The 280,928-nt window shown below is 41.2% G+C and overlaps 6 protein-coding genes across 12 annotated transcripts in view; 4 read left to right on the forward strand and 2 right to left on the reverse strand.

The window, feature by feature from the left end:
* LOC106544095 (putative oxidoreductase ZK1290.5) overlaps positions 1 to 31,954 on the reverse strand; it is a 90,685-nt gene extending 58,731 nt beyond the window's left edge. For all 3 annotated transcript variants that reach the window (XM_087719227.1, XM_087719229.1, XM_087719228.1), the window contains exon 1: positions 31,778 to 31,954. In XM_087719227.1, the coding sequence (XP_087575353.1) occupies positions 31,778 to 31,898 (121 nt within the window). In that variant the 5' untranslated portion in view covers positions 31,899 to 31,954. The remainder of the gene's footprint in view (positions 1 to 31,777) is intronic.
* A 35-nt stretch (positions 31,955 to 31,989) lies between these two features.
* Positions 31,990 to 80,101, forward strand: DPH5 (diphthamide biosynthesis 5). Of its 2 annotated transcripts, none has more exons than XM_087719230.1 (8): positions 31,990 to 32,081; positions 33,770 to 33,957; positions 35,775 to 35,899; positions 41,622 to 41,730; positions 64,440 to 64,560; positions 72,759 to 72,798; positions 75,824 to 75,927; positions 79,694 to 80,101. In XM_087719230.1, exons 2-8 carry the CDS (start codon positions 33,823 to 33,825, stop codon positions 79,894 to 79,896), a joined length of 837 nt encoding a protein of 278 aa, XP_087575356.1. In that variant the 5' UTR covers positions 31,990 to 32,081; positions 33,770 to 33,822; the 3' UTR covers positions 79,897 to 80,101. The 2 variants fall into 2 exon arrangements, with proteins under 2 accessions (XP_087575356.1, XP_087575357.1); XM_087719231.1 differs by lacking the exon at positions 31,990 to 32,081 and adding an exon at positions 32,670 to 32,768.
* Positions 80,102 to 85,144: 5,043 nt separating this feature from the next.
* Positions 85,145 to 124,318, reverse strand: SLC30A7 (solute carrier family 30 member 7). The gene is made up of 11 exons (XM_087719226.1): positions 124,079 to 124,318; positions 122,765 to 122,866; positions 116,190 to 116,303; positions 113,359 to 113,446; positions 111,651 to 111,777; positions 109,798 to 109,941; positions 105,672 to 105,722; positions 98,810 to 98,945; positions 89,391 to 89,481; positions 87,987 to 88,136; positions 85,145 to 85,771 (listed from the first exon to the last, which is right to left on the reverse strand). The coding sequence occupies exons 1-11, from the start codon at positions 124,156 to 124,158 to the stop codon at positions 85,724 to 85,726; spliced, it is 1,131 nt and encodes a 376-aa protein (XP_087575352.1). The 5' UTR covers positions 124,159 to 124,318; the 3' UTR covers positions 85,145 to 85,723.
* A 6,666-nt stretch (positions 124,319 to 130,984) lies between these two features.
* Positions 130,985 to 151,320, forward strand: EXTL2 (exostosin like glycosyltransferase 2). The gene is made up of 5 exons (XM_087719237.1): positions 130,985 to 131,249; positions 135,035 to 135,101; positions 141,198 to 141,625; positions 143,787 to 143,857; positions 148,600 to 151,320. Exons 2-5 carry the CDS (start codon positions 135,097 to 135,099, stop codon positions 149,089 to 149,091), a joined length of 996 nt encoding a protein of 331 aa, XP_087575363.1. The 5' UTR covers positions 130,985 to 131,249; positions 135,035 to 135,096; the 3' UTR covers positions 149,092 to 151,320.
* A 7,171-nt stretch (positions 151,321 to 158,491) lies between these two features.
* On the forward strand, positions 158,492 to 242,679 carry CDC14A (cell division cycle 14A). 4 transcript variants are annotated; one of them, XM_087719232.1, is made up of 16 exons: positions 158,492 to 158,946; positions 159,540 to 159,630; positions 178,318 to 178,393; positions 180,649 to 180,741; positions 190,331 to 190,410; positions 199,523 to 199,589; positions 201,182 to 201,244; positions 201,628 to 201,715; positions 204,993 to 205,223; positions 206,016 to 206,154; positions 209,681 to 209,840; positions 212,877 to 212,986; positions 215,669 to 215,716; positions 216,763 to 216,891; positions 218,076 to 218,307; positions 225,532 to 227,298. In XM_087719232.1, exons 1-16 carry the CDS (start codon positions 158,832 to 158,834, stop codon positions 225,559 to 225,561), a joined length of 1,752 nt encoding a protein of 583 aa, XP_087575358.1. In that variant the 5' UTR covers positions 158,492 to 158,831; the 3' UTR covers positions 225,562 to 227,298. The 4 variants fall into 4 exon arrangements, with proteins under 4 accessions (XP_087575358.1, XP_087575361.1, XP_087575362.1 ...); XM_087719233.1 differs by having other exon boundaries at positions 158,496 to 158,946; positions 217,983 to 218,307; XM_087719235.1 differs by lacking the exons at positions 218,076 to 218,307; positions 225,532 to 227,298 and adding an exon at positions 241,173 to 242,679.
* GPR88 (G protein-coupled receptor 88) lies at positions 233,085 to 234,348 on the forward strand. Its single transcript, XM_014059023.2, has one exon. It carries the CDS (start codon positions 233,308 to 233,310, stop codon positions 234,346 to 234,348), a length of 1,041 nt encoding a protein of 346 aa, XP_013914498.2. The 5' UTR covers positions 233,085 to 233,307.
* Positions 242,680 to 280,928: the final 38,249 nt, after the last annotated feature.

A 280,928-nucleotide genomic window follows, 5' to 3' on the forward strand; every position in this document is an offset into this window, starting at 1 on the left:
TAAATCTTCACGCCTTCCTTTCCTTCTTCTGATTATAACAACCTGGAAAAGATTATATTATTTTCTCATCGCTGAAACGTTTGTTCTTTTTCTGAAGCCCCATTGTAGGATCAAAGATTCTCTGCTTTTCTTGAAGCCTAAAGCTTCTCTACACAATTCTATTTATACTTACTACTGCTAGCCCTCAACTTACAGCCATTCATGTAGGGACTGTTCAAAGTTACAACGGCATTTAAAAACTGACTTGTGACCGGTTTCCACGCTTGCAACTACTGCAGCCCTCCTGTGGTCACGTGATCAAATTTTGGAGTCTACATGTACTGATGACAGTTGCAATAGCAATAGCAATAGCAGTTAGACTTATATACCGCTTCATAGGGCTTTCAGCCCTCTCTAAGCGGTTTACAGAGTCAGCATATTGCCCCCAACAACAATCCGGGTCCTCATTTTACCCACCTCGGAAGGATGGAAGGCTGAGTCAAACCTGAGCCGATGAGATTTGAACAGCCGAACTGCAGAACTGCAGTCAGCTGAAGTAGCCTGAATGACATGATTCATGTCAGAACTATGGCAAACGAAGTTGTAAAATGGAGCAAAACTCACTTAACAACTGCCTCGCCCTTGCTCAGCAATGGAAACTTTGTGGCCATAAAGTGAAGGATTCCCCTGTACTGTTCTTCTCCCCTTTTCTCTGTCTCTGTAAAGCTGTCCAGATCTCACTGTTACTTTGCCCTTGAAGAGTGTTCGAAGACTCCAATTAGTCCAGAAAGCAGCCGCGCGAGCGATTGTGGGTGCACCAAGGTACACCCAAGTTACACCTATCCTCCGCGAGCTGCACTGGCTACCTATTAGTCTCCGAATCCGCTTCAAGGTGCTGGTCGCTACCTATAAAGCCCTACATGGCATCGGACCTGGGTACCTGAGAGACCGCCTCCTGCCGATTACCTCTCTCAGACCAATTAGATCGCACAGGTTAGGTCTCCTCCGGATTCCATCTGCCAGCCAATGTCGGCTGGCGACTCCCCGGGGGAGGGCCTTCTCTGTTGCAGCTCCGGCCCTCTAGAATGAGCTCCCTGTTGAGATCCGGACCCTTACTACATTCCCGGCCTTCCGCAAAGCCACCAAGTCCTGGCTGTTCCAGCAGGCTGGGGGGAGCTGAGAAGCATCTACCTCCACGGAAATTGTGAATGTTGGTTTTGTTTTTAATATGTTGTCTTTGTCTCGTTCCCCCCTTTCCCTTGTTTTTTGTGAGCCGCCCGGAGTCCTCCGGGAGTGGGCGGCATACAAGACAAATAAATAAATAAATAAATAAATAAACAAACAAACAAACAAACAAACTTTTTCCTACCCAATATATAATTTTCTAAAATGCAGATCAGATCCTCCTGTCGCCATTTTTACAACACCAGCTTATTAAAATAGATCAATTTCCCCTAGCGTTGTATTCTCCATACGATGCAGATGAAAATTATAGATTAATCCACTTGCAAGTTACTAAAAACTGACTCAAACTATCCTGAACGATTAAGGTAAAGGTTCCCCTGCACATGCGTGCTAGTTGTTTCTGGCTCTAGAGGTGGTGCTCATCTCCGTTTCTAAGCCTAAGAGCCAGCATTGTCCAAAGATGTCGCCGTAGTCATGTGGCATGACTAAATGCCAAAGGCAGCCAGAGAGCTTTTACCGTCCCACCAAAGGTAAATTCTTCTACTTGCATTTTTTTACGTGCTTTTGAACTGCTAGGTTGGCAGAAGCTGTGACAAGTTAACGGGAATTCACTCCGTTACACGGCACTTGGGATTCGAACCGCTGAACTGCCGACCTTCTGCTCGACAAGCTCAGCGTGTTAGCCACTACGTCCCTCCCTGAACGATTACATTCCCACAATAATTTGTGCTAACAGAACTCTGGAATTGTGTTACAGAACGCTTTCCATGCTCTGAGTAAGGAAGTGCAATTGTAGATATATGTTAAGGGGGAGATACAAGGGGGGGCAAACTGTTCAATAGTTTTGCTCCACCCTGGCACTTGCTGGAGGTTTAAATCAAGGGCAACATGTATGCCAGCAGGAGAGGAAGTGGTTTAGCTGGGGGGAAAAAAAATAGCAGGAGGCCTGCAAGATAAAGAATGTTGGACTTGAAAAGTAGAAAGCTGTAGTTATCTTATCTTATACTTTCCTTCAGCTGTTTTTTCCTGCCACTTGTCTAGAGGATTCGGCGTTTAGGGAAGCACAAATTCCTATTTCAATCTTCTGAGTGTAGCCAGTTTTCAAGGTCACCTGTTTGATGTACATATGGTCAGTTTTTTAACTGACTACAGTACTTCCTAAAATTGAGGTTCATACAGCCCTTACATTTCTCTATGCAATCAGGTTCAGAAGGCTGTCGGCTTCCAATATAAAATCTTTTCTTTGTTCATGCATAGTTTACTGATAAAGTCAGAATTTGCCGAGTTTATAAACTCATTATTTATAAATCATAAAGCTAGTTCAACCTCATGGCTGTTAGTTCACATACATACCAGTTCAAGCATCTTTTCTCCCTACAACACATACACAACTCTACACATATTTATTAGGACTACCACAGTGGTGGGTTTCAAAAAATTTTGGAACCTCTTCTGTAGGTGTGGCCTGCTTTCCGGGTCCACTGGTGGAACCTCTTCTAACTGGTTCGGTAAATTTGACGAACCGGTTCTACCGAATAGGTGCGAACCGGTAGGAACCCACCTCTGGACTACCAGGTTTGGTTTGTAAAAATCCAGCCAACTACTGGATGTCAGCAGAAGAAACTTAAATATATAAACAATTCTGTTCCACCTTCCAACCTTTGCAGATCAGATCTGGTAGCCCTGATAGTTCTTGCTTACTGACTCGTCAATTTAGTGACCATTCGAAGTTACAACCTTCTCTGTGGGAGCGCCTTCCCTCTGGAATGAGCTGCCCCCGGAGCTTCGTATAATCCCCGACCTCCGGTCCTTCTGACGCACCCTAAAAAGTTGGCTTTTCCAGCAAGCCAGCCTGGCCTGAACAAAACAAATCAAAGTATTGATTATTGTTAATTTTAATTTGAATTCTTTTTTAAAAAATGTGTCATTGTTAATTTTAATTGGGTTTGGGGATATCCTATTTAATTTCTTTTTAACTTTTGTAGTATGTGTTTCTTTTAATGTTGTACGCCGCCCTGAGTCCTTGGGAGAAGGGCGGCATATAAATCGAATAAACCTCAAACCTCAAACAACAGAATCCACCTCCAAAAGCTATTTATGACATTCTCCCCCCAGCACGATTGCATTTTAAGCAGTTGACAACCAGATCACCTTTATAGTTGATTTTTATGTTGTCTCACTTAATTACAGTGGCAGTCAGTGAATGATTGCATAATGATACCCTTGTTTCCCCGAAAATAAGACACGGTCTTATTTTCTTTTGACCCCCGAAATAAGCACTTGGCCTTATTTCTGGGGAGGTATTATTATTATTATACAATTCTATCACAGCGGCCAGTTGTTTCGCCGGATTTGGCATTGGTTACTAGTCGGGCCCCACCCAGGGGCCTAGGACGTCGTAACGTATTTTCGTAATATGCGTGCAGATCCAAGCAGTGCGGCTTTTTGCATTTGACTGATGCTGATTTTGTCAATTTTTAACTGTTTCAAATGTAATTCCAGTGCTTTTGGAATAGCACCCAGTGTGCCAATTACCACTGGAATTACCACTGCTGGTTTGTGCCATAGTCGTTGGATTTCGATTTTTAAGTCCTGGTATTTTGCGATTTTTTCATGTTCCTTCTCGGCGACCCTGCTATCACCTGGTATTGCGATGTCTATGATTGTGACCTTATTTTTCTCAACCAGTGTGATGTCTGGTGTATTATGTGCCAGTATTTTGTCGGTTTGTATACGGAAATCCCACAAGATTATTATTATTATTATTGTTATTATTATTGTTGTTGTTGTTGTTGTTGTTGTAGTTATTATTATTAAAGTTTTTATTGTTTTTATCAAAGGAAAACACACACACAAAAAATCATCTTTCATTACATCTTGTAGAAAGCCTATCCGTTGGTTACAGGTACATTTCGTGCATTTCTTCTGCCTTCACATATATTTCATTCAGTTTAAATTGTACATTTTAGAATTTATATATTTTACTATCACTGTACCACCATTTTCCTTTAATAGGGTTTTAAGGACACAGCCACCTACTGGCATTTCTTTTTTCCCCAGTCTCAATGAATCTGCCGTAACTTTACATCTTTATAACTTATTCTAGAAAAAAGTCGGTTAAAAAGATATCTAACAATCCCTCTCCCTTCCTCCCCCCCCCCCCAAACTCACAAATTATTATTTTTGAGGTGCAGGAAGTGACAAGCGTGGTCACCTCATGGCTGCTGCTGTGTTGCAATATTTTTGGGGAGGGCTTATTTTCGGGGAAACAGGGTAACTGCAATAAAAGTCATAAAATTGGGCCAGTCACATGGGTGCCTCAGCTTACGACTTTCGTGTCATACAATTGAAATGTCATAAGTCAAGGACTATCTATGCCAGTGTTTCTCAACCTTGGCAACTTGAAGATGTCCGGACTTCAACTCCCAGAATACCCCAGCCAGCATTCGCTGGCTGGGGAATTCTGGGAGTTGAAGTCCAGACATCTTCAAATTGCCAAGGTTGAGAAACACTGATCTATGCTTTATATAATGTAAACCAACCCTGAGAAATGTTTTCAAAGACACAACTTTGCACAACTTTACAGTTTCTATTGTATTAGCCCAGTTCCTGAGATTGTTCACTTTGCAACATATGGTTTCCTTCATGGCTTTGGTTTCAATAGTGTTCCAAGCTTGGTATCATCTGAAATTGTCATTAATTCACTCCTATTTTCTCCTTAAAAATTTTAGACTGTGTTTGTTAAAAATCTATACCGTGTACGGGCTCTGGGAAGTGGGGGGGGGGAGGGAGGTGGGGTCTTAGGGGGGAGGGGGGATATATAGTATGTGTTAGATTTCAATGCAATGCGATTGCACATGTATACTGTTGCTCTTTAATTTTACTGTAAAAATAGGACAAGCTGAATATATTGACATATAGTAGAAATACACCAAAGGGAGGAGTAGCGGGATAGAAGAAAGAGGGGTAGAGAGGGTGGGAGAGAGGATTGGAGGGAGGGTGAGAAGGAAGGGAGGGAGTGGACTGGGAGAGAGGAGTGGTAGAGGGGGAGGGGAAGTAGGGTAGAGGGGAATGATGGAGGGAAGATGGAAAGTTGGAGAGGGATGAAAGAAAGAGGTGTATGGAGGGTCGAAGAGGTAAATTGGGTTTCTATTTTGGGGGGTATTGTTGACAAGAGGAATTGCTGTGTTTATTGTTTAATGTTGTATGGCCCCGGTTATGCACAGTATATATGTGACTGTATGAAAATGAAAAATGGAAAATAAAAAACACATTTTACACAATTCACTCCTATTTTCTCCTTAAAAATAGATGCACGAAAGGGGAAAATAAGGTTGATCTATGCTAGTTATTTGTCCAAACTAAAACATCGATATAACATTGCAAATGTATAAAAGTGAGACATAATCCTTCACTTTTTAGGTTACCTCCCCTTTTATAGCTCAAAAGAAACTAGACAAAACACCCAAATCTACTTTTTCATTCTATCTCTCCCTATTCACCCACCTCAACACACAAAGTTTCCATGAAACGATGGGAGTCTTTCATCCTTTGCTTTCTTCCTTTCTTCTTTCATCCTTTCCCTTCCTCAGATTACACACACACATACACCTCCATGGTTCTATGCTAGGGTTTTAATATCCCCCCCCACACACACACACTGCACATTTCCTTTCTATTCTCATTGTGCAGTGATGAAGCTTCTCCCGCTCTGGCTCACATGAAGGAAAGGATGTTCCCAAATAGTAACAGTGTGGCCTAGTGGTTAAGGCACCAGGCTAAAAAAGAGGAGATCAAAGGTTCTGCTTCAGCTTTGGGCATGAAAACCAATTGGGTCCCTTTGGAACAGCGGTGGGATTCAAAAAAAATTTTACGGCCGGTTCTGTGGGCATGGCTTGATGGGCGTGACGTGGCTCAGAGGGTGTGGCTTGGTGGGCATGGCAGGGGAAGGATGCTGTAAAATCTCCATTCCCACTCCACTCCAGGGGAAGGTTACTGCAAAGATCCCCATTTCCTCCTGATCAGCTGGGACTCGGGAGGCAGAGAATAGATAGGGGCGGGGCCAGCCAGAGGTGGTAATTATCGGTTCTCCGAACTACTCAACATTTCCACTACCGGTTCTCCAGAACTGGTCAGAACCTGCTGAATACCACCTCTGCTTTGGACTAATTGTTCTCTCTCGGTCCAATTTACCTCACAGGTTATGTTGAGTTGTGGAGAAAATAGGAGGAGGAAGGAGCATTGCGCTAGAGAAAGTTTGGATAAAGAACCACAGGCTTCATCTGAACCCTGGTAAGACTGAGTGACTGTGTGTCAGGGTTCCAGATCTGACACTCTGGTTTTGGGGGACTACCAGTTCCAGAATTATGTCATCCTTGATGATGGATGAGATTACAGTGCCCTAGAGAGACCTAGGTGCAATCTGGAGTTTCCTAGAATCCAAATCCACCCTGATTAAATAAGTATACAGTATAACCCACAGAGAAGTCTTAAGTCCTTGTTCTTACCTTTTTTATGAATTTTATTAGGTTTAGGTTAGGTTTATTAGATTTATATGCCGCCCTTCTCCCAAGGACTCAGGGCAGTGTACAACATTAAAAGAAACACATAATACAAACGTTAAAAAGAATTAAATAGAATATCCCAAACAGACCCAATTAGAATTAACAATAACATTTTTTAAAAAATTCAATTAAAATTAACAATGATCGATAATTTATTTTGTTTTGTTCAGGCCAGGCTGGCTTGCTGGAAAAGCCAACTTTAGCAACAGCAGTTAGAATTATATACTGCTTCATAGGGCTTTCAGCCCTCTCTAAGCGGTTTACAGAGTCAGCATATCGCCCCACAACAACAATCTTGGTCCTCATTTTACCCACCTCGGAAGGATGGAAGGCTGAGTCAACCCTGAGCCGGTGAGATTTGAACAGCCGAACTGCAGAACTGCAGTCAGCTGAAGTAGCCTGCAGTGCTGCATTTAACCACTGCGCCACCTCGGCTCTTTTTAGGGCGCGTCAGAAGGACCGGAGGTCGGGGATTATACGAAGCTCCGGGGGCAGCTCATTCCAGAGGGAAGGCGCTCCCACAGAGAAGGCTCTCCCCCTGGGGGTCGCTAGCCGACACTGTCTGGCCAACGGCACCCTAAGGAAGCCAACTCTGTGAGATTGCACTGGACGGTGGGAGGCTACCGGTGGCAGTAGGTGGTCTCGCAAGTACCCTGGGCCTAAGCCATGGAGCGCTTTAAAGGTCATAATTAGTACCTTAAATCGCACCCGGAAGACAACCGGCAACCAGTGCAGGCCGCCAAAAAGGGGTGTAAAATGGGAGCATGTTAATTTTAAGAGAAAAGTAAAATACAAAGTAACAGAAAAGTTGGGGGAGAGGACTAAAAAAGTTAAAAAGCGAGTTCTTGCTCTTACTTTTTGAATAATTTAAAAAATGGTGTCCTTTGCATCATTAATCACACGAGAGATATAACAAAAATAACAACCTTGGTAAATCCAATTTCAAAAAGTTTCATTGAATATTCAATATATATCAGACTACAGTATACTGTATAGGTAGTCCTCGGTTTACAACAGTTCATTTAGAGACCGTTCAAAGTTACAATGGACTGAAGAAAGTGGTTTATAACCATTTTTCACACTATCATTGCAGCTTGGCGTGGTCACATGATCAAAATTCAAATGCTTCGCAACTAGTTCACTGACCATTGCAGTGTCCCGAGATCATGTGATCCCCTTTTGCGCCCATCTGATAAGCAAAGTCAATGGGGAACCGAGATTCACTTAACAACCAGGTTACTGACTTAACAAATGCAATGATTCACTTAACAACTGTGGCAAGAAAAGTCATAAAAGTGGGCAAACTCACTTAACAAATGTTTCACTTAGCTACATAAATTTTGGGCTCAATTGTGGTCGTAACTCAAGGACTATGTGTACATCAGGAGTGGGTTTCTCGCCCCATTCCAACCGGTTCGGTTGGAACGGGGCCGGCGGCGTCCTCGTGCACGTGCGCAGTGCACGCATGCGTACTAGGATCTGTGCGATGCTCCAGCTGCTCCTGGAGGATCGCGCAGGCGCTGTATGCGTCCTGCACATGCGTGGAAGCGCAGAACTCATCAAAACCGGGTAAGAAACGCGGGCGGGCGGGTGGACCCTTCGGCGTTCTCGGAAGTTACTTACTTCCGGGTTCGCCGACCAACCGGTTCTCGGGGACCGCCGCGAACTGCCTGAAACCCACCCCTGGTGTACATGTAATTAAATGCAGCATGAACGTTATAAAGGAAGTTCAGAAAGTATCAATTATGAAAATATTACATAAAGACCCTAATGATATATTAAAGGAAAACTGCAATACTTTGTGCATAACAAATCTATCCCAATTAATAAATTGTTATCAGTGCCAATGAAATTTGGTTGTAACTACTGCATTAGTTTCCAATTCAAATGGTCATTTCTAAGAAAACAGAATGAATGGGTTCCTTTAAAGGTCTTGCAAATCTTCTCAAACAGACTTACGCATCACAGATTCCAGTAAGAAAATATATATATGAGAGAGAGAGAGAGAGGGAGGGAGGGAGGGAGAATTCAGAATATATTTTGCATTTTAGAATATTTAATTATATATCTATAGAGATGACTGCTGTTGATTCTGAATCAACTAAATTAAAATATGACTTTATTTCTTTTCAACCCAAAACTATCAGTGAAATTCAACTCATTTTTTTTTGTTTTACATTCACTCTATTATTAAAGTAAGTCAAGTATATAGTCCTTGAGTGCAGGCGATGCAATTCTAATGTTTCCTGTAGAATCTGGAAACAAGAAGAGGCATCGGGGTTACCCAGCAACCATCTACCCACCTTCAACTTGATTTCCCTCAAGTTTCCCTCTACATCGAGTCTAGATTAACCACATTCCAGTTAACAAAGGCTGCCTGGAAAGTCAGAATTTTAATTTAAAAGTTGCACAGCAGCCACAAGTCATCTAGGATGGGTCCTGAATGTTATCTCTGGGATCAGCTGGCAGCATTTTATGGGTTCAGATGCTGCCTGCAGAAATCTCCCCCTCCCCCAAACCTTTAATCCAAATTTAGCCCAAATCAGATGTAGGAATATATTCTTCAATTCTGGAGCCTTTTCTTTTTCACTTGTTTAATGGCTAAATACACAAACGCTAATGTTCTTTACGAAAAATCGTATTTAACGATTTGGCTCATTTTTTAACAATCGTGCACCTATTTAGGTAGAAACTGAAATGTTTGTAGAGACATCCAGAGGAGTTGATTTAGTTCAAAGACATATTTCCTTTTCAAATACTAGTAAACTAAAAAAAAAAAACTGAGTTATCATCTGCAAGCAGATTTTTAGAGATCTAAATCTATGATTAGCCCCAATCATATGGTAGCCCCATGCAATGTTTATTGTTTCAACCAAAACCTGGTTGTAGGCTTTTAGTACTGTTGAAAATTAAAAGAAAAAAAAGTTTCATGGGGAGAATAAAACCCTTCCAGAATCCCTTGAAAGCTTTACAAATAGAAATGAACACAAAATTGTGTGGCATTAAATCCTAATTATATCTAATCATTCACTAATCTCAGCACCGTTATGCATAAATGGAAATGGCTGTCTGTTAAATTTTTCAACAGCTCCGTAAAATTTTATACATTTACTTGGCTTCTGGTATGAATAGGCCATTACTCTGTTTTTCAGCTCTCAGAATTAATTTCCTGCCTGAAAAAGCGTCAAACATTTTAACTATTGTGTTCCCTACAGCAATTCAGAATCATAGCTTAGGTATTTATCCTCTGGAAGCTCTTTTGTCTGCGTAAAAACAGGATGTGTGCTAAGGAAACCTATGGATAGTTATCCAAATTGCTTTTAATCCTGAATAATATCACCTGATGTCAAAGTCTGAGAAAAGTCTTTGCAGAACCTGGATATGTAAAATGAGAAATAAATTGGGCACTTATTAATTTAAACCAGTTTTACCTGATATTTCAGGTAACAAAGAGAGGAGAGAGACAGACCTAATCTCAAGTTCATATCATTAAAACTTTGGCACAAAAGGGTTAAAGAAAACAAAAGATGATAGATTTTAGAGTGGTTTCCTGGTAGAGGATTAAAAAAAGTGAATTAAGGTCAGCCTGGTCTCCTTTGCATGGTTTTTTCAGAACAAAACACTCAGTTTTCTGGCTGATGGATGAAGCCTGATTGTGCTATCCTTCAGTTCTACAGTCCCATGGCAATGAGGTTTGCTTTCCTCCAAGTTACTTAACATTCAGGCATCGTAGGAATGCTTTCACAAAATATCACTTGACTTTTCAGCTCCCTTTTCTTTTGTTTAAGAAACTTTCTCCTAAATCAAAAACACGGTCCTTTAAAAAAAAGGAAGCAACTTTATGTTAGTTTTTGTTTAAACCATCTATCTTGCTTTTAATAAATCAATCACGCCCTCGTCACCTCAAGACTTGATTGCTGTAACGCGCTCTACATGGGGCTGCCCCTGAAAAGTGTTCGGAGACTACAACTGGTCCAGAAAGCACCCGCGCGAGCGATACTGGGTGTACCTAGATACACCCATGTGACACCTATCCTCCGCGAGCTGCACTGGCTTCCTGTCGGTCTCCGAACGCAATTCAAGGTGCTGGTTATTACCTTTAAAGCTCTACATGGCCTAGGACCCGGATATCTGCGAGACCATCTTCTGCCGCATACCTCCCAACGGCTGATAAGATCACACAGGGTAGGCCTTCTCCAGGTGCCGTCAACCAGACAATGTCGGTTGGCCGGTCCCCGGGGGAGGGCCTTCTCTGTAGCCGCTCTGACCCTATGGAATGAACTACCCCTAGAGATCCGGACCCTGCCCACTCTCATGGCCTTCCGAAAGGCTACCAAAACCTGGCTATTCAGGCAGGCCTGGGGCTGTTGACCTTATGACTGTGGTCCAGCCCCGACCAGATTGAGTGCATGATGTGGTTTTTTTCTCTGCTTTTTAATTTTTAAATTCTTTTAAAATGTATTTTCTGTAAGCCGCCCAGAGTCCTTAATACTTAAATACTTAATAATGTATAAGAGAGATTTGACACAACTGCTGGCGAGAGAGAAATTTTGCTACTAGAAAGACACTGGTTGATAATGCCAGTTGATGATAAAAATTAGCTAATTTTTGATGATTTTAGTATTTTGTAGACTCTTACAGATTATTATTGAAAGTTTATTCGTTAACATATAATTTACCATGATATTAACAATGAAATGATAGCCTTAATTAGGATAAACAACCGGGCCTCAAATTGTAATTGAGATTTGGTGAAAAGACTTATAAACCTTATAAATTTGTGTTTAAATCCTGTTATGAAGGCATAATAATTTGGATTAGAATGAGAGGTGACGTGACATAAATAGCAAACAATTGTTTTTGTTTTTCTGTCTACTTTTAACTACAATAACAAAAGGGAATGTTAATGTATACTTTTGGTGATTATCAACTAGAAATGTCAACATTTTTTAGATTGTTTTAGATTTTAAATGGTCATTTTGTTAACATAGATTGTTGTTTAGAGATTGTTGCTTTTTTGCGCCTGTGGAGAGAGAGGTGAGAAAAATAGTAAATAACATCTAGTTAACAACAATAATAATAATAATAATAATAATAATAATAATGCAGTGATAATTCCAGTGGTAATTGGCACACTGGGTGCTATACCAAAAGCACTGGCATTACATTTAAAACAGTTAAAAATTGACAAAATCACCATCAGTCAAATGCAAAAAGCCGCACTGCTTGGATCTGCACGCATATTACGAAAATACGTTACGATGTCCTAGGCCCCTGGGTGGGGCCCGACTAGTAACCAATGCCAAATCCGGCGAAACAACTGGCTGCTGTGATACAATTGTATAATAATAATAATAATAATAATAATAATAATAATAATAATAATAATAATAATAATAATAATAATAATAAAGATATGTTAGGGAGAGGAAATGTTAGATGTCCTATTAATTGACTTTTTTTTAGAATATGTTATAAATATATAAAGATATGGCAGATTGATCGAGACTGGGGAAAGAAAAAAAAATGCCAGCAGGTGGCTGTGTTTTTGAAATCTTAATTAAATGAAAATAGTGGTATGGTGATAGTAAAATATATAAATTTTTAACATATACAATTCAAACTGAATGGAATTTATGTGATCGTGGAAGGAACGCCACGAAATGTACTTGTGACCAATAGATACACTTTCTACAAGATGTAATGAAAGATGATTCTTTTTTTGGTGCTTTTTCTGTAATAAAACTAATTTAAAAAATTCAAAAAAAAACAATGCATAAGAGGTGACATTTTTAATCAAAATCAAAAAGCTGTGATTTCTCTAGCAGGGCTAATGCTTCAAAAGCAAGTTCATCTAACCACACATTAAAAACTGTGGCTAGCGTAGCACTATGAAAAGGTCACTAGGACGAGTGGCCTTTTTGTCTAACAAAGCAAGCCCTGACGTGTTACCATGTGCGATGTGCGACTTTATGGTATTTGGAAATGAATCTTGAAGTTCTGAATGTCAGCTTCTCAGAGGGGCGAAGCTATTTCTTCATTCAAGTGCACTAGTCCACGAAATATTTGAAACCGTCAATAGAATTTAGCAAACAAAACCAGCCCTTAGAAAATCCATTCATAAGATTGGGTGGTAATAGCTGTTTGCAATAGGAGTTGTCTTGTTGTAGCAGTTTTTACATTGTGTGTCTGGAAAAACAGGATTTTTGCAAATAGCTACTTCACCTCATAATGAAACGAAAAGCTTTTGGGGGAAAACGGTGTTATCATCACAATACATCTTTCCAATGAATTGTGACAAAACTTCCAAGGGAAATGGAAGATTCGTCCCAGGGCTTAGCTATCTCCTGTGGGAATTCCCTGAATTACACACAGATATCTTAATAAATGCAAAGGAATGACTTAAATGAAGATTTCAATCGAAACCTTCCCTTTGCTCTAAAAGAGTGTATAACAGAGGCCAGCAGTATGACAACCGCAACGCTCCGAGAGGGCATCTGAAGAGCCAAATTAAATGATGTTTTAAACATTTAATAGTCGACGTGGTGGTTCAATGGCTAAGATGCTGAGCTTGTCGGTCAGAAAGGTCAGCAGTTCGAATCCCCAGCACGGCGTAACAGAGTGAACTCCCGTGACTTGTCCCAGCTTCCGCCAACCTAGCAGTTCGAAAGCATGTAAAAATGCAAGTAGGAAAAATAGGAACCTTTGGTGGAAATGTAACCGCGTTCCGTACGCCTTTAGTCATGTTGGCCACATGACCATGGAGACGTCTTCAGACAGCGCTGGCTCTTCGGCTTTGAAATGGAGATGAGCACCGCCCCCTAGAGTCAGGAACAACTAGCACATATGTGCAAGGGGAACCTTTACCTTTACCCTTGTCCCTTGTATTTAAAATATACATTTTATATATTTAAAGTATTAATTTAATATTAGATATACCTTCCTGTTCCTTCATGGTATATGGATAACTTAGTACCGGGGGTGGGTTTCTCGCCCCGTTCCAACCGGTTCGGTTGGAACGGGGCCGGCGGCGTCCTCGTGCACGCACGCAGTGCACGCATGCGTACTAGCGTCTGTGCGATGCTCCAGCTGCTCCTGGAGGATTGCGCAGGCGCTGTATGCGTCCTGCACATGCGTGGAAGCGCAGAACTCATCACAACCAGGTAAGAAACGCGGGCGGGCGGGTGGACCCTTCGGCGTTCCCAGAAGTTACTTACTTCCAGGTTCGACGACCAACTGGTTCGTGGGGACCGCTGCAAACCGCCTGAAACCCACTCCTGCTTAGTACCCCCTACAAGGACCACAAAAATATAAATTTTTAAATGTGTTTTGAGATATTATTTTAACAAATAGGTACAGGTAGTCCTCTACTTATGAGCACAATTTGGACAGGAATTTTGGCCACTAAGTAATGCAATTGTTAAGTGAGTCATCATGTGACTGCACTCAATTTCATGATCTTTTTTTTTTGCCATGGTCTTTAAATGAATCACATGATTGTTAAGTGAATCTACTTCCCTCGTTGACTTGTCAGAAGCCAGATGGGAAGATGGCAAAGGACAAGTATATGTCTCTAGGATGTTGGATGCTGTAACTGTCATTTAGATATGCCTTCTTGTTTGATTCCCTTGTTTGAATATTCATTGCTTGAATCACAATTCATTGTGACTGTGGGGATGCTACGCCGGTTGTAAGTATGAGGAACGCCCATAAGTCACTTTTTAAAGCACCGTTCTATCTTTGATCGTTCACTAAACAAACTGTGATAAGTTGTAGACTGTAGACAGCTAGTTAATAACTGCCTTCACACATAACTCTGAGATTTATTTTGTTTAATACGATTTTTAACAATTGGCCAAAATCATGTGGTGCTAAAGCATAAGCCATTTTTAATGAAGTGAATGCTGAAGCCAAAAAATAAAGGCAACAGCTTTTGCTTATCTTCATCAAGGTCACCATCCTTACTCCCTCCACATTCTTGCCTTGTGAGAGCCCAGAGTAGTATCCCCAAAATCTCAAAAATAGCAAAATAAAGAGGAGCCATGCAGTTCTCCAAAGAAACAACCCTCAAGGAAAAACCTCTTTGAGGCCTTTCTTCAAGGTTAGTCCACTTCAAGAGATCAGCCTACCATTGATAAAGGCCTAGACCAGAGATAGTCAACCTTTTTATACCTACCACCCACTTTTGTATCTCTGTTACAGTGGTGGGTTTCAAAAAAATTTCGAACCTACTGTGGGTGTGGCCTCCTTTGTGGGAGTGGCTTGCCGGCCATGTGACCTGGTGGGAGTGGCTTGCTGACCATGTGTTTTCTCTCTCTCTCTCTCTCTCTCTCTCTTTCCTTCCTTTTGTTTCTCTGTCCCTTTTTCCTTTTTTTCTTTCATCTCTCTCACTTTTTCTTTGTTTCTTCCTTCCTTCCTTCCTTCCTTCCTTCCTTCCTTTCTCTTTCTCTCTCTGTGTGAGTGAGTGAGTGAGTGAGTGAGTGAGTGAGTGAGTGTGTGTGTGTGTGTGTGTGTGTGTGTGTCAGTGGTGGGTTTCAAAAATTTTTGGAACCTCTTCTGTAGGTGTGGCCTGCTTTCCGGGTCCACCTTTGGAACCTCTTCTAACCGGTTCAGTAGATTTGACGAACCGGTTCTACCGAACTGGTGCGAACTGGTAGGAACCCACCTCTGCTCTGTTAGTAGTAAAATTTTCTAACCGCCCACCGATTCCACAGTAATGGTGATTTAGAAAGTAGGGAAGTAACTTTACTTTATAAAATGTATAAAGCAGAGTTACAGCAAACCCGTACCGCCCACCATGAAAACTGGAACGCCCACTAGTGGGCGGTAGGGAGCAGGTTGACTACCACTGGCCTAGACTAAGCACCTCATCCACCCTTTCAGGGCCGTCCAGATGGTAGCGATAAAAATAATATAATAAAATATCCAGGCATTTTCTCTATCCAAACCTCAGATGGGATTCTGGCAACTACTGGTGACAAAACTGGTGGAAGGTGGAATACAAAATAAATAAAATAAAAATACAATTTACCAACAAATTCACTGTATATGATTAGATACATAGTTATTTAAGTACATAGGCAGACATTAAGATAATCAGACAGAATTACAAATATAGTTTGTTTTATTAATTTATTTATGTTCACATATGGCGACTTAAGGCGACCTACAGGAATATAAAAATCTCAAAGTTGTAGAAAATTGGCCTTTGCTATTGTATCTGTCAAATTGCAATAGCACTCAGACTTCTATACCGCTTCACAGTGCTTTATAGCCCTTTCTAAATGGTTTACAGAATCAGCATATTGCCCCCCAACAATCTGGGTCCTCATTTTACTGATTTCGGAAGGATGGAAGGCAGAATTAACCTTGACTTGGTGAGACTCGAACTGAGAAACTGCAGGCAGCCAGCAATCTGCAGAAGCAGCCTGCAGTACTGCATTCTAACCACTGCGCCACCACCATCATAATGCCCTAGAAATCATTCAGTTTTAGGACTCAAGAGTTGTGAACAATCGGAAGAAAATTCACCACAATTAAAAAGGACTAGTTACAATTTTATTACTAGATAGGATTATCTTGATAAATAAAACATGTTTTTAATTTTAATCAGCTTCTGGGTTTTATTTCTATTTCGTGATCTTCTGGCAAGCAAAGTCAATGGGGAAGCCAGATCCACTTCGTGGCACGACAAAACCGCGGTCCACTAAAGCGCGCCCGATTAAAGCGCGTCGCTGACGTCATCAGCAGCGCGACAACAACGACCGCGGAGAAAAAAGGGCGCTTTAAAAAGCGCTTTTAAAGCAAGCCGATTCACGTAAAGGTAAGGGTTAGGGTTAGGGTAAGGGTTAGGGTTAGGTTTAGGGTTATGTTAAGCTTTAGGGTTAGGTTTAGGGTTAGGTTAAGGGTTAGCGTTAGGTTTAGGGTTAGGTTAAGGGTTAGGTTTAGGGTTAGGTTAAGGGTTAGGTTTAGGGTTAGGTTTAGGGTTAGGTTTAGGGTTAGGTTTAGGGTTAGGTTTGGGGGGGGTTAGGTTTAGGTTTACGCGTTAATTTTAGCTTTACCGCTCACAGCGTGCTTTTTTCGCCGCGCTGTGATGAAGTCAGGTACACGGTTTCATCGAGCGCGCTTTAGTCGACCGCGGTTTTGTGGTGGAACCGATCCACTTAACAACCATGTTACTAACGTCACAACTGCAAGGATTCACTTACCAACTATGGAAGGAAAAGGTGTAAGAGGAGGCAAAACTCAACTTAACAAATGAGAAATTGTTACTTAGCAACAGAAATTGTGGTTGTAAGTTGAGGACTTCCTGTAAATGAATTTATATATTAAGTCATAAACCATGCCTTTGAAAACTATAGTTGCACATAGCACAACATGCCAAAACCAAAATAAACCGTATAATGGCTTAGCATGAAGTATAAACTAGTTTTTATATCATCCTTCTTCTCTATGACTCTTCCTGAAGTGCAGACCTCCATGGGAATGTTAGTTATGAGTGTAAAAGGATCCGGATCAGAGACCCTGTTCCATACTGCCAATTTTCAACTTTTTTTTTCTTTTTAAAAGCAAGCATAAGGCACAAGGTTTTTTCCCCCAAAAAAAGGTTTATCGACAGGAAGGAGGAGGAGATCTGAAACCGGAGCAGAGACAATTGAAAAGCAGGTAATGAAAGCTCAACTCCATGTAGGAAATTTCATAAGCTTTTGCTACAGCGGTAGCAAACGTCTTTCTGGAGAAAGTGCCAAAATCTTCAAGTCTTTTCTTTCACTCAACACTTTCCCACCGTTGTGAGAACTATTTCTCATTAACAACCAAATTGTTTTCAGATGCTTAGCTATAAGATGTTTCCTTAGAAACCGTTTGGTAAAAGGCTGTGGCTTTCTTCCATAGAAAATCTCAAGCAGTGAAAAGGCAGATTTTCTGGCATAAATCAAATCCAATTTCCAGGGTTCACTAAACCTTTTCTCCTCGGAATAATGTTTTGTGGCTAGATCTGAACAGTTAATAGTTCACGAAGGATTGCTGGTGTGAACCAGTTTAAAATTATTTCCACTCTATTTCTTTTGTTACAACTGAAATGACTTTTCAGGACAGTATACCTGGTTAGATCCTCAGTCTCTCTAATTTTCTTTTAATCCCCACTACGAAATACAGAGAAACCTGAAAAAGTATGTTTGCATACAGCCTCTTAACCATGAGATGAAAAAGCAGGATTTCAAGCAATTGATTTATTTCCAAGATCTATTAAATTGTAAACTACCTGTCCAGTTTGGTGTGGAGGTTAAGGCATCAGAGTAGAAAGCAGGAGAGTGTGAGTTCAAGTCCTAACTTAGCCACGAAAACCAGCTGAGTGATTCTGGGCTAGTCACTTTTTCTCAGCCCAATCTACCTCACGGGGTTGTTGTGGTGGAGAAAATAGGAAGTAGAAAGTATATTGGATATGTTATTTGTGGTTCCACCACAAAACCGCGCTCGACTAAACCGCGCCCGACTAAACCGTGTCGCTGATGTCATCAACAGGGCGACAACAGCGCGGAGACAGAAGCACGCTGTAAACCCTAAACCTAAAATTAACCCCTAAACCTAAACCTAACCCCCCCTAAACCTAATCCTAAACCTAACCCTAAACCTAACCCTTAACCTAACCCTTAACCTAATGCTAAACCTAATCCTAACCCTTAACCTAACCCTAAATCTAACCCTAATCCTTAACCTAACCCTAACCCTAACCCTAACCCTAACCCTTAACCTAACCCTTAACCTAACCCTAAACCTAATCCTAACCCTTAACCTAACCCTAAACCTAACCCTAACCCTTAACCTAACCCTAAACCTAACCCTAACCCTAAACCTAACCCTAAACCTAACCCTTACCTTAAGTTGAATCGGCTTGCTTTCAAAGCGCTATTTAAAGCGCCCTTCTTTCTCCGCGCTGGCTGTTGTGGCCCTGTTGATGATGTCAGCAACGCGGTTTAATCGGGCGCGGCTTAGTCGAGCGCGGTTTTGACGGGTCACGGTTATTTGTAAAAATAATAAAGGTGGAATACAAAATAAATAAAATAAAAATAAAATTTACAAACAAATTCACTGCGTTATTAGATACATAGGTGCATAGATAGACATTAAGATAATCAGAATTACAGAATTACAAATATAGTTGAAGAAAATTGACTTTTGATATTGTATCTGTCAAATATCAACATAATGCCCTAGAAATCATTCATAGTTTTAGGACCGAGAGTCGTGAAGGATCTGAAGAAAATTCCCCACAATTAAAAAAAATACTAGTTACAATGTTATTACTAGATTGTATTATCTTGATAAACATACATGCTTTAATTTTAATCAACTTCTGGATTTTATTTCTATTTGATTTTTGTAATTAATTACAACATCCATCAATTTAAAATTATTGGGGAAAGAGGATTATTGACACTTTAAAAATACTGCACTGTTATGGATACGTAACATGCTGCAAGATAAATAAATGTAGAATACAACACTATTTAGTAGAAGGGTTTGGCAAGAGAAACATGCGGACTATTGGAATAAAATGAGGTCCAGTTAATCTTGGTCTCCCTATCCCCACCTTTTTCATAACACAAACTATTCCTATTTCAGTTCAGCTGCAGTTTAAGAATATATTAGAAACCTAAACTATGATAAAATTATGATTTGTCAGAACAAATTTGTTTCATACCCTTTGGTTTAAGGATGACTTATTTCAATATAGAAAAATTTAATTAAATTATGTCTCTGGAGAAATGATGTATCAAAAATGGAACCAAAGGCTTCGGATCTTTCCATAGCTCAACAGAGGGGCAATGTGTAAACGTAAGATTCCTTGGCACTGTAATAATAAGTCATAATTTATTGTCACTTTTTATCTGAGCAATTTAACTGCACAAATACAATACGTGAGAGAGAAACAAAGGACAAGTATAGTCAAGATGGAAACTAAATTCCAAGATGGAAACTCAATTCCTTTCCAATGATTATTCAGTTTCTTGAATACTGGCTTTCTCCTTCTCGTCCTGTCAATCTGTTTATTGTGGCCTACAGAACTTAATCAGATTTGGTAAGACCCCTATTGTGTCTGTGAAATTGCCAAGCCAAGCTAAAATTATGAGGCTGTCCAACTTCAGGTTTGCAATGGTGGCAAACATCTGTAGCTCAGGTGTAGGATGAAGGTGGAGATTCGTTCCCTGGCCTTGTGCATTGGTTTCCGAACATTTTGTTAACAAGCTAAGTAACTTCCGCTGAAGAATGAAGAATGAAATGTTGGGAAACCAACCCACAAGCTCAGAGGACGAACCTCCACCCTCATGTACAAGTTTCTTGTACTACTGCAACGTGCTCTACATGGGCAGCCCTTGAAGAGCATTCGGAGAATTCAGCTTGTCCAGAATGCAGCCGCGCGAGCGATCGTGGGTGCACCTCGGTTCACCCACGTAACACCTATCTTCCGCGAGCTTCACTGGCTGCCTATTGGTCTTCGGATACGCTTCAAGGCACTAGTTGTCACTTATAAAGCCCTTCATGGTATTGGACCTGGGTACTTAAGAGACCGCCTGCTGCCAATTACCTCCAATAGACTGATTAGATCCCACAGATTAGGCCTCCTCCGAATTCCATCCGCCGGCCAATGCCGACTGGCGACTACCCGGAGGAGAGCTTTCTCTGTGGCTGCTCCGACCCTCTGGAATGAGCTCCCCGTGGACATTCGAACCCTCACCACCCTCCAGGCCTTCCGCAAAGCCCTTAAAACCTGGCTGTTCCGACAGGCCTGGGGCTAAGAGCTTTTGCCCCCTCCTCGAATGGTATGACTGTTGTGTGCTTTTAAATTGTGTATTGTTATGTTCGTCTTTTTTATCCCCCTGTCTGTACCCCCTTCCCTGATTTGAATTGTGAGCCGCCCTGAGTCCCCTTTGGGGAAAAGGGCGGCATATAAATGTAATCAATCAATCAATCAATCTTAGCTATTGGGTGAAGTGGAAGAGTATCAGCTGAGAGGCCAATTAATTATGCTTGATTTGTCATTTTTGTAGCTAAAACATAACTGTTTATGAAAGTTCCTACCTTCCTAGGATGGATTAAATAAATAACACCGCAATCCTATGCATACTGGTAGTTATATCAGGTATAAAATTCCATCGGCACTTATTTTGTATTAAACAAGTATGCTTCTAAATACACTAAAATAAGCACGACATCTGTGTAGTCTTACATACTAATGTTTGTTTTTTTTGTCATCAAGACTATAAGACAAGACAGAAGATATGTCATGTTCAGAAGCTGGAATCTCAAAAGGCATCCTGCAATCTTTTTGTACATTTATTTTCTTCCATAACACGCTGACAAGAAAGAACTAAGCAGTGGAAAACTGTCCCTTTAATTCTTCACAGTACTTAATAGATATGTATTAATTGCAAAAGGAAGTTTTTAAATCCAAGAACTCTGCACGGTTGCTTCTGTTGACAAGACATATCAAAAACTCCCAAGAGAAGCATAAAATCAACATTTCTCCTCCCTCTCAATTCAGCTGAAGATGCTATGGCTACAACCCAACTTGCACGATGCAGCCATTCAGCTCGTCCAGATTTTGCCAAGATCCTGGCAAAGAAAAGCACAAAAACAGGACAGAATTACCTACAGACAGCTTCTTACCTCGGAAAGGGGGGTATTACAATTAAAATCTTTAGAGGTATTAAAAGAGGAGAAGGTAGTTCAAACATGGTTCCAGTATGGGCAATTACAGGCTAGGTGGAAAATAGATCAAAAAATTGGTTTTATTCAAGTTGAGGATAATCTGTTTAAACAAATAAGAGATCAAAGCTTAATGCATATAAAGAGGATATATAATGTATTAATACAGATGGATTCGGAAACAGAATTAGTTAAAGATTGTATGATAAAATGGGCTCAAAATATTGAGGAACCAATAATGTTGGATACATGGGAAAGAATCTGGGTAAGAAATGTGAAATTTACACAAGCTCAAAATCTGAGAGAAAATTTTTACAAGATGTTCTATAGATGGCATTTAGATCCTAAAAAGTTGGCTTCTATGTATCCGAATGTACAGCCTAAATGTTGGAGGTGTGGTTCTCTCGATGCTACATATTATCATATATGGTGGACCTGCCAAAAGGTTAAGGCATTTTGGATAAAAATATGGTGGGTCATGCAAAATGTTTTTAAAAGAAGGATAAAGTTTAGTCCTCAGTTATTTTTACTAGGTATATGTACTGACTTTACAGTGGTAGAGACCAATTTGACTTTGCACCTGATAACTGCAGCAAGACTGTTGGTGGCGCAATATTGGAAGAAGGAAGACTTGCCTACAATCCAAGAATGGACATTGAAAGTAACAAACTTAGCTGAAATGGCTAAAATATCGGCATATCTCAAAGATCATTCAAATGAGAGATATAAACGAGACTGGAAAAAATGGATTGACTATATACAAAATAAATACGGGACTAAGAAATTCCAGTTAGCCTATGCTTAAGATCAGAAATGATTTAAACTGTTAAAAGTCAGTTCAGTAAGAAGAAGCTAAGGTCAATCTAGAATGTCATTAATTTCTTTATTTCTTTTTTCTCAATAGATTTTAGACTGTGTTAGTTAAAAATCCATACCGGGTACGGGTTCTGGGAAGTCGGGGGGGGGGGAAGGAGGAAGGGGGTGGGGGGGTGGAGGGAGGGAGGGGTACACACAACAAAAAAAATTGTACTTCAATGTCTTAATGACTGACAAATGATGACATATTTGTGTTTTTTTTTTAAAGAAAAATAAAAAAGTTCTGTTTCAAAAAAAAAAAAAAAAGCAATTTTGAATTACAATTCTTATAAACTTACACCAAAAGAAAGCACCACTGGCAATCTTTCCTGAATTTAAGAAATACTGCACGAATAAAAGGTTGTCACGTGGCTTACAGCAGCTCACAACCACAAAATCAGGAATGTCTCAAGTTCACAACAAGCAGAGTTATTACAAGGAAAGAGAGGTTAAATTACAGAATCTTGGAAACTTGGTCTTTAGATCTTGAGCTTCATTTATGCGCATGTTAAGGCAAGATTTCTCTATTGCGTTTGATCCATTTTCTAATTGAATCTTTGTTTAATGGGGACGATGCTAATTGTTGGATACTACAAAACGTCCATCTGTTTCTGTTGTGCAATTTTTTGGAAACATTCATTTCACAGGACAGCAATGATTTTGCTTCCTAAACATTTTTGGCTGTATCTTACAGATTTTTGGCTGCTAATCATGGAAATGACCTGTAATTTAACCTATCACGTAACGTTTTATAGAAATTACCCAATGGCAATGTATGCCCTTCAGCACCTATTGGTTAGGCTGCACCCATGAAAGAAACATACATGGAACATCAGGAATTCCTAACAATAAAGATTATCCACTCCCTGATTGTCAAAATATACTGTATTAATACTTAATGCAGTCAATTTGCTACAATGCAATACGCACTATAGTGTATCCAAATTAAACTCTACCGGATTCCATTACTTTTGGCAGGTTGCAGGTTCAATTTCCTATTCTGAATTCTTCAAAGGTAATTAAAAATCGTGGCACAACAAAACCGCGCTCGTCAAAATAGCGGTGATAAAACCGCGTCGCTAAAGCCGCGACGTCATCACCATGCGTCATCACCGCTGCGATAACAGCGCGGCGACAGAAGGGCGCTTTAAAACAGCGCGGCGGCAGAAAGCCGATTTAAATTAAGGTAAGGGTTAGGATTAGGTTTAGGGCTTTGCTTTAGGGTTAGGTTTAGGGTTAGGTTTAGGGTTAGGTTAGGCTGAGTGCTTCGGAAGGCACGGATTTGCCCTCGCGCTTATGTCAGCGCAGTAAGGTCGCATTTGCTTTAGCGATTCGGACGGCGCGGATTAGCCCTCGCGCTTATGACTCCGCGGATAAGGGCTAAGCGGTATTGTGGTGGAACCATTAAAAATAGGACTATATTCTATACATAGAGTAAATCTCTTATAGATTTTAACAAATGGTGTTAAAATCTATTATTCTCTATTATTATTGTGAGAACTATTATTCTCACAGTGAAATGGGTGAGTTTGGATATCTCAGTGCATCAAATCTAAGAAGAATGTCCACCTTGGATGCGTGAGCAAAATTCAAATTTGTGACTGGTTCATATACTGTATCATGCTCTAAGATGAATTTTTAGGAGTGCCTTAGTTTATTATAGGTGCCTGGCCAATTGTAGATTATTCAATAAATTATCAATGGTTAGTGGCTTAGTGCAATGTCCAAAATCTGCCCATGTCAAATTAAGCTACACAATAAAATCATTATTGTGTTGTGAGCAATTCTTTCTGACGGGATAGGCAGCCATAAAAACATTTGAACCAGGGGTGTCAAAACTGGATTTCTTCAAGGGCTAGAACAGCATTGTACAACTCCGCAGTGACCAGGGGAGGAGTGGGGATGGATGCCTCCTGCACAGTGGTGGGATTCAGCCAGTTCGTACCTATTCGGGAGAACCGGTTGGTAATTTTCTAAGCAGTTGGGAGAACCGGTTGTTGGAAGAAATCTCCTTTTGTTTACTTCCACTTTAAAGGGCTAATCCTGTAAGGAAGGCAGGAAGGAAACATTCTAGTGTTGTTTCTAGCCTCATTTTTATTGCCCTGCTTACAGAAACTGCCTTTCCCGTTAACCCTTATTACCATTGTAACAACTAAGGCGAAGCGCCCATCGACCTGAGTGACATTGACTTGGCCACGCTTACATGATCACATGACCACTGAGCCCCGCCTACCCAGCTGGTCATTAGGGCAGAGAACTGGTTGGTAAATTATTTGAATCCCACCACTGCTCCTGCAGCACCCAGCCGGCCCAAATGGGAAAAGGGGGGGCCTCACACAGCCCTCTATGCCCCATTTTGGCTAGCAAAATGCTGCGGAAGGCATCAAGGCTGATGGAGCCCCATCATGCAGCCCAACCATGCCCCGTTTTCGCTGGCAGAATGCTGCAGGTGATCGTCTTGGCTGAAAACGGGGCACCGGGGCTGCATACATTTTGGCGGCCAGAGGCCTCACAGGCCCGTCCTTTGCTATTTCTAAGCCGGCCCCGCGGACCAGATTTAAGCACCCCATGGGTCAGAGTTCGACACCTCTGATTTAAATAAATAAATCCTTTGGCCGGGTCCAGTGATAATGTTCTATTTCTGAACAGCAATCAGATCAGAAGCCCTGAACACAATGCCTCCCTATTAGACTAATGCATTGATATTTTTTTTAAAGGGTTATGAAAATAATAACACTTTAAAAATATGACGTATGGTGTATAAACACTAATTAGCATCGCTTAAGCAAATTAAGTGTTTTGATACTTCTTGACTGGTAAAATAAAATCTCCCAAGTGTTAATTACATCAACAATACATATCTTGTCATCATAAGCATAAAACAGAAGTTTCCCTTTTCCTACAATATTTTGTTTTTAGAGGTAATAATTATTTTATTTAGCAAGGAAAAAGACTGTTATTATCGAGCACAATATAGGCAATCTAAATTTTCCTTAATACATAGTCTATATTTACATGACATACCAAACCACAAACCAGCTAACTATATTTAATCCTAGCACAGAGTCCAAACTCAGTTTGCGGGGCCTATTTATGGTTCTCTGAGTCATTCCAATCCATACACTTTTGTTGAAGAAATTATGGTTAAATTAGCCAGCAGTACATGTGCTTTACAATCACTGACATAAGCTACTTAACTTACAAAGCCCTTCATGGTATTGGACCTGGGTACTTGAGAGACCGCCTGCTGCCAATTACCTCCCATAGACCCGTTAGATCGCACAGGGTCGGCCTCCTCCGGGTTCCGTCTACTAGCCAATGCCACCTGGCTACTACCCGGGGGAGGGCCTTCTCTGTGGCAGCTCCGGCCCTTTGGAATGAACTCCCCGCAGAGATTCAGACCCTCACCTCTCTCCAGGCCTTCCGAAAAGCCGTTAAAACCTGGCTGTGCCGGCAGGCCTGGGGTTGATGAGTTCCCCTCCCCTTTCGACTTGTATGGCTGTATGACTCTTGTGTATTTTAATTACGTGTATTGTGTTTGTGTCCCCTTTTCCCCTTTTGAATTGTTCGCCGCCCTGAGTCCCTCCCGGAGAAGGGTGGCATACAAATAAACTAAATCTTAATCTTAAATTCCCAACTAATATACCACCTTGAGAGGGACGTGGTGGCTCAGTGGCTAAGACGCTGAGCTTGTCAAACAGAAGGTCGGCAGTTCAGTAGTTCGAATCCCTAGCACCGTGTAACGGAATGAGCTCCTGTTACTTTTCCCAGCTTCTGCCAACCTAGCAGTTCGAAAGCACATTAAAAATGCAAGTAGAAAAATAGGGACCACTTTGGTGGGAAGATAACAGCACTCCATGTGCCTTCGGCATTTAGTCATGCCGGCCACATGACCACAGAGACGTCTTCGGACAGAGCTTGCTCTTCGGCTTTGAAACAGGGATGAGCACTGCCCCCTACAGTCTGGAAAGACTAGCACATATGTGCGAAGGGAGCCTTTACCTTTACTTTATACCATCTTATTTATTGTGTGCTTTTATTATTTCAGCATGTTCAATATTAAAGGAACTGATTATCCGCTACACATAGGAAAGGCTTTTGTCTCTGCCATATCCTCAAGCTGAAGAAATTTGCATTTCTTGCTCCTAGTTGACATACTAATGCTAACCATGCACAGTTGTCTCCCACCCACACAGCCATTCAAGAATTAAATTTACGCCATTCTTAAATTTGCATCCGGTAGCAGACTAACTCAGAGATTTGTAAACTTTACCATTCTATGAATGAATAAAAGATACGATTCCTGTAAGGCAGAACGGGCAAGGTATAACATACCCTTTACTAAAATATATGGAACTTTCAACATAATTTCTTGACTTAAATGTTATTATTTTTTAGCTTTTTTTCCCCTAGCATCTATTAAAAGCTTCCATTTTGAAAGGTTATTCATTTTAAATGAGGGGAAATTAGGAACTTTTTAAACACATGTACATTATAATCACTCCAAAGACTCAGAGTGCATTTCACACTAGAAATCACCAGCACAGCTGTGACTGGTAGATGATTTTGACACGTCTAGGTCCATTGCAGAGATGGGTTTCTACCAGTTCGCACCTATTCGGTAGAACCGGTTCGTCAAATCTACCGAACCGGTTAGAAGAGGTTCCACCAGTGGACCCGGAAAGCAGGCCACACCTACAGAAGAGGTTCCAAACTTTTTTGAAACCCACCACTGGATATGATTATTGGATAATTGGATATGATTATTCTACACTATCATGCTCCTATTTATAAAACTCAGTGCCTCTGTGAAAGGTAAGGATGACTACTGCGTTTGTGGTGCAATCAGAACATTGCGTGTGTTGAAGTTGTTTTAACGCAAACCAAAGATGCCTTTTAAAAAACAAGTTGACATCCTATTCTTATGCATGCCAGTGCCGTGTGTGAGTTAATTTAAGGTGGTTCTGACAAGTGTCGTCGGCATCTTCATATCCGGTCACATGGGTGGCAAACCACTCCCATCCGGTCACATGAGCGGCAAGCCACTCCCACAAAGGAGGCCACACCCACAGAGTAAGTTCGAACAATTTTTGAAACCCACCACTGGTCCATTGGCTCATCCGTTTCACAAGACTATCCTTAAGCTTTGCCTACTGTTTCGTCTGTGGAAATCTGCCATAGGTTTGGTCCTGTATTATGGGAGCAGACTTTGATAGATTCCTGCTTTGTTTGTGCAAATCACTAATCCAAGCAAAGCGGTACTATTGTCAAAAACCTGCTGTGTGCTTTTCTCCCCATTTTGGCTTCGGGGGATCTGGGGTTGGCGTGCACAGGCACAGTAAAAACAAGTTTTGGTACTTCCCCCACTTTGCTTCTGCAAGCTCCATCGGCTTTTTAACAAATGCCGTCTGTATCTAAGTTACTCTTGACTCCTGAGAATCCCTTCACTAAATTAAGCAAAGATTTACTTGGGAATAAATCTTATCGAATGTAATGGGACTTTGTTAAAATGGCTTGCTTTTGAGACGTATGAGAAGGGGATGTTTTAATTGTATGTGACATGCCTCCTTGGGAAATAATGTCAGTATAATAACATAGTAAACAACCAATAAAAAAATATATCCTCACAACTTTGCAGAATAAAATATCTTCATACTAGAGGGGAAGGGTAAAGGGGAAGAAGGGAAAGGAGAGGAGGGAGGAAGGAAGGAGAGAAGAAAGAGAAGAAAGGGGGGTAGGAAGGAGGGAGGGAAGGAGGGAGGGAAGCAAGGAGGGAAGGAAGGAGGGAAGGAAGGAGAGAAGGAGAGAAGGAGAGAAGGAAGGAGGGAAGGAAGGAGGGAATGTAGGAGAGAAGGAAGGGGGAAGGAAGGAGGAAAGGAAGGGGTAAAGGAAGGAGAGAAGGAGAAAAGAAAGGAGGGAAGGAAGGAAGGAGGGAAGGAAGGAAGGAGGGAAGGAGAGAAGGAGGGAAGAGGAAGGAGGGAGGGAAGGAAGGGGAGTAGGAGAGAAACGAGGGAAGGAAAGAGGGAGGGAGGGAGGGAAGAAGTAGGACCGTTGTAAGATAAGATGGATCTATGGGATGTTAAGAAAGCAATCTTCAAGTATATTGTCAACAGTAGGGAAAAATTGTTATAAATACATATTATTAATAACAGTTATGAGATCATATAATTGTGAATGTATATATGAAAATAAAAATAAAAAAATAAAAAATATCTTCATACTAATAAGCCAAAGCACCTATCCAGAAGTCATAATAGATTCAATGGAATCTTTTTTTAAGGTTAAAAATAAGATTGCAGCATATACTGTTACAGTAACACGAATTCCTTACTCAAATTTAAGAGAAGAATGTTCATGTATAATTTATTTATTTGTATCCCGCCTTTGTTATTCCTACAAATAAGGCAGTAAACAATACTTTCAGTCAACTACATTGTAAGTGCTCAACATACGACCGCAATGGAGACTTCCCATTAGAGTTATACGTCATGAGAGTCGTAAAACGGGCCACATAATTTTACAACAATTTTTGTGGTGGTCGTTAAGCAAATCTGACAGTTGTAAGTGTGAATCCATTGTTCACTAATAGTGTAATTTTGCTAAAATTGAAAGTGCCACTTTCCGGCAAAACCATTGTAAAACTCAGGATGCTACATTCGGCTGTAAATGTGACCATGTTACCAAGAGCCTGAAGTGCAGTCATGTGGTTCACCGACAAATGCGCGCTCGACAAAAGCGAGACCGACAAAACCGCGGTGAGAAAACCGCGAGTTCTAAATTGCGCTGACGAATGAGCACAGAAGCGTGCCGACAACAGCACACCTTCAACAAACCACGAGTTCTAAACCTAACCCTAAACTTAACCCTAACCCTAATCCTAAACCTAACCCTAACCCTAAACGTACCCCTGAACCTAACCCTAACCCTAAACCTAAGCCTAAGCCTAAACCTAAGCCTAACCCTAAACCTAACCCTAAACCTAACCCTAAACCTAACCCTAGCACTAACCCTAACCCTACCCCTACCCCTAACTCTAAACCTAACCCTAACCCTAACCCTAACCCTAAACGTACCCCTAAACCTAACCCTAAGCCTAAACCTAAGCCTAACCCTAATCCTAAACCTAACCCTAAACCTAACCCTACCGCCCACTAGTGGGCGTTCCAGCTTTCATGGTGGGCGGTAGGGGTTTGCTATAACTCTGCTTTATAAATTCTATAAAGTGAAGTTGCTTCCCTACTTTATAAATCCCCATTACTGGTGGGCGGTTAGAAAATTTTACTTCTAACAGAGATACAAAAGTGGGTGATGGGTATAAAAAGGTTGACTACCCCTGTACTAGGGCTTCATAGAGTGGTATTAGTAGCACTTGAACTTGATTGTACACCTCTGTTAATACAATCAAGATTAAGTGAGCTACTAATATCACTCTATAAAGCCCTAGTAAGACCACACCAGGGGTGGGTTTCAACCGGTTCGCGGCGGTCCCCGCGAACCGGTTGGTCGGCGAACCCGGAAGTAAGTAACTTCCGGGAACGGCGAAGGGCCCACCCACCCGCCCACGCTCCTTACCCGGTTTTGACGAGTTCTGCGCTTCCACGCATGCGCAGGACGCATACAGCGCCTGCGCGATCCTCCAGGAGCAGCTGGAGCATCGGACAGACGCTAGTACGCATGCGTGTACTGCGCGCATGCACGAGGACGCCGCCGGCCCCGTTCCAACCGAACCGGTTGGAACGGGGCGAGAAACCCACCCCTGGACCACACCTAGAGTATACCTACGTATAGTCTTGCCAGCTGGTTCAAAAACATCGATGCAAGCATAAGCTAAAGGATCTTATAAACTGCTAGCAGATTTCTAAATGAATCACGTCTCTGAGCTTCCAAGAGAGGAAGCTACCTGATTTAATGACTCTTGGCAGAAAAGCGCTGGGCAAAAAGAGGACTGCCGTTTGAGACAATGCAGCCTTACACACTACTCCGAAATATTTTAAGCGAAAGGGGTTTATTCCAAGGTATAGAGTACAGAATCACCGCCCCCTGTCTAGAATAATGATTAGTGGCATAATAGCAATAGCAATAGCAGTAGACTTATATACCGCTTCATAGGCCTTTCAGGCCTCTCTAAGCGGTTTACAGAGAGTCAGCATATTGCCCCCAACAATCTGGGTCCTCATTTTACCCACCTCGGAAGGATGGAAGGCTGAGTCAACCCTGAGCCGGTGAGATTTGAACCGCTGACCTGCTGATCTAGCAGTAGCCTGCAGTGCTGCATTTAACCACTGCGCCACCTTGGCTCTTCATAAAGCCATTGCGTATTGTAAACCTGATTTTTTTCTCCCCGACTGTGTTCAGTACAATATTTTGCTTCATTTGGCTGAGTGGAAGCTCAAGTCACACACCACAGTGGGCTTTTTTACCCGTTAGTATAGCAAGGAGGAGGGAAGCTGTAGCGCAGAGCAGGGGTCTCCAACCTGGGCCACTTGAAGACTTGTGGACTTCAATTCCCAGAATTCCTCAGCCGGCTTTGCCTTGGGAACTTTTAAGACTTGTGGACTTCAACTCCCAGAATTCCTCAGTCAGCCTTGGGAACTCTAAGACTTGTGGACTTCAACTCCCAGAATTCCTCAGCCGGCTCTGCCTTGGGAACTCTTAAGACTTGTGGACTTCAATTCCCAGAATTCCTCAGCCGGCTTTGCCTTGGGAACTTTAAGACTTGTGGACTTCAACTCCCAGAATTCCTCAGTCAGCCTTGGGAACTTTTAAGACTTGTGGACTTCAATTCCCAGAATTCCTCAGTCAGCCTTGGGAACCTTTAAGACTTGTGGACTTCAACTCCCAGAATGCCTCAGCCGGCTTTGCCTTGGGAACTCTAAGACTTGTGGACTTCAACTCCCAGAATGCCTCAGCCGGCTTTGCCTTGAGAACTCTAAGACTTGTGGACTTCAACTCCCAGAATCCCTCAGCCGGCTTTGCGTTGGGAACTTTTAAGACTTGTGGACTTCAACTCCCAGAATTCCTCAGCGGGCTTTGCCCAGTGTTTCTCAACCTTGGCAACTTGAAGATGTCCGGACTTCAACTCCCAGAATTCCCCAGCCAGCATTTGCTGGCTGGGGAATTCTGGGAGTTGAAGTCCGGACATCTTCAAGTTGTCAAGGTTAAGAAACACTGCTTGGGAACTTTTAAGACTTGTGGACTTCAACTCCCAGAATGCCTCAGCCAGCAAAGCTTGGCAAAACTTGGCGGAGGAATTCTGGGAGTTGAAGTCCAAAAGTCTTAAAGTTGCCCAGGTTGGAGACCCCTTAGCCCTAGAGCACCTGGAGAAACGCACAACAGGTGCCAGGATGAATGCCACGGAGGAACGAAGCTCAAAGGCCGGGGAAAGGCGCATGCGCTTGGGCGGTCGTGTTTCATCACATTTAGAATGGCTCTCCTCCAGTCAGACGAGCGGGAGGGGAGGGGAGGGGGGGAATCCGTGCACTTACCCAGCCCCAATATGGGGATGTTTAAGCCATTAGAAAGGGGGACCGTGGGCACCCGCAATGCTTTGCCGGACTCCCAGGTGCTCATCCTGACCTGCCGGCACCTCAGCAGCAAAGGCACCATCCGGTCGCTGCCCTCATCGCCTCCCCGGGCCGTAAAGCAACCAGCAGAAGCCCCCCCGGCCGCGCAAAGAGCCAAGAGTCTTGGCTGTCGTAAAATCGCCGCAAACGGAGAGCGGTCTTTTGATTTACGGCACCCGGAAGCGAAGGCGAAAGCATGGCAAGGGAAGGTTGATCTCCGAGACAGGTGCGGGCAGGGAAGGGAAAGGGCGGCGCTGCGCGGGAGGGGGGTTCTACGGGGGTCTCGGCCAATAGGGAGGGAGGGAGGGCGGGCTTCCGGTGACATGCTAAGCAGGCCCTCATTTGCATAGAGCAGTGTTTCTCAACCTTGGCCACTTGAAGATGTCTGGACTTCAACTCCCAGAATTCCCCAGCCAGCGAACGCTGGCTGGGGAATTCTGGGAGTTGAAGTCCAGACATCTTCAAGTGGCCAAGGTTGAGAAAGACTGGCATAGAGTGTTCTTTACCTATGAATGAGGAGCCCCCAAAGGTGCTTTTTCTCAAGAGGCAACTTGGGCTTTCTGCGTTTTCTTTTTTCTTACTAATAAAATGATGTATTGTATTTAGCTTTGTATCTGATTCACCTTATCCACCGAAAAACGGTTATGAAGTTCATTCAAATTTCCAGTGGAGCTAAATCTGGATGATCCTTGGATTTTCCCGGGAAACAAGCTTCCTCTCTAGGAAATGTGATTCTAAGAATGCTTTGTTAGAATAATGTCATCCAAGAGACCTTTTTCCCCCCCTAACTTGAATCTCTCTCCAATTCTATGGTAGTAACATTCCACCAAGGTTACTCATTGGATGTTATCTCCTGGCCACTCATCCTCTTTATCTAATGTACCTTCATAGGGAACTTGGCAGAACAATGCAGGTACAATCCAGGGGTCCTCATAGGAAGAAAAGACACGGGAACTGTGGGGGCCTCTAGAGGAGAAATCCCACCAGTCCCCCCCCCCCGCCCTAATATAGATAGATGTGCTCAATTTTGCAGAATCTCACCACCTCATTCATACATGTCTCAGTCATCCAGGTCATGGTTGTTCCAAAGGTGCTTTTCAAAGAGGCAGCTGGACTTTCTGCGTTTTCTTTGAAGACATTCTTTGAAGACTCATCCAAGAAGCTTCAGCTTTTGACTTGATGGTGAGCTGAAGAAGCTTCTTTGATGAGAAGCGAAACATCTTCAAAGAAAACCCAGAAAGTCCAGCTGCCTCTTGAAAAAGCACCTTTGGAACAACCATGACCTGGATCAGGGGTCTCCAATGTTGGCCACTTGAAGACTTGTGGACTTCAACTCCCAGAATTCCTCAGCCAGCTTTGCTGGCTGAGGAATTCTGGGAATTGAAGTCCGCTAGTCTCCACTAGCTTTGCTGGCTGAGGAATTCTGGGAATTGAAGTCCGCTAGTCTCCACTAGCTTTGCTGGCTGAGGAATTCTGGGAATTGAAGTCCGCTAGTCTCCACTAGCTTTGCTGGCTGAGGAATTCTGGGAATTGAAGTCCACATTAGCTTTACACTCGTTAATGACCTAAAGAAACCAGCATGTTGATAGTGGTTGTGTAGCTATCAGACGTGAATAGTATTGATGAAATTGTTAATATTGAAACAATATCTCACTATGATCCATAATGTTTTGGAATATTGAAAGTTAATAACTAAATGCATGCAATTGTGTTTCACATCTAAGTCTATTGATTTTCTTTTTATAATTACGGAGTTGAAAAGTTTGCATTGTATCGTCAAAATATTCCAAGAACTTTTGCAGTTTGAACGACAAGTAGTCCTATATAGAATTTCTCCTAATGCCAATGTTCTATTGCCTACCATTAAGCTTTAATATTTGGTTTTCATGGTATTTTTGTCTGTTTCATTGACAGGTGTAAAAATCCTCCATACCAAAGCATTTCTTGGTGGTCTTCTTTTCCCAAAAATGCTTTACTTGATTGGTCTTGGACTTGGAGATGCCAAAGATATTACAGTCAAAGGGCTGGAAGTAATAAAGCAGTGTAGCAGAGTGTACCTGGAGGCCTACACCTCTATCCTAACTGTTGGAAAAGAAGCGCTGGTATGTGAATATAGGCAGGGAGAATGTAAAACAATATCGGAGCAATGAAAACAGTATTCTGATCCCTAATCTGGTGTGAAATGTTCTATATAATATTGCATCTAGTTCAGTGTTTCTCAACCTTGGCCACTTGAAGATGTCTGGACTTCAACTCCTAGAATTCCCCAGCCAGCGAATGCTGGCTGGGGAATTCTGGGAGTTGAAGTCCAGACATCTTCAAGTGGCCAAGGTTGAGAAACACTGAACTAGTTGCTATATCTTGATTTAATCCACACATAATGGGACTACCTCTGTGGAGGGCCGGCTTTGCCTTGAGAACTTTAAGACTTGTGGACTTCAACTCCCAGAATTCCTCAGCCGGCTCTGCCTTGGGAACGCTTTCAGCCCTCTCTAAGCGGTTTACAGAGTCAGCATATCGCCCCCAACAACAATCCGGGTCCTCATTTTACCCACCTCGGAAGGATGGAAGGCTGAGTCAACCCTGAGCCGGTGAGATTTGAACAGCCGAACTGCAGAACTGCAGTCAGCTGAAGTAGCCTGCAGTGCTGCACTCTAACCACTGCGCCACCTCGGCTCCTACATCTAAGATACAACACTTAGTGATAATTATACTAAATAAGCAGTCAATATAAATCATACTAGGATACTAAGTAAACAGTATAAATTGTAAGATACAAGCAACGAAGTTATAGTCATAAGGAGATAGGTAAAAGGGAAGATGAGAATAATGATGGTAATATTGCCCTTCTAGATAGTTTGACAGAGTTGTGAGAATTTGTTTTCAGCAGTGATGGCTTGGTGGGAAAGCTGTCTTTCTGTCTAGTAGTTCTAACGTGCACTGTCCTATAAAGTCGATTTAATGATGAAAGTATAAGTTCTGACTGGTAAGAAATAGACTTGAAGTTGGATGCTCAGTTTCCACACCCCCGTTTGTCCCCAACCCATAAGATTGGAAGCACAATAGGGCCAATATGTGTGTGTGTGTGTGTGTGTGTGTGTGTGTGTGTACGTACATTTATTTATTTATTTATCTATCTATCTATCTATCTATCTATCTATCTATCTATCTATCAGTGGTGGGATTCAGCCGGTTTGCACCTATTTGGGAGAACCATAACTTTCCAGACAGTTCGGAGAACCGATTGTTGGAAGAAATCTCCTTTTGTTTTTCCCCACTTTGCAGGGCTAATCCTGTAAGGAAGGCAGGAAGGAGACATTCTGGTGTTGTTTCTAGCCTCATCTTTGTTGACCTGCTTACAGAAACTGCCTCTCCGCTTAACCCTGATTACATTGTAAGAGCTAAGGCGAAGCACCCACCGACGGGATTGACGTTGAGTTGGCCACACCCACTCAGTCACGTGACCACTGAGCCCCGCCTACCCAGCTGGCCATTAGGGCAGAGAACCGGTTGTTAAATCATTTGAATCCCACCCCTGATGTTTATAGTGTTTAAGAATTCAACAGCTAAATCATAAGTCTTCAAGTGGACTTCGTGTCCCTTAAACTGTGAAAGCAATTTGAAAATTAAACCTACTGTCCCCAGTCCGGAAAGACACGAAAAAGTCAGACCCATGTGCTGTCCTCATTCGCTGAAAATAATATTTAAAAAGAATGTGTGACCATCTTTCATGCTCAACAACCCAAAAATTGTGTGCCCCAATATTTGGGACAGTTTCTTAAGCATCTACACGACCTCATCCTAACCTGCTTTGTAGGATAGCAGTCACAGTATCGTAGTGCCAATTTTTTTTTGTATGTCACCTTAGTTTCCTTTAGAACAAATAAGCTACAGATACAACCTTTTTTTCTTTTTCTAGGAAGATTTCTATGGTAAAGAGCTGATCCTTGCTGACAGAGATATCGTAGAGCAAGATGCTGATAGTATCCTGAAAGATGCACATCAAACGGATGTGGCTTTTCTTGTAGTTGGCGATCCTTTTGGGTAAGAAAAGAAAACTCCAAATAAAGTCCCGCAACCTATGGTTTCAAATGTATCTCTAGTTTGGTTACACCCAAAAAAAAAAGTCACTTCCAATCTATTATATGTTTGCTTCAGAATCTCTTCTGCAAGTTTTTGCCTAACTTTCATAGCTAGGCAAGCTACAATTAACATTTTAATTGTACATTAGTGGAAGCTAGCATTAGAATTTAAAAATAGGCTCTAAAATGGATTTGGAGGCTCCCCTTATTTAGAATAATTTTATTTATTTCATATCTAACGTGTACAGTGTGTGATCATAATTGCCGATGTGGGAATCCTGTTAATAATCAGATTTAATACCAGATCCTAGAAAGGAAGGAAATTCATGAAAAAGTGAAGAGAAAGCACACTCCAAATTTCTCTGATGCAATCAGACTTGCCAAGATGACCACCTGTGTTGCATCTTTAAATAGGACTACAGACTAATTTGCATGATGTAATATAATACCTTGCTCATCAGTGGTGAAGTAAATTGATTATTGATATCTTGTCTGCCTTTAAAAAAAAACTATTTTTCGCACAGGCTATTCTGGTTTTCTTACTGGTTTCTCTAGAGATTCAGTAAGGCTTGTTCAGACTATTTTCTGAATTTTCATGTTGCATCTACAACCCATATGGTGGTTTTTAAACTTAATGCGGAAGTACAAGTTGCGCTATCTATCCATACTGTAGACGGACATCTGGGTCATTACAAATCAATTTGACTTATTAAATGTTCTAGCTCCATTTCTACCGTAGTTGCACTCCTTCCTTTCCAGAATGAAGAACAAGCCTCATCAATCTACAGTGTAGAAAGGAAAACAGTTTTTGTTTCCAGATGAGGCTTTAAAATTAATATTGCCCTTTTGATGAGCGTGTTGGGAAAATGTAATTGTCATGGACATCATCTGAGAGATTCCAGCTGGGAAAAAAATATATGCATATACATAAACGGGGATTGATGTACATCCTTAACAACATGAAAGGAATATTTTCTTGCTTTCTTCCTGCCTTTTTAAACAAATGGCACTTGCACATGATACCAACCATGGAGAATTAATATAATTACTCTACTCAAAGCGGTGACATTATTAAAGATGTCTTACTTGAATCTTTGTGCTGAAACACAATGAAAAGAGCCCTTTGATCATCCAAATGTTTCCATATAAATAATTCAAATACAAACTTCACACCGAGTTTATTTTCAAACTTACCCATTACTATGTTATCTCAGTTTTTTAAATGTTTATAAGTTTTTGGTGGTCTGACATTCTGACAATTAATGTTTAATTTGGATAAAATCTATTAATTCAATAAAAATAATCTTTATAGAGTTTGAAGATCTGGGGATCTTCCTATCTGCACACAAATGTTAATTTAGTCCTGGAAGAATCTGCTTTGCGGCGAAATATTAATCGTGAATCTTAAGATATTCTTGGACTTGTAGGCCAACAAAGCAGGCAATGGCATTGCAGTCTGGGTTGATTTTATCTATCAATTATGGATTTTCTGATTAATAATATGCTAATTATTTCCATAGCAGAGTGCTGCAATTCCCTTTACTTGGGATTGCCTCTGAATATTATGTTAGAAAACAAACAAGCATAATGTTGAGATTCTAACGGTGATCGTCTGAAGATAGTCAAAAGTCTGAAAAAATGCAACTTGGTAGTCTTGTTACAATTGCATTGGCTATCGGTTGAATTTTTAAGCCTGGCTCAGTCACTGATAATTAAAATATTTTAATGATTTAAAAATTTATGCAGTTTGGGATGAAGTTGAGTAGAGCACGAAAGCTTAGCCCTTCTCTATTGTGGTTACTATATGCGTTGTTTGTTGAAGGTGCGCTTTTGTCGGCGCGCTGTTGTGGGCGTGATTTCGATGTCGCTCTTTTCTCGCCGCGGTTTTGTCGTGCGCGCATTTGTCAGTGAACCCCCTAGTTCCCAATCAATTGTCTACTTAAAGTTGGTTTTCCTATCATGAAAACTGTGGCCTTTTTGATTATTTAGAATGCGTGCTAAGGGTAGAATTTCATTTCTATAAGCTTTTTAGAGTCTTTCTGGTTTCAGATGCCTAGTTAATTTTACAATTATAATTATCCTTTGCTGCTCCGTAACTATTTTTTTTTCTGTTGAAAAGGTTTTTATTTTCCATTTTTTCATTTTCATACACTCACATATATACTGTGCATAGCCGGGGCCATACAACATTAAACAATAATCACAGCAATTCCTCTTGTCAACAATACCCCCAAAAATAGAAACCCAATATACCTCTTCCACTCTCCGTAGACCTCTTTCTTCCACCCCTCTCCAACTTTCTATCCTCCCTTCATCATCCCCCTCTACCTTACTTCCCCTCTCCCTCTACCACTCCTCTCTCCCGATCCACTCCCTCCGTTCCTTCTCACCCTCCCTCCCATCCTCTCTCCCGCCCTCTCTACCCCTCTTTCTTCTATCCCTCTCCTCCTCCCCTTGGTGTATTTCCACTATATGTCAATGTACTTAACTTATCCTATTTTTACAGAGAAATTAAAGAAAAACAGTATACATGTGAAGTCGCATTACATTGAAATCTAACCCAACCTAGTATATATCCCTCCCTCCCCCCCACCCTCCCCTCCACCACCCCACCTCCCTCCCACCCCCCCGACTTCCCAGAGTCCGTACACGGTATAGATTTTTAGCAAACACAGTCTAAAATATATTGAGAAAAAAGAAATAAAGAAAAAAAAGGGTTAATAACATCTCTACATTGATCTTAGCTTCTTCTTGCTACGCTAACTTTGAACAGTTTAAATCATTCCTGATCTTAAGCATAGGCTATCTGGAATTTCTTAGTCCCATATTTGTTTTGTATATAGTCAATCCATTTTTTCCAGTCTCGTTTATATCTTTCATTTGAATGGTCCTTAAGATATGCTGATACTTTAGCCATCTCTGCTAAGTTTGTTTCTTTTAATGTCCATTCTTGGATAGTAGGCAAATCTTCCTTCTTCCAGTATTGCTGCCGTTATTAAGTGCAAAATCAAACCTGAAATTTGCTTAAAATTGCTACGATAGAGAGATGACCCCAAAAATGAACTATTGTATTTATCATATAAACTATTGTATTTATCATATTATTCATATCGCTCTCTAAAATCTAGTTACAAAAAATGATTAATTTTTATATAGATTGGTATATGTACACCAACACAGAATCTAAACAACTGGGTAATACATAGGTTATTCTGCGTGCAAATGATGCTATATTATGCGACGTGTGATCGGAGCAATCAAACAGAACTTCCCCCCCAAAAAAAATGATAGAAGGTTTAGTCTCCGCAAATCTTGGACGCACCTCAATGGGAATTAAGCATCAGTGCAAGAAAGTAAATTGCTTAATCACTCTTTTCAGCCAGATGCTCTTTTCCGTCTTTCTCTTCCATCCCATAAGCAGCATCAAACTAAGATGCCTTGGGGAAATGGGAGCAGCTGAAGCCATTGTTAAAGTTTGGCTGCGTTATTAAATTAATTTCTACGTTTGGTTGGATAATACACTAAATGTGATTGATGCACGTTTGATGAGGAGTTTCGGCCGAGTTAGAGCTCTTGAACAGTCAGTAGCTCCGGGAACATCTCTTTGTCCACGTCCGGTTTTGCATTCAAACACCTTAATTCTTGTTGACCAAGTACTTCCAGCCTACTCCTCTTAGTATCTGAATGGTAGGCCATATTAATTCTAATGAATAACTTTTTTTTCCAGTGGTACATTTATCAGTGTTTATAGGGAGCTGATGCTCTTTTAACTAAAGCCCCTGACAGCCTTCATTTGCATGTTTTCTGTACGCCTTACTGCACTTCTTGCAATCTTTTGTTCTCTAAATCCCTCCGAAGAGATCTTTCTTTCAGCTCGATGTTTGCCTGGCACATGCAGTGGAAATCCAGCACTCGCGAGGGGCTACCATTCACTTTCCCTGAAGTCCTTTTGGAATAACAAATGCGAATGTATCAGAAAAACAAGCATTTTGCATACTATTGCAAGTTACAGAGCATGCATACCAAGTTTCTCATCTGCAATTAAATGAAGCTCCATTTGCACAGTAATTAAAAGGGAGCATTGGAGTTAGGCCAGAGTTCCTCTTTGTGCCGAGTTGCTGCTTGCCAGCTAACAGATGTCTTGCAGTTTTCCGAAAGGGGACAAAAGGAGTGGAACACCTAATTTTCAGATGCAATTAGTTATTAAAGTTAAAATGCAAACGGCTGTAATTTTTTTTAGCTTTGTAGTGCGTCGACTAGCTTTGGTACAGAGTTGCTTAGGATTATTTTATTGTTTTCCTTTTTCAGATTTAGATGGTTGAGTTCAATGCAGATTTTCACCTTTCTTGCTGCTTCAGATGAAAGCTTATACTTCCCAAGTGTTCATACGCGAACCACAAATTTACAATATGGTTTTGCAACTTTCTTAGCCTTTGACTACGTGAATCAGGGAGTGTGTCTGTGTGTGTGTGTGTGTGTGTGTGTGTGTGTGTGTGTGTGTGTGAGAGAGAGAGAGAGAGAGAGAGAGAGAGAGAGAGAAAATGTGGCAGGAAAGGAAATTCTTGATTTTCTTTCTATTTCAACTGCATTACATTAAATAAACTAGATTGAATGAATTAGCAATAGCAGTTAGACTTATATACCGCTTCATAGGGCTTTCAGCCCTCTCTAGGCAGTTTACAGAGTCAGCATTATTGCTCCCACAATCTGGGTCCTCATTTTTACCCACCTCGGAAGGATGGAAGGCTGAGCCAACCCTGAGCCGGTGAGATTTGAACAGCCGAACTGCAGTCAGCTGAAGTAGCCTGCAGTGCTGCACTCTACCCACTGCGCCACCTCGGCTCATTCCCTTAATGACACCGAATGATCCCAGAATTTCCTGACAGTGAGAACAATTGCACTCAGCTGGTGGTCATTAGGCTCCTTTCCAGACTATAAAAGGACTGCTTGTGCACACGCCCCTTTTGCAGAAGTCAACGCAGGAACTAATGTTGGAGAACATTATGGTGAGCTTGGCAGGCTGGATTGCTGCCAGGGCTTATCTGTGCTGAATTGCTGCCAAGGACCTGTCTGTCTGTTAATTAAATGCCGTAACTTATCTTTGGCTTGGAGTGTGTGTTGGTGTGGGACAAGGGGGTCAGAACAGTTCACCATCACGGGTATAGGGTCTCCTACTTGAGCAAGAGGGGGTTGGACTAGGTGACCTACAAGGTCCCTTCCAACTCTGTTGTTCTGTACATACATTTCAGGGGAACAATTATTTCTTAATACTCACTGATTGCATACGCTAATTTTGGGATAATTATCATGCCATCTCCATATTGTACAAGGTGCCGTAAGGTCTGAAGGCGTGTGGATTTGCAGCAGTAAAAGAAACAATGGATTGCAATCAAACCAACAATGGTGCTTGAGCAGGAACAGAGCTAGGGTGTTTGGAAGTGGGCGTAAACAACAGATAACACACATTTCTGTATTTGAATTTGATTTGATTTATTATTATTACATTTATATGCCGCCCTTTTCCCCGAAGGGGAATTGTAAAACAGGAATTTGGATAGCTTTATGGAAAGGGTTATTAGGGAAGACAAGATTTTTGGTGATTGCATAATTGCAGTGCTACAGAAAATTCATCCAGTAGGCTGCCATGTTTCATAACTCACTTATTTTATTTTATTTTACTGCAGGGCAACTACACATAGTGACCTTGTTCTCCGGGCTGTGAATCTGGGAATTCCTTACAGAGTGATCCACAACGCTTCCATATTGAATGCTGTTGGCTGTTGTGGTCTACAGGTATATATATATCTTGAGTGCAGGCATTCCGTTCTTAAGAAAACCACAGCTTTGTCTTTCTTTTCTTGATAAGGGAGGTTGCAGAAAGCAGGTGGTAACAAGCCATTAGCCTATGAGAAATAGCTGTGAGAGTTGTGCACTTTCTGGGTTTGTGTTTCAGATTCAGTTGTGATCCTCCCTCCCTTTTTCTCTTCCTCCCCCCCACCCTTTGTTGGTTCCACCACAAAACCGCGGTAGAGAAAAGCGCGCTCGACGAAAGCGCATACGTGACGTCATCACAGCGCGACGAAAACATCGTGCTGTGATCGATAAATGTAAAATTAAAGCGAAAAACTTACCCTAACCCCCCCAAACCTAACCCTAACCCTAACCCTTAACTTAACCCTAAACCTAACCCTTAACCTAATGCTAAACCTAACGCTAACCCTTAACCTAATGCTAAACGTAACCCTAACGCTCTAAACCTAACCCTAACCCTTAACCTAACCCTAACCCTTAACCTAACCCTAACCCTAAACCTAAACCTAACCCTTACGTTTATGTGAATCGGCTTGCTTTAATTTTATTTTTATTTCAATTTTTAATTTTTTTCATCGCGCTGTGATGACGTCACCTACGCGCTTTCGTCGAGCGCGCTTTTGTGGACCGCGGTTTTGACGGGTCACGCCTTTTTTTCCCTCTCTCTCAAAATACTCTAAAATAATATACTCCCGGTAGTCCTCATCTAGTTACTTAGCAACCATTTAAAGTGATGATGGATCTTCCAAAAGCTACTTAAGACCTGGTTCCAGGGTGCTGATGTCCTCCCCCCTGTCCCCCCCGTCCCCGGGAATGACTCAACCATATTCTGGGCACTTGGCAGCTGCTTCATCTTTACAGATGGTTGAGTGTGCCAAAGTCACATGACCATAATATTTGACCTTTTTTTTCCCAGTTTCTGGCCTTTTCAGCTGGTTTCTGACAAAAAAACACCCATAGGAATAATTATTGGCTTAACAGTTGTGGCGTTCACTTCCCAACTGCAACATTCACTTAACAGCCATCACCAAAAAAAGTTATAAAATCAGATCTGGCCATGTGGGTTCCTTGACTTAACAGTTGTCAAGATTTATGATAGAGATTTCAAGGTCCATTACAGTTATAAGTTGAGGGCTGCTGCATAACTGAACTTCTAAATCAGGGGCAGAGGTGGGTTCCTACTAGTTCGCACCTATTCGGTAGAACCAGTTCGTCAAATCTACCGAACCATTTAAAAGAGGTTCCACCAGTGGACCCGGAAAGCAGGCTACACCTACAGAAGAGGTTCCAAAATTTTTTTGAAACCCACCACTGGTCCTTGGATATGATTATTCTACACTATCATGCTCCTATTTATAAAACTCAGTGCCTCTGTGAAAGGTAAGGATGACGACTGCGTTTGTGGTGCAATCAGAACATTGTGTGTATTGAAGTTGTTTTAACGCAAACCAAAGATGCCTTTTAAAAAACAATTTGACATCATATTCTTCTGCATGCCAGTGCTGTGTGTGAGGTCATTTAAGGTGGTTCTGACAAGTGTCATCGGCATCTTCATATCTGTTCACATGGGTGGCAAGCCACTCCCATCTGGTCACATGGGTGGCAAGCCACTCCCACAAAGGAGGCCACACCCACAGAGTAGGTTTGAACAATTTTTGAAACCCACCACTGGTGCAGCTCCATGCAAGCACTCATCCACTGCTCATGGAAGTGCTCGCCCGCCATTTCCGCAGCCCAATTGCAAACACCTCATGGCGTACTAGTGGGCTGCGGGGACCCCTGAAATAATTGACTGCTTAGTGCTGGAAATAATCCTTTTAGGGCTTTCCTTAAAGTAGGATATCTAGAACAATGGCATTCAGCATCTCATCTGCTTTCCTGGTGATGTAAAAGAGAAATCCAGATGTTCCCTTACGTAGCTGCGAAACAAGGAGAGCGTTCAAGTCCATATTTAGCCATGAAAGCCAGTTTGGGAGACTTTGGGCCAGTCACCTTCAGCCCAACTCACAGAATTGTTGCGTGGAATATAGAAGGAGGAAGATGTGTTGGATATATTCTCTTCCTTGTGTTATTTGTAAAAATAATAACAAAGGCAGGATAGAAATAAATAAGAGCCCAAATTGTCGGAGATTGAAAAATATCCCAAGATCTTGACAATTTCCCCTAGATTGCCGTGTTATATTAAAAATTTCACAAATTCTGTCAATCTTTGCAAGATTAAAAGATAATAAGCTCCTGTTACAATTTACCAATGTATACGAACTTTTCAAGTACGGATGCAAAAATAAATCAGCATTTTCCTTTTTTCACTGAAATTACTAATTGCGTTCTCATTTATGTTATCATTACCTTATAAAGTCAATATAAACTGCCAATTAGTTTACAATCTTATAAATAAATCCCTCATTTATTAGCCAGCAACTCAGGATAATGGGGGGGGGGGCATTGCTCTGTGCCTATTGCTTAACTTATTGATGAAATTGTCAAAAACGTAGCAATGTTTGTAATTAAAACAGCTTTTACAAAAGTTTAAAAAGTTTTTTAAAAATTAGATAGTTGGGAGGATGGCTGGCGTGTCTGCAGAGAGGGTTCCGCGTGCCACCTGTGGCGCGTGTGCCATAGGTTCGCCATCACGCTACTCGACGGAACTGGCTCTCCTTAATCTTATTTTGCAGCATGTAGATTTAAATCCCCATCATCATTTCAAACCTTGGATCATTTTGGCTGGGGATTAAGAGAGCGGGAGTCCAACCCAACTTGGAGAACCATGTGTGTTGTTCCTCGCTCCATCTTTTTTTTTGCACTTCCCAAAACAAGAGCCCATGCTTGTATGCGCCTGTATTCAAGACCGGCCTTGATGCAGAGGCTCATACTTCAGTAATGAAAAACAGGAAACACCTTTGCCTTAAAAAAAAAGCACGTACAGAGGGTGCACTGAAGCCTATGATGTAATTCTGTCTTGTTGGAAAGCAGCAGATGTCCAAACGAATGACATTTGGAGTTCCAATTTCACAGTTTCGCCAGCATGATTGGGGGAAGCCAGTTTGAAGTCCGTTACACAGGAGCTGTAGGGAAAAAAACACCATGCCTTGTGTTTCATGAGTCCTCGAGAGCGACAGCTATTACAGCTAGTCCTCGCTTAATGACAGGTTCATTTAGCAACCATTTGAAGCTGTGATGGATCCTTCAAAATGGATTTATGACCTAATTCCAGAGTTCCGACGGCCACACACTCCCTGCTTGGCATTTTCTGGGGGTGTTTTGGGGGGGGGGATTTGTTTCCAGCCCTTTGGATAAAATGAATTTGTTTTAACAATTGCTGCAAAAAAATGGTTGTAAAAATCAAGGCGTGGTGATATGGGAACCCGTTGAACGACTATCTTGACATACAAGCGTAATTCTGGGCTCAAATACAGTTGTAAATTGAGGACTACCTGTGCGCCGAAACAAAAAAGTGTCTTATATACTGAAAAACATGCTAGCAATAGGAGTTAGACTTATATACCGCTTCATAGGCCTTTCAGCCCTCTCTAAGCGGTTTACAGAGTCAGCATATTGCCCCCAACAACAATCCGGGTCCTCATTTTACCCACCTCGGAAGGATGGAAGGCTGAGTCAACCTTGAGCCGGTGAGATTTGAACCGCCGAACTGCAGTTAGCTCAAGTAGTCTGCAGTGCTGCATTTAACCACTGCACTACCTCGGCTCCTTCTGTAGTATATATCTTTATGGTTGACAATTACAGTCTTTTCAAACAAGCTGGGGTGAACAGATTTTACTCTCATGACTTTCTTTCATTATCTATGCAACATAACATTAAAAAAAAAACGTTTTGGTATTGTACAGTTGATGTCAAGGAGTTGGTAGCTCTGAACTAGCAAAAGCAAACCACGTGTTAATTCCTTCATACATGTACTACTTGGGGATTAAAACAGGGGTCACCAACCTTTCGGACCTCAGGGACCACTAAATTGGTGGTTGGTGGCTACTGGATTAAAAGACCCAAGTTAAAGTTATGCATGCTATACAGAGCTGAAAAGGTACATTGCTGGTAATTCTCATTTCATTCTCTGCATTCGCTTAAAGGTATCAGGAAAAGTTTAGTGTAGTTCTTTCTCTCTGAGTTCATGTTCGTTTATTTTTATGGGACAGTGATAGCTCACCTTTTTCTCCTTGTGTGCCGAAATCGCACGTGCGATAACAACAGCATGCACACATGCTCGACAGCGCACATGCATGCCCACAGCCATAATCCAATGCTCCCACTGCACATGTGTGCATGACCCCCCGCGCTCCCCCCGTGCATGCACACAAACTCCCCCCGCACCCCTAAGGCCTCCTGGGACCAAAAACAGGCCAACCTCAGCCCCCCCCCCCACATGTGTGAGCGTTTCCCACATTCACAACAGAGACCCCAAAATCAGTTGGCTGGCAGAAGGCGCATGCTCATACGTGGTCATGTTGAACTGGGCAATGGTTCGCGGGCCTGCAGAGAGGGCTCAGTATGTCACTTGTGAAACACGTGCCATAGGTTCACCCAGTAGTGAAATCTAATTCTCCTTCCCCCCCGCCCCGCCAGTTCTGTGGGCGTGGCTTGGTGGTGGGGGTCATGTGACTGGGTGGGGAGGGCCAACTTTTTTTTCACTTTCAACTATTTTTTCAGCTTTTTAAAGCATTTTTTCCCTGCCAGTGCGTGTGAACCGGTGGGGAAAAAATAGTAATAGCAATAGCAATAGCAGTTAGACTTATATACCGCTTCATAGGGCTTTCAGCCCTCTCTAAGCGGTTTTACAGAGTCAGCATATCGCCCCCAACAACAATCCGGGTCCTCATTTTACCCACCTCGGAAGGATGGAAGGCTGAGTCAACCCTGAGCCGGTGAGATTTGAACAGCCGAACTGCAGAGCTGCAGTCAGCTGAAGTAGCCTACAGTGCTGCGTTTAACCACTGCGCCACCTCGGCTCAAACCTTTAAAAAGCGGGGGCGAAAGCTTCCGCTGAGCCGCGTGATCCTCAAAACCTTTTTTTTTATTATTACCAGTTCTCAGAACCAAGGACAATTGTCCCTACCGGTTCGGCCAAACCAGGCCGAACCGGGAGAATTTCACCCCTGGGTTCACCATCATGGTTATAGGAGACCTCATTCAAAAGTTCAACTCTCTGCTTTGGATATAATGAAATGTCCCATCAACATTTTCACATAATCACTCATCTATTTCATTTAGGTAGTTACAGGCTTCCAGTGACTTGATTAGATGTGGGTGATGATGGGGTTTCTATTCCAAATTGTTGTCTCTATCTCAGTTGTCAGTATTTTACAATATTCCAGTGGGGCGGGGATGGCTTAAGACTCGGGCACAATTGGTGTACTAACTCGAGGGTATAAAGCATCTAATCTCTTTTTGAGAGCAGATAAAGGGATTTGCTTCCATCTCTTTGTCCGCAGCAGATTGACAATTATTTGTGTTTTTGCCCCCAAATACTTAAAAACTGAATCAGATTGTTGGAAACGTCTGTTTATTTATGGAATGATAAAGGTCTTGTTTTTGTGACCCCCTATTCAGAGGTTTGATTAATTCCCAGGCTGGGAAACAACAAACAATCTCGATAATTAAAAAAGTAAACTATCTAGATTGTTGTTGTTCCCCCCAGCATGGGAATTCTGGGAATTGGAAGTCCACAGCTGCCGAGGTTAAGAAACACTGTTTTTGACCCTCACTGAAAACGGGAACCATGAATACTTAAAGATGACCTGGAGAAATGCACTGACAGTTTTAACAGCCATATGCAGCAACCATGCTGGGAAAGGACGCCGCAAAAATAGACACTTGGTTATGAAAAGGTTACATCATGATTTCTCTCAAGCTATTGCATTATGGCATGTGAATACGCATCCTTTTTTCCCCCCCTTCATTTTCTTGTTTGAAAATGTCTGCAGAGTTGAGAATGGCATAGTTATTTCTGAAAACCTTTTTTTTTAATGGCTGTTACGGAGTGGGCTTAAACCATCATGGTTAGGAGACCACAACACAGTTTAATGCCTGTCTCAAATATGTTTTATTTTCATTTTCATTTCATACAGTCACATATATACTGTGCATAACCGGGGCCATATAACATTGAGCAATAAACACAGCCATCCCTCTTGTCAACAATACCCCCCAAAATACAAACCCAATATACCACTTCAACCCTCCATACACCCTTTCTTTCACCCCCCCTCCAACTTTCCTTTCTCCCCTCCAACATTCCCCTCTACCCTACTTCCCTTCCCCCTCTATCACTCCTCTCTCCCAATACACTCCCTCCCTTCCATCTCACCCTCCCTCCGATCCTCTCTCCCATCCTCTCTACCCCTCTTTCTTCTTTCCCTCTGCTCCTCCCTTCGGTGTATTTCTACTATCTATCAATATATTCAGCTTCCTACTTTTACACTAGAATTAAAAAAGCAACAGTATACAAGTGCAATCATGTTACTTTAAAATCTAGCACATACTATATTTCCCCCCTCCCCCCTATGACCCCACCTCCCTCCCCCCCCCCCGACTTCCCAGAGCCCGTACCCGGTATAGCTTTTTATCAAACACGGTCTAAAATATATTAAAACAAAGGAGATTAAAGGAAAAAAGAAACAAAAGTCAGTAAAATCTCTGCGTTGAACTCAGCTTCTTGCCGTTACACACGGCAACACCGTTTAATGTCGACAGTTGCCGTGAGCACAGATGTTAACAGTAACATGTGGTTGATCCTAGCAATGGCAGCCCTTCTTTTTCTCTTCTTCTCTTCTACAAAACATTTACCTACGTTAACTTCTGGTTGCAAAAGTTGTAGAGTCCGTATCGATGCTATTCAAACTTGGCCATTTTAAAGTAAGTGGGACTTAACTCCCAGAATTACTCCGCAAGCCAACTGGCTGGGGAATTCTAGAAAGTTAAAGTTCACCCATTTTAAAAACTGCCAATGTTTTGGGGAAAAATATGTCTAATGCTCAAAGCTCTCTCAGTTATGTGGAATGCTCATTACCCCTTGAGATTTCTGCATCATCACAAACGGGTTGTGATATTGACTGACATGACATAGTAGCAAGCATGAAACTGTCTTCTGTTATCCGGGCCCTCTGTCCTCTTTTTTTTAATCTTTCAACATATTATCACTCCTTTTGTTCCGTTCCTTCCTGGGCAGCTTGAAGAAATCAAAATTGCTTGTAAAAGGAATGTATAACAGTAGCGCCTGTTGTTTCACGTGACCCGTCAAAACCGCGCTCGACTAAACCGCGCCCGATTAAACCGCGTCGCTGACGTCATCAACAGGGCGACAACAGCCAGCGCGGAGAAAGAAGGGCGCTTTAAATAGCGCTTTGAAAGCAAGCCGATTCAACTTAAGGTAAGGGTTAGCTTTAGGGTTAGCTTTAGGGTTAGGTTAAGGGTTAGGGTTAGGTTAAGGGTTAGGGTTAGGTTAAGGGTTAGGATTAGGGTTAGGGTTAGGTTTAGGGTTAGGTTAAGGGTTAGGTTTAGGGTTAGGTTTAGGATTAGGTTTAGGGGGGTTAGGTTTAGGTTTAGGGGTTAATTTTAGGTTTAGGGTTTACAGCGTGCTTCTGTCTCCACGCTGTTGTCGCCCGGTTGATGACGTCAACGACGCGGTTTAGTCGGGCGCGGTTTAGTCGAGCGCGGTTTTGTGGGTGAACCGTTGTTTCATCATAGTAAATGCATCTATTACTCCACTTCCATCCTATTCTTCATTTCAGTTTAAGAGAAGGCAACTGTTCCACCTGATGAATGTACATAAATTTCAAGGAGCCTCTTGAGGACACTGTCACAAGCGAGATGTCATGAAGATGTGGCCAGTGCCCAAAAGCCCATTTACCAGATAGCTGCCAGTGTTGCTTCCTGAATGAAATCCCGGCAAAACTTTCAAGTGAAATACTTGTTCCAATCACCTAACTTGTTTATTTTTTATGTCTATCTTTTTGTGGGATTCAAGGCAGAGGTGGGTTCCTACCGGTTCGCACCTATTCGGTAGAACCGGTTCGTCAAATCTACCGAACCGGTTAGAAGAGGTTTTACCAGTGGACCCGGAAAGCAGGCCACACCTACAGAAGGGGTTACAAAAATTGCCACTGAGACACACACACACACACACACACACACACATACAGAAAGAGAAAGAGAAAGAAAGGAAGAAATAAATAAATAAAGAAAAAAAGAAAAAAAGAAAGAAAAAGAGTGAGAGAGAGATGAAAGAAAAAAAGAAAAAAGGGACAGAGAGACAAAAGGAAGGAGAGAGAGAGAGGGAGGGAGAGAAAACACATGGCCGGCAAGCCACTCCCACCAGGTCACATGGCCGGCAAGCCACTCCCACAAAGGAGGCCACACCCACAGAGTAGGTTCCAAACTTTTTTGAAACCCACCACTGATTCAAGGGTATTCTTGTAAAGAAAAGTGATTTTAATAGTGGACGTTTTCCAATATATCAGCTTTCCAGTTATCTCGTTTACTAAAAAATTTTTTTAAAAAAACGAAAAGAAGCTAAAATATAGGTAGTCCTCCGTTTACGATTCTAATCGAGCCAGGAATTATAGTCACAAGTCATTGCGTCATTAAGCACATCATAACATGACCCAATTTTACTATATTTTTGTGATGCTCATTAAGCAATTCTGCAGTCAATAAGGAAGCCATTTTTCTATCATAGATGTTAGTTTGTTTGTTTTTGGCAGAAATAGGAAGATAAGGCCAGTTTCAAATAAAAAAAAATGTTGCAAATTGGGGTTGTTTAACTGTGGGACACTTCCAAGTATTCATAAATCTGGGCCACTTGCCCAGTATCCAAAATGTGATCATGTGACTTACGGGAGTGGCTCGGCCACCAGAATTTTGAATCTGGGTTGTACCAATGTTTTGGGTCCATTGTAATGTCAACCGATTACTAAGCAACTGGTCATAAGTTGAGGACTACCTATAACAATTTTACCCGGGGTGAGCAGTTTGGCCAAGAGAGATTGCTACACCCGAGTATGAGCACTGCATTACAGGTAGTCCTCAACTTACAACCACCATTGAGCCCAAAATTTATGTTACTAAGTGAAACATTTGTTAAGTGAATTTTGCCTCGTTGTGTGACTCTTCTTGCCACCGTTGTTGAGTGAATCGCTGCAGTTGTTAAGTTACTAGCACGGTTGTTAAGTGAATCTGGCTTTCCCGTTGACTGCTTGTCAGAAGGTCGCAAAAGCTGATCGCATGATCCCAGGACACAGCAACCCGTCATAAATATAAGACGGTTGCCAAGTGCCCGAATTCTGATCCCACGATCATGGGGATGCTACAAATGTCGTGTGAAAAATGGTCACATCACTTTTTTTTCCCCAGTGCATTAGTAGAACCAAGATGTTTCTTAATTTAATGACATCCTTTCTGAAAATACAAGCAATTTACGTGTCTTAAATCCCCAACTCAACCCAGACCTCATAATTAATACGTACTGAAACCTACTCTTTCACTGTTTCAACCTCAACCAGCAAAGCTGCCTGTGCAAAATTCATACACTTATTTCTAACAAATACTGTGGGTTTGGTGTCTTTCCAGTGGCGTTCTCCATGAGCAATCACCAAGAACCTCTATATGAGGCTTTACTTTTGAGGTAGCTTTTGACAGACACAAATAGGATCCTTTCGGTTTCGTCTGGCTGCAGAATTAGTGGTTTAGATGTGCCCACCTATGGTAAAAGCTGGTAATGAAGGGCAGTTTTTAGAGCTATTGCAGGAAACATTATTTTTACAGCCTCTTCCTAGAAACAAATTCATGCAACACAGATAAGAGGCACTCGGATGGATGTGTGTAGGAATTATGTAGGTTTGTACAATGCTTAATGGAATAGATATAATATGTGGAATTCCCCTAAAGCCAAAAGCAAACCGTGGCACAACAAAACCGCGCTCGACTAAAGCGCGCCCGATTAAACCGCGTCGCTGACGTCATCAGCAGGGCGACAACAGCGATCGCGGAGAAGGAAGGGCGCTTTAAATAGCGCTTTGAAAGCAAGCCGATTCAAGTTAAGGTAAGGGTTAGGTTTAGGGTTAGGGTTAGGGTTAGGGTTAGGGTTAGGTTTAGGGTTAGGTTAAGGGTTAGGGTTAGGTTTAGGGTTAAGGGTTAGGATTAGGTTTAGCGTTAGGTTAAGGGTTAGGGTTAGGTTAAGGGTTAGGTTTAGGGTTAGGTTAAGGGTTAGGGTTAGGGTTAGGTTTAGGGTTAGGTTAAGGGTTAGGGTTAGGTTTAGGGTTAAGGGTTAGGATTAGGTTTAGCGTTAGGTTAAGGGTTAGGTTTAGGGTTAGGTTTAGGGTTAGGTTAAGGGTTAGGGTTAGGGTTAGGTTAAGGGTTAGGTTTAGGGTTAAGGGTTAGGATTAGGTTTAGCGTTAGGTTAAGGGTTAGGGTTAGGTTAAGGGTTAGGTTTAGGGTTAGGTTTAGGGGGGTTAGGTTTAGGTTTAGGGGTTAATTTTAGGTTTAGCATTTACAGCGTGCTTTTTTCTCCGCGCTGTTGTTGCGCTGTGATGACGTCAGCTACGCGGTTTCGTCGAGCGCCCTTTAGTCGAACGCGGTTTTGTGGTGGAACCAAGCAAACAACTGAGAATTAAACTTCCCGACATCAGCTTTTTGGATATGAAGGTATTTGAAATCAAACCTGCAAATTTGAGTGATTATGTGGCATCAAATCATTGTTGTCTCTTGGTGACAATGTTGACAGAATTTCTCCGTGACAACCACCTGCAAATTAGGGACATCTTAAAACTTTCTACGGATAAAAACCGGAGCGCAATTTGACCCAGAAAAGGAAATTACTGGTTGCAAAAGAAGACAGAACTTGCATCCTTGGAGTGATAAATTGACGAGAGAGTCTATTTCTACAGAGCTAAGACGCTGCCTTGGTCATAATTATTACTTTTTACCTGGTTTTAAAGGCCCCAAATCTGTGTATCAGGGAGCATTTCAGGTTACTAGATAAAATGCTACTGCAACTGAATGCAGATTTGCCACATCAGTGACCTTATGTGAGCAAAGTGATAGCTGGATTCTACATTTTCCATGTGTCTGGTTCATGTTTTTTCCTCTTTCTCCTTGTGCTGTGGAATTTCAAGCGCCAAACTATCTATTTCCATCAAAGAGTTGGCTGTGATTTTTTTTTTTGTGATTTTATTGAGATTTGTAGGCCGCCCTTTTCCCTGAGGGGACTCAGGGCGGCTCACACAAAATCGGGGAAGGGGAGATACAGACAATAACAAAGACACATATAATAAAAACAGTAACCAACATGCATTCATCATTCGGGAGGGGCAACTATCTTCATCCCCAGGCCTGACGGGCTAGCCAGTTCTTCAAGGCTGCGCGGAAGGCCTGGACGGTGGTGAGGGTACGAATCTCCACGGGGAGTTCGTTCCAAAGGGTCGGGGCGACTACTGAGAAGGCCCTCCTCCTTGTAGTTGCCAGCCGACACTGGCTGGCCGATGGAATACGGAGGAGGCCCAATCTGTGTGATCTTATTGGTCGCAGGGAGGTAATTGGCAGAAGGCGGTCTCTCAAGTATCCAGATCCACTACCATGTAGGGCTGCAAAGCTTTACACTGTCAGGTTCTATTTTAAGCGTCTTGTGAGGAGTTTTTAACTATTCTGTGAAGTACTTTAGGACTAAATTCATACAAGAAAGTGTTGTGGCTCAGCAGGAGCCGTTGGAGCTGCCACCAGACTCCGACAGCGAGGAGCCCTCTGAGTCAGCTCTGGAGGATGTGGAGGACCCTGGACAGGGTTCCGACTCTGAGCAGGGCACAGAGAGGCTGGTTGGCCACCAGGAGGCACCTGAGCCTTGGACCAGTGGGGAGGAGACAAGGGAGAGGGAACCAGAGTCCAGTAGTGAGTTGTTCCTGGATGCACGCCATCGAAGAGCTACTAGGCGTCAGGAACAATTACGCAATTACAGGAGATAATTGCACTCAGCTGATGGTCATTAGGCTCCTCTCCAGACTATAAAAAGGCTACTTGTACACACGGCCCTCTTTGCAGAAGTCAACGCAGGATTGAATGTCGGAGGACATTACTGTGAGCTTGGCAGGCTGGATTGCTGCCAGGCCTTATCTGTGTTTATTGCTGCCTGAGTTTGTCTGAGTTGCTGCCAAGGTTCTTATCTGTTTGTTCTGCTTGCCTTTCAGCCACCGAGGTCTTGGTCTCTTGCTATTAAAGTACATTCCAGTTAAGTTTGTCTCGGCATTCGTTACTGGACGGAGGAGGGGGTCAGAACAGTTATCTGTCATGGAAGTGACTCACAAATCATTGGAGGTCTGCTCCATTCAGTCAGTGTAGACCAGTCACAGTGGTTAGGGTGCAGTACTGCAGCCACTTCAGCTGACTGCTAGTTCTGCAGCTGGGCGGTTCAAATCTCACTGGCTCAAGGTTGACTCAGCCTTCCATCCTTCCGAGGTGGGTAAAATGAGGACCCAGATTGTGCGGGCAATATGCCGACACTGTAAACCGCTTAGAGAGGGCTGAAAGCCCCATTAAGCGGTATATAAGTCGAACTGCTATTGCTATTAAAGTACATTCCAGTTAAGCTTGTCTCGGCATTCGTTACTGGACGGAGGAGGGGGTCAGAACAAGAAAGCATCATAGCTGAGGCAATATTTTAAACTCACCATCTCTTAATGATATAAAAAATGGTTTCTCCCCCCCCCCATAACACTCTTAAACTAATTTAATCCATGAAGAATTGTTCCCACTACAATATCATATAGCGTAAGCTCTGTGACGTAAACCAGACCAAGAATAGTCTCCATGAAAGCCTCAATAAGATGAGCCATTGTAACAAGAATTTTGCAAGTCTGATTATGCGTGGTCTTGTTCCTTGCTTACACTCACTCTGAATTGCAAGTTGGGAGTGGGGTCAACCCAAGATTTCTTTACACATTCCCTCAAGCTATGTTTAAACTCCTTGTTGTTTTGTTAAAGAGTTGCTTGACAAATCAGTAAAGTGGTTGGCATATAAATTTTATTATTTAAGTAATTTAATAGAAAAAAAGATCAGTCCTCTCTTAAGTTAAGGCTGTAGCCTTTGCTTTCTACATATGTTTACTCAGTGGTCATTATTTATTCTCATAGGTGATTTCAAGAACAAGGATATGAGATAGGAAACAGAGAGCGAAAGAGGGAGATTCATGCGAACAATATATTCCAAACTGTTCAGTAGAACTTCTCTGAAAATATGTCTAGACTGTGGTTAAGTATGCTTTCCTGTTACTCTCCGGTAAATTAAAAGTCCACCAGGTCATTCTGGTGTAGGGGTCATGGGGTACATTCTCAATTTACCTTGCTTCTATTTGCCCTACAGGTGGAAAGAACACCTGAGCAGAATATCTAGCTCAAAAAAAGAAAGAACTGTTCTACATTCTTTGCACATAGAGCCGAGGTGGCGCAGTGGTTACGGTGCAGTACTGCAGGCCACTTCAGCTGACTGTTATCTGCAGTTCAGCGGTTCTAATCTCACCGGCTCAAGGTTGACTCAGCCTTCCATCCTTCCGAGGTGGGTGAAATGAGGACCCGGATCGTTGGGGGCAATTTGCTGACTCAATTTGCTAAAAATCTGTAAACCGCTTAGAGAGGGCTGAAAGCCCTATGAAGCGGTATATAAGTCTAATTAATAATAAATAAATAAAAATTTGTTCTTGCTTAATCACATAATTATTTTTGGTGCCTTTGAATTAGTGTTAAACTCCTGGCAACTGCCCAGACCAATCCCTGTAAGGGTTTGTTGACAAGATCCTAGAATTATAGGGCTAGAAAGGACTTTGGAGGTCTTCTAGTCTAACCCCCTACTTAAGGCAAGAGACCTTATTCCATCACAGACGAATGCCTGTCCAATCTTTTCTTGAAGACCTGCAATGATGGAGCATTCACAACTCCAGGAGACAGGCTGTTACATTCATTAACTGCTCTCACTGTCGTGAAATTTCTCCTTTAGTTTCATGTTGGATCTCTCTTCAACTTGCTTCCGCCCATTGCTTCTTGCCTTGATGCCTAAGAAAGGCTTAAAACTCACAGTCTTGTTGTTTCTAGCTTGGTGCCTAACCGTTACACCAAGCTAGCTTTTACTTGTGGGAAGTTATCACCCAGCCCTCTCCCAGAAAGATGAAATATCCTAGGAAATATTGAAAAGGCAGAATATTTCTCTGGATGTGAAAAGAGACGTGCTTTGAAAGACAGAATAGTTGCCTGTAGCTTCCTGCCCATCCCCACTGTTAATGGGCCAGGCGGGCCCACTTTACATAATAAAGACTTCACCAGTGGCTACAGAAAGGCATGATAATATTGGTCCTTTACTCAACTGACCACATGGCATCTGAGACCTCATCCATACCTGGATTCAAAACACAGCCTAGAGAGTAGCACCCTTGCATGGCCCCATGGGAGTCTGACAACCAATCAGAATACATTTCTTACACAGGAACAGGAAACAGAGAGGTGGGACTGAACAGGTTATAAAAAGCCTAGCAAGCCCCTCCCTCAGCCCTTCTCTTCTTCTCCACCAACATTGAAGGATGTGATCACCTTTTCTGTTCAGGGCTCAAGCCACGTGGTCCTGTCCAACAATAAACCATCTTTCCAAGCAGCCTCCATGTCTCCAGTGTCTTTTCCCCCCACTTGGAGCCGAACCCGGAAGGACATTTCTTTCAACATACTGAAGTGTAATATTTAAGAATGTACAGTTCTTTTATTGCACTGTAACTTTAATATATCTATGAATTACGGATGGCTCTCTCATTTTCATTTTTTTTAAATTTTCCTTTCCACTCTTAATTCGCTGCCCAAATGTTTGGGCCACACCTTGAAAATGTGCCAGTTTCTTCCTTACCAATTGAGTTGGGCGCGGAGAAGAGTTGCACGAATACCAACGATAGATCAGCTCCCCCCTTTTTAAAAAAAAAAGGCATCCAGCTACTCTTACTACAGCGAGGACTTGGGGAGGCGTCGAAGAGTTAAAAGTTGCATGTTTGACCTTTTCCCCCCAACTTGAGTAACCTTTCCCCCCCCCTCTCCTCACGTTCCCGGCAGGGCAATTTGGCTTGTGAAACGCAATATTCTGGATTGCTCATTCTCATTCGACTTACCCAACTGTCGGGTTTAAAATATGTACTGTTTCAAGAACCATCTGCAGAGCAAACTGTTCTAGGAGGGTTGCGAGTGAAGCAAAATGTTTTGTGCAAAAGACAGGCGACCGGTTCATTGAGCTTATCACATCGCAAAGAAAGGGTGTGAAAACGTTTTTTGAGTGTAAGAGGTTGCATATCTTCGGGGCAAAGTAGTCGGGATGCATTCTGGCTGTAGCGGATAAGGCCTCAGACAAAGGAGTTAGGCCTTGAGGCAAGAGTGGCGCCTCCTCCTTTCATCCCAGCTCATCCATCCATTCTCACTTCCGTTCAATTCCTCTCCAGTTGCTGGCTCCCTCTGTGCAATCCCCTTATTCTCTGTTGCCAGGAGGAAAAGTAAAGATGTTGGCAAGAACGCGAAACCGCGCACCTGGGGAGTGTCCAGAGGAGTTATATCCAACAATGCTTCAGGTAGCACATGGGCTGTCTACAGGCGCAGCACCTTACAGCTCAGTTGTTAAGACTTGCTGTTCCTTGTTCAGTTTCAGTTCAGTTTATTGTATTTGTATGCCGCCCTTTTCCCCCGAAGGGGGACTCAGGGCGGCTCACAACTCGAACTGGGGAAGGGGGATACAGACAAAAATTTAAAAAAACAAACAAACATAACAATATATAATTTAAAACTCACAACAGTCATACCATTCGAAAGTATGGTATGACTTGTTCGGAAGTATTTACAAAATGCCACCGAGAGAAAGCCTGCACACCAGCTTTCTCAGATCAGCGCTGATAGCTGTAGTCCAAGATCACATAGCAATAGCAGTTAGACTTATATACCGCTTCATAGGCCTTTCAGCCCTCTCTAAGCGGTTTACAGAGTCAGCATATTGCCCCCAACAACAATCCGGGTCCTCATTTTACCCACCTCGGAAGGATGGAAGGCTGAGTCAACCTTGAGCCTGGTGGGATTTGAACAGCCGAACTGCAGAACTAGCAGTCAGCTGAAGTAGCCTGCAGTGCTGCATTTATCCACTGCGCCACCTCGGCACATGGTGATCTATAACTCTATTTTAGAATTAAATCAGGATTCTCTCGATGAAGTATAGCCCTCCAATTTTATTTTATTTTTAAAATGTTTTAACAAAACCAAAGAGAAAAAAAGAACAAAGCTGTAACAAAAAGAGGTGTGTGTGTGAATATATACTGTAAGATTTCCATGTATAGAGATAGGCTTATGAAGCTCTGCATACAGGATGATACAGGAAGTCCTCAACTTAACGACCACGATGGACCCCAAAAATTTATGTTATTAAGTGCGAAATTTGTTAAGCGAGTATTTGCCCCCGTTTACAACTTTCCTCGCCACATTTGTTAAGTGAATCACTACGGTCTTTAAATTAGAGTTTGAAGACTTTTGCCTCGTCCATAAGAGTTTTGCATAAGTTTTTATATTAGAGCAGTATCTTCTTCTACCTGGCCATTGCAATGAGGGCTGCTTCATGCATTATGATACATCTGTGCATAGCTAAAGTTGTTTCTTTTTTTTTTTTGGTTCAAAAGTTTTGTTTTATTTTAAAACAAACATTTCATCATTCCTCAATCAGTAAGACATCGAAGTACAATTTTTTTTGTGTGTCAAAATAGTTCTAGTTTACCACCAAATTCTTGTCTAGCCTAATGTATACCCCTCCCTCCCTCCACCCTCCCCCTCAACCCCCCTCCTTCCCCCCCCCGACTTCCCAGAACCCGTACACGGTATGGATTTTTAACAAACACAGTCTAAAATCTATTGAGAAAAAAGAAATAAAGAAATTAATGACATTCTACATTGATCTTAGCTTCTTCTTGCTGAGCTAACTTTTAACAGTTTAAATCATTTCTGATCTTAAGCATAGGCTAACTGGAATTTCTTGGTCCCGTATTTATTTTGTACATAGTCAATCCATTTTTTCCAGTCTCGTTTATATCTCTCATTTGAGTGATCTTTAAGATATTTTAGCCATCTCGGCTAAGTTTGTAACTTTCAATGTCCATTCTTGAATTGTGTTGTTTCTTGAATACCAATTCAGAAAAATGACTTGTTTTCCCGTGCTTCCCATCCTTACAGCCACTTCTTCCCTCTCCCAGATTTTTAATATTTTAATGGATGGAAAGTTTGTGTTACGTTTGGATTTTTAATGCAGTTGTTTATACTGCTGTCATTTCAGTTTAGATCTCTTACTTGAGCATGCTTTTCATAAGGTGTCTGTGATATGAGAGCCAATATTATTTAAATAAACAATTAAGGTCAATGAATATTACTAGTAAACATACCGTATTATAACCCTGCGTGTATAGATTGCAGGTATGGTTCCTAATAACGCCTTGGTGAGTTTTAAAAATTTGCACAATGAGTAGTAGTTGAGATCCACTCTTTTAAACCAGGAAGGCAGATTTCCCTACATTAAATTCAAAGCCTAAGATTCAAAGCAGTGTACTTGCATAACCTGTTAGTACCGTAGTTATCCAGTGGCTGCTTTAGAACTTATTCCACCTTCAAATTTACTCAGTTATTTTTATTAAGAATCTTAATTTTATTCTTTTATTAATAATTTTCATTTAATCCCATTATAAGGAATGGAATATGGGCTAAAGAGATACCTGTTTAACGATCTGAAGAGTTATTAAATTTGTTTCTACCTGGTCAAGGTTGCAAGTCACTTCCTTATATATCTCTATCTTATATATCTTTCTTTTTCTTTATTGTTTACTTACTTTTTCCTTCTTCAGCTTTTCCCTGCAATTTTTTATTCTTTCTTTCCATTCTATTTTTCCCTCTAAATTTTATTTGTATTAGCTTTTACTAATTACAACAGTAAAAGATAATACACACTAAATTTAGAGAAAGAAAATAGAATAGAAAAAAAATTAAAAAGTGCAGAAAAAAGCAAGACGGAGGAAAACTAAAATGAAGAATAAAGAAAAAGAAAAGATATATATATATATATATATATATATATATCTTTTATATATATATATATATATATATATATATATATATATATATCTTTATATATATATATATATATATATATATATATATATATATATATATATATATCTTTTATATATATATATATATATATATATATATATATATATATATATATATATATATATATATATATATATATATATATATATATATATATATATATATATATACATACATACATACATACATATATATTTGTGCTGATAAATAAATAAAGGGAGACTTTATAACACAAATATAACAAAGGCAACAGTAAAAATATTGGGTTTCTGTCATGATGGACTCTTGTGATGAGCCAATTGACAGATAATGGAAGCTGTTAGCTTCCTCCCATAATTGGGGCATACCAGGGGTTGTGACACTATATATATAATTCATTCAATGAATTATTCATCATTCATTCATTCATTCATTCATTCATTCATTCAAATTCATTCAAATTCATTCAAATTCAATTCAATATATGGAAGTGTGATCTTCCTCCCATATTTGGGCATACCAGGGGTTGTGACTTTAAATATATACCTTTCACCCTGGCCTGGCTGATAAGGAGTCGATCCCTGTAGCTCAATGGTTAACACATCTGCCTAAGAGGCAATAGAGCACAGGTTCGATTCCCAGCAAGGGTATGGCTAGCTGATGAGAGCTAAATAGCTTGAAATAGATCTATACTAGTCTCCCTTTATTTATTTATCAGCACAAATATAACAAATGTAACAAAAAGGCAACAGTAAAAATATTGGGTTTCTGTCTGGATGGTCTCTTGTGACGAGACGACGAGACGAGCCGAAGGACAGAGAATGGAAGTGTGATCTTCCTCCCATATTTGGGCATACCAGGGGTTGTGACTTTAAATATATATATATATTTTATATATATGTTTATATATATATATGGAAGTGACTTGCTTGACCACAAGTATAAACAAATTTAATAACTCTTCAGATCCCTAATCAGATATCTGTTCATCCCATATCCCATTTCTTATTTTAACCTTGATCAAATAAACCAACTTTATATCTTCTTTTTTACTTCTCACTGTCTTGTTAATTCAATCAAATATCATAGGATTTGATTTCTTTTCAATTCTTCATTATCTCATTGCATAGATTTTTCCATGGCATTTAAGAAGCTTCTTTTGTAAATCCAACATTATCCAGGTCATTTTCTTGGTTTATCATTTATGTTTAATTTTTAAAAGTTCAGCAAAGTTTGTCTATCTAGTAAAGTGTCCTTTTCCAAATCATTATCTTGGACTGTCATTTGTAGTTCCACCTTTCCCTACTTTATCTTTTCAGATAAAATTTGTTTCAAATTGCTCACTCCTTCATTAACATTTTTTACAGATACTGTAGTGTATCCATAGAAACAGACCTCATTACTAACAGTGTTGATATTGTAATCACTAAGGTTTGGTTTCATTTTTCAAAGATCTCCTTCTACATCTCTGATAACATTTAATGTCATTTTGCAAGTCTCATTATTAAATGACATTCACATTTGTATTTTCCCCCTTCTGCATAAAATCTTTAGTCCCCTCTAGTGTCCAGTTTCTAAAATCATCACTTATCTTTATGTTTTATTTTGACGTCTTGCCATAAACAGAATAGCATTTCCCACAAGAAGTTGTTTGTTTTTTTATAGTTAATTTCAACATCTTTCAGAAAAAGTCAATATTATAATTTATCTGATCCTTTTGATCCATTCTTAGATCAAAAAACTTATTTAACCGTTTGCTGTTTATTTCGGGCTCTGTAAATTCTTAACCCTGTCATTAATTTTTCTTTTATTTGGAGTCGAAGATAAACTCAGCTGATGGAAACTTTTCAACTTTGTCCTTTCGAAGATCTCTAATAGTTTTAAGATGGCTAACGGGCAATTTCTGAAAGTGATTTTTAAAAAAATGAGGTTTGTGAACTTAGTTTCATTTCAAAGACTCCAACATAATTTCAAACAAAATGGTTGGTCCAATCATCCTCCCCCCGCCCTCCGTGCTCAAAACCATGGAAAATTATTATTTGCAGCAGTGGTGAAATTCAATTTTTTTTTACTACTGGTTCTGTGAGCGTGGCTTGATGGGCGTGGCAGGGGAAAGACACTGCAAAATCTCCATTCTCACCCCACTCCAGGAGAAGGATATTGTTAGGGTTAGGGTTATTAGGTTGTTATTACTTGTTTGTTGAAGGCGCGCTTTTGTCGGCGCGCTGTTGTCGGCGCGCTTCTGCGCTCATTCGTCGGCGCGATTTCTAACTCGTGGTTTTCTCGCCGCGGTTTCGTTGGCGCGCTTTTGTCGAGCGCACATTTGTCGGTGAACCGTCTAAGTGCTAATTTCAAACAAAATGGTTGGTCCAATCCGTGGCACGACAAAACCGCGCTCGTCAAAATAGCGGTGATAAAATCATGTCGCTAAAGCCGCGACGTCATCACCGCGCATCATCACCGCCGTGACAACAGCACGGCAACAGAAGGGTGCTTTAAAACGGCGCCGCGGCAGAAAGCCGATTTCAATTAAGGTAAGGGTTAGGATTAGGTTTAGGGGTTTGTTTTAGGGTTTGTTTTAGGGTTAGGGTTAGGGTTAAGGCTAGGTTTAGGGTACTGAGTGCTTGGGAATGCTCAGATTTGCCCTCCGCGATTATGTCATTGCGGTAGAGTCGCGTTTTTCCTTAGCGCTTCGAACGGCGTGAATTAATCTTCGCGCTTATGTCTCCGCGGATAAGGGCTTTGTGGATTTGTGGTGGAACCGGTCCAATCATCCTTCCCCCCCCCCCCCCGGTGCTCAAAACCATGGAAAATTATTATCTGCAGCAGCGGTGAAATTCAATTTTTTTTTACTACCGGTTCTGTGAGCATGGCTTGATGGGCGTGGCAGGGGAAGGACACTGCAAAATCCCTATTCCCATCCCACTCCGGGAGAAGGATATTGCAACATCCCCATTCCCACCCCACTCTGGGGCCAGTCAGAGGTGGTATTTGCCGGTTCTCCGAACTACTCAAAATTCCCGCTTCCGGTTCTCCAGAACGTGTCAAAACCTGCTGAATTTCACCCCTAGTCTGCAGTCTCCTTGTGAGAAGCAGCCTTCAGTGCACGTGTTGTTCTCTTGTTGTCGTCTTCTCGGAAAACGTTCCAAGGAACTGATCTACCCACCGGATCCTGGGCCCTTGCCATGGGTGCCAATTCTGCTTTCGAACAGCTGTCTTCTGTTCACCATATTTCCTCCGGAAGCTCCACTCAGTAACTATTTTTTGATGGGACTGAAAAACCCAATACCATCTAGTATTAGCAGTTCCTTCTTTTTCTTCTGTGAGATTGGTTGGGTTGAGACATAGTGACTGATCCAAAGTGATCACAGAAGTTCATTGTGTTTTAAATTGTAAATCTTTGTATTTTAAACTCTTCTAATATTTTTAAAATGTTTTTATGTAAGCCGCCCGGAGTCCTTCGGGATTGGGCGGCATACAAATGTATTAAAACCTTAAACCTTAAAATAGATTTGAGCCTGATTCTCTCTGGCCCTAATCCAATTTTCTAAATCCTAATACTTTGCATTGAGACTCTGTACTTATGCAGCTATCCTATTTTAAAATAGCACTAGCAGACAAAGAAGAAATTGGAGCACTTCCAGTACATGTGTAGAACTAATTTCCAAAAACATCTCTAGCCAATGCATTTCCGTTAGTTCCAGACCTTGCTTTTCACGTGTAGCAATAGCAATAGCAATAGCAGTAGACTTATATACCGCTTCATAGGCCTTTCAGGCCTCTCTAAGCGGTTTTACAGAGTCAGCATATTGCCCCCAACAACAATCTGGGTCCTCATTTTACCCACCTCGGAAGGATGGAAGGCTGAGTCAACCCTGAGCCGGTGAGATTTGAACCACTGAACTGCTGAACTAGCAGTCAGCTGAAGTGGCCTGCAGTACTGCACTCTACCCACTGCGCCACCTCGTGACCCATCAAAACCGCGTGCCACAAAAGCGCAGTCGACGAAATCGCGTATGTGACGTCATCACAATGCGACGAAAAAGATCGAAAAATTGAAATAAAAATTAAATTACAGCAAGCCGATTCACATAAAGGTAAGGGTTAGGTTAAGGGTTAGGGTTAGGGTTAGGTTAAGGGTTAGGGTTAGGTTTAGAGCGTTAGCGTTACGTTTAGCGTTAGGTTAAGGGTTAGCATTAGGTTTTTCGTTACGTTAAGGGTTAGGTTTAGGGTTAGGTTTAGGGTTAGGTTAAGTGTTAGGGTTAGGTTTAGGGTTAGGTTTGGGGGGGTTAGGGTAAGGTTTTCGCTTTATTTTTACATTTTTCGATCTTTTTCGTCACGCTGTGATGACGTCACATATGCACTTTCGTCGACCACGATTTTGTCGTCCACGGTTTTGTGGTGGAACCATAAAAATAAGTATAATTCAATGATTCTTGTACATTTGAAAAATCCCACAATACTAAATGTTTATCACTGGTTTTTATATTACTTTATGGGTTACAGTATAATGGTGATTAAATATTTTTTTCTTTCCTCTCTCTCTCTCTCCTCCTTTATAGCTCTATAACTTTGGAGAAACAGTTTCTATTGTATTCTGGGGAGACACATGGAAGCCTGAGAGTTTTTTTGACAAAATTATAAAAAACAGAAAAAATGGAATGCACACTCTATGCTTACTCGGTAAGAAACATTTGCACCTGGTATTTATTGATTTAGATATGATATCATTGTGAGATTTTAATAATTCAAGCAATTGAATTGGGTGTCTTTTTTAATCGCTCATACATCACCCAGAATTTTTGCATTGCACGTTTGACATAAATATGCTTTATCATGCTTCATCGGTGAGAACGACTGCACTTTTGAAAATAATTGAATAGTTCATCCTTTCTGATCAAATAAGAAGTATTAAATAAGAGCCGTGGCGACACAGTGGTTAGAATGCAGTATTGTGGGCTAATTCTGCCGACTGCCAGCAGTTCGATCCTGACCAGCTGAAGGTTGACTCAGCCTTCCATCCTTCCAAGGTCAGTAAAATGAACATCTAGATTGTTGGGGGCAATATGCTGAGTCTGTAAACCATTTAGAGAGGGGCTGTAAAGCACTATGTACAGTATATAAGTCTAAGTGCGTGACCCGACAAATGCGCGCCAACGAAACTAACATCTCCAGGGAGAGGGCCACATGGATATCTGGGTGAATATTATTCCAAAGGACAGGTGACCTGACAGAGGAAACACATTTCCCAGGTCCCAGTAGGTGGCAGAATTGGTGTGGCTAGGCATTATAGTAGTCCCATTTGTGAGGTGACTGTTCTAACCCCCTTCGTCCCACACCAACACACTCCAAGCCAAAGATAAGTTACAGCATTTAATTAACAGACAGGTCCTTGGCAGCAAACCGGCACAGACAAACTAGGCAGCAATCCAACACAGATAAGCCCTGGCAACAATCCAGCCTACCAAGCTCACAAAAATGTTCTCCAACATTAGTTTCTGTGTTGACTTCTGCAAGAGGGGCGTGTGCCCAAGCAGTCTTTTTATAGTCTGGAGAGGAGCCTAATGACCACCAGCTGAGTGCAATTACCTCCTGTAACTGTTCCTGACGCCTATTAGCTCTTCGATGCCAGGCATCCAGGAACAACTCACTGCTGGCTTCTGGATCACTCTCCCTTTTCTCCTCCCCACTGGTCCAAGGCTCAGGCGCCTCCTGGTGGCCAACCAGCCTCTCTTACATAATATAAGTAGGCCTGAATAGTAAAAAGTTGCAGTGTTCCCTTTAACATTTGGAAGAAGTAGAAGTCTATGCAGTGGTGGGTTTCAAAAATTTTTGGAACTGACTCTGTGGGTGTGGCCTCCTTTGTGGGAGTGGCTTGCCGGCCATGTGACCTGGTGGGAGTGGCTTGCCAGCCATGTGTTTTCTTCCTCTCTCGCTCTCTCTCCTTCCTTTTGTCTCTGTCCCTTTTTTCTCTTTTTCTTCATCTCTCTCTTTTTCTTTTTTCTTTCTTTCTTTCTTCCTTTCTCTCTCTGTGTATCAGTCAGTCTGTCTGTCGGTCTGTCTGTCTGTCTGTCTGTCTGTCTCTCTCTCTCTCTCTCTCTCTGTGGCAGTGGTGGGTTTCAAAATTTTTTGGAACCTCTTCTGTAGGTGTGGCCTGCTTTCTGGGTCCACCTGTGGAACCTCTTCTAACCGGTTCAGTAGATTTGACGAACCGGTTCTACCAAAGAGGTGCGAACTGGTAGGAACCCACCTCTGAGTCTATGTCTCCCCACTCACTAATTCCCTAATTCTAAGAAATGTGTACCCCTTTATCTAGCACAAAGCTGCAGAGAAACCTGAGTCTGAATAACAACTGAATATTGCAGAGTCGGGAGTTTTAAATTGCCCCAGAATTACATTGTAAGAAGTTTTAAATTGCATTTAAGAGGGTCACACAAATGTGCCTCCATTATTAGGGAGGTTATCCTAGAATGTCTTAAAAATGTTTAAAATAAAAGTTTTAGCAAGGCCGTCCCATTACTGGGATTGCTAAACTACTTACTGATCCTGCTTCTGAGTTTCAACAGTAATATGATATATAGGTTCCACCACAAATCCGCGGTAGACTAAAGCGCGCTCGACGAAAGCGCGTACGTGACATCATCACAGCGCGACGAAAACAGCACGCTGTGAGTGGTAAATTTAAAATTAACGCAAAATCCTTACCCTAACCCCCCCCAAACCTAACCCTAAACCTAACCCTCGGGCGCGCTTTAGTGGACCGCGGTTTTGACATGGATATATAGAGATTAGCATCATCTCCTGTAGAGGGGAAACAAAAAGCATTATTATTATTTCTGATATTTCTCTTATTTTCTTAAAACTAATCAATGACTTGGCTTGCAGAAAAGGAAGCAGTCCAAAAGGTTTTATACCTTGGCACAACTTTTTTAAACAAAAAAAAAATTTCCGCAGTCTCTTCAGACAAAATTGGATTTAACATGTAAGCGAGAGAGACCTACTACAGAGCCATACAAACACACATGGAATTGTTATCAGATGGAAATTGGACTGATGTAATTAGCTCGTTCAGTGTTCTTTAAATACTAGGGTTGGTTTAACTGCAGCCTTTTCATTGACCGTAGATTGGTGGTGAGTTCTTTCAAGCAGCCAACAGCCCTATGATCTCGGTGGCTTTCCTTGATTAGGAGCCAGGAGTTCCAGCATTGTCTCCCAAAACCTCTTTAAGTCCAAAAGCAATTTTTTTTTCTGCATGTTTTGGAAAGAACTGAATTTTGTCAGCATATAATCAGTCAACATGACTGCTGCAGAAATTGGTCTGGAGATAATTTATACACTGGGGGATTGACTGGAATTGTTCCTCAATTATTGAAATGCTGTAACTATCGAAACTGCACAGATGTTGGCCATTTGGAGTGCGTTTTCAGAGAGCGAGAGAGAGATTTAAAATTGCATTTCTTCTCTGTGATTAATGCTGAATGAAAGAAGATGCCACAGTCTTTCTGTATACGATGCCCTGCCCAGCACACCTCTCACTCTCCTTTCTTAATACTTCCATTCTTAACGTGTTTCCATTTTCTCTACTATGTGAGTTCTCCCCTGGTGCTCTCAGGTGTGTCAAATTTAGATTCTCAATCCTCCAAAGGGCAAAAGATTAGGGAAGATTGAATCTGCTTATGGGGTATCACGGGTGGGTTTCAACCGGTTCGCGGCGGTCCCTGCGAACCGGTTGGTCGGCGAACCCGGAAGTAAGTAACTTCCGGGAACGGCGAAGGGCCCACCCGCGCGCCCACGCTCCTTACCCGGTTTTGACGAGTTCTGCGCTTCCACGCATGCGCAGGATGCATACAGTGCCTGCGCGATCCTCCAGGAGCAGCTGGAGCATCGCACAGACGCTAGTACGCATGCGTGCGCCGTGCGGTTGGAACGGGGCGAGAAACCCACCCCTGTGGGGTATGGTTTGTTACTCATAAGCACACAGACACCCAACACAAACACCTCTGTGTTAAAAATATTGAGGAAAATTACTTCAGCATTTTATTATCTTTGCATAGAATGCCAAGCCATTCTAGGATATCCATTTGTAAATAAGTCACAATTGCCTGGGTTCATGTGAAGTGCTCAGCTGGAAGCCTGGTGTGCAAATTACAGTTGCTTGGCCCACACATCAAGATCCAAATGTATTTTGGCTTAGCTTAGTGTATGAATACAATCATTGATTAATTCACTTTGTCATAGCAAAAGTTTCATATCAGGAATGTTGATATGTGTAAGAAATATGAATAGCTGGTTAAAAATTAAAGTGCATTTATGAAGTCATTGTATATGGAAAATGAATTAGATCCAGAGTTTGAATGACTAGAATAAAATAAACACTGGATATAAATGGGACTAAAATATAGAGAGAGGGCAATTCCATTCTTACAAAAAAAACAAAAAACAAGCTTGGAGTGTTCTTTAATTCATTCCGTGTTTATCATCACATAACATAACTTTGGGTGACTCACAATAAAAATCCATAAAACAAGTCCAGTAATTTCACTCACAAGCAATTGGATAAAGCTACCATAAATAATCCATTGTAATCTAACAAAACACAGTGCTTCTTTAAAGACTGCCTTCTTTAAACCTTGTGGGAGGAGACTCGGGTAGCCATTCCAAAGGAGTGGGGGAACAAGGCCACTGAGCGAATGTGCTCCTGCAGATTCTTTCTATCTATCTATCTATCTATCTATCTATCTATCTATCTATCTATCTATCTATCTATCTATCTATCTATCTATTCGTCTGTCTATATATGTATCTATATATCATCTTTCATATCTATCTACTTTCTCTTTCATATCTATCTACCTATCTATCTACTTTTTCTTTCATATCTATCATCTATCTATCTATCTATCTATCTATCTTCTCTTTCATATCTATCTATCTACTTTCTCTTTCATATCTATCTACCTACTTACCTATCTACTTTTTTTCATATCTATCTATCATCTATCTATTTATTTATCTATCTATCTATCTATCTATCTATCTATCTATCTATCTATCTATCTATCCGTCTGTCTATATATGTATCTATATATCATCTTTCATATCTATCTATCTACCTACCTACCTACCTATCTACTTTTTCTTTCATATCTATCTATCTATCTATCTATCATCTATCTATCTATCATCTATCTATCTATCTTCTCTTTCATATCTATCTACCTACCTACCTACTTTTTCATATCTATCTAATCTATCTATCTACCTACCTACCTACCTATCTACTTTTTCTTTCATATCTATCTTCTCTTTCATATCTATCTATCTACTTTCTCTTTCATATCTATCTACTTTCTCTTTCATATCTATCTATCTACTTTCTCTTTCATATCTATCTACTTTCTCTTTCATATCTATCTATCTACTTTCTCTTTCATATCTATCTATCTATCTACCTATCTACTTTTTCTTTCATATCTATCTATCATCTATCTATCTATCTATCTATCTATCTATCTATCTATCTATCTATCTATCTATCTATCTATCTATCTATCTACTTTCTCTTTCATATCTATCTATCTACTTTCTCTTTCATATCTATCTATCTATCTACCTATCTACTTTTTCTTTCATATCTATCTATCATCTATCTATCTATCTATCTATCTTCTCTTTCATATCTATCTACTTTCTCTTTCATATCTATCTATCTACCTACCTACCTATCTACTTTTTCCTATCTATCTATCTATCTATCTATCTATCTATCTATCTATCTATCTATCTATCTATCTATCTATCTATCTATCTATCTATCTATCTATCTTGAAGTGGGAGAGCCAGAATCATTCTCTCTCTGATTGGAGTGCACAAGTTAGGTGGGTTCAGATAATCCCTAAAATACCCAGTTCAGAGGGTTGTAGAGTTCATACCTGTTGGGAAACTCTCAGCCAGGCAAGGAGGAGGGAACATGCAGGGAACTCCCCTTGAGTCCTCGCACAGCCGCAAAAGGCATAAGCCTGACCCCATCTAAGTTCCAAGCAATTTGGGGAGATCCATGGATTATACGTAGAATACGATAAAGTGGCGGACTTGAACCCCTCACAAATGGATCAGATTGCTTGCTCCTGACAATACCAGCCCTTTCAATTATGTTCATAAACTATTGGAGGCCAATGCAATATCTACAGCTTCAGATTTTATCTTTCTAAAGTGGCTCTCCCTGGCCAAGAGGCAGGCAGCTGATGGAAACAAAGCAGCCCTTATATTTGCATCCATGGCTCCCCCTCATAGCTCATCCATACTACTTAGGCTTAATAGGGTATCACGTTCAGGAACTAATGATCTGAAGGAAGTATGACACCCCAATATGTTTTTTTCTTCTGGAAGATAAGATGAAAAAAACGTCAAGTATGTAATTGATTGCTTCAACCTTAAATCCCATAAACACACATTTGGTTCCAGATGGTACAGCTTGAACTTATTAAAGTTGATGTCTACCTAACAGACTTCAGTTAAGATTGGTACCCAGGTTGAAGGCAAAAAGAAATCTTTTTTTAATTATGAAAAATGGAATGTGTCTTACACACTTGAGTTAGAGACTAGCAGCAATTCATCCTCCAAGAGTGGACTCTACGAAGCCAATCCAGGAGGATGTGTCAGTGTAAATCCTAGTAATAGCAATAGCAATAGCAATAGCAGTTAGACTTATATACCGCTTCATAGGGCTTTCAGCCCGCTCTAAGCGGTTTACAGAGTCAGCATATCGCCCCCACAGTCTGGGTCCTCATTTCACCCACCTCGGAAGGATGGAAGGCTGAGTCAACCTTGAGCCGGTGAGATTTGAACCGCCGAACTGCAGCTTAGCAGTCAGCTGAAATGGCCTGCACCCTAACCTCTGTGCCACCTCGGCTCCTAGTATCGGAAGAAGTCTGAGGAAAAACATCTCCGAAAGACAGAATCTGCTCATTACCTTTAGAGTGGTGGTTGGGCCCCCTAAACAGATGACTGGTAAGATGGAAAAATGATTAGGACTCCTTGGAGCAATTGGTTGACATTATCTGAGATCCTGAATGCCAACCAGTTTGTGAAAATCACTGCTTGTTATGTACTAATATTAGTTCAGTAGAGATACTCTGGAAACATTTGTTTTATTTTTCATTTCATTTCATTTATTGAATTTCTAGGCCGCCCAATCCCGAAGGACTCCGGGTGGCTTACAGAAATGAAAAATTATTTAAAAAAAAAGAATTAAAACAATGAGACACAACAAAGTTAAGAAAAAGCACGACATACACCCAATCAGACGGGGCTGGACCACCATCAAGGGGTCAACAGCCCCAGGCCTGCCGAAAAAGCCAGGTTTTAATAGCTTTGCGGAAGGCCATGAGAGTGGGGAGGGCCCGGATCTCTGCGGGTAGCTCATTCCATAGGGCCGGAGCAGCAACAGAGAAGGCCCTACTCCTAGGTGTCGCCAGCCGGCATTGTCCCGCTGAAGGCACCCGGAGAAGGCCCATCCTGTGCGATCTTATTGGTCTAAGGGAGGTATGTGGCAGAAGATGGTCTCGCAGGTATTCAGGTCCAAGGCCATGTAGGGCTTTAACCAGCACCTTGAATCGTGCTCTGAGACCAATAGGAAGCCAGTGCAGCTCGCGGAGGATAGGCGTAGTATGTACACCCAATATCGCTCGCGCGGCTGCATTCTGGACTAATTGTAGTCTCCGAACACTTTTCAGGGGCAGCCTCAAGTAGAGTGCGTTACGTAATCCAGTTTTGCAAAAGAGTTGTGTTTTGGAGGGGACATTAATGAATGAAGAGCCAGTTTGGTCTAGTGATTAATGTGCTGATCTAGAAACCAGGTAAGTTCTATTCCTGCCTTAGGTATGAAAGCTAGCTGGGTGACTTTGGGCCACTCGCTCTCTCTCAGCTCGCAAATATTTTGTTGTGGGAGAAATAGCAGGTGGAAAGAGCATCAGTATGTTTGCTGTCTTGAGTTATTTATAAAAATAATAAATGTGGAATACACCCACGTTACACCTATCCTCCGCGAGCTGCACTGGTTACCGATCAGTCTCCGGATACGCTTCAAGGTGCTAGTCGTAACTTATAACGCCCTTCATGGTATTGGATCTGGGTACTTGAGAGACCGCCTGCTGCCAATTACCTCCCACAGACCCATTAGATCTCACAGGGTTGGCCTCCTCCGGGTGCCATCCACCAGCCAATGCCACCTGGCTATTACCCGGGGGAGGGCCTTCTCTGTGGCAGCTCCGGCCCTCTGAAATGAACTCCCCGCAGGGATTCGGACCCTCACCTCTCTCCAGGGCTTCCGAAAAGCCGTCAAAACCTGGCTTTGCCGGCAGGCCTGGGGGTGATGAGTTCTCCTCCCCTCTTGACATGTATGGTTGTGCAACTGTTGCTTATTTTTATTATTTGTATTTTGTTTTTATGTTCCTCTTTCCCCTTTTGAATTGTTCGCCGCCCTGAGTCCTCCCGGAGAAGGGCGGCATATAAATAATAAAATTCCAATTCCAATTCCAATATAAAATAAATATGTTCCTTTCTGCCTCATACACCTACCGTATATTCTAAAGCAGCTCAAAGATAATGAATATACTCTACAGCAACAAAATGGTAACCATGTATTGGACAATACAATAGAGCAATGAATATAATGGTACTGGCTAGCTGAAATTAGTCCTTTTTTAAAAAAATACTTTTTTTGGAACAGACATTGTAAGATCGTGCATGCAGAAATGGGTTAGAGAAGACAGTCTGTGGACATATTTCTGTATCATGCAAGGGGAAAAAAAAAATCTTGAGTCTTAATAGTTTGCATAAAAATGAACTTCCAGTGAATGACATTTTATGTTTTTCTGCAGACATTAAAGTGAAAGAGCAGTCAGTGGAGAATCTCATGAGGTAAGTTGTGTTGCTATATGTTGATTATCAGCATGTAGCAGTGAAGAATGTGTAGTTAGGTTAGCATTTGAAAGTAGAAGAACTATTATAGGAGCCTGTTCTGATCCCCTCCTCCGTCCAGTAATGAAAGCCGAGACAAGCTTAATTAGAATGTCCTTTAATAACAAGACCAGAATCTCGGTGGCTGAAAGCCAAACAAACAAACAGATAAGGACCTTGGCAGCAAGTCCGACAAACCTTGGCAGCAATTCAGACAAACCTTGGCAGCAATCCAGCCTGCCAAGCTAGTTACGTTCTCTTTAGTCAATGCGTTGACTTCTGCAAGAAGGGCGTGTGCACAAGCAGTCTTTTTTATAGTCTGGAGAGGAGCCTAATGACCACCAGCTGAGCGCAATTACCTCCTGTACTTGCGTAACTGTTCCTGACGCCTATTAGCTCTTCGATGGCGTGCATCCAGGAACAACTCACTGCTGGCTTCTGGATCACTCTCCCTTGTCTCTTCCCCACTGGTCCAAGGCTCAGGCACCACCTGGTGGCCAACCAGTCTCTCTGCGCCCTGCTCGGAGTCGGAACCCTGTCCAGGGTCCTCCATATCCTCCAGAGCCGACTCATAGCGCCCCTCGCTGTTGGAGTCTGGTGGCAGCTCCAACGGCTCCTGCTGAGCCATAACAGGAGCCTATAGGATTACATATTACAAAATTAATGCAGGAGATGGAAAGGAGTCATTCATACTCTGGGTTATGGGACAGATCAATAGCAAAATTAAATCATAACTGAAGTCCACTGGAATCCTCTCAGGTGTATTTCTACAAATATCAGATATTATTTCTACAAATATTTTTAAGTATTTGTAGGGAATCTGGAATAAATACGCACCCAGACCTTTTTCAAAGATCCCAAAATTGGTTTGCAAATATTTTTTTCCCCCACATCAGCTGAATGCAGTTGAAAGTCTTTGCACAATCAGAAAGAATGCTGCAATCCATTCTCCGCTTCTCTGAAATGCAGAGGCCTGACTTCTGGTTGCATCCGTGTCCCAGGAGGCTCGTCACAGCTTTCAACAGTAGCCAATTTAGACGGCTTCACAACAGGGTGGCCACATTGTGGGTTGAAACACCATCTACCACCAGGAAGCATCGTCAGGAATTGGGTGTCCAAGAGACAGCACCGTTGGCTTTCATAGCATCAAGTTGGACAGGGTCTTAAAGGATATTGAGTCCAATTCTTCCACTGTGCAAGATACACCAAATGACTTCTTACAGATGACTTTTTAATCTCTTTTTAAAGACCTGTCATGAAAAAATTGCTCATCACAATCCGGGTGTTCCTCCACATGACTAGTCCAGACCTTAACTCCTTGTAGTTTTAAGTACTTTTAAAGTCTTGTGCTAACTGGAATTGGAGGTATCACTTGCCCTCTGCTTCAGGCAATAAAATGTCATTGGCCAAACCTTACTTTTAATCCCTTTTTTTCTGTCAAAGATAAACTGGATACTTCATAAGCAAATTTAATTCTTATTGTGTTTAGCACGAATTAGCTGTCTCTCGCTTTAAGAAAGTGAACAGAGCAATATTAGCTCTGATCCAAGTCATGTATCTGTGGTACAATATTTTCTCATTCCCAGTTGTTCAGTATTTCTAATTTGGGTGGATCAGTCTGCATCCTTCATCTCTTTGCCAGCTCATCTAATGGAACAGTTGATGGTTTCTGGACACATCCTGACTTTTGGTTTAGCTTCATATTCATATGGACTGACAATCTCGGGGGAAGATTTATTTTGGAACTTCTTCATAACTTTGCTCGGTCCACAGTTGGCAAACTTTGCTGAAAACAACTCTTAAAACCCTGGATCTGAGGGACTATAATTATGCAACTCGAGAGTATATGGTAGAAAAATACAGGCTTTCCTTTCAACTTGGCACGAGTAGCCGAGTTTCCTGGTGCAGAGGGACGTATAACACCACTTTTGAGGGGGTTGAAGAATAGCCATGACTGGGATTGTCCTGGAAGAGTAAACACATGGCACCTCTTTTAGAAGTGGAGAATACATTCATCTGAATCACGCAGGCTGTAATTCCTTGGTTAAAAGCTTCAAAACAGCCACAGGGCTGCCTAAGTATGATTTCTCTTTCCCGATGACATAAACGATGGATGCAGCTTTCAATGCACATCTAAAGCTAGTCCGGTGAAGTCAAGAGAAGAGTCCACCGATACGTTTCCATCTGCTGAACACACTGTTCACTGCTTTTCAGCTGTTAGTGTGGTGACCAAACCCAGCCCAAGTCTTGTGTCTTGTGTTTAACAAACATTTGTTGAACAAAATTTGGAAATTTAATAAATTTGTATGCCGCCCAATCCTGTAGGACTCTGGGCGGCTTACAGAAACAAGATAAAAAATTTTTTTTAAAACATTAAGAATAAAAATACAATTATTAAAATTACACACCATCCATTCTGTCTAGGTGGGGCTGGACATTAATCAACAGCCCCAGGCCTGCCGGAATAGCCAGGTTTTAGTGGCTTTTCGGAAGGCCGAGAGAGTGGGAAGGGTCCGGATCTCTACGGGTAGATCGTTCCACAGGCATTGTCCGGCCGACGGCACCCGGAGGAGGCCCAAGCTGTGAGATCTTGTTGGTCGTTGGGAGGTATGTGGCAGGAGGCGGTCCCATAGGTATCCAGGTCCTAAACCATGTAGGGCTTTAAAAGTAACGACTAGCACCTTGAAGCGCGTTCGGAGACCAATAGGGAGGCAGTGCAGCTCGCGGAGGATGGGTGTAACATGGGTGTATCTAGGTACACCCAGTATCGCTCGTGCGGCTGCATTCTGGACCAATTGTAGTCTTCGAACACTCTTCAGGGGGTCAGCCCCATATAGAGCGCATTACAGTAATCCAGCCTTGAGGTGACGAAAGGCAGAGTGTGCAAACCGACTAGTACAAATGTCGGTTTGTTGTGCTCATGAATCTTAACATGACTAGGATGTATGAGGTCCTTGTTTTGACATTGTCAATTTTCTCTTGTCAGGGGAAAGAAAATATTTGAGCCACCACGGTATATGAGTGTGAATCAAGCAGCAGAGCAACTTCTTGCAGTGGTCCAGAATCGGCGGCTAGAGGGCCAAGAGCCAGGTATAATCTTTCTTTCCTTTGTGGGTAAAAAGTTATACTGCTTGAAATCTCTTCCAAATTCAAGAACTCTTATGGCAATATGGAGATGGGCCATCCTGAACTTGGCAAGATACAGTTTGCACGGAAGCCAACGGTTCATCATCATGTCGTGTACATCACTGGCCTGGGAGCACATATTTAAAGGCCGCAGAATGTTGGCTTATACACAAACCAGCCACAAGTTCAATGACCCAGGTTTTTTTCTTTTTTGGGAAAAAAAAAAACATTCCATATGGATATATTTCAAGAATGAATCACGTTGGCTTTAATCATTTCCCACACTCGTAAGAAATTATGCATTTCCTTCATTTCGTGTTTGAGATTCTACTTGCCACAAATGGGGTCCTAAATTCGGTTCCACCACAAAACCGCGTTCGACTAAACCGCGCTCGACGAAACCGTGTAGCTGACGTCATCAACAGGGCGACAACAGCATGGAGACAGAAGCACGCTGTAAACGCTAAACCTAAAATTAACCCCTAAACCTAAACCTAACCCCTAAACCTAACCCTAAACCTAACCCTTAACCTAACCCTAAACCTAACCCTTAACCTAACCCTAAACCTAATCCTAACCCTTAACCTAACCCTAACCCTTAACCTTAACCTAACCCTAAACCTAACCCTAACCCTTAACCTAACCCTAAACCTAACCCTAAACCTAACCCTAAACCTAACCTTTACCTTAAGTTGAATCGACTTGCTTTCAAAGCGCTATTTAAAGCGCCCTTCTTTCTCCCCGCTGGCTGTTGTCGCCCTGTTGATGACGTCAGCGACGCAGTTTAATCGGGCGCGGCTTAGTCGAGCGCGGTTTTGACGGGTCACGCCCAAATTCAGAGCAGGAAAGCACTTTTAATCTAAAAATAAAAAAAAGAATGAACGAATATTACAGTCCTCGATCGGCGAAAAGAAAAGTGTGTATGACATACCTGGCCATCTTGTATTCAACTAATCATTTGACAATGCATGAAGAAATGCAGACTTTGTGGGAAAACATATAAGCAAAAGTATAGTTCTCTCCTTAGTAAAACATTTCTACGTTGCAGAAAAAAAGAAACCTCAAATTGATCTTGATTTTATCTTAAAGCATTTTAATTGTAAAATTGTAGGTCAGAGATGGAGAAACCAAGGATGCACTATGACTCCCATCATCCTGGTCGTGATCCAGTCATGCTCCGTGGGCATGACAGGAATTGAAATTCAGCAATATCTGACTGGCTGAAGTTTTATCATGCTTGCTTTTAAGATTTAAAATTAACGCTGCAAAGCAGGGATGTCCAACCAGCCACTTTAAGACCTTTGGACTTCAACTCCCAGAATTCCCCAGCCACCCATGCTGGAATTATGGGAGCTGAAGTCCACGGTTGAACATCTCTGTGGTAAAGCTTCTAGTTCTTCAGTGTTTGATCCCAGTAACTTATAGCAAAAAAGATGGATACTTGCTCTCCATATAAAGCAGTGGTAGTCAACCTGGTCCCTACCAGTGGTGGGTTTCAAAAATTTTTGTAACCTACTCTGTGGGTGTGGCCTTTGTGGGAGTGGCTTGCCGGCCATGTGACCTGATGGGAGAGGCTTGCCAGCCATGTGTTTTCTTTCTCTCTCTCTCTCTCTCTCTCTCTTTCCTTCCTTTTGTCTCTCTGTCCCTTTTTTCTTTTTTTCTTTCATCTCTCTCACTCTTTTTCTTTATTTATTTATTTTTTTCTTCCTTTCTTTCATCTCTCTCTCACTCTTTATCTTTTATTTATTTATTTATTTATTTATTTATTTATTCTTTCCTTTCTCTTTCTGTCTCTCTGTCAGTCTGTCTGTCTCTCTCTCACAGTGGTGGGTTTCAAATTTTTTTGTAACCTACTCTGTGGGTGTGGCCTCCTTTGTGGGAGTGGCTTGCCGGCCATGTGACCTGGTGGAGTGGCTTGCCAGCCATGTGTTTTCTTTCTCTCTCTCTCTCTCTCTCTCTCTCTCTCTCTCTCTCTCTCTCTCTCTCTCTCTCTCTCTCCTTCCTTTTGTCTCTCTGTCCCTTTTTTCTTTCATCTCTCTCACTTTTTTCTTTTTTTCTTTCTTTCTTCCTTTCTTTCATCTCTCTCTCACTCTTTTATTTATTTATTTATTCCTTCCTTTCTCTCTCTCTCTCTCTCTCTCTCTCTCTCTCTCTCTCTGTCTCTCTCTCACAGTGGTGGGTTTCAAAAAATTTTGGAGCCTCTTCTGTAGGTGTGGCCTGCTTTCCGGGTCCACTGGTGGAACCTCTTCTAACCGGTTCGGTAGATTTGACGAACCGGTTCTTCCGAATATATGCAAACTGGTAGGAACCCACCTCTGGTCCCTACCGCCCACTAGTGGGCGTTCCAGCTTTCATGGTGGGCGGTAGGGGTTTTGTCCGATACTGAAGCACTTTCCTATTTTTTTTAATTTAATTGACTTTTTTTAAAAAAAATCATAGCATTATTTAAAAACATTTTCATTAGGTTTTCATAAAATCACCATTTACTGTGGAACCGGTGGGCGGTAAGAACATTTTACTACTAACAGAGATACAAAAGTGGGCGGTAGGTATAAAAAGGTTGACTACCCCTGATATAAAGGCAAGATGCTAGCTCAGAGTGATACACAATTTATCAAAACCAAACCTGGAAACACCGTTGTTTCCTATAAAGCAAAGGAACACAAAACGAGAATTAGGGTTAAGGAGAACTTTAACCACAATTAATTTATCTTGGATTAAAGTAACATTAAACAAAACATAATACAATTTACCGTGTTAGGGAAGTTATGGTTAGTGAAGACTATTCAAACAACAAGAAAAATATGGGAGTGGGTGAGTAAAAATGACTGAGCAAATCCTTTTTGGCGCAGTGAGGTGGCGCAGTGGGTAGAGTGCAGTACTGCAGGCCACTTCAGCTGACTGCTATCTGCAGTTCGGCGGTTCAAATCTCACCGGCTCAGGGTTGGCTCAGCCTTCCATCCCTCCGAGGTGGGTGAAATGAGGACCCAGATTGTTGGGGGCAATATGCTGACTCTGTAAACCGCTTAGAGAGGGCTGAAAGCCCTAGGAAGCGGTATATAAGTCTAACTGCTATTGCTATTGCTATTCATATTTCTTGGTTACAGGAACTTTTTTGGAGATATAATTCCTCAGCTATCAGGAATAGCATCTAGTCTTTCTGGGGGGCTATATTCACTTAAATAACTGAATGACTGAAAACCAACCTAATTACCTAATCGGTGGTGCAGTGATAAGTGTGCAATATTGTAGGCTACTTCTGCTGACTGCTGGCTGACTGTAATTTAGCAGTTCAATTCCCACCAGGCTCAAGGTTGGCTCAGCCTTCCATCCTTCCAAGGTGAGTGAAATGAGGACCCAGATTGTTGAGGGCAATACGCTGACTCTGTAAGCTGCTTAGAGAGGACTGTAAAGCAGTATATAAGTCTTAAGTGCTATTGCTGTTGCTAATTATTATACCTGAAGTTCAGATTTCTGCTGGATCACCATATTTCCTGTGCCTGAACTTTACACATTTTTGCCACATCCTATTGCGCGGCAGTTACAGGCATTGCTCCAATTTTCAGGGAAGCGATTGTAGATTCTGAAACTTTCAGAAGATTTCCTGGCGTCGGTGTAAGTTGATGTAACTTTGAAGGAAAGGAGGAAGAATCGCTCTCTCTTAAGATTTGCTACAGGAGTCAAAATTGTAAAGCAGATTTTCCCAAATCATTTTTCTTTCTTTTTGCAGACGTAACCGAGAACACTGTCTGTGTAGGCTTAGCCCGAGTCGGTGCACTAGATCAGAAGATTGCATCAGGTACCCTACAGGATATGACTACAGTGGCCCTTGGCGATCCTCTGCACTCTATGATCATAACTGGAACATTGCATCCCTTGGAAATAGACATGCTTAAATTATTTGCAGTAAATAAATCCACCTTTGAACAATAATGAATTGGAAACTCTGTGCCTTATCTGGAACAGAAGCTGGTAAATTCTTCCTCATAACAAACTACTCGACAAAGTAGTATCCCATATATCTTGCTAAAGGAGACGGCTAGAAGCCCAATTGTGATTCCTTATGGCTCAGGCTCACGACGTACAACTTGTAAAAGTTTTGTTACTTGGCAGAAGTGAAATAAAAATGGAGATTATTGTTTTTGGTTCCACCTTTACAGCCGGGGATGGGAGAACACTCAGTATGGCAAAAGAAAACATTCAAAAGATGAAAGATAGCAAATATAGGATTGAATTGAATTGAATTGATTAAGTTTCTATGCCGCCCAATCCCGAAGGACTCCGGGCGGCTTACAGAATAGAAAGAAATTAAAAGAACTTAAAAACAATAGGACACACAAAGTTAAAAAAGAACGCAACAAACACCAAGCAGAAGGCCTGCCGGAAAAGCCAGATTTTAATGGCTTTGCGAAAGGCCATGAGAGTGGGGAGGGCCTGGATCTCCGGGGGCAGCTCATTCCATATGGCCGGAGCGGCAACAGAGAAGGCCCTACTCCTAGGCGGCGCCAGCAGGCATTGTCCTGCTGAAGGCACCCGGAGAAGGCCCATCCTGTGTGATCTTATTGGTCTAAGGGAGGTATGTGGCAGGAGACGGTCTCGTAGGTACCCAGGTCCTAGGCCAATTGGCCTTTTTGCCAATTAGACGAGAACTTAAGAATGCTTTAAAGGAATGTATTTCACCCCAAGAACGACATGAACAATAGATGACCTTTTAAAAAAAAGTTTTATTGATAGGAAAAATTTATCCCAAATATCATGTCAAACATTTTTGCTGTTTCAATAAAGACGGTATTTAAAGTAGGAAAAAAATAAAACCAATAAAATGTTCAATATTGCACTGGCCACTAGCTGTAGTATGTTCAAGTTATTTTCAGTTTATTATCTTCAGCCACCACTTTGAACTTATCGGTAAATAAATTCCTCAAGTTGTACAAAACACCAGGCCTTTAAGAAATTAAATAAAAGACATTTTCAGGAAATGAGAGTTTTGCCATTTTCTCATACAGGAAAATACATGGCCAGGCCATAAAGGCAATCTGTAATCTATAATTTAAATCAGGGCTTGGAGACAAGACCCACTACCACTAAATAATGTGTACTGCTCTCAAAAAGTTAAAAATAGGCAACTGGAATCCTAATAGATCAGTGTTCTCAAGTCAGAATTGGGTCTATTAGAAGCTACAGGTTGCATAGTGAATCACTCTGCCTGAACAGACTGCTAACCCCTGCATCAGGGGTGGGTTTCAACCGGTTCGCGGCGATCCCTGCGAACCGGTTGGTCGGCGAACCCGGAAGTAACTAACTTCCGGGAACGACGAAGGGTGCGCCCGCCCGCCCGCGGTCCTTACCCGGTTTTGACGAGTTCTGCGCTTCTACGCATGTGCAGGACGCATACAGCGCCTGCGCGATCCTCCAGGAGCAGCTGGAGCGTCGCGCAGATGCTAGTACGCATGTGTGCACCGCGCGCGTGCACGAGGACGCCGCTGGCCCTGTTCCAACCGAACCGAACCGGTTGGAACGGGGCGAGAAACCCACCCCTGCCCTGCATACATTATTTATTTATCAAATGTATTTGCTGCCCATCTTGTGGTTCAAGGCGCCTTTGAGTGGCAGGTTTTGGGATATCATAGCAACCAGGCCTCAGTAAATGAACTATGCAAAGAATGCTTTTAATATTTCATTATAGTGAAACTTTCCCCTCCCTAAGACAATGGAAGAATAAAAACAGAAAAATCCATCTCTGTTAACGCTTAGTCACAGGCTCCAAAGTAAAATTATTTATTAGTGGGGCACAACTCTTTTAAGGTAAAAAGAAAATTATAAAAAGTTCAAAGTATGAAACAGCGGGAGTTATAATGGGGGGCCGGGAGTAGGACTCTTGAGAAAAGTGCATATTGAAGTACTTTCTATTGCAAAACAAAAGCAGAATCGTAATTTTAAGAAATTTGGAAGAAAACTAATTATAGAGCATAGGCGTCAAACTCAAATGCGCCACGTGATGTATCGTGACTTTTTTTTGCCTTTGCAGAACCGGGGGTGGGTGGGCGTGGCCTGCGCATGACACATCTGGCCCGCAGGCCCCCGTTTGACAGCCCTGTTATAGAGGATAATTTTCTAAACAAGACAAAGCATGTAAGAACCCTGGGTTTCATCTGAATCATACTAACCATATTTGCAAAAATAAAAATACTGCAGTTGTCGTTTGGGAAACATAATTAATTTCACTGGTTTTAGTCTCTCTCTCCCCCCCCCCCCCGTCCCCATTTTGCAATAACCAGCCATTGATATTTCCACTGGCAGTCTTGGTTTCTTCATTTGCCAACAATATTTATTTGATAAAGTGCAGTTAGCATCTCTTCTAAAAACGTTGGCCACAGTAGACCAAGGCTTTGTTTAGTAGCCAAGACTCTGAATATCTGAATAAAATTGCAAATGTTCATTTTTAGAAATGAAAAAGAACTGGGAAAATAGATTGTTCAAGTTACTGGTTCCATCTGCAGAAAATAACATCCTAAACTCTCAGCTATGCTGGACAGCCTATTTTCCCTCAACAATTAAACAGATCCTAAGATTAAGCCTAATACTTTGAACTTTAAAAGTATAAAAAACACTTTTTTTTCCTTCATATTATCTCTCTGGAGCTTGGTGGACAATAAACTTGTTCTACAAATCTCCTAAATTAAACACTTTGTCTTAGGATTACAGACCAAAATGCACATATTTCTGCTGAACTATATATGGTCCGAAGGCAACACGTTCGATGTTAAGTTATTTCGCCGAAGTTAGATAAAAAGCACATTTCAGTGCCACATTATTTGGCAAAAGTAGAATTGTGGAATGCTTTGCATTTTGACATTTGGCTGAGAAATCAGCAACAATAAAGAAGGCTTACATCCTGCAGAAACAAAACGAAGAGCGTATTAACCCCACTAAAAAAAGGTTAAGCAGCTTCCAGCGTCTCTTATTTTAAGGCACACCCAAGATTTAGAACGTGCCAAGAAAAGCCACTGGAACAGTCATGTCAAAGCATAAGCAAAATTCAGACGGATGCACAAATCAGTGAAGCTGATTTTCTTATTTGAAGAAGTGATTGCAAATAAATATTTAAAACAAATTAACAACCTATTTCAGCAAGACCTTTTGCTGAAAGAGATTTAGAGGCGATGGGACTTCACATTAGTCTGCACGGAGCTAAATAATGATCTCCAGGTGGGGAGAAAAAATATTGCTGCATCAAGTGAAAACAGCACAAACTTTTTCCCCTCCCATCCTGGGGAATCTCTTCCTATTGTCTTTTATGTATGAGAGGAATAAGAAAACAGTAATACACAAAACAGTTTTCATTATGTCTTATGGATAAGAAGGAGGCCCAAATAGGCTACTGTGCAAAAATAACGAATCAAAACTTATAATAGGGTTTAAATTACAGGTTGCATAAAAATACATTTCTAACAATAAGCAAAAACAAAGGGTTAGAAATTAAACAACCAGTAATAGGTTATCTAACCACCATTGGATTAAAAATAATAAAAAAAGTTATTCCCATAAAAACAGAAAATCTACATTGCAATTTTTTTCCCCAATATATAAAATTCAGGTCCATTTTATGTATTTCTGATGCCTAACCATTTCATGCAAGCTATAAAAAAACAATTGTTTGGTTTAAGAAAAACAATTTCTGACCATGAGTAAATGCTAACCTTCATTTTTTTATTTCTAGGCCAACGTGCTTGCATTTTGTTCCAATTGTCTTTTTAAAAGGCCGAGGGATTGCTATCGATTTGACAAACAGTGAATTGGGGTTTTCCATATTAACTTAAACTGGAGGCTAGCTGATCAGCTTCAGTTCCAACATTAGAAATATGTGGCATTGTATCCCAAAAAATAACCTTTAAACATTACACAGTGGGATATAGACAGAAGACATATCACCCTGAATGTTCCTGTGAAGTTTTAAAATAACTTTTAATTATAATGGAGAATACCAGCACAGAATCAATATTGGCAGAGCTATTCACTAAATAATTAAGTGCCAAAAAAAATTGCTGCCGTAAGGTCCTACAAGAATTTTGACAAAGGGGGGAAAAAACCCAAACTTTGATTTAGGAAAACTCATTATATTCAGTGAAAATCTGAATGTTTAAACCTGACAAAGTAGACAATGGTGAGATGGAAGAATATCCTAGATTCACATTCATAAGAGGATAGAATAATTTGTTAAGTAAACATACAGAGTACAAAATAAAATCACGTATTGTCTGTTGGCTAGGGTATTAAAAAAAATCCCCTTCCAATCAAAATAAATGTATCCAACATTAAGGGCTCAGAAATGAATGGAAGAGGCAAATCCATAAAAGCATCCCTCCTTTGAAGCATTTCATAAAATTTAATTTTTTTTAAAAAAACAAAACCTAATTATTTACTGCAAGACTTGACCATGTATGAAAAACAACAATTAAAAGACATCCAATTGGAAGAAGACATCATATTCTTTGCAAGACATATTCTTTTGCGACGCTAGATACATGTAGTAACGCCCCAATTACTGCCAGGGTGCCGCCGAATTAGCAGCCAAGATTTGACTTCGTGGTAATGAAACATTCTGCAGGCGTGTTTTATCGGTTCCACCACAAAACCGCGGAGGACAAAATCACACTCGACGAAAGCGCGCATTTGACGTCATCACAGCGCGATGAAAGCATCGCGCTGTGATCGAAAAATGTAAAAATAAAGCGAAAACCTTACCCTAACCCCCCCCAAACCTAACCCTAAACCTAACCCTTAACCTAACCCTAAATCTAACCCTAAACCTAACCGTTAACGTAACGCTAAACCTAACGCTAACCCTTAACCTAACGCTAAACGTAACCCTAACGCTCTAAACCTAACCCTAACCCTTAACCTAACCCTAACCCTAACCTTTATGTGAATCGGCTTGCTTTAATTTTAATTTTATTTCAATTTTTAATTTTTTTCGTCGCGCTGTGATGACGTCACATGCGTGCTTTCGTCGAGCGCGATTTTGTCCTCCGCAGTTTTGACGGGTCACGGTTTTATCTATTCATTTGACTATTGTATTTGAAAACCGAAGAGTAGTTTTCCCCAGAAACTTTTAAAAAATGTTAACGTTAACAGGGAAGCCATCATCTCTGTATTCAATTACACATTTACAGCACACCAATTGCAAGCAAAAAACTTTTACTGGTACAAGTCACAGCCATAAAAATTAATAGAAAAAAATCCCCAATGTTTCCGATCTGTGCTGACAGATACTTTGATAAAAAGGCACTCTGAAAACCCAATATGGTTTGGTTGATTAAGTTTGCAAAGTACAAACAGTCTTATAAAGGGTTATGCTGTAGAATGTCAACCGCTGTGACATTAACACCCCAAAGTAATTTGTTTAATTTCTCCCTCTCTGCAAATAATACCGGTTCTGTGGGAATGGGACGTCTCTGCCACAGCTTTAGAGAAAGCACAGTCAACGATTGCAACCTCAAATCTGTATCGGTAAGTCTGCTGTAGGCAGGGACGAACTTGGCAAAGGATCCGCGAAGTTTTGGGGTCTTGAAAGTCATTCCCAGATTAATTCAAGTCAATCCCCCCCCCCCTTTCATTTTCTCTTCTGCTAATCGGACTGCGAGAGACTTTGCTGGGGAACAGAGAGACCAGGAGTTTCAATTTCCAAAGGAAGAACTAAGTCTTAAAAATGACAGTACTGGAAAGCTTTGGTCCGAGGAGGAGGAGATAAAGAGGCTCGCTACATCGTGGCAAAGTCGATCTGTACATACAGTTGCCTCACTCCAGCCTGCAAACGCAAAGAAAGAAAGACACATAAGTCAGAAATGAGAACAGGTGAATCTCACTTCAAATGCAGGGATCTCCAACTTGGGCAACATTTATGCCTTGTGGACTTCAAATCCCAGCATGGCTGGCTGGGAATTTTGAGAATTCCAATCCACAAATCGTAAAGTTGCAAAGGTTGGACACCCCCTGCTATAAGGTCACTCATTGTTATCTGTTGTGGCCCAGCAGGTGCCGTTGGAGCTGCCACCAGACTCCGACAGCGAGGGGCCCACTGAGTCGGCTCTGGAGGACCCTGGACAGGGTTCCGACTCCGAGCAGGGCGCAGAGAGGCTGGTTGGCCACCAGGAGGCACATGAGCCTTGGACCAGTGGGGAGGAGACAAGGGAGAGTGAGCTGGAGGCCAGTAGTGAATTGTACCTGGATGCCCGGTGTCACAAGGTGTCAGGAACAATTACACAATTACAGGAGGTGATTGTACTCAGCTGGTGGTTATTAGGCTCCTCTCTAAACTATAAAAAGCTACTTGTGCACACGGCCCTCTTTGCAGAAGTCAACACAGGATTGAATGTCGGAGGACAGTACTGGGAGCTTGGCAGGCTGGATTGCTGCCAAGCCTTATCTGTGTTTATTGCTGCCTGAGTTTGTTTGAGTTGCTGCTAAGGTCCTTATCTGTTTGTTCTGCTTGGCTTTCAGCCACCAAGGTTTTGGTGTCTTGCTATTAAAATGCATTCCAGTTAAGTTTGTCTCGGCATTCGTTACTGGACGGAGGAGGGGGTCAGAACAGTTATCTGTCATGGAAGTGACTCACAAATCATTGGAGGTCTGCTCCATTCAGTCAGTGTAGCCCAGTGGTAGTCAACCTGCTCCCTACCGCCCACTAGTGGGTGTTCCAGCTTTCATGGTGGGCGATAGGGGTTTGCTGTAACTCTGCTTTATAAATTTTATAAAGTAAAGTTACTTCCCTACTTTATAAATCACCATTTACTGTAGAACCGGTGGGCGGTTAGAAAATTTTACTACTAAGAGAGATACAAAAGTGGGCGGTAGGTATAAAAAGGTTGACTACCCCTAGTGTAGACCAATGGTTGAGATGAGGCACTGGGATCAAAGAAACCCAAAATTTACCACAGAGGTCACTGCATGATTGTGGGTGAGTTACTCTCTCATCCCAACTCCCCAAATGTAGTGACTGCTGCGGGGATAAAATAAAGGAAGTTTCCTTGTTTGCCACCTCGTGTTTCCAATGGAAAAGCAGATATACATTCAACAAACACAACCATTACTATCAGCAATAGTTAGACTTAGACTTATATACCACTTCATAGGGCTTTCAGCCCTCTCTAAGCGGTTTACAGAGTCAGCATATTGCCCCCAACAACAATCTGGGTCCTCATTTTACCCACCTTGGAAAGATGGAAGGCTGAGTCAACCTTGAGCCTGGTGGGATTTGAACAGCCGAACTGCTGAACTGCAGTCAGCTGAAGTAGCCTGCAGTGCTGCATTTAGCCACTGCGCCACCTTGGCTACTATGTATGAACAGTCCTAATTAATAAGATGGCACCATAGCAAACTCTTCCTTGGTCTTATGATCGTAAAAGCAAATGGATTTTTCTGGTTCAAAATATTTTCATAAGAATGTTTGAAAAGAATGCTTAATATAATGAAAATGAGAACTAGCCAATATGTAAAACTTCTGTCCATGACCTGGTTGACTGAGAATCTCCAGACATGTAAGTCTTTTATGATCCACAAAGAAAAATTTAAAAAACACACCGACAATGACACAATAAATGTCAGCGGACTGTCTCTATTTTAAAGTTCAGAATCTCACAGATTTATAAACTGCTGTTTTTAAACATTTAAAAATGCTAGACAATGTGGGCATTCCTAACATTTAAAATTTGTACCATTTTTAGCAAAACAAAATTAAGAGGCAAATCTACTCCCTGTGAAGCGATCCACAGACCAAAAATGAATTTAAAAAAGTGACAGATATTTGCAAAGCTGAAGAACATATATCTACAAATAAGTAGAATTTTATATAGAATATTTAGAATTTACAGTAAATTCAGAACTACGGCTGCTTGCAAGTCCTGAACTTTATAACCCAACTTTTATTTTTAACAGGCTAAAAATACCTTGCAATGAAATTTTCCTCGGTTGCCAAAAGTGGGATCGTAAGTTATAACTTAGTTGTAAACAAATGAAAACTTTACCTGAGTAAAAATGTTGTGAGTTTGGCTTAATATCCACTTTGCATCGGCATCTGGAGCTACAAATAGTTTCAAAGTCCCTATGTAAACATCAGTACAGAGAGTCCAGAAATGAGGATCGTGCAAATTGTAAACTCCTTGCAATTGTTGAACCTAAAATACAGAATTTAGTATTTTAGTTTTCCCTTCTTTTAAATGGTTGTACCAGAGTGGCTTATAAGAATCAATCAATCCGAAACCCTGAATAATAATATGTACTCTGTTACATAATAAGCAAAATGAATTCTCTCAAAAGATATCCAATTATTATTTTCTTTTAAGACCAAATATAATAAATCAGCCTCAATCTCATTTTGAAGAGAGGCTTTTCTTTTCCCAATTTCTGAAAAATGTTTCCTTCATGCTATTAAGAATATTGTAGTACTTTGTACTAAACCATTTTTTTTTAAAAAAAATCCCAGGTTGTTAAAGCAATCAAATTGCACAAAATCCTAAACAAAAATTATGTCCATCCTCACATTCGTGACCCGTCAAAACCGCGCTCGACTAAGCCGCGCCCGATTAAACCGCGTCGCTGACGTCATCAACAGGACAACAACAGCCAGCGCGGAGAAAGAAGGGCGCTTTAAATAGCGCTTTGAAAGCAAGCCGATTCAACTTAAGGTAAGGGTTAGGTTTAGGGTTAGGGTTAGGTATAGGGTTAGGTTAAGGGTTAGGTTTAGGGTTAGGATTAGGTATAGGGTTAGGTTAAGGGTTAGGATTAGGGTTACGTTTAGGGTTAGGTTTAGGGTTAGGTTAAGGGATAGATTTAGGATTAGGTTTAGGGGGGTTAGGTTTAGGGGTTAATTTCAGGTTTAGGGTTTACAGCGTACTTCTGTCTCCGCGCTGTTGTCGCCCTGTTGATGATGTCAGCTACGCAGTTTAGTCGGACGCGGTTTAGTCGAGCGCGGTTTTGTGGTGGAACCCCTCACATTAACCCCCAAACAAGCACATTGCCTTAAGGCTTAAAAATTATATACAAAACAGGGTTATAACTTAACATGATCTCCATCAATAATAACTTTTTAAATATAATTTGCTTTCAAATATTTTAGACCACTTGCCAAGGTCCAAAAGACATCTATCATGTTGGGGAAGACTGTTTTGGCATACAGAACTGAAAGTTAGTCTGGTCATTAATGTTTATTTATTCTTTCTACAATTATGAGAATCGTATAGAAATGAAAATTGCCCAAAATTTACATTTTTTTTCCCATCAGGTAATCATTTTTAGTTTTGGGGTTTTGTTCATTTACGAAGAGATTTGAATAGGCTTTCTTGGGGGACAGGTGTGCTCCAGATGTTAAATGTCTGGTGCTGCTCTAGTTGAGGTGTAGGTTGCAAACCAATCAAAATATTATAACTCACCCGCTGATAGCATTGAGGCAAAGCGCTTTCTAGAGAAGGAGGCGTTCGCTGCATCAAAATTCCAATGGATTCTCTCAGGAGTGGAACAACACTAGAAATAATATTTAAAGTTATTTTAAGTACACATGATAGGTAGATGGACAGATGGATGGAACATACTGGAATTAAATTCATTCTGATGAAGAGATATGCTGGGTTAACAACAACAGCCAAGATTGCAATAGCTAAGCAATGCGTTGACAACATCTTGCGTTACGACTGCATCATTTATCAACACAAATTCCATTTCCAATTGTAATTATTATTTGAGGACCACCTGTATTCAAAACGTATGCTGAAGCTGAATGGTTCAGATGTAAACATTGAGGAGTGATTTCCATATTCTAACTATCCCTCCCTCTCTCCCCCCCCCTCTCTCCAGTGGTGGGATTCAAATAATTTACCAACCGGCTCTCTGCCCTAATGACCAGCAGGGTAGGTGGGGCCCGGTGGTCATGTGACTGGGTGGGCGTGGCCAACTCAAGGTCACTCAAGTCGATGGGCGCTTTGCCTTAGCTGTGACAATGTAATAAGGGTTAACCAGAGAGGCAGTTTCTGTAGGCAGGGCAATAAAGATCATGCTAGAAACAACACCAGAATGTTTCTTTCTTTACTTACTACTTACTTACTTACTTACTTACTTACTTACTTACTTACTTACAGGATTAGCCCTGTAAAGTGGGAAAAAACAAAAGGAGATTTCTTCCAACAACCGGTTCTCTGAACTACTTAGAAAGTTACCAACCGGTTCTCCCGAATAGGTGCGAACTGGCTGAATCCCACCACTGCGTCTCTCTCAAAAGAAATTTACTAATTACGGTAATCTCTCATGAGAGAAAAAGAAGATCAAGACTATTCTTGATCTTACTATTCAGCAACATACAATTCAATTTTGACTCAGGTGCTTGACAAAAAATGGAAATACTGATATGAAAAACAAAATATGCGCTAACTCTTTAGGGTCAGTTACAATAGTAGCTAAAACAACTGTCAAATTAGAGAATACATACATTTTTTTTCCCAAAAAGGATGCTTGCTTTTTGTTTCTGGTTTAGAAAAGGTTTAATTTATAATGCAAAATAATAAGAAAAGGGGTACAAGTAGGGCAGAACACGAGAAGAAAGATCACAGAACTCAACTAAATTAGTAGGTACATGTTCAGCCATAATTAAATGACTAGTGTAAAACAGCCATATCTGCATTTCTTGAAATAAGGAGAGCCGGGGATTTTACCAGCGCTCAAGCAGAGGGCATTTGGAAACAATTTAGAGGCTCCATTTGACAACTATAAAATGAGCATATTGAAGTATCATAGGACAGTGTTTCCCAACCTTGGCAACTTGAAGATGTCCGGACTTCAACTCCCAGAATTCCCCAGCCAGCGAATGCTGGCTGGGGAATTCTGGGAGTTGAAGTCCGGACATCTTCAAGTTGCCAAGGTTGGGAAACACTGTCATAGGAGACACACAATTCCCATGATAAAGGGCTAGAATCATAGAATTTTTATGACTCTAATATCAGGAATACTAACCGCCCCACAGGTACCCGTGGAGTGTGTGATGCACAACGGAACATACATTAAGATGTGGTTGTGCTAACTTCACTAGGTATGTGTGTCTGATGTCACAAATACGAGAGGAGCACGTTGTGACATCACGATACACATTTCTTTTTCATTTTGGTACTATAATGATTAGGATCAAATGACCCGATTCCCCAATAGTCATAGATTTGGAATATTATCAAGAATCTTCTGAGATAGTAAAATACATAACTTTTCTTTCTTGATTTAAAATGTACATCATGATTTGAATGAAGTGGTTCCACCACAAATGCGCGAATGACAAAAGCGCACCTGACTAAACCGAGGTGACAAAACCGCACTGACAAAACCGCGTGACGAATGAGTGACGAATGAGCCCTGAAGCCGACAGAAGCGCGCTGTAACCTAACCCTAAACCTAACCCTAAACCTAACCCTAAACCCTAAACCTAACCCTAAACCCTAAACCTAACCCTAAACCTTACCTTAACTTAAATCGCGCTTCTGTCGGCGCGCTTCTGTCGGCGCGCTTTTGACATCGCGGTTTTAGCGCCACGGTTTTGTCGGCGCGCTTATGACGTTCGAGCTTTTGTTGGGTCACGGAATGAAGTATATGTAAGGACTGTGGAAGAAACGCGCGGAATATATTTGTAACCAATCGATACGCTTTCAACAAGATGTAACGAAAGATGTTTTTTTCTTATTTTTCTTTCTGTTTAATTAAAACTATAAAAAGTTTTCTCAAAAAAAAAAAAAAGAATCTTCAGAAGGCTGGCTTGGAATTTTCTAATAACACCATAGAACGGATGGTTTCCTGTCTAGATTAAAATGTTTCATTGCTCCATAGCTTTAATTCCGCTTTAGACCAATCAGAAATATAAGGGTAAAATGAGTTTTAAATGATATTCAGTAGAAAGAAAGTGAATTAAAAAGATAGCTCTTAAGCAGAAAAATTGTATCTTCAAATTTTCAAAATTTATTCTCTATTTACCTCAATAGTACTTCTTTTCAAAAGACATGTAAATGTACAGAATGAGAACATTATTCCTGGACATTCTGTTGCAAACATAATCATTTCCCATCACAAGTCTGCCCATAATGGAAATTAATCATTCAACATCAACGTTATACTTTCTCTGAGGGAAAGGTGATGTATAATAGCAATAGCAGTTAGACTTATATACCGCTTCATAGGGCTTTCAGCCCTCTCTAAGCGGTTTACAGAGTCAGCATATTGCCCCCAACAACAATCCGGGTCCTCATTTTACCCACCTCGGAAAGATGGAAGGCTGAGTCAACCTTGTGCCGGTGAGATTTGAACAGCCGAACTGCCGAACTAGCAGTCAGCTGAAGTAGCCTGCAGTGCTGCATTTAACCACTGCGCCACCTCGGCTCAGATATAAATATAAATGAATATAAATGTAAAAATATAAATGAATATTTAACACCAAATAAAAGCGTAAGAACTCCATAAGGCTAAGAGATTTATTGACGGCCAGCCAAGCAAGTGGTTTTTCCACAACTATCAAAATAGAGGAGAGAAGGGCTTTAATCCAAGTATCAATGTATGTCTACCATGGCGTGGACATGAAGGCAAGCGTATTCTCCTTCAAAAGAAAAGAAAATATAAATTCCCTCAAGCCTGCTGGTTAATGGGAGGTTTAGCGGGATCCAAAAGAGGGTTTATCTTGCAATAAACTATTTTATTCTTAGCTTTAATAACATTTCAGGGAGACTTTAAAAGTAGAGCCGTACAAGAAGGCTTAAAATGAAGTTCAGCTGAAGCCTGTGGAAAAAGTGAATCAGAGCAATTATTCCTTTAAAAACAAAGAACTGCAAAAATCAACGCTTGATCTAGATGATCTCATAAGCCTTTTGTGGTCATCTAGATCAGTGTTTTTCAACCTTGGCAACTTGAAGATGTCTGGACTTCAACTCCCAGAATTCCCCAGCCAGCGAATGCTGGCTGGGGAATTCTGGGAGTTGAAGTCCGGACATCTTCAAGTTGCCAAGGTTGAAAAACACTGATCTAGATCATGGGGAGGGGGGGGGGGGGCGGAAGGCTTGATATGTCCTACAAGGACCTATCCAGATGTAAAACTTTTTTTTTTTTTAGAAAACGCATAAATAGTCTATCTGCAATGCTTAACAAAGACTCTTTGTTATTTCTGCATGCGACATTTCTAACAACTGTTAAGCAATCTGGGTTTCTACGATTGGCACTTGCAAATAATAGTCGGGGGGGGGGGGTTATGCTGCTTATTAATATATGGCTGCATTTGGAAAGTTGCATTAGACGGTATTGTGGCTTACATATTTAAACAACTGATAATACTGCGGATATTGTGGTGTAACTGTTTATACTACTCATATGCTTGACCTTGGCTGATCTTGAAAAACGAAGAAAGGCTGGCTCTAGTTTAGGACTGAATGGGAGACATCAGGAAACGGCTATAATCATAGTTAGATTGGGAAGTCAAAAAAAACACATCCCATAAGAAGGTAACGGTAAAAGCAGCGGTGGGATTCAAATAATTTACCAACCAGTTCTCTGCCCTAATGACCAGCTGGGTAGGCGGGGCTCGGTGATCATGTGATCATGTGGGTGTGGCCAAGTCAATGTCACTCAGGTCGATGGGCGCTTCGCCTTAGTTGTTACAACGGTAATAAGGGTTAACTGGAGAGGCAGTTTCTGTAAGCAGGGCAATAAAGATGAGGCTAGAAACAACACCAGAATGTTTCCTTCCTGCCTTCCTTACAGGATTAGCCCTGTAAAGTGGGGAAAAACAAAAGATTTCTTCCAACAACCGGTTCTCTGAACTGCTTAGAAAGTTACCGAATAGGTAATAACCTATTTCTCCCGAATAGGTGCGAACCGGCTGAATCCCACCACTGGGTAAAAGTATTTAGCCGAGGTGGCGCAGTGGGTAGAGTGCAGTACTGCAGGCCACTTCAGCTGACTGTTATCTGCAGTTCAGCGGTTCTAATCTCACCGGCTCAAGGTTGACTCAGCCTTCCATCCTTCCGAGGTGGGTAAAATAATATTGGCTCTTTACTCAACTGACCACATGGCATCTGAGAACTCAACCAAACCTGTATTCAAAACGCAGCCTAGAGAGTTGCCCCTGCATTGCCCTATGGGAGTCTGACAACCAATCAGAATACATTTCTTACACAGGAACAGGAAACAGAGAGGTGGGACTGAACAGGTTATAAAAAGCCTAGCAAGCCCCTCCCTCAGCCCTTCTCTTCTTCTCCACCAACATTAAAGTATGTGATCACCTTTTCTGTTCAGGGCTCAAGCCATGTGGTCCTGTCCAACAATAAACCATATTTCCAAGCAGCCTCCATGTCTCCAGTGTCTTTTTCCCCACTTGGAGCCGAACCCAGGACGACATTTCTTTCATCACGTTAAGCCAAAATCAAAAGCACATATGATGGCTTCGGGTGATATTTGAACCAAATCTTTGCATGTTTAGTCATGCAGTTATGATTTGAAACTGAACTAAGCAGCCATCGTATATTCTCACAGATTCCCCTAAGCAGCCTTCCCCATCCCATTCCAAACTGCAGCAATGAACAACTATATTAATATAGCTCTCCTGTGAGTTTTCGACTGCAGAACTTTGCCCATAAGGATGTAATGGAATAGAGTTGCAAAATTTCATGGCACGTAGCATATAATTAAAAGTCTAATTCTGCTGTTATAGGCTCTAATGCATCGCAGCAAATATATCTGGAATGCATCAATATAAATTCAGACGTAGATCAAAAAAGTAGAGAATGTGGGAAAGAATGAGCCGTTACTTCCAAACCAAAAAATGGGAATTTAAGATGAGCAATTTACATGGCACAGATTTCTTTTTAAAGAAAACAATCTCTCCTGATTACACAGGAAAAACCACCACTTTACTGTATTAAAAACAGGCCTCTGTTAAACTTCAAAATAATTTCCTTTCAAGCTGGATCATTCCCTCACCGAATAAATAACATAAGAACAAACTGCATGTTTCTAAAATGCATTTACACTTGAGAATCTTGACAGGAAAATTAGATTTACTCTCCGGTGAAACACCGAGTTTAGGCAATTGGCATTCAGAATCAAGTGTCCTATTACCCATAACTTCCATCACTGCGTGCTTTTTACAAATTCCTTTTCTGTGATAGACATTATTTTTAATCTAAAAGATTGATTTTTTTAAAAGTTTCAAATCAAGTTTTGAGGCAAGAAGTGAACCAGCAATGAAGCTATTACAGCAGTAGGCAGAGTTATTACCTGATTTATGTTGTTAAAAAGGCAGGACAGCTTGGCTAGAATTCTTAATCAATCAATTAATCAAGATTTAAGAAGCATTCATATGTCAATATAAACCCTACAAAAGCAATATAAGAACTAGCACACATCTTTAGAAAATTGAATAAAAATATTTTCTAACACTTGAGTTCCAAATCAATGTATTTTTATGTGCTTCTGGTTACTACCTTTCTATCATGTTTTCAAATAAAAAGAAGTGAAACGCAATATGAATCCTTATATTTCCCAGGCACAGCTATCACAAATAAATACATTTATTTTAAATTGTAATGGCAGATACTATTTTGCCAACACTAAGAGATGCAACTCTATCAAGTTTCATTTTCAGAATAGAGAAATCTTCTATAGAATAAGATATAATATAATACAATAGCAAAGTTGGAAGGGACCTTGGAGGTCTTCTAGTCCAACCCCCTGCCTAGGCAGGAAACCCTGTACCGTTCCAGACAAATGGCTATCCAGCATCTTCTTTAAAACTGCCAGTGTTTTGAGCATTCACAACTTCTGGAGGCAACTTCTGTTCCACTGATTCATTGTTCTCACTGTCAGGAAATTTCTCCTTAGTTCTAAGTTGCTTCTCTCCTTGATTAGTTTCCACCCATTGCTTCTTGTTCTACCCTCAGGATAACAGAAAGTTTTCTGGTTTATACCATGGTGAATCAATCCTTGAAACTATCACACTTCAGAATTTCAGAAATGATAAATGTAAAACATAGAAAGAAAAAATGGCAGCTTCCAGGATAGTATTTTATTACTTATCCTCACTTCTTGCCATAGATTAGGGTGTCAAATTTCCAATGACACATTGTTCATCAAGTGATGTACAGTGACTTTTTTTCCCCTTCACTAAAACGGGGTTTATTTTATGATAAATCACTACTTAACACACTAGTTTTGGGAAAAATACTAAATATTATGAGTAAAATTAAATTAGCAATAGCAATAGCAGTTAGACTTATATACCTTAAGGCACTTTCTAAGGCACGGGTTCCCAACCAGGGGTACTAGCAACCTCTGGGGGTACAAGACAATATTCCAGGGGGTGAGAAAACCTGGGTTCAGAAGTTTCAAAATTACAGTCTATATGCCAGAGGTGGGTTCCTACCAGTTCGCACCTATTCGGTAGAACCGGTTCGTCAAATCTACCGAACCGGTTAGAAGAGGTTCCACCAGTGGACCGGGAAAGCAGGCCACACCTACAGAAGAGGTTCCAAATTTTTTTTGAAACCCACCACTGGTCCTTGGATATGATTATTCTACACTATCATGCTCCTATTTATAAAACTCAGTGCCTCTGTGAAAGGTAAGGATGACTACTGCGTTTGTGGTGCAATCAGAACATTGCGTGTGTTGAGGTTGTTTTAACGCAAACCAAAGATGCCTTTTAAAAATGAAGTTTACATCCTATTCTTATGCATGCCAGGGCTGTGTGGGAGGTAATTTAAGGTGGTTCTGACAAGTGTCGTCGGCATCTTCATATCCGGTCACATGGGCGGCAAGCCACTCCCACAAAGGAGGCCACACCCACAGAGTAGGTTCAAACAATTTTTGAAACCCACCACTTGTATATGCATAATTATATGCATATAATTATTTACTTTTGTAAGGGGTGCAAGAATATAAGCGTTCTAGGGATGAGGGAGTAGGGAAAAGGTTGGGAACCCCTGTTCTAAAGAATCCTCACATTCAATTGCCAACTATGCTCAGTTCAGCACCACAATCTCTCTACTTACCCCTCTACGCCATTAATCTACCTTCTTTCTAAATTGCAAAACCAAATCCAACTTGTCCAGCACTAGGCGTGTGTGGTTCAGCACTCTTCAGTCTGATGTTTAGACCGAAAACAGAATTTATGATCTAGCAAATGTTGAGCCTCTTATTATGCAGCCTGGAAATGCTTTGCTGGAGGAACAGAGTGATCTCACCGTTCCCGGTATTAAACTGTAATAATGAACAGTTTAAACCAATCCCCGTTATCAAAATACAGGAAGTTGTGCAGAGTCAAAGCATAATGGTAATTAAGTTGAAGGCCAGTTCACCCAAACTTTATTTAAACAGATGGGCTAATGCAATACAATCTTCTTTGTGCAAGCCCTTCAAGACTTATTCCTCTGCTCAGGGTCTTTTCAGAATCAGATAACATGGAAATGGGACATTACTTTTTGAAGCTGAATTTGAAAGGTGTTTCTAGACAGAATTTTTAGTCTTAGAACATCTTTCCATTCAAAAGCTCTGAAGTGTAGCAATGTTAGCTAGAGATGGGAGAGGGGCTGCTTGCCCCTTGCTTTACAAGAATTAGCAGCCAAGCAATTGGAGATTCTTCTTCTTCAGATCTTTCTCTATCATGTGTCAATCACTCATGATTATTGCCTTTTTCCTGCTTTTACAGGGCCAATGGGTTATTCCTCCAACTCATGAAAATGAATGGCAATCATTGTGATACTAAAATGGCAACATCCAGGGGTTACTGGGAAAGAGTTTCACCAGTCTTCTAAACCGAAAACCACCAAATTCCGTCAAGATACTGAAAAAAGTTAATTCCTATCATGGAATTTCAGAACTAAAATTGGCCTAAACAAATCATAATGTGTTGTGGCCCAGCAGGAGCCGTTGGAGCTGCCACCCGACTCCGACAGCGAGGGGCCCTATGAGTCGTCTTTGGAGGATGTGGAGGACCCCGGACAGGGTTCCGACTCTGAGCAGGGCAAAGAGAGGCTGGTTGGCCACCAGGTGTTGCCTGAGCCCTGGACCAGTGGGGAGGAGACAAGGGAGAGTGATCCAGAAGCCAGCAGTGAGTTGTTCCTGGATGCACGCCATCGAAGAGCTACTAGGCGTCAGGAACAATTACGCAATTACAGGAGGTTCTTGCACTCAGCTGGTGGTCATTAGGCTCCTCTCCAGACTATAAAAAAGACTGCTTGTGACACGCCCTTCTTGAGGAGGCAACGCATTGAGTAAAGAGAACGTAACTAACTTGGCAGGCTGGATTGCTGCTAAGGTTTATCTGAATTGCTGCCAAGGTTTGTCGGACTTGCTGCCAAGGTCCTTATCTGTTTGCTTACTTGGCTTTCAGCCACCAAGAGTCTGGTCTTGCTATTAAAGGACATTCTAGTTAAGCTTGTCTCAGCTTTCGTTACTGGACGGAGGAGAGGGTCAGAACATATGGTGACCAGACAATTAGAGACGAACTACAATGCACTGAATTTGAGGCCATTCTGTTTCTTTTAGTAATACAACATATCATATATATATATGATATATACGGACCCCCTCTCTCCCTCCCTTTCGATAAAAATCTATACTGTAATGCAACAACATATAACTCAGCTGTCACTCAGGCACTTGACAAAAATTGTCAATACTGATAGGAAAAAAATAATACTGATGACTCTTTGAACCAAGCTTCATTACAATAGTAATTAAAGAGAATTTTTATAGCTGGAACAGGTGACAACCAGCCAAGTGATATTTGTTACCGTTCTAAATGTTGCAATTCTAAATCTTCACTCTTTGCAATGCTTACCTTACACCAATAAGCAGAGCTATAAGCATCGAGCAGATTGGGTCAGCAATCATCCAACCATAATTCTGCATCAATAATGCAGATATGATTACACCAATACTTCCAAGGGTATCAGCAACAATGTGCAAAAATACACCTGAAAGAAAATACATATTGAGTAAAAGGTATAAAAACGTTTTCCAAGATCAATTTTTCAAAGTGACTTTAAATAAAGGGCCAGAGAATAACAGTATCGTACACCATCATTTACTTAAAACACATTAACAACGCTCCTCATATAGCTAGCATCTTGACTATTATTGGTCCCTTTTCGGTTGTGTTTTCGGTTCCACCACAAAACCGCGGTCGACTAAAGCGCGGTCGACTAAAGCGCGCTCGACGAAACCGCGTACCTGACGTCATCACAGCACGACGAAAAAAGCACGCTGTGAGCGGTAAAGCTAAAATTAACGCGTAAACCTAAACCTAACCCCCCGAAACCTAACCCTAAACCTAACCCTAAACCTAACCCTTAACCTAACCCTTAACCTAACGCTAAACTTAACGCTAACCCTTAACCTAACCCTAAACCTAACCCTAACGCTTAACCTAACCCTAAACCTAACCCTAACCCTTAACCTAATCCTAACCCTTACCTTAATGTGAATCGGCTTGCTTTAAAAGCGCTTTTTAAAGCGCCCTTTTTTCTCTGCGGTCGTATTTGTCGCGCTGCTGATGACGTCAGGTACGCACTTTAATCGGGCGCGCTTTAGTGGACCGCGGTTTTGTCGTGCCACGGTGTTTTCAGCACAATAACCACTCCAAGCCCATATGAGACTACACAACAGAAGCAGGGCCACATTGTGACATCTGTGGCCTCTGCCCCCATAAAAATATTAATAAATAAAAAAATTACATATGATTTCTTTATATTTTATAGAGAGATCGGAGAGCTGTAAATAAATGATTATTTTGTAAAAACCAAAGGTTGCAAATTAATGGTGTGACTTATTAAATTATCTCAGTAGCATTTAATATATTGTATGGCCAAGCTTTTGAGTTGAAATGTGCATACATTTTTATTTCTATTTGTACGTATCTGTATTCTATTTGTTGTGTGTATTTTCAAAGCTGAAAGGCACGGCATGAAAAAACTTCTACTTCATTGAGGTTTTTTTTTCTTTCTGATTTCCAAAAAATGAGAAATATTGTTATAGGCCCTTGGGACTGTGCATACGCAACAACTTGGTGATGATCAGAAGGTCTGAAAGTTTTCCAAAATGAAAAGTAGATGGTGGGTTTTTCAGTAGTTAACAAAAGGCAGGTTGCTCCTAGGAGACTCCATTAGTAAGGAAAATTATCTCACTCCTCATTATCAGTATGTATGTGTGTGTGTGTGTGTGTATGTATATATATATATATTGTAGCATTTTCATCAGTAGGGTAAATAAATTAGTAGATGCATATTCACTAGGCTTTATAGAGAGCATTTTTGTCATAGCAACCATTATTAATATTGCTCTCCCTTAATAGAAAGCCATCTGGAGGGCTCTTGGAATAAATATGTTAAAAACGCAACTACTGAAATAACTTCTCAATAAATTTTTCTCATATCCCTCTAAAGATCACCTGTTCATCAACTGTCTCATGACTGAGATGATTTTTGAGAAGACATTTTTTTGGTAATTATTTTTACAAAATATTTGATCCAGCATACATTTGGTTCAACGGTGGGGTTCAAATAATTTAACAACCGGTTCTCTGCCTTAATGACCAGCTGGGTAAGCATGGCTTGGTGGTCATGTGACTGGGTGGGCATGGCCAACTCAACGTCACTCATGTCGATGGGCGCTTCGCCTTAGCTGTTACAATGTAATAAGGGTTAACCGGAGAGGCAGTTTCTGTATGCAGGGCAATAAAGATTAGGCTAGAAACAACACCAGAATGTTTCCTTCCTACCTTCCTTACAGGATTAGCCCTGTAAAGTGGGGAAAAAACAAAAGGAGATTTCTTCCAACAATCGGTTCTCCGAACTTCTTAGAAAGTTAACAACCGGTTCTCCCGGATAGGTGCGAACCGGCTGAATCCCACCACTGATTTGGTTGCAACCAATAATGCAAACTACAGTGCACATCTCCAAATACAATACCACAAAGAAGGAAAACTTTGGCAAAGCGTTGCTGGATAGTTTTTTTGTTGTTCGAATTAAGAAGTTTTGCCAGTTTTCATAACCCCTTGTGCACTTCAGGGGTTGGATTTTTTTCCCCCTCGTCTGTCCACACATTCTTTTTCCTGACGAATTGCAGTATTTAAGTTTTTATACAGTATATTTCACAGATTCGGGGAAGTTTCAAAGTCAATGGATTTCCCCCCTCCCAAAAAAACTGTTTAACAGCTATCCAAAAATAAGGAAGACAGTCCCTTCTCCCTATTGATAAACTTGAAGGCAAAAATGCTATTCTGTGTGCTGCCTTTTAATCAGAGAAAAATAAAACTACAATAATCAAGTTACCGAAGTTGCTTTATATACATGAGGAAGTCAGAGGTTTGCAAGAATAAAAATATGGTACGAGTAGTATAAGGAGATCTTTTAGCACCCTCTGCAGTCACATAGTGGAAATACAGATTAGAAAGTAGTTCTCTACACACACACACATACACAGAGTATACACTTCAAAAATCAAATACTGATGAGGTTTTGTGGGAAGGAGGGTGTGTGGAAAACTGAAGATAGCTACGTGAAAGTGGAACCAACAACTTCAGCAAAGACCAAGAAACTTGGGATAGATCAGAAAACTTCTCCAGGTAAGGTAAGGATGAGATATCACCTATGACAGGATCAACTATCAGAGTCTGAAGGAGACTTTTAAAGAATGAAATCAGAAAACAGTAGCTATAAGACTGTGGTGGGTTGCTCATCCCGTTCCAACCGGTATGTTGTAATGGGGCCGGCGGCGTCCTCGTGCATGTGCGCAGTTCACGCATGCGTCTTAGCGCCTGTGCGATGCTCCAGCTGCTCGCAGAGAATCGCGCAGGCGCTGTATGTGCCATGCGCCTGCGTGGAAGCGCAGAAGCCTTCAAAGACTAGTAAGGAGCGCGGGCGGGCAGGTGGGCCCTTCGGCGTTCCTGGAAGTTACTTACTTCCGGGTTCACTGACCAACCAGTCCGCGCGGACCGCCGCGGACCGGTTAAAACCCACCCCTGCTACAAGATCAAAACTGTTAAGTAATGATATCTGCTTCTAGATAAACTATGTCTAAAAGGTGTTTTAAAGAACCGGCAGATATTGAACGAACTTTTAACTGGCAAGATAGAAATGGTATTGAAAGTAGACTTAAATTGATAGAGCAAGAGAATGGCTTCAAGAAGGATGTTTCACTGAATCTACACAAGAAAATTGCCTGAGGCTTTTAACATTCAAAGCAGTGACAGACCAAAAGAATAACCTCATAATTTTCTGCTACTCAAGTTTACAAAAGAGGCTTGTAAAATATTTGAAGAAATCTGTGTGATGGGACAAAGAAGAAATGAAAAGAAATCAAATCCCATGACAATATTTGAATGAATTAAAGGTTAAGATTGCTAAAAGTTGGTTTATAAAGTTGGTGTATTTAAATCAAGGTTAAAACAAGACATGTTGTCACCTCTGGCAACCTTTTAAAGACCTTCTGCTGACATCAGGACTGGAAAGCTGGACTTGTATGGATTTGTTTAGATTAAGAGATGGAAAATGGAAACAAAGAGGTTGTTTTTTTCTTTAAGGTTAGTTTGTATTACATTTCACTATTCTTAATAAAAATTATATAGGATGATAGATCGATAGATCGACAGATAGAAAGACCTAAGTAAAAACCACTGGCTTACAATTGCGAATTCAAATTGTAAATTCAAATTGTAAATTTGTAAAGTGCTAATTTAAATGCAATACATAAAGTTACAAAAAGAAAGTCACATATCAATATTGATTATAAGCTTAATTATGCCACTGTTTTTTTTTCAAATGTTCCAGTTTGTAGTTAAAATATTGTTAACAACAGAAGCTGAAAACAAGCATGAATGTGCTAGAAAATCAGAGGTATGAATCAGAATTAGTATGCTTTGTTTTTTTTAATAATAAGTTTTTGTTTGTTGTATAACATTTGTTCCAAAATTCCAATTTCAATTGTATAGTGTGTTGTCTGGGTACAAGTCGTTTTAGGAAATAATAGTCAAGATGTTCACAACAGTATTCATTACATTAGTACCAGTGGTGGGATTCAGCCAGTTCGCACCTATTCGGGAGAACCGGTTGGTAATTTTCTAAGCAGTTCGGAGAACTGGTTGTTGGAAGAAATCTCATTTCATTTTTCTTCACTTTGCAAGGCTAATCCTGTAAGGAAGTCAGGAAGGAAACATTCTGGTGTTGTTTCTAGCCTAATCTTTATTGACCTGCTTACAGAAACTGCCTCTCCGGTTAACCCTTATTACATTGTAAGAGCTAAGACGAAGTGCCCATCAACGTGAGTGATGTTGAGTTGGCCACGCCCACCCAGTCACATGACCACCAAGCCCCACCTACCCTGCTGGTCATTAGGACAGAGAACCGGTTGTTAAATTATTTGAACCCCACCACTGATTAGTACCAATTATAATAGTATTAATGATAACAATATTATTTGTTTAACCAATTTAACATACCTTCCTTATATCACTGATCCTTCCATATATTTCCCTATTTCTACTCCTGGTTTTGTCAGCTAACCATTGATAAAATAAGTCCCAAGTCAAAAAAAATATTTAGCTTCTTTCTTTTCCTTAATTGTAAGTATTTTTTAAATCACATTTTCACCTGTTGGAATCTCTTCACTTTTCCATTGTTGTGCAAATACTATTCTAGCTGCAGTCAGTACATGTAAAGTCAAATATATATATATTCCTTTTATTATACTTGTCTGGTAAAATGCCCAACAAAAATGCCTCTAATTAATGTGTTGTTTTATCATTTTTATCATTTTTTCCAGCCACGTATGTATTTTTGTCCAATATTTTTTCGCTTTTTGATATGTTCCACCACATATGATAGTACAAGCAGGACTCTGATGGCATTTCCAACATTCTTCAGATTTATGCTTAAATATCTTTGCTAGCCTTGAGGGCAGAAAATGCCATCTATAAAACATTTTATAAATATTTTCTTTGTATGCAGTAGATATTGTTAATTTATAATTTCTATTCCATAATTTCTGCCATTTATCTAACTCAATCAGAGAGGCAAAATTTTTAGTCCATACTATATTGTTTCTTTCACTTGTTCCTCTTCCATCTTAATACTTAACAAATACCTATATATTTTCTTTATTCATTTTTCATCTGTTCCCGTTAATATCTAATTCTGGTGATTCCTTATAGAAACTATACACTTTAACATCTTTCTCATATCTAGATTGTATCCATGACCCGACAAATGCGCGCCCGACAAAACCGCAGTGACAAAACGGCGACGTTGAAAGCACGCCCACTAAAGCGCATCGACAAAACCGCACCCACAAAAGTGCGATTAGGGTTTTTTGGTTAGGATTAGGGTTAGCGTTAGGTTTAGGGTTGTTAACGTTGTTACCGCTGTTTTCGCGTTGTTTTCGATGGCACGCTTTTGTCGGCGCACATTTGTCGACACGCTTTAGTTGAAGCGCTTTCAACGTCACCGTTTTGTTGGTAACTTTTGAACTTTTGTTGCGCCGGTTTTGTCGGCGCGCATTTGTCGGTGAACCGATTGTATCTGCACTTATGACCACCATGTTATCTCAATCCCTTGATCACTCAGTTCCTGTTTAGTTTTAAGTTCCCCCTTTTCATTTAAAATATCTTTATTTCTAGTAACATTCTCTATATCAATAACATCTTGATAAATCAGTGCCTCCTTCGTGGAGAGCCAGACCAGTATTTTCAAATAGTGTTGTTCTTTAATTTTCTCCCATACTAATAATAGTGCATTCCTAATATAGTCTCTTTGGAAATAGCTATGCATTTTGTTATTTCCATACCATAAAAAAGCATGCCAACCTAGTTCAAGATCATGTCTCTCCAAGGTCAATAGTCTTTTGTTCTTCAAACGAATCCATTCTTTCACCCAACTAAGAATCGAAGCCTGGTGATATAATTCCCAATCTGGTAGCCCAAAACCACCTCTATTTTTAGACTCTTGCAACATTTTCAAACTTAACCTTGCTTTTTTCCCTTGCCAAATATATTTTGGTATATATTTCAACTAGTTTGCTTGCTAGTAATGTGAAAGATTTACCGCATTACAACGATCAGAAAAAAGTTCTGGTTCTATAAAAATTTCAAAAGCTGCTTTGCAATATACTTAGACATTAAAGTAATCGTACTTTTCCTAAGACTGTAAAATATTTGTGGTGCTGAATAAAATAAGTCAGTTTAATAGAACCTTTGTGAGTTTCCCGTTTCTTTCTGTTTGCCTCATTTATCTTTTTCTAACTGAAGAGTTATTCAAAGTATCTCAAGGTAAGATAGCATTTATTAATGTATTTTCAGAAGCAATATTCTTAAAAAATCCATTACTCCGTTATATATCAGCTCATGTACCTTTTAGGAAGAAAAGAACAACTAATTTAACTTACCGCTTTGATAGAATTTAGGAGGATTCTGAAAGACAGAGATCACCAACTTGCAAATATATGAACATTTGCTTGGAAATAGAAAAGCCTGTATATTTATTTATTAATCCATTTAATTCATTAATAGAATTCTAAAAATAAATTAATTTATCTGTTATTAATCTCAATAAGTATTATCTGATGTGTGGCGTTAAGATTTTTCTCCAAAATGCATACTATACTTTTGTTTCGCATTAGCCTAAATGTAACACCAGGTATCTATATCATACCTTCTAAAATCTGTTTGCTGGATCCTCCAGCCATCTCAATGGGTTGATCATCTGTAAAAATGGTACAAAGAAAGAAAGACATTTATCCTTTCAATGTGGCCTTTTGCTCAAGAAATCGTATTATATACTTCAAGTACACCTCCCAGATCTTCCTATCCAAAAGAAACCAGTAAGCACTTAAGTTAAAAATGAAAGTAAATTCTCCAAAACCACAAGACATTTCCAAGCATTTTTGCACATTATTTAATATAGGATAAAAAGCAGAGAAAATGAGATGCAATGTAGTCTCAACCATCCTAAGAGGCTTATTGTCTAATAAACAGTGTACAGAAACAGGATTTCTAGGTAGTGAATTAGTCTGGGTAGACTTCCAATTCACATTAAAGAATCAATAAGCTCATTATGATTGTACATGTATACTGCTATTTTTTTTCTTTTTTATGTATATTGAAATGGAAGTATAAATACCATCAACACAAAAGGGAGTTTGCTCAGAAGCTGAAATACACCAAGTGAATTAGAGGAAGAGTGGGAAGCAGAGGAGAGAAGAAAGAGAGGAAGAGAGGGATAGGAGAGAGGGTGAAGATGAGGTGTATAAGGAGGAGTGGTAAGGGGAGAGAGGAGAAGGAGAAAGGAAGGGGAAGTAGAGTAGAAAATGATGGAGGGAAGACAGGATATAGAAGAGTCGGAAGTAGAGGAGAGAAGAAAATAGGAAGAGAGGGATAGGAGAGAGGGGGAAGGGGGTAGATGAGGTGTATAAGGAGGAGTGGTAAGGGGAGAGAGTAGAAGGAGAAAGGAAGGGGAAGTAGAGTAGAAAATGATGGAGGGAAGACAGGATGTAGAAGAGTCGGAAGTAGAGGAGAGAAGAAGCTAGGAAGAGAGAGATAGGAGAGAGGGGGAAGGGGGAAGATGAGCTGTATAAGGAGGAGTGGTAAGGAGGAGGAGAAGGAGAAAGGAAGGGGAAATAGAGTAGAAAATGATGGAGGGAAGAAAGGAGGTAGAAAGGGGGAGGAGAGAGGGGGAAGAAAGTGTCGAATAAGGTATAAATATGGTTTATGGAGAGTAGAAGAGCCAATAACTTCCCCCCCCCCCTTTGGTAGTTGATGGTAATTACAATCAGGATAGCAATAGCAATAGCAGTTAGACTTATCTACCGCTTCGTAGGGCTTTCAGCCCTCTCTAAGCGGTTTACAGAGTCAGCAAATTGCCCCCAACAACAATCCGGGTCCTCATTTCACCCACCTCGGAAGGATGGAAGGCTGAGTCAACCTTGAGCCGGTGAGATTAGAACCGCTGAACTGCAGATAGCAGTCAGCTGAAGTGGCCTGCAGTACTGCACCCTAACCACTGCGCCACCTCGGCTCTTAATACTGTGTATTAAGGCAAAATTAATATGACAAGAACATTAACATCAACAATTCAGGAAAGATTTATCTGATGATATTAAACAGATTCACAGTGCTCTGAAACTACCCTATTAATATCTCAGTATATCAGAGGTTCCCAAGTACAATTCAGGGTGTTAGTTTTAACCTGCAAAGCCCCTTATGGCTTTGTCCCAGGTCATCTCCTTCGAACGGCCTTCTCTATTCAGTCTTCAAGGAGCCGAGGTGGCGCAGTGGTTAAATGCAGCACTGCAGGCTACTTCAGCTGACTGCAGTTCAGCAGTTCGACTGTTCAAATCTCACCGGCTCAAGGTTGACTCAGCCTTCCATCCTTCCGAGGTGGGTGAAATGAGGACCCGGATTGTTGTTGGGGGCAATATGCTGACTCTGTAAACCGCTTAGAGAGGGCTGAAAGCCCTATGAAGCGGTATATAAGTCTAACTGCTATTGCTATTCTCAATTTAACAGGGATAAGGGTTTCCGCACCACCTGTGAAATCTGTGGATGGTTTGTCCTCAGATGCTCCATGGATTATTATTTTTACTAATCTTTATATATATATATCTTTCAATCAATAGCTGTCGGACTTCAGACACTGGCTTACATTCACGGTTTTGTAAGCATTTTATCAGTTTTCTAAATTAATCTCATGGCTATTTTGATTCGGCTCTAGCAAGCTACCAACAGTTTTCTCTGAGTAAATAAATATTGCCAAGTAATTTTCTTTAAAAACAGAAAGATGTAGAAAGAACCATTAAACTTTCACATAACAAAGGTTCTTTTTTTTTGTTTCTTTAGTTATACAGAGGGAACAAGGTCTGCATATGTAAAACTGCCCAACGCTGTCTCTTCTCTAATAAATGCATTAAATTTACTTGCCAAAATGTAATAAGCAACAGCACAATTAGCATATTCTTCCTTCAGGATAGAAAGATAGCACTGCTGAATATTATTATTCTCAACACAATCCCATAACAATTTTAGCGAAGTGACAGTACATAAACCTATTGAATAAAGTCATGGAAATTAGATCCCAGGTTTAGACTATTACAGCATTCATACTGACCAGAAAGCACCTGCTTCTCGTAACAAGAACATGCTTTAAAGCAGAAGAAGAATTACGCTTCTCTTCTCTGCATTTGATTACCTCCCCAAACTAAAATTCCCTGGTTCTTTTAAAAAAAATGTGGTTAAAACTATCATGTATCTTAAAAGAAACTAAAAACAAGTGTAATTTTAAGTACCACCTTACATATGTTTTTATGTTGAGTTTTACACCGCCCACTGGTCTATGAGGGAGATGGTCAGTTTCTAAGTATGACAAATAAATACATATGTGTTGTGGCCTAGCAGGAGCCGTTGGAGCTGCCACCAGACTCCAACAGCGAGGGGCCCTATGAGTCCGCTCTGGAGGACCCTGGACAGGGTTCCGACTCCGAGCAGGGCGCAGAGAGGTTGGTTGGCCACCAGGAGGCGCCTGAGCCTTGGACCAGTGGGGAGGAGACAAGGGAGTGTGATCCGGACAACATGCATTGGAGCAGTGGGGAGGAGCCAAGGGAGTTGTTCCTGGATGCCCGGCAATGAAGAGCTAATAGGCGTAAGGAACAGTTAAGCAGTTACAGGAGATAATTGCACTCAGCTGGTGGTAATTAGGCTCCTCTCCAGACTATAAAAGGAATACTTGTGCACACGCCCCTTTGCAGGAGTCAACGTATTCACTAAAGTTGGAGAACTTTTGTGGCTATCTTGGCAGGCTGGATTGCTGCCAAGGTTAGTCTGTGCTGGATTGCTGCCAACGTCTTGTCTGTACTGGCTTGCTGCCAAGGTCTGTGTGTAAATAAATCCTTGCAGTATCTTTGTCTCGGCGTGCTTTGGTGTAGGAGGAGGGTCCGAACACATATGGCACAGCATCATATAGCCAAATGGCAGTACATGCACATCACAATTTCTGGGGAGCAGACATATGATGCATGATGTAGATCAGGGGCGTCAAACTCACGACACATTGACCTCAGATGACATATCACAACTTTCCCCCCCCCCTTCGCTAAAACGGGAGTGGGCATGACCAGCGTGTGATGCAGCCAGTCCGTGGGCGACGAATTTGACACCCCTGATATAGACTGACCTTTTTTAGTAACTGAGGTAAGACCAAAGGTTCCCTTACTATTTTCTTTCAAATCATTATTATTACAGAAACAGCAGGAAATTGATTAGCTAGCCAAAGATAAGATTCAACAATTTTCAAATCATCTTTGTTACTGGAAGACTTTAGCATCTTTTCATTGTACCGATAAGATCGCACAGGATGGGCCTTCTCCGGGTGCCTTCAGCTGGACAATGCCGGCTGGTGACGCCTCGGAGTAGGGCCTTCTCTGTTGTCGCTCCGGCCCTATGGAATGAGCTACCCCCAGAGATCCAGGCCCTACCCACTCTCATGGCCTTCCAAAAAGCTATTAAAACCTGGCTATTCCGGCAGGACTGGGGCTGTTGACCTCTGGAATGAGATCCAGCCCCGCTTAGATTGGGTGCATGTTGTGTTTTTTAAAATTTGTCGTGTTTTATCTGTTTTTAATTTCTTTAATTTCTGTTGCTGTAAGCCGCCCGGAGTCCTCCGGGATTGGGTGGCCTATAAATTTAATAAACAGTTAAACAGTTAGACAGTATCTATCTAAGTATCCCGTTTTGAAGACACATAGCATATAAATGTGCAAGCCTGCTGCACATTACCACGTACCCACCATGGCAATAATCGTGAGAATGTCCATGCTCGTGCCCATGGGAGTGGTTATGTCCATGTTCATGCTTGGAATCGTGACTGTGGCCATGTCCTCCATGACCGTGGTTGAGACCCCCATTAAACAGTGAATGGCTATGTTCATGTCCTGCAGAAAGAAAATTCATGGATGCTATTTATCACAATACATATCAAGATTCTGGATTCGATTAAGGTTACAAAAAAGTTATACGTTGAGAATCTAGCAGAAAGAGCCAAATTAACATTCTAGTGTCCCTGCAAGTAGATGTCCCCCAACAGGTAATGTGCTGTACTTAAAGGGATTGCAAAATCTACATTGGAACAATTTAACTGCATTTGTGAATTTTATTTATTTGCACCGTTGCTGTACTATACCAAGCTACATAATAGTTCTGGGGGAAAATGTAATTTTTATGTAATGAATTAATGAACCACAGCAGCTATTTTAGAAGTCCTGATCTTTCTTCCTTGCAGGAAAGGATGTTTTTAAGATGGCATTGAATATATATATATCAAATATATATTAATATATATATTAAAAAAATATCTGCAGACCAGTGCAGTCTCCTGACCACAAAGTGCCCTTGATTAATTGAAATTAATTAATGCATTAACACAGCTTGAGTGTAATTACATTGTATCAGTAAGCCATCTTGGTTTTACTTATTATTTTTGAAGCACCAGCTGAACCACATTGTTTTGGACAGATACAATGGTAAACTGTGGTTTAATAAGAGAGATATGGAAAGAAGGGGGAGGGCCATGGCTTTATTCTGAGTTCACCTATAATCCGAAGCACACCATACAGTTCAAATAAAAAAGTCTGTATTTTTATTTCACTCTTTCAACAAAAGTGCATATAGTCAAGGCGATGGTTTTCCCAGTTGCAATGTATGGCTGTGAAGGTTGGACCATAAGAAAGGTTGAGAGCCAAAGAATTGAGGACTTTGAACTATGGTGCTGGAGAAGACTCCTGCGAGTCCCTTGGACTGCAAGACGATCAAACCAGTCAGTCCTAGAGGCGATCAATCCTGACTGCTCTTTAGAAGGCCAGATCCTGAAGGTGAAACTCAAATACTTTGGCCACTTAATGAGAAGGAAGGACTCACTGGAGAAGAGCCTAATGCTGGGGAAGATGGAGGGCAAAAGAAGAAGGGGACGACAGAGAATGAGGTGGCTGGATGGAGTCACTGAAGCAGCTGGCGTGAGCTTAAATGGACTCCAGAGGATGGCAGAAGATAGGAAGGCCTGGAGGAACGTTGTCCATGGGGTTGCGATGGGCTGGACACGACTTCACAACTAACAACAGTAATGTCTATGTTAATTACTCATTATTGCAAACGATATATTTTTTACCTTAAGCGCCACAATTCTTCTGCAAAGGATTTTTCATATTTTGTATATTTCTAAGCAATAGCAGTAGACTTATATACCGCTTCATAGGGCTTTCAGCCCTCTCTAAGCGGTTTACAGAGAGTCAGCATATTGCCCCCAACAATCCGGGTCCTCATTTTACCCACCTCGGAAGGATGGAAGGCTGAGTCAACCCTGAGCCGGTGAGATTTGAACCGCTGAACTGCTGATCTAGCAGTAGCCTGCAGTGCTGCATTTAACCACTGCGCCACCTTGGCTCCTAAGACAAATTAGTTGATCAAGCAAAAAGTGCTACTTGTTCAAATGAATCCTAGTGTCAATTTTAAGCTTTTATCCTGTTTTGACTAAATTAAAGAGATGTGACTGTTAGCATGACCTTTAACACAACGGACAAAAAACAAAGATGCTCTGAAGCTTCTGGCGGACATTCCAACGATACAACAAATGGGTAACACTTCCTACCAGAACCATGGGAATGGCCGTGTCCACCATGTTGAAACACAAAGATCCCTATCAGGTTTACAAGGAAGCCGAGTATGGAAACAGGAAGTAGTCTTTCGTGATGCACATCAGGAGGCTCAAGCGCTCTCTGTAACGGAAAAACAGACTGTGTTAATGTTTATGAAAAGTTGAGAAAACCTCATTCATGAAATCTATGTATGAGTTTCACTGAAACAGTTTAATTCGGAATGTTCGTTTGCTAGAAACCAATGGTAGATTGCTAAGCATTCACAGTATAATCTCACTTAACATTGTAACTCAAATCACTCCAAGAAACAGGCTGTTGGGAGATTTGAGACATGATCACCAAGTGCGCAAATAATGTATGGCGTTCAATGAAGAAAAAAGTAGGCACGATGGCCATTTACTGTATATACTCAAGTATAAGCCTAGTTTTTCAGCCCACTTTTTGAGCTGAAAAAAGCCGCCTCGGCTTATACTCGAGTCAGTGAAAAATTTGCCCGAAATGGAGGAGAAAAAGGGGCGGGGCCATGCCGCTGGGTGACGCTCGTGAATGGCCCAGCGCCCCTGAGTTTCCCCTCCCTCTGTGTCAGTTTGCCGCGCAGCGTGCACCGCACCATCCCCCCTCCTCACGTTCTAATGTAATGCAGGGCTATCTTACGATTCCCCTTCCTCCCCCTCCTGCCGCTCTGCAACGATGTCCCACCTCCTCCTTGTTATGGCAAGCAGCCACATAGCGATGTCCCACCTCCTCTGGTACAGTGATCCAATGATAGGAATCACTGTGCCGTGTGTCATAGGAGGCGGGACATCATCATCACAGCGGGACATCAGCATCATGAGGTGAGTGAAGTATTTCATTGAATACACCGGTATTGTGTGATAATAATTTGTTATGCAGAGCAAATTTTTACAATGGCTACTGTATATTTAATGGGCACAGGCAGGCTGTATATGTTATTTAATGGGCAATGGCATTATTGGTATCTATTTTGATTTTTGAAATTTATCGGTAGCTGCTGCATTTCCCACCCTAGGCTTATACTCGAGTCAATAACTTTTCCAGTTTTTTGTGGTAAAATTAGGTGCCTCGGCTTATATTCGGGTCGGCCTATACTCGAGTATATACGGTAGATGGCTTTTAATTGGTACTAAACATACCAGAGATGAAAAGGTAATAATTCTAGATACTGCTGGCTATATATGTAAGGTTCAGAAAACATTAAGGGAACATAGTAAAATGTACATATAGTGTGATCAAAAGGACTATTATTTTATATACATTTTTAAAGTCTTGAAGATTTGATAATACCAGATTTTCAACATTGTTATAGAAAAAATGATGGGATAATATTCCTTGAAGAATTAGGGTTGGTATATCAGGCTACCAGCTTCTGCACAGTTACTACTAAGTAAATCTCACTGAATTTCATGTCAATTGTTTCTGCAAGATATTTTTAAATTGTCAAATCCTGAAGACATTTTGATCCATTTCCTATCCTAAACAACTAGGTAAGACTTGTTTATCTATTGATCTTATACTCTGCCACAATCAAGTGATTCTCTTTTTTACATTATCTGGGCTGCATTTAGCAAGAACTTCATCCAAGTGAACATAACTGGATTTAAAAATAAAAACTCACTTGCTGTGCAAAAAAATGTCTTCCTTTAACAAGAGGAAAATATTTTAACCATCTTCAAAACATACCTCAACCCCTTCAGAGAAAATGAAGAAAGCGGTGAAGATCAAAAATAGGCCGTTTACAAAACCAGCTAATACTTCTGCTCGAACGTACCTAGGATGAGAAAAAAGCACATCATTTCATTCTAGATTAATGCAAATCCACAACTAATTTCATGTCTTGCCACTATTCTGTCTAATAGAGAAGATAAATACTATGTAGCTGTGTTTGATCAGTTATCCAAATAAGTAGAATATAAAGAGGCAAGGAGTGGGCCTTTTATCACTAAAGAATACTTAGTTAAGTGTCCCCTCCTTAAGTCTTGAAATACAGTACTTCAACTATTTCAGTTCTTCCTCATTCCATTTAATTTACATCTTATATTACAGCAAGGGATTGGCCGAATAAAAAACCATGTTAAAAAAAGTAGACAGGTGGACCAGAGGTGGGTTCCTACCGGTTTGCACCGATTCATTAGAACCGGTTCATCAAATCTACCGAACCGGTTAGAAGAGGTTCCACCAGTGGACCCGGAAAGCAGGCCACACCTACAGAAGAGGTTCCAAAAAATTTTGAAACCCACCACTGAGGTGGACATTCAATGGCTTCACTCTTATCTCCCATATACCACCTTCAGCAGTAAAGTACACTGTACACCTTTACTTTATACCAAAAGTGACAGCTATACATTTAGCATAGAGATCAACAGAAGGGAAGATCAGCGGCTAACAGTAGATCTCTTGATGATGTGATGTAGCTATCAAGGACTTCTGACATCCTACTATTGAACATCAATTATGAAGCTCCTTATGATTATATTGAGAAAATAACTACTGGGGAATAAAACAACAAACAGATTTTTATGTGGGAAGATTGCATCCGCAATTTACCTTTGATACTCAAAACAAATTTCTGAACTCAGAATTCTTAAATGCAGAGTGTATTATGTTGTGTGCTTAAGTGTATTACTTTTTGTGCATGTAATACTGACAAGATGACTACATGGATGTGTTTAAATAATCACCAGAAGTTCAACAAAAAAAGGGAAGAGAGGATTTACTTTTAGGAAAAGAGAGAACATATATACCATATATACATGTGTGTGTGTTATGTACACACACGCACAAAATGTATTTTAAAATAAATTTAGATATACTTAATTTACAAATGTAGATTCTGTATCGCCAAAAACGGTTCATCGACAAAAGTGCGCTCGACGAAACTGCGGTGACAAAACCGCGAGTTCTAAACCGCGCCAATGAATGAGCGCTGAAGCGTGCTGACAACAGCACACTGACAGAAGCGCGCTCTAACCCTAACCCTAAACCTGACCCTTACCTTAACTTAAATCGCGCTTCTGTCAGCGCGCTGTTGTTGGCGTGTTGATGACGTCGCGGTTTTAGCGCTGCGGTTTTGTTGTGCGCGCATTTGTTGGGTCACGGCCAAAAACTACTATCATGAGAGCAAATAAGGCTTACAGATAGTCCTCAACTTACAACCACCATTGAGGCTGGAATTTTCATTGTTAAGTTGATGCAGTTATAATGCAAGATGTCATGTCACTGCACCAACTTATGACAGAAATCCCAGCATTCTCTACTGTGGTTAATCCCAATCCAAACCATTCTGAGCTTGGTCCCTCCCAGTCCCAAACTTCAGTAAGGTACGGACTGCCTCTAATTCCCCACACCCATCTGTCTCTCCCTATCATATCTATGCCCTTATGGCCTCTCTGTACCCTGACCCTTAAGAGGAAAGTTCAAGTCAATACAAGGATGAAAGAAGAAAAACTCTGTAGCCTAAAGAGAAGTGCTGTTATATAACACTAGATAAAGGACAATAGCAGCTACAAAGTGAGTCCTGTTGCTCCCACACAGAGTAGGAAGTGACAATCCCACACTGAAGAAAAGCCACAAAGAATGGAAACCAAAAGGATTCATCTATTTGAAAGAAGATTATAGAAGTTTCAAACTTTAGGAGCTCACCAAATGTTTCCTGAATTTAGAAAATATGCTGGCAACAGCACTAAGTAACAGCTGATTACTTTGGCATGGTTAATTTAACTACATTAAATTAAGTACATTGTTATTACTATCAAGAAAGAAACTACTCAAGGCAAGTACTGGAGATTGGGCTCCCCTCTTGCAATAATTTATTGAACTATAGTATATTTTTCATTAGCCAAATTCAGAGGTGGGTTCCTACCAGTTCGCACCTATTCGGTAGAACCGGTTCGTCAAATCTACCGAACCGGTTAGAAGAGGTTCCACCAGTGGACCCGGAAAGCAGGCCACACCTACAGAAGAGGTTCCAAACTTTTTTGAAACCCACCACTGGTCCTTGGATATGATTATTCTACACTATCATGCTCATATTTATAAAACTCAGTGCCTCTGTGGAAGGTAAGGATGACTACTGCGTTTGTGGTGCAGTCAGAAGATTGCGTGTGTTGAAGTTGTTTTAACGCAAACCAAAGATGCCTTTTAAAAAACAAGTTTACATCATATTCTTATGCAGGCCAGTGCTGTGTTTGAGGTAATTTAAGGTGGTTCTGACAAGTGTCGTCGGCATCTTCATATCCGGTCACATGGGCGGCAAGCCACTCCCACCCGGTCACATGGGCAGCAAGCCACTCCCACAAAGGAGGCCACACCCACAGAGTAGGTTCAAACAATTTTTGAAACCCACCACTGGTCAAATTCCGCAATAAGTATTTATAGACTGATTCCATTAATCATTCTACTACAAATCCCAGACTGTTTTATCAGCATGTTACAATAAAATTACACGTTCTTTTCCAATTATTGTCAACGGGTGACTGTTTCAACAAATAGCTTTTCAGAACTTGACCACTTACCCGTAGGAAAAAGCATCATTAGATCTCCACTTTGAAATGACTGAAGCTGCCAGTCCGGCTAACAGAGCAGTACAATCAAAAAACATGTGAAATGAATCCGATATTAAACCTAGACTGGGAATATAAAGATTTTAAAAAATCAGTTAAATACAGAAAAGTTATAGAAAGTAAAATACATTAGAACATTTTTTTTTAAACAAATACTAATAGTTAAAAAAAAAGTTAGTAATAGTGACAACGCCCCGTTGGACCTGTATTTACTTAAGTTGATATTCACCCAAATCTCTCACAACACATATACAACACACTAAAATGTGCAATCCATTCAAGACCAAGAACCAATTTAATTGAATGTATCAATAAATACAAGTTTAATTTAATTTAAAAAATAAATACCAAACAGTCCCATTCCATAGCTTTGTTAACAAGGTCACCAGTGCAAATGATGCCATATCTCACAGTTTCTTGAAAGATGAGTGAGACATGATTTGTTTGGACTGGAACTATTATTCACACCAAATATAAATACGTACATATCCTTTTGGTAGTTTTTGACTCCATTTCAAAGTGCAGCTTTGATTTTTGACTTCTTACAAAGAACTATTTTATCAAGAGTTACTAACAAATCCTCAAATTTACAGCTGGATTAAAAAAAGGAATAATACCTTTCATAAAGCCCTTCATGGTATTGGACCTGGGTACTTGAGAGACCGCCTGCTGCCAATTACCTCCACTAGACCGATACGATCGCATCGATTAGGCCTCCTCCGAATTCCATCCGCCGGCCAGTGTCGACTGGCGACTACCCGGAGGAGAGCCTTCTCTGCGGCTGCTCCGACCCTTTGGAACGAACTCCCCGTGGAGATTCGAACCCTCACCACCCTCCAGGCCTTCCGCAAAGCTGTTAAAACCTGGCTGTTCCGACAGGCCTGGGGCTAAAGAGCTGTTGCCCCCGTCTCGAATGGTATGACTGTTGTGTGTTTTTAAATTATGCATTGTTATGTTTCGTTTTTTATTTTTTGTCTGTACCCCCCCTTCCCTGATTTGATTTGTTAGCCGCCCTGAGTCCCCTTTGGGGGGAAAGGGCGTCATATAAATATAATAAAATGAAATGAAATGAAATTAGGCTCATTACATAAACTTATCTGAGTCAAATGAAATTAACCAGAATCCATTCTGAGACATTGAGAGAATGCATTCTTCGCCAACACAAATCTGCCCCAATATCTTGCATTAGCTTTAGAGTTCTTTCCTTCCTAAATTTCCATCCATGAAGCAAAGAAGGTATCAACTGGAGGAAGGGCTTTCTTTGCGAAGGAAAATTAAATATGGAACACTGTCACCATGAATGCTTCCCCCTTCTTGACCATTTTTCCAGGTACTTTAAAGTTGATATAGTTCAACTTTAAACCTTTCAGACACAAGTACCTTCCATCCAACAACCCAACCAAGCTAAAATCCATGCCAGAAATCCGATATAAATACTATAATTACAAAGTAACCTAGTTCAAATGCCCTGCAAAATTTAATAGAAATACACAATTTAAATGTCACCTTTCCCCGTCCATCAATTTACCAATTGTTTAAACTTAATCCAAACCTGTGATTATTTAGGTTGGATGCCCAAGAAAAAAAAGTATTTATTATGAAGATATTACTTCATACGAAGGGTACATCTTCCATTACAATTTGGAATTCAGGAGGTGATAGGTATCATAGCACTGCGAGACAATATGATTTCATGATTTCCCTTGAACTGCTCCTTTTGTCAGTTTGAGGATATGAAACATTAATCAGTGGAACAATTTGTCTGAAGTTGTGAATGTCCCAATAGCAATAGTAATAGCAGTTAGACTTATATACCGCTTCATAGGGCTTTCAGCCCTCTCTAAGCGGTTTACACAGTCAGCATATTGCCCCCAACAACAATCCGGGTCCTCATTTTACGCACCTCGGAAGGATGGAAGGCTGAGTCAACCCTGAGCCGGTGAGATTTGAACAGCCGAACTGCAGATAACAGTCAGCTGAAGTAGCCTGCAGTGCTGCATTTAACCACTGCGCCACCTCGGCCCAACACTGGAAGTATTTAAGAAGTTGGATAACCATTTGTCTGAAGTGCTTCAGGGTATTCCTACCTAAGCAGGGGGTTGGACTCCAAAGTCCTCCAAGGTCCCTTCCAACTCTGATTTATATTATATTAATTATATTATATGTATTATATTATTATATCATTATATTATTATATTATAGTGTTGTGACTCAGCAGAAGTTTGCTGTGAGTTGAGTCGGGATGCAGGGATAACAATGCAGCTGGGGCTCGTTAGTGTGGTCTTCTGGAGATAAAAGGACTGATGGTGCCACGCCCTGGTTGCAGAAGTCAATGTTCATCGTTCGTTCGTGGTTCATCGTGCATCGGTCGTGGTTTGTTTGTGAGAGGCACTTGGATAAGTTATTTGCTTTCTGTAACCCTGATTCAAAGAGACACTTGGAGAAGTGATTTGTTTTCTTTCTGTACACCTGGTGTTGCTGTAAGAGATCTTTGTTTTTGCATTCTGTTATCTTCTTGCCCGAGACTTTATTTATGTTTATTTTGGGCTCACAGCCAGCGGAAGTCAGGACTGATAAAGTTATTTCCTTTTAAGTCTGTCTGCCTGTCGTCTGTTAACGAGCAAAGAAGGCGGACAGAACATTATATTATATTTATTGTATTATATTATTATATTATTATTATATTATTATTATATTATATTATGGTGATAGGATGATACATGTTTATGCAATTTTAGTTTTAAACTGGACAAAAGTTGCAAAAAGATTCCTCTCTTCCCAAAAATTAGATATCGCTTCTACAGCAGCAGGCAAGTCCCAGCCACCAGCAACTACAATTAATTTATGTAAAAATCAATATCTATGAGGGGGAAAAAACATAAATAGACCTATACATTCAGTGAGACCTAGTTCAACAACTTAATAAACGCAGTGCAAATGGCATCACAATTAGGCATTTTATGGAGCACCAGTAATTATGTTTTCTAAAGAATAGCCATTCCTCACTGAACCGGTTTAGACACCTCAACAGCTCTAAACTGGACAAATTAAAAGAATAACAAATGACAATCCCTTACAAGTAATTGTTTCATTAACTCCTGTCTCTTAAAAAACTGGGTCACCAACCATCATCTAAATATGGCGGAGAAGACATGATACTGGAGGGAGACTGTAGGCTTTTCCCAGGTACATTAGGACAATATGTGTGATCTGCCCAAACCTTTCTGGTTTTCACCTTGCAGCTTAAAAAAATTGGCTTTGGGAAGGTTAGAAATACTTTTGGACTATATATAAAGGTTATCAATAACAATAAAAAAGAACAAAATTAGACGCAGCTAAGTTTTAACTAATAGGGGGGAAATGTTATGATATAGGATATAGTTAAATAAAGAAAGGATAATGACAATAAATTATATACATAGAAAACTTTGGTATTAAATATTATGGGTGTTTAGCTAGAACAGGATATGAGGATTTAATGTTAAGGGAGGATTTTATAAATAAGTAAATGAAATGCCAGTAGGTGGTTTATGTATTAAACTTTGGTATATTTTATGATGAAGGACGTTTAAATAATCATAGTCAAATAAAAGCGGAGGTACGATGATGGTAATATAATAAATATCCGAGTTAAGATATTAGAATTAATATGAATTAGATTTGATGACGGTGGAAGAGATGCACAAAAGCCTTTTGTAACCAAGTGATACACTTTCTACAGTATGTAAAGGAGGATTTGTATGTTTGTTTTGAAAATATTTTTTTTTTAAAAATTGGCTTCTACTAACTGGTATCTAAAAGTAAAGGTGGATTGGCGCAGTACTGGAAGAAGGAAGAAATGCCTACTATTCAAGAATGGACGTTAAAAGTAGTAAACTTAGCAGAGATGGCCAAAATCTCAGCATATTTGAAGGACTATTCAAATGAGAAATACAAGCTGGAATGGAGAAGATGGATTGACTACATTTGAAATAAATATCGGACTAAGAAATTTCAATTAGCTTATGAATGAACAAGGAATGTTACAACTTATCGAAAGTTAGCTTAATAAAGCGGGTGTTAAAGTACAACAGGGAGGTAGGATGCCATAGTTAGTTAGCTTATGTTAGTGTATGATTGTTAAATGGTTATACCATGTATTTTGCTCTGGGAGGTTGGGGGGAGGGAGGGTTGGAGGGGGGGCAGGGAGGGAGGGAGGGAAGCGGAAATATTTGTAAAATTTATTAAAACTCTTTTAATAAAAAAATAAATAAATACTGGAAATGCGAATCGGAACACATTCCAATTTATGGTGGACCTGTGAGGAGGCTAAGTATTAAAAATTGGCTGGAGGCAATAACAGGGGTTAAAATAGAATGGAAACCTGAAGGTTTTTTTATTAGGAATTATGTCTGTGAAATACAAAAAAGAAACCCAGTATTTAATACTACATATAATTACGGCAGCAAGGATTGCCTTTGCCCAGAAATGGAAAAACAAATTAATCCCAAGCGAAGATGAAATAATAAGAAAGGTTATGGACTGTGCCAAAATGGACAAACTAACGAAAGAAATCCAGGGAAAAGAAGAATCAGAATTCTACCAGATATGGGATAAATGGTATAGGTGGATGGAGGAAAGAAACAAGAATCAATGAAGGAATATAACAAAACTCAAAAAAACAATAGTTATGAGTAAAATAAGAGGGTTAAGAATGGTGAAATCCAAATGAAATACAATAGAAGGGGAAATAATATAAGGTGAGCGGTATCGATTGATGATTGCTATTATAAAAAACAGGAAGTTCGTGTTCGTGTTGTATTGTTATAAATGTGGTGTACGTCTAATTTGTGTGTGTGTGTATTTTACATATGTTAATAAAAATCTTTTTAAAAAAGAAATATTGAAAAATCCAGAATTCATCCATTTTTAAGCACCACCATCTGTTATTAGGACTACAATTCCTCTTTCCAAATATCTCTGCATGATCAATCCCTTTATCAAATGTTTGCTTGTTTGCACCCTCTCGCCATGGGACTTGAATGTATCACAGCAGAGGAGCAGATAAAATAATGACAACCAGCCACCTCATACCCTCCTTGTTCCCAAGACCCTGCAGAAGATCAATTACAGGTATTCCTCGGCTTATTTCAATTGAGCCCAACATTTTTGTTGCTAAGCAAAAAAACAACAACAACAACAACTCAAAAAACAATAGTTATGAGTAAAATAAGAGGGTTAAGAATGGTGAAATCCAAATGAAATACAACAGAAGGGGAAATAATATAAGGTAAGCGGTATCGATTGAGGATTGCTAAGATAAAAAACAGGAAGTTCCTGTTCATATTGTATAAATGTGATGTACATCTAAATTGTGTGTTTGTGTGTGTGTATTTTACATGTTTGTAAATAAGAGGGTTAAGAATGGTGAAATCCAAATGAAATACAATAGAAGGGATATATGTATATAGATAGATGATAGATAGATTAGATAGATAGATAGATAGATAGATAGATAGATAGATAGATAGATAGATAGACACACACACACATATATATATATATATATATACATATACATATACATATACATACACACATACACACATACACACATACACACACACACACACACACACACACACACACACACACACACACACACACACACACACACACATATATATATATATATATATATATATATATATATATATATATATAAGATTTTTTTTACAACCCCCGGTATGCCCAAATATGGGAGGAAGATCACTACTTCCATTCTCTGTCCTTCGGCTCGTCACAAGAGACCATCCAGACAGAAACCCAATGTTTTTACTGTTGCCTTTGTTACATTTTGTTGTATTTGTGCTGATAAATAAATATATATATATATAAGCTGAGTGGTATCGACTGATGATTGCTATTATAAAAAACAGGAAGTTCCTGTTCATATTGTATAAATGTGATGTACGTCTAAATTGTGTGTGTGTGTGTGTGTATTTTACATGTTTGTAAATAAGAGGGTTAAGAATGGTGAAATCCAAATGAAATACAATAGAAGGGATATAGATATATAGATATAGATAGATATAGACACACACACACACATATAAGCTGAGTGGTATTGACTGATGATTGGTATTATAAAAAACAGGAAGTTCCTGTTCATATTGTATTGTATAAATGTGATGTATGTCTAATTTATTTGTGTGTGTGTGTGTGTGTGTTTTACATGTTTGTTAATAAATAATAAATAAATAAATAATAAATAAATAAATTAAAAATAAATAAATAAATAAATAAATAATAGATAAATAGCTAAATAATAAATAAATCAAAAGTACAGGGGGGGAAACAGCCATGATAGGGTCTCAAGTAGACCAGGAGGGGAAGCCAAGGGCGCTCCTCTCTCCCAGAGCCGGCCATCCCCTTTGGCCCCGGCCTGGAGGGAGACGTGGCAGCACCACAGCGAGCGCCGAACTTGGCTTATCCGCGGGAGAAGCGCCGCCCTCGCGGCTCTTTCGGCCCCCCCCCTCTTCCCGTACCTGTTGCTCCAGATGCCGTAGAGCAGCTCCACGAAGGCGAAGGAGAGGTTGAGGCAGAGGAAGAAGAAGAGGTTGCGCGACGTCTTGTCCGAGAGGATCGACCTGCAAGCGGGGGAATTAAAAGGGTCAAGCGAGCCCACCAGAGGCCCCGCAGACGGGCAAAGGCCTGGCAAGAGAAGCGGAAGGAGGGGAAGGTCGGGCCCGTCTCTCTCCCACGCCCGCTCGGCCTTAACCGCAGTCTCAAGCCGCGCACAGACAACACACACCCAGAGACCCCTCGGACCCGGTTCCCACGCAAAACACACGTCCGATCCTCGGAACTGCCCCCACCCCACGCTGAGCCCCCCCCGGCCCCATCTAATAAGGCCCACCGGCCCCTCCGCTCCACCCTGCAAGCTCGGATCTCCCCCCCCCGCTCCTTTTGCCAGCCTTATGCTCAGCTGGGGGCGATGGGAGTTGGAGTCCAGGCCAAAAGGAGGAGGCGGAGGCTGCCGAATGGGCAACCTCAACGCCGCTCCTTCCTTTTCCCCCCGATCCGTTTTAGGTCCATTTAGATCCGTTTTAGAGGAACCGAGAGAATCCCCCCGTCCTCTCCGGTAGATCCGGCTGCCCCGTTTGTCTTTTGCCAGCCTTAAACTCAGCTGGGGACGATGGGAGTTGGAATCCAGGCCAAAAGGAGGAGGCAAAGGCTGCCGAATGGGCAACCTCAACGCGGCGCCTTCTTTCCCCCCCCCGATCCGTTGTAGATCCATTTAGATCCGCTTTAGATCCATTTGGATCCGTTTTAGGTCCATTTAGATCCATTTAGATCCGCTTTAGGTCCATTTAGATCCGTTTAGATCCGCTTTAGGTCCATTTAGATCCGTTTTAGGTCCATTTAGATCCGCTTTAGGTCCATTTAGATCCGTTTTTGGTCCATTTAGATCCGCTTTAGGTCCATTTAGATCCATTTAGATCCGTTTTTGGTCCATTTAGATCCGCTTTAGGTCCATTTAGATCCGTTTTAGAGGAACCGAGAGAATCCACCACCACCACCCCCGTCCTCTCCGATAGATCCGGCTCCCCCGTTTGTGCAAGCCCCCCGCAGCTGGATCCCGGTTGCAACCTCCAGCCCGGTTCAAGCCGGGCATCCCCAGCTGAGCACGAGGGGTCCCCCCGCTGCCCCCCCCCGTTTTCCTCCCCAATTCTCCGCCGCCGGTTCGCCTCCTCCCATTTCCCCGAGCGGCCAAGCCAGATCCCCGACACCCCCGGGGTGTTTTTCCCCCCCGGCCGATACATCTGTCCCCACCTCCCAAACCCCCGGCGCTTCCTTACCTGAACCATCCCGAGACCTTTCGGAGCAAATGGAGCTTGGGAGGCTTGTACTCGTCGTCCTTGACGGACAAAGGCAGCATCTTCCCCAACGGCGGGAGGGGGAAGCCGGGGCCTCGCCGGGCGTAAAGGGCGAGGAAGCAGCGGCGCTTCCCCCGACTCTCGCTTGTCCGCCAGGCAGCCCCGCCGCCCGCAAGGCAAAAGCCGGCCTGCCTCTCTCTCTCTCTCCCAGCACCGACTTCCGGCACAGCCGAGCGTCGGTAGTGAGTCTGCGCAGTAGGAGGGAAGGAGGGGGGGCTAAGTTGTGTAGCGGGTGGGGGGCGGAGAGAATAAAGAAGGGAGGGTGGGAGGGCTGGGTTTAATTTTTGCCCCGCCCAGTCAAGCGTCGGTAGTGAGTTTGCGCAGTAGGAGGGAGGAAGGGGGCGTGGCTAAGTTATGTAGCGGGGGGGGGGGAGAGAATAAAGAAGGGAGGGTGGGAGGGCTGGGTTTAATTTTTGCCCCGCCCAGTCAAGCGTCGTAGTGAGTTTGTGCAGTACGAGGGAGGGGGCGTGGCTAAGTTATGTAGGGGGGGGGGCGGAGAGAAAAAAGAAGGGAGGGTGGGAGGGCTGGGTTTAATTTTTGCCCCGCCCAAACAGTCAAGCGTCGGTAATGAGTTTGCGCAGTAGGAGGGACGGAGGGGGGATGGCTAAGTTATGTAGGGGGGGGGAGAAGGGAGGGGGGGAAGGCTGGGTTTGATGCACTGTATAAGCGATCTGTGCTTTGATACTAGGGGTATTCCAGGGGAAACGGAGGTATGCAGGTAAGTCCTCGACTTAGGACCCCAACTGAGCCGAACATTTCCGTTGTTAAGTGAGTTTTGCCCCATTTTACAACTCCTCTTGCCCACGGTTAAGTGAATCATTGCAGTTGATTAAGTTACTGTTGGAAGTGTAGGAAGGTATCACCCAGCCCTCTCCCAGAAAAACGAAATATCCTAGGAAATATTGAAAAGGCAGAATATTTCTCTGGATGTGGAAAGAAAGAAACATGTTTTAAAAGACAGAATAGCTGCCTGTAGCTTCCTGCCCATCCCCACTTTGTCAATGGGCCATTAAGCAGGCCAAGCTAGTCCACTTTACATAATAAAGGCTTCTCCACTTCAGCTCCAGGGAGATGGGATTAAAGCATGATAATATTGGCCCCAACTGACCACATGGCATCTGAGAACTCAACCAAACCTGGATTCAAAACGCAGCCTAGAGAGTTGCCCCTGCATGGCCCTATGGGAGTCTGACAACCAATCAGAATACATTTCTTACACAGGAACAGGAAACAGAGAGGTGGGACTGAACAGGTTATAAAAAGCCTAGCAAGCCCCTCCCTCAGCCCTTCTCTTCTTCTCCACCAACATTGAAGCATGTGATCACCTTTTCTGTTCAGGGCTCAAGCCATGTGGTCCTGTCCAACAATAAACCATCTTTCCAAGCAGCCTCCATGTCTCCGGTGTCTTTTTCCCCACTTGGAGCCGAACCCAGAAGGACATTTCTTTCCTCCGTTGGACAGGACCACATGGCTTGAGCCCTGAACAGAAAAGGTGATCACATGCTTCGATATTGGTTTGAAACCCACCACTAGATTGGACACACAAGGAATTTGCCTCTGCATAAGCACTCGGTGTAGATACAAACAATAAAATAATGTATTTATAAGAGACCAACAGAAAGAGGTAGTAGAAATGATGAGAAGAATAATACTAATATAGATAGTCCTCGACTTACAACAGTTCACTTAATGGCCATTCAAAGTTACAATGGCATTGAAAAAAAAATGACTTATGACTGTTATGACCTTTGCAGCATCCCCTTAATCATCTGATCAAAATTCAGATGCTTGGAAATTGTTTCATATTTATGACCGTTGCTATGTCCCTAGGTCATGTGATCACCTTTTGTGACCTGACAAGCAAAGTCAACCGGCAAATCATATTCACTTAACAACTAGATTGCCACTTGTCAACTGCAGTGATTCACTTAACAACTGTGCCCAGAAAGGTTGTAAAATGGGGCAAAACTCACTTAACGAATTTGGGGCTCCATTGTGTCATAAGTCCAAGGCTACCGGTGCCAGTGCTTTATAGGTAAAGATCCTATAGTACAGTGTTTCCCAAACTTGGCAACTTGAAGATGTCTGGACTTCCAACTCCCAGAATTCCCCAGGGAATGCTGGCTGGGGAATTCTGGGAATTGAAGTCCAGACATCTTCAAGTTGCCAAGTTTAGGAAACACTGCTATAGTAGACCTAATATGGTACTGTGGTATTTAGGTGCTCAGCAGAGTGATGGAGCAAGAGGAAGAAAAAAAAAGATCTGTGTTTAGTTGTTTAACATAATTAATCAATCCAAAATAAATAAAAAAACAAGTGCAGTAGCAGGAATAAAAAAATGCCAGTTCAGAATAGAGTAGAGTAGAGTAGAGTAGAATAGAATAGAATAGAATAGAATTGGCCAAGTGTGATTGGACACACAAGGAATTTGTCTTTGGTGCAGATGCTCTCAGTGCGTGACCCGTCAAAACCGCGTTCCACAAAAGCGCGGTCGACGAAAGCGCGTATGTGACGTCATCACAGCGCGACGAAAAAGGTCGAAAAATTTAAATAAAAATTAAATTAAAGCAAGCCGATTCACATAAAGGTAAGGGTTAGGTTTAGGGTTAGGGGTAGGGTTAGGTTAAGGGTTATGTTTAGAGCGTTAGCGTTACGTTTAGCGTTAGGTTAAGGGTTAGCGTTAGGTTTTTCGTTAGGTTAAGGGTTAGGTTTAGGTTTAGGGTTAGGTTTGGGGGGGTTACGGTAAGGTTTTCGCTTTATTTTTACATTTTTTCGATCTTTTTCGTCGCGCTGTGATGACGTCACATACGCGCTTTCGTCGACCGCGCTTTTGTCTACTGCGGTTTTGTGGTGGAACCCTCTCAGTGTACATAAAAAGAGAAGATACATTCGTCAAGAATCATAAAGTACAACCCTTAACGATAGTCACAGGGCACAAATAAGCAATCAGGGAACAATCAATATAGCAGTAGACTTATATACCGCTTCATAGGCCTTTCAGGCCTCTCTAAGCGGTTTACAGAGAGTCAGCATATTGCCCCCAACAATCTGGGTCCTCATTTTACCCACCTCGGAAGGATGGAAGGCTGAGTCAACCCTGAGCCGGTGAGATTTGAACCGCTGACCTGCTGATCTAGCAGTAGCCTGCAGTGCTGCATTTAACCACTGCGCCACCTTGGCTCGATATCAATATAAATATCAATATAAATCATAAGGATACAAGCAACGAAGTTATAATCCTACAGTCATAAGTGGGAGGAGATGGAGGAGCACATGCTGAACATAATTTAGACCCCTGCTAGGGAATAAAAAAATGGTTTTATTCTGCCATGAGCTCCAAGGGGACCAGAAGAAGCTGTGTAAAAGAAGTACAGGACCTCCTCTGATGTCAGTAAGCTAACTACAGTTCTTCTGCAGGGGTGGGTTTCTCGCCCCGTTCCAACCGGTTCGGTTGGAACGGGGCCGGCGGCGTCCTCGTGCACGCGCGCAGTGCACGCAGGCGTACTAGCGTCTGTGCGATGCTCCAGCGGCTCCTGGAGGATCGCGCAGGCGCTGTATGCGTTCTGCGCATGCGTGGAAGCGCAGAACTCGTCAAAACCGGGTAAGAAACGCGGGCGGGCGGGTGGAAGTTACTTACTTTCGGGTTCGGCGACCAACCAGTTCGCGGGGACCGCCGCGAACCGCCTGAAACCCACCCCTGCTCTGCTACCAGTAACCCGTGCCAAAGGAGCCATTTTCCACATTTGTTCTCCTTCGTGACCCGTCAAAACCGCGTTCCACAAAAGCGCGGTCGACGAAATCGCGTATGTGACGTCATCACAACGCGACGAAAAAGATCGAAAAATTGAAATAAAAATTAAATTACAGCAAGCCGATTCACATAAAGGTAAGCGTTAGGTTAAGGGTTAGGGTTAGGGTTAGCTTAAGGGTTAGGATTAGGTTTAGAGCGTTAGCGTTACGTTTAGCGTTAGGTTAAGGGTTAGCGTTAGGTTTTTCGTTACGTTAAGGGTTAGGTTTAGGGTTAGGTTAAGGGTTAGGTTTAGGGTTAGGTTTGGGGGGGTTAGGGTAAGGTTTTCGCTTTATTTTTACATTTTTCGATCTTTTTCGTCGCGCTGTGATGACGTCACATACGCGCTTTCGTCGACCGCGATTTTGTCGTCCGCGGTTTTGTGGTAGAACCGTTCTCCTTCATTTCTCCATCCCACTCTGCCTTCATTTGCCCTGCCACCAGTACTACCCGCCTCTTGTCATGAGAAGCAGACGCGGTAGGGAGGAGGAGGAGAAAGTAGATGCTCACCCTCTCCCACAGGGTGTAGCTACGCTGCAGAGCCTATGCATTCACACACACGTGCAAAGTAATGCTATAGAATGATTATTACTTGCTCGCACTTTGCTTTCCAGAATAGAACCAACCCCCTAGGGAACCTGCCTTTTTGGGGGGAACAGAAACAAGGGGGAAACAATTCTTCAGCTAGAGAGGAGGAGGTCTTTGGGGAGTAGAGAGAACTGGCACTAAAAAAAAACCCCGCCTCTCCACATTACCTCCTCCTGTTGCTCATAGATTAATCCAAGGCATGGGAAAGCTGGCTTTTCAGCACCACAGCAGAGGCTCAATAATCTTGGCTTTTTAAAGGCAAATTAACCAAGGGGAATGTCCACAGCAATTAGTTGTGGGCAGGAGCAGAAGAATAGGCCCTGCCATTAATTTTGTTTTTTTTTTCCATTCAGTGGTATCCATTTTTTTAGAGATTGCCTGCAGTTTTTCTTGGCAAAGTTTTAGTTTGCCATTTTGCCTCCTTCATAAGGCTGAGAGAGAACAACTAATCCAAGATAGCAATACCAATAGTTAGACTTCTATACCGCTTCATAGGGCTTTCAGCCCTCTCTAAGCGGTTTTACAGAGTCAGCATATCGCCCCCAACAACAATCCGGGTCCTCATTTTACCCAACTCGGAAGGATGGAAGGCTGAGTCAACCCTGAGCCGGTGAGATTTGAACAGCCGAACTGCTGAACTGCAGTCAGCTGAAGTAGCCTGCAGTGCTGCATTTAACCACTGCGCCACCTCGGCTCCTCTAGTTGTTAAGATCACCCGACAGGTTTTGTCCCTAAGGCTGCAACTCATGGTCTTTCAATTTTAAGCCTGATGCCTTAAACCACTACTATTTTCACCCTCTTAAATTTACATTTGGGTGCACCAAATTATTATTATACAATTTTATCACAGCGGCCAATTGTTTCGCCGGATTTGGCATTGGTTACTAGTCAGGCCCCACCCAGGGGCCTAGGACGTCGTAATGTATTTTTGTAATATGCGTGTGGATCCAAGCAGTGCGGCTTTTTGCATTTGACTGATGGTGATTTTGTCAATTTTTAACTGTTTTAAATGTAATTCCAGTGCTTTTGGAATAGCACCCAGTGTGCCGATCACCACTGGAATTACCACTGCTGGTTTGTGCCATAGTCGTTGAATTTCGATTTTTAAGTCCTGGTATCTTGCGATTTTTTCACATTCCTTCTCGGCAACCCTGCTGTCACCTGGTATTGTGATGTCTATGATTGTAACCTTATTTTTCTCAACTAGTGTGATGTCTGGTGTATTATGCGCCAGTATTTTGTCCGTTTGTATGCGAAAATCCCACAAGATCTTGACCATCTGATTTTCGGTGACTTTTTCAGGCTGATGTTCCCACCAGTTTGTTGCTGTTTTAATATTATAATTTTTGCACAAATCCCAATTGATTATTTGTGCTACTGAATTGTGCCACAATTTATTATTATTCGCAACAACAGAATTGTATCCCAGCGGCCAGTAGTTTCGCCGGATTTGGCATTGATTACTAGTCGGGCCCCACCCAGGGGCCTAGGACATCATAATGTATTTTCTTAATATGTGTGCAGATCCAAGCAGTGCGGCTTTTTGCATTTGACTGAAGGTGATTTCGTCAATTTTTAACTCTTTTAAATGTCATTCCAGTGCTTTTGGAATATAATTTTTGTCCAAATTCCAATGGATCATTTGTGCTACTGAATCGTGCCACAATTTATAATCAGTCTGTGTGATTTTTTTGCAGCAGGTGAGTATGTTGTTGTTGTTGTTATTATTATTATTATTATTATTGTTGTTGTTGTTATCATTATTATAGTTTTTCACACAGTCAGCCAGATGTATAAGCTGGATTTGACCTTTTTATCTCCCTATCAAGTCCTTCCCAAGGACCTGGACTAGGCAGATGTTATAGGATGATGTTAAAAGTAGGTTGCAGGATATAAGCTGTTCCAAGTAAAGCTGCCTTTTGCATTTTGATTTTATAGTGATTTTTGTCAATGCTGACAGCTCCAGTTGTTTTGGACTTGCACCCAAACTGCCCTATCGCTAAACCTTTGCTTTCTTTTGCCCACAGTCGTTCTATTCCCGTCTGTAGATCTTTGCATTATTATCAAAAGGTTAGTCTTTGAATTAAAACGCGTTGGCCTGTTTGCAGACTCCTGGATTTTGCCTGCCATGGGCTTTTAACATGGTTTATCCTTCTATGTAAATATGTTTTATTTTCATTTCATTTCGTACAGTCACATATATACTGTGCATAACCGAACATGGTTTATCCTTCTGCAGCCTTTCCAGAATAGGAGAGGCTGCAAACAAGGAGAGGGCGCGCCCAAAACAGGCTTTACAGCTGGGGGTGGGAGGGGGGGATCAGTAATAGCTTGGAAAAAGACAAAAAGGGGCCGAAATCCCTGCAAAATTATTATTACCGACTTGTGTATCCCCCCCCCCCAATTGCATTTGCAACCGCCTAGAGGAGGGGCGCTTTCTCTCGACAGGAAGCGCAGGGACTCGAACAAGGAAGGGGCTGCGGGGACCGGGGTCCAGCCCCCTTTTCTTTTTTCTTTTTGCATTGCGTGCATCCCACGTTGCGATGGATGTTTTTTTAATTGCAAGATTTGGATCGTGCGGTGCAGCGCCGGGCGGTTTTTTGCAAGCCGGCGTTTGAGAACGGCTTCCCTTCCTTCCCGAGGCCACCGCGCCGCGGCTGATCATGTGAGCTCGCTCCCGGGCGCCTCGGCCTCCTCCCACCACCCGCTCGGTTGCAGGTGAGCAACGGGGATCCTCTTCTGAAACTGTGGATGGCGGTGAAGAGGCTAAATTGCAGGGTCGTTATACGGGGCCGGGTGGGGGGCGGTGGGCGAGCAAGAAGAAATATATGGGGGATCCAGGGAAAGACGTAAACCGAGGGGCTCAAAAAGAGGATATTGGATCCAAACAACAACCTTACTGGATCCTTTGCTTGGATCCCCCTCGTTGGTTGTCCTTTTTGCGTTTCTTTTGTGGACGAGAAAAATAAATAACTAGGGTGATGCGGAGATTTCATAATGCCAGGAGGAGAAGGAGTTGTATATTCGTCTCTGCGTCACTGGCAACCCTGTCGTACTATATATCCCAAACAGCTTCCTTACAGACTTGGGTGCCTATAAGATAATACTTTGCTGCAGATGTATTAAAAATAGGAGGGTTTTCCCCTAAAAAAAGTGAGGTGCTATGATGCAGGATTAGCAGCCCTTTCATACTATATATCCCAAACAGCTTCCTTACAGACTTAGGTGCCTATAATATAATATTTTGCTGTAGATGTATTAAAAATAGGGTTTTCCCCTAAAAAAAAAGTGAGGTGCTTTGATGCAAGATTAGCAGCCCTTATCATACTATATATCCCAAACAGCTTCCTTACGGACTTGGGTGCCTATAAGATAATACTTTGCTGTAGATGTATTAAAAATAGGAGGGTATCCCCCCTTAAAAAATTGAGGAGGTATCCCCCCCCTAAAAAAAGTGAGGTGCTTTGATGCAACCCTTTCATACTATATATCCCAAACAGATTCCTTAACGGACTTGGGTGCCTATAAGATAATATTTTGCTGTAGATGTATTAAAAATAGGAGGGTATCCCCCCCTTAAAAAAATTGAGGTGCTTTGATGCAACCCTGACATACTATATATCCCAAACAGCTTGCTTACAGACTTGGGTGCCTATAAGATAATACTTTGCTGTAGATATATTAAAAATAGGGTTTTCCCCTAAAAAAAGTGAGGTGCTTTGATGCAACCCTTTCATACTATATATCCCAAAGAGCTTCCTTACGGACTTGGGTGCCTATAAGATAATACTTTGCTGCAGATGTATTAAAAATAGGAGGGTATCCCCCTAAAAAAAAGTGAGGTGCTTTGATGCAACCCTTTCATACTATATATCCCAAAGAGCTTCCTTACGGACTTGGGTGCCTATAAGATAATACTTTGCTGCAGATGTATTAAAAATAGGAGGGTATCCCCCTAAAAAAAGTGAGGTGCTTTGATGCAACCCTTTCATACTATATATCCCAAACAGCTTCCTTAATGGACTTGGGTGCCTATAAGATAATACTTTGCTGTAGATGTATTAAAAATAGGAGGGTATCCCCCCTTAAACAAATTGAGGTGCTTTGATGCAACCCTTTCATACTATATATCCCAAACAGCTTCCTTAATGGACTTGGGTGCCTATAAGATAATACTTTGCTGTAGATGTATTAAAAATAGGAGGGTATCCCCCCTTAAACAAATTGAGGTGCTTTGATGCAACCCTTTCATACTATATATCCCAAACAGCTTCCTTAATGGACTTGGGTGCCTATAAGATAATACTTTGCTGTAGATGTATTAAAAATAGGGTTTTCCCCTAAAAAAAGTGAGGTGCTTTGATGCAACCCTTTCATACTATATATCCCAAACAGCTTCCTTACAGACTTGGGTGCCTATAAGATAATACTTTGCTGTAGATGTATTAAAAATAGGAGGGTATCCCCCCTTAAACAAATTGAGGTGCTTTGATGCAACCCTTTCATACTATATATCCCAAACAGCTTCCTTAATGGACTTGGGTGCCTATAAGATAATACTTTGCTGTAGATGTATTAAAAATAGGTGGTTATCCCCCCCTAAAAAAAGTGAGGTGCTTTGATGCAACCCTTTCATACTATATATCCCAAACAGCTTCCTTACGGACTTGGGTGCCTATAAGATAATACTTTGCTGTAGATGTATTAAAAATAGGTGGTTATCCCCCCTAAAAAAAGTGAGGTGCTTTGATGCAACCCTTTCATACTATATATCCCAAACAGCTTCCTTACAGACTTGGGTGCCTATAAGATAATATTTTGCTGTAGATGTATTAAAAATAGGAGGGTATCCCCCTAAAAAAAGTGAGGTGCTACCCTATGCTTAGCTTTTAGGGAAACTCATAGATGATTTATTCAGAAATAAGCCTTCCCCATGCTCATTCCATCCACATATCTTGGACTACTCCTGCGAATTCTGGGATTTGAAGTCCAATAGTGCGACAGTTACGGAAAGGTGCTCGGAAAGAACTCATCAAAGGCATGTCGGCTTATTTATTTATATGTTTGATGGATTCACATCCTGCCTTTTATACAGGGGCGAAAGGCAGTGTTAATCGTTCACCTTATACCAGTGGTTCCCAAACTTGGCAACTTTAAGACTTGTGGACTTCAACTCCCAGAATTCTCCAGCCAGCAGACCTCTGCTGGCTGGAGAATTCTGGGAGTTGAAGTCCACAAGTCTTAAAGTTGCCAAGTTTGGGAACCACTGCCTTATACCATGCAGCTTTGTATTACTGTCATATTTGACATGCAACTCTTGTAGTCTAAACACACACGTTTGGGATTGAAACCTATTTCTCTTCCTGAGTTGTATAATATGAAACTGCAAATAGAAAATATTAAGCGCACACTAAACAGGTGAGGTGGTCATAAAACCCAAGGACAAATTTTCAATAAATATTTTTTGTCCTAAATCAGTTGCCTTGCTTCAAGATGATTTCAGAGAAATAGGGTCAAAGAACCTATTCCTATGTGTACCCTCTCTAACGATATTGTCAGTTTTTTTGTGCAAGAGAAGCTTAGTCATAGGTAACCTCCTTAAAATAAGGACTGATGAATGCTTTGATCTAGATGTGATGTGTCAGCAAAAAAAATTAAACCATCTGGTGAGCAAGACAACATTCAGTTGAAAACAGTTTCCTTGTTTTTGTTTACTAAATGTGTGGTCTGTTTGGAAGTGAGTTTACGTTCAGTGGCTCCTCATTATAGAAGTTGCCGCGTAATGAAGGCATGATTGCATACTTTGGCAGGAAAGTGTATACAAAAACAAAGATGTCAGATCTTGTCTCTTTGCAGTGATAGACTGTAGAAATATTAACAACATTTAACAGGCAGACTTGGAATGGAAAAGGTTTTGTCTACAAACGTCTTTGCTAGATCCTATTATCTTGTGCCTGTGTGCAAGTTAGAAATTCAGTAATTCAGTAAATTCAGTACATTGAGAGCGTGACCCGTCAAAAGCGCGTTCCACAAAAGCGCGGTCGACGAAATCGCGTATGTGACGTCATCACAACGCGACGAAAAAGATCGAAAAATTGAAATAAAAATTAAATTACAGCAAGCCGATTCACATAAAGGTAAGGGTTAGGTTAAGGGTTAGGGTTAGGTTAAGGGTTAGGGTTAGAGCGTTAGCGTTACGTTTAGCGTTAGGTTAAGGGTTAGCGTTAGGTTTTTCGTTACGTTAAGGGTTAGGTTTAGGGTTAGGTTAAGGTTTAGGGTTAGGTTTGGGGGGGTTAGGGGAAGGTTTTAGCTTTATTTTTACATTTTTCGATCTTTTTCGTCGCGCTGTGATGACGTCACATACGCGCTTTCGTCGACCACGATTTTGTCATCCACGGTTTTGTGGTAGAACCTATTGAGAGGTCATCAAACTGGGGAAGGATAGCACAGCTCCTAAAGCAATACGACAATGCCTAATTTTGAGTTACTTCATTTTCCAACAGAAATAAAGTTTATCCTAAACCAAGAACCCCGATAAACACAGAAGAAAGCTCCCTTTGCAGGAATGAGGTGAGTTCAGCCAAATAGGATTCCTCTGTTAGATTGCTTTTCCTGCTTTTTAGAAATTAAAACATGATTTGTTTCCAATGCGTAGAGGAAAGACATAGCATTGTCCGTGTTTAAATATGTAAAAATGTTACCGCTACTTGGCTTCCTACGCAGAGATACTTGGATTGATTTGCTGAACCACAGTGTATATATCATTTATATATTAAGTATCAGTCACTCAATCCAACGCATAATCTCTTCATTGAAAATTATGAACCATAATCTATCATGCTAATCTACTGCCAGAGGCAGATTTTTTTAGATGTCCCAAATCTAGGCCTGAGAGAGAACGACTCTCCCAAAGTTATTCAGTCAGCACTCATGCCTAAAGAAGATTAGAATTTGGATATCCCTAGACTTAATCCAGAAACACTTTAACAATCACAAAGTTGAACATTTATTTTAGCAATAGCAATAGCAGTTAGAGTTATATACCGCTTCATAGGGCTTTCAGCCCTCTCTAAGCGGTTTAGAGAGTCAGCATATCGCCCCCACAGTCTGGATCCTCATTTCACCCACCTCGGAAGGATGGAAGGCTGAGTCAACCTTGAGCCAGTGAGATTAGAACCGCTGAACTGCAGATAACAATACCAATAGCAATAGCAGTTAGACTTATATACCGCTTCATAGGGCTTTCAGCCCTCTCTAAGCGGTTTACAGAGTCAGCATATCGCCCCCACAGTCTGGATCCTCATTTCACCCACCTCGGAAGGATGGAAGGCTGAGTCAACCTTGAGCCAGTGAGATTAGAACCGCTGAACTGCAGATAACAGTCAGCTGAAGTGTCCTGCAGTACTGCACCCTAACCACTGCGCCACCTCGGCTCTTATTTTAGCAGGTGGTACTTCTTTATTTTAAATTTATTCCTTAGATTTATATCTTGTCTTTCCTCTAAGAGCTCAAAGAATCTTATATCAATACGTCTTTATTTTATCTTCATAAAGAGCATATCTGTGAAGTAGGTAGATGAGAGAGAATGACAGTGGCTCAATCAGTTGAACATTGGCTTCCCCATCCTGACGAACATTATAACTACTATAATTGTACTATCTCTTAACATTTGGGAATTGATACTTAACTGAGTTATTAAACATTCATAAAAGCAAAACACATTTCTAGCACAGTACAGAAGCTGGCGTTGTGCAGATCACCAGTTTCTTCTGTAAGACTTCTTTAGCCACAGTAAGTATCCCGCTGTGATGATGGTAAAAAGCAGTTCACCATCTGATGAACGGAATGTTTCGCGATAAGCAAAGCATGGCAGCCATTTTGTAAGAACACCTCCCGGTTGCTTTCAGAATTTTAAATGGTTTCCACCTCAAAAGTGCTGCCTATCTCTGCGTATGAACACAAGCATTTTCTCTCCATTTTCTTTCGGGTTTAGCTTTTCATTTCTGTGGATTTTGCTCTCTTTAACTGTCCTATCCCCAGCCTATTTTTGGGCTTGCTGTTTGATGGAGGCCTTCCTTGCTTTATTCATTGGACTTCATTTGTCATCTCTATATTTGAGAGACCGCCTGCTGCCAATTACCTCCCATAGACCCGTTAGATCGCACAGGGTCGGCCTCCTCCGGGTTCCGTCTACCAGCCAATGCCATCTGGCTACCACCCGGGGGAGGGCCTTCTCTGTTGCAGCTCCGGCCCTCTGGAATGAACTCCCCTCAGGGATTCGGACCCTCACCTCTCTCCAGGGCCTTCCGGAAAGCCGTCAAAACCTGGCTGTGCCGGCAGGCCTGGGGTTGATGAGTTCCCCCCCCCCTCTCGACTTGTATGGCTGTATGACTCTTGTGTATTTTAATTACGTGTATTGTCTTTGTATCCCCTTTTCTCCTTTTGAGTTGTTCGCCGCCCTGAGTCCCTCCCGGAGAAGGGCGGCATACAAATAAATTTAATCTTAATCTTATATACCATCTTGATGTTCAGAGCAGCATGCATTATCTCTCCATCCAGTGGTGGGATTCAAATAATTTAACAACTGGTTCTCTGCCCTAATGACTATCTGGGTAGGTGGGGCTCAGTGGTCATGTGACCGTGTGGGCGTGGCCAACTCAAGGTCACTCAGGTCGATGGGCGCTTCACCGTAACTGTGACAGTGTAATAAGGGTTAACCGGAGAGGCAGTTTCTGTAAGCAGGTCAATAAAGATGAGGCTAGAAACAACACCAGAATGTTTCCTTCCTGCCTTCCTTACAGGATTAGCCCTTGTAAAGTGGGAAAAACCAAAATAAGATTTCTTCCAACAACCGGTTCTCTGAACTACTTAGAAAGTTACCAACCGCTTCTCCCGAATAGGTGCGAACCGGCTGAATCCCACCACTGTCCCCATCACAAGAGTTGTTGGTAGAGATAGGGCCTGAGCAAGTGTCACCAATTCAAGTGAAGGTTTGAATCTAGATCTCTTTTTGCCTAATCTGGTAATCTAATCATTACACAACCTTAAATTTCCTTTGAAACCTCTCCTTTGATTTGAAGTCAGCGCCTGAGCAGTCTCTTTTCAATATCAGTCCCACTATTATGCTAAGATTATAACATTTTATAATTATATATACACCTCCCCTCCCACCAATGTTGCAGTGTATTGCCGCATAAATCTTTTTTGCATAGAATTTTATGTAAGTTGTTCCTGTTCTGAAAATAGCATCCTGCTACCCTCACTCAGCACATATTTGTTCAGAGGGAAGTATTATGTATCTGTTAATTCATATGCACCCATTATATACTCTTGAATCACCTTGTGCCCTCATCAACTCCCCTTCAACTCAGTGAAGCGGTTGACGTGATGTGCCAGTGCCTGGAGGCTGTCAGGGTCTGGATGGGGGTTAACAAGCTTGCGCTCAATCCAGACAAGGCCGAGTGGCTGTTGTGTTTCCCTCCCAAAAATTGGTTAGTATTCCATCACTCAGGCTGGGGGGGTGAAATTTTACGCCCCTCAGACAGGGCTCGCAACTTGGGAGTCCTCCTGGACCCACAGCTGACCTTAGAACATCATTTGTCGGCTGTGACCAGGGGGGGCATTTGCCCAGGTTCGCCTGGTGCACCAGTTGCGTCCCTACCTGAACCGGGAGGCACTCGCAACAGTCACTCATGCCCTCGTGACCTCAAGACTGGACTACTGCAATGCGCTCTACATGGGGCAGCCCTTGAAGAGCATTCGGAGACTTCAACTCGTCCAGAATGCAGCCGCGCGAGCGATTGTGGGTGCACCTCGGTACACCCACGTTACACCTATCCTCCGCGAGCAGCACTGGTTACCGATCGGTCTCCGGATACGCTTCAAGGTGCTAGTCGTCACTTATAAAGCCCTTCATGGTATTGGACCTGGGTACTTGAGAGACCGCCTGCTGCCAATTACCTCCCAAAGACCCATTAGATCACACAGATTAGGCCTCCTCCGGGTTCCGTCTACTAGCCAATGTCATCTGGCTACTACCCAGGGGAGGGCTTTCTCTGTGGCGGCTCCGGCCCTTTGGAACAAGCTCCCCGCAGAGATTCGGACCCTCACCTCTCTCCAGGCCTTCTGAAAAGCCGTTAAAACCTGGCTGTGTCGGCAGGCCTGGGGTCGATGAGTTCCCTTCCCCTCTCGAATCGTGTGGCTGTTGGTTGTTTTAAATTCCTTGTACTTTTTGTTGTAGTTCTTGTGTTTCCCTTCCCGCCCTGAGTCCCGCCGGGAATAGAGCGGCATATAAATAAAATGAACGTTGAACCTTCTTGTCTCTATCTGCAATAACTTTTGCACCCTGTGGCTGATCTATGGACCAGATCCAGGTTCCAGGAAGTTGACATTATCATTTTTAAGCATCTTTTCTTAATCAGAACTCAGCATCTTGGTTTATTAGGGAACCGAGCATAACGAAACAAATAAGATTGTAGAGGAATACAGAAATAACTTTGAGGAAGGAATGCAAGATCTACTAAGTAAATGATAACTCAGTCCTGGGAAAGGAGAAAGTCTGGGAAAGAAATTCAAAATGACTTCAACTGGTTTCTGTTTTGTATAAGAAAAAGTATAAGAGGGATGCTTGGCAGGTTTTTCTGTTTTTATACCTCATACTATAACAATAAAATCTCAGTAGTCCTTGTATTGTCTGTTCCATGATTTGACCGATCCTGAAGGTTGACATAGGAGAAGACAAAGGAACACACAGGATGAATACAACTGAGCATATAATTGTGAGAATTACCCAGTTCTACCACTTGCCGTAAAGCGACCCCTTTTAAGGACCATTTAATATCCTATTCTATGTCAACGCAATAAAAAGAAAATCCTTCTCTGTCCCCCTGGCAGTTCATAGGCTAACACATTGATGCTTTTCTAATTTATGTGGCATCTCCTCCAAGATGTTGGGAGAAGAGAACCAGAGCAATCCAAATTTCCAAGGCTGATGTAAATTCTTCGCAAACAAATTCATTAAAACCTGGCTTTTCCGGCAGGCCTGGGGCTGTTGACCCCTTGATTGAGGTCCAGCCTCCTTTCGATTGGGTGTTTGTTGTGTTCCTTTTTTTAACTTGGTTGTGTCCCATTGTTTTTAAAAATTCTTTTAATTTTTTTTTCATTTCTGTAAGCCGCCCGGAATCCCTCGGGATTGGGCGGCATAGAAATTCAAGAAATGAAATGAAATGAAATTCGCTTAGATATTCCTCAATTTGGAATCCAGCGTTAGGTCAAGGAATAGAAAGATAATTAGGCAACTACTCATCCTATTCGTAGGGATTGTTTCCAGATTGTGGATTTTGAGGACACGGATAGATTATGTGGAGAAGCAAGACTATTCGTGCTCGACTCTACATCAACGAATCAGACCACGGGGGTCAAACTTACCGTGTCATGTTGCTCATTTTCATTTCATTTTTCATTTTAATTTATTTGTATGCCGCCCTTTTCCCTGAAGGGACTCAGGGCGGCTCACAACTCAAAGGGTGGGAAAAACAAACAAAGTTACAAAAAACATAAAACCATACATGGTTAAAAAACACAACAATCATACCATTCGAAGTGGGGCAGCGAGTCTTTAGCCCCAGGCCTGTTGGAACAGCCAGGTTTTAAGGGCTGTGCGGAAGGCCTGGAGGGTGGTGAGGGTACGAATCTCCACGGGGAGTTCGTTCCAGAGGGTCGGAGCAGCCCCAGAGAAGGCCGGGTAGTCGCCAGTTGACACTGTCGACTGCTGTCATGTGATGTTTTGTGATGTTTTTCCCATTCATGGAACTTGGGTGGGTGTGGCCTGCGCATGACGCATCCGGCCCATGGGCCACCAGTTTGACACCCCTGAATTAGACCATCCAGTATAAAGGTGGCCCCAAAGTTAAGGTGGCTCTAACGCCACCTTCTGGTTGGGATGTTTCCTATTTGCTTAACGGGAATGGTGGTTAAAATATCCCTCTCAACTCACAAGATCAGTTTGCTTCAGGCTAATCTCATATGTTGAGTTTTTGAGAATCATGGCCTTTTTGATATACCAAAGCCAAAGGGTTCAATGTCACTGCCATAAATTATGATATCCTTCTAACCTGCTAAGAGCCGAGGTGGCGCAGTGGTTAGAGTGCCGTACTGCAGGCCACTTCAGCTGACTGCTAGCTGCAGTTTGGCGGTTCTAATCTCACCGGCTCAAGGTTGACTCAGCCTTCCATCCTTCCGAGGTGGGTGAAATGAGGACCCAGATTATGGGGGTGATATGCTCTTGATGATTAGTAAACTACTCTAGACCAATGTGAGAAGTGAGTATGCTTTTAGTAAGCCACCAAAAGATCAAGGAGAACTATCCATCCCAGATGGGTGAAGGTCATCTACGAGCCCAATTAATGTCATGAAGTCCAACTAAAACAGTCTAACTCAAGTTGTACAATCAGTCCTGGTCTTCTATACAGTTGTGGAATTGTGTAGTTGTTAGGTTATACTTTGGATATGGTAAGATGGGAATGCTTTGCTTTCGTTTCCTAAATTTCAAGCAGCCAGCTTAAAGAAACTGCTTAGCCTTTGTGTTGGTGCTAATTTTGTATATAACATTATATGATCATGAACGATTGACTAACTTTCACCTCTTTTTTTTCCCAAATACTTAAGGTTTTACCATACCTGCAAGCTACCTGGAAGAATTATGGGTGTCCGGCTACTCCACTTCTCTTCTATCGTGATTTTTTTGCTGCTTCTGGTGGCAGGTGCATTAACAGCTTTACTACCCAATATTAAGGAAGATAAAATGCTCACTCTGCGAAGGGAGAGGAAGTCCCAAGGCCAGTTGGCTTCAGATTCATTTACTCTCATCATGCAGACCTACAACAGAACGGACTTACTCTTGAAGCTTTTAAATCACTATCAAGCCATGCCTCACCTGCAGAAAGTGATAGTTGTGTGGAACAACGTCGGGGAGAAAGCCCCCGAAGAAACGTGGAATAATTTGGGGCCTCATCCTGTCCCTGTCATCTTCAAAGCACAAACAGTAAATCACATGCGGAATAGACTGCAGCTTTTCCCGGAGCTGGAAACAAAAGGTAATTATTGTTCTCTCTCATTATCTGATTCTACCTCCCTATCGGTAATGATGACGGCTTACAAGGAAGGGGCTGTTGATGAAAGAGAGGAGTTATTGATGAATAATCCATGCAGCTGCACAAGGTATGGGAGAAAGAGCTTGAGAAAAGAAGTGAAAGGGGGCCTAAATGGGTTCCACCACAAAACCGCGCTCGACTAAACCGCGCTCGACCAAACCGTGTAGCTGACGTCATCAACAGGGCGACAACAGCACGGAGACAGAAGCACGCTGTAAACGCTAAAACTAAAATTAACACCTAAAGCTAACCCCCCTAAACCTAATCCTAAACCTAACCCTTAACCTAACCCTTAACCTAACCCTAAACCTAATCCTAACCTTTAACCTAACCCTAAACCTAACCCTTAACCTAACCCTAAACCTAATCCTAACCCTTAACCTAACCCTTAACCTAACCCTAACCCTTAACCTAACCCTAAAGCTAACCCTAAACCTAACCCTAACCCTTAACCTAACCCTAAACCTAATCCTAACCTTTAACCTAACCCTAAACCTAACCCTTAACCTAACCCTAAACCTAATCCTAACCCTTAACCTAACCCTAACCCTAACCTAACCCTAAAGCTAACCCTTAACCTAACCCTAACCCTTAACCTAACCCTAAACCTAACCCTAAACCTAATCCTAACCTTTAACCTAACCCTAAACCTAACCCTTAACCTAACCCTAAACCTAATCCTAACCCTTAACCTAACCCTAACCCTTAACCTAACCCTAAAGCTAACCCTTAACCTAACCCTAAACCTAATCCTAACCTTTAACCTAACCCTTAACCTAACCCTAAACCTAATCCTAACCCTTAACCTAACCCTAACCCTTAACCTAACCCTAACCCTTAACCTAACCCTAAAGTTAACCCTAAACCTAACCCTTAACCTAACCCTAACCCTTAACCTAAACCTAACCCTTACCTTAAGTTGAATCGGCTTGCTTTCAAAGCGCTATTTAAAGCGCCCTTCTTTCTCCGCGCTGGCTGTTGTTGCCCTGTTGATGACGTCAGCGACGCGGTTGAATCGGGCGCGGCTTAGTCGAGCGCGGTTTTGACGGGTCACGGCCTAGATGACGATTAGATAAGATATAGCAGGTATGCCAAAGCTACATAACGGGAAGAGAAAGAATGGACCCTCCCGCCAAACCTCTCAGATCGTAAGTGACCGCAGGAGATCTGTACAGGTAGTCCTAAGCTTAACAACAGGGACCATTGAAAGTTGCAACGGGACTGAAAAAAGTGATTTACGACCATTTTTTCACATTTATGACTGTTGCAGCATCCCCGTGGTCACATGATCAAAATTCAGATGCTTAGCAGTTGACTGATATTTATGATGCTTTTAGTGTCCTGGAGTCATGTGATCTTCCTTTTGCAACCTTCTGAAGAGCAAAGTCAGTGGGGGAAGCCAGATTCACTTAAAAAACTGTCTTACTAGCTTAACAACTGCAGTAATTCACTTAACGACTGGGGCCAGAAAGGTGGGAAAATGAGTCAAGATTCACGTAAACAACTGTCTAATTTAATAACAGAAATTTTGGAGAAAGGAAATCTGATTGTGGTGCATTCATAGAGTACGATAAAAATAGAGATTGCAGCAATATATGAACCCAGCTTACACTTGAAAACATAAACATTCTTACTACAGAGTTAATTAAGCCCTGTTCAACAAAGCAGAATCCATTTGAATCTAAAAGCTTGAATTCATGTTGCACAGAATGAAACATAAACAACAACTGCGATTGTTGGTATAATGCAGTGGTTCCCAAACTTGGCAACTTTAAGACTTGTGGACTTCAACTCCCAGAATTCTCCAGCCAGCTCTGAGCTGGCTGGAGAATTCTGGGAGTTGAAGTCCACAAGTCTTAAAGTTGCCACGTTTGGGAACCACTGGTATAATGAGATCCAGAGGCTTTTTCACCAATTATTCTTCCTTTTGGGAACGAGGGAACATTTTAGCTGCTGATAACGTATTTCGGGTTCTCTTGAATTTGGCAAAATCCTGCTAAAGGGCAACTGGGTTTTCCAGTCACAATGAATATTGTTCAACCTGTTGTAAGTATTTTGCTCAGTAAATGTAGGCACTCATTAAAATGCATTTTTCTCCACTCAGCTGTTTTGATGATGGATGATGATACCCTAGTGAGCGCCTACGACCTCGTTTTCGCTTTCTCCATTTGGCAGGTAACGTTAACATTCTGCTTTGCATGTTTATTTGGTACCCAAAGTGTTTTGAGTCATGTTACTGTACTGGTCTCCAAAGATGCTCTATGTATACCTATCTGGAGCGGGAGGCACTTTAGATAGTCACTCACGCCCTCATGACCTCAAGACTGGACTACTGTAATGCGCTTTACATGGGGCTGCCCTTGAAAAGTGTTCGAAGACTTCAGCTAGTCCAGAACGCAGCCGCGCGAGCGGTTGTGGGTGCACCTAGGTACACCCACGTTACACCTATCCTCCGCGAGCTGCACTGGCTGCCCATTGGTCTCCGGACTTGCTTCAAGGTGCTAGTTGTTACTTATAAAGCCCTACATGGCATCGGACCTGGGTACCTGAGAGACCGCCTCCTGCCGATTACCTCCCAAAGACCAATTCGATCGCACAGGCTTGACCTTCTCCGGGTTCCATCTGCCAGCCAATGCCGGCTGGCGACCCCCCGGGGGAGAGCCTTCTCTGTTGCTGCTCCGGCCCTCTGGAACGAGCTCCCCGTGGAGATCCGGACCCTTACTACCCTCCTGGCCTTCCGTAAAGCTACTAAGTCCTGGCTGTTCCGGCAGGCTGGGGGCTGTTAAAGGCTGTTAGTGACCAGTAGCTGTTGACCATATAGACCAGAGGAGTTAAACTCAATGCCCGGGGACTGGATGCTGTCCACGGCATGCTTAGAACTGGCCTGCCATGGAAACAGCGAAGGACCGGCCCACAGTGGCCCTGTCAAGGAAAATGGAGCTCCATTTTCACTGGCAGAGGGTTACAGGAAGCCGTCACAGCCAAAACGGAGCCCGTTTTCACTGGCAGAGTACTCAGGTCACCACAGGCATGATAATGTTGATCTGACCATGCCTATACTGGCTATGCACCCCCCCCAAGGCAAACACAACTCTGATGCAGCCCTCAATGAAATCGAGTTTGACACGCCTGATGTAGACAAAAACATCCATCCCTATAAAGAAACAGTTAGGGCTGCTTTTTAATCCCAGGAAAAGAAGTATTTGGCTTGAGGAACTGCAAACAGCTGCAATGCACACATAGCACATTTGAATCTGAAGCACTGCACGGACCTAACACAGCCACCATACTAGATAGCTCATTGAGCAAGCATGCGGTCAGCCCTATTATGTAGGCAAAACTAAGAAATCAGCTTCACAGAAAGACTAAAACTGTCTTTTATTGAGATTGGCTATGTGATTGTGCTTTATTCCTCACTCCCCTGCCCTTATACTCAGGAGAATTAAAGAGGTGTCTGCCTGAACCACTTCTGCATTTTTTCTGCCATGTTCTTACACTTGTCTATCACTGGTAAAGGATATGGCCTGTCTATCAAGATCATCTGTCTTACTTCTTTTAAACCAGGGGTAGTCAATACCTACGGCTCACTTTTGTATCTCGGTTAGTAGTTAAATTTTCTAACCGCCCACCGGTTCCACAGTAATGGTGATTTATAAAGTAGGGAAGTCAATTAAATTTTAAAAAGGAAAGTGCTTCAGTGTCGGACAAAACCCGTACCGCGCACCATGAAAGCTGGAACGCCCACAAGTGGGCAGTAGGGACCAGTTGACTACCACTGTTTTAAACGTTCAGACTTCCGAGGATAAGTTACATAGAATAGGGAAGTATTCATTGAAGAAGCAGGTCAAAGGATGCCGTGGCACGACAAAACCACGGTCCACTAAAGCGCGCCCGATTAAAGCGCGTACCTGACATCATCAGCAGCGCAACAAATACGACCGCGGAGAAAAAAGGGCGCTTTAAAAAGCGCTTTTAAAGCAAGCCGATTCACGTAAAGGTAAGGGTTAGGGTTAGGTTAAGGGTTAGGTTTAGGGTTAGGTTGAGCGTTAGGGTTAGGTTTAGGGTTAGGTTAAGGGTTAGCGTTAGGTTTAGCGTTAGGTTAAGGGTTAGGTTAAGGGTTAGGTTTAGGGTTAGGTTTCGGGGGGTTAGGTTTAGGTTTACGCGTTAATTTTAGCTTTACCGCTCACAGCGTGCTTTTTTCGTCACGCTGGGATGACGTCAGGTACGCGGTTTCGTCGAGCGCGCTTTAGTCTACCGCGGTTTTGTGGTGGAACCAAAGGATGCAAGCAAATATCTTTGTGAACCGTCTTGAATCGCCACGTGCGAGTAGGCGGCAATATAAAATTTCTAAATAAATAAATATAAATAAATAAATAAAGCTGTTGTACCCACTTCTGGCTCACCACAATAAGCAATTGGAAAATCTTCTGTATTATTGTATATAATTCAATCCAATTTTTTTTGGCTTCTTTACACATCCACCAAGCATGATAAAATGTGCCTTCATCTTTGTTACATTTCCAACATATGTTTGAAGAACTTTTATACACCCTAGCCATTTTTTCCAGTGAATGTACCAACAATACAGCATTTTATAAAAATTCACCTTAAGACTGTGGTATTACTCTAAATTTCAGTTCTTTCAACTACATATTCTCCCATTGATTCATATGTATTACAACATTTTTAGCAATAGCACTTAAGAGTCTTAAACTTGTATACTGCACCCATAATGCTTTACAGCAATCAGCATATTGCCCCCAACAAATGTAGATCCTCATTTTACTGACCCTGGAACGATGGAAGGCTAAGTCAACCTTGAGCCTGTCAGGATCGAACTCCAGACCTTGGGCAGAATTAGCCTTCAACACTGCATTCTAATCACTGCACCACTATTTTAATCTATTTTATTATGCAGTTCTTCTCTTATTGTTATTCTACATTCACCTTGACAAAGTTCTAATATATCACTCAATCACTTGTGTTTAATAATCATTTCTTTTCTATAAAATGCTTCTATGCTGAGACCCTGTACAGTATTTTGGGGCACATTTATATCTATTCCATAAATTTATATCTATTCCATATTCTCAGTACGTCAGGTTAAACAAAATGGTTTTTAAAATCTACATTAACCTTAGTTCTATTATACTGTAGATAGCTATGCAGTCCAAATCTCAAATCATGCCTCTCTTAACTCCAAAAGTCTCCTGTTTCTTAGCAACCTCTATTCTATCATCCGGACCAAAAAGCAGGCAGCAAAATATAACTTCAAATTAAATCTCCCAGTCCTCCTTTCTTTTGTATCTTGCAACACCTTGTATTTAACTCATGGTTTTCCCCTCTGCCACACAAATATAGATATTAGCAGTATAATTTTTTTTGCAAATTTGACTCAAACTGAATTCATTACAATTCTGTGTGTGTTTTGAGAGTTGGTATAGCATACAGATAGTCCTCAACTTACAACAGTCTGTTTAGTTCAAAGTTACAATCTCATTGAACAAAAGGGATTTAAGACCATTTTTCACAGTTACACAACCTTCGCAGCATCCCCACAATCATGTGATCAAAATTCGGATGCTTGGCAACCGGTTTCATATTTATGACCGTTGCTGTGTCCCAAAATCATGGGATCTCTTTTTTATGATCTTCTGATCAGCAAAGTTAGCGGGGAAGCCAGATTCACTAAACAACTGGGTTACCACCTTATCAACTAGAGTGATTCACTTAACAGTACCCCCAAGAAAGGTTGCAAAACTCACTTAATAAATGTCCCATTTAACAACGGAAATTTTGGGCTCAGTTGTGGTCGTAAGTCGAGGACTACCTGTAGTGACACCAGTTCTAAAAGACTTTTAACTCAAATCTTACCTTTGCTGTGATCTCCCTATGCCCCTTAGGCAAGTATTTCAATTGCGCCCTTTGGAAATCAATAATATTGGTTCTTATAAGAGAGTTCTTAGTATCATACAGATTATAAATTTGGTGCCTTTTCTAAGAGCCGAGGTGGCACAGTGGTTAAATGCAGCACTGCAGGCTACTTCAGCTGACTGCAGTTCTGCAGTTCGGCTGTTCAAATCTCACCGGCTCAGGGTTGACTCAGCCTTCCATCCTTCCGAGGTGGGTAAAATGAGAACCCGGATTGTTGTTGGGGGCAATATGCTGACTCTGTAAACCGCTTAGAGAGGGCTGAGAGCCCTATGAAGCGGTATATAAGTCTAACTGCTATTGCTATTGCTAATATGTGAATTACTCTTTAAATTCAGGATATTGCTGATGTGGAAGCTTCCCACAAGACCAAACCTCTTCTGGATTTTCAGAAATAATCTCAGTGAGTCTGAGAATGAGATGCAGGAGAAAAAAAATTAACCCTGATCTTTTATAATATAGCAGAGAAGACAACACAAATATCTGTAGAATACATAGGCAAACTGGGCCCTATTGAGTACATAAAGCATGCCAATATTAAAGATCAGGGCTTTTTCTGAACTCTACTCATCAACATTTTAACTATATGTCACAAAAGGCGGCTAAATTTGCAGTGATAGTAAACTTGAGCGTGGGGAACATCTTATAAACAAGTCTTTTTTTGTGTATATTTTTGTTACTGGGTCATAAGAGCCGAGGTGGTGCAGTGGTTAGGGTGCAGTACTGCAGGCCGCTTCAGCTGACTTGTTATCTGCAGTTCAGCGGTTCAAATCTCACCGGCTCAAGGTTGACTCAGCCTTCCATCCTTCCGAGGTGGGTGAAATGAGGACTCAGACTGTGGGGGCGATATGCTGACTCTGTAAACCGCTGAGAGAGGGCTGAAAGCTCTACGAAGCGGTATATAAGTCTAACTGCTATTGCTATTGCTATAAATCTTTTGCAACTGGTTTTATTTGCAATATTATGATGTTTTTATTTTCCTATAGCAATTTCCAGATCAGATCGTTGGATTTGTTCCCAGAAAGCACATCCCCAGCCCCGCGGGGATTTTCAGCTACGGGAGTTTTGAACTTCAGGGTCCTGTCATTGGCAATGGAGACCAGTATTCAATGATCCTAATAGGAGCGGCCTTCTTCAACAGCGCCTATCTAGAACTTTTTCAAAAGCAGCCTGAAGCTGTTCACGCCATGATCGACGAGACTCAAAATTGCGACGATATCGCCATGAATTTCTTGGTAGCCAAGCATATTGGAAAGCCATCGGGTATCTTCGTGAAGCCAGTAGACATCAGGAATTTAGAAAAAGAAAGCAACAGTGGTTATTCTGGGATGTGGCACCGGGCAGAACACTTGCTGCAAAGGTCGTACTGCCTTAATAAATTGGCTAGCATCTACGGCAACATGCCTTTAAAATATTCCAATATTATGGTTTCCCAGTTTGGTTTTCCAAACTATGCTAATCACAAGAATAAAGTATAAAGAATATGCTCCGGTAAACGCTTCGACGCGCTTCTCGGCAATTCAAGTAATATATCAAGTAGAGAAGTCTGTAAAGAAATCCGTAGGGTACTCATTATTTGGAGCTAATTTCTGCAAGAGCTCTTTGGGGGATGTAAAGTCTGGGTGAAACATTCCATCTCTTGTACTCAGCATGTGAAAGCTTTTTCGTTGGCTTCGCTATTTATCCCCATTTCAGACAAACACTTCCTCCCACAAACACTTGAATGCAGATTGTCGTGGCACGACAAAACCGCGCTCCACTAAAGCGCGCCCGATTAAACCGCGTCGCTGACGTTATCAGCAGGGCGACAACAGCGACCGCGGAGAAAAAAGGGCGCTTTAAATAGCGCTTTGAAAGCAAGCCGATTCAAGTTAAGGTTAGGGTTAGGGTTAGGTTAAGGGTTAGGATTAGGTTTAACGTTAGGTTAAGGGTTAGGTTAAGGGTTAGGGTTAGGTTTAGGTGGGTTAGGTTTAGGTTTAGGGGTTAATTTTAGCTTTAGCTTAAACGGCATGCTTTTTTCGTTGCACTGTGATGACGTCAGCTACGCGGTTTCGTCGAGCGCGCTTTAGTTGAACGCGGTTTTGTGGTGGAACCCTCATGGTCCCAGAAATCCATCTGCGTTCACATCATCCAAGTTGCAGATATACAGTATCTCCAGCCACAATGTGTAAGCCAACAACTATTTCTTTCATTTTCAGCCTGCCTGTTCAAATATGCCAATAAAAGGAATCAAAAAAATATATTCTCCATAAAATTTGTAGCATTTTTTTTCCCTTCACACATCTATACAACGAGGCTACACTTGATTTATATAGCAGATATTGCTCCGGTGACTCAATGGTTTCACCCACAGAAATAATGAAATATTTTCTGTGGAATAACTTGATGATTTGAGAACATTTGCAATAACATTGTTTTCTTCCCCTATCCACAGCTAAATAATATTTTTTTAAAAACACACGGTGGAATATTTGACGCAAATACATTATCTTAATCTTGAGACATGCTTGCCTTCATCTTCCACTAATCTTTCATAAAAATTGTTTTAAATTTGAAGGTAGTGCTATTTTATGTTTTAAGCCAAGAGCTAAATAATTCGCAGTTGTGTTTTTTAACGTAATAATAAAATGTTTCTGTACCTAATACGATTTATAATATCTAGGTGAATATTCAATTTGAAATCTTTCTATAACCCTAGAATAACATAACAGTTTAATCCCTTTCCTATTGGTAAAAACTAATAAAGGAAGTTACAAGATTGGGAATCTTTTCCGTGTATTATTGTAATTCAAGACACAGAGAATGCAGCACTTCTGGCAGATGTAGTGAAATTTGGAAAGCTCCTAGCATTTCAAGTTGCTGTCTTCTCTGTAAACTACACATTTGTATAGTCAAGAACAGCAATTGTGTTTTCAACTCTATACACTCCACAGAAACCAAGTCTGAGATCCAGAGATCCTATATAATCCATATTCTTTTTATTTTTTTATTTTGCTTTTTCAAAGAATCAACCCCCCTCTGCATCCAAAGCTGTTCAATCCATATTTTAATATCCAACTTCTTTATACTGAATATTTGCCACCACCAAAGGAACCCCCCCATTTTATCTGTGCAATATTTTGATCGGATTTAAAAGATTAAGCATAGATTAATATAAAAAAGCTGCAGCCGACATCTGCAACAGTGATCTGGGGCAGCTCACAGTATGTTGGCAGAAAATAAATGCCAAAGTAAGAAATTGCATCAAAGATTACTTAGCCTACAATCAATCTGAGTTCAATTGCAATTTTTTTATTTTTATTTGAATGCACGTTTTTCAGGCTCGTATATCTGAAACTGGTGGCTTATTGCTGCTTTCAAGAAATTAAAATGAATATTAGTATTTAGTTTGGGAACGGATTGTGCTACCTTGTATATTAAGGTGCCATATTTGTGTTCATTCATTCACTTGGGCTTATTCTGTATCTGAATTTGTATATTTCTTTTCCTTCTGCTCAATAATTTTCAATCTGTTTAAAATATGTATGATTTAGAGTTCAGTGGTTCCTGGAAATGTAACTGCCTAGTTCAGTTGTATTTTGATGTATTTTGTAAATGCAAAAGTTGCACATTTTTTTTTCTCTTTTACAGTTATATTGTTGGGATATTAGTTCTTTCATCTTTATTTTTTAAAAGAACCGCTAATAAAAATGTGTAATAATGAGAAATGTTTCATGGTTATTTATTGGCTGAAGAGCTGTAGTATACAGAAAGTAGACTAATTCCTTCTTTTGTGCTCATGTGCCAATGAATTCCAACTCCTGGAATTAAATGTATATAAGATTACAGCTCTGAAGGTTGATTAGAAATGACTAAATTGTAATCTTCATCTAGGATTGAGCTATGTTATTTTAAATACAATACTGTAATGTCTTGGAAATAAATCCTACTTCAGATTTATTTCCAAAGAAACATTATATGTCCACTGCACATTTCCTTATTCCCAGTATTAAAATGAATATTCCCTAAGTATCTGAAGCACATTGTTCAAGGCCCTGTCTTAATATAATGTCATTCCAGCTAGAGGAGAAATTAAGAGTCTTGGATTACCATTTAGTTCCAGATCTATGATTTAAGATTTCAAATCTGCCTTTCTGATCCAAAATTCTCCAAACGTTAAAAGTCTGTTTCAAGTTAAACTTTATTCTTGGTGACTTTATTCATACAGCTATATAATTTTCCACCCCCATTGAAATTAGTGGAACTTTAACAGATGTGTTTGTATGTGTTGAAATTAAAGAGTCAAGTTTAGTTATTATTTACTTGTTGGGTTTTATATCCTACCTTTTCATCATGCAGTTCAATGCAGCATTTTCTCCATCTTTTTTTCCCCTTCACAACAGCCTCAATAGGCCTACGGTTACTGAGTTTCCATGGCTGTGGGTAAAGCTGAAACCAAGTTTCCCTGGTTCTAATTCTATTACTTTAACCCAGTGGTGCAATTCAACCGGTTCGGTTCGGGCGAACCAATAGCAGTGGTGCCGGGAGGCTCCTCCCACCTGCCCGGACATCATCACGTCCCGTTTTTGACACTCTGCGCATGCACGGAAGCAGGGGTGGGTTCCTGACAGTTCTAACCTCTTCTAAAGAAGAGGTTCCACAAATCTACCGTACCGTTTAGAACCGGTTCCAGCTCCCTCCCCTCCACCCGTCCACACATCATCAAGATGAAGAGCGACAGGAGGAATTCTGGGAGTTGAAGTCCACAAATCTTAAAGCTGTCAATTTTGAACACCCCTGGGGTTTTTTTTTTCTAAAGGGTTAAGGATGCAAGGATCTTGTAACTTGACAGCTTTAAGACTTGCACACTTCAATGCCAGAGTTCCTGAGCCAACATTTTGGTTGCTAACGCCAAGAGCGTTGTTAAGTGAGTTTCACCACATTTGACAAGTTGGCCATGCCCACCCAGTCACATGGCCGGCAAGCCACTCCCACCCAGTCACATGGCCAGCAAGTCACTCCCACAAAGCAGGCCACACCTACAGAAGAGGTTCTAAAAAAATACACGGAATGTACTGAGCGCACACAGAGGTGGCCCGCGCAAGTGAAACAAGCACTGGGGCGCGCTCACAATTGCGAACCCGGTAGCAAAGGTAAGTTGATTTCACCCCTGCTTTAACCCCTGTACTACAGCTGGGGTTATGAGCCAAGGTGGCGCAGTGGTTAAATGCAGCACTGCAGGCTACTGCTAGATCAGCAGTTCAGCGGTTCAAATCTCACCGGCTCAGGGTTGACTCAGCCTTCCATCCTTCCGAGGTGGGTAAAATGAGGACCCAGATTGTTGGGGGCAATATGCTGACTCTCTGTAAACCGCTTAGAGAGGGCTGAAAGCCCTATGAAGCGGCATATAAGTCTACTGCTATTGCTATTGCTGTTGGTTCTACAGTGCATCTTCCAATGACTATATCAGTATGGTTCGCCTGGCAGTGTTACAAAAGTGTTTTGCCACTGCGTTCTTCCAATTTGTTTTAATTTCCTAGTCTAGCCAACATCCCTTTTAATTCTATATAAAGAGAGAGAGTGAGTTCTGTAAATCTCTGTTTTAGACCCTATAGAAGAAGATTCAGAAGTATATTAATGCAATAAACATCAACTGCAGCTAATGCTTTTTAACTGGAGTTAAAAACCAGAGCTTATTTGGGTTACAATGATGGGGCTTACTCAGAGAGACTCTGAACCACATTTATACAAATTAAATGATACTGTAATAGACTGGATTACTTCAGTGAAACTCGGCATGTCTTAAAGTCCTTGTATTTATTGTGGATAATCCTAAAATGGGAGGAAAAGAATCTTAGCCTGCTTACTAAATCCATGGAAGCGGGTTTTTTTTTCGGCACAGTGCTGTTGACCCATTTTAGATGGGAAAATAATGAATGGAAGTGCATCACGAGCCTCATTACTGTACTTAAATAATTTGCCCGGTTGTCAATAGACCAGCAGATGGCACTCCTAAGATTTTGCTAAGAGGTAATTTAAAAAGAAGTTTGAGCTGGGATACGTGGAACAATCAGGATAGCCTTGCAAACATTCTTTTATAAATATAGTATTATTTATATAAATTTTGGTTTCAGCACGCTGTGAGCGGTAAACTTAAAATTAACGCGGAAATCTAAACCTAACCCCCCCAAACCTAACCCTAAGCCTAACCCTTAACCTAACCCTAAACCTAACCCTAAACCTAACCCTAAGCCTAACCCTTAACCTAACCCTAAACCTAACCCTTAACCTAACCCTAAACCTAACCCTTAACCTAACCCTAAACCTAACCCTTAACCTAACCCTAAACCTAACCCTTAACCTAACCCTAAGCCTAACCCTTAACCTAACCCTAAACCTAACCCTAAACCTAACCCTTAACCTAACCCTAAACCTAACCCTTAACCTAACCCTAAGCCTAACCCTTAACCTAACCCTAAGCCTAACCCTTAACCTAACCCTAAACCTAACCCTAAACCTAACCCTTAACCTAACCCTAAACCTAACCCTTAACCTAACCCTAAACCTAACGCTAACCCTTAACCTAACCCTAAACCTAACCCTAACGCTTAACCTAACCCTCAACCTAACCCTAACCCTAACCCTAACCCTTACCTTTATGTGAATCGGCTTGCTTTAAAAGCGCTTTTTAAAGTGCCCTTTTTCTTTCTTGTCGCGCTGCTGATGACGTCACGTACGCGCTTTAATCGGGCGCGCTTTAGTGGACCGCGGTTTTGACGTGCCACGAGTTCAACGCGCTGTACAATAATCACAAGCGGAATGTTAACTGCTATCTTTGACAGATATGAAACAAACCATGTAATTGATGGCTGCAGTAGAATAACCGAACAAAGAGAATAAAAGAAAAAATATTTTTGAAAGTAATATTTAATAGTTGAATCTGAAAATGGTTGTAATTATTAATTTCATTATAATATTAAATTAAATAAAACAAGAACCAAGTTTTCTGGGGGAAATGTCCTTGTAAACCATCCATTTCCACTGCCTTCTCCATAATGTGAACTCATTGATACATTCAGATTAAGAATATTACTGTTTTCGCCATCTAAATTATTACTTTAAGATAGAATGATGTTTGCCCTGAACCAATCAGATGCCACAGAACCTAGATTCTTGTGCCTGATCAGTATTCTTAATGCTTATGCTGGTCAGTTTGTAACTGACATTTTGAAGACAAGTATTTGGAAGGCCTAAGGGAAAAATAAGTAAGTTCTTGAAAAGTTCTTTATAATTTTAATTTTTAATCTGCTAGGTTCCTCTGAGGTTTTCTTTGGGAATAACACCCAGAATACAGTATCTTCCAATACTATGGGTTAAAAATACTTTCCAACATTTGTATCCTAAGAGAAATATTATTGCTATCATTCCATTTAGGTCTTCATAAAAAGTTTGAAAAAAGTAATTTCTTTAGTAGTTAGTAATAATTGTAAGATCGTAGTACCATATCCCTAATGTCAAAAGGTTGTATTTCTTCTCTACTCTTCAAGGCTGAACACAGAAGCCAGTTGACAGCATATATATATATGTGTGTGTGTGTGTTTGTGTGTGTGTATGTATGTATTTAGTGTCACAACCCCCGGTATGCCCAAACATGGGAGGAAGCCCACTGCTTCCCTTCTAAATACATACCTATTTCCCTGGCTCAGCTGATAAAGGAGGAGAACCTTGTGGCTTAGTGGTTAACACATCTGCCTAATATATAATACAGCCCAGGTTCGAATCCCAGTAAGGGTATGGTTAGCTGATGAGAGCTAAATAGCTTGAAATAGATCTATACTAGTCTCCCTTTATTTATGTATCAGCACAAATACAACATATATGTGTGTGTGTGTGTGTGTGTGTGATTGTTACTGTGTTACCATCTCCCTTAGTTGTTACTCTATTAATAAGTGGCTAATGGTTTGAAAGCAGGGGTGAAAAATTCTAGCCCATTGACATATCCTGTGTAGCCACTGTAGCCTCCACATCCCCCAATTCTATCTCATCACATGTGCAAGTAGCATTATGAAATTGTAATATGTTAGGCTTCCATAAAAAAAACACCCCAAAACTCTTTTTTTCACCTTTCATTTTTAAAATGTTTTTAGTCAGATATGGCTTTGAATTATTTTAAACACCATTGTAGGCCCAAGATACCTACGAGACCACTTACTGCCACCGGTAGCCTCCCACCGTCCAGTGCGATCCCAGAGTTGGCTTCCTTAGGGTGCCATCGGCCAGACAGTGTCGGCTAGCGACCCCCCAGGGGGAGAGCCTTCTCTGTGGGAGCGCCTTCCCTCTGGAATGAGCTGCCCCCAGAGCTTCGTATAATCCCCGACCTCCGGTCCTTCCTACGCGCCCTAAAAAGTTGGCTTTTCCAGCAAGCCAGCCTGGCCTGAACAAAACAAAATAAAGGATTGATTATTGTTAATTTTAATCGAATTTCTTTTAAATGTTATTGTTAATCTTAATTGAGTTTGTTTTTTGGATACTTTATCTAAATTTATTTTAACTTTTGTAGTATGTGTTTTTTTAATGTTGAACGCCGCCCTGAATCCTTGGGAGAAGGGTGGCATATAAATCCAATAAACCAAACCAAACCATTATAGCCCTTGTACTTATACAGTTAATAAATTACAATGGCGATGTTCATATAACATACTAACTCTAAAGAAACCACCTTAGTGTAATGTAATGTGATGGTTAGTTCACACAACATGCTATGATGTAATGTAGAATAGTATAACTGAGTTGTAAGGGACCTTGGAGGTCTTCTAGTCCAACCCCCTGCTTAGGCACCCTATACCAATGATGGCTAACCTTTTCTGGACCGGGTGCCCCAAGTGCATGTGCACCCAAACCCCCAAAATGCAATGTGTGCATGGCTCTCATGCATGTGCCGTCCCCACGCATCCCTGCACATGCCCCCACACATGCGCAGGACACACACACACATTCCCCACCCCCTCCATATGCATGTGTGGGCCCCCCACATGCACCCTGCCACGCCCCTGTGCAGCAGAGATTCGAAGACCAGCTGGCCAGCAGGAGGCATGCACGGCAGAGCTGAACTGGGGTGACGGCTCATGTGCCTACAGAGAGGGCGTTGTGTGCCACCTCTGACACGCGTGTCATAAGTTTGCCACAGGGCCTTATACCATTTCAGACAAATGGTTATCCAACCTCTTCTTAAAAACTTCCAATGTTGGAGCATTCACAACTTCTGGAGGCAAGTTGTTCCACTGATTAATTGTTCTAACTGCCAGGAAATTTGGCACACACAAATAGCAAATATCCTTTAATCTTTTGCATATTGGGGAGGTAAGTAGGCTAAAAAAGAACCATTTCAGCCTTTTATTTCCTATCAATTCTAGCACAAAGCAATGGTTTTAAACCCCCCCCCCCCCCCACAAACTAATAGCAAATATCCTTTAAAGGTCTTACTTAACTCCAAGTGATCTTTTGCATGTTGGGGAGGTAAGTAAGCTAAAAAAAACATTTCAGCCTTTTATTTCCTATCAATTCTGGTACAAGGCGATGGTTTAAACGCACACACACACAGAGACACACACAAATAGCAAATATCCTTTAAAGGTGTTACTTAACCCCAAGTGATCTTTTGCATATTGGGGAGGTAAGCTAAAAAAACATTTCAGCCTTTTATTTCCTATCAATTCTGGTACAAGGTGATGGTTTAAACGCACACACAGACACAGACACATAAACACACACACACACACACACACACACACACACACACAAATAGCAAATATCCTTTAAAGGTCTTACTTAACTCCAAGTGATCTTTTGCATATTGGGGAGGTAAGTAAGCTAAAAAAAACCACTTCAGCCTTTTATTTCCTATCAATTCTGGCACAAGGCGATGGTTTAAACACACACACACACACACACACACACACAAAGCAAATATCCTTTAAAGATCTTACTTAACTCCAAGTGATCTTTTGCATATTGGGGAGGTAAGTAAGCTAAAAAAAACATTTCAGCCTTTTATTTCCTATCAATTCTGGTACAAGGCGATGGTTTAAACGCGCACACACACACAGACACACAAACACACACACACACACAGAGAGAGAGAGAGAGAGAGAGAGAGAGAGAGAGAGAGAGAGAGAGAGAGAGAGAGAGAGAGAGAGAGAGAGAGAGAGAGAGAGCAAATATCCTTTAAAGATCTTACTTAACTCCAAGTGATCTTTTGCATATTGGGGAGATAAGTAAGCTAAAAAAAAACATTTCAGCCTTTTATTTCCTATCAATTCTGGTACAAGGCGATGGTTTAAACGCGCACACACACACAGACACACAAACACACACACACAGAGAGAGAGAGAGAGAGAGAGAGAGAGAGAGAGAGAGAGAGAGAGAGAGAGAGAGAGAGCAAATATCCTTTAAAGATCTTACTTAACTCCAAGTGATCTTTTGCATATTGGGGAGATAAGTAAGCTAAAAAAAAACATTTCAGCCTTTTATTTCCTATCAATTCTCGCACAAGGCGATGGTTTAAACACACACACAGACACACACACACAGAGACAAATAGCGCGTAGGCTGAGAAAAGTGAGAGCGGAGAGCGGAGCTGCTCCTTTCCCCGCAGCCTGGCGGGGCGGAGGCAACGAGGCGAGGCGGCCTCAGGTGCCATTCGGGGACAAGCCCTTTGGAGGCGTCTCGCTTCTCGGCCCGAGCCCCAGGTGCGTATGTAACAAAGCCCGTGGTAACGTGGTTGCCACCGCAGCGCCGCGCTGCCTGGTAACCGGCTCCTGCCCCTTTAAGCCGCCGGAGGGCGGGACGGAGGCGAAGAAATCCTTTCCACCCCACCCTCCGGCCGGTTCCTCCGCCACTCCCGCGGCTCGCTGGGTCCCGGAGCCGCCGTCGCCTTTTCCTTTTCCTCCTCTCGCGGGCTCACTCCCCATCCCATGCGGGCGGCGGAGGGGAAGGAGTCTCGGGTGGCTGCAGCAGCGGCAGCAGCAGCGGCAGCGGCGGCTGGAGCGCAAACCCGGGCAGCCGGCTCCGGCTCTCCCTTCCCCGAGCATGTTCCGTTGCTGCTGCCGCTGGCGCCGCTTTGGGTGAATCCGGCTGGGCGGCGGGGCTCTCGCCATCGCTGCTGCTGCTGCTGCTGCTGCCGCCGCCGGCACCGCCACCACCGCCACCCCCGGAGAACTCGCCGTTCCGAGCCGCGCTCATGAGCACCGACGCGTCGTCCCGCGCCTCCGCGCACCTCCGCGCCCTCTTTAGGATGGAACCCAGCCCGCCTTTCGGCTCGGAGCAGCTGCTGGGCGCCTCCGAGCTGCTCAAAGGTGAGCGCGGGAGAGGAGGCCGGGTGGCGGCAAGCAGCGGGGCTCGTAACTTTCACTCTCCCGCCTCCCCTCCTCCTTCCCCAGCGGTTGACTTGCATGCTTTGCAAGCACCTGCCTAGCCGCCCCGAAGGGATCAGTTGGGTTGAGTTGAGTTGGGTTGGATTGGGTTGAGTTGGATTGAGTTGGGTTGGGTTGAGTTGAGTTGGGTTGAGTTGGGTTGAGTTAGATTCCCCCGAATCGCGTAAACTTTGGGCAAGAAGAGTGTTAAGAGGCGTTGGGGGAAAAAAGAGTGGAGGAACCCGAGCTGCGTAGGCATGAAGCCCTTCCCCCCCCCCCCCCAAATCTCGGATCTATCCGTCTCCCAAGGATAGCTTGACCCGAGCGCTTTGCTCGACATCCCGGAGATGTTTGGGTGCCTGCAGTTAAATGAAGCCCGAAGGCTTCCCGTTGAAAGTTATCATGGTCGGTGGGTGGCCTTTTTATAACCGAGAAGTGAAGATCAGCTTGTCTTGGGAAAAAGACCGGACCCTTGAGTAGCCTCAACACCTCTGGTCCCTGTCTCTCCCCCCCCCCCCCAAATTCCTGTATTTCAGATCGACTTTATTTTGCTACTTTGCGCAACAGACCCAAAAGCACCGTCAACACGCACTATTTCTGTACGGACGAGGAGTTTGTTTATGAAAAGTAAGTTTGCTCTTCCTTTTTGGCCTCTCCTGATGCTTCTTCCGATAGCCCTGCTTTACTTTCGTTTTCTCATTGGGAACGTTTGTTTGAGTTCCTGTCCGTCTCCAAGTGATCAGAAGAAGTAGGTCATGGGGTTTTTTTTCTTTCTCTCTTTTTTGTGTGTGCAGAGATTCGAAATCACACATAAGACAGCATTGCCGTTGTGTTGTTTATAAAGTCCTAGAGCTATTTTTAAGACTAATTGCATTGCATTGTAAACTCTTTAATTAGAAAGCGGATGTTTCTTTTTCTTCTTTGCCCCAAGTTTATTTTTTATTATTCTTGCCAAAGGGACACTACTTTTCAGAGATGTTATGATGTTTAAACTGTTGGTCTGTGATTTAAAATACTTTTCTGACATTTATCTGCTCATCATCTTCTTCTAAAAAAAAATCAATAGTTCATCTACCCTGGTTTAAAGGAAGTTTAGGAAAAAGACAAGATTATAGTGCACAGTGTTATACAGTTATTCTTCATGTCTGTCTCTCTCTATCTCTCTTTTTGTGTGTGTGCAGAAATTCGAAATCACATATAAGACAGCATTGCCATTGTGTTGTTTATAAAGTCCTCGGGCTATTTTTAAGACTAATTGCATTGCACTGTAAACTCTTTAATTAGAAAGTGGATGTTTCTTTTCTTCTTTGCCCCAAGTTTATTTTTATTATTCTTGCCAAAGGGACACTACTTTTCAGGGATGCTATGATATTTAAACCGTTGGTCTGTGATTTAAAATACTTTTCTGGCATTTATCTGCTCATCTTCTTCTTCTAAAAAAAACAATAGTTCATCTATCCCGGTTTAAGGGAAGTTTAGGAAAAAGAAAAGATTACAGTGCACAGTGTTTATACAGTTATTCTTCATGTCTGTGTAGTTTGTGTTAGGCCCACTTTAGGTAAAAAAATATACTGCATGTGAAACTCACATCAGTAAAAGCAAAGTATGTTTGCATTCGATTTTATAGCATTATGAAATTTGCATTTGAATTCATGGCAACAAAACCTCTGCTGAATGCTTATAACATTCTTAGTAATATGATTATTTGACAAAGACAGGAATGTGGTGTATTTTTTTCTTGTGAACTGTGATAGTGCTTCCTGGAACAAAAGCCAGTATCAATTGAGATTATTTTTGAAGGACTTTAACAAAATTAGCTTTATCTTTACAAGATCTATTTAGGCTGCCATGCTCCGTGGTCATTCTTCCAACTGGAAACTCTTAATATGCAAAATATAGAGCAGGTGGAACAAGGGAAAGGATTTGAAGTAATGTTATTACTAATAATATACTAATAGCTCAAAACTGGTCACCAGCACTGTATTAAATCTTACTGGGTGGAAAAAAAATTAATGATCAGAGACTCAAAGTTTTTCCGTCATCTGAAATGTTTAATTTTTGTCTTTAGTACAGTTTAAAATCCATTTGTGTACATGAAATTAAGTTGCATTGAGTTAAATGGGATTGATAGATTTAGTCATATAAAATAATACAGCCTAACTAGAAACAAACATGATTGTATTCTTGGGTTACTCCCATGAATTACTGAAGCATTATAGAAAGCTTTCATCCTTGAGTTATTCAGTGTTGTATGTGCTCCATAGACTTTGGCTTGTATTTCCCAGAATTGGCCAGAGCTCCCAAGATTGCACAACAGAATAGTTTGCTAAATATCCCTGCTTGTGAAAGATACGTGCTTTTGCCTAACCCATATTATGATTTAGCAGAGATGTAAACAAGGTGAGATAAAACTCCCTGGGACTTTCTATGCAGTTGTAAAAAGTGGACATTTGAGGTTTGTTCAGTAGAGTTTAAAAGTAAGTGTTTACAATTACAGATTTAACTATTTAATCTTACACACAACTGTTTAGCTGTTAACTCTGATAATACATGGAATATTATTATTTTTAATATAGCCTCTCCTAAGCTAGTTGTATGATTTTTAAAAAGTCTGTTGTGCAGTAACTAGCATAATATCACATTCTTTGTTCATGTTCAAAAGTTTATTTACGTCTGATATAATTTCCCTTGACAAGAATTTTTAGTCTATCTTAATCTAAATATGGCTGGATGTATCATCCACACACCTATAATCCATGAGAATATAATCAATTATTTTGAGATAATATATCAAAACTCACTGGCAAACAGGAAAAATGTAAGCAGTGTAGAATCAATAAGAACAAAACCCCTCAATATATCTGAGAAATAGTACTTGTTGTTAATTGGTAGTATGTTTAAAGGTTTGGATGAAAGTTTTACATGCTGATGAAAACACAAGAGCTTTTGTTATAGTCATCTGAAGCATGCCTAGCATGTTAATTTTGATGTGTTATTATTTCAGAATGTTCAGTTTTGGATGCTACAACTTTCTAAATTCAGATTGTTTAAAATCTACATTAAATCTGACTTCCATTGCTTTGTTATATGTAAGATTTCTTATTGTTGTGGGAAAGCTATCCAAATGATCAACAAGTATGGCAATTAAAACACGGTGATATCAAATGCTTATAGAAAAGAGAAAATAGAAACATTTGCATGTTAACACTTAAACATTTATTTGTTTAACACCTATTATAGTTATTGTTAGATTAATAAAAGTATTTGAAGTTTTGTATCAATGGAAGGGATATCTATGTAACAGTGGTGGGTTTCAAAAATTGTTCGGGCCTACTCTGTGGGTGTGGCCTCCTTTGTGGGAGTGGCTTGCCGCCCATGTGACCGGATGGGAGTGGTTTGCCGCCCATGTGACCGGATATGAAGATGCCGACGACACTTGTCAGAACCACCTTAAATTACCTCACCCACAGCACTGGCATGCATAAGAATATGATGCAAACTTGTTTTTTAAAAGGCATCTTTGGTTTGCGTTAAAACAACTTCAACACACGCAATGTTCTGGTTGCACCACAAACGCAGGAGTCATCCTTACCTTTCACAGAGGCACTGGGTTTTATAAATATGAGCATGATAGTGTAGAATAATCATATCCAAGGACCAGTGGTGGGTTTCAAAAAATTTTGGAGCCTCTTCTGTAGGTGCGGCCTGCTTTCCGGGTCCACTGGTGGAACCTCTTCTAACCGGTTCGGTAGATTTGACGAACCGGTTCTACCTAATAGGTGCAAACTGGTAGGAACCGACCTCTGTTATGTAACTATCATCTTATCCTCCTCTTCAAGCAATTATAGTCACCTCTGAGCTGCATTTGGCCTTATTGAACTACACCACTGAACTTTGATGGCAAATTGCTCAAATCAAGGTTAAAGCAAGCAGGCTGAGCAATTTGCTAAGGTTAATGCACTTTGTTAATACTGAAAGGGTGACATCATGTCATCATTACTCTGTCCTCCGTGCCTCTTGAATTTCATACAGTCATCATTTAAAAAAAAAAGTTGTTCCCTGGCCATATTATATGTCACAATTTGAGCCTGATGTATATTTTTTTTTGTTAAAAACATGGTTTTTATGACATATAAATGAAGTATCCTTTATTCCAATCCTTCAGTGTTTTCAACCCTCTTCACTTTTTCTTCACTTCCTATTTCATACGATTGTTTAACACCTCCTTGAGAAATAATTGTGTTTGAAGCTTGAAGTTAATGGTTCAATTGAAGCCAAGGATTATTTCAGTTCTTCGTTGCTTTTAAATCTCTCACCACTACTATTTCTGTAGTACTCATTTCTTTCAACAGCTGTAGTTTAACTCTGCTCTGCCTGGCACCCTACTTTCTAATAGCAGTTACTGATTATTATTTTTCTACTACAACTAAATATTTTATTTATGTGTCTACTTGTAATCTTTCTATTGCCAATTGCTCTTTTTCAGTTTTATCCACTCCTTTGTTTGATTTCATTGACATCAGTAATTTTAAAAAAATCTTCAATGAAACGTGCCTTCCGTTTTAATTTTTCATAATACTTAGGTTTTGTGATGTTGATTCTCTAACAAACCCATTTAGAGTTTAGAGTGAGTTTAGAGTTTATTCAATTTGTAGGCCGCCCTATTCCCCGAAGGGACTCGGGGCGGCTGAACAAAGCCAAGGGAGGGGAAATTACAAAAAGTAAGACAAAGACAATCAGACAATACGAACAACTTAAAAGCACAACAGACAAAGCAAATTCGAGTGGGGGGTGGGGGGGAACTCAACCCCAGGCTTGCTGGGACAGCCAGGTCTTCACGGCCGTCCGGAAGGCCTGAAGGGTGGAGAGGGTCCAAATCTCCACGGGGAGCTCGTTCCAAAGGGCCGGGGTAGCCACAGAGAAGGCCCTCCTCCGAGTAGTCGCCAGCCGACATTGGCTGGCAGATGGAATACGGAGGAGGCCTAATCTGTGGGATCGAATGGGTCTGTGGGAGGTAATTGGTAATTTCTCCTGGATTAATAATTGCTCTTCATGTGGTTATTTTGTTTTGTCATACTTTAACTGATTATCAACAGGTTGATTGACTTATTTTTAAAGGTGTGAACAGCTTCTTTAGATTGGATTGAATGATTATTTGCTTTGAGCATGCCAAATATAAATGATGACTATCTACCAATTCAGAACTAACTATTTTCAACAGAGATATGTATTTAAAGCTTACTGTAATAGTTCTAGGTTACTATATAGCAATAGCAATAGCAGTTGGACTTATATACTGCTTCATAGGGCTTTCACCCCTTTCTAAGCGGTTTACAGAGTCAGCATATTGCCCCCAACAACAATCCGGGTCCTCATTTTACCCACCTTGGAAGGATGGAAGGCTGAGTCAACCTTGAGCCGGTGAGATTTGAACAGCCGAACTGCAGATAACAGTCAGCTATATCTGGGCTGCAAATACGCAACCAGCCATTAGGTAGCAATACAGATTTCTGTACCTGGTGTTCTACTCTAAAGATGCAGATTCTCTATTAATGCTGTTATCAGTAGTTGCATATCCTTAATAATGTTAAAATGGCATCAGTGGATTTGAGAATAAAATTGCTTCATCAAAGAAAAAAAACTGCACTTAGAGTGTATTGGACTCCTTAAGAATGCATTCAAAAGAATAGATGTTTTTCTTTTTTCATACAAAAAACCTTTCAGGAACATCGATCTATGTGGTATGGATGTACCTGGTACTTTTCTGGAATAGTCTTTTAATGTGCACAGGTAGATCAGAGGTGGGTTCCTACCGGTTCGCACCGGTTCGGTAGAACCGGTTCGTCAAATCTACCGAACCGGTTAGAAGAGGTTCCACCAGTGGACCCGGAAAGCAGGCCACACCTACAGAAGAGGTTCCAAAAATTTTTGAAACCCACCACTGAGGTAGATTATATGGGAAAGCCTCTCAACATCAAAGATAATGTGATGTTGAATGTACACGTAGTCCTTTATTTACACCCATTTATGTAGCGACCTTTCCAAGTTACAACGATACTGAAAAAAGGGACTCATAACTAACATTTATAACTGTTGTGCCATCCCCATGGTCACATGTCACGTGTAAGAGCTGAGGTGGCGCAGTGGTTAGAGTGCAGCACTGCAGGCTACTTCAGCTGACTGCAGTTCTGCAATTCGGCTGTTCAAATCTCATCGGCTCAGGGTTGACTCAGCCTTCCATCCTTCCGAGGTGGGTAAAATGAGGACCCGGATTGTTGTTGGGGGCAATATGCTGACTCTGTAAACCGCTTAGAGAGGGCTGAAAGCCCTATAAAGCGGTATATAAGTCTACCTGCTATTGCTATGATCAAAATTTGGGCACTTGGTAATTGGCCTGTATTTACAACAGTTGCAGCATTCTGGGATCATGTGATCACAATTTGTGACCTTCCTAGCTGGCTTCCAAACAGCAAAGACAATGTGGAAAGCCGGATTTGTTTAATGACTGCAATGATTCACTTAACAACCACGGCAAAAAAAGGTGGTAAAATCCAGCATAACTCATTTAACAACCACCTTGCTTGGCAATGGAAATTCTGGTTCTAATTGTTGTAAGTGGAGGATTTATCTATATAATCAAAACTCTGGGATCTGATTGTCTTTGAGGAACTATAGTTATACTGGGCATAGCGGGTAGCCAAGAGAAAATTATACTGAAAAATAGGAAAAGTGACACTACACTATTCCAAATATTAAGGACTTTTGGAAATGTGCAACTTTTCTATTCTGGGAAAGACAATATTTTCTGATAGTCAAAGGATGACAGTGGAAATTCTCAGTCATGTTTGTTCCAAAGGTGCTTTTTCAAAAGGCAACTGGATTTTGTTTTTTTGTTTTTCCATTTCGCTTCTCATCCAAGAAGTTTCTTCAGTTCTTCAGTTAAAAACTGTAGACTCTTCTTGGATGAAAAGCAAAATGTCTTCAAGGAAAAGCAAAGTCCAGTTGCCTTTTGAAAAACCACCTTTGGGATATTCACAGGATGAAGCAATATGATCCTCCGAGATTGGGCAGCATACAAATCCATTAAAATTGAAATTGAAATGATCTTTGGTATAGATTTTTATGATATTTTATAGTATACAATGATATTGTTAGGTATTTTTTTATTTATCTGATTGCAATATATTTATTTTTTAAAAAAATATTTTGATACTGTACAGTTTGTAATCTTCTGAAAATAAAGAATAAGAGGGGTGAGGCAGGAAATCTAGTGGGAATCTGTGTTTCTGCAATCCCGATACAGTAGTGTCTTAATTCCATCATTGTTTTAGAAAGCTCTCCATGGACTTAGCTAATTATCGAAGTTATTCCAAAGGGCAACCCGATATTGTAAGCCTATTCTGCTTTTGGTTGCAAATATATACAGTTTTTTTTCTCTGAAATACATTCAATGTGATTTGAAATATTTCTTTAAGTTTGTTTATTGACATTAACCCTCAAACCCGTTGGTATTTCTGGATTTTTGTTTAGCAGTTAGCAATAGCAGTTAGACTTATATACTGCTTCATAGGGCTTTCAGCCTTCTCTAAGCGGTTTTACAGAGTCAGCATATCGCCCCCACAGTCTGGGTCCTCATTTCACCCACCTCGGGAAGGATGGAAGGCTGAGTCAACCTTGAGCCGGTGAGATTAGAACCGCTGAACTGCAGATAACAGTCAGCTGAAGTGGCCTGCAGTACTGCACCCTAACCACTGCGCCACCTCGGCTCTTGAACAAATGTTGAACAAATGTTTATGTATTCTGTGATATTTGATATTTCCCCTTTTTAACTCTCTCCAATTCTTACCTCATCACCCCTTTTTTCTTTAGGCTCTTCACCAAGGTTGGAATCTGTATCTTGTGATTGTCCTACCACACTGTTGTGGTATACATATGCCAAAAATCAGAGTGGTATAAACAGTTTATTATGAGGGGAGACAAGTATTCAGTCACTGCCAGTACCCCAAAATAGATAAATTTGTGGAGGCCTAGAGTCAGCCTTGATGTTGTATCCCTTATTTGCTCCAACTGAACATCTGAAGTATGTTAAATATGTAATGTGGTTTTATAAAGCCTTCTGTGGGTTCGTAAGATTTGATGCAGGACATAACACAAAGCTCCTCTTGTGAATTTTCCCTTCTTATTATGAAAGCAATTAAACCAATATTTACGTTAACTTTTCATCACCTTCCTTTGCAAGAGTTATTTCCAGTTGGATAGTTACATTCCGTTCTTTGCTTCTTCTTTCCTCTGCCCACTTGCTTGAGTTGTTTTAAAGCAAATTATTTTTTCCCCCTGAAAATATTTTGCAAATTGTTGTTTATCTTAACATTTGCCCTATCTACTTTCTATTCACAGAGATAAAGAGAGAGATGTAAGAAGCTAAACACAGCAGCTAAAATTCCCTGTTTCAGGCATGCTGCTGGTTTTCTATCTCTGCCTGGTAGAACTTGGGTCTTTCCTATCTTGCCTGAGTCTTTCACAGAGATCTTTTGGAAAAAAGTAAAAAGGACCCATAGTCCTATTTCCTCTCTGGATCTTGGGTCAGTCTTCTCCAAGCTTCTACCAGGTCCACCCAGAAAACGTCAACTTCCCCTTGAACCAACATCCGTGATGGGATTCAGCCGGTTCGCACCTATCCGGGAGAACCGGTTGGTAACTTTCTCAGTAGCTTGGAGAACCGGTTGTTGGAAGAAATCTCCTTTTGGTTTTTTCCACTTTACAGGGTTAATCCTGTAAGGATGGCAGGAAGGAAGGAACATTCTGGTGGTGTTTCTAGCCTAATCCTTATTGCGCTACTTACAGAAACTGCCTCTCCAGTTAACCCTTATCACATTGTCACAGCTAAGGCAAAGCGCCCATCAACCTGAGTGACGTTGAGTTGGCCACACCCACCCAGTCACATGACCACCAAGCCCTGCCTACCCGGTTGGTCATCAGGGCAGAGACCCGGTTGTTAAATTATTTGAATCCCACCACTGACCAACATGTAGTTGTATAGCAATAGCAATAGCAGTTAGACTTATATACCGCTTCATAGGGCTTTCAGATCTCTCTAAGCGGTTTACAGAGTCAGCATATCACCCCCCACAGTCTGGGTCCTCATTTCACCCACCTCGGAAGGATGGAAGGCTGAGTCAACCTTGAGCCGGTGAGATTAGAACCGCTGAACTGCAGATAACAGTCAGCTGAAGTGGCCTGCAGTACTGCACCCTAACCACTGCGCCACCTCGGCTCTATCCACCCGCCCTGCCCATTTTAGGTTCACTACCCAACATTCTTCTTTACGAAATCAACAAGAGATGTTAAGCTGTCTATACTTTCTAGATTGATCTTGGGCCACCATCTCTCCAACCTTTTCCAGTTCCCCCTTCCCAACAGGCCTTTTGTTTTTTAAATCTTGGTCGTCTTTACCAGCTCAACAGCAGTCTCCTCAGCCCCTTTTTCCCTACGCAAAATCTCCCCGTGCTATTCCCTCTACCCTGAGGTTTGTTTTGTTGACTGAAAGAGAACAATATCTATTTAAAGTGCTTGTATGGATACATAATAGACTGCTGGAGTTGCCATAGGTAGGCATTCTTCTAGGTTTGTCAGAGGACAAGTCAATCTTCTATGATTTACAATTTATTCAACGATAAGATTTGATCGTCAAAGTTCTTAGCGTTACACCAAAAATTGTGTGCTCAGTTACAAAATGACTTGATTGCCTTGCCTCAAAAGAGATAATCAGCCAGCTCTTCTTGAGAGCCCTCCAAGAAAATATATTATTAGATGTTTATTCTCTGCTCCCGGGATCTTGTAATCAGTAGCAAACTCTCGTTGTAGGTGACACATTGCTACAGCTTTTAAAGCAAATAACAGTTTAGTCATGCTTATCAGTGAATTCTTATTATATTTCATTCAAGTAATTTTTGAGTGCTACATACAGTATTAGGAAGCCTCTACTTTCAATTATTTCTTATATTTTTATTGTTTAGATTTTCATCATGCCCTTGTTACATCATCATCATCATCATCATCATCATCATCATCATCATTATTATTATTATTATTATACAATTGTATCACAGCGGCCAGTTGTTTCGCCGGATTTGGCATTGGTTACTAGTCGGGCCCCACCCAGGGGCCTAGGACGTCGTAACGTATTTCCGTAATATACGTGCAGATCCAAGCAGTGCGACTTTTTGCATTTGACTGATGGTGATTTTGTCAATTTTTAACTGTTTTAAATGTCATTCCAGTGCTTTTGGAATAGCACCCAGTGTGCCAATTACCACTGGAATTACCACTGCTGGTTTGTGCCATAGTCGTTGAATTTCGGTTTTTAAGTCCTGGTATTTTGCGATTTTTTTCATGTTCCTTCTCGGCGACCCTGCTATCACCTGGTATTGCGATGTCTATGATTGTGACCTTATTTTTCTCAACCATTATTATTATTATTTATAAAATTTATATGCCACCCAATCCCTAAGGACTCTGGGTGGTTTACAAAACAGAGGGGGGGGGGAAAGACACATAACGAACACATAACGAGAAAAAAAAACGGTTTAAGATTGCAACGCCACATACATTCATTCTAATCGAGGCTGGACCTCAACAGTGAGGTCAACAGCCCCAGGCCTGCCGGAACAGCCAGGTTTTTACAGCTTTCCTGAAGGCCATGAGAGTGGGTATGGTCCAGATCTCTGAGGGTAGCTGATTCCAAAGAATCGGAGCAGCCACAGAGAAGGCTCTCCTCCGGGGGCCCGCCAGCCAACACTGTCTGGTTGACGGCATCTGAAGGAGGGACAATCTGTGGGATCTTACTTATAAATACCTCAAGATGGCAAACAGACATCCTCCTCCTATTTTCCTCACAAGAGCAGCCCAGTCACCAGCTAGCTTTCATTTCAAGGAAAACATTTTCTCCCGTCCCCAATGCCATTAGATAATCTCAAATTCTACCTCTTGGGGGGAAAAGTTTTTTAGTTCCTCTGTGAATGTCTCTCACTTGCAGTGGTTAGGGTGCAGTACTGCAGGCCACTTCAGCTGACTGCTATCTGCAGTTCAGCGGTTCAAATCTCACTGGCTCAGACTGTGGGGGCGATATGCTGACTCTGTAAACCGCTTAGAGAGGGCTGAAAGCCCTATGAAGTGGTATATAAGTCTAACTGTTATATAGTTGCCATGTTTTACAAATAATCCTTGAATATCACCACACTTGTGACCGGAATATGAGGCATGCCCAATTTTATGACCTTTTTTGTCATGGCCATTAAACAAATCATGCAGTCATCTAGCAAATTCAGCTTCCCTCATTGACTTTCCTTGTCTGAAGCCTCTTGAGAAGGTCCCAAATGGCAATTATCTGACAGTGGGATTCTGCAATCAGCATATAGACATGCCAGTTGCCAAGCACCAGAATTTTGATCATGTGACTGTGGGAAAGATGCCATAGTCGTAAGTTTGAGGAATAGTTGTAAGTCACATTTCTCAATGTGTAACTGAATGGTTCTTAAATGAACAGTCATAAATTGACCACTACTTGTCGGAATGAAAAGTGCCCAGTTATTCAAACATTTATCATAGCATTTGCTTCTTCAACCTCCCAGTCAATTTTCATATTTACATATCCTGTATATTTCCGAACTGTAATCTGTCTTGAGAATTTCCATGCAGTATTATAAACATTATGATAATTAGATTTGAGTGGGATTATTAAAATATGTTTTCAGGCTTTTTTGCAGTGTTAAATTTCCTTCCTGATATAATATACTATAATTTTTGAAAGACTCTTATCAGGTGCTCACCCATAATTATGCTTATCTCTTGCTTGATGTATATCACATTGCACCAGCTTGAATAGAAATTTCAGTTTCATTTCACTTCCAAGCAGGCAATTTTAGAGAAAACAGTTCTACAAGCTTTTTCTGCCACTGTGAGATTTTATCATGCTGAATAATTTGAGGCATCTGCAAATAGTATTTAATTAGTTACTCTTGAATATATATCACATATGTAACACTTAGAGATTTTGCTTCATGTTGTGAAATAATTATTTATTTAGTTTTATCAATTTAGATTTAGATATGTATTAAAAGCAGAACCTGCTTTTAATACATATCGATGTTGCCATTTTGTCAGTTAGCATTTTGTTGTGATTGCTTAAATTTACGGCATAGACTTTTTTCCCCAAGACCCAATGCTTACAAATATCTATGTGCTCAGTGCTGAGTTTTACTGGTTTAATAATTTTAATACTTGAAATTATTTCACATTCAAGAAAATTTCCTATTTTAAATTACAGCAATTTTCTGAACATACTACTGAACTTTTTTTCCCCTGTTTCTAAGCAATTTATTTGTTTCTATTCCTGATTAGATCTTATATATGATTTGGGTTTGAATAAATCACCCTTTCTTTAGAGGCGCTGGTCTAATTGGAGATTACAGTTGATCTGCACTTCTGCTCACAGCAGGATTAAAATGGAATAGAGATTTAGCCTAATCCACCATTCCAGTGTGAACCTGGAAGGTTTTGCACACCAGAGACAGTCTATATGTAATCATTTCCAGAAGACTGGTCATATAAGTTGTTGCAACTAAAATAAAAAGCTGAAAATGCCTGAAAATTCTTATGACACGATCTTTCAAGGACAGTCATCAATTTCTTCTGTTGCAGAGAACTCTTAGGTACAAAAGCTTCACGACACTTTTGTATTTCACTAATATCTGAGGCCTTTCAACAATGGAATCATCTTTCATTTGTCAGAGCAACTAAAAAAGAATGAGACAAATGCGGGGTTGCAAACATAAAAAAAATAAAGTGGCGCTTTGATTCCCACCATTGCTGCTGGCAAGTGACGTGCGGTGAGTTTTATGGCTGGTGAGGCAGCTTTTTAGACTTGCGGACTTCAACTCCCAGAATTCCAGAGCCAGGCATGCTCAGTTCCAATTTAAAGCGACAGCACTTTTCCCCCTTGCAAAATAAGTTTTCCCATTCTTTTTCTTCTCCCTCCGCCTCCTTCCTCCCTCTCTCCTTCCCTCCCCCCTCTCTCAAACAGACACACAGAGAACTTGGATCCCTCTCTCACTCACTCACTCTCAAACAAACACAAACACAGGTTGGATTGGATATATTTTCCAAAGGCTTGAAAGCAGCTCCTCTGCCATACTCCCTCCCCTTTCCCCTGCTGCCTTCCGATCTGAGCCTTTGATTGCAGGTGGAGCCACGTTGGCTTTTCAGTGAAGCTGGGCTTATATACTTTTATCCAGCTGTGTGTGTGTGTGTGTGTGTGTGTGTGTGTGTGTGTTTGAAAAGGCAATGTGGGTTCTGCATGCAATCAAACTTTTTGAATTCCTCCCCCCTCCCCACACACGGACCTTTTTCAGCTGTTTCATGAAAGGCCAGAGCTCTGAGTCAGACTGAGCTAGTTGCTCCCAGAGAACTCTAAAAAGCCTCTAAAAATGCCCTCTACAGGAGGCGAGAGAACACGTGCCTCCTTTGCATAAGGAATTCTTCGCTTTTTAACCCTTGGTTAACTCTTAAAAGGCGAAAAATTCCTTATGCAAAAGAGGCCCCTAGTTCTCTGGCCTCCTCCTATAGTTAACACTAAGCACTGTTCCAAGTCACTGTGACTTAGAATCTGGTAGCAACTACCTTGGCTTTAATTATTTTTTAAAAAATCTTTAAAATTCTTTCCTTTTCCTCATGACTGGTGAGGCCACGCCTCCCCTGCCTCTAGTGACTGCACGTCCCTGGCTGCTGCCATCTTGACTTATTTTACCCTAACCTATGGACATTTCAGGAAGACACAGGTAGTCATTGACTTACAATGATAACAGCCCAGCGTTTGGGTTGTAAGTCATTACAGTCATTAAGCAAATCACCACAGTAGTTCAGAAAATTGTGACATTAAACAAACCGCATGGTTGTTAAGCAAATCCTGTCACATCTAACAAGCATTTTTTGCTGCATTCTGCTGGGGAAAAAAGAAAAAGAAACCCATAGCAAATCATGTTGACATGATTCTGCGACACTGTAGCCCAGTGGTAGTCAACCTGGTCCCTACCGCCTACTAGTGGGCGTTCCAGCTTTCATGGTGGGCGGTAGGGGTTTGCTGTAACTCTGCTTTATAAATTTTATAAAGTAAAGTTACTTCCCTACTTTATAAATCACCATTACTGTGGAACCGGTGGGCGGTTAGAAAATTTTACTACTAACAGAGATACAAAAGTGGGCGGTAGGTATAAAAAGGTTGACTATCCCTGCTGTAGCTGGTCATAAATGTGATTTGGTTGCCAGCGCCTGATATACAATCATGTGACCCAGTGGTAGATTTCAAAAATTTTTCGAACCTACTCTGTGGGTGTGGCCTCATTTGTGGGAGTGGCTTGCTGGCCATGTGACCTGGTGGGAGTGGCTTGCCGGCCATGTGTTCTCTCTCTTCTCTCTCTCTCTCTCTCCCTCTCTCTCTCTCTCTCCTTCCTTTTGTCTCTCTGTCCCTTTTTCCTTTTTTTCTTTCATCTCTCCCTTTTTCTCTTTTTTCTTTTTTTATTTCTTTCTTCCTTTCTTTCTCTTTCTCTCTCTGTGTGAGTGTGTGTGTGTGTGTGTCAGTCAGTGGTGGGTTTCAAAAAATTTTGGAACCTCTTCTGTAAGTGTGGCCTGCTGCTTTCCGGGTCCACTGGTGGAACCTCTTCTAACTGGTTCAGTAGATTTGACGAACCAGTTTTACCGAACTGGTGCAAACTGGTAGGAGCCCACCTCTGATGTGACAACATAGGAAGGTCATAACCAAGGACAGCTTGTAAGAGGCTTTTTTCAAGACCGTCATAACTTCAAATAGTCATTAAGCAACCAGTCATTAAGCAAGGGCTATCTACACTTGCTATTATCTTTCTTTTCTTAGTTTCATAAATATTACAGTAAAACTACGTTATGTCTTTGATTTGTGATTTTATTGGATTTATCAATATAAAGTGAGGTCAAATATTATAGATGTCCATTTTTATACTGGACTTTTTGTTCTGGATGCAGTATAGCTAAGAGTTATAATTTCTGGGTCAGAATTTCTCATATAGCCTGAGGTATTGAAGCAAACTCACTTGGGGAGAGATTAGGGAGTTTGTTCATTTGTTGCACAAACAAACTTCCGTTGCAAAGTTATTCTACAAATGTACTGTAGTTTTAATTGTCCCGTCATTGAGCAACTGTGGGCTCCTCCTCCTCCTTTCGTTACTAGGCAGCTTCACTTCCACTCATCCCTCAAGATCATTCCTCCATACGATTATAATTTAGGAACAGGATTTGCTTTAATACAGACATGTCCACATCTAAAATTTTGTTTTTCTAGATCAGGGATAGTCAACCTTTTTATACCTACCGCCCACTTTTGTATCTCTGTTAGTAGTAAAATTTTCTACTAACCGAAATTTTCGGTAGAGCCGAGGTGGCACAGTGGTTAGGGTGCAGTACTGCAGGCCACTTCAGCTGACTGCTATCTGCAGTTCAGCGGTTCTAATCTCACCGGCTCAAGGTTGACTCAGCCTTCCATCCTTCCGAGGTGGGTGAAATGAGGACCCAGACTGGGGGGGCGATATGCTGACTCTGTAAACCGCTTAGAGAGGGCTGAAAGCCCTATGAAGCGGTATATAAGTCTTAACTGCTATTGCTATTGCTATTGCTATTCTAACCACCCACCGGTTCCACAGTAATAGTGATTTTATGAAAACCTAATGAAAATGTTTTTAAATAACTCTATGAATTTTTTTTAAAAAGTCAATGAAATTTTAAAAAAGGAAAGTCCTTCAGTATCGGACAAAACCCCTACCGCCCACCATGAAAGCTGGAACGGCCGCTAGTGGGCGGTAGGGACCAGGTTGACTACCGCTGTTCTAGATTATTCTAGGCTGATACTATTTTTATTATTATAGACACTTTTATCACTGTGTTATTTAAATAGTTAGATCCTTTGTCCCAGGGGTGGGTTTCTCGCCCCGTTCCAACCGGGTCGGTTGGAACGGGGCCGGCGGCGTCCTCGTGCACGCGCGCAGTGCACACATGCGTACTAGCGTCTGTGCGATGCTCCAGTTGCTCCTGGAGGATCGCGCAGGTACTGTATGCGTCCTGCGCATGCGTGGAAGCACAGAACTCGTCAAAACCGGGTAAGAAACGTGGGCGGGGGGGTGGACCCTTCGGCGTTCCCGGAAGTTACTTACTTCTGAGTTCGCCAACCAACAGGTTCGCGGGGACCGCCTGAAACCCACCCCTGCTTTGTCCTAATGTTATTTTCAAGGATTGAATGTCAACTCTATGTTACTATGCTTTTAATGATTATTTGAATCTTCTTCTTTTTTTTTTACAAAGTGAAAAAATACTGTATATCCCTGGACCAGAATTTGAGGATTGAAATCTTGTTTGTTCACTTGTAATTTTTATTATTGTTAATGCAGCAATATATTGTATCTCTTTGGTAGCAGCATTGTGTGGATGATGTAGGTTCAAGCTGCCATTATTAAAATGCCATTGACTCTCAACATAAGTGTGCCAAGCCTTTTTAAATACTTCGTAATTAAACACTAGAACCTGTGCCAAAAAATATGAATGAGCCTGTGTATTTGCTAGTTGAAGTGAAAAGCCAAATGAGTCAGTTGTAGGATTCAAGTACTACCTTTTGAAAATCAAATTCAATTGGCAGATGTTTTGTAAAGAAAGCTTTACAAGTAACTAAAAGTGGTTCTTTGTCCTACTCATGTCCTACTGTTTCTTTTTTAAGTTGGCTGAAATTAAAACAGGAAAAACATTACTGGTAGATACAGAGCCGAATTAGTCAGCCTTCTAATTATTTAATGAGTTAGGAACTGGTAATTGGATTATTTAAAAGGAATGTTAGCTCTTACTCAATTCTTTGTAAGGGGATCTAGGATGATCATGTCACACTTGACTTGTCACAATAGACTTCCATTTGCTCAGCATATTTTTGGATGGCCTGCAGCTGTTTCAATGGGAAATAGCTTGTTTTTCCTCAGTAAAATATGAGTTACTCCTCCTGTAAATGTCTTAGTTGCTTCTGTTTTGTTGCTTTTAGTTGGTCAATACTATGTGACCATGTACCACATGAGGTATTAGAACGTGGGACTCGCCAGATCCTTGAGGTAATAATACACATAGACACACACACACAAACACACATTAAAATTACCATTCTCATGGCATTTCACAACAATACAATCGGCTAGCAGAGGTGGGTTCCTACCAGTTCGCACCAGTTCGGTAGAACCGGTTCGTCAAATCTACCGAACTGGTTAGAAGAGGTTCCACCAGTGGACCCGGAAAGCAGGCCACACCTACAGAAGAGGTTCCAAAAATTTTTGAAACCCCCCACTGACAGACAGACACACACATACACACACACACAGAGAGACTCACACAGAGAGAGAAAGAGAAAGAAAGGAAGAAAGAAATTAAAAAAGCAAAAAAGAAAGAAAAAGCGAGAGAGAGATGAAAGAAAAAAGAAAAAAGGGACAGAGACAAAAGGAAGGAGAGAGAGAGAGAGAGAGAGAGAGAGAGAGAGAGAGAGAGAGAGAGAGAGAAAACACATGGCCGGCAAGCCACTCCCACCAGGTCACATGGCTGGCAAGCCACTCCCACAAAGGAGGCCACACCCACAGAGTAGGTTCGAAAAAAAATTGAAATCCACCACTGCCTGCTAGTGTATGTTATATACTGTTATCAATAAAATGTTCTGGATTAATTTATTAATAAATAAATGTATTTATAGTAGAACAACTTGAAGTGAAAAAGTATAAATAAAAAAAAACCCTGTAGTGTTGTAAGCTATTTTTGCACATTTATTATTCCACATTTATTATAAATTTAAGCTAATTGCGCAACTATTCAACTATTCAGTGTAGCAAAATCATAAATTAGAGTGTCCCAATGGTTTATCTCTATTGCTGGTAATATTTAGGCTAATATGTGGACTCTGTTGAATTTCTTCAGTCCAGACAGCCGTTTCTTCAGTTCTTAAAGCATAATCCCTTTTACAAAAGATTGTCCATCATTACATTGTTTGTCACATTTTTCCAAAATAGAAAAGCATATAAAGATTTTACTTCTTATGTATTTCTGATGTATTTACTTCTTATTTCTGAACTGTGGAATAGGTGGACTTTAATCAGCAAAATTACAAGGTGGAATTTGAGCTTTCCTCCAAGGTTATAAATTGCAAAAACAGATAATAGGCCAATGCAGAATCTGCAGAATCTGTAATTGCAGTGTGCATAAAAGTCCTGAAAATGTTGTGATAAAACTGCAGTAACCTATTGCTTAGCTTATCACTTTTAGAGTCAGATGGACTAAATTTATATGGTGCAGGTATCTATTGCGTACTTTGATTTCCCAATTGATTTTTTTGTAGACCTGCAGTTGAGAACCAGTGATATATTTTTTATTTTAAATATGGAACTGAGAAATTCCAGATAGCCTATGCTTAAGACTAGGAATGATTTGAACTGTTTAAAGTTAATTTAGCAAGGAGGAGCTAAGTTCAATGTAAAGAGGTTATTAATTTCTTACTTCTATTTTTTATCAATATATCTTAGACTGTGGTTGTTAAATATTTATACCGTGTACGGCAGGGGTGGGTTTCAACCGGTTCACAGCGGTCCCCGCGAACCGGTTGGTCGGCGAACACGGAAGTAAGTAACTTCCGGGAACGGCGAAGGGCCCACCCGCCCGTCTGCGCTCCTTACCCGGTTTTGATGAGTTCTGCGCTTCCACGCATGCGCAGGATGCATACAGCGCCTGCGCGATCCTCCAGGAGCATGTGCACGAGGACGCCGCCGGCCCCGTTCCAACCGAACCGGTTGGAACGGGGCGAGGAACCCACCCCTGGTGTACGGGTTCTGGGAAGTTGGGGGGGTAGGTTGTGGGGGCTCGGGGGGCTCGGGTGGGGGGGGGAATTATTCCAGGTTTGATTTCAAAGTAGTATGATTGCACATGTATATTGTTTTCTCTTACAACATGATATTCTCTATGTAATAATATACATGTGATTATATGTTATGGAAATGAAAATAAAATATTGGGGGGAAAAAAGAACCATTGATATAAAGCATAAAATATTAAATGGATAGAGTAACGCATTTCTAGTTGTAATGCTGCTACCCAGTATCCCTATAAAAGATGCCAATAGCAATGTAGCTATTTAATAAAAGGAGTACTTGCATTTAGAAGTATTTGATTAGGTGTTGAAATTGCTTTGAACAGTGTTTCATGTGGATATATATGTTTTAGTTTTTATGCAGATTTTGGACCTTTAAACCTGGCTCTGGTGTATCGATTCTGCTGCAAATTAAATAAAAAACTAAAGGTAAGAATGCTCTTTTATTAATTTTTTATTGATTGTGTTAATCTCTGTAAGCTTCCAGAGGTGTAGGTGAGTGCTTGGCAGTGGTAATTGATTATTTAAATAGTAATTTTATAAAAATTAAACCGAACTATTAAAAAACAAATACAAACTAAGAAGAAAAAGAATAGTAGAAGGTGCAGAAAAGAAGAAAAGCAAAAATTAAAAAAATATAGTAAAGAAATATATGAAGAATACTGAAGAATATTGAAGAACAATAGATATTGTTCTCTTCCTCCCTCATGACAAGTATAAACAATTTTAGTAACATCACCTTCTCTTAAAATGAAACAAATGATTTCTTAATCCCATATGCCATTTCTTATTAAAGGGAAAATATTTGTAGCTTATGATTGAAATGTGGGGTTCTTAAGAGCTTTCTGAGCCTGGTGGTTTTCTTATAGACATTTTATTACCCAAACTAGTGCATGGATGATGTTAGCTGGTTTTGAATAATGAAATGTCTACAAGAAAATAACCAAATTCAAAAAGCACCAAGGACCCTTCATCTCTTATTTATAAACAGATCCTTGTCAATTCAGTTCTGATGTCAGCAAAAATTCATGATGCATTTCCAGAGATGATAACATATCTATTTAAACCTTTATCAAATAATTTTATATTCCTTCCTTCTAACAGTTATTGATCTAATTCCTTCGAATAGTGTCCTAAATCTTAATTTCTTTCCAATATTCTGTCATTCCTTCTCACAGAATTATTCAATCCTCTAACAATATTCTTTTGTAAATCAAATAAAGGAATATTGTCCAGATCACTCTCTATGCTTGTTCCTTGTATATCTCCTTTAATTATAAAGACCTCAGCTGGTTTCTTTTGTAGGTCCAGTGGTAATGTCTCCTTCTTCCATGCTACTTTTGTAGCCTGTGATTTTTAAATCCACTTTCAGATCAGCCTTAATCTTCTCAGGTAAAACTTGTTTCTCATAATGGTATTTAAACACAGTCTTATCTAGAGAGGCAGGCACTCTTATAATTAACTTCTGGATCCATTGTTCAAAAATAAACTTCAGTATGTCCAATGTTAGAATATTCTGCTTCTATGTATTTGTAAGTCAAATTTAAATTTTCTTCTCCTTTAATTTTAATCTTTAGTTCCTTCTAGTTCCCTCTAATGTCCAACCATCGAAGTCTGTATTATGTTTTTTTTTAAAAAGAATTTAAAACAAGTATTTTCCCACAGGAGGAAGGTTTTTTTTTCCAAATCCATTTGGACTCTTAATTCATTTGCGATTTTTAATCACCTTTTTGCCTTTTATTTTTTTTAAAAAGGTCCCTAAACCTGTATTTAAAAGTTTTTCTGCTAAGGATTTGTCTTCCCCCAAACACTAAATATCAAACCTGTATAAATTAATAAGCTTCTGTATCATAATATCCAGATGGATCAAAGAGGCAGCGTTATAAATAAATACCGTAAACAATTAATGGCGTCCTATATTTGTCTCTGTAAAGAGTCTTTCTGCCAAACTCCAATCACATGTTGTGTTGTAATTAGTAGAACCTTCCCAATATTATAGTACCCTAATAGAAACTGTGGTTTCTCCAGCTTTTAATGAAAGTGGGAGAGGCTGTTCTAGGAATATATAAAAACTTTTAAGCAATTCTATTGCTATCCAAAGTTTGCCTATTTTGCCTAATAAGACCAAAATCCTATATAACTTCAATTAATTCTTAGTGGAAAGTGATTTTGGTTAATTACCGTTAGAAGAACTTGTTAGAATAAAACAAATTGTGCATGTTCTGACCAGTTCCTGCATCATGTGTGAAAGCACATGATAAGTGCACATGTTCCATCGTAAATATTCACCACCTAATCATTTAAAGATGTATGAAATGCCATAGCTGAGATGATTTAGGGTAAGTATTCTGAGCAGATAAGTTTAATTTTTCTAAATAAAGCAACAGGCTTTTGTGCTACAAAAAAAAGAACTGATTTACATTTATTACCTTGCTGAAATATTAAAGCTGTACAAATTTTTTCGGCCTAACAGAAGGATTAAAGAATTGCATACAAAGAAGAAATATTCCCGTTATATGCTGGAGGCGGTTAGGGAGCACTTTGGTTTGAATTTGATCAGGATATAATCTGATTTAAAGGACCTGCCAGAAGTCTCTTAAACTGGTTGAGTCACTGAGCTGAGAAATGTGGCATAATTTTGTGGTTTCTCCTAATCTTTTTTTATTTACTTGTATCTTAAACAGTCTTTCAGTCTATCAAGGAAGAAAATTGTGTATTATACCAGCTTCGACCAACGGAAAAGAGCAAATGCAGCATTTTTAATAGGTGCATACGCAGTAAGTATCAATGGCTGTGTGCATTTCTAATGAGAAGTTGCTGATGCTTCAGTCTCTAAATAGACACTGCAAAAGCTAGCATCCCTGCTTTTTCAGGATTTTAAGAGTCAGAGCAAGAAGGCTCTGGAAAGAAGCAGTTCCCATTTGCATTTTGAAGCTGATCCCAACCCATAAAAGAATTGCCTAAATTACTACTTGGGAGGGGAAGGATCTGATCTGCCTCCCACAGGCTCCCACACTCATTCCCATCATTTATCTCCCCCCCCCCCGGGCCCACCCAGCAATTTAGAGAGTTGCAAGAGAGATTTGAAGGGTGGAGTTGGGAGCAGGAAGATTATGCCATCAACATAAGGTGACAAATTTTTGCTGAATTTTGATGAAGCTTGATACCTAAATTATAACATCAGGACCGTGGGGTCTGCAGGCTCATTCTTGTTTTACACAACTTTGGCGTTTGTTTTCCTGTAGGTGTTTTGCCTACTTTTCTTAAATTAAGAAAAGTTATTTTTAGAAATGAAGCCTTTCTTTGGGGTGCGTTTTTACGTGAATAATTAAAATTGTAGAACTTGGGAAAAAAAGCATTTTATGATTTAAGGGCTTAGTGTTATGTTTTACACCATTCATGTAGATCTTTATTAATATACAGTGCTGTTAATTTAAATGGGCAATTTGTACGTATCCGTTGGCTTTGTATTTATAATAAATACAATCTAGCATTACTCTGTACTGTAATTAGTACTTCACTATGCCATAATAAAATAAATGTGCTACGAAATGATGCCTCTGTTGACTGAATGAAGTGAAACGGAATTATGATAACTTTTCATATAAATGGCTCATGCTCTTAATCTTCCTTTTAAGATAATCATGTTGTTAATCGGAATAAATGAGCTTATTATGAAGCAGCAAAACATGTTGCAAGCGAACAAATTAGTAGAACTTTAATTTTATCTTTGTGTTGAAGAAAGCAAGGAATAAACAGTATGAGAATTATGTTTGCCTTGAAAATGATTCACAGTGAAAAGGCAGATGTGATAGTTCAGTCATTGATGGTGTGTTGTATAAGTAAGCTGCCTATGTTCTTTGGCATCTAATCTTCATCCAGGTTATCTAAGGGTTCTGGTACAGATTTTTCCTAGTCCTCCTCCAGGAAACCCTTTCACTTCAGATAAACTAGGCCAAGGCCAAATGTAATATCTTGCGAGTAGCGTCTTGCTTGTCTATTGCAAACCGTAACACCACACAAGTGAAATTTTACTGGTATTCTGTATCTCTCTTTTTTTTATTTAAATCCCTGTGCTGAAAATTTCAGTACCTTGATTTAAACATTGGTAGCAATAATAACAAAAGCAATTTAAATCTATATTAATATTATTTTTGTTCCTGTTTATTTATAAGCACTGTTGTATTTAGTGCCTACAATTTGAAATAATACTAAATACAATAAAAGGATACCCTAAAAAGTGAAAAGATTAGGATAAGCTTTTCCTCTATTTTAACAAATCTGTGCAAAGTATTCTGTATTAGTAGATATCTGTTTCTGCTGTTTAGGGACGTGAACAAATTGGGTGTCTTGGAGAGGATATTTTACAAGTGATGTTGTATTGTGGAGAGGATAAACAAATACAGAATCCAGGCAATTAACCAAAGAATAAATCAGCATAGCGGAGACTTGTTCCTGACAATATAAAGGCTGCTGGTGATGAATAATCCAAATAGACATTGAAGAAGAACACGTCCTTTCTATAGAATCAACATTCATATTCAGAGTAAAATTTTCTAATCAATTCTGATTTGGCAATTTCCGCAGAAAGTTTATCTTTGAAACCCTTACTAGAATATGATGATTTTAAAAGATCCGTTCCAGTATGACTGGGAGAGATGCTTTCCCACTCATTTCTCTTCTAATTTTTAAAATGTCTAGTAAATGTTTTATTGTCCTGAAAGTCTAGCTCTGTTTCCCCGTTTGAACAGTAGAAGAACATTTGAAGGGCATTTCCGACAGCTGATGCAGCATGCAAGAGCCACAGACTTTGGTTTCCTTAATTATTCAGGGAAATTTTTGCTTAGCAGCAGTGAGTTATGTGAAATCCATACATTAAATCATAGGGAGATCATTTTCAAAGATGATTGTAGATTCTTAGTGATATATGAAAATTAAACACTGATAGGTAAAATTTCGCTGCAGGTGATTTTAATTTAAACACCGTTCATTAGCAACCTTTCAAACTTACAACGATGCCAACCAAGTGGTAGTTAGGACTTTCCTCAGAGTTTCTGACCTGGCAGTCTTCTGACCATGATCTGGGTGCTCAGCACCTGGCTTGCAATTATATCATCATAACAAGCCATGGTCACATGATTGTGATTTCCAATGATTCTGCTGGCTTCTCACAAACAAAGTCAGTGGGGAAGCCAGTAGGAAGTCAAAAGTCATGATCCTGTGTTTAATGACTTCCACAATCTTCACTTAACAACTGACACTGCCTGGCTAGGAAGCATGAGCACATAATACAATACAATAGCAGAGTTGGAAGGGACCTTGGAGGTCTTCTAGTCAACCCCCTGCCTAGGCAGGAAACCCTATACCATTTCAGACAAATAGCTATCCAACATCTTCTTAAAAGACTTCCAGTGTTGGGGCATTCACAACTTCTGGAGGCAACTTCTGTTCCACTGATTAATTGTTCTACTGTCAGGAAATTCCTCCTCAGTTCTAAGTTGCTTCTCTCCTTGATTAGTTTCCACCCATTGCTTCTTGTTCTAACCTCAGGTGCCTTGGAGAATAGTTTGACTCCCTCTTCTTTGTGGCAGCCCCTGAGATATTGGAACACTGCTATCATGTCTCCCCTAGTCCTTCTTTTCATTAAACTAGACATACTCAGTTCCTGCAACCGTTCTTCATATGTTTTAGTCTCCAGTCCCCTAATCATCTTTGTTGCTCTTCTCTGCACTCTTTCTAGAGTCTCCACATCTTTTCTACATCGTGGCGACCGAAACTGAATGCAGTATTCCAAGTGTGGCCTTACCAAGGCATTATAAAGTGGTATTAACACTTCACGTGATCTTGATTCTATCCCTCTGTTTATGTAGCCTAGAACTGTGTTGGCTTTTTTGGCAGCTGCTGCACACGGCTGGCTCATATTTAAATGGTTGTCCATTAGGATTCCAATGTTGTGCTTTGTAACCACATTGCTTAACAATGGCAAATCCAGTCCCCATTCCCATCTTAAACTGAAGGCTACCTCTATCTTACACTTAAATGTATTCTTATTAATTAATTCATCACTTTCTGTTAGCTCAGTTCTATGCTTGCACTCACTACATCATAGTAAATTACTGTGTGCACTCTTATTGAAACATTTTTGAAACATGTTTAAGACATTTTTCTGTTTTTTTCTAGATATTTCTGTTCTTTCTTCCTATTGTGCTCTACATGGGGCTGCCCTTGAAGAGCATGGGGCTGCCCTTGAAGAGCATCCGGCGACTTCAGCTAGTCCAGAATGCGGCCGCGCGAGTGATTGTGGGTGCACCTCGGTTCACCCACATAACACCTATCCTCCGCGAGCTGCGCTGGCTACCTGTTGATCTCCGTGTGCGCTTCAAGGTGCTTCTTACCACCTATAAAGCCCTTCATGGTAGTGGATCTGAGTACTTGAGAGACCGCCTCCTGCCAATTACCTCATTGAGACCGATTAGATCTCATAGATTAGGCCTCCTCCGAGTGCCATCTGCCAGCCAGTGCCGGCTGGCCACTACGCGGAGGAGAGCCTTTTCAGTAGCAGCTCCGACCCTCTGGAACGATCTCCCCGTGGAGATTTGTACCCTCACCACCCTTCAGACCTTCCGCGCAGCCCTCAAGAGCTGGCTATCCCGTCAGGCCTGGGGGTAAAGATTTGATTCGCCCCCACCCGAATGCTGAATGAATGTTGTTTATTTTTTTAATTATGTGTTATGTTATATGTTACTGTTTGTATCCCCTCCCTATAAGTTGTTAGCCGCCCTGAGTCCCCTCAGGGAAAAGGGCGGCCTATAAATAAACTTATTCCTATTCCTATTCCTATTCCTATTGCTGTGGCTTCCTGTACTCTGTTCTTTTTTCTTTAATAAGCTGAATAATTAAGCATTACTATTTAATTACTTGTCAGCGATGTAATAAACTTAAAAAAAAACTGTAGACTTATCTCTAATTTTACAGCCTAATGCAAGCAACAAATAGAAATCAAGTTCAGGTTTTTGATACCATTTAATTATTGTTTTGGCAAGCAGAGCAAAAAGCCTTGTAGCCCAATTTACATGTTGCAAGTAGTGTGTAAGATGCAAGATAATCTTGTACTAGGATCAGTATTCCCAACCAACAAGCAGAATCCTGCTTCTCAGCTTGGGTGAGATCTGTACATTTTTCAAGGAATAATTTTGGCTGATTTACAAGCTACATCATTAGTATATATTACTTTCCTTTCTGAGGAAAACAGTTACAACGTTCACGCACTTGCGGCAATAACCTTGAGTTGGATTAAAAACAGGCAGCATTGCATACTGTTTAGTAAACATTTCCCTGATATTTATTTTGCGTATATATTATTCTTAGCTATGTTAGCGTTATTGTGCTGCCTTAATGCTAATGCGTTGTGTCAAAAGAGATTTGGTAAATGCTAGATTAGATGCTACAAATAGACTTCTTGTGGCTGCGTGTTCCACACCGCGACTTCCTAATTTTTTCCGAGACCTACATTTTAATGATTGCCATTTGTAATATAATTGATATAAAAATGTAACCAAGGCTTACATCTTTTTTTTTCCTGTTCCTATCCAATTGTTAGAAGGACAGCGCTCCTATCCACACATTTGATATTTGCTACTAAAGAATATGAAATCCCATTCATAACACTTTTGACATGTTTAAGTGTTACATAATCTAGTCTAGTTTCATCCATGAATTTCTACTTCGTAGATTTTGCCGGATGTACAGTATCAAAAATGGTAATTTGCTTCATTGCAAAATATCACCACAGCATATTCAGCCTGAAAGTCTCCTCAGATATGTAAGTTAGTATTAGGCAAAACAAAGTCACATATCAATACCTTTGTTTCTAATAGCTGAAACATGCTACAGCGTGTCACAGAGAACTACATTTCAGAAAGGAGGTCATTTATCCCGAATTTAAACTTGATTAACTGTTCTGACCCCCTCCTCCGTCCAGTAATGAAAGCCGAGACGAGCTTAACTAGAATGTACTTTAATAGCAAGACCAAAATCTCAGTGGCTGAAAGCCAAGCAAACAGATAAGGACCTTGGCAGCAACTCAGACAAACCTTGGCAGCAATCCAGCCTGCCAAGTTAGTTACAACAGTTCTCTTTAGTTAATGCATTGACTTCTGCAAGAGGGGCTTGTGCACAAGCAGCCTTTTTTATAGTCTGGAGAGGAGCCTAATGACCACCAGCTGAGCACAATTACCTCCTGTAATTGCGTAATTGTTCCTGATGCCTAGTAGCTCTTCGATGGTGTGCATCTAGGATCAACTCACTGCTGGCTTCTGGATCACTCTGCCTTGTCTCCTCCCCACTGGTCCAAGGCTCAGGCGCCTCCTGGTGGTCAACCAGTCTCTCTGCACCCTGCTTGGAGTCGGAATCCTGTCCAGGGTCCTCCACATCCTCCAGAGCTGACTTATAGGGCCTCATAGGTGGCAGCTCCAACGGCACCTGCTGGGCCACAACAATTAACATAGGAATTAAATTGATGATATCAGTCACTTTGAGTGAGGCAACTACAATATGTTAGCAGTCAAGGTAAGTAGGGAAGGAAAAGTTGAGGAAAAATCAATCACATTCTTTGGATTTCAAGAAAGCCACTTCTGATGAATTCAGATTAAAAATAGCAGTATAGGTAGTTCTCAGCTTACGGCCACAATGGAGCCCAACATTTCTGTTGCTAAGCGAGACAATTGTTAACTGAATTTTGCCCCATTTTACAACCTTTCTTGCCACCGTTGTTAAGTGAATCACTGCAGTTAAGTTAGTGACACGGTTGTGAATCTGGCTTCCCTATTGACTTTGCTTGTCAGAAGGTTACAAAAGGTGATCACATGACTCTGGGACACTAACCGTCATAAATATGAGTCAGTTGCCAAGCATCTGAATTTGATCTCATGACCATGAAGATTCTGCAAGGATCATAAGTGTGAAAAACAGTCCTAAGTCACTTTTTTCAGTGCCATCGTAACTTTGGTCACTACACGAACAGTTGTAAGTCGAGGATTATCTGTATAAAACACACTGAAAATATGAATGATAAATTAACCAAATAAATAATGGGGAAATGTTGGGCATAAATAATTCTCATGACAAAGGAAAATTGGCAAAGGGTGTTGGTTAAGGGTGTTAAGGGTGTATCTTACTGTTAAGCCAAGAGGCATGAAGGAGAGGAGCTTTAGGAGAAAAGATTTTGGTTTTAACCAAAATCTATATATGTAAAAATGGCTGTGGGTGTGTATGTTCCAGCATAACTCTGGAATGCCTCAAACAATTTCAACCAAACTTGGTATACAGATGACTTACTCTCTGGAAACAAATACTGTGGGGTTAAGACACCTCTAACACCTCTTGGTATATGTGTCCATGTGTGTGTGTTCCAGCATAACTCTGGAATGCCTGGGCTGCTGAAATGAAAAGGACTGAATTATATCTATAGTGTCAAGAAACCATACCTTTGACAGTGATAGTGTGCCTTTTGGATTCAAGTTCTGTTAAGATACAGACTGCTGTGCCTTAAAATGGCTTCTAATGCACAGCACAGTGTAGTTGCCATGGTAACGGCTTTGCAGTACTCCACAAGGGGGCTCTAATACAGGATTGGGATAAATACATCCCTGGCTACGCCACGTTATCAACCAGTAAATAATAAAAACTGCTTGGTAAGTGATAATGCAACGCCTGGAAGTGTATATTGGGTGGGTTCCCCACAGACCATTTGCTATTTAAATATTCATAATTATCTAGAGGACAAAATGGAAGGGATTTTTATCATTTTTTTAAAATAACATCAAGTTTGGTGAGCTTATAACTTGGAGGACAAAATCACGACTCAAAATTAGCTTGGCATGCTTGAATGTTGGGCCAAAATCAGTAGGATGATATAAACAGTTTTCATGGTTGAGAACCTCTGAAATCTCGGAAGGCAAAATCAGATGTATGGATCTGGTAGAGGAATGCATCGATAAATTGTGCAAGTTATGGTATATACGAATGTTCCTTCTGGAAAAATATATAGGTACAGGTTCAATCCTGGAGGGAAATATCTGGTTGTTCGCCCCAGATATAACAGCTAAAAAGGCCAATGCATTCAGAGAATCGTTGTTTCAGAATCATGGGAGACAATAGTTCCTTTGCATTTATCAGACTGCTCTTGAAAATATGTCCAGTTCTGGACATAATACTTTAAAAGGAACGTGGAGAAGTTGGATTAGATTCAGAGGAATGTTTTATGGTGATAAAGGTCTGAAAGATTGGGGTGACAACTGTCTCCATATATTTAAAACACTGTTGGACAGAGGTGACCCTTCTCTGTTGAAACTTTAAGCAGTGCAAGACCCAATTGGATGAGACTAAATGAGGTCCAAGCTGAATAGTAGGAATTTCCTGATAGGAAGAGTTATTAAACATGGAGTTCCTTCACTGAAGGTTTTCCTACAAGGTCTGGATGCCACTTTTAGGGAAAGTTTAGCAATAGCAATAGCAGTTAGACTTATATACCGCTTCATAGGGCTTTCAGCCCTCTCTAAGCGGTTTACAGAAGTCAGCATATCGCCCCCCACAGTCCGGGTCCTCATTTTACCCACCTCAGAAGGATGGGAGACTGAGTCAACCTTGAGCCGGTGAGATTTGAACCACTGAACTGCAGATCGTAGTTAGCTGAAGTGGCCTGCAGTACTGCACTCTACCCACTGCGCCACCTCGGCTCTAGTTTAATGAATTCCTGCAAGAAATGTTGGATTAGGTAATCTATTTTGGAATTTCAAACTCATATTCTGATTTTAGGAAGCGTACATACGAAAAAGGAGTTGGAGAAATATTTCTACCATGTTTCCCCGAAAATAAGGCAACATCTTATTTTCTTTTGACCCCCGAAATAAGCGTTTGACGTTATTTTCGGGGAGGTCTTATTATTTTTGAGGTGCAGGAGGCAGTGAGCGTGGTCACCTCATGGCTGCTGCTGTGTTTCACGTCGCTGGGCCTGCCTCTCTTTTTGTGGTGGCCATTAGCATCACAGAAGGGGTGCAGTGGCTAGGGTTGCGGGAACAGCCGTTAGGTAAGGGCATATGGGGTGCATGGGGCATGTTTCCCCCACCCTTCTCCCCCCAGCCTTGCCTCCTCACCCAGTGTTGTTTGTGTGGCAAGCAACCAAAGGAAATGGCAGGGACCGGCTGTGCATGCGTTTAAATATTTTCAAGAAAGGCTTATTTAGGGGGGAAGGGCTTATTTTAGCGCATGCGCTTAAAAGCCCAATTGGGCTTATTATCCGGGGAGGTCTTATTTTCAGGGAAACAGGGTGAGAAAGTCTGTATATATTGTATAATAAGGTAATTAGGAATGAAATTCAGATGATAAGAATGAAGCCACACATTCACACAGTATCTTTTAATTGCATTTACATGGTTATGCCTTATTTTATCAAAATTATTCTTGATTCGAGAACCTTTCAACTTAATGTTACAAGCATATCATATAGTCTTGAGTGCAAAATTTATGAAGGCAAAAGTAATGGATTTTGGGGTGGGCAAGTGTTTTTATTTTAAGAGAATTATGAGAATACTGGTTAGTATAATATTGGAACTCTTTTAAAACAGTTATTGAACACGTTTATGATATGGAAGCAAACCATTTTGAAAGCGCAGATTCTAAATAATCCTGTTATTTAAATTCTTCTTTCTATAACTGTATAATTTGTATACAATATAATCTTTTAGGGAAGCATTTTTCTATATTTTTTAATGGGAACAAAACTCTTGGGAAGTACTTTTTAGAAGATGTGTTAATGCATTACTACAAGTTGATTTCGGTTGATAATTCTGTTTTAATATACATACATATATATATGTATGTATATATGTATATATATATGGATTTCTTTGTTTAAATGCATAATTTTTTTTGGATTGCTGCTTCCTATTTTTTCCCTTGAAAAGGTAAACAATTATCTGCAATCAGCTGCAGAAAAATGTTTTTTTTTTGTTATGAAAACAATAAAAATATGAAAGGAGGAGTTAGGAGAGCTGTTAGCTAACTTGGGAAGTCAACATCAAAACATTTTGATATTTTTGCCTCATAAACTTCCTGGTTATGTCAACTCCTGGTTAGGTAAACAGAAGTTGAGCGTGATTTGGAGAGTTCACATTTTAAGCTTGGAATAAAAACAATTTTCTGAAGTATCAACATACATTGATTCTGAAGCATTAATTCTAGGAATTAAAAAATTGAAATCAAAGTCTCATTGAGTTCTATTCAGACTTTATATTGATATTATGAGTTATATAATTGTAAGTATGTTTGTATTATCTAAATTAAATTGTTTTATTTTTATTTTTGTAGGTAGTTTACTTGAAGAAAACACCAGAAGAAGCTTATCGGATACTCTTATCCGGGTCTAATCCACCCTATCTTCCATTTAGGTATAATTGTAATTTTGTATAATGCTTTAAAATATTAAAAATGCTTTAAAGATAGTGAAAGCAATTTGGTAGTTCTAGCCATCCTAAAGAGATTATCTCATATTTTACTGACATAAATCTTGCATTCTATACAATGTGTTCTCCACTAAGCAAATTTATTTGGGTTTTCCTCATTATAAAAATGAAAATTTAATAATGAAACAAGAGAGAAATCTGGACCGAATTCTTTCCTGTATATATCCTATACTAATGTGCTGCTTATTACTGATGTTTGTCAATGGACTATATTAATATTTAAGATATTTATTCCACTTTTATTACTCAAGGCAGTGAACATATGTAATAGATCTTCCTCCTCCTATTTTCCCACAACAACAACCCTTTGAGGTGGGTTGGGCTGAGAGAGAGAGTGACTGGCCCAAAGCCACCCACCCAGCTTTCATGCCTAAGGCGGGTCTATAAATTTCATAAGTAGGGTTGTGTTCAAATACATTCCAGATTTCTCCAGATCATATTACTCTATAGTCTTGTGTAATGGTTAACAGATTATTCTATCACCTCCTTTATTATTGTGGAAATTATGTCTGATTACATACAAAATAAAAGTAACATATCTTGTTCCTTACACAGTTGATAAGCCAAGCAATTCATCTGGCTTGTTTCACTTTTAAAATACTTCTATCAAACAAAATGTCCAGGTCTTGCTTAATTTCCTACTCTTCAATTTTTTTCATCCTTCATTCTAATTTAGCCATTAATTTGTCATATTTGCGATTAATAACAGCCCTAAGGAGGTCAGCTTTCATTCCAAATCTTCCAAACCTTTTGTTAATTTTCGTAATGGGTCGGATGGTATTATCTGACATTATGCAATTCATATATAAGAAGATCTTTAATTTATATTAAGGAACAGGTATCAAGTTGGGCGAAACATGCATACATAAAACTCTACAGGAAGGAACAATGGAAGGAAAGTGTTAGTCACTTGTCCCAGTAAATATGCTTCTTTAATCCAAAAGAAGACCTAAATGGTTACGGTTGGGTAACATATTTCCTCAGACCCACTTTCTTCCTTGTGTATTAGCAATAGCAGTTAGACTTATACACCGCTTCATAGGGCTTTCAGCCCTCTCTAAGCGGTTTACAGAGTCAGCATATCACCCCCACAATCTGGGTCCTCATTTCATCCACCTCGGAAGGATGGAAGGCTGAGTCAACCTTGAGCTGGTGAGATTAGAACCGCTGAACTGCAGATAGCAGTCAGCTGAAGTGGCCTGCAGTACTGCACCCTAACCACTGCGCCACCTCGGCTCTCGGCCAGTAGATTTTCTGGATCTACAACCTTTCTCTTGTCATTAGCTGTCAACTAACCTCCAGATGGCTGTGCACACACCACAGTTTTCCACTGTGCCTATATAACACTGCCCCATGAAACCTAGTTAGCTTTTGGGTTCTCATACAATAGTCTGGAATCAACTTACCTTCGCTACCAGTTCGCAAATGTGAGCGCATGCGCAGAGCGTCAAAAACGGGGTGTGATGGGTGGGTGGGCGGAGCCTGCTACTGAGCGGATCTGCAGAAGTAAGTAGAACAGTGCGAGGGGGGAATCCGCTGTGCTACGTGATTTAGATTTTCTAGAAAGCAGGAAATCTGACGATTCCAGCTAATATAAATCACGTGTCACAGCTGATTATTGAAAATACCAGTACACCTGAACCGGTAGCATTTTTTTACTACCGGTTCAGGCGACCCGGTAGCATTTTTTACTACCGGTTTGGGCAAATTGGTCGAACCGGTAGCATTTCACCCCTGGTCTGAACGATTCTTTTTAAAGATGCATTACATTTCTGATACCTAGAACATCCTTAAACAATCTGGCTTTCCCCACTAATTAGGCCAATATGCTCAGTGTAAATGCCTTGACATGCTGTTTCATCTAGCAGTTCTCTCACTCTCTTTCTTCTTTATGGATTACACACCTCATTTGCTTCTCTTCACTTATCCTCCTCTTGGCATTCCAAACCTCAATTTATCTCTAGCCAAATCCTTTAGAGCCATAGTTCCCAAACTGTGTGCCATTGGGGTGCTACGATGAACTCAGACTGGGATATTTCACATTTTTAATGGAAACATAGCAATACCCAACATCTTCTGAACAAAGCACCAACTGCTAGCTTTCTACTGCTGTGCTTCCCTCAAAAATTTAAAATATCTCACAGTGTCTCTGTGAACGTAACTTTTGGATACTGTAAGATGCCATGGAAAAATTTCTGAGATCTACAAGCCCTGGGAACTGAGATGTAAGGATGTCTGAAGCTCCCTCAGAGGCAAAATTTCAGCTCTTCATTGTCCATATTGATCTTAATTCTTTAGTCCAAAGACTCTTGGTCTTACTGCTAGGTAAAGATATTAATTAATTAAATTTCTATAGCCGCCCAACTCAACCAAATGACTCTCGGCAGCAATAGATTTGCTACCCATCTAGTGCCAAATGATCTCCCTTTCTCCCCCCCCCCTTTTAATGATTGCTGAACAAATTGTCAGTGAGGACTATTCGCATTTAATTTAGTTTCTTTCTGGCTTCTTGCCTTGTACAAGTTCAGTGCAATTATAGGATCAAAATAGATACAAAAAACTCAGGATAGAAACTTAATATGGATATACCGTAACTGGAAGCTGTTTCTTTGTTCTTCTCCCAATGACTTTGCAGTGCTTGGTTTAAAAACAAAGTATTGTTACATAAAGTTGGGGATTTCTGGATAAACCTTTTGATTAATGCAAAACAACTGCTGATTCAGGTGCCTGAAGAACCTGGCAAATTGCTAAGATCAAAGCTTCGTCAGCCAAAGCTATTTGTAATCACCTCAAGTTTAGAGAATTGTCAGGAATGTATTCTGAATAGAAAGTATCAGTGTTTAAAATAGAGACAGTTCATCAGTGATAGGGAAGTTATTTTAAAGCCTGCTGAGTTGTATCTCTCTCTCTCTCTCTCTTTGTATTAAACCACAAACAAAAATTCATATATGATCTTTTCTTTGTAGGAAAAAATAATAATCATTTGCTTTTGCAACTTAATTCCATCTCCTGAAATTGATCATTGAGAATATGCTTCACTCCATTCACTGTTATTTTAAGATAATAAACTATTAGGTCTACATATTTTTCCTTCCTTTTTCCTTTCCCATTCAGTACTGAATATAATTGTAGGCAATTATTTTTTGCTCTTTTCAAAGTTCTACCCTTCTCTAAAATAGAACTAGAAATTTGACCTTTGCTGGATTTGGGGAACTTTAAAAGCCAAAAAATACAGAAGGCACTTTTAATGGCGTGCACCAAATTTGACGTTGACCTTGAATCAAGATGAGCACACCTAATCTTGTGAAATCCTGAAAGCAGGCGGAAACCTTTCATCCTCTCTCCTCCCTTGGAGCCTCGCTTCTTTGAAATAATTATGTAAATAAATACTAGAATGCTCATTTTTTTTCATTCAGCAATGATTATGGTAAGTGAAGTGAAGACATTCATGTCTATCACAATCAAACAATCTGCTAGAAAAGTTTTAAAATGAGGTAAATGTAATCTGACAAGAATTGTTTTAGATAAATCTCTGCTGTGGCCTGAATTTACTATATTGTTTCCATTGTACTTGGAGAACAGGGGTATCAAACTCAAGACCCGCGGGCCGGATTCGGCCTGCGGGGTGCTTAAATCCAGCTCGTGGGGCCAGCCTGGAAATGTCAAAGGACTAGCCTGTGGTGCCTCTGATGGCGAAAATGGATTGCGTGCAGTCCAGGGGTGGGTTTCAACTGGTCTGCGGCAGTCCCTGCGGACCGGTTGGTCGGTGAACCCGGAAGTAAGTAACTTCCGGGAACGCCAAAGGGCCTACGCGTGCGCCCGTGCTCCTTACCAGTCTTTGAAGGCTTCTGCGCTTCCATGCAGGCGCATGGCACATACGGCACCTGCGTGATTCTCCGCGAGCAGCTGGAGAATGGCGCAGGCGCTAAGATGCATGCGTGAACTACGGGCGTGCACGAGGATGCCGCTGGCCCTGTTCCAACCGTACCGGTTGGAACGGGATGAGCAACCCACCACTGGTGCAGTCCCCCCGCGCCTTGTTTTCATCTTTCATGGCCTCCGGCAGCACTCTGACATCTGAAAACAGGTCAAAAAATGCCCCCCAAACGGCCGGCAGAGTGCTGCAGGAGGCCACGGAGGGTGAAAACGAGGTGCCGGGGGGGGGGCGCATGCAGACCCCCTGTGCCCCGTTTTGGCCGGCAGGGTGCTGCAGGAGGCATCCTTCCCCCCGCTGCCACTGCCCTCCCTGCTGGCCCACAGAGGAGAACGACTGTGCTGATCCAGCCCTCGAAGAAATCCAGTTTGACACCCCTGCTCTAGAATCTTTCCAAGAATCAAACCCAAAGAAATTGGCTTATAATTTGCTGAATCTTCCTTTTTCTTCCCTTTGTAAATTGGGTCCATTTGGCACTTCACCATAAGGCAATCCTGGGCGATGTCTGGCCTTTGCTTTTCCCTTTCGGACCTGCGTGAGGTGAATCAGAAATTAGAAATCAAATGTAAATAAGTCTCTGCCATTCTATGCCAACGGCATTGCTTTTTTTAAAAGGTGGCTGCTATTTTTTTAAAATTTATGCGCATACAGGCCTACCACCTTCACAGCGCTATTGGTTCAGCCGTCCACAATAGTCTCAGTTTTTCATATGGCCCCTTAGGAAAATGAATTTGCCATGAGAGTTTAGCCATACCATCAGCTAGTTCTTAAGATGCAGTTCAGATGATTTAAATCAATTCAAAAGTAAAGATGGGCTCCATATTAGATTTCTCTTAATCTCAAACTTCCATTTTGCTCCTTGGTTGGGGCAACATACGTTTTTTTTCTCCCTTTCCCCCTCCTCCTCTCTCCTTTCTTTGCTGGCTGCCACCTCGCCCCCCGCCTCCTCCGTCCCCTCCGCTGCCCCCGACAGAGGCGTCTTGCATCTATGGCAGACATAAACGTGAGACGCCTCTGTCGGGGACAGCGGCGGGGACTCTGCTTCTCACCGCCGCCGCGCTCTTGCCTCACCATCCGTAAACCTCACCGCACGTCACTGTCTAGAACTCACCCATGGCAGTCACTGGTAACCCCTAGGATACATCCCCCATGCTTATAAGCTCACTGAGCGGACACTGGCTTTGTCTACAGAAACTTAAAGAGTAAGTTTCTGGTTGTTCTGTCTTTGAGCCTACCTGCTGATGATGTAGGGAGACTTCTGACTAGTTTATTTTTGAAGAATTCCTCATGTGGACCAATTTGATACAGGGGCATTGCTAGATATAAAAGCCTACACCAGTAAGCTTCCATATATTTTAGTAAGGCTTCTGTTGAACTGTGCTGTGTTCACATTCATCTCTAAAACATAAGAAAAAGTCACAGAATAATACTCTCATTAAACTCCTGTGCTTTTGTGTAAAAAAAGGCACACTAATTTCGGTATAGAGCCGAGGTGGCGCAGTGGTTAGGGTGCAGTACTGAAGGCCACTACAGCTGACTGTTATCTGCAGTTCAGCGGTTCTAATCTCACCGGCTCAAGGTTGACTCAGCCTTCCATCCTTCCGAGGTGGGTGAAATGAGGACCCAGACTGTGGGGGCGATATGCTGACTCTGTAAACCGCTTAGAGAGGGCTGAAAGCGGTATATAAGTCTAACTGCTATTGCTATTGCTATATAATGAATAAACGCTGCTCATAGTAAATAATGAAATGGATATTTGTTGTTTATTTGTATTATGTACTTGAATCTTGTAGAGAAGATATTTTAAATAACCTGATTTAATTTTGAATGATCTTTTTATTTAAAAACCTATGAGCAGATATAATCTTTCAATTATTGTGCTGTAAATTGAATGTGCGTAATAATCACTAGTTTATTGCAACTTGAATGTGATAATCACTAGTAATCAGGGAAAACATTTTCATGCATGCCTGAATTACCAGATATACGAATTCCTTCTGACACGTACCGCTTCAATAGCCCAAACATTCAGTCTGAACAAAAATATAATGGGTTTACTTATCATAATTAGTAATTTAATTTTGGTGATTGGATTAGACAATAGGTATGTTGAATTGGATAACCTATTCATTTTGAATGGGTTTCATCAATGAAAAATTATACAATTAAAGAGTGTTTATACACTATGGTAATCCATATGGCTCTGAGCAAAGAACAAGTAGAAAATGTAATACATTAGAGGAATTAGTGGAAGAAAGATTTTAAAGAATTTATTACACACATATACAATTTCTAGAGCTTTAAAGCATGCCTGTTACTGAAGAATGTTTCTTTGTTCACATGAGTTGGCTCATCTTGATGTTTGTTGTTAGGGAAAGAATATATTGTACAGTGATTGCTTTGTTAATAGTGTATTGCAAATACATTCTGGTCTTGTCAGAACATGTTGCTCTCCTGTACAAATAAAAGGGATCCCTCATTTTGAAAGATGGATAAGCTTCTAGAGATTTAATATAGTACCAACTCCTTAGCTGTGGTTTCACAAGCTGTTCCTGCAAATCTTCTATGTTCTGAGAATTAGGTTGTAGTCAAATCTACCTTCCAATGTGTGTCTCTTGCCTCAGTTTACCTGATGTGGAAATTGAATTAGTTATTTTATTTTTTAGATTTTTTTCCAGAAGCTCAAGTTGGTGTACTTCCTGTATTCGCCCCACAGGCCATATCGAAGCACCCCGTGGGCCAGTTCTGCCCCCCCCCCCCCGGGCCTTGAGTTTGACACCCCTGATCTAGTATGATTTTAAAAATTGATACCAGATTCTATTTAATATGATGCAAAATGCAATTAGGGTGAGGCTAGTGTGCGCATGGTTGATGCCAGCACATGCACAATTGTGCTGGCTTTTTAGATGCTAATTGATTGTACAAAATGGAGAAGAGGAAGGTTCTATTAGAGCAGTGGTTCCCAAACTTGGCAACTTTAAGACTTGTGGACTTCAACTCCCAGAATTCTGGGAGTTGAAGTCCACAAGTCTTAAAGTTGCCAAGTTTGGGAACCACTGTATTAGAGGAAAGCTCAAAAAAGGAAAGGCTTGTTTAAAAAAACCACAGCAGAATACTGTAGTATCAACATTAATTGAAACCTACCGGTAGAGATTACTCCTAAATCCCCTGAATAAGTCTTTACTAAAAATTGGTATGAATTCTCCCTGAAGTCTCTTCTGTCAGGTATTGTAAGTCATTTTCATAAGAATTTCCCTGCATATATAGAACTGGAAGAGCTAGCAAATTTTTAATGAAACTCTCCCAAAATTCCTCTTGCACAAAATTCATTGCAACTGCTTTCTCAATAGGGAATGTTTTTTTCCCCTGTCCATAATAGGCAACAGGATCTGTCAATCAGTATTAAATACAATTGCTAAACTTACACCTGTTTCTCAATGATAGTTGAATGGGGAAGTAGTGCCAAAATGTGATTTTTAAGATGGCTTGTGCAAGCATTATCTGAATCAAATTGTATGTTAGCTCTCAGCCCTAACAGAAGCCAGTAGTGTGTTTTGAGAGATTTTCTGTATCTTTCCCCCCCACAGATGTTCTGTTTGTTTGCTTTAAAATACCTAGCAACTGGATTGCAACATGCAGTTAAATGTTATCAAACATCTTGATGTTGACTAAGAGCAACAGAGTTGTTTGTTAATCATTCATCCTGTTTTCTGACCTGAAAGAAGAAAGAAATCAGCATGAAGAAATTTGCTATGGATAGATAATATGTTATAATATAAAATTAGATTTGGCGTTTGGGCACCTATATCAAATCCTTCACTATCTAATAAAATGAAATTCAATGGTGAAAAGAGTAAGGTTCTACTACATTTAGGCAACAAAAACCAAATACACAGGTACAGTATAGGTGGTAGCTTGCTCAACAGTAGTAACTGTGAAAGGGATTTTGGAGTCCTAGTGGACAACTATTGAAATATGAGCCAGCAGTGTGCAGCAGCTGCCAAAAAAGCCAACACAGGCTACATAAACAGAGGGATAGAATCAAGATCACGTGAAGTGTTAATACCACTTCATAATGCCTTGGTAAGGCCACACTTGGAATACTGCATTCAGTTTTGGTCACCACGATGTAGAAAAGATGTGGAGACTCTAAAAATAGTCTAGAGAGGAGCAACAAAGATGATTAGGGGACTGGGGACTAAAATATATGAAGAACGGTTGCAGGAACTGGGTATGTCTAGTTTAATAGAAAGAAGGACTAGGGGAGATATGATAGCAGTCTTCCAATATCTCAGGGGTTGCCACAAAGAAGAGGGAGTCAAACTATTCTCCAAGGCACCTGAGGTTAGAACAAGAAGCAATGGGTGGAAACTAATCAAGGAGAGAAGCAACTTAGAGCTGAGGAGAAATTTCCTGACAGTTAGAACAATTAATCAGTGGAGCGGAAGTTGCCTCCAGAAGTTGTGCATGCCCCAACACTGGAAGTCTTTAAGAAGATGTTGGATAGCCATTTGTCTGAAACGGTATAGGGTTTCCTACCTAGGCAGGGGGTTGGACTAGAAGACCTCCAAGGTCCCTTCCAACTCTGCTGTTGTATTGTATTGTAACTGTGGCAGGAAAGGTCGTAAAATGGAGCAAAACTTAACAACTATCTTGCTTAGCAATGGCAATTTTGGACTCGGTTGTGGTCGTAACTTGAGGACTACTTGTAGAAGATAATAGTTTGAAAAACAATTTTGTTACATATCATCTTCTGCTGTTGTCTTCTATTTTATTTTTATTCAGACTAGTGAATAAAAGGATGGGCTTTAGAATAATTCCATTAAATGGGAATCTAAAGTGTCCAGAGATACTGTGTAATTTTCCTCCTTTGGGGTTAATCATTTTAAAATAATACTATTAATCTTTTAAATGAACACACATTCTTAAGTTAGTTGAAGTGATCCCTCTCTACAGATTCAGGCGTATAATTGAACTGTGATAATCAAGATTGACATTTTTAAAAATCTAAAAGCTTGGAGGCCATACCTCAGTCCCTTCAGTGTTGTTGTGATACATAGCTGCTCTCTGTTCCTCTGACATGTTAATATTTTCTTTTCATAGGGATGCTTCGTTTGGGAACTGTACATATAATCTATCTATTCTCGACTGTCTACAAGGACTAAAAAAGGTAATCTTGCAGTGCTGAAGGGAAAGAAAATGGTTCACCGACAAAAGGGTGACCGACAAAACCGTGCCCGACTAAACCGCGGTGACAAAACCGCGAGTTCTAAACTGCGCTGACGAATGAGCGTGGAATCGCACCGACAACAGCGCAGCGACAGAAGCGTGCTGTGAACCTAACCCTAAACCTAACGCTAACCCTAACCCTAAATGTAACGCTAACCCTAACCCTAAACGTAACGCTAAACCTAACCCTAAACGTAACGCTAACCCTAAACCTAACCCTTACCTTAACTTAAATCGCCCTTCTGTCGACGTGCTGTTGTCGGCGCGTTGATGACGTTGCGGTTTTAGCAACGCAATTTTGTCGGCGCGCTTTTGTCGGGTCACGAAAGAAAATAGCTTCTTAGATATTTTTCAAGAGTGTAACACAGAACATTGGTAAGCCATGATCAGCCCTAGTTTGCCATTCACCCTTCAAGTCAAATAGTAATCTTTTAGTAGGTTCAGTAGGGTGTTTTATGATTTTTCTTTTTTGCATTTTTTTAAAACCCTTTGAGGGCATAATTATGAATAAAACAACATAGATTGGGAGGGCAGGGGACCAAGCCTTTTTAAATGCCCATTTAAGATACCCTAAGAACATTTTCCAGCCTATGAAAAATATACAGAATCAATAGAGGTGCTTTGTCTGAAGCAGCCCCAGTTTGTCTCTACTTCATTTGGGGGGGGGGGGTTTCACAATATTTGAACATCAAACTGGGATAGAACATGCAGTATCTAAAATAGTGAAAATAAATCCTGTTTAGGCTGCTAGAGGGGGGGGGGGTTACCATGCAGAACAATGCCACCCAATAAAATTCCAATTTCTTGGGTGTTCTAACGGTTCCACCACAAATCCGCGGTAGACTAAAGCGCGCTCGACGAAAGCACGTACGTGACATCATCACAGCGCGACGAAAACGGCACGCTGTGAGCGGTAAATTTAAAATTAACGCAAAAACCTTACCCTAACCCCCCCAAACCTAACCCTAAACCTAACCCTTAACCTAACCCTAAACCTAACCCTTAACCTAACGCTAAACCTAACGCTAACCCTTAACCTAACCCTAACCCTAACGCTTAATGTAACCCTAAACCTAACCCTAACCCTTAACCTAAACCTAAACCTAACCCTTACCTTTATGTGAATCGGCTTGCTTTAATGTAATTTTAATTTTAATTTAATTTATTTTTAATTTTATTTGTCACGCTGCTGATGACGTCATATACGCGCTTTGATCGGGCGTGCTTTAGTGGATCGCGGTTTTGATGGGTCACGGTTCTAACTTGATGTTAATCCATTTTAGAAAATGGAGGCTTTTTTTTGCCATACCTCTGAATGGATAATTTCAAAGCTTCCTCCTGAAGAGAGGTACAGGGAGAAGTACGAACAACAAGTAACAATCTTGTCTTGGTTATAAACTGTCAACAGCATAAAACAGTTTCTAAAGATGTAAAATAAGCACAAATTCCATTTATATTATTTCAGAAAGGAGTGGATTCTTTTTTTTTTTAATGAACAGCTTCATGAGAATTTGATATGCTTTTTTTTTCTAGGCCTTACAACATGGATTTGTTGATTTCAAGACATTTGATGCAGATGAATATGAACACTACGAGGTTTGTATCTGTTTTTAATGATGCAATTGCTAATTTACAGATAAGAAATTATAAAAATTTCCTGTACTGGAGGCACTTATATACATTTGGTGATGATTTTTAAATTGTTGTATAAGTTTTTAGTTTCTATATCATAAAAATATCAAAGAAAAGGAATAAAAGGCTGAGTCGACCTTGAGCCGGTGAGATTTGAACCGCTGAACTGCAGATCACAGTCAGCTGAAGTGGCCTGCAGTACTGCACCCTAACCACTGCGCCACCTCAGATACTAAAGCAAAACTACATTTTTTATGAACTTTTCAAAACAAGATATTTGAACAAAACAAACATTTGAAAGAGATTGTTAAAAGTTTTCCCCCCTTCCTTTCATTTCTCCTTCGTAGAGGGTAGAAAATGGTGACTTCAATTGGATTGTCCCTGGAAAATTCTTAGCGTTTAGTGGACCACATCCGAAGACCAAGATTGAAAATGGTATTTGTCTGTTTTTTTTGGGGGGGGGGGTTTGTAGAATTTTGGTTTTGTTTCCCATGGCTAGTCATTGACGATAGTCCAGAGTTGCTATGATTTACCCAAGTAATTTCTGTTCCACAAGATTTATTTTGACAAACACAGCTTCTGATAATCGTTCTGAGCAAGCAACTTTGGGTAATATTGAAATCCAGGAAGAAATCTCATTCACAAGGAGACCTTATACAGGTTTTTGGATATTATGTTGTTTAGGAAACATTTTTTTTTAATCAATACTGAAAAAATTAGTTTTTAGTATGAAGGCAAGTATTTAGTATTATGGTAGTAAGCTCTGTCTTTTTACCATTATTTATTTATTTATTTATTTATTTATTTATTTATTTATTTATTTATTTATTTATTTATTTATTTATTTATTTATTTATTTAATTTGTATGCCGCCCATTCTCAAAGAGACTCAGGACGGCTTACAAGTAAAAAAGGGACGGGGAAGACATACATAAACAAAACAACATTAAAAGGTCCACAACATTCACAACTTAGGATGGGGCTGGACAAAATCAACAGCCCCAGGCCTGCCGGAACAGCCAGGTCTTGGTCGCTTTGCGGAAGGCCGGAAGGGTAGTAAGGGTCCGGATCTCCGCGGGGAGATCGTTCTATAGGGCCGGAGCAGCAACAGAGAAGGCCCTTCCCCGGGGGAGTCGCCAGCCGACATTGACTGGCAGATGGAATCCGGAGGAGGCCTAATCTGTGCGATCTTATAGGCCTCAGGGAGGTCATTGGCAGGAGGCGGTCTCTGAAGTAGCCAGGTCCGATACCATGTAGGGCTTTAAAAGTAACGACATTAAAACTGTTCACCTCTTTAAAAATTGCTCCAGAAATACCCTCACATCTCCAGGGTATATTTTGAGTAAATGTGGAATTGAGTTCTGTGGAGAATGTTGAACGATGTCCCATAACACAGTTGAATTTCTGTTCTTAAATCCACATTATCTAAGTACACATTTTCGAAATTTTAATTGTCGTTTTAAAGCCATTCATTGTAATGAAAATCCCATTTTTTGCTTGAAATTTTCAGACCCCTCTAGTATCCAGTTTCTAAAATCATCACTTATCTTTGTTATGACTTATATTATTTAGGAGAGCTAAAATACATCTGCTTCCCACCAGAAGCTGTTTATTTTTTTATAGCTAATTTCAAAATCTTGTTGCAAAAGTCAGATTTATCTGGACCGTTCATCCATGTATAACTTCCTCAGATCAAAAGCTTATTTATCTCTTGGGGTTTTTATTTCAAATTCTTTAAGTTCTTAAGCCTTTGGTTGATTTTTCTTTTGTTCAGAGTTGAAAATAAACTCACCTGATAAAAACATTTTAACCATTTCATAGCTATTAGAGACTTTTGGACCAACAAGCTTGAAAATGGTGAATAGGCAATTTCTTGAAAGTGTAATTACAACTTTGATTTTGGATATGAGGATTCTTTATTTTTCAAGGACTGGGCACAACAACACAGTGTAGCAAATCTGTACAAAATACTTTAAAGCATCATAATAAAAGAATACAAGGTTGTTGCTGAATTTTTAATGTTTAGAACAAATATGCACCTACAATTGCGTGGATGCTACCCCTAAATATTGATGCCACCCTGTTTCCCCCCTCGTCCCACACCAACACACTCCGAGCCAAAGATAAGTTATGGCATTTAATTAACAGACAGGTCCTTGGCAGCAAACCGGCACAGAAAAGCTTGGGCAGCAATCCAGCACAGATAAGCTGTGGCAGCAATCCAGCCTGCCAAGCTCACAATAATGTTCTCCAACATTAGTTCCTGCGTTGACTTCTGCAAGAGGGGCGTGTGCACAAGCAGACCTTTTATAGTCTGGAGAGGAGCCTAATGACCACCAGCTGAGTGCAATTACCTCCTGTAACTGTGCAACTGTTTCTGACGCCTATTAGCTCTTCGGTCCCGGGCATCCAGGAACAACTCACTGCTGGCGTCTGGATCACTCTCCCTTGTCTCCTCCCCACTGGTCCAAGGCTCAGGCAGCTCCTGGTGGCCAACCAGCCTCTCTGTGCCCTGCTCGGAGTCGGAACCCAGTCCAGGGTCCTCCACATCCTCCAGAGCTGACTCATAGGGCCCCTCACTGTCGGAGTCTGGTGGCAGTTCCAACGGCTCCTGCTGGGCCACAACACACCCAAATATTAGTTTTACCTCAGCCTTATAAAATAAGTGAATATTACCTTAAATTTGCATCTATCTATTAAACAATTTCATTTTGGTACTATTTTAAGAAGTTGTATAAAAAGAAGTGATGAAAATAAACAAAACATATGCCTGTAAAATTTCACTGTAATATATTTGTTTAAAAGGAAGAAATAGGATATCAGTCAAAATAACAATGCCAAGTCGTTCCCAAATATTTACAGTTGTATATAGTACTTTCCAAATATTCAGACTTTTTAAAAACTATTGCAAAGAAGGCCTGGAGGCAAAACCATATGAAGAACGGAATTGGGTATAGCCAATCTAGAGAAAAGAAGGACGGGGGGTGATATGACTTCAGTGTTCCAGTATTTGAGAGGCTGCCACAAAGAAGAAAGGGGTCAAATATTGTTACTTAAGATATTTTGACTATAACAGTAAAGCATTCAGCTTTGCAACTTTGAATAGACTTGCCTAATAATATTTATATTACCAATAGAAACGAGCATCATGATGTTACATAATTAGGCAATGAAATGTCTGCAAGAAAATGACCAACCAAACTCGGAGACCCCTCAATATTAGTAGAGTTTAGAGATTTATTTCATTTGTATGCCGCCCTTTTCCCTGAAGGGACTCAGGGCGGCTCACAACTCAAGCAAAGGAAGGGGGATACAGACCGTTGACAACAACACAAAACAATACATAATTAAAAAGCGCAACAATCATACCATTCGAGATAGGGGCAATGATTCGTTAGCCCCAGGCCTGTCGGAACAGCCAGGTTTTAAGGGCTTTGCGGAAGGCCTGGAGGGTGGTGAGGGTGCGAATCTCCACGGGGAGTTCGTTCCAGAGGGTCGGAGCAGCAACAGAGAAGGCTCTCCTCCGGGTAGTCGCCAGTCGACACTGGCCGGCGGATGGAATTCGGAGGAGGCCTAGTCTGTGGGATCTAATCGGTCTGGTGGAGGTAATTGGCATATAGTATTATTTGAAAATAGTTTGTTTTCATCATACCCTGTTCTAACTTGGAGAGGAGCTGGAAACATCCAAGTGTTCTCATTCTGCTTGTTGTAGGTTATCCGCTTCATGCCCCCGAAGCCTATTTCCCATACTTTAGGAAGCACAACGTAACGACCATCATAAGGCTCAACAAAAAGATTTATGAAGCCAAACGCTTCACAGACGGTGGATTTGAGCACTACGACTTATTCTTCATTGATGGAAGCACCCCGAGTGACAGCATATTGCAACAGTTTTTGAACATCTGTGAGGAAGCCGAAGGCGCTATAGCTGTACACTGTAAAGGTTAGTCTGAGTTGCAATGCAAAATCTGTAAAAATAAAAAAGCCATTAGAATTAAAATTTCTATCCACATACTGTATGTATGTATGTATGTGTGTGTGTGTATGTATGTATGTGTATGTATGTATGTATGTATGTATATATATGTGTGTGTGTGTGTGTGTATTTGTTGTATTTGTGCTGATAAATAAATAAAGGGAGACTAGTATGGATCTATTTCAAGCTATTTAGCTCTCATCAGCTAGCCATACCCTTACTGGGATTTGAACCTGGGCTATATTACATGTTAGGCAGACATCTTACCCATTAGGCCACAGGCTCTTATCCGTTATCAGCCCAGCCAGGGTGAAAGGTATCTATTAGATTTTTACAACCCCCGGTATGCCCAAATATGGGAGGAAGATCACTACTTCCATTCTCTGTCCTTCGGCTCGTCACAAGAGACCATCCAGGCAGAAACCCAATATTTTTACTGTTGCCTTTTTGTTACATTCAAGCCTTAACAGCTTGAATCTTCTATTCCATATAATTTAAATAGAATTATTTTACTTGGAAATCCTGAAAAGATCGAGGCAGCGTCCCTTCTCTTTTTCCCCACTAGTCTGTCTTATTTAATTAATTTATCCGTTTTCAGTTTTTCCATTGCTTTTGGAATGCCGGCGAACAACCCACCCCTGTCAGAGACCTAGAAACAAATATTTTAGTATATATTTGGCATTGTTCAGTGCCAAATATTCAGCATTGTGGATCTCTTAAAACTCAGTGTTTTATGTCTTTTTTTTCCCATTAATGTAGCTGGTCTAGGAAGAACAGGGACACTGATTGCTTGTTATATAATGAAACACTATAAATTCACCCATTCTGAAGCCATTGCATGGATACGAATGTGTCGGCCTGGTTCTATTATTGGACCACAGCAACACTTCCTTGAAGAGTAAGTATGAGAACTATATTAATCATACAATGCATGCTCCAGAATATGTTCTTTACTGTTTAATAAATATTTAGTAAGGCCCGTGACCCGTCAAAACCGCAGTCGACGAAAGCGCGTACCTGACGTCATCAGCAGCACGACAAAAAATTTTTAAAAAATAAATAAATTTAAATTTAAATAAAATTAAAGCAAGCCGATTCACATAAAGGTAAGGGTTAGGGTTAGGGTTAGGTTAAGGGTTAGGGTTAGATTTAGGGTTATGCTAAGCGTTAGGGTTAGGTTTAGCGTTAGGTTAAGGGTTAGCGTTAGGTTTAGGGTTAGGTTAAGGGTTAGGTTTAGGGTTAGGTTTGGGGGGGTTAGGGTAAGGTTTTCGCTTTAATTTTAAATTTACCACTCACAGCGTGATGTTTTCGTCGTGCTGTGATGACGTCACGTACGCGCTTTCATCGAGCGCGCTTTTGTCTACCACGGTTTTGTGGTGGAACCAGTAAGGCCACAAAACATAGTAACATTTTAGAGCTCCCTCTTCTGAATTGTGTTTAGAGTTCTTATTACAAAGTTTTAACAAGTTCTGGAGAAGATATGTGTAATGTTACACTGCTGCTGTAATGTTGTTCAATTTATTGTGTTTACTCATGTCTCAAAATGCCCTTTTTAAAGTAGTTCCAGGAATGGGTTAAGAATCTAGAAAATGTTTGCTCCTTCTCTTAGTTTTGTTGCCTGAACATATCTTAACAAGTTACTTCCCCTTGTCAATATTTTGTGCTTTTTTTTTTAATAAACTGTATCTCAATCTAATCCTCAAAAGACAGTATCAGAATCTAATTAAAGTTCATTTTTAAACCATGCAGTTTTTGTTTGAAGTCAGCTAATGTTTTTCACCTGCCTTTGGAGGGGTAGGTAGGAGGGGGAAAATGTATCCATCACTTTTGCTAAAAGTAGCTTAAAGGTGATAATTAGCAAGGCTGCCTATCTGTGGTGCTAATTGGAATAGATCAGATCAAACCATCTGGTTTGGGGATTTATGGCAGTGGCAATGAACATCTGGCTGTTACGTGTTAGTGATGAAAATTGATTTAGTGGTTCAATAAAATGCAGGATCCCTCCCCACAGTGTGACTTGGGTGCACATAGATGCTGTAAATCACACAAGGATGATATTTGCATAAGGATTTTGATTTTACATCAGTACTGTAGCCCTATATGGTTCACCGACAAAAGGGTGAATGACAAAAGCGCGCCCGACTAAACCGCAGTGACAAAAAAGCGTGCCGACGAATGAGCACTGAAGCGCGGCGACAACAGCGCGGCGACAGAAGCGCGCTGTAAACCTAACCCTAAACCTAACCCTTAACTTAAATCGCGCTTCTATTGCCGCGCTGTTGTCGCCGTGTTGATGACGTCACGTTGATGATGCGGTTTTAGCGCCGCGGTTTTGTCGGCACGCTTTTGTCGTGCGCGCATTTGTCAGGTCACGGCCCTATATTGCCCAGCTATTGTGTAATGTCCTAAAAGTACATTCGCAGTGAATTACTAGGAATCATATAAAATGAACCATGAAGTGGCTGGAATGCCTTAAAACTATTCAAGTATTACTGCCTATTATTTCATACTTAACAGGGTAGTGAAAACCCTACCTTCAAAATAATTATTGAAACAATCCATACTTCTTGTTTTTTTTTGGTTCACCGACAAAAGGGCGACCGACAAAAGCGCACCCGACTAAACCGCGGTGACAAAACCGCGAGTTCTAAAGCGCTCCGACGAATGAGTGCTGAATCGCGCCGACAACATAACCCTGAACCTAACCCTAAACCTAACCCTTACCTTAACTTAAATCGCCCTTCTGTCGACGCGCTGTTGTCGGCACGCTGTTGTTGGCGCGTTGATGACGTCGTGGTTTTAGCGATGCGGTTTTGTCGTGCGCGCTTTTGTCGTGCGCGCTTTTGTCGGGTCATGTTTTTTTTTTCATACAGTGCACCCCAAATGATTTGGAACAATATAGACCACATGTATCAAATTTGCCACATCACGTTGCTGTCACATGATGTTTCGTGACATTTTTCCCATTTGTGGAGCTGGTGTGGATGTGGACTACGTGCGATGCATTCCGGCCCATGGGCGGCCAGTTTGACACCCCTGGTACAGACCAATTTTCTTCAACCGTGGCAACTTTTAAGATGGGTCAACTTCAACTTCCAGACTTCCTCAGCCAGCGTTGTAGCGTTGTGACAAATGCAGAACATTATGCCAGAGGTTTGTGCCCTCTGTGGCAACAAAGGGCCAGTGATGGGACTTAGGGACACTGCCTCCTGGTGGTTGTGCCAGGGAATCTATGGCAATCTGTGGTTTCCTGGAACTGTTCTCTGTACTGGGTCCCACCGATGCCTTGTTCCTGCAGAGAGCTATTGGCAAGCTGCTTTTTGGTGAGAGCAAGGCAGACAATTTTGCAATGACTTCTCAGTCCAACAGAGATTAGAATAGCAAAGCTCGGTATCACAGTAGGAAGAGAACTTTTAGTAACGAGCAGGCAGGATGCATTATAAAAAAATAATTATTATTTGGGGCCATTATTGATTTGAGATTGATGGGCTTGTTTCTTTTATGCAAGTGTTACAGATTAATCATCTAAAATGTTTTTCTGCCATAGGTTAGATTTTTGTATTGAAGTTTCTATATTCCTTGCTATTCTATTTCAATCCAAACCTGTTCTGACCCCCTCCTCCATCCAGTAACGAATGCCGAGACAAGCTTAACTGGAATGTACTTTATTAGCAAGACACCAAAACCTCGGTGGCTGAAAGCCAAGCATAACAAACAGATAAGGACCTTGGCAGCAAGATAAAAAAAATTAGCAAAAAAAAGGGAAGAAAAATAGAGAAAAGGGGATAAAATAAAGGAGGAGAGTAAGCAGTGTTTAGTCTGGCTCATAAAAGTTAAAAACATTATAAACATGCATAAAGTAGAAATAAAAACATAAATGTACGTACATTTCTTTTTGAAAAAAAACACCCTCCTTTCTAAAAAATATTCCGCACTTGCGGAAAAACTGGCCGGGTGGAAAGGAAAATTTTCCATCAAGAAAGATCCATTAGTGGACGGTAGGTAGAAAAAGGTTGACTACCACTGGTGTAAGTAAACATTTTCTTATCTGCAATATCCCCAAAATGTTGCCCAGAGAATATTCAAAATAAGTGTTTTAGGAGTTCTTGATTCTCTTGGAGCTTGATTGTATTGTTGTGTCTGGCGATGTTTCCTAGTTTGGGTAATAAAACATCAGCCAGAAAACAACCAAGCCTAGGGAATAACAATTTGTATTTCAGCACTGAGCTGCACAGATTTTGTAGCAATAAATATTTGAATTATAAGAGCCAAAGACTTAACAAGATCACCCAATAATTGTGTGCGATTGTAGAGACTTAAAAGGTTTGAAAGACACATATTTTAAAAGAACGTCACACCTCATTTTCTATAGTACAATGCCGCTGGTGCTAATTTTATTTTATTTTTTTTGTGTTATTGAACAGAAAACAGGCGATGATGTGGGTCTACGGAGACATATTCCGAACTAAACAGAAAGCAAAAGAAGTAGATGAAGATGGTTTGAGCAAAGTTTTATCGGGCTTCGATGACATTTCTATCAGCGAGACTTCAAATAGAATTGAAAGTTTGGATAAATATATAGAGGTAAAGTTGCACTGGAACAATTTCCAGCCACCCTTGAAGAATATGTCAATAATTTCAGAAATAAAATATTTGAAGTTTATCACAGCAGCGTAATACATTCAAAATGTTTGACATATACAGTGTACGGTACTGGTGTTGTAATCCTTATAGTAAAAGAACTTAGTACGATTATTGAAATATTGCAAATTGCAGGGCCTTGCAATAGGAAGAATAATAGCAATATAGCAATAGCAGTAGACTTATATACCGCTTCATAGGCCTTTCAGGCCTCTCTAAGCGGTTTACAGAGAGTCAGCATATTGCCCCCAACAATCTGGGTCCTCATTTTACCCACCTCGGAAGGATGGAAGGCTGAGTCAACCCTGAGCCGGTGAGATTTGAACCGCTGACCTGCTGATCTAGCAGTAGCCTGCAGTGCTGCATTTAACCATTGCGCCACCTTGGCTCTAAAGGACAAGATTGAATGCAATGGAATCCCATGCAGATATGATGGGTTCAGTAGCCTTTTCCTAAAACTACCATCTAAACTAAGTGTTTTAATGGTTATGTTTCCTAAGAAAATTAATTAGATTAATCGCATCAATCATGACTTATTTTCCTCCTTTTAATTTAATTTCTGGTTCTGACCTAATACAACTTTGGTTTAATTTAAGCCAAAGGTTTAAAGGAGGATGAGGAAGTAGAAAAGGGGTATCAGACTTGTGACATATTGCAACTTCCCTGCCCCCCGTTCATTAAACGGGGGTGGACATGGCCAACGCATGACACCTCTGGCTCACAGGCCCCAAGTTTGACACCCCTGAAGTAGAAGACAAAAACGTCCTCACATGTCAATATTAAAAGTTTGCGTACTACTTTAAAGAGGTATGGAAAGAGCCAGTGTGATTATTTAGTACATTTATTTTATATTTACACCCCACCATTTCTCTGCAAGTTTAAGATGGCATACAAACAGTGGAGTAGCTTGGATTAAGAGAAAGTAATTGAGCCACCAAGAACTCTCGTGATCAGCTGTGGCCTTGTAGTTGGTTTTTCCCCCACTTGTAGTCACCACTTTAATTCTACATACCTGGCCAACTTGTTAGAAGAAGGAAACTATGTTATGTGCTCCCACCGCATTGTGTTTTTTCACCTTTATCCATATGGACACCTGTTGTGACTCAGCAGAAGTTTGCTGTGCGTTGAGTCGGGAGGCAGGAATAACAATGCAGATGGGGCTCATTCGTGTCGCCTTCTGGAGATAAAAGGACGGATGGTGCCACGCCCTGGTTGCAGGAGTCAACGTTCATCGTTCGTTTATGGAGAATTCAGTTCCGATCCTGTTTGAGTTTGTGAGACACTTGGAGAAGTGATTTTGATTCTTGAAAACTTGGTGCTGTAAGAGTTTTGTTTCTGCATTCTGCTGCGTAACCCCTGTTTGCAAGAGACTTCATCTGTGTTTACTTTGGGCTCACAGCCAGTCTGAGCCGAGACTGATAAAGGCTTTCTTTTGGCAAGCTTTGTGTGACTTTAGTTTTGGAGCAGGCTAAGTGGGGGCCAGAACAGACACCTGGGACAAGTTTAACTCTTCGCTGCTTCAATGTGCAGAACTTTTATTATTAAAGTACAGGTAGTGTGTGACTTACCACCCCAATTGAGCCTTAAAATTTCTATTGTTAAGTGACACATTTGCTAAGCGAGTTTTATTCCCTTTTATGACTTTTTTTTGGCCACAGTTGTTAAGTGAATCACTGCAGTTGATAAGTTAGTAGCCTAGTTGTTAAATGAACCTGGCTTCCCCATTGACTCTGCTTGTCAGAAGGTCGCAAAAGGTTATCACATGCCTTTTGGGGCACAGCAACAGACAAAAGTATGAACCAGATGTTGCCAAACATCTGAATTTTGATCACGTGATCATGGAGATGCCGCAAAGGTTGTAATTGTAAAAAAATGGTCATAAGTCACTTTTTTCAGTGCCATTGTGTTCTGACCCCCCTTGTCCCACACCAAAGCACTCCGAGCCAAAGATACTTTACGGAATTTATTAATAGACAGACAGGTCCTTGGCAGCAAATCAGCACAGATAAGCCTTGGCAGCAATCCAGTCTGCCAAGCTAACAATACTGTTCTCCAACATTAGTTAATGCGTTGACTTCTGCAAGAAGGGCGTGTCACAAGCATTCCTTTTATAGTCTGGAGAGGAGCCTAATGACCACCAGCTGAGTGCAATTACCTCCTGTAACTGCGTAATTGTTCCTTACGCCTATTAGCTCTCCCGTGCTAGGTATCTAGGAACAACTCCCCTGGCTGCTCCCCACTGCTGACATCCGGATCACACTCCCTTGTCTCCTCCCCACTGGTCCAAGGCTCAGGTGCCTCCTGGTGGCCAACCAGCCTCTCTGCGCCCTGCTCGGAGTCGGAAACCTATCCAGGGTCCTCCACATCCTCCAGAGCCGACTCATAGGGCCCCTTGCTGTCGGAGTCCGGTGGCAGCTCCAACGGCTCCTGCTGGGCCACAACACATTGTAACTTTGAATGGTCTTTATTTGAATAGTTGTAAGTTGAGGACTACCTATATTTCTTTTCCAACAATTTTCCTCCAGTATGTTATGTGTGCATTCACAGTTAACTTTGCTTTTTGTTGTATTATTCCTTTTTTTTCTTAAAACATTTTCAAAGTGATAAATGCTATTGGTAAGTTATCAGGAAGTTATCAAGAGCCGAAGTGGTGCAGTGGTTAAATGCAGCATTGCAGGCTACTTCAGCTGACTGCAGTTCTGCAGTTCGGCTGTCCAAATCTCACCGGCTCAAGGTTGACTCAGCCTTCCATCCTTCCGAGGTGGGTAAAATGAGGACCCGGATTGTTGTTGGGGGCAAATGCTGACTCTGTAAACCGCTTAGAGAGGGCTGAAAGCCCTATAAAGCGGTATATAAGTCTAACTGCTATTGCTATCAGGAGTCAAAATAATGCGTGAGAGAAGAAAAACCTGTAGTGATTCCTGGGTCATAGATTTGTTCTCAAAATGTTTTCTTAAGTAAATTATTTCTGTTTTCCAGAATGATTTGGAAGAAGGTTCAGAAGCTAAGAATGACATGACCCAAGGAGATGAACTTCGTGCCTTAAAGCTTCAGAGGCAGCCACGTTCAGCTACAACAGGAGCTCTCAGGTAAGCTATTCAGAAGTGAACGATTATGTTCTAATATTTCTCCTTAAATCGAGGTTGTAGATTGTAGAAGTTTATTTATATGCCACCCTTTTCCCTAGGGGACTCAGGGCGGCTCACAACCCAAGGGGGAGGGGGGAAACAAACTTTTAACATATAAGACAATACATAATTAAAAACACAACATTCATACCATTCGGGCGGGTTACAGACTTAGCCCCAGGCCTGATTGGATAGCCAGATTCTGAGGGCTGTGCGGAAGGTCTGGAGGGTGGTGAGGGTATGAATCTCCACGGGGAGATCGTTCCATAGGGTCGGAGCTGCCACCGAGAAGGCTCTCCTCCACGTAGTTGCCAGTCGGCATTGACCGGCAGATGGAACTCGGAGGAGGCCTAATCGATGAGATCTAATAGGTCGCGTGGAGGTAATTGGCAGTAGGCGGTCTCTCAAGTACCCAGATCCACTACCATGTAGGGCTTTATGGGTGACAAGTTGCTTTCTCTCCTTGATTAGTTTCCATCCTTTGTTTCTTGTCCTGCTTTCAGCTCTTTGGAGAATAGCTTGACTACCTCTCCTTTGTGGCAATCCCTGAAATACTGGAACACTGCCATCACGTCACCCCTAGTCCTTCTTTTCATTAAACTAGACCCGTGGTAGTCAACCTGGTCCCTACTGCCCACTAGTGGGCGTTCCAGCTTTCATGGTGGGCGGTAGGGGTTCGCTGTAACTTTGCTTTATAACTTTTATAAACAAAAGTTACTGCCCTACTTGATAAATCACCATTACTGTGGAACCGGTGGGCGGTTAGAAAATTTTACTACTAAGTAAAATTAGTAGGTGACGCAGTGGGTAGGGTGCAGTACTACAGGCCACTTCAGCTGACTGCTATCTGCAGTTCAGCGGTTCAAATCTCACCGGCTCAAGGTTGACTCAGCCTTCCATCCTTCCGAGGTGGGTGAAATGATTACCCAGACTGTGGGGGAGATATGCTGACTCTGTAAACCGCTTAGAGAGGGCTGAAAGCCCTATGAAGCGGTATATAAGTCTAACTGCTATTGCTATTGCTATGTAGAACTCCATTGTTACAAAAACAGTTTTTCAAAAGAATTGAATAGAAGTCATCTTATTTACTGGAAAATAGTGTTATTATATGAGAAGTACACAGGATGATTTGTGAAATGTGTGAGACTTGCAAAATTTACTATATTCTGTTTCAATGAAAGCCCTATGAAGCGGTATATAAGTCTAACTGCTATTGCTATTGCTACTAACAGAGATACAAAAGTGGGCGGTAGGTATAAAAAGGTTGACTACCCCTGAACTAGGCATACCCAATCCCAGCAACCGTTCTTTACACCGTTCTTGAATCTTAACCGCAATCTGCTATATGTCCCTCATTTTGTTGATCTAAATGTGCTTTTGATTGAACCTGTCCATGAAAACCTTGTGTGCGGTACTATTGACATGTTACTCCTATCACGTATCCTAGAGATGGGTAATGTGTTGAACTCTGACATCTCTACAGTGCTAGTCAGCAAAATAAGAGTGTGGGATGATGGGAATTGTAATTCAGCTGCCTGTATGACCTTCTTCATGTTAGGATCATTGAAATAGAACATGGTAGAATTAATTTCCTTTTAAGGAAGACATCTGCTAGATTCAGAGAGGAGGATCTGAGCGATACTCCAGTATTTATGTATTTGTTATTTATTTATATATTTATTTATATATTTACTTACTTACCCTGTTTCCCCCAAAATAAGACCTCCCTAGATAATAAGCTGTTCTGACCCCCCCTCCTCCGTCCAGGAACGAAAGCCGAGACAAACGTCAATGAGAATGTTTTTTAATAAGTCCAGACTCTCGTTGGCTGAAAGCCAAATCAACAAAGAGATAAGCACTCTGGCAGCAAGTCCTACAAACCTTGGCAGCAATGCAAACAAACTCTGGCAGCAATCCAGCCTGCCAAGTTTGTTTCTAGTTAGTCCTTAACGTTGACTTCTGCAAGAAGGGCGTGGCACAAGCAGTCCCTTTTATAATCTGGAGAGGAGCTTAATGAGCATCAGCTGAGCGTAATTACCTTCTGTAATTACATAGTTGTTCTTGACGCTGAGTAGCCCTTCGACGGCGTGCATCCCGGAACAACTCACAGGTGGTTTCTGGATCACTGCACTCTTGTCTCCTCCCCACTGATCCAAGGCTCAGGCGCCACCTGGTGGCCAACCAGTCTCTCTGCGCTCTGCTCGGAGTCGGAACCCTGTCCAGGGTCCTCCACATCCTCCAGGGCCGACTCATAAGGCCCCTCGCTGTCGGAGTCTGGTGGCAGCTCCAACGGCTCCTGCCGGGCCACAACACAAAGCCCTCCCCAAAAATATTGCAACACAGTCGTAGCCATGAGGTGACCATGCTCGCTGCCTCCTGAACCTCAAAAATAATAAGACCTCTCCGAAAATAAGGCCAACCGCTTATTTCGGGGGTCAAAAAAAAATAAGACCCTGTCTTATTTTCGTGGAAACATGGTAGATTTGCCTGCCTGCTTGGTAGCTTCCTTGACTGCTTTTATGAATATGTGGTGTATATGTTTAATTAATATATTGGGAAGAGTAAATATTGGCTATATAAATTCAGTAATATATATCCTTTTTAGTTTGATACTTCTTATGTAAAATACTCTTGTCTTTTTAGGTTAGAAGATATGAAAACACATGTCAGATCCATATCCCAGCCCTTCAGGTATTGGTTTCGATTGTTTAGAAGGAAGCAATTTCATTTATGGAAGCCTTCTGAATTTTTGCTGCACTAAAATTCTAAATGTTTACTAAACGTTACTAAATAGTAATAGTGCTGCGATTGAATGTAAAAGCTGTTCTCCATGTTAAGGCTGTAGATCAAAGAATGGTTTTAGAGTTCATTTAATAATAAGGTTGTGAAATAGATAAACTGGGACCATACACCTATAGTGTGGGAAGATACATGTCTATTATCGTGATCCGACAAATGCGCGCAGGACAAAAGCGCGGCGAGAAAACCGTGATGTCATAAACGCGCCCACAACAACGTGCCCACAAAAGCGTGATTTACTGCAGAAATATAATGAAAGACTTTTTTAGTCATATTCTTCTTTAGAGACACTCCTGAATTACGTCAAAATTTTATTTGCAGTCCAAGACCAAACACGACCCCTGAAAACTACCCAAAGGATGGGAGATCCTTTGGCACAACGTTCTGATTCACACAAAGACCTGTGCTCCTAGAATAAAATATTTTCCTGTTCCTCCATAAAGTTTTATTGTGTCCAGACAGCCTTAAATCCTGGTTATAGAAGACATAATTCATCACATGCATTTCCTGAGGATGTTTTAATATTATTTATTTATGCAAAGATTTATATTCAGAGCAGGGGTGGGTTTCTCGCCCCGTTCCAACCGGTTCGGCGTCCTCGTGCACGTGCGCAGTGCACACATGCGTACTAGCGTCTGTGCGACGCTCCAGCTGCTCCTGGAGGATCGCACAGGTGCTGTATGCGTCCTGCGCATGCGTGGAAGCGCAGAACTCGTCAAAACCGGGTAAGCACCGCGGGCAGGCGGGCCCTTCGCCGTTCCCGGAAGTTCCTTACTTCCGGGTTTGCTGATGAACCAGTTCGCAGGGACCGTCGCGAACCGGTTGAAACCCACCCCTGATTCAGAGGTTCTGGTATGCAAACTAAATGAAGGATAGAAAAGTGAATATTCTACCAATCGTATGAACATACTTTTGCTTCCTATTGGTGTACTTTTCAGATTGAATACAGCAGCTCTCTCTCAAGGGTCCATATCTCCTTTGAAGGCCACCAAAGCAATGGTTTCGGCATCGCCCACGGCAAAGAGAATAAATAGGCATGCTCCATCCTCAGTTCCAAATTTTAAAAGGTATTTCTTTATTCTGCTATGTCTTTTTAACTTTTTGGGAAGAGGGGGTATAGGAACAAATGCTGTATTTTTTATTTGTAAATTGGGGTTTCTTATATAAGAAATCTTAAGATATTCTGAATGTCTTTGATGTAACTTTAAATACTTGCTTCTGATACCTTAGTTTGACTGTGGGAAGAAGTGGCTATGAGCACTAATAAAATTACATTCATACCATCCCATTGATCTCATATTAAAAGAGCTACATGCATGTTTTTTGCAAAATAACTTCTCTCATACTGGCCTACGCCAGCTTATAGAAACCAAAAGAAAACCCCCTTTAAGTAACAAATGTTAGAAATAACCCACAAGAAGAAAGTTGCATAAAGTTCCAGCGTCACTGGAGATTACATCTATGTATTTCTTCAAAGCACTGCAATCCTTTTGCAACTGTTCTTTATCCTGAAATGTTCCCAATGGTTTCCCCATAATTTACCGAAAGAATTGGATTGGATTGATTACATTTATATGCCGCCCTTTTCCCCGAAGGGGACTCAGGGCGGCTCACAATTCAGTCAGGGAAGGGGGTACAGACAGGGGGATAAAAAGACAAACATAACAATACAAAATTTAAAAACACACAACAACCATACCATTCGAGAAGGGGGGGGCAAAAGCTCTTTAGCCCCAGGCCTGTCGGAACAGCCAGGTTTTAAGGGCTTTGCGGAAGGCCTGGAGGGTGGTGAGGGTTCGAATCCCCACGGGGAGCTCGTTCCAGAGGGTCGGAGCGGCCACAGAGAAGGCTCTCCTCCGGGTAGTCGCCAGTCGGCATTGGCCGGTGGATGGAATTCGGAGGAGGCCTAATCCGTGGGATCTAATCGGTCTAGTGGAGGTGATTGGCAGCAGGCGGTCTCTCAAGTCCCCGGGTCCAATACCACGAAGGGCTTTATAAGTGACAACTAGCGCCTTGAAGCTGTATGTTGCCACCATTTAATATTGAGAAAGTGATTTCCCCCCCCCTCCAAGTGCCTTTTAAAGCATGTCTTGCATTGATCATCACCTGTGCATACATTTGGTGTGTCTTTTTTACTCCACGTGTGTTTTCCATTCAGCTTTTCCATAAACTCCAGGTTAGCCAGTTCTCTAGGGAACCTGCATGCTGCTTCAGATGATGCTGAGAGCAAACTGACATTATCACCCTCTAGGACAGGTTATTCTGTAAGCCAACTCTCCAGTCATTTGAATGGCAGTGCACTGTTGCCTGCCGGAAACGCTCATGAGCTGAACAACAACCTGTACAACAGGAGGGGCAGTAGCACTACCAACCTCAACAACTATGTCAATTCTCCCAACGTCCTGGCTGAGGACTACAACACCTTCAGATCTTACACGGGGCTCGCTGCTCCTTCAGCAAGATACCTGAGTCGATCCATTCCTGTAAGTTCACAGTTCAGCAGCCCTTTCAGCGACCTTATAGAACTTCCCTTCCACCAAAGCTTTCCTCCGAAGTTTCTAACATTCCTTAGATCTTCCTTCCTGCTCTATTTTCTCATTTCACGATCTCCTTCTTCTTGCGCAACTTGTATCTTCTTAATCTCAACCAAAACCAGTCAGGTTACTTTTTTGTGCGCCGAGGTGGCGTAGTGGTTAGGGTGCTGTACTGCAGCCACTTCAGCTGACTGTTATCTGCAGTTCGGCTGTTCAAATCTCACCGGCTCAGGGTTGACTCAGCCTTCCATCCTTCCGAGGTGGGTAAAATGAGGACCCGGATTGTTGTTGGGGGCAATATGCTGACTCTGTAAACCGCTTAGAGAGGGCTGAAAGCCCTAGGAAGCGGTAGATAAGTCTAACTGCTATTGCTATTATTGTGGTGGTTTCTTTGACACCTCAGGAAAGAAAGATGATTGTTTCGCTCTCTAATTTTTGTAAGGTCTTCGGTGAGCGCAGCTTTCTTTTTATATCCATTTTAATTCATTGTAATGAAACGCTGAAAGTGTCAGATGTTCATATCAGTACAGGTTTTTTTTTTACAATTTTTTTAAAGATACATACAAAGAGCACGGAGAGATTCGATAGGATTTTGAATTGTCTAAGTTAGAAGAATTAATTACATTTATATAGGTAGTTTTTAGTCGATAACCACTCATTCAGTGATCGTTCGAAATTGTGACAGTGATGAACAAGCTGTACTTATAATCAGCCCTCAAAATTCAAAGTTCAGGCTATTATTTATTTATTTATTTATTTATTTATTTATTTATTTATTTATTTATTTATTTATTTAATTTGTATGCTCCCCATTCTCGAAAGACTCAGAGCGGCTTACAATAAAAAGGGAAGGGGGAATAAAGAAAATAAAAACAACAATTAAAAATTCAACAACATTCATAACTTAGGATGGGGCTAGATAATTCAACAGCCCCCGGCCTGCCGGAACAGCCAGGTCTTGGTCGCTTTGCGGAAGGCCGGAAGGGTAGTAAGGGTCCGGATCTCAACGGGGAGATTGTTCCAGAGGGCCGGAGCAGCTACTGAGAAGGCCCTCCCCCGGGGGGTCGCCAGCCGACATTGACCGGCAGATTATATCATCCCTAGAGTCCAGGATTGCAAAACAAGCATTTGGCAACCAACTTATATGATGGTTGCAACATCCTGCTATCCTGTGATCACCATTTGTAACCTTCGCTTCTAGTTTCCCGTAAGCAAAGTCACTGGGGAAGCCTGCAGGGAAGGTTGCAAGTTGGTCCTTGCTGCCTTTTATCCTGGGGAGCCACTTACAGAATGTGAGATCCCAGAGATCTCATACTCCATAGTGCACTTGTACTGCAGCGTCCCCTCCCTAGCCTACCCACACTCGCACAGTGTTGCAGCAACCCCACCTAACATACATGTACTCATTGCTGCACTTCCTCACCTTATTCCATACTACACATCTGCTCACTGGATTCTTTCCAAGCCATCCAGGATTCATGACTTCCAGCCAGCTTCCCCAGTGACTCTGCTTGTGGGAAGCGGGCAGGAAGTCACAATCACATAAGGTCCTGTTTTTATTTACCAACAGAGAGAGCTACCATAGGTGTCATCACTATGCAATATGGTCTCATAATATTCCACTTCATGACTTCATCTCTTAGTGATGAAGATTCTAGTCCAAATTACTGCCATGCGGTGAGGATTACCTGTAAAATAATAGACGAAAAAAGGAGGGGAGGGAATCAGTATTGGTTCTCGGTCTACTCTAAATTTAGCCTCATGTTCTCATGCCGAGGTGGCGCAGTGGTTAGGGTGCAGTACTGCAGGCCACTTCAGCTGACTGTTATCTGCAGTTCAGCGGTTCTAATCTCACCGGCTCAAGGTTGACTCAGCCTTCCATCCTTCCGAGGTGGGTGAAATGAGGACCCAGACTGTGGGGGCGATATGCTGACTCTGTAAACCGCTTAGAGAGGGCTGAAAGCCCTATGAAGCGGTATATAAGTCTAACTGCTATTGCTATTGTTTACAATATATATATTTCTTCTGCGTGAATGAAATGGATAAATAAGTACCTCTGACTACCATCACCATTTTACATAACTTTTGGGGGAGAAAAATACCAAAAAACTGGTGTCCTAAAATACAGTTTAAGCCAGGGATGTCAAACTCACAGTCTGTGGGCCAGATGTATCTCACATGCTGACAGAAAAGCCTTTGTTGCAACAGTAAGAAATTGTAGCATTCCAAATTTTAGCTGTTGTTTACCTTCACGAGCTTGTAAGATTTATCTCTTACATCAGCTGTTGAGTATAGCGTGGAAATACTAAAAATGAAAGAACTAAGGCTTTTGTATTTATTTTATTGGTCAGTATCTGACCAATAAAATAAATCTTGTTGTTGAGAGTATCTTTTTGTTGAGAGTATCTGACAAATACGTTACTTTGTTTGAAAAAGAGTTCTTGCAAATATTTTTTTCTGGTGAAATAAGTTGAGGTTTGGTTGAGGTTTATTCGATTTATATGCCGCCCTTCTCCCAAGGACTCAGGGCGGCGTACAACATTAAAAGAAACACATACTACAAAAGTTTAAAAGAAATTAAATAGGATATCCCCAAACCCAATTAAAATTAACAATGACACATTTTTTAAAAGAATTCAAATTAACAATAATCAATACTTTGATTTGTTTTGTTCAGGCCAGGCTGGCTTGCTGGAAAAGCCAACTTTTTAGGGCCCGTCGGAAGGACCGGAGGTCGGGGATTATACGAAGCTCCGGGGGCAGCTCATTCCAGAGGGAAGGCGCTCCCACAGAGAAGGCTCTCCCCCTGGGGGTCACTAGCCGACACTGTCTGGCCGACGGCACCCTGAAGGGGCCCACTCTGTGGGATCGCACTGGACGGTGGGAGGCTACCGGTGGCAGTAGGTGGTCTCGCAGGAAATAATATATTACACAAATTTAAAACTAAACTAATCTCAGGATTTATTTTAAAATAAGTTTGTTCCAGTCGCTGCTAAAAACAACAATAAAAAAACAAGTATATTTTCCACTCCCGAGAACTTATTTTTATAATTAGTTACATTTGACTACCAGAAAGCACCATGTGATTGTTGTCATCCTTACTGGGACACTTCAGATATAGGTAGCCAGATTTTTTATTCTTTGGGGTTCAAATCCTCTGCTTGGAATTGAACTCATAGATCTTTACCCATCGGAAGACCTCCTGCATTGTTTTAGCTTTTAGTTTTAGAAACTATCCAGGCCCTGCAATTCAGTGGTTGTAGGAAGGAATACTCAGAAGGTGTCCGAATGGTATACATATAATCTATTTAACCTTAAGCTCTTAGAGCAGAGCAATATAGATGTTACAGGTGGCGCAGTGGTTAAATGCAGCACTGCAGGCTACTTCAGCTGACTGCAGTTCTGTAGTTCGGCTGTTCAAATCTGACCGGCTCAGGGTTGACTCAGCCTTCCATCCTTCTGAGGTGGGTAAAATGAGGACCCGGATTGTTGTTGGGGGCGATATGCTGACTCTGTAAACCGCTTAGAGAGGGCTGAAAGCCCTATGAAGCGGTATATAAGTCTAACTGCTATTGCTATTGCTACATTATCTCGTGACCCTAAGTGTGGGATTTTACGTAACATCTTCTTGGGGGATGCGGAAATTTGTCTACTTTTATGCAATGAGTATCCTATGTGGTGTTCTCAGTTGCCTTGGCCACCAGGAGGCAACATGTGACCAATTTTGTCCTTATTTATATCTTTCTGCTCAGAGCTTAAAGAGATGGAATGTACCATTCTGATTGTTTTTAATAATACATTTCTGCAGCGCAGTACATAAAATGTTAGTTGTTTTCTGGAGATAAAGAGCATGTTTAAAAAATAGAAAGTCCTTCATAACTTATATCGCAATTGTTTTGTTAGAATTTTACACAGTCATAAAAATCCAGGAAACATCTCGAATGTTTGAAAAGTTAGAGCAATATAAAGAGAAAATATATTCAAACATAAATATAAGAGGTGACACATTGCAGTGGTTCCTTGTGAAATCGAAGTGGATCAGAGTATGAGTATGAGTAGTTTATTTATATGCCGCCCTTTTCCCTGGGGGGACTCAGGGCGGCTTACAATTCGGAAGGAAGGGAGAACAAACAGATTAACACATAAGACAGTACATCATTAAAAGCACAACATTCATACAATTCGGGTGGGTTACGGTCTTTAACCCCAGGCCTGACGGGACAGCCAGGTTTTAAGGGCTGTGCGGAAGGTCTGGAGGGTGGTGAGGGTACGAATAGGGTCGGAGCTGCCACCGAGAAGGCTCTCCTCCGCGTGGTTGCCAGTCGACATTGACCGGCAGATGGAACTCGGAGGAGGCCTAATCTATGGGATCTAATCTATGGGATCTAATTGGTCGAGTGGAGGTAATTGGCAGTAGGCGGTCTCTCAAGTACCCAGATCCACTACCATGAAGGGCTTTGTAGAGCAATATTTGCCTACCCCAAAACATCTAGCACAGATATTTCACAGTATTCATACTTTCAGAGAATTAAATACTTGTTTCTACTCTAAAGGATGATGGTAACTTTATTCTTCAATGTCATTAAGTTCCATCCACTCTCTTACTCTCAAGTAGCTGCCAGTAAGAAATGGGATTGTGTAAATCCATCATGGATTTGAGGAGAAGTGTGAGAAGATATCTGTTGGCTTAAGTGATCTTTACCTGCTTTCCTGAGCAAAAGGAAGTAGATACTGGCCATAAAATGATACAAATGCTGCTGAGTTTGCTGAGAAGTGATATATTTATGTAGCTGGAAATATCAAAAGGCATATTTGTTTTAATAAATATAACATGGCATACATAGATAATAAACAGAGACATGTTACTTTATTTAAATTAAAATGCACACCTGACATTGTGGTGTAGTTTTAGAAAATCAGGTTTAGGTTTGCAAATATTAGCGGGAAAATTGAAAAGAGTGAATTTCACCATAAATTTTGACTACATTTGAAAATACCGGTATTGATTCAGTTAAAAAAGAGTTGTTGCAAAAGGTCACAACCAAATTCGAAGTCCATCAACCTTTCACTCTTTTCGTCAAAGTAAAACTTGAATTCCATAAAAATACTTCCCAAAAATATATATATTGCAGTTCATTATTATTATTGCTATTATTGATCTGAAGAAGGCAAAGACAGCCTTTTGTATCATAATGGAACAAGATAGAACAGAACATTTTAAGACAATGAATGATGCAATAAAATTGATGTTTGAAGTACTCCTTAGTTGCTTAGTATACATAAATGTACATATTTACACTTGTAGTGTAGTGCTGTTTTCTTAGGATATAATCCTGAGAATAGGTGCTTTTTCTCATAGTTTCTAAGCCCACACAAAGTTGTCCATAAAATTTCAATCTTAAAAATAAAAAAAAAGAATAGTAATATATGTGACATACTTAATAGAGAAAGCTTTAGCAGGTTCAGCAGAACAGAATGTGGGGATTTGAATAATAAGTATGTGATAATTGACATTTCTTTCACATGGATGAAAAACCAAAAAAAGTAGACTGCCCTGCCAGGAAGCATATTCCCTATTATCCAAGTTTTTTTTTCTGATTTTCAAAATCTCTGCTGACCTGTATAAAGTAAAATAGACATATTGTGTTCACACAAGGATGTTTCCTAATGCTGTATGCTGAACATACAGGACATGATTTTTTTTTAAACCAGCCCTATGAGCTTGATTGTACTGGATTTATTTCTCAAAACTTAAATTCAAAAATTTCCTTCTGACTAATGAGTGTGTCTTCTCGGCTTAAATAAATAGGCAGCAGTGAGGAAATATACTTGAGTTTTCACAACTGAAATTTTACTTCGTTAAGCTAATCCTGTTATACAACTGTACTAATTTGCGTGCTATTTTTTGCATATGTGCTGGCGTTTGTAAGGTCACCTAGGCAATCTAGTGAAATCTATCATTTGCTGGCATATGAGGGGAGGAGTTTCTTCCAGCTTCTTTAACTGGAAATAAGTCCAGTTGTCTTTACTGGAAGTTATTTATCAGGTAGACGATCTGAAAAATACAGAAATCAGATAGATTCCATGTCACACTATTATTAGAGACAAAAGTAGGCTGAAATTTACTTTCTCTTTGCAGAGAAAGTACCATTTGAGCCAATATATGTTACAGATGTCATCAGAAAGAAGCACAAATTATTAGAAATTAGATTTCCTGGCAAGCTTTAAACTCTACTAATTTTCTGCCTGTCCCTCTTATTGTTGCTTACAATAACTATATATTCATTTTTATTTCTTCTTCCTCTTTCTTCTCTCAAATGTGTATAAAATGTGTCATTGACTTTTAAAATGTATTCCTGCTTGATTCGTATTTGAACAAAATGAAACTGAAGAGTGCTTTCCTTATTGAAGCTGAAATGAATATAATTAAGATAGAATAAGCAGATTTTCTGTGCGGGAAGTGGCTTTTAGACAATCATGACTGTGCCCTTTGTTTTAAGGCACTTGAAAGGAAAGCAGCTAGAATGTTCTTAATTAATACAGGCAAAATATAAAAGAACAACTATTGAATGCCCGATTTCTGTGTAAGAATTGCCTTAGAAGAATAGTTTTTCTAAGATTACCCAAATGTTCTGTTCTTTTCCATATATTTTTATTTAAATTTTCATAACACTGGAAAAAAAAAGCTTATGACCGTACTTTCCAATAATTGTAGGTTGCTTTACTAAACCTGGAAGTAAAATGAACAGGAACTGTTATTCTGTTAAGAAATAAATTTCTTAATGAAAAGATCATGAGCCAAGATGTCCTTCTATTCAGCTCCTACTGTTGTTTCTGATAAGGTTATGTCACTGCTCCAGACTTAACTCTAATAGGAAGGGGAAAAGGCCTTACAAAAGAATAGAATACGAAATAATGTATATTGTAGCTACAGTTTTAAACTGAAGCTTCGGGTTAGCTTCAGGTTAGTGTTATACAGCATCTGGGCCCATCATGGGTGGGTTTTTATTATGGTAGAAGAAGAGTACATTTGGAAGATATGCGTCTTAAATCCTAAAACGTTGTTTTTGGTTTGTGCAATGAAGGTTTCATGTCTTAAAAAATGTTCATATGATTGAAATTGAAGTACTTCTAACTGAATCTTAATATCAGCTTCTGTTTTTACCTACACAGTCCCTTCAATCTGAATATGTTCAGTACTAAAGCCTTACTGCTCCGGTGAAAGCTGGACATCTCTTAAAAATTATTTTTCTTCAAAAAGGAAGAATGATGAAGGAGACGCTTCACTGGAGAAATGCTTCTTCAAACATGATTAGAACTTAACAACCCCAAAGCTTTGCATAATCAGGGACTTCAGTAGTGACTACTACAAACGTGTTGTAATTGAACTTCTGAATATTACAATTTTGTGTACAGATCGAGATTTTAATATTGAGAATACTTCTCTAACCAGCTGCAGCAATAGTTTATAATGATGGTTCTGGGTTCAGTATTATAATATATATGTATCGAGTAAAAGGTATTGTCTGTACCCAAAAAAAACATGTATATTGTATAAAATATAGTATATTTTGGTTTAGAATTCAGGGTGGGGTGGTTGTTTTTTTACCAAAAATGTGTATTTTTCAAATATTGTTTTGTACTTCAAACATGAGCCAAGATCCAGAGAAACACATTCATCTGCAGACCTCCTGGGGGAGCATTAGATTAGATTAGATTAGATTGCTTTTATTTATAGGCCGCCCTTTTCCCTGAGGGGACTCAGGGCGGCTTACAACCTATAGGGAGGGGATACACGTAATGACATATACAGACAATACACAATTAAAAAATAGAAGCAACATTCATTCATCATTCGGGTGGGGACGGATCCCAATCTTTAACCCCAGGCCTGGCGGGATAGCCAGATCTTAAGGGCTGTGCAGAAGGTCTGGAGGGTGGTGAGGGTACGAATCTCCACGGGGAGGTCGTTCCAAAGGGTCGGAGCTACTACTGAAAAGGCTCTCCTCCGCGTAGTTGCCAGTCGGCACTGGCTGGCAGATGGAACTCGGAGGAGGCCTAATGGCTGCTAATACTACACACCTCATGAGTTATGACTCCAGAACCCCCAAGGACTGCTCAGTTATGTCTGCAGATTTGGGAACAAAATTGAACATCTCTTGATCTTGGCCATACCCAATCCTGCTACTTGTTGTCCTTATTGTATCTGTCTGTCACTGTTGCTTCTGTTTTTTAGAATTTTACTAGTGGAAAAACATATTTGTTGTACCATTTTTAATTTCAGATGCTGATGTTTGCAATGTTCATATTTTAAAGGTCTTAAGGAAGTCTGTGACATAGACTTGCCCTAGCGTCTTTAATTACAAAGAAAAAAAAACTAATTTTAATTAAATCTGTGTCTCTTAACAATTGTGCTCCATAATTTGTATGTCAAAGGATTTCCTGTGTTTTCCTTTCTGTATAGCCTTGTCTACAAGTTGTATGATATTAGAACATGAGAAAAAGGTTGCCATAGCAGGGAAGATCTAATAGACTGATTGGATTTGTAAGCAACAATGTTATCTGATTTTCATTGAGTTATTCAGTGACATAAGACATTTCTTTTTATTAAAAAACGAGAGACCAAAAGGCAGGAAGTCTTTTACTCACATTTTAATGACGGGTTGCAAGAACATTTTCAAAGCTGTTTATAACTCCTTATTTTCCACTGTTTTTATACACTGAATCATACTATCCATATTATTATTTGCAAATGCCATGTAGCTAGTGGCTAATGTAATTTTGAACATTTAGTTTCCAGTTCATCTGAAAGCCGAGGAGAGTGGACCATAGTCCCCACTACCATTTTTGTTCCCCAAGAACACCCCCATTTTAAGAGTAAAATGCCCATTTTCAACTACTTAATTTTTCTGGGCAGGGCTGATCAGTTTGAGAAATAAGGAACAGAATATGTCCATGAAGAATTTGCTAAGGTGTAGCATTTCTGTCTTGAATTAGTTTCCTTCCCATAAAGGACAAAAGTGGACTTTATTTGTTCTAATGATCTGACCATGTCACTGGCTCAGTGACCGTGAGGTCCTGAACAACAAAATATAATGAAAATTGAAGTAAAACCTCCTCTGCCTCTATTCACAATTATTTTTGAAACAGCTTTGCCTTGGGTCTGTAGGACTAATTTAGTGCCGTTCTGGATGCACTAATTGGTAACATTCACATACCATTTATATTATGATCAAAAGAAAGCTCCCCTATTAATGGCTACCAAGGAAAGAATACTTTCTTTTAATGCATGTTATGCAACCATTTCACCCTTTCCTTCCTTGTGCAAACAATAAAAACCACGGATCCTCGTGGTTAGAGTTCTCTTATTTAATCTAAAAAAGAAAATTATCATTCATTGCTTTAGAATAGGTTAGTATAATAAAAGTCAGTCTCATGTTTAATATTATGGTTTGTTCTGAATCTGGCAACTTCGGCTTCCAAGTTGGGGGAAAAATGCATAATTCCAGTTAACTGGAAGTTTGCTAGTTTGATGAATCATGTCAAGGTAGAGATCAAAGATTGATAGACTATTTCATATCAACTAACAAGGATTAGGTATTTAAACAGGCGAGGGAAATAGTTCCAATTATGATGGCTACATTTTTGGTGTTTTGTGTTTGTTATCAGCTGCTTTAATTACTGAATGCAATATTTTATCAAATGTACATCAAATGTACTAGATGTATGAGTGAGTAATAGGCAAATTCTAAGGTAATTTCTACCTCTAAAATTTAAGATGTATTTTGTTATTATACTACTTATGAGAGAGATGTATTATTTTTCCAATGTAGAAATATAAATGCTAATGAATGTCAAAATTATACATAGGTTTATTCTTTCTTTTAAAAAGATTATGAAATACAATATTATTGTCAATACCAGCAATTTGTTGTCTCATTATTGACATGTTTGAACCATGAACTTTCTTGGTCTCTTCTGTAATTTTTGTTATCTATACTAGGAATAACTTTGAGCATTTCAAATGTTTCCTTACAGAGAATAGCATTACAGTGGATAAGCAAAGCATACAAAGTGGTTCTTTGAATTGGAAGAAATGTTGAAAGTCATGCAAATCATAGAGGGAAATCGTTTGTAATCTATACTTGGATATAAAATTTAGTTTAAAAAAATTTAAATGGTATAATTGGTAAGCAATATTAACTGTGCTTTCTTATTTTAGTGTGGTCATATTCTCTGAAGTGTGCTATCTGTATTTTATTTAAAGGATCCATTTTATATTTTCTCATGAAATGCAATTATTACCACTTTCTTATAAAACTATTTGGAACTATTAATGTTTATTTTTATATCAGAGTAATAAAAATCTACTTCTTTTCTGTTCTTCAAATATGTTGTTGCTATTCTCTACACAGCAATTTGTAAATTGAGTTCCTATAAAATAATTGTTTTTAAATTGGGTAAGATTAAAGTAGCATTTAAAAATCTTTACCTAATTATTTCAGTAAGGGTATGTCTATACTGCCATCCCAAACCAATAACTTGCTGTCTGCAATACTTAATACCTGGATAAACAAAAAAAAATGTTCTTTTATTTCTGTCCTTGGATCAGCAATAGTGACAACGGGAAATATTATTTGTTAGTTTTGTAGACAATCTTTTGTTTAAGAACTCAAAGTGGCATGTGTTATTTCATATTTATTATTTAGTTTAGAAAGCTGTCCAACTTCCAGTGATTCTAGGCAATTTATGAATTATGCTATTAATTAAAAAAAATCAAGATATTAAGCAAACATTGAGAACATGGGGCATAACCTCAAACTGATCAGAGGAAAGGGCAAAAGTAATGTTAGAAAGGGTTCCACCACAAAACCGCGTTCGACTAAAGTGCGCTCGACGAAACCGCGTAGCTGACGTCATCAACAGGGCGACAACAGTGCGGAGACAGAAGCACGCTGTAAACGCTAAACCTAAAATTAACACCTAAACCTAAACCTAACCCCCCTAACCTAATCCTAAACCTAACCCTAAACCTAACCCTTAACCTAAACCTAAACCTAACCCTTAACCTAACCCTAAACCTAATCCTAACCCTAAACCTAACCCTAACCCATAACCTAACCTTAAACCTAACCCTAAACCTAACCCTTACCTTAAGTTGAATCGGCTTGCTTGCAAAGCGCTATTTAAAGCGCCCTTCTTTCTCCGTGCTCGCTGTTGTCGCCTGTTGATGACGTCAGCAACACGGTTTAATCGGGCGCGGCTTAGTCGAGCGCGGTTTTGTCGTGCCACGGTTAGAAAGTATTCACAGAAAGAGTAGTAGAAACTTGGAACCAACTTCCAGTGGAGGTAGTGGATCAGTCATCAGGATGTAAACGTACTTGGAATAAATACATGTCCATCTTAAAAATAAAATAATTGAAAAGAAAACAAAAAAACACACTCCAAAGACAGACTTAATGGACCACCAGGTCTTTTTCTGCCATCAGTTTTTAATGTTTCTGTGTAGTTACAAAGGAAATAAATCATTAGAACAATTAAAAGAGAAAAGAACATGTAACACCTGGACAAAATAACTCATTACATTGCAAAAAAAAAATCAGACATTTAACAACAACCTAACCCCAGATCTAGGAGCAAAACCAACTTTTCACAGGATTTGTACAACACTTGCAAAATGCAACTGTGTATATCTCCAGCGGGATGCTGTTCCAGAATTGCTGTTCCATGGGAGGTCACATAGGAATATTGTACAGATAGTCCTTGCTTAATGATGCTAATCATGACTAGAAACTCTGTCATTAAGCAATATGGTTATGTCCAGGAAACCCACAGAACTCTACTGGTTAGCAATGGCAGGGAATGTCACAAAACACAATCACATCACCATGGGGATGTCACAATAACCATTAGTACAAGGACCAGTCATAAGTGGTTCAATGCCAACATACATTTCAATGATCACTGAATAATAATTCAATAATTCAATGAATAACTCAATAAACAAGGACCACTTTAGTGCAAGGCTTCTCCCATCCCTATTCCAGACTACAGCCAAGGCAGCACCAAATGGTTCACCAGATCCTCGGGGAAAATCCCAAGCTCCATCTAGAATCCAAATTTGTCTTTTCAGTTGTCTGGGATGGACTAATATAGCATGCCCTGCTTTCTCCAGAGGGTTGGTGACATCAAGTTGGAAGAGGTCTGTCCACAGGAATGGACTAATGTCAATATTCTTCAATGACACATCACATCATAACTGCTGTGTGGAAATAAAATAGATTTGGAGTGCAACTCCTGGTATGTGGGGGTTCCACCACAAAACCGCGGTCGACTAAAGTGCGCTCGACGAAACTGCGTACCTGACGTCATCACAGCGCGACGAAAACAGCACGCTGTGAGCGGTAAAGCTAAAATTAATGCGGAAACCTAAACCTAACCCCCCAAAACCTAACCCTAAACCTAAACCTAACCCTTAACCTAACCCTAAACCTAACGCTAACCCTTAACCTAACCCTAACGCTTAACATAACCCTAAACCTAACCCTAACCCTTAACCTAACCCTAACCCTAAACCTAACCCTTACCTTTACGTGAATCGGCTTGCTTTAAAAGCACCCTTTTTTCTCCGCGGTCGTTGTTGTCGTGCTGCTGATGATATCAGTGACGCGCTTTAATCGGGCGCGCTTTAGTGGACCACGGTTTTGTCGTGCCACGGTATATGTCAAGCTTTTTTATTATTTGGAAGAGATGCATGATTGCCAGGGTGGCCATGACCCCTAAGCTGCTATGGACTCAACATCCCTTGGAGGCTTATTAAAATCCCCAAGAGCTACTATCCTCATGGAGTCCACCACCAATCCAGTGATGGAATCCAGCATCTCCAACGGGAAAGATGCTATGCAGCATGGAAGGTAGTACAATAGCAGCAGTCCAAACTGTTGCCCAAAACCTGAGTTCATCTAGAGAAGGTTTCAAATCCAGTTAGATCAAGGGTGAGGAACTATGGCCCTTTTATGACTTGTGGCCTTCAATTCCCAGAATTCCTGAGCCATCATGGCTGGTTCAGGAATTCTGGGAGTTGAAGTCCACAAGTCATAACGTGGCCATCATTCCCCACCTCTGAATTAGACCCTTAATCCCTATCTAGTACTACCATTAACCACTACAGTTAATTACCCAGTGGGACCTCACCCACTCTCACGGCCTTCAGAAAAGCTGTTAAAACCTGGCTGGGGCTGTTGACCTCATTGTTGAGGTCCAGCCCCGATCATAACGAATGTATGTGTGTTGATTTTAAACCTGTTTTTATTTTCATTTTTTATTACTTTTTTTTCCTTCGTTGTAAGCCGCCCGGAGTCCTACGGGATTGGGCGGCCTATAAATCGCAGAAATAAATAAATTAAATTAAATAATTTCTTTCCTTGTATTTTTCCTGAAAATGATGGAACAGGCTGCAGGAAAGTTAGGATAGCTGCAAGTGAAAGATATAGAGCCGAGCTGGCGCAGTGGTTAGGGTGCAGTACTGAAGGCCACTACAGCTGACTGTTATCTGCAGTTCAGCGGTTCTAATCCCACCGGCTCAAGGTTGACTCAGCCTTCCATCCTTCCGAGGTGGGTGAAATGAGGACCCAGACTGTTGGGGGCGATAGGCTGACTCTGTAAACCGCTTAGAGAGGGCTGAAAGCCCTATGAAGCGGTATATAAGTCTAAATGCTATTGCTATATTGGTCCAACCCAGTTACTAATTTCTGTATTTGTCGTTTTTGTTTTATTTCATTTCCAGAGAGGTTTCAAAATTGGGATCAACGTGACAACGTATTTTTGTGCAAATCGTTACGTTACACAAAATTTCAAACACCCAAGTTTGAAAGGTTGTGTAACACATTAATTTTACAACTTTACCTAACATCGATGGGATTATATTTGAAGGCCTGCTCAGTAATATAGCAATTCTTGTTGCCAAGGAGCAGGAAGTATGTAATTAAAGGAGGGTTTGAATGTTGCAATTAAGATAAAATTCGGTCAGATATTTTGAAAATGGTAGCAGCCATCGAAACTTTTCTCACCATAACACAAACCTGGAGTTGAGAAGAATATGTGTAAGCGGGAGTTTCTGTCCATCTTGGGATGAACATCAGTGGTAGGAGAAGGTTAGAAGAGCAGGGAACAGAAGTACTACCTCAAACAAAGGTGACTCAGGAATCACAGTGGGTGGAGGGAAAGGTAAGGGGAGAAATGTCAATTTCTGCAATTGCTGCCTTTTCAGAGCAAGTTGGATTTTCTTCTCCCTCCCCTTCTCCCTCCTATAATCTCTGAATAATTCATAAAGATCAGACGCAGAAGCACCACATTCTAGTGCTGATAGATACAGCAAGCATTTTGAAATGCTCAAAAGAAGGTGCCACATCTTCAGAAGACACCTCCTAGGATTTCTGCTCCTCCTTTTCCTTCTTTGAGGAATGCTCTACATTTTCCTGTCTTAGGATACTCATTGCTACCTTAGAAGGTCCCGGGCATCTAGAAGGGGATCTATACGTATTGTATTATTTTTCGCTCTGGCTTTATTTATTTTTAATGTTTTGCTTATTCACAGCTGCCACACTTTTACACGCACCTTTCAGGATCTCATCACTAGTTCAAACAACACTACATCTTCCTCACTTCATTTTCTGAATCCCATCTGTGCTTTTTATTTTTTTATTTTTGCTGGAATGATCTGGAAGTTTTATGGATTTCCGTGGGATCCAGTTTGTCTGACTCTCTTAGATATTATCTGCATTCTTGGGGGTGCCTTCGACTTTTCCAACGATCCTATCTTTGGCTGTCTGTTGTCTGTAGTCCCGTAGACGTGTCTTAATTTCTGAAAGACTTTTATCCCTTCTAGAATCAAGGAGATTCTATAAGTTTGTTTGGAGATTTGAGAAAGTTTAACTTGTGTGCAACAAGATGGCCAACACTTCTTCCTGGAGCTCCAGACCCCTACAACTGTTCCTTTGCCGTGAAGACTCTCTAGGAATTAGGCTGCCTTTGTCTCTACTCTATTTGTTGTTGGCTATCTCTGGAAGTTTATCCAACTTCATGGTTATTTATATGGTCTTCGCTTCCAGAAAGCTGCGTATCACCAGCAACGCTTTCATTGTGAATGGTTGTATCGCTGACCTGAGTGTGTGTGGTTTTTGGATGCCACAAGAAGTAATGCAGGGATTGCTAACTTCTGGTTCCCCTACAGCTCATTCAGGAAGTTACCGCTTATTTCAGGTTAGTCTTGTTGCTCTTGGGCTGGTTGTTTCATTACTTTCGCACCTCTTGGTGGCCCTCAACCGGTACATGCTTATTACCAAACCACACATCGTATACCAGGCTGTTTATCAGAGGAAGCATACTACTTGGATGATATGTTTGACCTGGATATTTGCTCTTCTCCTTGCCTTGGTCCCACCAGGACTGGAAACCTGGCAACCGATCCAGCAAGAGTCTAAAAATGCCACCAGCCACAATAGCTCTAACTATGCAAGCCTTGGAGTGGCCCTTGCTGTTCTCAGCCATACAGTCCTCCTGCTCCATTGCTACATGAGGATCGTGAAGCATGTTCAAGGCAGCGTCAAACGGGTCAGTGTCCTTGACTTCCATCTGCTGCAACAGCTGCCCTTTCTCCATACTTCTGGCCAAGCTCCCCGTCGGCCCCAGCGCCATTTGAGCATCATCTCTGTGTTGCTCCTGTGTCTGACATTCCTCCTGGCAACCCAACCGTTGATGTGGGTAAGCCTCCTGAGCTTTTTCTTTCAGCCTGCCCCCCGGGGTCTGCAGTTATCCAGCTGGCTCCTTCTATGTTCTCTCTCTGCCTTCAACCCACTGCTCTATACTTGGAAGAATGAAGAATTCCGGCGTTGCTTGCGCCTAATACTACATGGAAGAGAAAGCATAACTGTAGCAGTAGCTGCAGTAGAAGCCTCTACAACTCTTCCAACAGTTTCTCCTCCAACCTGAGGGCTCTTACAGGTCAGCACCAAGTTAGAAAGCCCAGGGAGCTTACAACTTCAAACTGATCACCTATAGCACACCTGGATGAAAGAGTACGTATAGAAAGAAACAGATAGAGAGTTGCACTTGGAAATTACTCGTTGAAATGAAGTCTTCAACTCCTTAAGAAGAAGCTTTTTTATTGCTCCTTTAGATAGGCTAAAGGAGCACTGCGGGGGGGGGGGAACGTATATATTTGTAAAAAAAGTACATTACTGTGTGCAATTTTACAGGAGCTCGCTCATTGCACACAAGCTAAGACAAGCATCTTGTACAATGCAAATTGCTTATAAATGTATTAACTATAAAGCAAGTGTGGGGTTTGGGTTCTATGTTTCTGTGCATGTGTGTTTTGTTTTAGTAGATGGAAAATATTTGCATTCCTTTCTTGGTTAACAATCCTCCAAAGGACTAATGTGAAACAAAGGAATTGCCCTTGCATGGAGATATTGCTCATAGACAATAATGAAGAGGATCCAGAGATGAATATCTAGTGTCCTATATCTAGTACTGTATCTAGTGTTCTATCTAGTGTCCTATATCTATTGTCCTTCACATAGTGTCCTAGCAAAAGAAAGAAAGAAAGAAAGAAAGAAAGAAAGAAAGAAAGAAAGAAAGAAAGAAAGAAAGAAAGAAAGACAGACAGACAGACAACACAAGTTGTAGGTCCTTGAACACAAGCTTCTTTCTGTCCTGAAAATATGCATGATAAGAGTTGGATGGTGTAAAATCCTGGATATTTTCATAACTAATAACAAAGTAGTCTTGATTCTCAGCACAGTACCTATCCTTGTAATAAGTTAAAAGGATGAGTGACAGAGGAAGCTGAGATGGCACATGTATCACGCAGACTTGGGGAAGTGGCTGCTTTAATATTGCTGAGCTACATTTTTAGGTATCTCTCTTCATGGTCTGTGGCAGTGGTGGGTTTCAAAAATTGTTGGAACCTACTCTGTGGGTGTGGCCTCCTTTGTGGGAGTGGCTTGCCACCCATGTGACTGGATGGGAGTGGCTTCCCGCCCATGTGACCGGGTATGAAATTATGAATTAGTACTTAGGTCGGTCCAAGTAGCTAATTCAGAAGTTAGTGGTTAGAAGCAATTGTAAAGCAAGATATGGAATTAAAACCAAAAATATTTTGTTGGCTATTTGAAAGGGAGTATAATGTATATTTCATTTTACACATGTTAGCAGCTGCTGGAATTGTGTTTGCACAACAGTGGAAAGAGATATGTAAATGAATAAATATTACAATGTGCAGGAATAAATAAATTGACAATTAAAATCAAGAAGGCTTTGAATACTTTTTCACGTTGGATTGGTTTTAGCAACTGCCAACTAATGGAAACAGAAATTAGAAATCCAAAAGTATAAAAGAAAACATCAATAATGTAAGGAAAGGTCCCTAAAATGTATAAGGAAATATTACTAGATCATTATTAATGTGTAGATAACTGCGGGACATTACACACCCACCAGTGGTGGGTTTCAAAATTTTTTGGAACCTCTTCTGTAGGTGTGGCCTGCTTTCCGGGTCCACTGGTGGAACTTCTTCTAACTGGTTTGGTAGATTTGACGAACCGGTTCTACCGAATAGGTGCGAACTGGTAGGAAGCCACCTCTGGTCTGTGGTCATCTGACTGCTGGGAAGTAAGATTCAGGAAGTGACCAGAGGCCATAGTCCAATATCTCATGTGCTTCCCATGAGGCTATTTTTAAGATTGTCTGCATGGCTATGCGTGCTTGTATAGACAAGGAAAGATACAAAGAATGAAGGAGAATAACCACAATTTAAGGAGTCATTGGGTTTGAGTCTATGAGCACACCAATATCCAAGGGAATCCTCAATCTAAAAATCTGAAATCCTCAATTTTCCGACAGTTAGAACAAATAATCAGTGGAACAACTTGCCTTCAGAAGTGGGTGCTTCAACACTGGAGATTTTTTAAAGAAGAGATTGGACGACCATTTGTCTAAAATGGTATAGAGTTTCCTGTTTGAGCAGGGGGCTGGACTAGAAGATCTCCAGGGTACTTTCTAACTCAGTGATTCTATCTTCAAGAAGCTGTTTTGCGAGGTCTGCCCATTATTATTTTTCTCCCTCTTTTTATCTGTGCTACTTTTGAAACTCTTGAAATTCTCCCAGGCTTACTTAAACTGTGCTTGGATTTAGTCTTATGCTTAGATTGTGTTATTTTGTATACAGGAGCAGACATTCAGACAAAGTGTTCACAAATGATATTTAGACTTAACTAACGGAAGAATTTTTAACAATAGTCATATCACAAAACAATCACTGTTTTGAAGCTGTACCAATTTCTACATAACCGATGATCAAAAAAAAAGGAATCTCAGCTAAAGATATTAATTTTAAAGAGTTAAATGCGTTACTCTTGTTCCATTGTTATATGTTGCTTCAGAATCTATTACTGTATTTTAACTCTGTTGAAACAAATTTCCTAAATTATATTTTGTAGGGTATAAAAAAATGAAAATGTTAAATATAACTTCATAAAAATGCTTATAGATGTCTCTATAGTTTTCTAATTAGACCCAGACAATTGCTGTATCTTACATAAATGGAGCACTGAGATTTCTGCTCCAGCAAAATATTCTTGACCAAAAGGAACATACAAAAAGTGTTTGATTCAGGCAAAGCTGGCCTGAGGCAATCTTTTTCTTGTGACTCATCTTGAATACCCATTTACAGGCCAACTCTTTCTCCGCAATATAATTGTATCTGACCAATGGAAGCCCTAGTAAATTTTAATTTGTTGGCGATGTATTTGCTTTCTATTAAAAATGAAGCATGTTTACTTTCCCTTAAACATGGGTGTGTTTGTGTATGAAGAGAGATAGAACTCAATCTCCCGTGCCAATTTTACAGCGTGTTTATATGCTCTGCCACAGACATGGATATGAACAAAGGAAATGAATACAAATAAATGGGGATAGTAGGACAGGGACAGTAGGCACACTGGTGCGCTTATGCACGCCCCCTAGAGACCTCTTACGAAAGGGGTGAAGTCCACTCCAGATAGTTTAAAGTTAAAGCTATGGGGGTTTGAGGACGTAACAACAGAGTCAGGTAGAGCATTCCAGGCGTTGACCACTCTGTTGCTGAAGTCATATTTACTGGAATCGAGTTTGGAGTGGTTTACCTTGAGTTTGTATCGATTGTTTGCCCAAGTATTATTGTGGTTGAAGCTGAAGTAATCATTGACAGGTAGGACGTCGTAGCAGACAATTTTGTGTACTACGCTTAGGTCAGACTTAATGCATGCATGCATTCATGCATGTATGTATGTATGTATGTATGTATGTATGTATGTATGTATGTAATTATAATGTATGTAATGTATGTATAATGTATATATCATGTAATGTAATCTAGTTGAGTTTCCTGTAGAGCCGTCCAGGAGCAGTGATGTGCGGTGAGGTTTATGGCTGGTGAGGCAAGTGGGCAAAAGACGACCTATGTCTGCCGCCCTATGTCTGCCAGCACCAGGGCTTCGGCAGGGCTTTCGGAAAGCCGCACCAAAGTCCCGGTGCGGCTTTCCGCCATAGAGCGGGATGCATCCTGCTCTATGGAGGACGCGGCGGCATGACTTTAAAGTCCCAGCGCCACGCCGGCCATAGAGCAGGACGCGAACCGGTTGGTCGGCAAACCCGGAAGTAAGTAACTTCCGGGAACGCTGAAGGATCCACCCGCCCGCGTTTCTTACCCGGTTTTGATGAGTTCTGCACTTCCATGCATGCGCAGAACACATACAGTGCCAGCGCGATCCTCCAGGAGCAGCTGGAGCATCGCACAACCGCTAGTACGCATGCGTGCACTGCGCGCTTGCACGAGGACGCTGCCGGCCCCGTTCCAACCGAACCGCTTGGAACGGGGCGAGAAACCCACCCCTGATTCCTTTCATCCTATGATTCAGTAAATAAACCCTTAAATAATTAGAGTATATTATTTTTGTAGGCACAAATCTCCTACCTCTGCTTTTCTTTTTTTCCCCTTACTTCAAATTTTCTATCCTGCCTTATCATTTTCCTCCCCCAGAATAGAAAGAAAAGGAAGATTTGACAGGAAGTAGGCTGCCAAATTAAGCCCCTTGTGGGGCATGCTATGAATTACTGTAAAGTAACTTCTGTTTTACGCATTTCTGTTTCTGTCATTGTCAAAGATCCGAAATGAAAATTATTTAATGACTATAAAGATGTTTTTTCAGTACTATTATTTAGCAATTGTTTTAAACAAAAAGTACACCTTGAAAATTTACTGTAATGTGTGTATGCGCAAATAATGGTTGAGGATCAAACTTTTGGGCAACCTTAACTTTCCACACCAGCTTTTTGATGTAAGGTTAAGCTAGGGCAGCTGAGTCTATTACTAAACATCTCAGAAGCCCTTGTACTACAATTTTCTGAACTAATAAAGGACCCCTATTTATACTGCAATCTCCTTTATTCTCTTAAACATGGGCATATTTGTGTATGAAGAGAGAGAGAACTCAATCTCCCATGCCAATTTTACAGCGTGTTTATATGCTCTGTCACAGACACTGGTGGGATTCAAATAATTTAGCAACCGGTTCTCTGCCCTAATGACCATCTGGGTAGGTGGGGCTCGGTGGTCATGTGACTGGGTGGGCGTGGCCAACTCAACGTCACTCACCTCGATGGGCGCTTCACCTTAGCTGTTACAATTGTAATAAGGGTTAACCGGAGAGGCAGTTTCTGTAAGCGAGCTGCGCTGGCTACCTGTCGATCTCCGGATGCGCTTCAAGGTGCTATTAGTCACCCATAAAGCCCTACATGGCAGTGGATCTGGATACTTGAGAGACCGCCTTCTGCCAATTACATCCCTGCGACCAATAAGATCTCATAGATTAGGCCTCCTCCGTATTCCATCGGCCAGCCAATGTCGGCTGGCAACTACAAGGAGGAGGGCCTTCTCAGCAGTAGCCCCGGCCCTTTGGAACGAGCTCCCCGTGGAGATCCGTACCCTCTCCACCGTCCAAGCCTTCCGCATAGCCTTGAAGAACTGGCTCGCCCGTCAGGCCTGGGGATAAGGATAGTTACCCCTCCCGAATGATGTATGTATGTTGCTTACTATTTTATTATATGTGTCTATCTAATGTCTGTATTCCCCCTTCCCGGTTTTGTGTGAGCCGCCCTGAGTCCCTTCAGGGAAAAGGGCGGCCTACAAATACTAATAAAAACCTAAAACCTAAAAACCTAAACCTAAGCAGGGCAATAAAGATTAGGCTAGAAACAACACTAGAATGTTTCCTCCCTGCCTTCCTTACAGGATTAGCCCTGCAAAGTGGGAAAAACAAAATGAGATTTCTTCCAACAACCGTTTCTCCGAACTGCTTAGAAAGTTAACAACCGGTTCTCCCGAATAGGTGTGAACCGTCTGAATCCCACCATTGGTCACAGAAAGACATATTTCATTTTGTACCAGTAGCTTCGATTCCCTTAAGTATTCGTTGAGATGTAGCATTTGACCAAGGAGTGTCTAAACACTAATTACATGCAACTATATCCTCATAATGATGATATTTTATAGCATTTTTAGTTTCAAAATACTGATCTGCTGGTCAGATCAAAGCCCTGTTGATTCCAGAATTTCCACACCAATCAACAAGGTATCTGTAGGAAGACCATAAGTGAGATATGAGCACAATACACTAACCCACCTTGGTTTCCTAGCAACTGGAAATGAGAAACCTGATGCCACCATTTCCTAGAGGTAATATATAGCCATCATTTATGCCGGGAAGCTTTACTAGTCTTATTCTTCATTAATTTGCATTAAGAACACTTTTGTAACTGTCCAAGCTGGGCACCATTGTTATATTTTGTAATGAGAAAATGCCATATTTTGGTGATGGGCTATGGCAGCACTTTGCTACAGCTATCCTTGTAATACCTTTGAAATATTAAGAAATATTGATTGTCTCCTAATTAAAGATCATAGAAAATAAAGGTGTCTGTCTTAATGGTTCAGGTAATGTTAGAATTAAAACTCCCATGAAGGAAAAATGTGAGGAAGGGAATAGAATAGCATAGGAAAAACCTTCCCCAATCAGGTGTTCACAGTGGTGGGATTCAAATAATTTAACAACCGGTTCTCTGCCTTAATGACCATCTGGGTAGGTGGGGCTCGGTGGTCATGTGACTGGGTGGGCGTGGCCAACCCAAGGTCACACAGGTCGATGGGCGCTTCGTCACAGCTGTTACAATCGTAATAAGGGTTAACGGGAGAGGCAGTTTCTGTAAGCAGGACAAAAAGGATGAGGCTAGAAACAACACCAGAATGTTTCCTTCCTGCCTTCCTTACAGGATTAGCCCTGTAAAGTGGAAAAAAACCAAAAGATTTCTTCCAACAACCGATTCTCTGAACTGCTTAGAAAGTTAACAACCGGTTCACCCCGAATAGGTGCGAACTGGCTGAATCCCACCACTGGGTGTTCATTAACCTCATAGCTTGCAAAGGTAGAAGTGGTCTCATCACTTCTGTAGGGCATCCGATTGTAGTCTCTATATATAAACCATATAATTAGGATTTTCACTACATATCAGTAAATATTTAAAAAAAAATACTTGCATTTTTATGTCCTAAAAGAGAGAAGCTTCCATTGCCTCATCTCCTAAATTAGGCTAGTGGTAAAACATGCATGCAAAAAGGTAAATATAGAAAATACATATTTTGGACAAACCACACGGCATTTTATGATATGCGTTTGACAAGTAGTAATGAAAAATTTGTGTTTCTTTTTTCATCTCAGGGCAAGTGGAGTGAAGAGCGTAGCCCAGCTTGAAAGGAACAATGGAACATTACCAAAGATTATGCGATGAGAGAAAGTTTGGAAAAGAAAACACGAAGCGTTACACTTAAAGAGAGTAGGATACCTGTTCAACACAAAAAAAAATCTAAATTTTGTTAAATTAACAGTGAAAGCAAAGCGCTTGCCTTCTGCTTTATTCTAAGTGAGGTCCAACACCCATCCGTACTCATAAGTTATGCATTTTCAGGACAAGCAACTCTACACCACGTGCAACCAATAGGAAGCAATAAGCAGAAGAAATTAAAGGCAGGGGATAAAAGAAAATGAACTCTAATTAAATATAGTTTTGTAGCAGTAGCACTATTGATTATACCTCTCCATATCTTTCCATCTTTGCAAACCATCCATCCGTACAGCCTTTGTTCATTAAAGGCCAAACTTCTCTTTTTCAGGAACTTATTCACTCCATGCTTTCATTGCCTCTCCTTTCATAAAATTGTTTAACAACATTCGTTGCCTTGTATGATGAAGCCATCTCAATAACACTTTTTCCATGCTGCTTACTCAATCTTCTATTCACATTTTCTCAGCACTTGATCCCTTTTTCCTCTTGTTTCTGTGGTGTCCTCTTGAGGAGCAATTGTTCGAAGTTGGGCAATCTCATGTTCTTTCTGGACCATCAATCCCTGCTTCAATGCCATCCTCACTCCTTCAGAAATGTCTACTTAATCATGGGATCTTAACCAGAAGCCAGAACTGTTATCTTTTTAGGAATTCTTACACCCTGAAAATGACCTACATGAGATTTAATTCATTCTTTCTGACAGATATTTCAGCCTTTCATTCAAGATTAAACCCACGCCTCCATTTTCTTGCCCGTAGGCATCAGCTGCATTCCACAAAACCAGGCAAACATATTCAGATCTATTACCTCCTTCCTCTTTATTTTACAAACACACGGATGATCTATTTTAGTTATCTTATTCATCCATGCTCTTTATCATGTATTCCTCTTATATTCCATACTGCAAGTCAGCAAGCATGCTTAGGGATGTTTATTTTTCCTGCCTATTTATAGCTTTCTTTGGTCAGTTGAGGCATTTACATGAGATAAAGAATAAATTGAATTAACAATCATAGTTATAGCCATGCCACTTTTGACATATTATGGCTGATATTTCATAAGTGCAATCAGAGCTCAAACATATAATACTCTACACAAGCCAGGATATTTATATACTGAACTACTGCTGCCCCCCCCCCAATCCAATCAATCAAAAATAATCATGCATTATACTATATACTCAATGAAGTCAAAAGCATAAATCAAGAAGAAAGGCCATTTGAGCCACAGAGCCTTGTAGAATAGGCTCGGGAGCAAAAAAAGAAAAAAGGACAATGAAGTTTTTTCTGTTCTTTCACCAAAAAGGAAATCAATCTTATCAGCATTTGTAGCTTGTGGTGCAAGGCAGAAAGCAATTATATTAGCTATATTATTTGATAAAGATAATAAAAGTTCTTGAGCCCTCTGCGGGTGTTGTTCTATTGATTTGTCACCTTTTCACTTAGAAAAAACCCTGTGCATTTGGATTGTAGCCCTTAGGATTATAGCAAAGGATTCTGGCAGTGGTGGGATTCAGCGTGTAGCAACTGGTTCGCTGAGTGCGTGTTTTGCGCGCACACGGTGACTTCAATCGTTTGCGCATTTGAAAACAGCTCAAAAACTGGAGCTATCGGTTCGCCGGAACCAGTCCAAACCAGCTGAATGCCACCCCCGGATTCTGGTCATATTTTAATTATGGGCAGGCACAATAGCATAAATAATGTAATGGTTTGACTGAAATTCAATCCATTTTAAAAGATGGGACACTAGTCATGAGGCATTAGGAGTCTGGGGTCTAAAATATGGCCTCTTGTGAAGGATTTTACTTTTCAGAAGAGTGAGTGGCTTTAAAAATTGCAGCAACGGGTTCGCTGCCCCGTTGCTGGGTGGGCGTGGGTGTGGCTATGGTGAGCGTCACCTACTCAGCTTCCTGCGCCCCGGGAGGGATGTTTTTCACCCTCCCCAGGCTCCGGAGACTTTCCTCGAGCCTCTGGGAGGGCAAAAACTGCTTTCCCCGGGTTCTGAAGGCCCTCCGGAGGCAAGAAAAAGGTCTCTTTCCAGACTCCCGGAACGTCCAGTAGGCCCATTTTTCACCCTCCCCAGGCTCCTGAGGCTTTCCTTGAGCATCTAGGAGGGTGAAAACCGTTTCCCACAGGCTCTGGAAGCCCTCCGGAGGCTGGAAAAAAGGCCCGTTTCTGGACTTCCGGAACTTCTGGTAGGCCTGTTTTCTCTCCTCCCCGAGTCTCCATGTGGGCCTTGCACTTACCTGGCATGATGAATGGAGGAGTGGAGGAATGGAAGCAGAGGTGGGTTCCTACCAGTTCGCAGCAGTTCGGTAGAACCGGTTTGTCAAATCTACCGAACCGGTTAGAAGAGGCTCCACCAGTGGACCCGGAAAGCAGGCCACACCTACAGAAGAGGTTCCCAAAAAATTTGAAACCCACACTGACACACACACACACACACACACACACACACAGAGAGAGAGAGAGAGAGAGAGAGAGAGAGAGAAAGGAAGAAAGAAAGAAAGAAAAGAAAGAAAGAAAAGAAAGAAAGAAAAGAAAAAACAAAGAAAAAGTGAGAGAGATGAAAGAAAAAAAAGGAAAAAGAGACAGAGAGACAAAAGGAAGGAGAGCGAGAGAAAGAAAACACATGGCCGGCAAGCCACTCCTACCAGGTCACATGTCCGGCAAGCCACTCCCACAAAGGAGGCCACACCCACAGAGTAGGTTCGGGGAAAAATTGAAACCCACCACTGAATGGAGGAGTGGAGACTCTTCGGAGGGGTGGGGTGGGAGGGGTGGCTTGGGACAGGGTGGGCTTGCCCAGCCAGGGGTAGCATTTGGGGGTTTATCGAACTGCGCAGAATCCTAGCTAGAGGATTTGCCCGAACCCGTGTGAATCCCCAGCAGCTCACTCCTGGGTTTTTTTTTAAACACCCCCCTCCATACGCCAAGACCTTCCTCAGTATTAAAAATAAACTCTTTTCTCATCTATTTATTTTTGGAGACTGCCTATGCACTTTGTCAAGGACTTTTTCTCCCAAATAATACTTTATTTCCAAGATCTAACTGCTATGTCCAAACAGCAACCTTAGCAAAACATCATCCATCATTCTGTGAATTATATCCAGCGCCTTACACTTTGCATAAGTCAGGGGATTTTATAAAGCCATCTGGAAACCGAAACACATTTGCCTTGAGGGAAAAAATGTATCTGCAATTGCTCGATATCTCACAGTGCAATTCCTCACGTAAAAGAGAATATAGGTGCTATCAAATGAGGGGGGAATGCAGAAAGTCACAAGGGCTGATCACTGATCCATTCTTATTTGAAACCACCCAGTTACATCTTATTACAATTACAATGCCGCATAACGGAGTGAGCTCCCGTTACTTGTCCCAGCTTCTAGCAATAGCAATAGTTAGACTTATACACCGCTTCATAGGGCTTTCAGTCCTCTCTAAGCGGTTTACAGAGTCAGCATATCGCCCCCACAGTCTGGGTCCTCATTTTACCCACCTCGGAAGGATTGAAGGCTGAGTCAACCTTGAGCCGGTGAGATTAGAACCGCTGAACTGCAGATAGGTTTAGGGTTAGGGTTAGGGTTAGGGTTAGGGTTAGGGTTAGGGTTAGGTTTAGAGCACGCTTCTGTCAGCGCGTTGTTGTCGGCGCGCTTCTGCGCTCATTCGTCGACGCGATTTTGAACTCGTGGTCTTTTCCCAGCGGTTTTGTCGGCGCGCTTTTGTCGAGCGCGCATTTGCCGGTGAACCGATTATTATATTTGTGAAAAAGATAAGGGAAGATATAATACAGTAATTATTGTATAATTAATATGACAAGCAGTGTGTTGTGGCTACATCTGCCTGGAGTGAATTAATTAAAATTCTAAATTAAGATTTTTAGTCTTCATAGATTAAATCGCCTCTTTCAATTGACTGACTCCATGTCGTTGTTTGTTTATTAGACTGCCCTTACTTTGCAGTTTCATTAAGCTGGATGATAAAAGATTTTTGAACAGATATGAAGACTCACCGAGTCCTGGTGACAATTTTCAAAAGGACGATTGATTCTTCCTAGAATTTTACATTTTTGAAGGTTCTCAAACATTAGTTAACATTCTCTCTCTTAGTATTTTCAAAGTAAATCATGCAGCTTCTTAAAATACCGCAAAGGTATTTGAAAAAAAAAGGTATTTTTGATTCACCTCTCAATTTAGAATAGTCAATTAGCTTTCCCTCATTGTTTGTACATAGTTGTACATCTCCAACTTTGAAAAACATAGTTTCAGTCTAATCTTGCTTTACTTTAACCTTTTAAGGTTAGGGACACACAGAATAATGGGGAGGGGGGAATAAGGGGTGGGGGTTGAGAATGTGGGGAGGAAATATTCAGTAATAGAGAATATCCTTGGTTCACTGAAATTCACTTATTTAACGTCTTATTTCCCCTTCAATGATTTATGGCATCTTCTAAAGTTATTATATTTTGTTGTGCCAAAAATAGTAATAAGCACAGGTCTTTTCTTATTTCAGCTATCAACAGATGGTGTGAAAAGTCATTAGTCCAAGACATTCCTCCAGGGAGTTGCTGGAATTTTTTTCTTGAATTTTTCCTTGTCTCTTTGCCTTCAAACAGTGGGTTCACATTAGGACCTCAATAAGAAAAGAACAGCCATTTTTCTGACAAATATTAGTCCAAAATTATTTCACTTTTGAAAATGTAGCACACCGATTGTTATTTTGCTCAAAAGAACAGTTTGGCCTCAAATCATGGCATTGCCAATTCTTAGGAGGGATTTGCAACTGAGACACATATCCTTCGGGAAGAAATAGAGCAACCTGCTATTTTGAAATTCCTTCACAATCATTTTGCACGAACACACTCCTCCCAAACAAGCAGTTCTAGGCACACATCACACCTGTTTCAGTGGTGAGATTCAATTTTTTTTACTACTGCTTCTGTGAGTGTGGCTTGGTGGGCGTGGCTTGGTGGGTGTGGCAGGGGAAGGATACTGTAAAAATCTCCATTCCCAACCCCACTCCAGGGGAAGGATACTGTAAAATGTCCATTTTACAGTAGGTGGGTAGTGTAAACGGCAACTGACTCTCCAAACTGGCAGGGACGGCATGCTTGCCACACACCCCTGAACCGGTTCCCTGGTTGCCGCAACATATTTTTTTGACTTTCTAAAATGTTCTGCGCATGCGCAGACCTATTTATAGTCAACTGATCACGTGCACGTAACGGTCAGTAATGTCGGCAGAAAAATCACACACTCACTGAACTGGGAATAATGCTGGCAGAAACCTACCACTGCTCCATTCCCTCCGTACTGCAGGGGAAGGTTACTGCAAAATTCCCATTTCCTCCCAATCAACTGGGACTCGGGAGGCAGAGAATAGATGCGGGCGTGGCCAGTCGGAGGTGGTATTTACCGGTTCTCTGAACTACTCAAAATCTCCGCTACCAGTTCTCCAGAACTAGTCAGAATCTGCTGAATACCACCTCTGATCTATTTCTATTTGTTTCTTATCTCCAAAGAATACCTGCTTTCTGATAGAGGGTGATGCTGTCATGCCAAGCATTTTCCCTGAAATATGTATATCTGAATACCGGGGCGGTCATCTTTGATGCCCAGACAACGCCTCCCCTTGAAAGGAAAAGACACTGATAACAGTTCATGTCACAATTCACTTGGCTTGTCTACAAGGTTTGATTGTCCATATTTCTTATCGTGCTGTTAGCGTTCATACTTGAGGGTCTATTTTTCCTTCACGCTAAAGCACTAGCTATGCACGCATGGATCTAAAAATATACAGCCTTGAGAGCAAGAGCAAGCTATTCAGACTAAGGCAATCAGGGCCAGCATTGGAAAAAATAATAACCAAAAGACTCAGATTGTGCAAAGAAGAAGCAGAAACAGTAAGTCACATGCTCGGCTCATGCAAGAAGGCCGCACAAGCTGATTATAACATCACATAGTTGTCAAAATGATTCATTGGAACATCTGTAAAAATTATCATGTGCCAGTAATGAAATATTGGTGAGAACATAGAGTTGGAAAAGTAGTTAAAAATAATCAGGTGAAAACCCTGTAGGATTTTTGTATATGATCTTATAAAATCTTGGCCTATAACTTCCAGATTTAACTAGCGTTAAAAGAAAGTGATAGAGCCCTCTCTGTGAGCACACGCGCCATCGCCAGCTACTCTTCTGGATTCTGTCATGCGCAGGCGCGCTGAACAGCTGGTCCATCGTGCAGGCGCGCGGCGGGCTGCTGCTCACACTGGAACCCTGAAGAGCAGCTGCATGCTGCACGCATGCTCACGGCCACCTGCTCTCTTCCGGGTTTCAGCGCTCCGGTGCGTGGCATGACAAAACCGCGCTCGACTAAGCCGCGCCCGATGAAACCGCGTCGCTGACATCATCAACAGGGCGACAACAGCCAGCGCGGAGAAAGAAGGGTGCTTTAAATAGCGCTTTGAAAGCAAGCCGATTCAACTTAAGGTAAGGGTTAGGTTTAGGGTTAGCTTTAGGGTTAGGTTAAGGGTTAGGGTTAGGTTTAGGGTTAGGTTAAGCGTTAGGTTTAGGGTTAGGTTAAGCGTTAGGTTTAGGGTTAGGTTAAGGGTTAGGATTAGGTTTAGGGTTAGGTTAAGCGTTAGGTTTAGGGTTAGGGTTAGGGTTAGGTTTAGGGGGGTTAGGTTTAGGTTTAGGTGTTAATTTTAGGTTTAGCGTTTACAGTGTGCTTCTGTCTCCGCGCTGTTGTCGCCCTGTTGATGACGTCAGCTACGCGGTTTCGTCGAGCGCGCTTTAGTCGAACGCGGTTTTGTGGTGGAACCGCTCCGGTGCACGTGCGCATGCACTTTGGCATGTGTGCACGCTTCCAGTTTTGGCACTCGGTGCCGAAAAGGTTAGCCGTCACTGAAATGCATACATTTCTTTGAGCTAGTTTTCTGTTGCAACAGTACAACATTCTTAAGGAGTTCTGTTCATTCTGAATATTCTGTTCATTGGAACACATTGCTTTTAATACACAACAGCTCCCTGTTTCCCATGATTATTAAGCTTTTAAAAACTGACTTGTAGCATTAGTTTCCTCTTTAAAAATAATCAACAAATGTAGGAATAGAATTACCTAAAATATTATGCCATCGTTATTAAGTTCTTGTTTTACATCCATCTAATGATCTTCAAAAAAAGGAAAATCCTGATTTTGACCACTGTAACCTAAAGCACAGATTTATGGAGTCAGAAGGGGTTCTGTCTTGGCCTTTCAATCCTATTCCCTGCTCAGGACAGAATCCAAATTAAAACACACCTGACAGATGGGCATCCAATTTCTGCTTTAACACTTGTAGTGAAATGATTCTGCTGCCCGACTGTTGTTATTGCTAGGCAAACATGTTCACACTTGCCTCACTGCAGAAAATGTGCTAAATATAATGATATCATACTTGTTAATCAGTTTACTGAAGGGAGGGGAGAAGCCTACCAAATTTTAAGGGACTAGATTCACTGCTGAGCTACTTAAGTGTAGATCAATGTCTATCAGATATTATATAAGATTTATTTTGCCTGTGAAATTTTCTTTAGCTCCTTTAACAATGCTCTAATCATCCAGGTATAAGCCTGATGGGATTTGAAGCTACAAGACAGAAGAGACGTATCTGCATTCGTATATTATTTTCTTTTTAGACTGAATTAAAAGCCACCTCCTGTCGTACCTAACAGCTCGCTTTATGTGATTTCTCCTAACAATGAAACTTGCTCATGTAAAGGTTTTGATGCAGATCACATGGATGCTGGTTTTTGTGATTGTTAAAAGCAACGTCCTTCTGGGTTCAGCTCCAAGTGGGGAAAAAGACACTGGAGACATGGAGGCTGCTTGGAAAGATGGTTTATTGGTGGACAGGACCACATGGCTTGAGCCCTGAACAGAAAAGGTGATCACATGCTTCAATGTAGGTGGAGAAGAAGAGAAGGGCTGAGGGAGGGGCTTGCTAGGCTTTTTAAACCCTGTTTAGTCCCACCTCTCTGTTTCCTGTTCCTGTGTAAGAAATGCATTCTGATTGGTTGTCAGACTCCCATGGTGCCATGCAGGGGTGCTACTCTCTAGGCTGCGTTTTGAATCCAGGTATGAGTTCTCAGATGCCATGTGGAGACCTGAGTAAAATATTATCATGCCTCTCTCTAGCTGCTGCTGAAGTCTTTATTATGTAAAGTGGGCTAGCCTGGCTAGTCTTAATGGGCCTATTGACAAAGTGGGGGTGGGCAGGAAGCTACAGGCAACTATTCTGTCTTTTAAAACATGCTTCTTTTCACATCCAGAGAAACATTCTGCCTTTTCAATATTTCCTAGGATATTTCATTTTTTCTGGGAGAGGGCTGGGTGATAACTTCCCACAGTGATGAAAGCAGCAGACTTTTTAAACATTAGTTCCCAGTGAAAGTTTTTTTTCTTGGGGGAGAAAGTTGATCAAGTCACACCCCAAACCAACCCGATCTTTTCAAGAGCAGGGGAGGTGGGGGCAATGGAAGGGAGTCGCATGGCACCACACACCCTGTTGCTACCTCCTTAGTCTCTGTCCTCGTGGCCAATGTATGAACTCAGAAAAAGGCATGGCTCCTTTAAAAGTGAGCTGATAGTTGTTAACTGGTAGGACGAAAGTGTGCCAGTAGGAGATCAAACGTTTTTGCCCACTGTGTAATTCAGGGGTAGTCAACCTTTTTATACCTACCGCCCACTTTTGTATCTCTGTTAGTAGTAAAATGTTCTTACCCGCCCACCGGTTCCACAGTAAATGGTGATTTTATGAAAACCTAATGAAAATGTTTTTAAATAATGCTATGAATTTTTTTAAAAAGTCAATTAAATTTTTAAAAAAGGGAAGTGCTTCAGTATCGGACAAAACCCCTACCGCCCACCATGAAAGCTGGAACGCCCACTAGTGGGCAGTAGGGACCAGGTTGACTACCACTGGTGTAATTAATGTAATTAGAGCCGAGGTGGCGCAGTGGTTAGGGTGCAGTACTGCAGGCCACTTCAGCTGACTGTTATCTGCAGTTTAGCGGTTCTAATCTCACCGGCTCAAGGGCGACTCAGCCTTCCATCCTTCCGAGGTGGGTGAAATGAGGACCCAGACTGTGGGGGCGATATGCTGACTCTCTGTAAACCGCTTAGAGAGGCCTGAAAGGCCTATGAAGCGGTATTTAAGTCTAACTGCTATTGCTATTGCTAATTAAAACTGTATAACACAGAGCCCATCTTCAATCATTCCAAGTTATGGCCCATCCCCTGCCACCAAAAGCCATTTGAAAAACTGTTCCAAAGTTGTGGCCAAGTTATTGTTGTTTGCCCTTATGACCGACGGCAGGAACATTGCAGTAGCCTCCCTCACCCATCTCCAGGGCTGCTATGGTTTCGCTTAGGTTCAGGAGAACCCGAAGCTAAAGTTATGGCCAGTTCAGAGAACCTCCAAATCCAACCTCTTGCTAGCCGTGCCCACCCCACCCCTCCCAGGAGTCTCCATGGGGCCCTTTTTGGATGCGAGGTAAGTGCAGAGCTGCACAGAGACTCGGGGAGGTGGAAAATAAAAGAAATAAAAGATAAAGAAGAATTTGATTACTACTTGGTATGGAATATACGGCATTTGTCGCGTGACCCGTCAAAACCGCGGTCCACAAAAGCGCGCTCAACGAAAGCGCGCCTTTGACGTCATCACAGCGCGACGGAAAAAATTAAAAATTGAAATAAAAATAGAATTAAAGCAAGCCGATTCACATAAAGGTAAGGGTTAGGTTTAGGTTTAGGGTTAGGGTTAGGTTAAGGGTTAGGGTTAGGTTAGAGCGTTAGGGTTACGTTTAGCGTTAGGTTAAGGGTTAGCATTAGGTTTAGCGTTAGGTTAAGGGTTAGGTTTAGGGTTAGGTTTAGGGTTAGGTTAAGGGTTAGGTTTAGGGTTAGGTTTAGGGTTAGGTTTGGGGGGGTTAGGGTAAGGTTTTCGCTTTATTTTTACATTTATCGATCACAGCGCGATGTTTTCGTCGCGCTGTGATGACGTCACGTACGCGCTTTCGTCGAGCCCGATTTTGTCGTCCGCGGTTTTGTGGTGGAACCATTTGTCGTGCACGCATTTATCAGTGAACTAATTGCGGGAATACAAGGAGGAGGAGGAGGAGGAGGAGGAGAACAAGAACAAGAAATAGGAATAGAAATACTTAAATCAATAGAGCAGACACATTTTTTGCCATTTAAGTCAATAGATTTTCTGTTCAGCCATATAAACTGATATTAGGGTAGTTACCTCCCATTGATCCCTCCATACCTGAGATCTGATAATCAGGCATTTTTAAAGAGGACTAAATAGACTTTTCCAAGTATCTGCCTAAACTCACCTAACCACATTGCCTGTTAGGGAAATTGTTAGATATCCCCCGCCCCCCAGATAGAAGTTTCCACCAAGGTCCTCTATTCCAGCGGGAACAGAGGGTGATTCTCATTGGTCAAGAGGTCTGACAGATCCCTTTAAAAGGGGATGCTGTCCGACCCATCTTGAGCTGGATGTTTACTTGACTTGCAATAAAGAGCTGTTGTTACCGAAGCCTTTGTGCGCCTCATTTACCCGATCTAACAGAAATGATTGGTGGATGTTTTCCTGCTAATGCTTGGTGAAAAGGAAAAAAAAAATCAGTGAGATCATTCCTGGCATTCTTTGGGAGGTGGGTGGGTGGGTGGGTGAGGCAGGCAAAATAGGGATTGGCCATGGAGCCAGCATTGTTCATGCGGGCATATTTTTCTGCTGAATTAAAGACTGGGGGAAGAACCTTATACTTTTCTAATGAATTTTTTTGAAGGTAAGAAAAAGTCAAGCAAATTGGGCAAATCTTTCTTGCCTTCAACAATCTCTTTTGAGAGCCCTCAGAAGTCTTTTGACTTTCCAAAAAGGTTTTTTCACATGATGGAAGTTGTCTAAATTTTGAGAAGAGGGTGGTATGATCCCATTTCATTAAGCATATTTTAACTTACTGTATTTATCTAATGATATCAAATATAGTTCTTAAAAAACGCCGTGTGTTGGTTTTTGTTTTTTTTAAAGTAGTTCCAATTGAAAGACATTTCTGGAAACAAATATAAAGATACAATGCATTAATATTCTCTTTTTAAAATTATCAAGTCAAATTCAGTTAAGTACCGGTATTAGAAGTAGAATAAGTATGATAGGGAATCATTGTTTCTTTAAATATTTGAAAAATAAGTTAAGTTGTCATGGGATCAAATTTGCAGCCTTGGATATTTTTTTCAATTTCTTTTTACTCATGAAAATTCCTTATATAGAAAGGTATTTATACAGGAGATTCAGTCATGGATGACAGGCTGATTTCTCAGCTATTTTATTAAACATGCTCCATCCTTTTTGGCAATTATATTTCACAGGAAATCCTTCCAAAGATTAAAGTGGTGAGAACAAAGACAGTAAATGGAAAATTAACTATCAAAGTGCAAGAGACTTTCACTTTGAACTTGGGGTTTTCCCAAGTTTTCCCATTTGTCATGATGAGAGAGAATCCATCATTACGAATACAAAGTATTTGTAAGACGCCTTTTTGATAAAGACTCTCCCTGGAAATTTAGAATTTATTTAAAAAAAATTAAAGTATTTTAATATTCTCCCTTTCAAAAAAGAAAAAAAATCCTCTTTTTAGAGCAAAAGCATAGATGTATAGAAGCGATGCAGAGAAATTGATTAGATGCATATTTAATGTAAGATGCCATTCTATGTAATTAGAACTGGAACTCAATGAATTAAATGCTATGGGACAAAAATCATGCTTCTCAAGCTTTATAATGAAGTTTTCAAATTTAAAAATTATACATTATGGAAATGTTCTTGGCCTAGGTTGGAGAAACTTCTTGGATGAGAAGCAAAATGACTTCCAAAAAATAAAACAAGAAAGTCCAGTTGCCTCTTGAAAAATCATGTTTGGGATAACCCTGACCTGAATGACTGAGAATCTCCATAGACACCTGTCCTAGGTGTCCAAGCTAAACAAAGTGTTCCTTACTGTTGTGGCCCAGCAGGAGCCGTTGGAGCTGCCACCAGACTCCGACAGCGAGGGGCCCTATGAGTCGGCTCTGGAGGATGTGGAGGACCCTGGACAGGGTTCCGACTCCAAGCAGGGTGCAGAGAGGCTGGTTGGCCACCAGGAGGCGCCTGAGCCTTGGACCAGTGGGGAGGAGACAAGGGAGTGTGATCCGTACGTCAGCAGTGAGTTGTTTCTGGATGCCCGGCACTGAAGAGCTACTAGGCGTAAGGAACAGTTGTGCAGTTACAGGAGATAATTGCACTCAGCTGGTGGTCATTAGGCTCCTCTCCAGACTATAAAAGGACTGCTTGTGCACACGCCTGTTGCAGGAGTCAACGTATTCACTAAAAGTTGGATAACTTTTGTGGCTAGCTTGGCAGGCTAGATTGCTGCCAAGGCTTATCTGTGCTGGTTTGCTGCCAAGGACCTGTCTGTCTTTTAATAAATTCCTTAAAGTATCTTTGGCTTGGCATGCGTTGGTGTGGGACGAGGAGGGTCAGAACACTTACCTTATATGCATCAGTTTGACCAAAATATACTCCACCTTAGGGGTGGGATTGAAATATTTTAGCAACTGGTTCTCTGTCCCGTTGCTGGGTGGGCATGGCCATGGGGTGTGTGGCCTACTCAGCCTCCTCACGGCTGGGGGGTGGCTGTTTTTCCCCTCCCCAGCCTCCAGAAGTATGTTTTTGAGCCTCCGGGAGGGTGAAAATGGCCTCCCTGTGCTCCGGAGAATCTCCGGAAGCCGGAAATGGGCCCATTTCCAGGCTTCTGGAACTTCCTCCCAGAGCCTCTGTGTGGACCCTGTATTTATCTGGCATGATGATTGGGCCACGTGGAGACTCCTGTGCAGGGCAGGCCAGCCTGTCCTTGCAACAACCTGTTCGGTGAATCGGATGCAAAATTAGGATCCAGTTTGCCTGAACTGACCCAAACCGGCTGAATCCCACCCTGCTCCACCTCAGTCCACTGACAACACTGAATACAACAATCATTGTCTCGTTAAAAAAAACAACTCCTCCCCAATTTGTGAGCTACTGAAAAAGAATCTACGTCATTGGAAATTGGGAACAAAAAAGGGTAGAGAAGAGCTTTCAGTGATAAAATTGCATAACTAAGAATATCAGAGAAATCTGCATTTTTAAAAACAAGGCTCTTGGGAATTTACATTTACAGATAGATGGACAAGAAAAAAGTTCATATACATTAACAATGAACCCAGACGATACAAAGGTTAAGGAAGCTATTAATATATTAAAATCTCAATTTGACATGTTGATCTCTGACCAGGTAGCCACTAAGTTATTATATGCAAAACACAATACTTTTTGTAATGCAAACAAACCTGGCAGATGGTTAGCTTATCAGATTAGGAAAAAAAGGAAAACTCGAAATATATCTAAACTGATTTACAGAGGGAAGGAGGTGTTTCAACAGGAAGAGATTCAGAAGGCTTTTCGGGAATTTTTTACAGAACTGTATAAAGGGGATAAAATTAATGGTTTAGACATAGACAAATATTTAGACAAAGAGAAAATACCTTCAGTTAGAGAAGAGCACAGGCAAAAATTGAATCAACCAATAACCTCGGGGGAAATCTTGCAGGTAATTAAGCAATTAAAGTCAGGGAAAGCACAAAAAAATAAAAAAATAAAAAGAAAAAGAAAAAAGTTCATATACATATTACATATGTTGATATACATATTACCAAACAGTGTGAAAGAAAACAGATTATAGAGTTTTAAAGAAAAATATGGATTTTAAAAAAAAACAAAATGGACTAGATCTCATACTAACACGTATTATAAAACGATCAGTAGATCAGCAAACCTCTACTTGCAGGCAGGGATGTGCAGTCACTAGAGGCAGGGGAGGCGTGGCCTCACCAGTCATGAGGAAAAGGAAAGAATTTTAAAGATTTTTAAAAAAATAATTAAAGCCAAGGTAGTTGCTGCCAGATTCCAAGTCACAGTGACTTGGAGTCTGCTTAGTGTTAACTATAGGAGGAAGCGAGAGAACTAGGGCCCTCCTGTGCTGAAGGAATTTTTCGCCTTTTAAGAGTTAAGCAAGGGTTAAAAAGCGAAAAATTTCGTATGCAAAGGAGGCACGTGATTCTCCCGCCTCCTGATCTGGGAGCAGCGAATCATGCCTTGCACTTGAGCGACTGCGCAATTTAGCAGCAGGAGCCTTGCTTGTAAAACGCGCCTGTGTGAGCAAGTTCAACTCTCCACTTTGCATCGCGGGAGCCGCCAAGAGCAGAACCATCAGAAGACTTAGAGGTCTCTTATTTCAAAAACTCTCCCTTAAGAATGATTAAGTCTGCATTAAGACATTATTGTTATTATCCTCCCCGACATGGGAAATTAAAGCAATCTGCATATGGAAGCCACTTGGGAATTTCATAGCGTAATACATGCTTCAAAATTATATGTAAGTTTTGCATTGTTGTGATTGTATAGTTGAAATGGTTTACAAAAATCATTTGTCCAAGTGAATATCTCTCTATTTCTCTATTCCTCCATCCCTCCCTCCCTTCCTTTGCTGCAGACCCGGCTATGGTGCTGGGCTGCGGGTCTGCAGCAAAAGCGCTTGGCGGCTCCCACGATGCAAAGTGCCCCGCCGGGCACTTTGCATCGCGGGAGCTGCCAAGCGCCTTTGCTGCAGATCCAGGTCTGCAACAAAGGCGCTTGGCAGCTCCCGTGATGCAAAGTGCCCCGCCGCCGCCGAGGCCAACATTCACGTCGCCGCCGATGTCACCGCCCCCCCGCGGGAACTTCATCGGCCGCCGCTGCCGCTTCCTCCACTGCCGCCGCTTATGCCGTGTTCGGAGTGCTGCCCTTTCGGAAAGCCCCGCCGAAGCCCCAGCACTATGTCCGCTATAGAGTTGGACGCATCCCGCCTGTATGGCAGACACAGCGCCGGGGCTTTAAAGCCCTGCCGCTGTGTCCGCCATAGAGTGGGACGCATCCTGCCTGTATGGCGGACACAGCGGCGGGGCTTCAGTGGGGCTTTCCGAAAGCCCCGCCGAAGCCCCAGTGCTGGCAGACATAGGGCGGTAGACATATGGTGGCTTTTGCCCGCTTGCCTCACCAGCCATAAAGCTCACTGCACATCACTGCTTGCAGATAAACTTGTAATTTATAGACCAATAGTCCAGGAAGTTCTCTAATTCCTCACTCCCACCCTTCATTTCTTTTTTTAAAAATACTGTAACAATCCTTAGTTTTCTGCAACCATATCTTTCAGCAGGCTCTGCACAGAATAATCTGCACTGTTCTGTTTATTTAGTTAGGAGACGCCTTTGCCATAATTTTCTGGACCGAAGACACACTGCTTGTTGTAGAAATGGCTAAGGAGGATAACAGAGCCAGGGAAATTTTGTATACTGTGAGCCCCTGATAAGAGACAGACACGAAACTGACTCCTGAAGAAAAATAAATGATATATTTTACAACGTGCAGCAGTTAAAAGAAGATGCAACAGAAACTCCTTACTGGCGATAACTGTGGAAGGAGGAAGGAGGAAGAGAACACAGGGTACACAATTATAATTTCCAGGAACTAAAAATCCTGTTTATTAAGGAAACCTTTGCTTGATGTTAGTAATATTGGCAGTCTTACTTTGTTTGTTTAAGGTTTGAAGGAATTGCCAGCCTTCTGTCTTTTTAACAGATGCAGCTTGATCCCCCACAATGTAGGTTTTACAAAAACCTTAACTCTTCATGTCACTCGTACATAGGATCTTGATAAATGTCCAAGGGTTTCATAAAAGTGGTTAGAGGTTTAGAGGTTTATTCAACTTGTATGCCGCCCTATTCCCGAGAGACTCAGGGCGGCTCACAAACCTGGAGGGAAGGGACATCATACAAAAGTGGAAAGAACAAAGACGAACAACAATACAAAAACGGTTTAAAAAAGGTGTCAACAAGCACACCAGTTCGAGGGGGGATGGAACTCAGCAGCCCCAGGCCTGCTGGAACAGCCAGGTCTTAACGGCGATACGGAAAGCCTGAAGGGTGGTGAGGGTCCGAATCTCCACGGGGAGATCGTTCCAGAGGGCCGGAGCAGCCACAGAGGAGGCCCTCCTCCGGGTGGTTGACAGCTGGCATTGGCCGGTCGGAGGAGGCCTAGTCTGTGGGATCTAATGGGTCTTTGGGAGGTAATCGGCAGTGGAAACCTGGGCTGTTACAACATCAGCATTTATCCTCCAAAAATGCTTATTTGACCATAATATTGATAAAAAATACTTATATGCTCTCTAGCGGTACTAGAAGAACCGTTATTCTTTTTCAGGAAGGTCCTGAGTGCAGGAAGTATATTGGTATTTCTCAGCAGAAAACTAGAAACTATATTTAGAGTTTAGCATTATTTCTGGTCTGCAACTATCGCTAGCAACTGTGAATTTAATAATCTAACAAAACAAAAAAACAACAACACCAAAATATGATCTCGATCTAGCTCTCACCATGTCTGAGTCCTGTTCAAATTGAAAGAATGGGTTACGCAAAGAAGATAAAAGTAACATTCCCCACAATAAGGGGATCATTTTGGAATTATATCTTTATCTTTAGGTTATCTTTATTACTCCAGAGTTGCCATCAGAACGGAGCAATATGTCCGGGGGACAAAAATCTGGATGCCCACCAAATTGTAAGAAAGAAATAAAGAAAATGCCAACGCTTTGCTGCCATCTGATGGTGATCAACCCAATATTTGCTGAATGCCCCAGATATGTGTATATGTGTGTGTGTGTGTGAACACACGTTGACTGTAAATGGTAACAATTGGCTTGCCCATGATTTTTTTTTTGTCACTAAAGCATGTCCATTTTAAACAATTGAAGGAACTTATCTGTAAACTCACTAATTTGGATACAGAACTTTAAAAAAAAACCACTGAATTATTAACAGCCCTAAGATTTTATTTGATATAAAATACATCTGGCATATCAATTGCAAGGTGGAAAAAGTCGGAGGTTTCTTTCCAAATATAAACATTGTTTGTGCTCTAAAATGTGACTTCCAGTCAATATTTGACTCATGGTAATTACCTGGAATAATCCCAGCAATATTCTTGGCAAGGGTTTTCGGACATGATTTAGCAATAGCAATAGCAATAGCAGTTAGACTTATATACCGCTTCATAGGCCTTTCAGCCCTCTCTAAGCGGTTTACAGAGTCAGCATATCGCCCCCAACAATCTGCGTCCTCATTTTACCCACCTCGGAAGGATGGAAGGCTGAGTCAACCCTGAGCCGGTGAGATTTGAACCGCCGAACTGCAGAACTAGCAGTCAGCTGAAGTGGCTGCAGTACTGCACTCTAACCACTGCGCCACCTCGGCTCTTGCCATTGCCTCCTTCCTAGAGCTCAGGGGAAGGGCTGGCCCCAAAGTCACCTAACTGGCTTTGTGCCTAGGACAGGACTAAAATTCATGGTCTTCCGGTTTCTAGCCTGATGCCTTAAATCACTACACCAAATTGACTTTCCAATTAAATTTCAGTTAATGCAAAAATTAGCTTGAATCTATCTGGCAGCATCAGACAAAAGGATCCGAATAAAATGCCAAATAATGCTATATACAAATGTATAAGTAGTGCATTAGCATGTTTAATAAGGAAAGTGTTAGAATGCATAATTGTACTAATAACACAAGTTTAATTACACAACTGGATAATAAATAAAAGAACAAAAGGAATAAGAAGGAATGCAGTAATAATTCTATTAAAGCTTTTTGACGAACTTATCATTCTCTTATCATTTCCCAAAATATATTAAAATCCTCTGTATTTTATGTATTTCTTTGTAGGCTTATTATGTCTTCCTTATACAATTACAGCAGCATAGACTGTACACATATGGACATATATACACAGCCGATAATGCAACTGAAAAACACATTTCCCCACTTAATTTATAGTCCCTTTAAATAAAACCAGCTTTTATGGTCATAATACCACGCCAGAGGTGGGTTCCTACCAGTTTGCACCTATTCGGTAGAACCGGTTCGTCAAATCTATCGAACCGGTTAGAAGAGGTTCCACCAGTGGACCCGGAAAGCAGGCCACACCTACAGAAGAGGTTCCAAACTTTTTTGAAACCCACCACTGGTCCTTGGATATGATTATGTTTTTATGTTTGTTTATTAGTCATATGCGTAGAATTTCTCCTTATTTTCGGCTCAGTGTTTTAGTGTTCACTGTTTTTGGAATAGTGTAATTTTAATTTTGCTAACAATTTGAATGTAGGCCCCTCTTGATCTTGAGGCCCTAGGCTGAAGCCTAGTTAGCCTATAGGAAAATCCAGCCCTGGGTAGAGGAGAGGAGACCACTCTCAACTATCACAACTCTCTCCACCTCAGAAACATCAACAACCGCTAAGTCTTCGATACCCAATTCCATTCCGCTGCAGGCGCTAAGACGCATGCGTGAACTGCGCGCGTGCACGAGGACGCCGCCGGCCCCGTTCCAACCGAACCGGTTGGAACGGGATTAGCAACCCACCCCTGGTAGGAGGCGTGCGTGCATGAGCAGTAGAGCTAAGCTGGGGCAACCGACGGCCGGCGTGCCTGCAGAGAGAGCTGAGCCACCTGGGGAAATCCAGATTCACTTCGCAACCCTGTTGCTACGTAACTTAAGAACTGCAGTGATTAACAAATGTGGCAAGAAAGGTAAAATGGGGCACAGCTTACTTAACAACTGTCTTGCTTAGCTGTGCAAATTTTGGGCTCAGTTGTGGTCATAAGTTGAGGACTACCTACAGAGGGTTTTTGAAGTAAATTTTCTGAAGTTATTATGACAAGTAAAGTAATCACAGAAGAATTCAACTAAGCCACACCTTGTTAATGGATCTTCAGAAGCACAGTTTGACTGGAAGTTTGGAAATCTAGGAATTATTGCCTCAACAAATAACACAAGGCTGACATTTCCCCGAATGTTTATACGTATTATTCTAAAGTATGCTTTAGACTAAACAGGTGCTTTTGCAAGGTTTTGGGATATAATCCTCAGAATTCCCATGAAGGATAGTTGTTGGTTGTCTATGATGTGATGGGGGACATTTCTTCCTCAAGGCTTGTCACTTTTGTTGTGTGGCAAAAGAGAGGATATGTTATATGTTATGAAAATGAAAAATAAAAAAAAACTAATTTACCCCAAATACTTCTTAATTTCTCCAATTTCCAGGTAACAGCATCAGTCTGAACACCTAAATGGAAATTATGAAAGAGGAAGAGTGTTTACCCATAATCTGTATGGAAATACTATGTACTCAGGATGAAAAAAAAATGCCTTTTTAAATATAGGAACAGCCAATTATGAGTCACTTGTATATTTTATATCTTTTTAACCTTAATAATTGCTTTTCCTTCAGGAAATGTGCCTCGAGTCATTTCCATCTTCTTGGTGGGTGGGGTAGCCATGATTATTCCCAAGAAAAAGTGCTGTATTTTAAAATAAGATCTTGATTAATTGTCTGCATCAAGTGGGATTTCAAATTTAAAAATCTGGAAGAAAAAGATTTTATATTAGATGGATATAAAAAGTCCATATACTGTAGCTAAAAAGATTTTCTGCACTGGAATATGATCCTATTTGGAAATAAAAGTAGAAATGAAGGCATAAATCATCAGGGGATAAATTGGATAATTTCTAACAGATTATATCAGGATAAATTATGAATTAAGAAATGTAACAGACTATGAAATATCCTCTCTTTGAAAATCTACATCTTACCTTTAGAAATGAAAGAAGCATAACCAATTAAAGATTATAGTTTGGTTTGCTTAGTTCTGCTTTGATTTGTTGTGGCTTTTTCGTTGTGCCTTTTTTGTTTGTTTTGTGGCTTGATTTGTTGTGGTTTCCTTTGCTGTGATCTGGTTTGTTCTGGTTTGGTTAGTTGTGGCTTCGTTTGTTGTGATTTTATTTGTTGTGGCTTGGTTTTATTTGTTGTGGCTTGGTTTATTGTGTTGTTTATTGTGCTTTTATTTATTGTGGCTTGGTTTTATTTGTTGTGGCTTGGTTTATTGTGTTGTTTATTGTGATTTTATTTGTTGTGGCTTGGTTTTATTTGTTGTGGCTTGGTTTATTGTGTTGTTTATTGTGATTTTATTTGTTGTGGCTTGGTTTTATTTGTTGTGGCTTGGTTTATTGTGTTGTTTATTGTGATTTTATTTGTTGTGGCTTGGTTTTATTTGTTGTGGCTTGGTTTATTGTGTTGTTTATTGTGATTTTATTTGTTGTGGCTTGGTTTTATTTGTTGTGGCTTGGTTTATTGTGTTGTTTGTTGTGATTTTATTTGTTGTGGCTTGGTTTTATTTGTTGTGGCTTGGTTTATTGTGTTGTTTATTGTGATTTTATTTATTGTGGCTTGGTTTTATTTGTTGTGGCTTGGTTTATTGTGTTGTTTATTGTGATTTTATTTGTTGTGGCTTGGTTTTATTTGTTGTGGCTTGGTTTATTGTGTTGTTTATTGTGATTTTATTTGTTGTGGCTTGGTTTTATTTGTTGTGGCTTGGTTTATTGTGTTGTTTATTGTGATTTTATTTGTTGTGGCTTGGTTTTATTTGTTGTGGCTTGGTTTATTGTGTTGTTTGTTGTGATTTTATTTGTTGTGGCTTGGTTTTATTTGTTGTGGCTTGGTTTATTGTGTTGTTTGTTGTGATTTTATTTGTTGTGGCTTGGTTTTATTTGTTGTGGCTTGGTTTATTGTGTTGTTTGTTGTGATTTTATTTATTGTGGCTTGGTTTTATTTGTTGTGGCTTGGTTTATTGTGTTGTTTGTTGTGATTTTATTTGTTGTGGCTTGGTTTTATTTGTTGTGGCTTGGTTTATTGTGTTGTTTATTGTGATTTTATTTGTTGTGGCTTGGTTTTATTTGTTGTGGCTTGGTTTATTGTGTTGTTTATTGTGATTTTATTTGTTGTGGCTTGGTTTTATTTGTTGTGGCTTGGTTTATTGTGTTGTTTATTGTGATTTTATTTGTTGTGGCTTGGTTTTATTTGTTGTGGCTTGGTTTATTGTGTTGTTTATTGTGATTTTATTTGTTGTGGCTTGGTTTTATTTGTTGTGGCTTGGTTTATTTATTGTGGCTTGGTTTATTGTGTTGTTTATTGTGATTTTATTTGTTGTGGCTTGGTTTTATTTGTTGTGGCTTGGTTTATTGTGTTGTTTATTGTGATTTTATTTGTTGTGGCTTGGTTTTATTTGTTGTGGCTTGGTTTGTTGTAGTTTTGTTTATTGCACTTTTATTTGTTGTGGATTGGTTGGTGTGGCCTTGTGTATTGTGGTTTTATTGTTGTGGCTTGGTTTTATTCGTTGTGGATTGGTTGTTGCGGTTTTGTTTATTGCAGTTTGATTTGTTGTGGCTTGGTTTATTGTGGTCTTGCTTATTGTGCCTTTATTTGTTGCGGATTGGTTGGTGTGATCTTGTATATTGTGGTTTTATTTGTTCTGGATTGTATGCTCAAGTATCTCAAGATCCTTCTGAATGTTGAGTCTATCTTCCAATGTATTGGCAATCCCCCCTCCTCCCCTCCAACACACACACTTGGTGTTGCCTGCAAATGTCATGAATTCCCTTTCTATCACTTCATCCAGATCATTTATGAAGACGTTGAAGAGCACTAGGCCCACCCGAGACAGAATCACGAGGTTCTCCACTGCATGCTTCTTTCCGTGTAGATGTAGCTCTATTGAGGGCTATACAGTGAGCGCATACCGTCATCCCAACTGCAAATCCATTTGGTGGTGCTGCTGCCTATTTCACAGTGTTCTATCTTACCAAGGAGGGGGCTGTAGTCTATTTTGCCGTGACCCGTCAAAACCGCGGTCCACTAAAGCGCGCCCGATTAAAGCACGTACGTGACGTCATCAGCAGCGCGACAAGAAAGAAAAAGGGCGCTTTAAAAAGCGCTTTTAAAGCAAGCCGATTCACATAAAGGTAAGGGTTAGGGTTAGGGTTAGGGTTAGGGTTAGGGTTAGGGTTAGGGTTAGGGTTAGGGTTAGGGTTAGGGTTAGGGTTAGGGTTAGGGTTAGGGTTAGGGTTAGGGTTAGGGTTAGGGTTAGGGTTAGGGTTAGGGTTAGGGTTACGTTAAGCGTTAGGGTTAGGTTTAGGGTTAGGTTAAGGGTTAGCGTTAGGTTTAGCGTTAGGTTAAGGGTTAGGTTTAGGGTTAGGTTTAGCGTTAGGTTAAGGGTTAGGCTTAGGGTTAGGTTTAGGGTTAGGTTTGGGGGGGTTAGGTTTAGATTTATGTGTTAATTTTAAGTTTCCCGCTCACAGTGTGCTGTTTTCGTCGCACTGTGATGACGTCACGTACGCGCTTTCGTCGAGCGTGCTTTAGTCTACCGCGGTTTTGTGGTGGAACCTATTTTGCCAAATTCCTTACTGAAGTCCAAATGCACTATATCCACAACAGTTCCCTGATCCACTAATTTAATCACTCCGTAAGTAAAGTGTATGGGAGGATTTTTTTGAATGCTTGTTCCAGGTTTTGCTTTCCTTGCAAGCAAATTCTAGCAAATATCCTTCATCTCAACTTTTCAGTATTAATCAACTCGGTCAAATCATATGAATAGGTAAATCCAGTCCAGCCAAGGCAAGCCAAGCCAATCTGAACATTGACTTGGATTGTAAGAAAGGATCAGAGGCCTGTGTCCAATTTTTCCAGTTTCTGGGAACGATTACAGCTGTAATGGCCACAAATCCTGAAACTGGGAGATGGTTTACAAGTACATCATGACTGTTCCATGGGTTTAACATGCTTCTTTTCATGCCTACAAGTCATCATTCTTTATTGCAATCAACAAGCGATCAATGAGCCGAGGTGGCGCAGTGGTTAGGGTGCAGTACTGCACGCCACATCAGCTGACTGTTATCTGTGGTTCAGCGGTTCTAATCTCACCGGCTCAAGGTTGACTCAGCCTTCCATCCTTCCAAGGTGGGTGAAATGAGGACCCAGACTGTGGGGGTGATATGCTGACTCTGTAAACCGCTTAGAGAGGGCTGAAAGCCCTATGGAGCGGTAGATAAGTCTAACTGCTATTGCTATAAACTTACCCTGAAAGCATGAATGGACATAGTAGTTTGTTTGGGCTGGAGAAAGAATAATCTCTTCAAGTAATAACAGTGATAACCTCCACTAGACCGATTAGATCCCACAGATTAGGCCTCCTCCGAATTCCATCTGCCGGCCAGTGCCGACTGGCGACTACCCGGAGGAGAGCCTTCTCTGTGGCTGCTCCGATTCTCTGGAACGAACTCCCCGTGGAGATTCGAACCCTCACCACCCTCCAGGCCTTCCGCAAGGCCCTTAAAACCTGGCTGTTCCGACAGGCCTGGGGCTAAAGAGCTTTTGCCCACTCCTCGAATGGTATGACTGTTGAGTGCTTTTAAATTGTGTATTGTTAGGTTTCGTCTTTTATTTTCTGTCTGTATCCCCCCTTCCCTGATTTGAATTGTGAGCCGCCCTGAGTCCCCTTCGGGGGGAAAAGGGCGGCATATAAATATAATCAAATCAAATCAAATCACTAATGAAATGACTCCTGCCCCCAAAAAAGCTGAAAACTGAGTAGCTCAAAAAAACTTCTGTTTGCTTACAGTAGCAGACGAGCTGGTGGAAGCAGTTTCTAATTTAGCTCCATTGAGAAAGTCCCATTCACATGGTTGTCACCTTTCTCTAAAATAACACTTAGTAATTGCTCCAGGCTTCGGAAGAATGCTGGATTGGTGACCTTGCTGACAAAGGAGAATCCCTACAAGCTTTATTGCTAGCTCCTTCCTTTCGAGGATGTAATCGAAGCCAAGTGTTGCCAATGCAGATGTTCACCCTTGTCCACAGAGCTCAGTGTACCCAATTGGTTAACATTGCGGGAGGTTTTGTTTTTTAAGCAGCTCTTGACAAAAAAATTTGCAAGGGTGACAATTTTCTTCCAATGGATTCTTCTTCCCTTTGTCTTAGAATAAGGGCCAGAATAGCAGCCTCGAAAAAACAAAGAGGTCAGAGCATTATCAGGAGAATCGCGGAGCCGGTGGCAAGAGGAAAAAATACCAATTACATTCGTCCGTGTCAGGACCTTGTTTTCAGCAGAGAGTAAAACGGTGCTTGAATCTGTTTTGTTTGGACATCCTGTCTATTTTGGGCTTTTCCATATGTGATAAGTAGGTTCTGAAAGAGACTACAGTGCGGAGAAAGGCCGGCGTAATATGTTCCTTGCGAAAGAAAATGGCTCCTCGAATATATCTACAAGTGCTGATCGATGATATGAAAATATCAAGTGATTTCATAATCACTTGATATAGTCACTTCATAATCACTTTGTTGGAAGAAATGTCCTTCTGGGTTCAGCTCCAAGTGGAGAAGAAGACACTGGAGACATGGAGGCTGCTTGGAAAGGTGGTTTATTGTTGGACAGGGCCACATGGCTTGAGCCCTGAACAGAAAAGGTGATCACATGCTTTGATGTTGGTGGCGAAGAAGAGAAGGGCTGAGGGAGGGGCTTGCTAGGCTTTTTATACCCTGTTTAGTCCCACCTCTCTGTTTCCTGTTCCTGTGTAAGAAATGTATTCTGATTGGTTGTCAGACTCCCATGGTGCCATGCAGGGGGCTACTCTCTAGGTTGTGATGAGTTCTCAGATGCCTTGTAGTCCGTTGAGTATATTATCATGCCTTTCTGTAGCTGCTGGTGAAGTCTTTATTATGTAAAGTGGGCTAGCCTGGCTAGTCTTAATGGGCCTATTGACAAAGTGGGGGTAGGCAGGAAGCTACAGGCAACTATTCTGTCTTTTAAAACATGCTTCTTTTCACATCCAGAGAAACCTTCTGCCTTTTCAATATTTCCTAGGATATTTCATTTTTTTCTGGGAGAGGGCTGGATGATAACTTCCCACAACTTGATAAGCAGAATTTACAGTCTCATTAGCATAAGTAAATGATTGATTAATTAAAATTCAGATTGACCATTCATCAGGCACGAAAGACAAGATACTGCCCGAGGTTTAGATGGTTGGGCTAAAACGTAGCCTTCTGTGAAGAATTTTACTATCCAGATACGTGGTGTGTTTTTTTTCATATACCAAGAACTTCCTCTGTGTTGTAAAATAAGCTCTTATCTAAAACAGTATTTATTTTCAGAAACTGCCTATGTGCTTTGTCAAGGACTTTTTCTCCCAAACAATGCTTTATTTACAAGATCTAACTGTCCTGCTATGCCCAAACAGCAACCTTAGTAAAACATCATCCATTAGCCTGTGAATTATAACCACCTCCTCACATTCTGCATAAGTCAGGGGATTTCATAAAGCCATCTGGAAACCGAAACACGTTTACCTGGTGGAAAAAACGTATACGCAATTTCTCAATATCTCACAGTGCGATACCTCACCTGAAGGAGTATATAGGTACTGTCAAATTAGGGAGAAATGCAGAAAGTCACGAGGGCTGATCACTAATCCATTCTTATTTAAACCAACCCATTTCAGTGGGTTGCAGAACTGTCTGAATGAGTTTACATTTCCAGGAACCAGATGAATTACATTTTTTTGTACTGGGGAATTAGCTGGAGCTTTTGCTAAAGCCTCCTGTATTATCATAGAGAAATCGAAGCTACAATAAACTGCAGATCAGTTCTGTTTGACACGGATAGCTGAAAAGATTTTACAGCAAGTCTTAAAGAGGTTGATTTATAACTGTATATGCAACATAGTTTTGACCAGGAGTGAACACTGATAAGATCAACTTTTGCTAGGTTAAATGCTTTTTATTCTTTGATTGCATAACTTCTTCAATGGACTGTGGAAACGCTGTAGACATAATTTATAGTGGATTCAGAAAAGCATTTAAGCAAACATCCCATGATATGCTGATCAGCAAAGTAATCTAGTATAGGCAGATCAGTGGTGGGTTTCAAAAATTGTTCGAACCTATTCTGTGGGTGTGGCCTCCTTTGTGGGAGTGGCTTGCCACCCATGTGACTGGATGGGAGTGGCTTGCCGCCCATGTGACCAGATATGAAGATGCCGACGACACTTGTCAGAACCACCTTAAATTACCTCTCACACAGTACTGGCCTGCATAAGAATATGATGTAAACTTGTTTTTTAAAAAGCATCTTTGGTTTGCGTTAAAACAACTTCAATACAGGCAATGTTCTGATTGCACCACAAACGCAGTAGTCATCCTTACCTTTCACAGAGGCACTGAGTTTTATAAATAGGAGCATGATAGTGTAGAATAATCATATCCAAGGACCAGTGGTGGGTTTCAAAAAATGTTGGAACCTCTTCTATAGGTGTGGCCTGCTTTCCGGGTCCACTGGTGGAACCTCTTCTAAATGGTTCGGTAGATTTGACGAACCGGTTCTACCGAATAGGTGCGAACTGGTAGGAACCCACCTCTGAGGCAGATGGCAAAACTTAATACTCCACTTAATAAGTAGACACATAAGCTGCCTTTAAAATCACAGAGAGTATTCCTTATTAGATATCGGAAAGGATCAGTGCTGGGTCTTCCAGTTTTTCCACTTTTCGTTAATGAAGTGGATGAGAAGGCATATTCCCTCTCATTTTCAGATAACAGAAAACTGGATAGGATAGCTAATATTCTAAAATACGGATCATTCAAAGCTTTATTGGTAATTAGAAAAATGAGCTGAAATAACAGAAAAATAATAACAGAGACAAATAGAAAGTTCTTTACTTAGGAAAAAAATATCAGGGACACAGGAAAGGAAAGTTATTCCTGGAATAGTAAGGGTACTGGGAGAAACGATCTTGGAAGCAACCACAGTAGTAAATTAAATAATGATCTAGCTGAATGTGATATTAGCCATGAATTGTGGTTCCATTTGCCTTAATATGCTTTAGTTTAAATTGCTGCACTGAGCAGGATTTGGTCTTGATGAACTAAATGCCTCCTTTCAGCTCAATGTTCCTGCACTGTTGTTATGTGCAGTGAGCCAAGGTGGCGCAGTGGTTAAATGCAGCACTGCAGGCTACTGCTAGATCAGCAGTTCAGCGGTTCAAATCTCACCGGCTCAGGGTTGACTCAGCCTTCCATCCTTCCGAGGTGGGTAAAATGAGGACCCAGATTGTTGGGGGCAATATGCTGACTCTCTGTAAACCGCTTAGAGAGGGCTGAAAGCCCTATGAAGCGGTATATAAGTCTACTGCTATTGCTATTGCTATTATGTGCTTGTGGAAGCACAGTTGCTATGCAATTTCAACAAGCTGGTAGAGAAAAAAGTTTCCAGATGGTTGAGCAGGTAGGAATTGTCATGCAAACCAGGGGTGGGTTTCTCGCCCCGTTCCAACCGGTTCGCTTGGAACGAGGCCGGCGGCGTCCTCGTGCACGCGCGCAGTGCACGCATGCGTACTAGCGCCTGTGCGATGCTCCAGCTGCTCCTGGAGGATCGCGCAGGCGCTGTATGCGTTCTGCGCATGCGTGGAAGCGCAGAACTCGTCAAAACCGGGTAAGAAATGCGGGCGGGCGGGTGGATCCTTCGGCATTCCCGGAAGTTACTTACTTCCGGGTTCGCCGACCAACCGGTTCGCGGGGACCGCCGCGAACCGCCTGAAACCCACCCCTGATGCAAACTCAGAAAAACCATTCCCCATCTTGGAAAAGGGAACACAAATTCTGGTGCTTTGAAAATATTTTCAATTGACCCCAGGTGACCATTTGGAAAAGGATGATTGGGTCTTCCTAGAGTTTTACATTTTTGAAGATCCTCAAAGTTAAGTTGGTGTTCCCGTCCTTCATATTTCCAAAGTAAATCATGCAGATGCTCAAAAAACTGCAAAGGCATTTGGGGAAAAAAATATGTGTTTTTGATTCAGGCCTCAATTTAGAATAGCAGTCAAGTCTCTTCTCTTGTTTGGACCTGACACATCGGCATCTGAATAAGAAAAGAAATATTAATCCAAAATGGTTTTCACTTTTGAAAAATCAACATGCATATTTTTATTTTGCTCGAAAGTGTAACTTGGCCTGAAATCATGGCATTAAAGAGCCGAGGTGGCGCAGTGGTTAAATGCAGCACTGCAGGCTATTTCAGCTGACTGCAGTTCTGCATTTCGGCTGTTCAAATCTCACCGGCTCAAGGTTGACTCAGCCTTCCATCTTCCGAGGTGGGCAAAATGAGGACCCGGATTGTTGTTGGGGGCGATATACTGGCTCTGTAAACCGCTTAGAGAGGGCTGAAAGCCCTATGAAGTGGTATATAAGTCTAACTGCTATTGCTATTATCAATTTTTTGGAGGAATTTCCAAATGAAACACATATCCTTCGGGAAGAAATATCTGAATCTGCTATTTTGGAACCCCTTCGAAATCATTTTGCATACACACACACACCCCTCCTTAATTTATGTATACAAGCAGTTCTGACATCACATCTGTTTCTATTGGTTTCTTATCTCCAAAGAATACCTGCTTTCTGATAGAGGGTGACGCTGTCATGCCAAGCATTTCCCCTCAAATATGTACATCTGAATACCAGGGTGGTCATCTTTGATGTCCAGCCGACATCCCTCTTGAAAGGGAAACAGACTGATAGCAGCTCATGTCACAATTCACTTGGCTTGTCTACAAGATTTGATTGTCCATATTTCTTATCAGGCTATTAGCACACGTACTTGAGGTCTTATTTTTCCTTTGCATTAAAGTGCTAGCTATGCGCATAAGGAGAACCAATAGGCTAAAAATACACAGTCACTCTTGAATAAATAAAAGTACCTGTAATAAGAGTGGTGAACTCAACATTACAATCTACTAACAGAGAGTTTGACTTCTTTACAGTTCTATGCTAGTAACAGAGCTAAACTTGGAATGTCAGCTCCTACTGATCCCAAACCCTATAGAACAGAGTAACTTGTTGAAACAAGCCCTTCAATGAATCTGTTCCTAAATTAATTCTTAACTTTACCTAAGTTGACCATTTTTCAGCCATATCATCTTCATGACTAGAGCCATTTTTCTTCCTTTTATTCATTGTATTCATTACAGTAATGATGAGCACAATTGCGTTTCAGCTCCATAATTGGTGCATTTTTGCACAAATCCAAACAAGATAATGTTTCCATCTATTAACAAAATAAAGCACTGGATTGCCAGCTGCTAGTCGTCACTTATAAAGCCCTTCATGGTATTGGACCTGGGTAATTGAGAGGCCTCCTGCTGCCAATTACCTCCAATAGACCGATTAGATCCCACAGATTAGGCCTCCTCCGAATTCCATCCGCCGGCCAATGCCAACTGGTGACTACCCGGAGGAGAGCCTTCTCTGTGGCTGCTCCGACCCTCTGGAACGACCTCCCCGTGGGGATTCGAACCCTCACCACCCTCCAGGCCTTCCGCAAAGCCCTTAAAACCTGGCTGTTCCGACAGGCCTGGGGCTAAAGAGTTTTTGCCCCCCTTCTCGAATGGTATGGTTGTTGTGTGTTTTTAAATTTTGTATTGTTATGTCTCGTCTTTTTATTCCCCTGTCTGTACCCCCTTCCCTGATTGAATTGTGAGCCGCCCTGAGTCCCTTTCGGGGAAAAGGGCGGCATATAAATGTAATAAATCCAATCCAATCCAATGCTTCACAGGGTGTTGGGCATTGTGAGGCTGTAACTATATTAAAGTTTTTTTTTTTAACCCAGAAACAAGGTTTCTTTAAAAAGATTGGAACACAACAATGGAAAGGATGCAATTCATCTTGCTAATAATAATAGCAGCAGCTGAATTCTTCCTAATGATAAGCAAAAAGCTGTGTCAGTTTCAGGCAAGGAAGCACCTTTTAACTAACCGTACGGCTTAGCATTAAAAATTCCATTTTAATCCCAAGCGAAGATGAAATAATAAGAAAGGTTATGGACTGTGCCGAAATGGACAAACTAACTAAAGAAATCCAGGGAGAAGAAGAATCAGAATTCTACCAGATACGGGATAAATGGTATAGGTGGATGGAGGAAAGAAACAAGAATCAATGAAGGAATATAACAAAACTCAAAAAACAATAGTTATGAGTAAAATAAGAGGGTTAAGAATGGTAAAATCCAAATGTAATACAATAGAAGGGGAAATAATATAAGGTGAGCGGTATCGATGGATGATTGCTATTATAAAGAACAGGAAGCTCCTGTTCGTATTGTATTGTGTAAATGTGGTGTACATCTAATTTGTGTGTGTGTGTGTATTTTACGTTTGTTAATAAAAATCTTTTTTTTTAAATTCCATTTTAATGACCTCTCTTCCTTTTCCTTGTCACCCTACTGATTTCACCTTCTTCAAATTGAGTTTTTCTGTTCACAGTTTTCCCATTTAAGAGTGATTGTTGCTTTCTAAGGCTATCCTATCTGAGCTGCAGAAAAACCTTTGTAGCTATTCAGCAGAGGTGGGTTCCTACCAGTTCGCACCTATTCGGTAGAAGCGGTTCGTCAAATCTACCGAACCGGTTAGAAGAGGTTCCACCAGTGGACCCGGAAAGCAGGCCACACCTACAGAAGAGGTCCCAAAATTTTTTGAAACCCACCACTGACACACACACACACAGAGATAGACAGACAGACAGACTGACACAGAGAGAGAGAAAGAGAAAGAAAGGAAGAAAGAAAGGAAGGAAGAAAAAAAGAAAGGAAGAAAGAAAAACAGTGAGAGAGAGATGAAAGAAAAAAAGAAAAATCGACAGAGAGACAAAAGGAAGGAAAGAGAGAGAGAGAGAGAAAGAGAGAGAGAGAGAGAGAGAGAACACATGGCCGGCAAGCCACTCCCACAAAGGAGGCCACACCCACAGAGTAGGTTCCAAACTTTTTTGAAACCCACCACTGCTATTCAGGCATCTTCTTCTTCCAGCTCTTCTTGTTCCAGCGACCACCATTTCTGTTTCTCTCCGAGAGACTTCTTTAAATCTATGCTTGTGTCATCGCTGAAAAAAATCTAACCACTTTGACTTCCTTTTTTGAATGTCTTCGATTTTCCAAACATCCGCAATTTGTGTGTTTTCGAGGATGTGTGTTTAATATCTAAGCTGCAAATTCTTGATCAATGCTTAAATCTGGTTTCATTTCATCCAGGTATTAAATGATTTGTTCTTTTGGTGATCTGAAGTGTTCTCCATCCAGGGTAGCGCTCGACTTAACAACAGTTGATTTAGGGACCATTCAAAGTTATGGCGGCACTGAAAAAAGTGTTTTCACACTTATGACCGTTGCAAGCCTCCCCATGGTCACGTGATCAACATTTGGCAACGACCATAATTGTACCCATTTTTTTTCTGTTGTTATTGGAGACAGTAATTGAGTTTTGCCCCATTTTATGACCATTTTTGCCACAATTGTTAAGCGAATCACTGCAGCTGTTAAATTAGTAATACGGCTGTTAAATTAATCTGCCTTACCCACTAATTTTATTTGTCAGAAGGTGATTATGTGACCCAAGACACGGCAATCATCATAGATATGAGCCAGTTCGTTAATACGAACCAAGTATCTGAATTTTGATCAGGTGACCATGGGGATGCGGTAATGGTTGTAAGTGTGAAAAATGGTCATAACTCGCCTTTTTTTTAGTGCCATTGTAACTTTGATGGATCACTTCACAAACTGTTGTAAGTCAAGAGCTACCTGTAGCTGAGCCAGTCCCTTGTTTTCCTTGGGAAGATGTATTGATGTCAGGGGCTTTTAGCCTGAACACCAGAAAATATCCTATATCATATTTAAACACTTGATAAAATTAAAAAAAAGAGGAATGGTTGAAATCCTAGGAACCCCAATGAAGAATTCCATTTTGAGAAAATTACTGCTCATACTACTGTTCTGATCCCCCTCGTCCTACACCAAAGCACGCCGAGACAAAGAAACTTCAAGGATTTATTAAGCTGCACTGGTTACCGATCAGTCTCCGGATACGCTTCAAGGTGCTAGTAGTAACTTATAAAGCCCTTCATGGTATTGGATCTGGGTACTTGAGAGACCGCCTGCTGCCAATTACCTCCCACAGACCCATTAGATCTCACAGGGTTGGCCTCCTCCGGGTGCCATCTACCAGCCAATGCCACCTGGCTACTACCCGGGGGAGGGCCTTCTCTGTGGCAGCCCCGGCCCTCTGGAATGAACTCCCCGCTGGGATTCGGACCCTCACCTCTCTCCAGGCCTTCCGAAAAGCCATCAAAACCTGGCTTTGCCGGCACGCCTGGGGGTGATGAGTTCCCTCCCCTCTCGACATGTATGGTTGTGTGACTGTTGCCTATTTTTAATATTTGTATTTCGTTTTTATGTTCCCCTTTTCCCCACTTTTGAATTGTTTGCCGCCCTGAGTCCTCCCGGAGAAGGGCGGCATACAAATAATAAAATTCTATTCTATTCTATTCTAACACATAGACTAGACCTTGGCAGCAATCCAGCACAGACTAACCTTGGCAGCAATCCAGCCTGCCAAGCTAGCCACGAGAGTTCTCCAGCTCTAGTGAATACATTGACTCCTGCAAAGGGCGTGTGCACAATCATTCCTTTTATAGTCTTGAGAGGAGCCTAATTACCACCAGCTGAGTGCAATTATCTCTTGTAACTGCGTAACTGTTCCTTACGCCTATTAGCTCTCCGTTGCCGGGCATCCAGGAACAACTCCCTTGTCTCCCCCCCCCACTGCTCCAATGCATGACGTCAGGATCACACTGCCTTGTCTCTTCCGCACTGGTCCAAGGCACCTCCTGGTGGCCAACCAGCCTCTCTGCGCCCTGCTCGGAGTCAGAACCCTGTCCAGGGTCCTCCACATCCTCCAGAGCTGACTCATAGGACCCCTCGCTGTCGGAGTCTGGTGGCAGCTCCAACAGCTCCTGCTGGGCCACAACATACTACTATTTTGGGGAGTTGAAGGAGGAACAGAAAGACCTTGGAGGATGAAATAATTGTTTCCCTCAACTTTAATTCCTAGTTCCTGAATCACCCCATAAAACCTGTTGTCTAAAATTATAGACCAAACTGGCCAATCAATTGTCCCAAAGGTGCTTTTTCCCACAAAGGCAACTGGGGAAAAAAACTTGAAGATGTTTTACTTCTCATCCAAGAAGCTTCTTGAGTAATTGAAGAAGCTCCTTGGATGAGAAACAAAACATCTTCAAGGAAAAACAAGATCCAGTTGCCTTTGGAAAAAGCACCTTTGGAACAGCCATGACCTGGATGACTGAGAATCTCCATAGACTTTTAGCCAATCCATTTTGGCCGAATGCATTATGCAACTCCAGCCATTAGTTTGTTATTTGTGGTCCTCCAGAAAGCTTCTTCAGCTACTCTACCCTATCTAAGAAAATCAGACGTGCCTTGAAGAAGAACATGGCAGCAGGCAAATTCTGGAGAAAAGATGAGACTCCTTCCAGCCTTCTTTGCCTCCTTCCAAGAGACAGTGGAAATAAAGAATCTAAACTAATAGTTTTTCCTTTAAAAGTACCCTTTTAGTTGAAACAGGAATTTACGTTGGCGGAGCTGTCTCAAAAACAGGATATAAAATCCAGGATTAGAGACAGCATTGTTAAGAAAAGGCAGCCCTTTTAAACATGGGATTTCCACAGCACGTTCTTGGTGCCAATCATAACAATCATTGTTTCTGGCGCTTATATTTTGGTAGATAAAGTTTTTTCTTACGAAAAGCAAAAAAAAAAAAAGAATGGGCAGCCAAAGTTCAGCTTATTTGCAACAGCCTGACTTTTCAAAATTCAACCTCCATTATAAGCAGTTAGAATGGGATCAATCATTTCAATACCTCACCAAAGCCTCTAATAAACCTGTAATAGCAGTAGCAGTAGACTTATATACCGCTTCATAGGCCTTTCAGGTCTCTCTAAGCGGTTTACAGAGAGTCAGCATATTGCCCCCAACAATCTGGGTCCTCATTTTACCCACCTCGGAAGGATGGAAGGCTGAGTCAACCCTGAGCCGGTGAGATTTGAACCGCTGACCTGCTGATCTAGCAGTAGCCTGCAGTGCTGCATTTAACCACTGCGCCACCTTGGCTGTAAGTAGCACCTGCTACCTATCCTCAGAAAGTGATACCACCTTCCAGATAGCCAATGCTTAAGATGAGGAATGATTTAAATTGTTCAAAGTTAGTGTAACAGGAAGAAGCTAAGATCAATGTAGAGATGTTATTAACCTCTTTTTTTTTATTTCTTTGGTCTCAATATATTTTAGACTGTGTTTGTTAAAAATCTATACCGTGTACGGGCTCTGGGAAGTCGGGGGGGGGAGGGAGGTGGGGTGTTGGGGGGGAGGGTGGGGGGAGTGGGGGGTATATACTATGTGTTCGATTTCAATGTAATGCGATTTCACATGTATACTGTTTCTCTTTAATTTCTCTGTAAAAATAGGACAAGTTAAGTACATTGACATATAGTGGAAATACACCAAGGGGAGGAGGAGTGGGATAGAAGAAAGATGGGTAGAGAGGGATGGGAGAGAGGATGGGAGGGAGGGTGAGAAGGAAGGAAGGGAGTGGATCGGGAGAGAGGAGTGGTAGAGGGGGAGGGGAAGTAGGGTAGAGGGGCGCAGAGAGACTGGTTGGCCACCAGGAGGCGCCTGAGCCTTGGACCAGTGGGGAGGAGACAAGGGAGAGTGAGCTGGAGGCCAGTAGTGAGTTGTTCCTGGATGCACGCCATCAAAGAGCTACTAGGCGTCAGGAACAATTATGCAATTACAGGAGGTGATTGTACTCAGCTGGTGGTCATTAGGCTCCTCTCCAGACTATAAAAAGCTACTTGTGCACACGGCCCTCTTTGCAGAAGTCAACACAGGATTGAATGTCGGAGGACAGTACTGGGAGCTTGGCAGGATGGATTGCTGCCAAGCCTTATCTGTGTTTATTGCTGCCTGAGTTTGTCTGAGTTGCTGCCAAGGTCCTTATTTGTTTGTTCTGCTTGGCTTTCAGCCACCGAGGTCTTGGTGTCTTGCTATTAAAGTACATTCCAGTTAAGCTTGTCTCGGCATTCGCTACTGGATGGAGAAGAGGATCAGAACAATAATGTAACGAACTAAATTATGAACAACCTGATACATCATTTGAACTTGTGAATTTACCCATTAAATGCAACGCTAATTGCTGTTTTGAGCATCGATTCAGCGGTAAATTCAGTGCTCTAGGGCAGTGTTTCTCAACCTTGGCAACTTTAAGGTGTGCGAACTTTAACTCCCAGAATTCCCAAGTTAGCTATGCTGGCTGGGGAATTCTGGGAATTAAAGTCCACAGGTCTTAAAGTTGCCAAGATTGTGAAACACCGCTCTATGGAAATATCGGATAACAGCAGGGGTGGGCTGCTACGGGTTTGCATGGATTCGGGAGAACCTTTAGCTAAGAATCTGCCCAGTTTGGAAAGCCAGCAAATCCCACTCCTGGCTGGCCCCACCCACCTTGCCCCGCCCCCTCCATGCCCCTTCCCAGTCCACAAGCGGCCCGTTTGGGATGCCAGACGAGTACAGGGCCCGCACAGAACCAAGGGAGGGTGAAAACGCCCTCCCCCCACCGTAGTGCAGGAGGCTGACTAGGCTTTGCCCACTCAGCAACTGGACAGAGAAGCTATGGCTAAAATTTTTGAAGCCCACCCCTGGATAACAGACTTAGTCTGATTGATCATACGTCAATTAATTTAAAATTATGTACGTGTATGTATTGATGAAAGAAATGTCCTTCTGGGTTCGGCTCCAAGTGGGGGAAAAGACACTGGAAACATGGAGGCTGCTTGGAAAGATGGTTTATTGGTGGACAGGACCTCATGGCTTGAGCCCTGAACAGAAAAGGTGATCACATGCTTCAATGTTGGTGGAGAAGAAGAGAAGGGCTGAGGGAGGGGCTTGCTAGGCTTTTTATAACCTGTTCAGTCCCACCTCTCTGTTTCCTGTTCCTGTGTAAGAAATGTATTCTGATTGGTTGTCAGACTCCCATGGGGCCATGCAGGGGCAACTCTCTAGGCTGCCTGTTTTGAATCCAGGTTTGGTTGAGTTCTCAGATGCCATGTGGTCAGTTGGGGCCAATATTATCATCCTTTCCTGTAGCTGAAGTGGAGAAGTCTTTATTATGTAAAGTGGACAAGCGTGGCCTTCTTAATGGCCCATTAACAAGGTGGGGATGGGCAGGATGCTACAGGCAGCTATTCTGCCTTTTAAAACATGTTTCTTTCTTTTCACATCCAGAGAAATATTCTGCCTTTTCCATATTTCCTAGGATATTTCGTTTTTCTGGGAGAGGGCTGGGTGATAAATTCCCGCAGTATAAAATGGGAATTTTTAGAAAGAGAGCGGTACGTGTTTAGAAGGTACTGGGTTTGGAAAGATCGCATCTGCTGGTTACCTTTCTGCTACAATAGACTGGGTCAGGGTTTCTCTTCTCGTTTTGTGTTTGTGTTCTTGTTTTAAGGAAAAGAACACTGTTCGGGGTCAAGAGAACAAGAGAGGAATGCCAATACCTTTGGCCAGTGAATTTGTGGTCACTGTTGCTGGTACCGAAGGAAGGAGAACGATTTGGCACAAAGACCGAGAAACCTTTGCACAAAAGAAATTGAATTATATTTGTGTTCCATGTTCTTTGCAAGGAAGTGTTATCATGCATGATAATAACAACAACTGTGTAAGTTTGTGTCTCTTGGAGGCCCTATGTTTGCAGGAACCTCTGCCTCTCTTATTGGTGTGTCCTTGTAGGAACCCCTGGAATTATGTATAAATTTACACAAAGCTTTGAAGCTTGTTACGTGTCAGGGTTAGGAAGATTCCAAATGATTTATTTAATTTGCCTTTTGCATGTAATGGGGAGTTGATAGGTTTTTTTTTTAAATTCTATCGTTCAAGACTTTTGTACTCAGAGCAATAATTTTTGCTCTGTAATCTCAACATTGCGGGGAATCTGCCTGGAAAACAATTATGGATCATCTTTAAACTGTTATTGAACAACCTGGAAAAGGAATGGAATGGAATACTTCGTTGGCCAAGTGGGATTGGACACACAAGTTCTCAGTGTCCATAAAAACAACAAAGTATATGATCATAAGAAGCATTGATGGTATAAACACTGGTGGTATAAATGCCTTAAGATATGTTTGGGTGAAGATTGATTCAGATGTGACTTCTTGGCAAGAAGAAATGTAAAAAATTATATATATTAGGACAGTACATTGGTTGAAAATGAATGATTTGAATGTTATAGGACGCACGCTCACATTTTCGAAACAGTAGCAAAGGTAAATTGATTTCACCCCTGTTGCCAAACCTATCTATCAACCCCCTGGTGCTATACTTTTAAATGGTGTGTTGATTGACAAGTGACAACAGATCACTGAATAAGCTCTTTTATACAGTACTGTTGTGGCCCAGCAGGTGCCGTTGGAGTTGCCACCAGACTCCAACAGCGAGGGGCCCTATGAGTTGGCTCTGGAGAATGTGGAGGACCCTGGACAGGGTTCCGACTCCGAGCAGGGCACAGAGAGGCTGGTTGGCCACCAGGAGGCACCTGAGCCTTGGACCAGTGGAGAGGAGACAAGGGAGAGTGAGCCGGAGGCCAGTAGTGAGTTGTTCCTGGATGCACGCCATCGAAGAGCTACTAGGCGTCAGGAACAATTACGCAAGTACAGGAGGTGATTGTACTCAGCTGGTGGTCATTAGGCTCCTCTCCAGACTATAAAAAGCTACTTGTGCCCTCTTTGCAGAAGTCAGAACGCAGGATTGAATGTCGGAGGACAGTACTGTGGGCTTGGCAGGCTGGATTGCTGCCAAGCCTTATCTGTGTTTATTACTGCCTGAGTTTGTCTGAGTTGCTGCCAAGGTCCTTATCTGTTTGTTCTGCTTGGCTTTCAGCCACCAAGGTTTTGGTGTCTTGCTATTAAAGTACATTCCAGTTAAGCTTGTCTCGGCATTCGTTACTGGACGGAGGAGTGGGTCAGAACACAGTACTAAGGAAAAATTTCATCTTTTTTTGTAACACCTTAAACATGGACTTGAGAAGTGTGCTTTAAGGTTGGCTAGCATGAAGTTTTCCAAAGTTATATCACAAATTAAGTAAAACAAATAGCCAAAAGACATTGCAGAATTTTACAGACATTACAATAACTGCCAGCTCGCTGCACAATACTCATTCCTTCTGTAGGAAGTTAGAATCCCCTCTCTCCTAGAAAAATGAAATATCCTAGGAAATACTGAAAAGGCAGAATATTATATTTCCGTAGATCAGAAATGGAGAAACATGTTTTAGGCAGGAAACAGAGTCACTCTTAATAGCCCCCACTTTTCTTAATGGGCCATTAAAATGCCCAAACCAGTCTATTCTACATAACAAAGAGTCCCCCCTTCAGCTCCGGGGTGATGGGATTAAGGCAAGATAGTATTAGCCCTTTACCCATCTCACCACAGGGCACCTGGGAAAAACGCAATGCTCAACCAACTTGGACTCAAAGCACAACCTAAAGAGTTGCCCCTGCATGGCACCATGGGAGTCTGACAACCAATCAGAATACATTTCTTACACAGGAACAGGAAACAGAGGTGGGGCCGAACAGAGAGTATAAAACCTTTCAGCCCTTCACTCTCTTCTCTTCTTCACCCAGCATCTTGAAGCATGTGATCTCCCCTTTTCTGTTCAGGAACTCAAGCCATGTGATCCTGTCCACCATTAAACCATCATTCCAAGCAGCCTCCGTGTTTCCAGTGTCTTTTCCCCCACTTGGAGTTGAACCTAGAAGGACATTTCTTCCAACACTTGCTGTTAATTTTGTCTCACACTTTTGTTGCCATGTGGCAACTTATGTTTACAGCCCACTTCCTGTCCAATTGTTAACAAAGCTGGAGTCCTATTCTAAAAGGGTTACAGTGTAGGGTTATTCCAATGTATCATCTGGATGGTTTTTATAAATGCGGTTACACGTGTTGCAAACTTCAGCTATTCTTTGCTTGCAGTGTTCCCAAGGATGTACAAGGACACGGGGTAAAACAGTGTATAACCTGTAACATTTGCTGCTTGAATGTATAACATTTAATTCTTTCATTGTGTGGGAAAACATGTATATTCTCACGAACACCAATGATGTAATTACTAACCAATTACTGTACCTTGGAGATTTGTTAACCAATAATGAAATAACATGTAAAGTAGGTGAGAACTAAGAAACTGAAAAGCTATATAACTCCTGTCTAATGCTCAATAAACTTGCTGTTGATTCTGGATGCTTAATAAACTGCTGTTGATTCTAAGCAATTATCAATAAAGTGCTGTTGATTCTGCTACCCGTGGAAGGTTTCCTTTCATTCATCTTCAGTCTCCGGGGACGAATACTACATTACAGCTTTGGGTTTTCCCTGAACTCTTCATCACGTATGATGAAAATAAACCCAGGGGAAGAAAAACTAGAGGAAGTGAAAAGAGTGTCAGAGACATTTAGGCCTGGCAGTTGTGGCTCAAGTTTTCATCTGGAGTGAAGAACGGCTCAACACACAAACTGAAGAGTGTCAATTACTTCCATGGTTGCATAGGATCTTACAAAACTTGCTGGAAAAAGAGACACATAGATGTTGTCTCTGTTCCTGGTCTGAACGGTATCTGCCAAATACAGTGGGACTTCAAATTCCAGAATGG

The sequence above is a fragment of the Thamnophis sirtalis genome, unplaced genomic scaffold, assembly GCF_051295495.1.
Source record: "Thamnophis sirtalis isolate CommonGarterSnake01/CBP01778 unplaced genomic scaffold, rThaSir2_p1.2 scaffold_7, whole genome shotgun sequence".
NCBI classification, from domain to species: Eukaryota; Metazoa; Chordata; class Lepidosauria; order Squamata; family Natricidae; genus Thamnophis; species Thamnophis sirtalis.

What these genes read in the sequence shown, in the direction of transcription:
- DPH5 (XM_087719230.1), top strand. Translation starts at nt 33,823, where the DNA reads ATGCTTTACTTGATTGGTCTTGGACTTGGAGATGCCAAAGATATTACA. An exon ending in CTGTTGGAAAAGAAGCGCTG is followed by an intron (nt 33,958 to 35,774) that starts GTATGTGAATAT and finishes TTCTTTTTCTAG; the next exon opens with GAAGATTTCTATGGTAAAGA. An exon ending in GCACACTCTATGCTTACTCG is followed by an intron (nt 64,561 to 72,758) that starts GTAAGAAACATT and finishes GTTTTTCTGCAG; the next exon opens with ACATTAAAGTGAAAGAGCAG.
- SLC30A7 (XM_087719226.1), bottom strand. Translation starts at nt 124,158, where the DNA reads ATGCTGCCTTTGTCCGTCAAGGACGACGAGTACAAGCCTCCCAAGCTC. An exon ending in AAGGTCTCGGGATGGTTCAG is followed by an intron (nt 122,867 to 124,078) that starts GTAAGGAAGCGC and finishes CCCCGCTTGCAG; the next exon opens with GTCGATCCTCTCGGACAAGA. An exon ending in AATGATGCTTTTTCCTACGG is followed by an intron (nt 113,447 to 116,189) that starts GTAAGTGGTCAA and finishes TTCTCATCCTAG; the next exon opens with GTACGTTCGAGCAGAAGTAT.
- EXTL2 (XM_087719237.1), top strand. An exon ending in CCCGGAGCTGGAAACAAAAG is followed by an intron (nt 141,626 to 143,786) that starts GTAATTATTGTT and finishes TTCTCCACTCAG; the next exon opens with CTGTTTTGATGATGGATGAT. An exon ending in TCGCTTTCTCCATTTGGCAG is followed by an intron (nt 143,858 to 148,599) that starts GTAACGTTAACA and finishes ATTTTCCTATAG; the next exon opens with CAATTTCCAGATCAGATCGT.
- CDC14A (XM_087719233.1), top strand. Translation starts at nt 158,832, where the DNA reads ATGAGCACCGACGCGTCGTCCCGCGCCTCCGCGCACCTCCGCGCCCTC. An exon ending in CGCCTCCGAGCTGCTCAAAG is followed by an intron (nt 158,947 to 159,539) that starts GTGAGCGCGGGA and finishes CCTGTATTTCAG; the next exon opens with ATCGACTTTATTTTGCTACT. An exon ending in CAGCAACACTTCCTTGAAGA is followed by an intron (nt 206,155 to 209,680) that starts GTAAGTATGAGA and finishes GTTATTGAACAG; the next exon opens with AAAACAGGCGATGATGTGGG.
- GPR88 (XM_014059023.2), top strand. Translation starts at nt 233,308, where the DNA reads ATGGCCAACACTTCTTCCTGGAGCTCCAGACCCCTACAACTGTTCCTT.